The following is a 256,005-nucleotide window of genomic DNA, read 5'->3' as shown; positions in this document are numbered from 1 at the left end:
GGACGCAGCGGATAATCACTAACTAGCACTCCACTTCACATGAAGCCGCAAGCACGTACAATGGCGTGCCGTCAGCAATTTTTTAACAAGTTGAAAGAAAGATGTGTTCAGCTTGTCTTATAAATATGGGTTTAGGCACCGATCGAGCAAATGTCCATGTCATAACGTGCCCAACTGGCAACTCGTGCACTGAAAACTATGCAGGCAAGCAAGTAAGCCAGAGATATATTGACAACGTACGGCTTATATCTATCCAAGAGCCGTGCCTGGATTGCACAAGCTAAGCTAGGTCGAGCAAGGTTTCCCTGGTTGCTTGAGATTTATGGATCGATCCAGGTACTCCCTCCCGGCTCTCAATCGCGGAAGAGTCTGGCATCCCCGGAACTCTTGTCTCGTGACTCGCCACCAACCTCTACTGCACTTTGGTGAAAGGTACAAGAACCAACATCGAACATGCCCGCCGTACGTTTTTTTTAGGAAGTAGTCCGCCACTTTATTATAAGATTAAATCCAAGGGGATACGATGGGATCCGGCGACTGTAGAAACCATACATAACGTGCAGTGTGCCTAGAGGTGATGGCGCGAGCAAGGCAATGACCCTCCTTGTTGGCGGCTCTTCCTTCATGCCGAAACTCCACCCCCGTGAAACGGGGGGCTTGGCTCTTGATCTCTTGCAGCACTAGGGAGAACCGTCCGAGATTGTTACCTCTAAGCGCGGTGACAACTTTCAGACATTCCGAAGCAACCCGGCGGTGAGAGACTCCAAGATCCTCAGCAAGAGAGATGGCTTCTCTACAGGCCATCGCCTCCAGCGTTCCCGGGTCTGCTAGGCCGGCGAAGACTTGGGCAGACGCGCCCAGAAATCGGCCCTCGACATTCTGACAGACGGCGGCAGCGGCACCAGCACGGGAGTGTTTTGCAACAGCGCGTCAACATTAATCTTCACGTAGCCAGCTGGTGGGGGAATCCATCTCGCCGCTGGCATAGGGAATTTGGGCGGACGGGCCTTCTCCTTCTAGGGTAAGATCTCCAGATCATGCAGGAAGTTTTCGATGAAAGAGTGCGTGGACAGCGGGCTTTGATATATGTCCTCATGGATCACTTTCCTTCGAGCATACCAGATCGCCCACAGGGTGACGAAACATCTAGTCAGTTCGTCATGTGGCAGGGACTCTATCATCGCGAAGATCCACTGCTTCGCATCTGGCTCCGACGTCCTGTCCATGTGTTCCAGAAGAGATTCCGGCGCAAGGGCTCAAACACATCGACTCATATTGCACTCGATGAGGGAGTGTCGCCAGGAGTCCGGCTCACCGCAGATGGCACAAGCACTGGTTGGTGCCATCTTCCGGCGGCGGCGGACATCACCTGTTGGGATTGAAGTGTGGGCTAACCTCCACAAGAAGACACGCAACTTAGAAGGGACCCAAGTCTTCCCCAAAGCAGTCCAACTCTTCTCAGTTGTCGCCTGATTGGAGTTAGAAGCATGTCCGTCAAGCCAGGCTTCCCTTCTCCTCTTGGTGTTCACCAGCATGCGGTAAGCGGATCGGACGGAGAAACAGCCAGTCTTCTCAAAATGCCACGCCTAGAAATCCTCAATGTTGCGGGTGCATATGGGGATCGAGCGGATAATTTCCACGTCCATCAGTAGGAAGAACTCATCGAGACGTCCGGTCAATAAAATTCGAGACCATCAGGGGGGAATCATCACGTGGACACGCCAAAGGTCTTAGAGCAGAATCCCTTGGAATCCAATTGTCATTCCATGCACGAGTGTTCTCACCATTGCCTATCCGTCGAATCAAGCCTTGCTTGAGCACGTCCCGGCCATCAATGATAGATCGCCAAATCTGCGATGGGTGCAAGCCCACTCGAGCGTCCAGAAATTCACAATTAGGGAAGTAAACTGCTTTGAGAATTCTTGCGCTTAGTGTTTCGGGACTCTACAAAAGCCTCCAAGCCTGTTTCGCCAACGTTGCTAAGTTGAAAAGTTCAATATCCCGGAAGCCCATGCCGCCGGCGAATTTTGGAGAGCACATCTCCTCCCATGACACCCAACAAGTCTTTCTCTTTCCCTCTCTGCTGCCCCACCAGAATTTCCGCAACAGACCATTTATGTGTAGGCATAAACCTCTCGGCAATCGGAAGCAGGCCATGGAGTAAGTCGGAATAGCTTGGGCTACCGATTTGATAAGAATTTCCTTCCCTCCTACCGATAGTGCATGCCCCATCCAACCCTGGATGCGTTTCCACACCCTGTCTTGCAAGTATTTGAAAGCGCCATTAGTAGCACGTCCAACATCCGAGGGCATCCACAGGTACTTCTCGCTAAGTGATTCATTATGCACCTGTAGAGTTACTTTCATCTCCTCGCGCACGTGTTCAGGACAGCCCTTCGAGAAGAAAATAGAGCACTTGTCACGGTTTATACGCTGTCCCGAAGCTTGACAGTAGGTATCAAGTACCATTGCACCTCCGCAGAACCCTCCGCACAGGCTTTTACAAACAGCAGGCTATCATCGGCAAAGAGTAGATGGTTGACCGCCGGGGCGGTGTTTGCCACCATTAGACCTTGAAGGCTCGATGAATCGACAAAACTTCGGGATTTTAAGAGGCACGAGAGGCCCTCTGCTGCTAGCAAAAACAAGTACGGGGATATGGGGTCACCTTGGCGAATCCCCCTCGTCGACTTGAAGGGGGGTAGAGGTGCACCGTTGAAAAGAACCGCAAAGGATACAGTCGACACCATCTTCATGATCAGATCTGTCCATCGTTCATAGAAACCCAACTTGATCATGATTGCTCGCAAATAAGGCCATTCAACACGGTCATAGGCCTTACACATGTCCAGCTTGAGAGCGCAGTGGCGATGCTTGACAGCACTGTTTCGCTTCATAAAGTGCAAACACTCGTAAGCTGTAATGATGTTGTCCATAATGAGTCTCCCTAGGACAAAAGCGGACTGCTCTTGTGAAATAATTTCAGGCAGGATCTTTTTCAAGCGGTTAGCGAGAACTTCAGAGGCAATCTTGTAAAAAACATTGCATAAACTTATGGGCCTAAACTGACCTAGCTCGGTCGGGCTTGCAACTTTGGGAATTAAGACAATGAAAGTCTCGTTTATTACCTCCGGGTCATCCTTGCCTGCAAGAATTCGGAGGACATCCGAAGTAACCTCACTCCCGCACAGATCCCAGTATCGCTGAAAGAAGTGAGCTAGGAAACTGTCCGGACCTAGGGCTTTAGTTGGGAACATTTGAAGCATGGCCTCCTTTACTTCCGCAGCCGTGAAGGAGGTCGAGAGCTCCTCGTTCATGGCATCCGTTACTTTCCGAGGCACTGTGTCAAGCACAGCATCCATGTTGTGTGCGCTCTCGGTCGTGTACAAGTGTGCATAGAACTCCCGGGTCATCTCACCCATCTCCCCCCGCTTGGTGGAAGTAGTGCCATCAACTCTGCTAAGGCTCTGAATTTTATTCTTCTTCTTTCTCTTTCTTGCCCGCTGGTGAAAATATTTGGTGTTCTTATCACCCGCGGCGAGCCACTGAATCCTCGAGCGCTGCTTCCACATGATCTCTTCGCAATGGTAGAGCTCTGTCAGCTTCTCGACAATTTTCAGCTCCTCATGCGAGGGGCCCACTCGAGCAGGGAGGCTGCAAAGCCTAGCAAGTTCCCCATTCAATTGACTGATCTGGCGCTTCACATTGCTGAAAGTTCGCCGATCCCAAGTCTTCAGGTAACCCACAATGTGCTTTAGTGTAGACTTGACCTCAACTGCGGTAGGGCCCACCCCCCTTTCCTGCCATTGTTGTTTAAGAAAGGGGTCAAAATTCTCATGAGATTCCCACATTACCTCATACCTAAACGCATGATTCTTGCGAGCTTGATCATCCAGCGGCTGGAAGTAGAGGAAGATCAGTGAGTGATCCGAGGTTACCCCGGTCAGATGCGTGAGCTCCGCTAGCGGATAGCGTGCCATCCACTCTGCGGACGCCAAAGCACGGTCCAGGCGAGACCGGCAGAAACTTCCTCCCACCACACGTTTCTCGAAGGTCCATGGTGAGCCCTGGAAGCCTAGGTCAGCGAGGCCGCATACGTCCGCCATCTCGCAAAAGGTGGCCATCTGCAGGCTTCAACGGACTGGAAACGGTGTCCTCAAGATCATCATCCTTATTGAGTCCCGCATCTGTGGAAGAGCGCTTACGTCCTCCACTGTCCGCCGGTTGGCGCGGTTTCCACCTCCTGAAGACCCGTTCTTCACCACGTCCACAGCCCTCAGGCCGGCCACCACGGGAGTTTGAGCGCCCGCCGCCACGGCCCGACTGACCGCCAAAATTGCGTCCCACGCGCATACCCGGCGTACCAGGCCGCCAGAGAGCCTCGTCAGACAGCATCCACTCGCCAAACTGGAGATCTTCCTCCACATGTTTCCCGGAGCCACACTCCAGCTTGCCATGTCCCATCAGCCCGCAGACTTCGCAGAAGCGCGGCATCTTCTCATACATTACGGGCAACAACATGCATTCCTGCCCCTCCGGAGAGAGCGGGACAACCCTGGTCAGGGAGAGTCCGCGGCAAGGCGAACCCTAACCCTAAAGAAGTCACCACGAATCGTGGGAACCGCTGAGGGATCAACCGCCAGCACCTCGCCCACCCTGCTAGCAAGTTGCTTGATGATTTCTTGACTCCGATACAGGTGTGGTATCTTGTGGATTTGGATCCATACATCCATGTGGTTTGGGATTTTCGTTGGAGCCATAGATGCTCCGTCGTAGGGTTCCGTCATGAGAGCACACTTCCAGAAAAGCCACAGACCATCCTCCATGATCCTCTTCCAATCTCCCAAACAAAAAGCTTGAAGGAGAAACAGGTTTGGTTCCAGTTCACGGAAGGAGACCTCCCGATCTGCACCCCAGGCGGAGTACATCGTCTCCATCAGTGTTCCCTTGCCGAACTTCTTCCTCGTCAGAACCTTCGCCACCGCCATCCACTTCACCGATGGGAGATTGCCCACATCGTCCTTGACGATCACAACATCATTGAGTTCAGCATCATGGAGCTTTAGCGTCCTCAACATGTCGTCCACATTGGTCGTCGACTTGCCTTCCTTGCCCTCACGGCGCTGAGAGCTCTCTGCCGCCATGACACCGACCTCACCGAGTCAAGATGAGAAAACAGATCTAGCCCCTCCCCTTCAGCTCGCCACCACCCAACCAAGGCCGGGAAGCTGGGCCAGCCAGCCCCTTAGTCAGCCCGAGTCGGGGGAGAAGAGATCAGGAGAAAAGCAGAAGAGATCCGGCGTCAAGCTTCGTCGGGGAAGAAATCGCCGCCGAAGTCGCCGAGAACCCTAGGAAACCCTAGGTCTGTACGTGCATACGACGCCTATGCCCGCCGTACGTAACTACGTTCGTCCGCCGCTGTTGCTCGCCCGCCACGGCGTTGGCCCGATGGTATACGAAGCCCACCAGCAACTCCTGGCCCATTGCAAGATGCGCTGGGAAGTTCGTACACGGCCCAGCAATCTCAACCGTGACGAGCCCCATGTATACACACTCATGACGCATTCCACGGCGGCCCAGGAACGAAACGACACGGCCCGAGTCGAGCGAAACAACAATTCACAAACCCCACCCCTACCGCTCCACCACTCTCTCCAGCGGAACCTCTCCGCCTAGCTATAGCCGCCGCCGCCGCTCCCGGCACACCCATGCTCCCGCTCGCCCGCGCGGCCCTCCGCAGGAGCCTCGGCCATGCGGGGCCCGTGGCTTCATACGGCTCCCCACCCGCCAGCCTCCTCCTCCTCGTCGCGCCGCTCTCCTCCAAGTCGTCGTCATCGGCCTCGCCGCCCGAGTACCAGATGCCGTCGGTGACGTGGGGCGTCATCCAGGGCCGCAAGGAGCGTCTCGTCTCCCGCGTCCTCGCCCTCGACTTCCTCCGCTCCGCCGGCGTCTCCGACCCGGCGGGGGAGCTGGCGGCCGTCGAGCTCCCTTCCTCCCTCGACGTGCTCCAGGAGCGCCTCGACTTCCTCCTCCGCCTCGGCCTCTCCACCGACGACCTCTCGTCCTACCCGTTCCTCCTCGCCTGCTCCCTCCGCAAGAACGTCATCCCGGTGCTCTCCTACCTCGAGAAGCTCGGCGTCACGCGCGCCCGCCTCGCCGCCTTCGTCCGCGCCTACCCGGCCTGCCTCCACGCCTCCGTCGCCGTCGACCTCGCCCCCGTCGTCAAGGCGCTCCGGGGGCTCGACGTCGACCGCCAGGACATCCCCCGCGTCCTCGACCGATACCCCGACCTCCTCGGCCTCAAGCCCGACGGCACCATCAGCACCTCCGTCGCCTACCTCGTCGGCATCGTCGGCGTCGCCCCGCGTGACATCGGCCCCATGGTCACCCACTACCCTTTCTTCCTTAGCATGCGTGTCGGCACCACCATCAAGCCCTTGTGCGACTACATCACCTCGCTCGGGCTGCCCATGCGGATCCTCGCAAGGATTCTCGAGAAGCGGCCCTACATCCTTGGCTATCATCTCCAGGAGACGGTCAGACCAAATGTCGAGGCGTTGCTCAGCTTCGGCGTCCGCAAGGAGGTGCTGCCACTTGTGATTGCACAGTACCCGTCTATTCTGGGGTTGCCTCTCAAAGTTAAGCTAGCGGCGCAGCAGTACTTCTTCAACTTGAAGCTCAAAATCGACCCTGATGGGTTTGCCCGTGCTGTCGAGAAGCTGCCACAGCTTGTGAGCTTGCATCAGAATGTGATACTCAAGCCTGTAGAATTCCTCCGTGGACGAGGGATCACCGATGAGGATGTCGGGCGGATGTTAGTCCGGTGCCCACAGATTCTTTTGCTGCGGAACGAGCTCATGAAGAACAGTTTTTACTTCTTCAAGAGCGAGTTAAAGCGGCCAATAAGTGAACTTTTGGATTACCCGGAGTATTTTACATACAGCTTGGAGTCGAGGATCAAGCCCAGGTACATGAGAGTGGCGAGCAAGGGGATTAGGTGTAGCTTGGATTGGTTTCTCAACTGCAGTGATCAGAGGTTTGAGGAAAGAATGCGAGGGGACTTTATTGAAGGCGATGCACCAGGACCTTCTTTTACAATGGGTGGGAAGCTTCAGATGCCTGGGAGCCAGTTAGTGTCGGATGATGATATTGAGGATAGTGATGATGAGGTGCTATACAGGCGGACAGTCATGCTCTAGTGAGTATAACTTCTTGTTGCTTTTCCTTGTAAGGTTGTAGCACTAGCATTCTGGGAGTATTATCATAATTACAAAAAATGCTCAATTTTGTTTCAGATTTTTCTGGAATATAATCCGTAAGGTGTTTCATCGTGTGTTTACCGCAGCGACATATAAGCCAGTGAGTTCTAATTTGCAAGTTTTTTTTACATATGTAGGAGTATATATTCAAGCCATGTTAACTAAAAAGAGGAGTGAGAAAGGATGTTTACCGATTCCATGAATTCCAATTTAAGGATGTGCTATGGCCATCTCATCTTGTATAAATTTCTGAGCATAAATAGCCACAATAAAGTTAAAGTTAAGCAGTTTCAAGCTGCACTGTTCCTGGGAAGTAGATAAGAACAGGATTACTCCTTCTGTTCCTAAATACTTGTCGTGGTTTTAGTGCGAAGTTGCTTGCACTAAAACCACGACAAGTATTAAGGAACGGAGGGAGTATTACTTATTGAGCTGTAGTCAGAATTGTATGGGTAACTATAAGCAGATTTTTTACATGGTTATTGAGAAATGACAGAGAAAGTAACGGAACTAAATGACCAGTGTGAACACACTTGAGGCCAATTTGAAGGCACACAGTAATCTTTATAGTCAAACTTTCCTGTGATTAAGAAGTTTTATGTTCTGCTCAAAGGAAAATAGTCAAAATAATAATAATCATAGAACCATATAATTTCTGAGTTTTCCTGAGTATTAAAGTTAATTCTAGGGTGATGATTTTGTTAAAACAATTGTACCTGAACCAGATTTATTTTAGGTTGCACTCAAACTAATATCCTCTTTTTGGAAGTTGGGAAAGGATAGTTCTTTACCGATTTATCTTGCCTGACCTAAAACCAAATCATGGTTTATAAACTTTGTCCTGGTGCTTACCATGTTCTAAAAAGTTTGATTGCATTTGGCCTACATAATTTTGTATCTGGCGTAAACATTAGTATTGATAGTGCTCACAGTCATCATTTTGAGGAAAGGACTGCTTTGATGAGTCTATTATTTTTTAGCCATTGAGTTTGTGTTGAAAGAAAGCTCGAGTTTGCAAATTGAAGTATACTATTGTGTAAATGAAAAAAAAACTAGGTTTCATTTTGTGTCCATCTGGGGTTGCTCTTGTCATCCGGAGGCCACATAATACTATTGATTCGGCTATCAGTCAATTTTATATGAAATATAGATATACTTGGTTTAACATAATTGAGGTTAAAAACATTATCAAATTTGCCAAGCTTATACTGGTATATCACTAGCACTTAGTAGCACAGTAGCAATATTCTTTCTCTTTGTTTTGAACTGAGCTTCTCTAACTTTGCAGGTCTCGTTACATGTTAGACGTGAAGACTTTGGCTTTTGATGGAATCGCTCTGTTACCACCAGCTGTGAGCCAAACTCATGGATTGCTGGCCTAAGCAATGGCTTTGATCGTGCTAGAGGCACTCGGATACACTCTTGATCGTGTCCCGTGAGGGATGAAGCGGGACATTTGTATATATAGTTTTAAGTGGTGGTCGCAAATTCGGTGAAGGCTGAAGCAAAAAGTTCATGATTAATGGTGAAAATCTTGTCCCACTGGAAAAAGATGGTTGCCATTGAAAATAGATAGCTGATTGTTGCAGCAGTTGATTTATGTTGTTATTCTAATACTGTGTATGATCACACATTAGGTTCAGATTATTCGTGTAACATGTAGCAGGACACTATGTACTATTTGTAACTCAAACGTTCAGCGCAACATAACTTTTGCCCACTGAACGTAGCAGCTTCAGCGGTTGATCAGATCAGTTAAATCGTTGACTCCTCATTTGGCAGCCTACTTTCTAGTTGAATTGCATGGATTAGTTCCTACTTCATCAAAACCGTGTGGTACTGGCAGCCGGTACTATAATTAGGCAACTAATGTTTGTTTGACAAAGCATCTCGCTTTCTTTTAACTAGCTACTGTTATAAGTTTGTGGGTGCGTGATTTTGCTGCTGTACCGTATAGGCAATAACTGCCGTGCCCAATAGGATACGAGGCCTAATTTGTGGTTAAAAACAACAACTTTCCATAACAAAGGCCAGCACAGAAGTTCCTTGTTTGTTTACGTGATGACGGAAGAATTACAGACTGTCACAAACAACTGCCTCCGCTAGTCCACAGCAAAAGACCTACCAATCTCTCAAAAAAACTCACTCACTTACTGGTGGACCGAAAAAAAATTAGATAGGGCGAATTCTTATCATGAGTTAATATAGATATCACATTTAATATTTTTTTAGGTTCGCAAAATATATTTTAATAAATTTGGTTCTTTTAAACTTTTTTAGAATGCATTTTTTTGGTCGGTACATCTTATGGTATATCATCTAGTGATATTTATGTTAAATATTAATTTTTATCATAGTATATGTCAACCATAATCTGAAGTTTTAATATAAATATCTATAACATTGAATGTATGACAGTTATAATAATTTGCAAACAGTTCTTCAGTGGGATGAGCAGACGATCAACAATTCAAATCTTTATAAGGGTGAAACTATAATTATTTTTTGCTTCCAAAAATATCTCCATACTTAGCGACCTAAAAATATCAAGTAGATATTTAGTTAATAAACAACACCCTTCTTCATACTTCGAGAGACATGATATCTTATGGAAATAACTACACAATTTGAAACATAGTATGTGAGTGTCAAAATCAGAACTCATAAAACAATAATACACACCACGTGGGCATGGCTACCATATCTACTGTCATTAAGTAATATAATTTTCCTCTCGACTTTCATTAAGCAAGAAATACGAGTAAAGGTACATCAATTAATACATCAAGGAGCAATCATAATGGACATCAACAGTAGATATGCAAAATAACTAAGAGTGCAGAAGTTGCGTCTCTCGGAGAACCAGTCTTTGCAGGTTATATCGTCGTCGACTGCACAAAGTTACGTTGGAACGCTACACACACCACCTCACACGGGCGTCGCCGTCAAAGATTGGTCACCGATGCAGGCGACAATTGACTCGTCATCACTGCCTTCTCCAACGTTTTTCTCAGACCCTGTAAAAAATGCAAGTCATCGCCATCGCTGCCTCTAATGATTCAGAGTTAAATTAATTGAAATTTTGTATATTTGTTTTATACAGAGACGCAAATACAAATTCTAAAGGACCAAACAAATGTACATCTAACAACGATTTTATAATTTGTCTTAACTTGATGCAAGGGTTACGACATCTAACACGAATTTATCATTTTTTCATCCATGTATTCTTAAACATTATTAGTAATGTGTTATTCTCATTTACTCCTTAGATAGTTGGCCCAGCTATACGGTGCCGTGCCTGTGCTTGGAGGAGTCAGGTTTCACCGGGCTGTGACCGGGCCAGTCCCGTTTAACCTTAGATCGGCTGGTGTGCGGGGCCAGACCGACCTGGTGGCCACCTAAACCCTATGCCCCCTCTCCTCCTCCTCTAAAAAAAAAAGGCTATACCGCCTCTCCCCATCTCCTTGCCGAGCCCCACAGCCCCCTCGCTTCTTCCTCCTCGCGCGCGAGCGCCGCCACTCATCCCGCTGCCGAGCGCCCGAGCCTACTTCGTCTTCCTCCTCGCTCGAGCGCCTCCACCGCAGGTTGATCCCCCCTCCGATTCTCTCGACCCCGACCGTTTCTCCTCCCATCACACCACGAACGGATTCCGCCCTTTAGATCCCCGTTTCATAATCTTCCCCAATTCGTAACTGAGGCAAAAATCAAGGTAGGGCGGGCGCCCTACCTTGCCCTACTGGGTCCTCCGCCCGTGACCAGGAGGTCTCTGCCTCCTTGTCCTGCCCAGTGCACCAGTCCACCCGGCCGCGGCAGCTCCAGCGATAATTTCCAAAATTTCCTCCATGGTTCCCATTAGTTGATTAGTTTCAGTGCAATGGGGGAAACTTAGTTGATTAGTTTCAGTGCATTGGGGGGAACGGATTGTTTAGCTTCTGGTGATCAATCTTCGTTTCAACACATGATGAATGGTTGGGATCATTAAGCATCGAATTTAACAATAATTATTATTAATTATGCCGTTTAGCGTACTTCAAAGCAGATTAATTATCATGCAGAACAGCAGAAAGACACAAGTGCAAAGTGAAAAAAAAATCAGGGTGTTTTCTGAAAGCAATCAGCTTCTAGGGCATAGTCTGAGCAGTACAGACCTGATAAAGTTATAATAGATGTTAGTTCCATTAACCTGTTTCAAGGCTGCTATTTTACTTAATAATGCTCCCTACCCTGAAGCTAATACAGGTTGCAGCTGTGCTTATGTGTGTTCTGCTATCCTATACAGATCACTGAATAGTGAAAATTGGCTATGCTGCTATTTGTAATGTCCTTTACTTATGGCTATATATTTCTACTGTTGTACCTCATGCTTGCTGATCAATAGGAGTACAAGTGTTACTTTTTGAAAGTAAAATGTTCAGATATGCTTGTTGATCAAACTCAAATATTCTATTTTAGGAGACCAATCTCAAATATTCAGTCATCAGATGTACAAACAAAAGTAACATGTTGCTGCCTTAATTTTGAATTCAACAGACTTTGGTTAGTTTGGTATTTACTGAAACCATACCAAAATAGTTTGGTATACACCAAACCGAACTGTATTTTAACTCCATGCTGTACTTACTGGAATACACATTTTGTCAAACCGAATCAACCGAATACATAGGCCTGCCTTAGTCTCTGATCTAGGGCTAAGGAGAATTAGAGCGAGGCATTTAGGTCTTTTCACAAGGTCTATTTGTTATGATGAATAGAAACCTGTTGAATAAGAGAGAAAAATCAATTTAACAATTGACACTTAAAGAAAAGGGCAAAAGATCAATGGCAATGAACTAAAGGGCATCTGACATGAGGCGACTGAACTTTCGGGGCAAGCAATCCGTTCTTCCATTGTTTCATACTTTGATATGCTCTGGCTGATCAGGGGGATGTAATTTTCCAGGGGAGGGAGGTTCTGATTGGTGTTGATTGTAGACTGGTGATGGGGGAGGCTGACGATGCTAGGGACGCGGTAGTGGAAGAGATGGATGTGGACGGTGGCGAGAGGCACCGTAGCAAGGAGAGGAGGGAGAGGCACAGAAGGGAGGAGAAGGATCACCATGCTAGTGGGAGGAGGGACAGGGATAGGGACAAAGATAAGGATGAGAGAAGGAGGGACAAGGATGATAGCAAGCATAGGGATAGGGATAGAGATAGGGAGAGAGACAGGGATATCAGCAAGCACAGGGAAAGGGATTCAGAGCGTGATCGTGGCCGCGACCGTGATCGAGGGAAGGATCGGGAAAGGGATACAGAGCGGGAGCGTGATAAGGAAAAGGAGAGGAGGGATAGGGACAAGGAGAGGAACCGCAACCGAGACAAGGACAAGGAGAAAGAGAGACCGGAGAAGGAGGATAGAGAACGTGAGAAGTCAAGGGGGAAGGATCGACAAGATGCAGATTTGTCTAAGAGCGACGAGGGAGACCAGAAGAAGGGAGTTGATCCTCCGCGGGAGGCTGAGCAGACCTCCACATCTACCCTCAGGGAACGCATTGAGAGGTATGCTGTTGAGTAATTGCGTTCCTGTTTGCTTAACTAGTCTTTCTGAGTTAAGAATTTACCCCACTATCAAATCTCTTAACTGAACAAATAAGATGCAAATAATTTCTAATTTAGGGCAAAGGAAGAAAGATGGAAGGATAAAAAGGAAGGGGGCATACTGGATGACAAAGATGATGCTTCTGAGATCTTATCATGGGTAGGCAAGAGTCGTAAACTTGACGAAAAAAGACAAGCTGAACAAGAGAAGGCATTACGTCTTGCACGAGTATTTGAGGAACAGGTGATGATTAAATAATTGTTTTTTGATATATTCTCAAGCCAATAGATGTCCTTTACTAACTTTTATCCGTACAAACTTCAGGATGACATGTTAGCAGAAAATAGTGATGACGACGATGAGGAGGATAAACACGGCGGAGGTAGTTATCTACAAATCCTTTTAGCTATCAAGTTTTTATAGGTCAACCACTAATATATCAAGCTGTAATAAGTTATTTAAGTCATAGTATTTACCCAATGGTTTTGAAAAACAAAACAGACCACTTGTCTGGAGTGAAGGTTCTTCATGGGCTTGATAAGGTCATAGAAGGCGGAGCAGTTGTCATGACTCTCAAAGATCAGAGTATTCTGGCTGATGGGGATATCAATGAAGGTAATGCATTGTTGTTTCACTTATTATTTGTTCCCTCTTCAGTTTTAACTTCTGGAAATTTTAAAAATTTGTAGAGGCTGATATGCTTGAGAACATTGAGATTGGTGAGCAGAAGCAAAGAAATGAAGCCTACAAGGCTTCACAAAAGAAAGGAACATATGATGACAAGTAGGTTCATTACCACATAACTTGGTAGTTGTGGACTTGTGGTGTTTCTTAGATTTTATTTTTCCTCTCTAATATTTGGTTTTCTGAACCTGACGGTAGGTTCAATGATGATCCGTTGTCAAAGAAACCTATGCTCTCACATTATGATGACCCAATGGAAGATGAGGTAAACAAGCTGTTCTTCTTCATTTGCTAGATATTAATATTGATATTTCTTTAACCTTTTTTGCCCTTTCACTCGACAGGGAGTGACACTTGATGAAGGTGGACGCTTCACTGGTGAAGCAGAGAAGAAGTTGGAAGAGGTATCTTGACCCTTGAAATTATGACATGCCATTTGCATTGTAGTTTTTCCGAGGACAGCCTGGAAATACCTTGGTTGGAGCTTTCTGCTAGATGGACTAATTGACATTTGCACATTGACAGCTCCGCAAAAGGATTGAAGGTGGACATGTTCTGAAAAAGACAGAAGACCTTACTTCTGCAGCAAAGATGGCATCAGATTACTTTACACCTGACGAAATGCTTCAGTTTAAAAAACCAAAGAAAAAGAAATCCATTAGGAAGAAAGAAAAGCTAGATCTCGATGCACTTGAAGCAGAAGCGATTGCTTCTGGACTCGGAGCAGCTGATCTTGGGTCCAGGAAAGATGGTAAACGGCAGTCTGCTAGGGAGGAAGAGCAAAAGGCTGATGCTGTAAAGAGAAGCAGTGCATATCAAATAGCCATCACAAAGGCTGAAGAGGCATCAAAAGCATTGCGAGAGGAGAAAATGTCTGGTAAATCTGCTCAAGAGGAAGAACTGGTTTTTGGTGAAGATTATGAAGATCTGCAGAAATCTCTGGAGCAAGCAAGGAAGCTATCTCTAAGGAAGCAGGAAGAGGCTGCAGGTTCTGGTCCTCTGGCCTTCGCAGAACTGGCTAGTGCAAACAAGGGCCAGGCAGATGCAGATGCAGCAGAGAGCTATACACAGCAGAATAAGGTTGTTATCACGGAGATGGAAGAGTTTGTGTGGGGCCTGCAGTTGAATGAAGGTAACTGACTTCAAAGAATTTTGTGAATGAATTTGAAACAACTGTACAGAGCTGGCGAATGAATCAAGTATTTGATATTAACTACTGCTATTATCTTGTTGCAGAAACACGCAAGCCAGAAGCAGAAGATGTGTTTATGGATGAAGATGATGATACCATGCCTTTAGGTACTCTAGCAAAAGATGACATACGCGGTTTGCCAGTGATCAAAGAAGAAACCATCGTTGAAGACCCAGTAAAGGATGAAGAGGAAGAAGTCAAACCAAATGATGTTGTACATGAAGCTGCAGTTGGCAAGGGTTTGGGTGGTGCTTTGAAGTTTCTTCAGGAGCGAGGGACCCTCAACGAGGGCACAAATTGGGGAGGCAGAACCACCGATAAGAAGAAAAGCAAGCTTATTGGTATTGAGGATGGACCAAAAGAAATTCGCATAGAAAGAATGGATGAATTTGGTCGAGTGGTAAGTAATCGCCTGCATTCTGTTCTATCCACCCTCACAACTGGTCCTCCCATCTACGAAATCCAATCACTGAAGCGTGTCTTGGTGTGCTAGCTATTATTTACGCAACGTTGATTTTCCTATCTTGTTATTGCATACCTGTAGATATATAAATTTTAGACACCGTCTTTTCCCCCTCAGTGTGATGATAGTACTCTCTAATTTGATCCCTCATCTGGATTTACTTAACCTCTCGAAGAGCATATGCCACAAAGTACTAATATTTACCATGACTCGTGTTTTGTTTTGGTTAGATGACACCTAAAGAGGCATTTAGGGATCTTTCGCACAAATTCCATGGCAAGGGGCCAGGTAAAATGAAGCTGGAAAAACGGCAGAAGAAGTACCAGGATGATTTGAAGACAAAGCAAATGAAATCTTCTGACACGCCTTTAATGTCCGCGGAAAAGATGAGAGAGGCTCAAGCTCGTGGCCAAACACCATACCTTGTTTTAAGTGGCAATGCAAAATCAGGGTAATGTTCACATCATCTACTTCTAACCTGCGTATTTCATGTTTTTTAGTCCTGTTGTTGCTACTATGTTTTCTTCATTACTTGATATCCTCGAATGCATTCACTCAAAGAATGCACAAGTTACTCTATGGATCTGTTGGGATTATGGCACTCATAGTTTCTTCGGTTAGTTGTATAAATGGCAATGCAAAAACTTCTTTTGTTTGGTTGACAAACTTCCCATCCCAGATCATTTTAGATTAAATTTTGAAGGGCTGGAGGGCCACATCGATGATTTTCTCACATGACTCTAAATCTATAATGGAGATGTGATACAACAACAACAACTAAGCCTTTTGTCCCAAGCAAGTTGAGGTAGGCTAGGTATGAAACCCAAACAGAAATTTGTGGAAATCTATAATGGAGATGTGATATAGTAGTATAATGAAGGAATCCCAAGTCACTTTAATATGATCTACCTATCATCCCATCAAGCAGCTAACAATTTTCCTTTCCTATGATGTGTTAGCCCTACTCCTTAAATTAAAATGGCTAACTTTTAACTTCTTTAGTAATCTGCTTTCCTGATACTCGTTTCTTTCTTGCCGAGGCTTCTGACCGAGTTTTCTATGTGACAGTTCTACGGGTGACGCTAGTGGCTTTGCCAGCGTGGAGAAAGCGCATCCTGGGAGCCTGACGCCCATGCTTGGGGACAAAAAGGTTGGCTGTGATATTCCGTGTTCTATTCTGTATTTACTTTACTGTACTATGGGTAATGCCTCGTACATATAATTTTTGCCATATCCAGGTACGTGCTACTACTGACTTGTTTTCTTTGTCAGGTTGAGCACTTTCTGGGCATCAAACGAAGCGCCCAGGCTGGAAGCATGCCTCCGCTACCTCCAAAGAAGCCCAAGAACTGAAGTTGCAGTGGACTTCACTGCGAGTAGGATTGTAGGAGGAGCCAGTGGTACTACTAGCTTTCTAGCGAATCTGCTGCTCTGCAATCTTGGGAGCAGATTTTGAGTCGCCGACATGGAAAACAGCGCCAGGTACCCACAGCGCCACATGCAGCAGCATCCTCAAATGCGCTCAAATGTTTGCGAACCTGTAAATTTTTAATCCTAAGCTGATTTTGTGGTTACGGTCTGACACAGGTGATGTAATTTTTTGTAATCCAACGGTACATATCCATGCACGCTCTACCAGTTGGGGAGAGAGAGGGAGGGAGAGAGATTGAAGAACACAAGTGATTCATATATGCTGTTTTCCTGCCACATTAATTGTGTTTAAACTGGAGTTATGGTCACTGACAGTTCAATTTTGGGCAGCTTTTAATTGTCTGCATTAAGGTTCACAGACTCTGGTGGTACTTTCAAAAAGTAATACTATTGATTGTCATCTGGAGGCCAGATAATACTATTGATTCGGCTATCAGTCAATTTTGGGCACTCAAAACCTATGCAAGTCCACAACATTTTCAGCCGCTTTCAGAGAAGTTAGCCCTGCTAGCTACGACAAGCCATTTCACCGATGCAAAACGTGTCACTGAGTGTGAGTGTCCGATCACGGCACAGGAAATCTGAAACAAGTCGATGACTCCAGAGAATCGCACCGCCAAAGAAATGTTGTAAGATATCTAGGAGGATCTGAAATGTTGTTCTAGTTAAGCCAGGACTCACGGTTGTTTTAGCAGAAACTAGCGTGCCGAAGCAAACCAGATCCGACTGTTGGTGTTTGCCGGTTCTGTCATGTTAGCGTTTAATCATGTCCTTTGGTGATGTCAGGCACTTCAGCACTTCACTATTGGGTTTCGGTTAGCTTTCATGTTGTCATGTTAAGCACTACTGGCATTGACATTATTGTCTACTTGTATGATTAGCTACAAACAACACAGCGAATTCCATAATAATTTTATATAAACTCCAGCAAGCCGGCATAAAAGTTACAGTCCTGAAATAGCATAAATGTCCTGCCGATACATCTCTGTTCCGGACGTAACTGGGAGTTCAATTAACAAGTCGTAGCTAATTTACTGTTAGCAATATATCCTGGGAGTGATAGTCTATATAATCTGAAGTTGGAAAGTCAGCCTGTTTTACATTTGCAAGTCTCTTCTGCAGCAGGGCTTGAGGCCACAGCACTTTGTTCCATCCACTGAGAAATGCACCACCTCCTTGCTCACATGCTTCCGAGCCATACCGTCGCCTCTAGGACCAGACGCCCAGGCAGAATACAGCGACTGTATGGCCTCCTCTGACAACCCATTCCGGCTGAGATCAAGCACCTTCAGTTGATTTGCTGAAATGAGGGCCTCCCCAAGTTCTTGGATCAACTGGAAGCCAGAATAAGAAGAGTTTCTCTGGCAAGAACTTGCACAGCTCCGGGCTGGGCCAGATGCTGTGCGGCGGTCCTCGTTAACCTCTTCATCTTCGCTGTCTGCCACCACCATCTTCTCAAGATCTACACTTCCTGGAGCTATGTCATCGCTTGGTTCGGCATTGTTGCCGTGTTTATGATCAGTGCTTGTCGATACGTCCTGCATATCTTCATCGAACTGCAGTGTTCTCCCGTGTGTCGAGTTCGTGTTCTCAGATATGCGCAGCTCCTCCAGTTGGTCATTACCTGGAAGTGCCATAAGGTTGTGAGTTTGACGCTGAAGGTGTTGTTTTGGGGGTACAATTGTTCCTCACCTGCTAGTGCCTGAATAACACGAGTAATGCCACCAAGCCCAAGATTGCATCTGTCAAGGGTTAGAGATCTGAGACTACATTGGGGATTCGCAAGTACTGCCCCAACAGCATCACATCCCTGCATTGTGCAATGTAACTGAACCGATCACGAGGACCAAACTTGCATAGATAATTTATGTAAGAATAGAAAACAAACCTCCAGGTTAATGGAATTTCCTCCTAGGTTCAAGTCAAGAATACTTATTTGAGAAAGATTTTTACAGATTTGTGGGAATTCAGGAGCTGCAAGCCCACAGCTAGATAAATCCAACCTCAGCAATTCTTGGGACGAGCTGGATAATGCCTCGGTAAGCCTAACTGTTCCTCCCTGCAAAAGGAACAGCTTCAATAAGGCATGGTGTTTGCTACAAGCTGCATATAGTAGCCATAGTAATGGAAACCAGACTCACCGGTCCAATGTAAGTTCCACCGAGCAGAAATCCCGATATACACAAGGATTGTGCAAGTAAACACAGCTTTTCAACCATTAATTTATTCAGTTTTATACCAGTTAGGCTTAGTTGTGAAAACCTGCAGTGAACACATGCATAGCTGGTCTATTATTCCACTGTTCATAGTTTAAAACAGTAATGGAACAGAGTCTGCTGACCTTTTCAGGGAAGCGAGTTTGGAGAGAAGGTTAAGCATCGTGTTGCCAGAAATTGGATTGTTCTTTCCTGTCAAAAGTATGAACGAAATTTCAAGTTGCGGAATTTTTTACGTAAGATAGCTAAAAGTTTGAATTATATACAAGGCAGAAGCAATAAAAATACCTATTGAGAGATGTGAAAGGACCGATCCTTCATGTAATGCATCTGCCATCTTCTGAATTGTTCTTGATGTGATGGAACACTGCTCAACATCCAAGCTATATAGTGCTATCACAAAATGAAAAGAGAACATGCATCTATATGAGGGAAGTAAAGGCTCACACAGTAGAAGAAAAAAAGACCAGCAAAAACTGTGGAGGTGCAAACGAAGATCTGCTACATCAGATAAACACAAAAGGCCTAGAGTGTCTACAGCCCCAAAAACATACATGCAATTTTTACTGACGTGTTTGAGACCTAACACATACCTTTGCACTTCTGTAGGATTGTGAAAAGATAAGAACTGCAACCATCTGTGAGGCGATTCCCAGCCAGATTAAGCACTTCCAACCGTTCAGTCATAACAGCACACTCGCATATCTGTTCATTTTAATTTTTTTCAAAAATCAATACAGGCTTCAAGGAAGGAGAATTATTTCTGGTACTCTTAGTTGCATTTGTGACAGCCAGTGATAGAAAACGAATCAGATCTGCAGGCTCCAAAGCAAAGTTTAATAGTATCCGTTGTAACCCTATACGATAGTTTGCTCTGGTTAAGGGGTCAATCCACAGATTTTCATAAGAAAACGAGATCATCCAATTTTCTGAACTAGTGAGTGTGACTTAGTGAGGCCAAAATTTTGTTCTTTGAGCATTAAAGGAATATCAAATTTCACTGGACAACTTACATAAATGCTCAACAGAACATAATTAGATTTAAAAAATGTCATATAGATTAATAAGCATGTTCTAGAAAAATAAATAGGAGTACAAAGAAGCATTAAACTATTCCATGGATTCTTTCGAAACAACTTCAGTGGATGACGTATATAATTAGCATACATGTTTCTCCTCATCAATTGTTTTAAAAGAGATCCATGTAAAATATGTACAAATTTCATGGGGAAAAACTCTCGGCTCAAAAGGATGGCGGAACTTCTGAATACTAAAAGAACACCTGAAATAAACCAGTTGGACCAAATCGATTGCAGTGTAAATCCAGTGTCAAGCCACCGTATGTTTGGCTTGACGAAGCAAATATTTGTTGAAGCCTTTCAATTGTTTGGTTTCCTGCGATATATAAACATGAATGCTTAATCAGTCCGAGATGATTCTTTTAAGGTATACTTAAGTGAAATACAGCACGCTCAGTGTCACAAGAACCTAAAAGCACTTTCTCTTTTGCCTGCAACTGGCTTTCTGCCAAACTCTTGATGCATAAATCAAAGATACACTGGACAAAAGGAGAGATACTGGAAAATGATACCTAGCATGTTATGAGAAAGATCCAACACAGCTATTGTTTTATGTGATCTTAGGGCATCAAGAAAAGGTGAAACTGATAGGTCTTGCAGTCCACAATCAGACACAACGATTTCATCTTCAGAGACCTGTTAGAAAACAGAAGAAGAGGAACACATTTTGCTTTGCTGAGTTAATCAGACCTGATTTCTGAAATTATAATGTAAAACAAAAAATATGAATCCAGCAAACTTACTTCAAGATTATATAACTTTGTCAAGAGCTTCTTATTTGGTGATTCTGATAACTCCGTGCAGAAATCTACGTACAATTTCATCAACCGCTTTGGCACCCAATCTTTATTAGAAACATGGTCTATCAGATGCAGTATTAACTTATTGAAAAATAAGGAAATTACGTTTTCAGATAATGCATTGGTATGCAACAGGTAAGAATATCCATGAAATCAATCATCTACAAATGAGTGAAACTGACCAGTACAGTGAGATAATAGTCGATAGCACCCCGAGACAAACACAAGTACTGCTCCAGCATTGAAAAACACAAAGCAAGTAAGTGAAATTAATCTAATACTGGTTTTTAGTCAGAGGAGCTCAAAACTTCAAGCAGTCAGCACACTTGACATTGTGACGCAGAGATCTTGTTTTTGCCTTTTTGGAGCCAGAGCGATCCAAACCTTGTAAAAAAATAACTCACTGTCGCCAATTATATGTTCCAATAACATGTGGGTCTGGATCCACATGTCATAACATACCGGTTCAGTTTTTTTTATTTTAAATCAAGGGTGTTCAAGGATTTAACCCCAGATTGAATGCTGCTGTGACTGCAATCGAAATCTTGGGAGTCACTTAGGTGCCAGTTTTTGCTAGATTAAACTTAACCAGTACCATAAAACAGCATAACTGTGTAAAGCAATGCAACACGATTATGCATATATTTTGGAACTTCGCAAAATGTGAAGTAGGTTTCTGAACTTTAAATAAAGAGTAATGTTGCCACTTGCCAGGGCTTTTGGAAAATCAATCATTTAGCATACCGAAATATATTTGAGCGGTCAGCAATTCTGCACTCCCCACTGTAGTCTGTAGTAGGATAGTAGCATGAAGAATAATATTTAATGCATATTCTATGTCAACATAAAAGGCGTGCAGATCAAAATGATTCTCATATGTCTAGAACTCATGCAAGAATAGCACTGTTGAAAACAAAGTTGAGTACACTGCACCCATACCATCAATAACAGCCTCGATGCACTTCTGCTCAGAAGCAAGTTGACTAATATGATCTGTTGATTCTGCACCATCTAGTACATTTCCACAACACTTAAGTTCCCCAATAATAGGCAACAAGCCTAGCAAAGTGAGATGAGTGTAAGTTGCAAAACGAAAACAAAAGAATGAAGAAGAGGTTGTTCCCTAACAATATGAAACTGCAAGGACCACAGGAACAAAAGCAGCACAAACTGTCTCCTGTATCATATTAGGCACATGCATTATTCTGGACATACAGCTAAGACATACATGGAGTTTGTCCTCGGGTACTGCCCTATAATCTAGCATATCTATATGATAAGAAAAAGAAAGCCTGTTACTAGGGAATAATAGCTCTGTATTTTTAGATTAGGTCAATTGTTCACACAGTATAACAATTGAACAATGCTGTCAATACATGAAAATACAATGCGGAGAGATATCAGCACTTGAATAGAACAAGATATGCATAACAACATAAATACAAGACATTCTGCATTTCTTCAACAACACCATAAGATGGTAGTAAAAAGTTACAGAATACAAGATTGATACCAATTCCAGTTATAGAAAATAATTTGAAAAACTGAACAAACATACTATATGAATAGCTCAAATTAAGAAAAGGCAAACCTTTGGACCTCTTCTCATCAGGAATCTGAAGGTAGTACGCACATGCCACTTCAACTTTAAGAGACTCAATGCTAAAAATGTCCTCACATATGCAAGCATTTGTATCCACATACACCAGATGCTCACCGATTCTGAATGCTAAAAATTGCTGCAGATTAAGCATATTAGGATCACAGCCCACATGTAATATCCATAACTGGTGCAGCTGTTGCAACTTTTCAATGACACTAAGAACTACGACTAGATCATCTTTATATTTTAAATTGATAGGTTTAGAGTGTTTTAGATGACCAAAGAACCTCGCTAATAAAAATAATAATGTGTTTTTGACTTGTGGGCATGCATCCATAATAGAACGGAAGTAATATACATCAAGAGCAGTAGGGAGAAGTATCTTTTGAGGATAGGTTCACATGTTAACTGCCCGTCCAAGGATTGATTTTTTTAAATGACCCATATACAGTAGCTTAATCCTAAGTCTTATCTGGTCAAGTATATGGTTCATGCAGCAACCAGAATAGAGAAGTAAGAACAAATGCACATTCAAAAGTAAACGATTGATATCAGAAAGTAGGTGTTCAGTTGAACAATAAGAACCCCTTCTACTGTATTTCACCATTTATGGACATATCAACTGATTGACACATTATGCATTCTCAAGTTAAAAGAAAGATAGAGCAATGGGAATGTGCAATCTCCATATGCTTTTCAGCGAAAATGGGAGGACTGAATTTGCATTTCTACTTACACGATTAGTATCTGCCGATTGAAGGCTGGCAGTGTTTTGACCTTGCGGCTGGCTGTATGATGCAGGAGTACAAACATTGGAACCACTTGCTGTTGGTTTATATGCAGACACATTTCCTCCGCTAGAAGCTCCTATTTCTGGGCATTCATTACCATGACCAGTGGGGCTACTTGATTTGAATGAACATATACTTTCCTCAGCAGGGCAGGGTGTGCAGATACTGTACGGATCCCTGGTTTCAGTAGTGCGTAAAGTATCCTGCAGATGAATACCAGTTATCAGCTAAAAGAAATAAAAACAATCATCAGCTCTTTTAAGTTTTTACCAAAATCTAATGAAACACATGAGACTCAACAGATGTTAAGAAATAAATATATCTTGATGACCTATCAAGAATATAAAATTATAAATCTCAAGGGACTATAATCTTTGTATAACCTGATTTCTGTTGTTTGCTCCTTGTGATGTGTGCTCTGTTGGTCATAGAAAAATGTGTTCAAAATAATTAGGAGCCAATTAACAGGCATTCCAGCAACTAGAGAAAGTATGAAATGCTCGTAATTCATGTACCTGATGTAGACAGATTATCTGTTCGACTAGTTAGTATCCTTTTTGATTGATTAATTTCAGGACTCTCATCGGCTTCATCATCTGATATAACCACACGGACACGTTTTCTAGCAGAATAATTACGGCATGATTTACTTAAAACTTCTTTAGAGCCCTTATCCATGTCACGTAGTTTATCAACCTTTTTCGGGGCGGTATGTATCTTAGATTCCTTGATTTTAGATGAGTCCGTACTTCTATGAACAAGTGAGGCAAGAATGGCATCATCATCAGGTTCGTCAGAATACGTATTTGCAGCATGTTCATGATTGTCTTCTGGATCAAGCATATTATCAGATACATCACCACCTTCAGATTCAGTTTCTGAGCAATAGTCACTAACGGTATTCCTTGCTTCATGCTGATTCAATATTTGCTTCAGGTTGTCTATTTCTTGCTGCAGCTTCCTGAAGAAGAAGAAAGAACTGTTGAATAACAGGTATGCATAAGTTAACTTTCTTCTGTCCAACATCTGTACTCAGTAACTTACTTGGCTTCCTCTACATTATCAAATCTGACCATGTGACTGTAATGCATGTTTTCAAGAGCAGAAAGTTGCACGTTTGGCAGATCACCTTCCAAAGCAATTCTGAATACCATTGAAATGCAATTATCAGAATTTAAAGGTGGAATCAGAATGCCACGGTGACCACAAGCAGTTCGGCAGACTCACTGGACCACTTACACAAACACAAACACAGCACAATATTATATGGCACACGATATGGCATTTAAGAAACAACTACCACAGCACCCTTGCTATAAAAGTAAAAACACATATTTAGAACTTATATGGTCACGGATACAGTGCATGTTTTAGAATGTATTCTATTAATTTATAATGGTTCATAGTTCTAGCCAGTTATGCTAAGAATAAAAAAGAAAAAGAGCCCAGGGGTGCGATCACCCCCGACATATTTTTAAGAGGAAGGTGGGATTGAACCTGGGTTGCTTGGTAACACATCCATGTGTCATATCATTGAGCTACCCAGTGATTTTCAGTTATGCTAATAAGTATACATCAAAATAGTCAGGCGGTACCATTGTAGGTATGTCACTTTGTCAGGAGAGAGGTAAATTTTTCAAATCAAACTACACATGATTTCAGCATGTATTTATGTTAAGCATTCTTTGTTGTGTGTCAAAGTGTTGAGCATCTGGCAAGTGTTAGACATGGTACAAGACTGGTGGCCTAGATTAGAAAATATGGCTGCCTCAAAATACTTGCACTCCTCTTAACAACATTTTAAACTGGTATCATTGACTCATTCTCGTATGTTCAGCAATCAGGTGTTTGAATGCATCAAAAACATTTTCTTGGATAAGCCTTCCATATCATGTGTCCTATGTGAGATTGGTAATCATTAAAAATTTATTGGAAAAATTTCTACTTCACACTTCCACAGCATGCAAGATTGCATGTGTACGTGAAAATTTCTTTTGGATAGGAAGACACAGAGATATTGCCTGTAGCCTTCTTCATAAGCTTGCAATGCACCAGCCCAGTCACCACAGGAATCAAGAACATTCCCGATGTTCACTTTTGCTAATGCTTGACCCTGAAATTGCACGAACACAAGGTGAGCAAGATTCTAAACTGTTAGCACCAAGCAAAATAGTGCGAACAGGAAGGTGGCTGTATACTTGTATTACTAAGTAGCAGGTATGCTATCATACCCATAAATATAAGTAAAGGAATGTAAACACACCTCTAAGTTTCCAATTGATCGATACATGTTCCAACTTTTCATGTACCATTTACGAGCTTTGCTGAAATTTCTAAGCTTCTGGTATGATTCTCCAATGGACAGAAGAGAGTCACTCTGTTTTTCCTTGTCACGAAGTTCATTTGTTACCCTCTTTTTCCCTTTCGAAAATTCCTTGTGCTGAAAGTAAATACTTCACATAAGAATTGAGTTGCGAGCTTATTTTCGTCACTGCCGCCTTTTGATGTTATTGGGGTATGTATATGCACACTCAACCTGTTCTATTTTTCCAAAACAAGGTTTTCCAGAACTGTTCACAATTTCAGCTCTAAAACTTGTACCAAAATTTTGTTTCCAATGGAAAATAACAATAATGAACAAATTCCAGTGTGTACTTAGCACAATACAAAAGCATGTAAAATCTGCAAATCATTCGACATAGCTGCCTGTGCAGAGTAGAGCCAGAAAAAATCAGCTTAGCTGGAACAGTTCGACAGTGCATGCACGGAACACGATGGTTAGAACTTAGGAGTTTCGGGAGAAGTTTTAATTCTGACAAGAGGCTAATAATAAAACTGGAAGACAGCATCTAACAAGACACTTTATCCTAACCCACAGGACAAGCCCACAAAACAAAATATGAACCAAGTCAACTAAACCCTCAGGAAAATGTGTTCAGTTATGCATAAATGCTGAAAACCATAAAAAAAATCTAAAATTAAAAAATAACAAAAATAAGTACAAAATAAAAACAGATCCAAGTTACAGGTAATATCATTCTTGCTCCCTTCACTTACTTTTGGCCATGCAGATATCATTCTTGCTTTTTCAATAAGATTATCCAGCCAGGCATGCTGCTCGAGGAGGAGTTTTCTCTCCTTGGATGTTCCACTAGCACTAGAAGTATCTCTGATAAGCTTTTTCAGTTTCTGTTCATCTTTCTTCAACTCCTCAAGAACTTCAGCAGCTTTCGTCACAGTTTCAATATTCTGATGAATTTGGTCAACTAGTGCATCTTCATCTTCCAAGCGCTTTGCTATTTGAAGAGCTTTATTGTAACAAAGTTTTGCGTCTTCATACTTTTGAACCTGAGAATGCAACTCCCCCAGATTTATAAATCCCTTTGCCTCACCTTGAAGATGGCATATTTGTCTACATATCTCTATGTCCTTCTCAATATGACTCTTGGCTCTATTCCAGTTGCGTAATTCCATATAAACATTCCCTAGATTATGATGGAGCCTACTGCGAGCATCATCATATGGGTTTACCTCTTCTTCGTCACATATTTTCAAGCCCTGGAGAAGTAGTTTCTCGGCTTCTTCAAAATTATCAAGCTCCAGTTCAAGCATGCCCATATTATTGTATGCATCAATAAGCTCCTTCAGATATGGGGATTTTTGAGATGCGGTGTTCTCTTTTAGAACCCTTACCAGCTTCATCGCAGATTTGAAATACTTCTTGGCGTTCCGTATGGCACTGTGGTCATTTTCAGATCTTAGAAGCATTTCATGGTATGTTCTCCCGAGCTGGGTACTAGCTCGCTGCTGCTCAACAAGGTTATCAGATTCCTTGGCAATTTGTAGGTGCTTCTTCTGTGAAGCATGAAAACATCAAGGAAAAGGAAACATGAGATCATGAGTTCGTGAATTAGAAACCAAACCAGATATTTTGGGTTAACAAGGTAGCTTCAATTCACCAAAAAGGGTTAAACCTGGTTGTGTATGGATGGTTACAGAAAAGTCTACCATGGAAATTTAATGCAATTAAACTAACAATGTGGGATTAAACCTAGCAGAAGCAGCCAGACACACATGGGCCAACTTGCATCAGGGCCAAAGGTGTTACATTCACATCAGCAACTAACAAGCCACAAAGTGTCAAGTTTGGATTGTTATAATTTAACAAATTCGCAGCAAACAATAAGCGGCCGGCAAATGGACCAAGCTACAGTGCATACTGAAACAGGTAACGCTCCATCCCAATTGTGACAGTTTAGCGAATCTTCTATATTTAAGTAGAAGCAACCCACTACTTGATTTCTCTAAACATGCAAGCATGCCACATCATCACATAATTAATTTGTTCACACCTATTTAGTGGAAAACTCATATTTTTGCACATGCATGCATGTTACTTCCATCAAGTTATTCCCACTAAGTGAAGAATGTACAATTTTATTATATGTTTTCAATTTTGAATACTCTTTATGTTAACTAAAAATTTCCGCAACAACGTGCGGGGCTCTAGTAATACCAAACTAGTACAACATAATCTAATGTTGGGCACTGAACATTTCAAATACATGGTCAGATCAATGTTTGATGTACATATGCATCGTGGAATTCAAAAGTAAAACCTTTTTTTTTCGATTGATTCAAAAGGCAAATCCGATACAATGAAACCCCCCAATAAAGCCCATTCCAGAACTCAACCGAAATTTCAAATTATACAACTTAACCCAAGCATGCCGCTAAGCAGATGACGCATCCGATCAGATCAAATGCAGGTGTTGTGGCCTTGATAGAGGGGGAGATGCGTGGCGATGGTTGTAACCTGGTAGGTGAGGGCCTCGGGGAAGTGGCCGAGGCGGAGGTGGACCTCCCCGAGCGACTGGCAGGACTCGAGCTGGTGCCGCTGCGGGAGGTGCTTGACGGAGATGTCGTAGTCGATCCGCAGCCACCGGAGCGCCTCCACGTACTCCCCGCGGCGCTTGTGGATGTCGCCGATGACGTTGGCCCACCGCGCCTCCTCCTCCCGGTTCCCCTCCGACGCCGCCTCCCGGTACCCGCGCTTCGCACCCTTGAACTCCTCCTCCTCCTCCCTCTTGGACCGCCCGCTGCCGCCGCGCCCCATCGCCGCCGCTAGGGTTCCCGCCGGCCTGCTGTTTCCGCCCTTTCCCACTCTCTTTTTTGTTTTTGCCGTGAGGATTTTGGGGATTTCGGAGGGGGCAAAATGGAGGGGGATGGATGATTCCCTCTCGTCCCGCCAAAATATTTGGGAGACACCTTCATTTTTTTCTCTCTTTTTCCATAGCGTTGCGTTGGGCCAGCGCATGTGGGCTGAGAGGAATGGAATGTAGCGTTTCAAAAGCCCAGATTCCATTCCTAATCTGGGCTTTCAGTTCCGGCCGTGATGGTCTGATCTTCCCGGTACTTTTGTGATTTTTTTGCTGGTAAAGAACAACTCAGTTCATTGATCGAGTATGGCATGTGCTTACACTGTCACAGAATCTGAACGCAATATCAGTTCATTATTTTTTCTAGACGGACAGGGAGTTCCTGCATTTCACTAAAGAAGAAGAGAATTTGTCCCATTTATAAGAAAAAACAGATGAAAACCATACACCAACAAGCAGTTCTTTAAGAAAGAACCACTCAAACCCATAAGAGCCGCATGCGAACTACTCCCAAACGAGAAAACAGCGGTGCTCTATCTCAAGCAACAACCCACACCTAAGACCAGCCCTCGCAACGCAAAAGGACACGAGAACACTCAACAAAAACTCGCAACCCCTTGAGTGACAACAACCATGTCTCCTCCGTCCACAGAGCGTCGGCAGGCTAGACGAACACACCAAGTGAGGCTGATATCAGTTCATTATCGAAACAAAAATACATGGTCGGGCGTGAATAGTCGCTGAGTCCAATATTTAGGCCGTGTGTTTGGCAGGCTCATTGTATCACCATCCTCAATAAACAATGTCTATTATGTTTGTCAAACCATGGTCGAATTCTTAAGTAGAAATTCCATCCCAAAAGACTGCCAAAAAAGGGAGTAAAAATAAACCGTGGGAACTACTGGGAAGTCAGAAGTGGTGCTGATCCGACGACCACAAATGGGAATTTCCGGCCAGTTAGCCAACTGGTGAGTCAGTTCCTCGTGTCTTGGCTTCCTCTTCACTCCTGCGGACTGTATAGACTGGACAAGAAGACAACGGACGGCAAAGCCAAACGGGCCAGTGCTTCGTCAGCAGCAGCCACGCTCTTCAGTAAAGTTCAGTTGAGCGCACGTACAGTACAACCACCGTCAGAAAGGTTTCCATGGGTTCGTGCCAACGTTCAACCCACCGTCAAAAAGGTTGCCCTGCTTTTGTTATTCCAAACGTGCGTTAATTCCAATTCGATCGGTTCATGCATTAGCTATTACAGTATATAGGTTGAATGTTGTTTGACGCGGAACAGTGCGAGTAGTAAAAACTTCTACTGCACAGGAGTAACATGTAATGCTCGTCGTAACACTAGCTTTTTCCTCGTCAATAGTATCGCCGTATTACTATTGGTGTCAGAAGTATCGAAAACGATCGCAAGACATTACTGTACAGCACAAGAAAAGCAGAGGAAATATTAATGCAGCAACTACTTGGTGAACGTAGTACGTCTTGTACTGCTCCGCTAGGTGTAGTACAGGCAAAACCTAGTACGGAGTACAACTCTGCAGTCTGTACTCCGGTACGCATGCGCGCTCTGCAATTAAGTAAGTCAAGTTTAATTGCCAGTCTAACCTCAAGCGTCGTCGCTGCAAGTTGACACTAATTTACTTGCTCCCCTTCCATAATTGTTCTCCTCTATCTATTCTTAAAAAATATTTAGATAAATGTAATATTTCGATAAGAATTATGAAACGGAGGAAGTACTTGGCATTGCAGGTAGCATTGCGCCCAGCATCGTGCCGACGTCTTACACTCTAGCTAAGCTAGAATGCTTGATGACGGGACGATCGATCGAGCCATGTCCAGCTAGAGTTTCCATATACGTATAATATCTCTACTCATCAGTCAACAGCAAATGTGTACATGGTCACCAGATTGACAAGAACAGAATGGTCTTTAAGATTCAGTAGTAGGAGCGACCATATGTGTACCGAAGCACATGCAGAACGGAGCCATTTTTTGGACAAAAATCGGCAAATTTCCGGACGCCGCATGGTTTGCCGTATTCGTTGGAGCTGCTCTCAGGATCAGGAAGTAACTCCTACTGTAGACACGTCTACGCGATCTGTACAGATGCTGGAATAGTTCTTGCGCTGTTGCAGATACACGTAAGAAGAAAACCGACCCGATCTGCTTGCTTGATTATTTCACGGGAGTAACACATGCAGGAAGTCACGAGACAATCAACTTTCGCGTGTCATTTTCTTAATGAAACAGGGAGCATGCATGCTCCTTTTGTCCATGGATAGCTGTATACAGATTACGGATTCAACGATTGACCGTCTTTCTACTTTCCTGTTTGAACCTTCTAGTACCCTGAACCTATCCGTGTGTCATTTTGTTAATCAAATAGGGAGCATGCTCCTTTCTCTAAAAAAGAGAAGACGATTGACGTCATGTCTGCTACTGTACCAGTAAAAAGAATATATGCTAGTACATCGCTGGCCGGTCAAATCAAAATAGGCAAAACCAATTGGACCGAGAGGGACGCTAGCAAGGGGGTAAGTACTGACCAAGTTTATAATTTCGAGAATCAGGCTAGGACTAACCAAGTCGAGTCGCGTTTCTAGGCCAGTTGCCGGCCGATGGAACACACACGGGCCCCGGACCTTTGGCGTCTACGTCACCTCTTTTTTGTTTCTCGCTTTACTTTGGGCCTTTTTGGCGACGGTGCACGGTCTAGCGGTAGACCTCGAAACGTGCCGAATTCACTGAGTGGCCGGCCTTTCCTTGGCTTGTGCTAAACGATGGCGTCACACAAAATAAAAATGAAATAAACGTACACCGTAGCACTACGAGTCTAAACTTATACTGGCACGTTGTGAATGGCTACCCGCTAATTATACGTGTGCCGCTCCCTCAATGAACTCTGCACGAGGAAGCCTGGCTATACATCTTTTTTTTCCCGTAGATGGTTAAGATCACAATGCCATTAAGATCGAGTTTGCAACATCCACATGATGTCATTAAGAGTTTGCAATATGCGCATCCAGACTGATGATGATAATGTTAAGCATTGCACATGTACGTGTGCTAAGTACACTGCTACGTACGTGTACCTCACCTCGGTAGCAATTTCAGCGGTTCACTCTCCATCAAAGCATATATATGCCAAGCGTTCAATACAGGACTTAATCATTTACGGGAGAGATAATCAATTGTTCATTTACTCTAAAAATAATAATCAATTGTTCATCGAATGCTTGCTTGGATTTGTTTTTTTTGTTGTTGTTGTCGAAGGATTTTCATCGTGCCGTTTGTGCCGCGTGATAAGACAATCACGCGAGCTAATAAGCCCATGCCCTGCTAAAGAAGAAAGGCGGTCAAAAATGGAGGCTAGTAAAAAAAGGAAGCAGGAACAACCGAAACCATTCATTGCTCGTTTCCTATGATTGGCAAACAATAATCAAATCATTAATCATCATTAATTAATTGCTCAAAGGAGGGCAGATCAGAAACATCATTTCTATCCAGGGGCCAACGTGCAAGATTGCCCAAAAAGGCCAGGAACCTGCCTCGTGCCTTCCGCTGGACGCGTCCTCCCGCTGACGCGTCGGCCCCACCACGGGTCACGAGCCCAGCGCGTATATAGGGGGCTGGCCTATAGCCCGGAGCATTTATTTACGGCTGCTGCCGTTTTCGGTCTCTGACGACACACACAAGTTTGCTAGCAGACATTTTTTTTCTCCGGCGCCGACGAGTCCGACGAAGAAGACGAAGAGGAAGGGGAGCCATGTGCGGCGGCGCGATCCTCACCGACCTGAAGAGGCCCCCCGCGGTGTCGCGGAGGCTGGCGGAGGGGTTGCTGTGGCCTGAGAAGAAGAAGGTCTGCTGGAAGGGGGAGGAGGATGACTTCGAGGCCGACTTCGGCGGGTTCGAGGTTGTGGATGAGGACTTGGAGTTCGGGGGTGAGGAGGAGGAGGCTGGAGACGACGATGTCGTCGAGATCAAGCCGCCCCCCGTCAAGAGGGCCTTCACCGGAGGTACCGGCTTTTCGTCTCTGCTCTGTCCGGGACTTAGTTCATCTCTGTTTTTTTTTTTCCTTTCGTTCCTGATTATTTGTTTAGAAGGTCGGAAATTTGCCTGATTGTTTAGAAGGTAGTAGGAAATTATTGGAGGCGGTTTGGTCGCTCGGTTGGCGAGGAAGAGGAATTATTCTGGGGTTGGTGTCGGAAGGCTGGATTTTAGCGGTGTTGCTCCTGTTTGTGGATTTTAGTGATTTTGGAGCGGACTGGATGTGTTCTTGTGGAGTGATCTGGGATAAGGGTTAGGCCTTAATCATCACTCCGTCGTGTTAGGATTTCTGAAATTATTACTACCCTCGTAGGCTGTTCGGATTCTGCTCCTTTTGGAGAAGCAAAATTTCGGTTGTTAGGTTCCTGATTTGGGGATTTCTTTAACTCCTTGCGAGCTTATGATCATTCATATGTTTACTGTTTAGTCAAAGGAGTTGAAAATCTGCAGAAAAGGGCCAATTGTTCTCCGTTTTGCTTGGAGGTCACGGCCATTTGAATTGCTCCTCTTGCTTGATGGTTCTAGATTTGTGTGAGAATTGTCTAAGGTTTACTTCAACTAGTCCCTCCGTCCCGTATTAATTGGCACGAAATTGTACTAAATCCGCGCCAGTTAATATGGAACGGAGGGAGTATCAATCTAAAGGATTGGTGTGGTGATTGTTGTGTCCTACAAAGTACATCACACTCCTTAATTATTTCAATCAATATGCTATACCTTGTGGTGCAAAATGTATTGGGAGTTTCTTTGTTTGCTTAGGCTATACTAGATGATCATTTTGTTCTATTATCTTTAAAAAAAGTCCTTTGACTTACTTTGAAGCTTTTGATCTTGCATCAATGGAATATGCACCTGATGTTTCACCAGGTTCCTCCCACGTTTGTATATACTATTGATAGATGCAGTCGACTCTTCTGCGTCAGTGCCTCTGATTAAATTGTCCAAGTCAGTTCTGTTAGGTAAGCCGCGAGAGTTGAAATGTTGGTCTTTCCCCGAAAACTTACCAACTGTTAGATCTTGTTCCATGTTTACACCTCAGATGGGCAATTTAAATATTGAATTAGCCAGAAGTTGGATATTGAGCTTCTTTTTTTATATATTTGTTTGAGAGTTGATCTGACAAAAAAAATCCTGGATTCACATAGTCTACAATGGAGGTTATAGATATAATTGCAGAATGATGGTGAGGCCCATAGCATGAGGCTGTTCTTAAGAACCCTCGATTTTCTTCAAAATTTTGAAGGGGAGTGTACTCATGGTTAAATGTCTGTTGGAGATATTATACATATAAATTCATCTCCATTATCAAACTAACTTGTTTAATAATAGAAGTTTGTCCTTGTTGGCCTCTCTTACCATTAACGTTGCCCTTCCATTGCAGATGACTTAAGCACCATGACTAGTGCTGCTTTTGATGGTCCTGCAGAAAGGTCAGCAAAAAGGAAGAGGAAGAACCAATTTAGGGGTATCCGCCAGCGCCCCTGGGGTAAGTGGGCTGCTGAAATCAGAGATCCTAACAAAGGTGTCCGTGTCTGGCTCGGTACTTTCAACAGTGCTGAAGAAGCAGCAAGAGCTTATGATGCTGAAGCACGCAGGATCCGTGGCAACAAGGCCAAGGTTAACTTTCCAGAGGAACCAAGAGCTGCTCAGAAGCGCCGTGCTGGCCCTGCTGCTGCTAAAGTGCCCAAGTCAAGGGTGGAACAGAAACCTAATGTCAAACCAGCAGTCAACAACCTTGCCAACACAAATGCATCTGCGTACCCATCTGCTGACTTTGCCTCAAACAAGCCGTTTGTTCAGCCTGATAACAAGCCATTTGTTCAGTCTGATGACCTGTCATTTTTTCAGCCTGATGACCTGCCATTTGTTCAGCCCGATGACATGCCATTTGTTCCTGCAATGAACTCTGCTGTCCCTATCGGGGCTCCTTGTATGAATCTGTACTCTGACCAGGGAAGCAACTCCTTTGGCTGCTCAGACTTGGGCTGGGATTGTGACACCAAGACTCCAGATACAACGTCCGTTGCTCCCATCTCTACCATTGTTGAAGGTTTTGAATATGCGGTTGTGAAGGGTAACACTCAGGACTCAGTGGTGCCCCCTGTTATGGAGACCAATACTGTTGATCACACCAATGTGCTGGAGACCAATCCTGTTGATCCTACCAGTGGGCTGGCTGATTTGGAACCTTTGTTGAAGTTTCTTCTGGAGGAGGATGCGGGTGAGTCGATTGATAGCTTTCTGAACCTTGATGAATCTCAGGATGTCAACGGACTTTGGAGCTTTGATGACCTCATCTCCAGCGATTTCTATTGATGAATGTGGAGCCTGTACATAGGGAGAAAGGGTAGGCATTTTCCAATCTAGATGTTCAATCTGAAGGCACCTATGGTTTTTCATTGCTCTGAACTACTTTTGCTCTGTGTTTCAGGAATAGGACTTATGGGAGATTGGGAAGCACCATCTTGTCACCTTGGGGCAGCATATGCGTATGCCTGTCTTAGATGCAAAAAAGTTGCATCCTGAGACTTTTTTTGGGTAATTGACCTGTTCCCTATTGTATGGCAGCGATTTATGAGACTGAAGAACCGCTCTATCTTTTTCTTTTCTGTCGTTGATACCATCATCTGACAGCGAACAACATGAATCTGTGTACAATGTGTCTTAATCTGTGTACTTGGTTGCTCTTCCCTTCAATTGTGGGAATTCTATTATCCTTATGTCTTGATTGGTGATTTGGTGGTACAGGTGACCTCCGTTTATATGTCTCTGGAACGGTGTATTCTTATGTCTTTCTCGATGTGAAAAGTCAGGCAAACAACTTTACGTAGTAGTGCCTGAGCCTGAGCAAGCATTAAGCTAATACAATAGGGTAGGCCATGGGGTATAAGCTCATCCTCATTTCTATTCTTTCTAGGATTAGTCACTTAAGCCAACCAGAAAACGCGGTCGATGCTTGCCTGTCTAGGTCGCTCATCAGGATGGCAATGAAATACGGTACCAGTGGATCCTGTGCAGGCAATTTGACTCATGACAACATTAGCGTTTCAGGCAGTTTTTTTTTTTAGAAACACGGTACAAACACAGATGTTCACACACGTGCGTACACTCACTCTTATGAATGCACACACGCACACCCTATCCCTATGAGCACCTCCGAAAGACTGAGCCGGCAGATCTTGAGAGATTGACGAAGTCACCGCTGGCGCCTCGCTGTTGACGGGTGCGTCACCTACCACTGAAAGAATAGCGCCGGTTAAATCTTGGATTAATCCAAGGAAATGTGACACACATGTCAAGTCTGGGACCTGGGTGGGCTAGTTCCACCACCAGGAACCAGACCACCTGAGTTAGGCTTAGTTCATGTTTCAGCCAATATTTTTGGCTTGGGTATTCAACATGTGTTCTTCTCATGAGCAATTTGTGCTTCTGCTAAAATTTCTCTCGCAACCGAAGCCTGCCGTCATACAGGGAGTTGTTTGGATCCCGATGGCTCCTAGTCCTAGAATTGCAGGGTTCTTTGACAAAATAACTTGTGGGTTATTGTTGGCACAAGTGCCGGCGTTCTGCCGACATCAATAGGCAATAGCACATTTTATAGGTAGTAGTCATCACGAATATCTTTCTCACATGTGCTCCACTGGTTTTCAGATACACAACATTTACAGTAACCAGATATCGCCCACTAAATGTGAATACTATAGATCCCTTAATTGCCAACATAAAAGCTCTCTTCTCACATATTCCTCATAAAGTTGCCGTTCGTATCATGAAGTTCAACATGTGAATAGTGAAGACTGAAGATTGGCTCGATCGCGAGTCACAACAATGTGATATATATTACTGGGAAGTTGCAGCTAACAGAAACTTCAACATGCATTACTGAAAAGTTGCAGCCAACAGAAACTTCAAATTATAGCTCGTCTTTTGGACTAAATCAATGGAATGTAAATCACATCTGTATAAAAAAAAGTTGCAAGAAAGAATCTAGTGCTAGGTGCTAATGTGAAGTGCCGTATATATTGAGTGCAAAGTTCAGGACTTCACAAGTTACAGGGTAACATCATATAGCTATAGCTGCCATTTGTAGAACTAACCCCAAGCAAACAATAAGGGAATCAATAGCCATCTCGCATGTCCAGAACTTTACTCCCTCAGATCCATAATAAGTGTCAGGGATTTAGTGAAAAGTCGTACTAACTTTAGTACAAATTATCGACACTTATTATGGATCGGAGGGAGTAAATGAGGCATTGAGTCCGACAGACCTGAAGCAGGCGCCAATAGCGTTGGTGTCACTGTGCGGGGCGACAGGGGCCTGGTCCCGTTCTTGGCAGCAAGAAGGAGCCAAAATCCACGAGGTACGCTTGCCTCGATTCACCAACCGGAAGTCTATCAAGCTTCCCGGGCCCTGATTAGCGAAGAGATAGTTGAATTGTTTGGACTTTTGAGTTCATTTTGATTTTGTCGAAATCATATGGTCTTTGCTTCATGCGAGGTTCATCTTTTTTTTTCTCATGAACTGTTTATCTTGCTCCAGCAGGTGATTGGTGGCCGTAACCCTAACTCATCAACGTAATTTGTGCAAAAAATGGCATGGTGTGGAGATGTCAGCATCCCTGACCTGTCGGACCCACCTGACAGCAACACTAACAGGAGGGAAGACACGGCTCGCCCGGTGCGTGCTCGCAAGGAGAATCGCAAGTACCTGGAGCCCTCGTGGATTCGCTAGCTGGAGTCTCCAACTGCATCGTCTACTTATTGAGAAGAGCCGTCCTGGAAGAGGCATCCAGAGGATCAGGCTTGGCGGCGGCGGAACTTAGAACTGTAGCTATCTCCTAAGAGTTCATCTCGATTTGCAATTCCTCTGTAATCCAGCACAATTTCTCTGTAATCGCTACTCTATAATCACCATAGTGCAGAGGAAATTGGGTACCTAACATCTGGTATCAGAGACCTCCTTCCACCCTCCCGTTGGCGCCGCTTCCAATTATCGAGACTCGTCGCGTTTGTCAGATCCGCGACCAAATCGAGCAGATGGATCCGTCCTTCAAGGAGTTGTTCGAGCGTCTCACAACAGGCTTTGACGAGATGCGGCACGACATGCGGGAAACCACAACTGTGGTTCGCGCCCAATCGGCGAAGATGGATGAGTTCGCGGCGTGGCGCCCGGAGACGGAGGCGCGCGTCAGCAACCTCAGCGAGGCGGTCGCGTCGCTGGGGCGCGGCCGTCTTGGTGAGGAGGTGGCGGCTCCCCTTGTCCCGCCACACCCAAGGTACGCAGCCAACGACGATCTCATCGTCGGCGACACTGGCATGCTCAGGGCTCCTCACGGGTCTGCGGACCACGGCGACCCAGGGACTTCACGGGAGCGGGCACCGGGGGGCTTTGTGATCCCGGCGCCCCTCCCGGCCAATGGTCAGTTCCCCTTTCAATCTCCTGTGTCTGTACCTTCTCCCTTTGCCCATGCGAGTCAGTTGCTCGCCGGAATTGGTCAGGCCCATCCGGCTATTGGATTTCCTCAGTTCGATGGGGAGAATCCAACCTTGTGGAAAACCTTGTGTGAGCAATATTTTCAGATGTTTGCTATTCACTCCACCTATTGGGTTCCAATGGCTTCTCTGAATCTTTCGGGAGCCGCTGCCGTGTGGCTTCAGTCAGTTCAGAAGAAGCTTGCTAGTTTCACATGGGAGTCCTTCACCGCCGTGTTGTTTACGCGGTTTGGTCGTGATAAACACCAGCTTCTCATCCGACAGTTCTACACAATCCATCAATCATCTTCTGTTTCTGAGTACATTGAGCGATTTGAGACAATTACTAATCATCTCACTTCTTATTATTTCTTAACTCGTTTTGTCGAGGGATTGTGATTGGACATTCATGCGGTGGTCTTGGTGCAGCGACCGCCAGATTTGGACACGGCATGTTCCCTGGCATTGCTCCAGGAGGAGGTGGCGAGCATGTATCCAGACATGTTTCGTGCACCCCCGTGGCGTCTTCCGGCACCGCCGCGGCGGGGGGTTCCACTGCCTTTACCCCCGCCTCCTGCTCGACTACAGTTGACCGCTCCACCACCTGCAGCGGCACCTGATCGTCGCGCGCCTGATCCACCTCAACAGGATTTAGCCAAGCTTAAGGCTCTTCGCGAGTACTGGCGTGCCAAGGGCCTGTGCTTCAAATGCGGGGAGCGTTGGGGACATGATCACGTTTGTCCTAACACGGTTCAGCTTCATGTTGTTGAAGAGCTCTTGGAATTGTTCGCGCTGGAAACAATTTTTGAGCCCACTGTTGAATATGTGACTGACACTTCGGAAGAAACGGTGTTTGCAATTTCTCGTCAGGCGCTTGATGGCAGTTCCTCGCCTAAGGCGGTCCAGCTCCATGCGTGGCTTCAGGGTGCAGAGGTGCTCATATTGATTGATTCCGGCAGCACCACATCCTTTGTGAATCAGTCCTTGGCCCCCAAACTCCACGGCATTTGTCAGCTTGACCGCTCGTGCCGTGTGCATGTGGCAGATGGAGGTGAATTGCGTTGTGTGTCTTTTTTACCAGCCCGTTCTTGGTTTTCTCAAGGGCATGAGTTTGTGACTAATTTCAAGGTTTTGCAGCTTGGGGTTTATGATGCGATATTGGGGATGGATTGGCTGGAGCATCACAACCCACAAATCGATTGGGTAGGTAAATCTATGGTCATTCCATCTGAAAAGGGGCATATTCATCTGCAGGGGAATTCTACTTCAACCTTGTCAGAGAACTTGCTTAGTGCTCTGCAGTTTACAAGCATGTGTCGCACCGGAGCAGTTTCTCATGTGGTCCAGTTGTATATGGTGTCTGATACTAAAGAACCATCTGCTGCTATTCCTTCAGTGGTGCAACATGTGCTGGACCAATTTGAAGATGTCTTTGCAGAACCGCAGGGCTTGCCGCCGCGGCGAGCATGTGATCATCGTATTCCTCTCATTCCGGGTGCGTGTCCTGTCAACATCCGTCCTTACCGTCATAAGCCTGAGCTGAAGACAGAGATTAACAAGCAAGTGAATGAGCTTTTGGCCTCCGGGGTGATTTAGCGCAGCACAAGCCCATTTTCTTCACCTACTCTGCTAGTTAAGAAGAAGGATGGCTCGTGGCGTCTTTGTACTGATTATCGCCACTTGAATTCGATGACCACCATAGCCAAGTTCCCGGTACCTGTGATTGAGGAGCTTTTGGATGAGCTTGCTGGAGCGCAGTGGTTCTCCAAGTTGGACCTCCGTGCCGGCTACCATCAAATTAGAATGGCGGCAGGGGAGAAATTTAAGACTGCTTTCCAGACGGATGCTGGCCATTTTGAGTATCGCGTCATGCCGTTTGGTCTGGCGGGGGCTCCAGCCACATTTCTGGGCGTGATGAATGCTACGTTGCAGCCTTTGCTTCGTCAGTGTGTTCTTGTTTTCTTCGACGACATCTTAGTCTACAGTCGCTCTTTGTTAGACCATGTGCATCATCTGGGCCAGGTGCTTGAGCTCTTACGGCGTGATCAGTGGCAGGTCAAGCGATCTAAGTGCGCTTTTGGGTAGCAGTCTTTATCTTATTTGGGACACGTGATCAGTTCAGAGGGGGTGTCAACTGCGCTGTCCAAAATTCAGACAGTTCAGGCTTGGCCATCTCCTTCGGATGCCAAGGAAGTGCGACGTTTCTTGGGCTTGGCTGGGTTCTACCGCCGGTTCGTCCGTCACTTCAGCATCATCGCGCGCCCTCTGTTTAATCTGTTGAAAAAAGGAACACCATTTGTGTGGATTGATGTCACCGAGCAAGCATTTCAGGTACTCAAACACCAGCTTATCTCTGCCCCCGTTCTTGCATTGCCGGATTTTTCTAAGCCATTCGTGGTAGAGACAGATGCATGTGACACCAGGGTAGGTGCCGTGCTGCAACAGGAGGGGCACCCTATTGCTTATATGAGCAAGGCTCTCAGCGCAAGGTACCGTGGCCTCTCAACTTACGAGAAAGAATACCTTGTTATTATCATCGCTGTGGAGCAGTGGCGTCCATATTTGATGCATGCTGAGTTCATTATCAAGACGGATCAGCGTAGCTTGGTACATTTGGAGGAGCGCCTGACAACTCCTTGGCAATAGAAGGCGTTCACAAAGTTGTTGGGTTTACGCTTTTGGATCTGCTATAAGAAAGGCATTGAGAATGGTGCTGCGGATGCTCTCTCTCGCTCGGTACATTCTGATCAGCTAGCAGCTCTTTCTATTTGCCAACCATCTTGGCTGGAGGATGTGTTGGCCAGTTATAACTCCAATCCGCAGGCGCAGTGTTTGCTGGAGCAGTTAGCTATTTGTACTGATCCTAAGGGTCGTTTTTCCTTGGAACAAGGCTTATTGCGCTTTCATGGACGCATCTGGCTTGGTGGTGGCACTAGCATTCAACAGAAAATTATTTCAGCTTTTCACGATAGCCCTATGGGCGGCCACTCCGGGTTCCCTGCGACTTATAGTCGAATCCGCCGCCTCTTTGCTTGGCCAAAAATGAAGCACCACATCCAGCAGTATGTGGCATGTTGCCAAACCTGTCAGCAGGCCAAGCCGGAGCGTGTCGCTTATCCCGGCTTGCTAATGCCTCTGCCTGTCCCCAAAGAATCATGGGACGTCATATCGATGGACTTCATCGATGGCTTGCCACAATCGGGGTCTGTGAACTGTATTTTGGTCATTGTCGATAAATTGACCAAGTTCGCCCACTTCTTGCCGCTAGCTCATCCATATACGGCTTCCAAAGTGGCGTTGTTGTATATGAATCAAGTTCGAGATCCCGTGTTCACGAGTCATTTTTGGCAGGAATTGTTCAGGTATGCTGGCACTAATTTGAATATGACCTCTGCTTATCACCCGCAGTCTAACGGCCAAACCGAGCGCGTCAATCGGTGCCTCGAGACGTACCTCCGTTGCTTCATCAGTGCATGCCCCAAGCGCTGGAGCTTTTGGTTGCCGCTAGCCCAATTCTGGTACAATTCCACCTCGCACTCTGCAATTGGCATGTCGCCCTTCCGTGCGATGTATGGACATGAGCCACGCCACTGGGGCATCACCACTACCAATTCCATTTCAGTTCTAGCATTGCAATCATGGATGGATGAACGCGTCGTGGTTCAGCAACTCTTACATCAGCACTTGCACCGCACACGGCAACAGATGAAATTTCATGCTGACAAGAAGCGTTCATTTCGCTCATTGGAGGTTGGTGATTAGGTGTTTCTAAAATTGCAGCCATATGTGCAATCTTCCGTGGCCTCTCGAGCGAGTCATAAACTCTCGTTTCGATACTATGGTCCCTATCCTGTTCTGGCTCGTGTCAATGAAGTGGCTTACAAATTGGATTTGCCAGCATCATCGCAAGTGCATCCAATTTTTCATGTTTCCCTCTTGCGCAAGGCTGTTCTCCAGGTACTGTTGTTTCTGCTGAACTTCCAGTTCATTCAAACATTCATGCGGTTCCTGTGGCAGTGATGAAGCGGCGTTGGCGTCAGTTACGCCGCACCATGGTGGAGCAAGTGCTGATTCAGTGGTCTGGTGATCCTACCTTGCCGCCGACCTGGGAAGATCGTGTGGCTCTGCAAGCCAGGTTCCCTGCGGCTGAGGGTTGGGGGCAAGCCTCGTCTGAAGGAGGAGGGGATGTCAGCATCCCTGACCTATTGGACCCACCTGACAGCAACACCAACAGGAGGGAAGACACGGCTCGCCCGGTGCGTGCTCGCAAGGAGAATCGCAAGTACCTGGGGCCCTCGTGGATTCGCTAGCTGGAATCTCCAACTGCATCGTCTACTTATTGAGAAGAGCCGTCCTGGAAGAGGCATCCAGAGGATCAGGCTTGGCGGCGGCGGAACTTAGAACTGTTATCTCCTGAGAGTTCATCTCGATTTGCAATTCCTCTGTAATCCAGCACAATTTCTCTGTAATCGCTACTCTATAATCACCATAGTGCAGAGGGAATTGGGTATCTAACAAGAGACCGCATGATCTGCATTTTCTCCTTTCCCGGTGACGATCTGGAGGGTGACAGATGCCACCATCGGCAACCTCATCCTCCTAGGCAGGTTTGTTGTGTCCACACAGCTTCCACTCTTCTCCCATGGTGCGATTATCTCTTTCTCATGTTGATGCGTGATGCCAACAGCAGCGCTGGCGCAGGTGGAGGCCTTGACTAGGGAAGCATGGGCAGCGATGACGACCTTGGCAATTGTCTCCAAAATTGGCGCTGCTACGGTCGGGACTGCATGGAGCCTTTGACCATACCGTGCAGATTGGTAGCTCGTACGTAGTTCATCGGCAAATTAATGTTGGTTAGCAATATGTCCATTTGATATGTCTTTCTATTTCTGCGATTGGCATTAATTTAGATACTTTAGTTGTGCACACGTGTACTGTTTTAATTAACATCCTCATAATTATGCTTGGAGCATTGCAACAAATTACATACCTTTTTATTGCTTTCTTTTGAGGTCTGTCACTAACTTGATGTTACTACATACCAGAGCAAAGCTGAAGATATGATTTGGAGTGCATTGGATATAATCTTTTGTATTTTCTAGAGGAAGGTAGGATCATTTGTGTGAACAAACTTCCCATACATCATTTTCTCCTTCCTGTTGTGGCAGAGTAACAAAAGATAACTGCAATTATATCCATGTTCACTGTTCAAAACAGTGTGTTGCTGACACGTTTTGGTTTATGTAGCAATGTAGGCATACGTATATATGTTCCCTCTATTAGCATCGTTAACAATAAGTGAGCTAGGTGTGCTTTTGATTTTTGACACATCCTTATATTTGTTTTTTTACGATCTGTGTGTCAGTGTGTGAGAAAGGGTAAGCATGTTATGAACATCCAGATAAGTAATACATGATGGATAGAAATTAAATAACTATTGATGGTTAAAGATATGTGTGGTACTTTTTGTTAGTTCATTGTAGCACCTTATCGTGGAAATCGTCATGACTTCTAATTCAATACACCCCCTCCTCTTATGAAAAACACAAGGACGGTTCAGATCACTCCGTACCCCTTCATTAAAAAGGACACGATGGGCACTAAACAATATTTCCTTTTCTCATTTTAGTCTGGCTCCGAACAAAACTCAGTGTTTTTGATTTTGCTGGAGGTTTCACCGCTGGATCATCACCAAATTTCACGAGGTAATAGTAGAAATAATTCCTCACAATCCCACCAAAGGGATCGTTGAAACATTTCTTGAGCCAGCGGTAAATAGGTGAACAAGTTGGATGTTCGTGCTGTCGAGAAATCCAAACACCGCTCGGGATTTTCAAAGTTTTCCGGAGATTCAACCGGTGGATCACAATAAATATTCATATTTTAATAGTAGAAACAATTCCGAAAAATCCCACCAAAGGGATCGGCGAAACCTTTCTTGATCCAGCGGAAAATATGCGAACAAGTTGGATGTTCGTTCTGTCCCATACGGTCACGAGGAATCCAAACAATACTTGGTGTTTTGAAGTTTTCCGGCGATTTCACCGTTGGATCGCGATGCAATTTTACATTGTGATAGTAGACAAAATTGCGCACAATCCCACCAAAGGGATCGTCGAAACAATGCTTGAATTAGCGAGAAACCTGCAAACAATTCGGACACTCGCGCTGTCACGCACGACCACGAGAAATCTGAACAACACTAGGTATTTTGAAATTTGCCGGAAATTTCACCGTTGGATCGCGATGAAATTTCACAGCGTCGAATTAGACACAATTACGCACAATCTCACCGGAGGGATCTACGAAACAATTCTTGAAGCGATAGATACATTGTGAGAGAGAAAGATGGCAGGAGGAAGAAAATAGTAGCAGACAAAAAAACCAGAGGAAAAAGAAGAAAAATCGTAAAAGGACCGCCGTACCCTTCCGAGTTTGGAGAGGGGGTTGTATTGAATTAGACATCTTTTGTCGTACTTCTTTTAAACCCTGCCAAGGAAGGCTGAACAAAACACATAGATCAATGCCAGCTGGCCTATTGATCAGAAAGGTAACACAAGAAATATATAAACTTTTGTATGCTTTGCTACTTAATACAGAAACTGCCAGCAACACATCATTCTCAATAATGAACAGATCTCTTTTATTAATTTCCACAGGACTTCTGATTCAATACACCCCCCTCTCCTCCAACGAAAACACAAGGACGGTCCAGATCACTCCGTATCCCTTCATAAAAAGGGCATGATGGACATTAATCAATATTTTCTTCTCTTCTTTTCACCTGGCTCCGAACAACACTAGTTGTTTTTTATTTTGCCGGAGATTGCACCGTTGGATCAGTTGGATCGTGACGAAATTTCACGAGCTTGTAGTAGACACAATTCCGCACAATCTCACCGAAGAGATCAGAGAAATACTTCTTGAGCCAGTAGGAAACATGTGAACAAGTCGGACTTTTGTGCTGTCCCGCACGGCTGTGAGAAATCCAAACAGCACTTGGTGTTTTGCAATTTTACGGAGATTCCACCGTTGGATCGCGACGAAATTTCACACTGTAATAGTACACAAAATTCCACACATTCTCGGCGAAGGGATCGGCGAAATCTTTCTTGACACAGCTTGGAACATGCTAACAATTTGGACGTTTGTGCTGTCTCGCAGGGTCGCGAGAAATTCAAACAACACTGTGTGTTTTCATGTTTTCTGCAGATTCCACCGTTGGATCGTGACGAAATTTTACACTGTGGTAGTAGACACAATTCCGCACAATCTCACCGAAGGGATCGTCAAAATAATGATTGTATCAACGGGAAACATGCGAACAAGTCAGACATTTGCGTTGTGACGCACGGCCGCGAGGAATCCGAACAACAGTTGGTGTTTTGGAGTTGGCTGGAGATTTTACCGTCGGATCGAGATGAAATTTAACACCGTCATAGTAGACATAATTTCGCACAATCTCACCGATGAAATTGTCGAAATAATACTTTAGGCTGCAGATATTTTTCTAGGGAAAAGAAAAGGATTAAGCAAAAGGAGATCAAAAGGAAGTAGAAGAAAAAACGTGAAAAGACCATTCTACCCTTCTGCGTTTGGGAGGGGGGTTGTATTAAATTAGGCCTCTTTCCACAATAAGGTGCTACAATGAACTAACAAAAAGTACCACACATATCTTTAACCATCAATAGTTATTTAATTTCTATCCATCATGTATTACTTATCTGGATGTTCATAACATGCTTACCCTTTCTCACACACTGACACACAGATCGGAAAAAAACAAATATAAGGATGTGTCACAAGCTTTCAGTTTAAGCTCACATATTTCAAATTTGCGAAATGTCGTTACCCCTTCTTATGCCATTGCGTGAGAGTGCTCATGGGTTTTCTTGCTACAGGTCTTATGGAGTCCGTTTCTTATTTCCACTATTGCCATTTGTTGACATTTTGATCAACGACCAAATTACGGTTTTCTGCGACGTATCTTTAGAGATCTCTAACCATGAACGTATAGCATCAGAAGGACTATTCTGACATCCCCATTATGTATTTTATGATATATGCTTTGTAACTTGTTCAATTGTTGGCCGACTGCAGGTTACCAGTTCAATCATGGCTTCGACTGGACATTGTTGAAGTGCAAGCAGAGCCAGAAGGTGAAGGCTCAACAGTGAGTCAAGCAAGTACTTAATTGAATGGCACTACATGGCACAATCCAGTGATGTTTCACTTTTATCTATTATATTTGAGTGCCTTGCTAATTTTGCTCTCTTTTGGAGCAACATAGTTATTTTCTGACTGTTTAATTTGTCATATTATTTATTATTTATGTTATATGTAGAAATTAGTTGACATTTGTTTTACATGACGATTGTTTTGCCACGCTTCACCTACTGAGAACTGCGTAATATTAACATGAGTGCCATGCCTACTTTATGGTTAGTAGCAATATCATAGCTGTCTTCAATCTTTTTTAACATGCATTCAATGTGGTGACCGTGAAAAGTTGTCTATGCATTGATATCAGTATCTACATGCATTACATGGTCTTTACCACGAATACTAAGGACAAAACTCATACAATTGTCATGGTATCTGTTGCTCATTCTTTTGTTTCTATCATGTAAATCTTCTCTACCATGCACTAAAACAAATTGATGTAAACATTTGATCCAATGTTTCACTTTCCCACCTATACAAAAGAAGTTCACAGCTATACATAGCTACTCCAAAAACTAAGCTTCTTGACAGTTTCTGTGTTATTCTATTCATTGCTCTTTTGTTTATGCATATGACAGAAGATTTCTTACAAGTTCTGAACTTCTATTAACAAACATTGCATGTTGGCATGAGTTTGCTTCAAAAAATTCCTGAATATTTCCGAGTCAATATATAACCAGCCTTGTTTTATCTTTCAGGATTAACTAGAGAAAAAAGATGAATCATGCCAGAGTTTCTATGAACCCATGATTAAATGATTCATTGGTTATCTCGGAAAGCAAATTACCTGTTGAGGCAGGATACTATTCGTTGATGTAACATATATACAACCTGCAGGAAACCAAATATTGTTTTCTACATGAAATAGCTGGTCTTCCATATCATGCTTTAGACTGAATTAATACTTCGAAGAACATATTTTAGCATTGATAAGTTCCCATATAATATTTTTTTTGCAAAGAGCTACTTTCATTGCGCCTGAATTGTATAACCCATTCCAAAACCAAGCTTCTTAGTCAGAGTAGAAATCATGGTAATTCCTTGCATGATCCAGCTCATTCTTTGAATTCATCAATACATAATGGTATCCTTGATTTATTTGTTTCATACTGAATCTCTGGGCTCTTTCTCATTCTTATATACGGCAGCGCATGCTTCTGGAAGATGGCAGAGGAGCTCAGCGAGCTTCTAATGAACTCTCCTGGCGAGGGTTAGGCGCTAGCTAGATCTCTACTACATGGCTTGCTTTCAGACGATGCTCAATGCTCCTGTCCCTGATGACCATAGGGCGTCCTACCTGCATGAGGCAGTCTCTGTTTTCAGTGACATACTTTGCGGGGATTAATGTTAGATGATTCACAAACATTATTTGTGTTCATGAGGTTACTGTGGACTCAAGCTGGTTAAGAAGAACGCATGCCTCTTTCTTACTCATTGTTATCTTATAGTTGAAAAAACAAAATGTGTTTCAGCACATATTGAGTCTTGTATAAATTATGATTTGTTCCTAAATCACGGTCCGAATTGTCCTATCCTAAAAGGGGCAAGACCCATGCGCAGTTGGTCAAAGGTTGCTGTATTCGTTAGTTCACAATATCTTTGCATCATAAAGCCAGCGCATGACCTTGGCTTTATTTCCCTGATCGTGTGGTACAGACTTTTCAATGCATGCATCCTACCGGAACGCATCAGATGTATTTTGATTACATGATGATTAGGCCCTGCAACGGTGTAATTTAACATTGCCAAGTACACCCGGTACTTTAGATACGCTCAGGTTCGCGTCAGGTCGTCAGGAGGCGCGCCCCAACCCCTAGTCTCTATGGTACAACAGCACATGCGAGTTTTAAACGTGTTCCGAAGGCCTCTGCTCCCTTGTGGTGCCACAATACTCTCTAGCCAGCGGCGCCACTTCTTCCTGGCTGTGCGATGTGGTATTACACATTTATTTATTTATTTATTTTATTTTATTGAGAATATTATTTATTTATTTATTTATTTATTTATTACGGATGAGGTTTCAACACTTGCCAGGATCTTGCATGGGCCGAATATACAAGACCCAGATTTATAGCCCAGGCAAACGAGCAACTGACAATCGAACACGATGCCGGAGCACAACATAAACACAGATGAAAAGAACTTCCTGTTGTTTACCCACTCTACAGCCAGACCACCACCTGGGTCTGGTTTTACCAGGCGTCTTTTCGCCGGGAGGAAATTTAGCCATACGCTTGCTTCACGACGGAAGCAGGTGACACAAGCAGGCTTTGACAAGCGACAACTGTAAATCTCAGATGTATCAGAAACGGAGCATTTTATGCATGCTGTAGAAAAAAATGTGCTTCCCAATCTACCTCAACCACCAAAAGACACCTCAATCGCATATATATTTACACATGAAAATGAAATTTTTTTCCCCATGAACAGTACACATTTTTAAAAGAACAACAATTATCATACCTATCTCTATATTCTTTCCAAAATGTAAGGAAAATACCTATCTACTTGCTCCTAGACCCTAGTAGGTACATGAGAACAAACAAACATGACGGTATACTACTTCCTAAAGGGCTCCGGGAGCATAGGCAACCAATGCTGGAACTTGTAAGCACTATCTGCCCCTTAGGTGGAATGGGTGAAACCTAGGATGATATGATATGGTACCACATGGTAAATGTCGTCAGGCCCCTCAAAAAGAGAAGAAGAAAAAAAAGGATGGTATGGGATAGCAAATAGCCTGAAGTGCTCGACCATCCATCTCTCCTCGCCTCCAAATCTGCTACTTGATCCATCCAGTGACTACTTGGGAAAGAGAGTTGGGTCTTCTAAGCAGCCACCATGTAAGACACAGCACCAGAGCGATCTCAAAACCAAAAGGTGTCGCCGTCGTTAACCCACTCAACGAACTGCTTGGGTAAGTTCTGAGCCTGGACCTCAGCAACCTCGTTTTCCTGAAAAGTTTTGGAGTAGGTGGTAGATTTAATTAAATGGCACAGATACAATGTTTATGAATGCAAATCTTAGAGAACAACGAAAGTGTCTAGACCACAATTGCAAGTTCACACACTGTTACTTCCCAAGAATAATTTCAAACAAATTAGAAAACACCAGAAGACAGAAAAGGAGATGTAAATCCGAATGTGGAGATTATCTGCTCACCATGGTCTCAGGATTTATGTCACCAATCACATTCTCACTTGAAAGGTGAACATCTGGCGTGCTAATTGCAATTGACCTGTTGAAGCACAGTTTACCAAGACATAGTGAGAAAAGAATATTGTTTGTGTCGATGTCTTCAAAGCTGTACCAATGAGTAGTCTGGGAGCTTTTAGATGAACAAACTCACACACTAACAGAAATCTTTCCAATGTACTTCTCAGTAGATATGATTTCACCAAACGGTACAAGGATGATTATGTGATTGCTAGAGCAAAAGAACTTCAAGCTAATAAGGAACTAAGCACAGTTAATAGTTAAATGAACTAATGATCATCCTTCAATTTCATTTTCTTTCTTCCTTTATGTTTTCCCTAGCCTGAGAAGGGAAGTGCATACAGCATAATTCATTTTATTATGAGGAAATTAGTAGGTTGAAGGGCGCGATATTGAGCATACATGGGAATTACAAAACTAAAGCAGGACAACACAAAAATGACCTTTCATCACTTGAATTGCCTGAAGTCGAAAGCCATTCAACATCCAAGAAGTTCGAATCACCCGAATCATTGCAATAATCTGGTTGACTGCTTGGGGCGTGATGTATATGTGAGACTGTGGGGGTATACCTACAAGAGATGTCAGAGAAGAATGAAGCTGTTGAGTATAAAGAAATGGCAAATCTCCACTTGTTGAAACACCATAGTTTTACCTTGTCTGCTAGTCAACTCTCCTACTATCAACAAAAAAGAAAACTGAATGCATGAAGCCTGAATGAACAGAAACTGACCTTGTGTTTGACACCTCACTTTCAAAGGTTGATGAAATCTCATTTTCGTACAGCAAATCAGACTCCGAATTTGGAAATTGTAACTCATTATTGACATCAGGTTGTGCTGCATTCAACAATTCATTATGGCAACCACTACATCCAGATATGGATGATTTGCTTACAGAAAGAATGCTTCCATCTGAATTCACTCTTTTTATTGCATCATCACTGTGACATAAAAAACTTGGTCAATGACAAGAAGTCTTGCTGATTCAGAAAATTTATTTTTCATTCAGACTAAAACTTGATCGCCCTTCAAATGTAACAACTGGGAAAGGGAAAATAATCCTAAGCGACCTGGTCTCTCCTCCAGGCTGAAAGACCATGTTCATCTTGTGACACGTGGGAAATCAACTGCATTATAAACATGATTATTATTTTTCTTTTCTCACTGCTAATGCTTTGAGATTAGTTTTAAAGGCTAATCTATCCACATGGCCTATCATGCAGAGGGTCTCTCGAGAGACTGGGTCTCTTAAGATTATTTTCCCTGGGAAAGCTACATGAAGTAAATGGGCTAAAAGGTCCTCTTTGTGCTCAATAAGCATGTTCCATGTAATAAAAACGCTGGCACAAATCCAAAAATATCCCAGAAATTCCTTTTATGAAAAACCATATGTATCTGCATGACCGCACAAGAGCATAATATGCAACCTATCACAGATTTTTGGCAACTGCCCTACACCAGTACCAGGACTGTAACATGATACTGTAAATGCCCCGGTGTGTTGTTCTACAATAGCAAAACATTGCCAGGACATTTTAATTGTTTAGTCGATATAGGGATGTGCTTTATGTAATGCACCATATAGCAGCAACAACATAGCAGGAATAACACACTATCCACACATTCTCAAATTTTCCATGGCAAAAAGGAACATTAAAATTATGTTTGTCTGACTGATGACTCTGCATGTGTTATGATAGAATCATGTTCATGTAGGCACTGTTCGTCACACATAAATTTTCATTTATACACTACTTTGGATTGCATACATGTAAAGCAGTAAAGCACTGTACTTATTGTTTATTACTCCCTCCGTCCCATAATTCTTGTCGTTGTTTTAGTTCAAATTAACAAGAATTACGGGACGGAGGGAGTACATCATAGGGCAAGGTAGATAAGGCAGTAAAGAAATAGGTGACTCGTGTTTACCTTGTGTCCTCATAAAAAGGTTCATTGTTATGTTCCTCGGAAGATGATTCTAGCTCCCAGAGTGCACGACTTCCCTCCTTTGGTTGGAAGTATCCCAAAAATCTGAAATATACAAATAGCACAAACTCAATATGTGTCTATGTGTAAGTGAAACTTGCATAGTGAACATGTAAAACATACAAGTTTATTGCTGCCTGTTTGTTCGCATCTATACAGGCATTGCTGTACTGCCGTTGCAGTGTCCTGAAGAACTCCTGTGTGCGTATAAAGAGCTTCAAGTGGCCTCTCTTCGCAGAAAATATCTTCAGGAAAGACCATAACAAAGAAAAATTATAGCAGTGGTGAGCAGCTGAGCGCATAAAACTAAGCATGAAACATTATGAAAGATAGAGGAAATCAAAGATGAGTTGACAAACAGCAGAACAAATACATTCTCCACTCACAAATTCATACTAAATGAAAAATTTCTGTTGTTTTAGCCTGATAACAGAATTGCTAGATTATTATGGAGATCTCAATAAACAGAATGTTGCAATCCTAGTATTGTGTGCAAGTTTTTTCCCTTCGCATATAGAGTATGTTCAGACAATGATCAAACTAATCTTCGTTAAGGTTCAGAGGCCAGTGATACACTTAGAAACCATAGGACAAACATCCAAGTCCATTCGTCATTTTGTTACAGTTCAAATAAGTACAAGCTTCATACTTCTCCTAGGAGTGCTATTATGTGGAACTGTTTGTGTTCATCGCATCTTGGGATACACTATATGATGCAATCCACCAATGTACATTAACAATACATAGTTTATTATTCCCAATTAAAATTAAGTTTTGTACAGAATTTATGCATGGCCAATTCTTGTATGTGCTTAAATCAGTTAATACTGGGGAAAAGTGTCTTCATATGCTCAAATGCTGCTTAAGCTATTGAAAGAAAAGTGTTCCTAAAAGTTGAAAATTGAAACTAAATGATGCAGCCCTTTCCTACCATTACAATAAAAGAACCACAAAATTCTTTCTTAATATTGAATTTGCGGTTTTGCACATTTCCTGTCATCTGATCTTAAATGAACAACTCAATTGAATATTTCTAATTCAATCCACATTCTCTAAATTAAAGGAATTGTAAATAGCTGATCTCATTGCTTGAAAATTGAAATACTTGGTTGCTTTCAGATAAATAGTGGGTTGCTGTCAAATACCTTGTTATGAGCAGCTGAACCGCAATACTGTACAGCAAGCGTGTCACCCATCCTCTCATAAAAGTGCATCAAATGTTGAGCCACAGGAGCACCTAAATTAAGCTCTGGGGATTCTATATAACCAAGTGCATGCAGCTGATGGCCAAGAGAAGCTAAACCATAGGCATACTGTGCAACATTTGTACGATCCAAGCAGTCTATACAATTTGTCCGTAAGACACCTTTTTGGAATATTGGTGGTTTTAGTTTGGGCGATTCACTGGTTTCAGCTTTGTCTTCTGCGGTTCCATTGCCCGAGGAATCAGAACTGCCTGAGATATCGTCTTGGGATATGTCGCTGTTGCTGTTTTCATCACAAAAATATGGATCTTGGCCATTCCTACAAAGAACACACAAAAAAGGAGATTAAATACATTAAGAAGAGACGTGACCATTCTTTAAATATAAGAACATATAAATCAAAGTATCGAACTATAATGACTTACAAGATGGCAGGCCAATGAGGAGGACCCTCAGACCCTGATGGTGGTACAACTTGACAATAGAAGAACTCTGTCAGACTCAGAGCCCGAAAAGCCACTTTCAGAAGAACATCGAGCACATTTGTAGGTTTTCTGAAACAGAAATACTTCAATAATGCATGCTAGAGGATACTAAAGATGTTAACAAAATAGACATATAACTATTAATACCCTTGAGAGTTTTTATGAAGATCCCAATGCAGGAACCGTAAATGGTTCTCTTCTGGAAATTTTTGGTTTAAGATCCTTATTGCCTTATCAAATTCACGACGAAGTATAGACTCTCGCCTTTCGCGTGTCTTACAACAGAAAGTCATAGAACAAGACAAGTTAGCCCCCAGTGTCGCCATATTCAGAGATGCTGCTACTCCAGAATAGGATGGTAGAGCTCACCTTAATCAAGTTTAGGATAATGATAGGGTTGCCATATCTTCCCCTAAGATTTTCAAAATGAAGCTTGGTAGCTTCATAATTCTTGTCCTTCTGGTGCACTGAAAAATGGGAAATGTTTATTTGCGCAGAAAATAATAATAATGAGTACAGTATAGAGAAGTTTAGGATCTTACAGATGATATCAGGTTTAATATTCAACTTTGATCTATCCTGTGACCAGAATAGCGGGATCGAACCCCTGTTCTGCACAACAGAACTTACTTCTGTAGGCCTGTGCACAGCTTCATACACAATTTGCTCAGTCTCGACATCATTTGCTACTCTGCCCTTCGCATTCACTCCTCTCTTCAAATATCTGTTCCGCATCCATTAAATTACTTCAATCCAAACATCATGTTAAACTAACAAGGGAAAATATTTAACAAAAATGGTTCGCGTCTGCAAACCTGGTTCCAGCATAATGCCTTGACCGCCTAGCAATGAGCGTAAACATAATGTCCTTCCCAGATATTGCAAATTTCTCCTAATAATGGCATAAAAAAATTAACGGTTAGACTAAAATCTAAGGTCAGTACTTCACAACTGTGCTAGATAATTATACCAAAGTGAGGAATAGATTGAATCAAGATTGTTAATGTAGAGACAAAATTAAGAACAACGTGATTTCTGTTAAAGAGGACAACAAAGAATGAACAAAGTGGGAGGTTTGAACTGATTGATTGGCTCTAACAAGCACCTCTGTTGTCACCTACCTAGCCTCCTGAAGCATATTGGTAAAACAGGAAGTTCTAAAATTCAGCCACAGGTGATTTTCTATAGTGCCCCCATTTTAGAATAATAGAAATTTATGTTAAGCGACTATATACATCTGTGGACTAATAGAAATTTAAAGCTTTCTTTGGCACATACCTGCTTAAAAAAACCATAGACTAATGCAACCGTCCACAAAGTGCTTCTGAGACAATTGCGTATCTGTCGCGTAAGAAACTCATTCCACACAAAGGTTGACTCATATAAGGTCCACCCTTCTTGTGGGTCACTTAAATTCTTTTGAAGACTTCTCATGATAGGGTATGAGTAACTGAAAAAGAAGTCCTTCCTAAGATCAAGTGTATTCAAAACCTTCTTGTATCTGTGTAATTGGAGAAAGAGTCAGCTTGTTACTAAGAAATGCAATCATTGTGAATGGAAGATTTGGAAAAGATTGTAAAATTTAATTGTTTTGTTCCTGAAAACAAATCAACATTGTATTTTAAGGGCTGTTGCCTGTTGGCCTCAAGAAAGTACAGAAAGAACAAGACGGCTTAGAAACTTATGGGTGACATGGATTTATTATGTAGTGTGTTTGAAGAGGCATAAGATGCCACAAACCGATAAGATTTTTATAATAACAGTACAATACTATAATGCTGGAAATTGGAAAATAACTTTTGCCACTGGTAATATAGTGCCACAGGGTTTACGAGGGGTTAGCAGCAAATGGTAGTGCTCATGTATGTACAACTCCCTCCGTTCCACAAAGGTTGGCACGGGGCATGCCAACCTTTATGGAACGGAGGGAGTATCATTGACAATAATTTTCCTCTGTCAATCTAACGATTTCAGCATAATGAAGAAAAGAATTGTAGCGTTGGTACTAGACAGGATGCACAAACCTGTTCTCATCCTTCGAATTTAGAAAACTGGATCGAGTCTTAGAATTTGCTAGCTCGACCATTGAAGTCTTAGTCACCTGGTACACTGGATGATCAAATATCTCCCCGATTTTTTTTTGTTCGGTAATAATTAACATGTAAAATGGCCCGAGGAACTTAATGAAACCTGTGAAGAAATATCATTATGAATGTATATTCATACAAGTTCATTTTGTTCTTCGTTTGCAAATAAAAAAGAGAGTTATACTTACCAAGTATGCCATAAAATTTGGTAACAAATTTTAACCCACCAGTTGGCCTGTGGTCTTCATCAAGACCATTTAACAGTTCAAGATATCCACTTTGTGTATACACAGTAGAACACTCCTCTATGCCAAGCTCAGATGTCTCGGATCTATCAATCTTGAGTAATCTCCAAAGCGTCTTGTCAGCATTAGTTCCGAGAATGTACAACCTCTGCAAAGTAAAGAAAATCATACATACTCAGACCAATTCGGATGGGAAGAACAATTAATGAACCAATAAATTAATCAATTCCTACAGTGTGTTAAATATTCGAGCACTGGGCTGCAAACAAGTGAACCACAAACTGACCCTATTTCTTAATGACCCCAAAAAACAGCAAAGGATGTTCACCTCCAAATCACAGCATTCCACCAACAAAACACCGTGATAGACAAGACAACTCACACTTTCTGAGATGACAAAAACAAAGAAGCACCTCGAGTCCTCGACGGTCAGAAGTTTTAAGATGCTTCCTCCAAACCATGGCAGTAACATCAAGCACACCGACACCAACAGTTAGAAAATCATCTCGAGTCCGTAGCAAGGCTTTCTACTTTTGGTCTCCCAAGTCCCAAGTAAACGACAAAAATACAAGCCCACGATATGTGCTGTATGGAGTGTGTCTTCGCTTGACCATTGGCTTCGAAAACCGACATTTTCTAATAATCTTGTGGCATGACGCATGAAACAGAAAGTCTTTAGGTCTAGATGTTATCGATGAATACAAGCAGCAGGTTTCGTGATAGTTTGTCGGTTCTCGCTTGTCTCCGTTCCCACACACCTTCTGCTTTGTAGAGATGGTTATTTCCGTTATGGAAGTAACCGAAAGCGGATTAGCCCAGTTCGCAAAAAAACAAGGAATACATTCAAAACCTAGAGGATCTCCCAATTCACCTCTTACAACCATTACAGATATTCTTCGGAAAACTATTTCCAAATCCTGCGCCCAGACCAGACAAGAGAACTTGAGCACCATAGTTAAAACTGCAGCAGTAGCCAGTACCCAGATACCATAGCCTGTCATCAAAACCAGGACACGAATTGACCTAGAAAAATGCATGGCAATTCCAGTAAGATCCGAGAAGGCGGAATTACTGAAGCAGGCAACCCAAGGACCTACGCTGACCGCACAAATCTCTCGCGTCTCCCAAATCACGAACGATCCGGGGATGGCCGGGTCGTTCCCCTAACCACGCAACGGCAGCTAATAACAACAGCAAGGCACGACGTGAACAAGCAGCACACTGGGAGAAGGAAGCGGGAGGCCTCACCGACTCGCTCTCATGGAGCTCGAAGCTCTGCAGGCAGGCCACCTCGGCCTCCTGCGCCGCCGCCGCCGCCGCCGCAGCCATGGACGCCCGACCGGATCAACAGTTTCAGACCCCGCCCTCCCTTGAGCCACGGGATCACCGCCCCGCCTCCTCCCGCCGGAACCCTAAGTCCCCCGCCGGCAGCTTGAGGTAGAGCATTCCCCGGGGAACACCCCCGCGAATCAGAGCAGCTCCGACGAACACCGAACGCCCCGCGCCTCGCGGGCGAGGGGACGGAGCCTGCTCGAATCGCGAACCGGGAAGCTTCTGGAGCAGGACGGGAGATTCGGCGCACAGGCGCTGCTGGGACGGGGAGAAATTGTGACAATCGTGAGTTGGCGGAGGAGGATGAGAAGAGAAGAAGAAGGAGAAGGCGTGGTGGCAATTGGCAAATACAGGGTGTTGTTTGTTACGGGAAATTGTCCGTCTCTGTTTCTCGGTTGACAAGGTAACAAGAGATTTCTGAGAGGGAATATGCGTAATGTAGCCTGCAAAAATGGGAAAGGAAACAAAAGAAATCTATATGCATACTTTTTTTCAACCAAAAAATATCTATATCTGTAAAACTGGAAGCAATTTCAAATGGAGATTTGCATTTAAACAATTTGTCTCGTCATGTGTCGCTGACATTTAGGGTCTGGAGTTACCTGTCAGTGAGCAAATTATCGGAGTGCGATGCATAATGAGGTATATGATCAAATCTCTCTGATTTCAAAAGAGATTTTGTAGATTTTATTTCGCCCTCTAACAGCTACCGCCATTAAATTCAGAAGAACTGTTTGGAAGGTTTTAAATCGTGGTTTTCGCGTCATCGCGCTAACAGGCCAACAAAGCTATTTTTCGTCGCATTCCGATATAAGCATGGAAGAAAATACTCACGTGCTACGTATGTCATAAGGCAAGTTTTGGTCGTATCTGGCATTTTATTTTGCATTTTAATAACTTGCCCCATCACGTTTCACCAACGAGTGGGATCTAGAGCCACGTGTCAGTACGGCAAATATAAAAATTATCAACGTGCGAGTAAAGTGGGGCGTAATATCGAATCCACTAGATCTCAAAAGAGAGATTTTCTAGATTTTATTTCAACGCGACAGCTGCCGTCATCAGACTCGCGGAAGCGCTTTTCAGAAGGTTTTAAATCGCAGATTTCGCACATCGCAATGACGACGGGCCAACACAACTACTCTTTTTTGTCGCGTTTCGGTACAAGTCCTAAGGCAAGTTTTGAATAGAAAAAAAATATTAATACATTCCTGCTATACCTAAAATGTGATTTTATTCGCAACAATCATACCTCTTTTTTAAGGGGGCAAGAAACATACCTGATCATTGAGAACGAGAGATATTTGAATATTCAAAATCTCATCAGTTTCCCAAAAATGAATTTAAGGATGTAATTTCAAGAGTAAAACTATGTTGAAAAGCAATGCTTGATCTTTCTATTCCTTTTTGTACAGTAAAATATACATGTTAAAACTACACAAGATTTTCGTTTACTCTTACATTTACGTACTATATTAACATGTTTCTAGAATTATGTGAGAACTACCTACGCCATCTTAGAACGGCCGAGTCAAGCCCGGGGGGTGGGCAGCTGGAGAAGGCCGAGCAGCCGTTGACCAGCAGACGTGGCGCGATCCCATTGGGCTTCCTCGGCGTTGGGGCGCCCGCAATGATTGTGCCTCGCGATTCGAGCCTTTTACCGTCTGCGGCTCGCCGCCCTGGAGCCCAATCTGTGCCCGCCCTACACGACGTACGATACGCTACGCCCATGTTGCATCGTGTGGTTCATATTAATCCTTCTTCTTTTCATCTCTCCTGGAAACTCCCTGCTCGTCATAACGCGTCCTGTGGATCGAGCATTGGCGCCTGTGGAAACGGTCTGAGTTCGTTTAGTTAGGAGCACGATGATCGGCAGCAGAGATAACCAATTTACAAACGGCCATGTGCTCCTCCTCCGATTCGATTTTATTTCCGTGACTTGCATTTTTTCTTTTCATTGACTAACCGCAGGTCGGTATCGACGGTTGAGCGTTGGAGTTTAAGATGGATCTTATTATGCAAGCAAGAGTGTAATGCAAACTCGGTGATGGATTCTTGCACGCGAAAGAGAGAGGAAAGAAATAAAATGGTGATTCACGTGTGGACAATGTAAACGGCGTCAAGGAAGAGTATATACGCGTTGCACGTTACACGGCATGTACACAGCGGTGCACAGTGCAGCCGCGGATGTCACGTGGTGACGTGACGTGAGGAATGCCCATACGGATGACGCGAAAAGTTTGCTTTATGACTACTTGGAACCCAGGATTTGGTAATGGTAAGCACGGATTTTTCTCCAATGATAAACACGGAGAAGGGAAAAAGGCACACGGACTTGGCAGAAAAATACAAGTGCGGAATATAAAAAAGCAAAACAGATGAAATGGCTGTGTGAAAATATTTTCTGTGTGCCTGATTTAACTTTTGGTCTCGCCCCACTTGTGTAAAAAAGAAATGGTTGGGAAATTCGTGCCTCGTAATTTTCCAAAAGGATCTGCGAATCTTTTGGCTTTTATTTCGGCCAAATGAAGAGGGCTTCCAATGAGCTTGAGTGAAGTCCAACGAAATTTGATCAAGTTCGGTATGATTTGACTTTGGCTTGGATCCATACGTACAGCAATCAAAATATTTTGACAGGTTCACGCAACAACAAAAAAAACATTTTGACGGGAATGCAATGTTTTCGTACCTGCTGGAAAAACCGACCTTTTTGTGAAATTTCATTGAAAATAATGGAAACCATGCTACCCATCTAGGGGCTCGTGTATATTTATTTATATTCTATTTTTTAAAGAAGAAGATGATGAAGAAAACGAGATCAGGTCTGAAGCATGGAAAAGGTCTGAATGATACACTGCCAAGTTATCTTATCTCTGGACTCGGGATGCTTCAGACACACTAAATTAAATCATCTGCGCACCACGCATATAGCTAGCTGTTTCATTCCATTACCTTTTACTTCTTCTGTTTCAAACACTGCAGACTGGAATCAGTAAAACAAGAGAAGTGGAAGTCATCACACTACTAAGGGGCCCAAAGTGAAGGCATGACCAATTTTTTGGTGAGCTTCGGTTGTTTGGATTGCAGCCGGTTGTATCCACCATTTTTTTTGGCAAATTGATTGGTCTTGCGTTTGGTTTGCAGTCAACGGTCAAATTCATCGAAGGTTCCTTTTTCAAACTGCAGACCTCTTTGTTGGCATCTGGTGAAAAAAAACTAGTAATTAAGATGAAAATTATGAAATATAAATTTCGGATTAACTGCTCGCCCTTATCATGTACACCCCATTTGTTAATTGGAAGAAGAAAGGAAAGTCAAAGAAGAAGATGCGAGAGACGGAGTTGGCTGCCAAATTATTGGCGCGCCCTGGTTTCGTCCGCGTGTTGGCGAATATCTCATGGGAAGACGCCGGCAGATCTGGGCAAGCCAAATATTTGGTGTCTAACCAAACGCCCTCCAAAAGCCCAGGGCGGACCAATTATTTGGTCAGGCCGACTTTGGCCTAAAACCAAACATGCCCTAAATGTTGGAATACAGCTTGACAAATGAAAATTCCGCCTTCAGTTACTTACATTCACGAGGTACTCCCTCCGTCCCATATATATTAGGTGTTTCAAATTTGTCCAAATAATGTATGTATGCTTAAAAAATTATTTAAATACATGTAATAAAAAGTCATTTGATATGGGACGAAGAGAGTAGTTATCATGAACAGTCACGCGTCTTCTCTCCGGAAAGAAGAATAATAAAACGAGAAGAAGAAAAAATAATGACAGTGATAGGCTTGCATCCATTGCACCCATGCCCAAGCATGACTGCAGGGGCCGCCTGATACACCGTTATTACGTGATAATACGTACTTCCTCCGTCCCATATTACGTGGATTAAATTTGTCCAAATATAAATGTATCTATACTTAAAATGTGTCTAGATACATGCCTGTAATAGAAAGTCGTATGGGACGGAGGGGGTACGTGCAACTCTTGTACACAGAGATCCAAAAGCGACGTTTGTGGTACTGCGGTGTCCATGAACACGGACGCATACACAGAATCACAGATATATATGGACGTGCATTGTGCATGCACCGGCCTCTCTCCCGTCAAAAAATCCCTTCCCGGTCCCGAAACGAACACACTATACCGGCCGTATATCCTGGCCTGACACGATGCACGTGTAGACTACGTGCATGTATACGCACAGGCACGGCAGAGCCTTTTGCCAAGCTCGATCGACCGATCGTGACACGTAGAGAGCATGACACGAGCCGTCCGGTCCGGCCATGGCCTTTTTTGCAAAGCTGACATGTACGCGCACGGGGCGGTCTGTCGACCTCGATCGATCACCGAGGAAGCAATATTTCCGGCCAACTGATTCGGATTTACGAGTGAAATTCTTAAAAAACACATAAACCTGTACACGCATGCACGTCTTTCGCTGAAACTGCACACATGAAGAAACTGAATTTCGTTCCACACGGTGCGCCCCGACGATGCTCGAGGAGTACCACGCACACATCGGATGCACGAATGCAGCTGCTTTCTTTTTTTTGCCGGCTCGTTCAGCAAATTCACCGGCCTTTTGATCAGTCCTCATAAAGCATAGCACAAAAAGACTTGAGATAGAAAGTTGGAAACGCGATCGGCCGGCCGGACAGCCTACCAATGCTTGCATTGCATAAACTCTGTTCTGCGATTCCGAAAGAGCTGCTCACGGAGAGATGAAACGAAGGTCTGCAATAATGGAATTTAGTCAGATTTTGGCGACTGAGTAAATTCGTTGCGCATCATCCATTCATCCCACGGTTCCATTAATTCCACAGAAACATCGAAAAAAGACAGACCACAAATTAACCAGCATCATTCCAGGCCTCCGGGTCACGAACCGAGCATACTGACAGACTACCACACTCTGCCACTTCGACACACTGATCTACACTGACACCTAGTACTACAGTACTGCACTTGTTGAAGCCGTCGACCGATCAGGCGATGGCGACCTGCACGGACTTGGTCTTCTTCTCCGGCGGCGGCTGCTTCTTGACGGTGACCGTGAGCACGCCGTTCTCGCAGCGCGCCGCGATGCCGCTGGCGTCGGCGTCCTCCGGCAGGCGGAACTTGCGCACGAACGCCCGCGGCGTCGCGCGGCGCTCGAGGCGGATGTAGCGGCAGTCCTTCTCCTCGTCCTCCTCCCGCTTCCGCTTCCCGGCGCCGTTGGCGCTCTTCATCACCAGCACCCTGTCCTCCTCCAGAGTCACCTGAACTCGCCCAATGTCAGCGAATCGAGCTTAAAAAGGGGGAGAAGCAGCGCGCGAGCGTGCGTGCGTACCTGGATGTCGGACTTGGAGAGGCCGGGGACGTCGAGCACGAAGGCGTACTCGCCGGGGGTCTCCACGATATCCACCGGCGCGCCGCCGCCGCCGCCGCCTACTCCGAGCGCTCGGGCTTGCTCATGTCCGTGTCCATGCGCGTCGTGGTGGTGGCCGTGGGCGTGGCCGTGGTGGTCGGCGGCGAGGCGCTCGAGAACGTCCGGCAGGTGGAGGAGGGGGGCGAACAGCTCCGCCATTGCCTCCTTCCTTCTTCTTCCTTCTCTTGCAACCGGTGTGCGTGTGCGCGACTCGGCTAGCTTTGGGAGCTCTGTGGATTGTGGATTGTGCTGCTGCGTGCAGCGAAGGGGACCCGGTATAAAGGAAGCAGGAGAGAAGGTTCGAGAATTTTGCCGGATGCCCGGGGGCGGTGGTGCGCTGGCGCCTCCAGAAGGATCCGGAGACGCATGGAAGAACCTGGTACTCACTCCCCGCGAGAGTAACCACTAACCAGTTGGGCCGTTTTCTGTGGCATGTGCGCTTCGTACGATGCCCAGGCCCATCCACGCTCATTTGGTCCGCCCGGTCCAAACGTTGGGCAAGATGGATTAAGCAGGCCCAGTATCGGACGGCTCAACGTAAAGTCCGAAGAATCCGGCCTTTGTTCTACGTCTAATTTTTGCTGGGCTTGTTTAACGTACGGTGCGCTTCGTAGCTAGCAATTGTAAGGAGCTATTTATCCCTCGACCACGGTCGATTCCTCTGACTTTCGGAGCCGTGGAATGAGTTGTACCTACGATGATTATTTAATAAAGACCGTGTTTTTCGCTCAAAGAATAAAAACGAGAGACATTTTTTAGCCCGTTCAGAGGTTAGTGGCAGGCTCGTGGTTCACTGCAAACCTCGCGGCCAAACTCAGTAGTAGTACGACGTATGCCTAACTCGTGAGGGGCCCTGCCACGAGTGCACGAACTGCCCTGCCCGGGAACCTCCTGGAGTCTGGACGCTGGGTCCACGGAAGTATCCTGCCGGCATCGGGCCAATCTGCGTCGCTCATCCAGCATCGGACGGCCCCAACGTTTCTCAACAAAACATAATGCAACAGAAAATTGCACGACATAATTTACAGCCCTGTTTTCCCCCAATAAACCACGGATTCTTGTTTTCAGTAAATCTCAGCTCAATCAATTCGACATATTACCACATCACATTTTTTTTTCTCTTGCTGAGAAAATGTTTTGTTTAACAATTAACAAATCACATCGGACATAGCAGTCGGCAGTACAGTTCGTAATACGCAAACGCGAATGCGAAGCGTAAAGCGAAATGGTACAGAGGAAAAAAAAACGAGGCCCAAATTATTTAAACCGCAAGTGGCATCCTGGCAGTGCTTCCAGAGGCTTCCGAGGAGGAACAGCGCGTGGAGACGAGCGGCCTGAGTCGAGAGAGAGCGAGAACAACAGGCAGCCGCCACCCCCCTCCTCTCCTCCTCCTCCTCCCCCTCCCCGGAGCCTTCCTCGCCAGGCGCCCTCCTACGTACGGCTTACATGGCCACCGGGGGCGACAAGTGCGGCGGAAAGCCGGCGGCCGCGGGGGTGGGCGGCGGTGACCTGTACTCTGTGCTGGGCGTCAACAAGGAGTGCTCCGACGCCGACCTCAAGGTCGCCTACCGGAAGCTCGCCATGGTGAGGAATTGTGCTTCTCGATCCTCCTCCCCCCTGTGTGTGTACGTTCCGTGCTCTGAAAAAATCGTAGTCTACAATCTACATCTACGTGCCCCCGTTCTCGATCGGCGGATCATACCTGGCATCACAGTAGGATTTATTTTTTCTTGTATTCCTGTTGCTGATTTTGAGTTTGGACTTCGGAGTAGAGGTTGGCGCCAAAGTTGATACTTACTAGCTGACGGTGCTACGCCCCCTGTCCTGTACTTTATGCAAGGATATGTTGAAGCACATGATCGTTGTTGATCTGGTGTTAACCAATGATTTAGATGTCCAAACCCCTATGTTTCTAGTCAATTATTGCCGTATTTCCTTGTCCTGTCATGCTCCGTACTCGTCAAACATTGTTTCATGGCTCGATACACACAGCGCAGCTGAGCTCTGCTCCAGTTCTGATGCTGGTCCGAATATTTTATTCAATACAAATTTATGCAAACTTGCTCTGTAACTCGTTGCAGAGATGGCATCCGGATAGATGCTCCTCCTCCAGCAGCACCAAGCACATGGAGGAAGCAAAAGAGAAGTTCCAGGAGATCCAGGGCGCCTATTCCGGTCTTAATCTTTCTTGTCTCAATCTCCATCTCATTCCCCATCTTCTGCATACACAATCTACCCCACAACACTTGTTACATGTTGCAACAACGACTTAACCCGCCGAACCGATCTAGCTAGCTGGTTGGTGAACTTATCGCACGGAGCCTCCGTGCTCCTATCCCGTTGTTGTTCTTGTGCAGTCCTCTCCGATGCCAACAAGCGCTTCCTCTATGACGTGGGGGTATATGAAGAACATGAAGAAGAAGATGATGACACTGTAGGAATCACGCATTTTTATCGTGCTTTCAGTTGTTATCGTTGTCCAGTGTGAGTGATGTTTTCTGCTACCGTTGCAGCTGCAGGGGATGGGGGACTTCCTTGGTGAGATGGCCCATATGATGAGCCAGACGCAGCCAGCGGTAAGGACCGGTCACGCTAAGCATACACTTTGTATCCCATTCTGCTGCCGTGATTTTCAGAACCCTTGTCATGATTCATTGGTCCTTATAGGGCGTTTACTACAGTTTGTTTGGAATTATGTGCTATTACAGGGATTTTTTTGGCACTTTGGGGGCATGTCTTCATTTTGCAGAGTGGTGCACTAAGCATGAAGTCAAAGTGATTATGTGACACTCTATCCCTCCGTCCAGTGTCGAAATATTACATGTATCTAGACATATTTTAGTATATAGATACGTCCATTTTTAGACAAATTTGAGTTACTTAATATAGGACGGAGGGATATGCACACAGCTATTTCCTTGTTCAAAGGAAAACTCAAAACATTACAAAACTTTCCTAATATGAATTGCTAAGTAAAGAATTTCTATAGCATCAAAATATTATTGTATAGGTTTTGCTGTGGATGTGCTAGTTCTATACATTTGTTCACAGGCTTAAAAAGGGATTATTAGAGCTCAGTAACATCAATTGTTTTTATGGATACTAAATTCTGAAACCTTGGTGATTTTTTCTAGAACCAGACTGGAGAATGACCTGTTTTTTCCTGGATCCTATTGATCCAAGAAAAGTGTATCAAAAACAATACAATAACCATGAGCCTCTGGATTTGCAGAGACAGGAAAGCTTTGAGGAGCTCCAGCAGCTCTTCGTGGACATGTTCCAGTCTGATATTGAATCGGGATTCTGCAACGGACCTGCCAAGGACCATGACCCAGTCCAAAGACAGACGCGAACATTCTCGACCCCTCCTTCGCCATCGCCATCTCCACCGCCTCCACTAGCTACAGTGGACGAAGCGGCATCATGTAATGGCATCAATAAGCGTGGCTCATCAGCAATGGGCTCTGGGAAGCCTCCAAGAGCTGGTGAAGTGAGTGGGGGTCACGGCCAGTCTGAGTTCTGTTTCGGGGTAAGTATCCCATGCTAATTTCTTGTTTCGCGGTTGGCGATACTGCATCAGTTTAGCGATGGTTATTTTGTTACTGTCATCTTTTTAGGTTGGTGATGTTTTCTGTTGATCATAGTCATGCAATGGCCCATGCATCTACTGCATCAATACGATTTACATTAATATGATTTGTGTGCAAGAACAAAAAAAATGTTGTTTGAGGGTTATGTGTTTACAACTTCATTTTACCAAAGAATCCAAGAAGCCTGCAGTTTGCTTGAAAATCAAGATGCCTCTTGTAAAGAATAGGCTGGAGCATGGCTGACCATTCATCCAGGAAAGGGTTAGTTCTTGGAAGTAATTTTTCTGCACTGGATGGTGGTGAGGGACTATAGGGCACCACCAGATTTTCATACCCCACTAGATGTTCACATCTAAGCTAACTAGGACTTCTGTCATTATTATGAATTGAGGCTGCTGAAACCTTTTGCATTGCACGGACCACAAAGCAAATGACGCAAATGTAGCTCCACCACAGGATGTATTCTCTACACGCGTGCTTATCAGCTATGAGGTTTCTGGATAGGGCCTTCCGAATGATCCATTTTTGGCACATCACTGTTGTTGGTGTGTCCCATATGGAAGAACAGTCGCGCTGTCCTACTTTCCTCATATATTAATTGCTTGTGAATGCATAAATTTTTATCGGCACGAGTCTCATGTTCTATGTCATTTAAGGGAATTGCAAGCTTTGGACAAGATTATGGCAGCTTGGCCAGTAAACAAATTGATGGAGCCCACATGCCATTTTCTGCTTTACAGCATCCTCCTGTCTTTCATTGTTATGTTGTCTGGTCTCTGGTGCAGTTGCTGACTTGTTCACCACATGCTTTTATCATTATGACATGCTTTGTTCATCGCTCCTAGTGCTACCTTAAATTGCCAACCAACTGAATGCTTTGTGATGAGGCTGCATCCGTTATCTGATATGTATTCTATATTTGCTAGGGTCACAGAAGAAAAAAATAAATTATAGTGGTTGTATAATCCCTTCACCGAGGTTGCTGTATCCAGGTTACGCGTGGAGCGCTGATCCGTAGCTGTGTGTGTCGATTCCGTTGCTGATCATTTCACCTCGTATTTTCTGCAGATGAGCGACGCCAAGCAAGCGCCGAAGGCGCGAGGCGGGAACGCTAGCAGGAGAAGGAACGGCCAGAAGCAGAAACTGTCGTCGAAGCACGACGTCTCCTCCGGCGATGAGATGCCGAGACCACATGCAGCAGTATAGAGTAGCTTAACCCTCCGGTGTAACAATGCTGGTCCTTGGTGCCCTGCTGGCCGTGTCAAGGGTCGCTCCGTCACTCGGTAGTGCGGGCAGCGAGCAGGGCGTCGGCCGGGGTCGCCCGCCGGTAGGCCTGTAAGAGGATGTAGTAACGTGTAGTAGAACACATCGGTTCATGCTATTGCTACCGCATTCTTTTCTCTCGGCTCGTGATGCCGTGTGTTGTACCGTGGCGTTGGACCTTCTAAGATTCATGATACGGTGTTCATCGCTGTTGCAGTGAAGTCTCCTTGCGGTAAGAAATGTAAAAGAACAGATTCTAACAGTCATGTTTCCGCTGCGGCAGTGGGCAGTTTAGCCACTGCTCACTGATCCACCATGGAATGGTTATGGCAGTAAATGTGTCATCAATGGGAACTTAACAGAATGATTAGTGCAATGAATGCACTACGTCATCAATGGGGACGTAGCTCATATGGTAGAGCGCTCGCTTCGCATGCGAGAGGCACGGGGTTCGATTCCCCGCGTCTCCATCCCTTTTTTTTTCTCGTTCCCAGGTTTTTAGATCTACTGCTAGCGTACCCAATCAGGTAATCTAATACAAATAGTAACAACGATGGTATTGAAATACCAAAAATGGTATAGTGCGTCCAGTAAACCGTCGCAGAAAAAAAATACCCTGATAAATAGGCCACAACAGGCGCAAACTACAAGTGCCAACTCACGCTATACAGCAACAAAATTTTGATCCGACGCCACTGGTCAGCTCATATACCAAAAGCTTTTCCTATCCCTAATTTCCACTACTCTCTTACTTGTTCTTTTTCTGTTTGCGTTTTTGCGCCTTCTTAGCTGCAAGGACACCAGAAGCGCTCTTCCCTTCAAGCCTTTTCGTCATCTTCATGACACTGGCCATGCCCTTGCGCGCAGACGCCTTGCGGTCCGACCTGCGGTTGAGCAGCTTCCGATCTAGTGGCCAGTAAGCATATGGTTCCATCTTGTCTTTCTTCTTCAGATCACCACCGGCCTTCTTGCTGGTATAATCATGGCCAGTGTAGGACCAACCGGAGTCTGCCGTTTTCCTCCTCTTCATCGACTGGCTTCTGACGGAGCTCTTGTCATCAGGCTCGTCGTCATGGGAGACGGGCTTCTTTTTACGTCTTTCATGTTCGTCACGCACAATTATACGACCTTCAGGGTCCAACTCCATCTCATCGTCATCGTCATCGGGTGCAGCCCTCTTTCTTCCTGGCACTGTCGATTTGAGAGCCAGCCTCATTGTCTTCTGATCAAGTAAATCCAGGGGCTCGCCGGTCGAGTGGTCAATGAACTTTTCCATTAAGTTCTTATCTTGGCGCTTCCGGTTATACCTAGACATCAAGAACGGTGAACACAAAATTATGATCGTTTCAGCTTCTCAAACAGCTTCAGTGTGGCATTGTCACTGACATACCGTGTTGAAGCTTTTGATCCTTGACGAGAAGTAACGGTATGCTGCTTGGAAAAGGCACCATTAGAGTCATCCTCATCACTTCCAAAATCTGAAAACATCTGTGTGTGATTCCACCCACTTTGCCTGGAGGAAACATGGATCACTCAGTCAAACCAGAAATGTGGATGCTTCGGACAAACTAGTTTAAACAAAATTATTTTTGACGAAGCTCACAGCTGTCGAGAAAAATATAATATTCAGGGCTTATAAGACTTGACAACACTTTTTAGCAATCGATATATATGGCATTATTTGCTACTATACCTTGTAGCTCGTGAGGTCAGCGACATGGCCTCCCCATCCTCAGACGAATTTCCCTTGCGCATTTTCCGCTCATTAATCTGCTTAACATTACGAATAAATGGTAGAACTAAGACAGTTAGAGGAAAAGGCTGTTATTACTTTCCTATGCAAAGCTTCATAAAACAATGGAACCGACCTTTCTGATATTGGTCAGCAATTTCATATGTTCTTCGGGCATCACAGCCTTCACCGCATCTAAACCGCATTTCTTCACGAGAATTTCCACGAGTGACTTAACCTAACAATAAGATGAGTGTACTGATTAGCAGGCCCAAATAACATATCCATTCATTTCCTGACAAGAAGTGCCATTTTTCAGATGTTATTCTTTGGCATAAAAGCAAACAATTGATACCTTCGCTTTTAAAGAATTCTTCTTATCACTTTGCCAGCTCAGCAGACCCTCAACGACTCCCTTCAAGTGCTCGTCTAACACATCAGCTTTAGATTTAGCAACTAATGCTTTGATAAAACCTAAGTTGGCCTGGCCACAAAATCAATGTGAGTGCAAGGAACTGAAAGATAATGATAGTGAAGATAACTAATGCACTAGAAGTGTGGTGTGCACTTTACTTTGACAAGTTCTCGGTTGTTCCTCTGCATAAGCAGAAAAGTTGAAGGGAGCAGCTTGTACGCTACTCCAATAAGATCTGAGAACTCATAGGTCAAGCGAGCTAACCCAGTCACAGCAGCACTAATCGCATGTGGAGTTTGAGCAGCCAGACCACCAGCTACCTGAACATGAAATCAGACAAACTTAAGCCAAAATACGGAGCACATTTCTTAGCATAAGAAAACATCCCAATTGTCACCGGTTAACAACTAAGCACAACAAAAATATGCTACGCAGGTCACAGTGGGTGTGGTTAACATTGCAACGGCCTGGTGCTGAAGTAGTCAACTTCCATACAACATCAAAGTGCGTAATGGCATAGAAGTACCATGTCAAAGAACTGGTACAAGCTGTCCTTCCTCCCATCATTTTCAGCATCTTCACAAGCACGGCCAATTTCAATAAGCACATCATAAGCTCTGTTTCTGGTTTTCTTGTTGGCCTGTGCAGAAACACCAACTAGAGTTAATGAATGTTAATCTCACATTTGGCTTACCTGTACAGATAAGTACATTGAGAAGGTGGCCTATCAGAGAGAATGGGTATTTTGATTGAGTGACCAGAGTTACAGAACATAATTGTGTCATCCAACTGACACTTGATAAAAAAAAGGTCAAGAGTAAACAAATGATGGCTACCGAACTCTGTCCCTGAACAGAAAAGACTGCTCAAGCTGATCTAATTTTATTTTGACAAGATATAAGGATAGCCTTATACATAACGAGAAACTGCAATTCTGTGAAAGGTTTAGCAGTCCAATACATTTCAAAGGGAATAAGAACAAAAAGTTCAAATGGACAGCATGTTACTTGAACATTGTGGCAGTTTATTCAAGGTTATATTAAAAATGCCATTCAAAACTATGATATACTATTTCAATTACCTCCTTTAAGGCGAGAAGTATTTCAGTGAGGAATGAACTGACAATTTCCCTCTTCCTAAGCTTAGATGGATCCTGCAGACAAAGAAAGTATAGAGTTAATGTTACCGCTCTCCTATATGTGGTATGCACAATGTCAAATGCAAGGAGGTGTTTCTTCTACCAACCTTCAAAATGTAAACAATAAGGTGGTGGAGGCATTCAAGCCTGTACCGTTTCGATGGAAACTGACATGGCAACGATGAAATCATCAAATCCAACAGGACATCTAAATTTCTTTCAAGAAATTCAGCATCCTGAAATAAACCAGCATTCATAAAGAAAAAGTTTAGAAATTTTCTTGTCATGTGCAAATAGTTCATACAAAGTAACTAACTGAAAACAGAAACAAACCTTAAGTAGCATTGAGAGAACCTTGTATGCTCTTTTTTGAACCAACGAGTCACTATCCTATAAACAGAAAAATGATCAGGTACAAGTAATTTATATAAATCTTTCGTTAAATGGAAAAGAACAAACATAACTTGCTTTACAACCATATATATGTACCTTAATTGCAGGTTTTACATAACTGAATAGCACATTGATAGACTTTGCAGCTAATCCAGGCAATAAAGAAGCGGCAAAGTCCAAACGGAGAGCCCTGAAATTCAAATCAAGGTGGAATCAACACCGGACATAAAACTGGAATCTAGGGGGCACAAATAAGAATCAACAAAATATAAACTCTGTGCAAACCTCGTCATGTTATTTGTATTAGAACCGTCTTCAATCTGCATTGAACTGTCATCCACTTGCTGTGCATTGACAGCCTTTGTCGCATCCAGCAACTTCCTCATTGCATCAAGGAAGAACTTGCCAACTACGTCTTTGTCTGATATGGATGCTATCTCACTTATCGCAGGCTATAGGTACAATGAAGCGGGAAAAAATTGTAGGTTATATGCTTTCAAGTAGTACAAGTAAAATGCAAACCATCAACAACAAAAAATAAGCCAATCATGAAATCCACGAATAAATATTGAAATTGTAACCACAAAATGTGACTTCCTTAGTTCAGCCTCGGATCACTGTTTGGTCAAGAAAATGTTAATTTTGTCAATCAGCGGTTTAGCACCAGAGTTTCAGGCTTCAGCTGAGCAATAGATTCTAATGATGCCATAGAGATTTATATTGAACCTTGAAATGATGAGCGCCCAGCCTACCTTAGAGAAAATTTACAATTCAAAGAAGCAACTTTAAAAGCAAAATGAAACAAATCCTGGAAGTACAAGTGTACTTAGCCTTAGAACTCGACCTCAACCACAACAGAATGTGAATAATCCATAAGGTGCAGAAAGCAGCAAGAACATACCTGTAAGAATCCAATAGAGTCCTTGGAGGATGACAAGAATATAGAACATAATAGTTCCAAAAACTTTGAAGAGAAAGCCTGAATCGCTTTCAAGTTTTCTTCTGCTATCCCTTTGGTATAGCGCTCCTTCGCTCTTTTTTCCGATTTGCTTGCTTCATCATCAACAAGAATATCATCGCCTTTAGTGGCCGACAAAGCTTCCTTGTTTTGTTTAATTAAAATCTAAAACAAATACAAGTCAAGAGAAAAGTAAAGACAAGAAAAGGCACATGACACAGTGTAACTTGAATAGTCATAATGGGAAGCACCTGAATACTGGAACAAATGATACCGCGTAAGTCAGGCTGGTTCTGGAGAGTGTCACATAGAACATTCTGTAGAACTCCGAAATTGCTTGAAGTATCACATGGATAGTTGCAACATGATGGTAACAAAGACCAAAGCGAATACACATAACCTTCTGCTCTCTTGGCGGAGAAAAGCTTGTCGTCTTTTAAAAGCTGTTTAATCATATATTGGAGACATAATCAAGGAGCAGTTCAGAATGAAGTGGCTTACTTAGCGTTATTTTTTGTTAAAGCACAAGATATTCTCTTGTTTGGCAATACCTTGGGAATAGTCTTCTCCACAGCTCTAACAATGCCTAGAATATCTCTCAAGAAAAATTGCAAACTAGCACCAATAATGTGCCTTTCGAAGATAGGTAGAATCCATTCATTTTCATCACAAATTGACTGAATGTGTAGAATATCAAGGACATTCTTTGGTCCCATTGCAGCAACTGCTGAACCAAGACATGCATTGAGCTGCAAAATAGAATCATGTCAAAGGTGAAGCAGGAGATTAGTTAATTGCAAAATGAACGAAACAAATTACAACTGTATGGGGGTCTACAAGGACCTACACAGCTTTATCTATGGCTGATGCTCCTAGCAATGTCTTAAGTTAGTTAGTGTTATGATGGGATAAGTGTTATTTCTGCCATAGAAGAAGTGTAGTAGTACACAAAATCATAGTTTAATCAAATTTCAGAAACCTTAAATCTTTTAAAAGCAAGCATATACAGTGCATGCGATCATATAAAGTATTAACTAGCAACAATGTCAAGTTTTGGCGACCACAAGTCTTCGACAGAAAAAAAAAGTACCTGCTTCCGGAAAGAAAAGTCATCATCTGACAAGTTCTGCATATCTGCCAAGTTCCTAAGTGCTTCTGGCAATAGGTCAGATGAAGACTCACCTGTTGTTTCGCATTAGAAATCAGTTCATGAACTGTGACTGCTTAACATCAAGAAACAAACTAGCAGCAGCATAAAAAAAGATAATCCAATTTAACAACAGGAAACATTGAAGCAGATTGTTAATGGCATATCACATAACATTGGACTACAGCAAGTGTGGCGAAAGCTTAATACATCATGACCAGATGAGACATCAGAAATTAGAAATTCCAATTTTGCTAAGATACTGAAATTAGAAACCTGTTCTATGACAGTCACTACAGAACTAACAACATACTGTGGAGGCCAATTTTAGGGCTGTCTTGTGGTTACTATGTTGTGTCGCGTTACCAAATGAGGGCATGCTTTACTAGAAATTTAGACTACCAACAATGCCAATATATATGTTAATGAGGATACGTTAAAGAAAAGGCAAACTTACCCAACTTGTCAAATGCCACTGAAATTACATGAAATGATTTGTCCCAGACATCACTGTAGCGGACATCTAGCAGGCCCTCTAGGATAACACATATCTTCTCTATGACGGTGGGATCAGACTTCAACCCTTGACGTCTAGCCTTAATCTGGGTAATGCCACGGGACACCAAGTTCTCATCAATGCAATTATCTATTAATCCTTTGAAAGTTTCCACAGCAGAAAACCTTGCTTCTTCAAATTCACTTGCCAGTATATCTGAGAAACCATTTCGATAAAAGGTTTAGAAAATAAATAAATATATATTATGAAGTAAACTTGACTCAACCTAGACTGACAGGTAAAAAAACAAAACAGAAATGCAAATTTATGAAAATAACAAACCTGCAAGCGAAGTAAATACTAACGGGAGCTTTACAATAAATATGTTCTTATTCTGACTGTAAACTTTCCTAGTGCCAATATTTAGAAGCTGTGCAATTGAAGCCAGTTCATCTCCTGATTTTCTTTCTGTGGAGACCGATAACCCCAAAGAGCACATAAGATCCAATAGCACATCAGGCTTAAGCTGTAGAGTTGGACTGTCACCAACAGCATGAAGAATCTCCAATATGTTCCTTGTCAAAATTGGTTGATGGAGACCCAAAAGTGCTTTAAAATACTTTAAAATTGTATTGGAAGGCTTGGATGCCATCAGAGGAAGACAGCACTTCAGAGCATTCAAAATATACAAGACCTCCTTAGCCCCCTTTGGTCCTTCTGCTGCTGAACCTGTATTTACATCATTGGATCCTCCAGCAAGCAGCAAAAATCGTTCAAAACATCTTGCTATTCCTTCGCTCGCCGGAACCAAAACAGCTTGTCTCTGGAAACTTAAGAGAATGTCTCGCAAGCAAGCATGAGATTGCTTTCGCACCTGCAGCACATAAGTAAACTATGAATAACCTTCTACTCCCTCCGATCCATATTACTTGTCTCAAATCTGTCCAAATATAGATGTATCTATGTTTAAAGAGCGTCTAGATACATATAACATTTCGACAAGTAATATGAGTCAGAGGGAGCACATTATATGGAACACTTGCGTTTGGACCAAGTAAAGCTAACTACAACACTCGAAAAACTGCAGTCTGTGGAAAATCATTTGCATCATCTTTTCATAGATGTCACAGTAACTTGCAAATTTAACTGAAACATGGATGGTGCATTACCTTTGGCCGGTGATCGGTAACGAGCCGTAGAACCACAGCGTATAGCGGCTCCACTGCCTCCCAGCTGGCCTTATCTCCCGCGGATATCAAATGCGCGAGGCACCTGATCCCCGCCCTGACGCCGGAGTCGGGCGTGGAAGGGAACTCGAGCACGCGCGCCACGTCGTCCGCGACCTCCCGGCCGCGGGCACGCACGACGGCGGGCGGGAGCGCGGGCACCGCCGCGGAGAGGAAGGCGAGGAGCGCGCCCGCGACGTGGCGGTCGGCGGCCCCGGGCCCCGCGCGCGCGAGCGGGGCCAGCGCGGCGGAGGCGGCTGCGAAGTAGGCGACGGTGGTGGCGGCGACGCCGCGGTCGTTCACGGCCTGCGCCATGGCGGCGGCGGTGGCGCAGAGGTGCTGGTCGTCCTCCCGCGGCGAGCCGCCGAGGCGGGCAAGGATGGCCGCCGCGAGGTCCGGCTCGCCGGAGAACATGGAGAGGTCGTCGTCCCCGGCGGCGGAGCGCGGGGTCTGTGGGAGCTCGTCCATGTCGACGTCGGCCATGGTGGCGGCCGGGGTTCGTGGGAAGCTTGCACGCGCCGAAGCTTGGCAAGGGGGGTTAGGGTTTTGGGGAGCTTGGAGGAGACGGGCTTGGCTGCCTTGTTTCGTTTCGCGCGATTCCAGATGGGCTCATGGGCCTGAAATTAGTAGTTCAAATGTAGAAAATTACTTCGTATTTCTGTTTTGTTGAGCTGTGGGCCGAGAGGGGATTAACCCGGGCCGGACCTACGTACATTTCCCTTGCTGCTTTTTTTTGCGAGTATTGCTGCTTTCAACGGCTCGGCCCGAAGCCCGACGTGCGCGCCGGGATCGGGCCTCACTTTGCACTCCCAAAACCGGCAAGAAAGCCCAAAAAAGCTCGAAATGACTAAAAACAGGTATTTTTTTAGAAATAATAGGTATAAAAATCATTTATCTATTTCGAAAATAATTATTGTAATGTTTAAAGGGCATATTTTCGGGGTTTCGGACCGGGCTCGGGCTTCAGGTTTGATCTTTTATGAAGTCCGGACCGGGGTTTGTCCGGATATACTTTCAGCCGTCAAAAGGACGGATTCTCAAAAAAAAAAAAGACAGTCCAAAGGACAGGCCTGAGTTCGGCTAAACAAAATGGTCACGTGATCGTCGGGATTACAAGTGTAGAACCTTGTGAAAAGTCACCACATGGACATCTACAACTATAACTAGCCTGTTGAAATATATCGTTCCAACTTTCACCATCAAGTTAGATTTCTGGACGAACTGGTTAAATGTACTCGTATTACAGTAGACTAGTAAAGTCAAGATGTCTTTACTTTGAAATGACAAACCATGGTAACTGTTGATAAAAATAACTGTGGTCTACATCAAGGAGGTACTAGTTGCTAGCCAACTGCATGTAATTCGTAGTTTGAATAACCACTGACAAACAGTTTCACATTGACCATAACAGTGGAGCTAGCCAAATCACCAAGATATGATGTACTAGTATCATTGAATGACAGAAAATGACACAACTAGCCTCACTAGCTGCTGCTACTGTACTAACCATATCTGAGAAAGCAGCAATTCAGCCTCTCAGGTGGGTCGGCCGTCCAGCCACGAAAGTAACCAACAAGTACATTCGGCCGGTCATTATCTGCAAGCTCGTCCTTCAGTTCTCAAGCAACGGCATTCTTTTAAGCCAAGGGTAGGCTATCTGCAGCCACCCATTTAGATTTAGGCATGCATTGACCCATCATCAACATTAAGCTGCTGTACTTGAACTCAAAATAAACTAATTAAGCAGTACTACTCGCTCTCTAACATGACATCAACTGCCTGACGGGCATGGCATGGCATGGGTTCCGTCCACTGACAACAACCGCCGGGCGTGCATTTGTTTTCCCAAGCTTAATTTTGTCGTCCGCTGCACTGTCTCCATCTGACGACACTCAGGATGGCTAGATGTTAGCAACAGTATTTCCCAACATTATTGCTACTATTAATTATACGAATTTTGCCGGTCTTTACGGCATTAGCCGGGGCCGGGCTTTCGTCTGATGCGTCTGTAAACTAGCTAGCAAAGCTCCCAATGGCGCCCACATCAGTGTCGCCGTCGCGCGTGCATTTGTTAAACCTCTCTGTCTGTCATGGAACCCCATCGCCTCGCCGCACGGACGTCATCTCTCTCCGAAGCTAGATTAAGATTGAGGTGTGCGGCTAAGTTCGATGGATCGAGTACTAATCTAGTCAAGGAAACCATTTGAAATTATGTTAAACATGCGTGTCTGTATATATATCGCCATTAAGAAATGCAGCCTGTCTCTGCCTGCCGGAGCGGAGAGGCGCCCGTCGCCGTCCGAGGCCGGGCCGACGACCCGTTAAAATAACCAGCTAGCGTTGCCGATCGCTGCAATGCCATATACTACATCATCGTCGTCATCTCTCCAAGTGAAAATTTTAAGCCAATTCGATCGAAGGAGCGAAGCTAAGCTAAACAAGTGTCGGGCGCCGAGACAGACAGTGACCAACTAAAGAGCTCTCCGATGGATGGAGCTACTGCCAATAACTTAATTGGGTTCACTGAGAGAGACGGGTGGATGTATTGGTGGCCGGTCCGCCATTTGGTGATCCGTCGAAAGGCGGTAGGGACGGACAGAGTGAGAGAGAGAGGCAGGTGCAGGTGTACGTCTTCCATCTCCGGCCTAGCTCTCACCAAAAGTTGCCTCCTTTAATTTCTAGCTGCTGGAACAGACATAAAAACCTCACGCATGTATGTATTCCTCTTTCAATTCCTACCGCCTCTTATCAGTCGCTGGGTGGGTCAGTGGATGATGCATGGTCCCTATATATATACGGAGTACTGTAGTAGCTAAGTTATCTCGGCAAGCATAATTCGTCAATTCCTCTTCTTGCTTGCAATCGATCCTTTCCTTCCATCCTCGATCGGTTGATCTGAGCTGATGATTTGAGGAGAGGGGGCGAGCAAACCTTGCTGGAGAAGCAGGGCACGTGCTTGACCGGTCGGCCGGAGCCGGGTTGCAGCATGTGCGCTCCTTCTCCAGCATGGCTTCTCGCCCCGTCGACCGGCGTTCGGCAGGCGCGGCGAGAGAGTCAAGGGCTGAACTGAATGAGTGAGTAGCTTGATCCATGGATGTGCATCGGTAAGGCACTCTTCCGCAACTATGTTTCTTGATTAATTAGTTGATTAGACATGCGTAATGTAGCTCTAGCTATAGCTCAAGAGTTAGCTTAATCGGCTCGGATTCATTCTCTGATTGGCTCTGAGTCTCGGCTTGTTGTTGGAAAGCCATGCATGGAAAAGTACTCCTACCTAGGAACTTCTTGCGTGGAGATCCTTTTGTGGCGTTTGAGTTCGAGTTATATTTTGCTTTTGGCATGAGATGTGCTGCCCTTTTAGCAGGTCGTAGCTAGAGTGCTTAATTATAGGTTTTACCTGAATCTAATGGGATCGATCGAGCTTTCGGTCTATCTCAAACTTCATTCCTGTGATCCAGTCCCGTATTTCATATAACCCTTTTTTTTCTTCGAAAACTAGGGTGTGCATTGCATCTGCAGAGTTTTTTCACAAAAAAAATATTTTTTCAATTTGATTCTTGCAAAGTTCTCTCCATAGCCAGTTCATGTCACCGCCTTGGGTGCTGGGAAGTTGATGCTTAGTCTTGAAGTAGAGTTTTAGTTTACTACAACTCGCAACTTTGACGAGAGACAGAGCTTGCGCATCGACAGCTGACGGAAGAGACAACTCGTACAGAAAGGTTCAGATCAAAGGGTCAAAACAAAAGTACATAGCAAATGGTGTATTAATTGCCACCCTTCACAATCTACCATTTGCAGCGGGCGATACATGAAAAAGGGTAAAACAACATTTAATAGCAAACGGTTGCAGACACCATAACCGTAGCCAGTACTCATTCCATTCCATAATACAACGTGTATAGATTTTTCTCATTTATTCCACAATACACCTCATTTTTGTCTTGATACCCGTACCCAGCCAATAACTAATACCCAATATGAGTGGTCAGACACTAGAAACAAGAGGTGCATTGGTCCAAGTGCACAAATCTATATGAGGTGTATTTTGAAATGGAGGAAGTATATCTTTCAGTCGCAAACAATGTACATAGGTGGGTGCATGTCACAAGCCTGTCGTGGTAAGATTGACCAGCCTCTCTAGCTAACGAAGCCGGTAAGATATTGTCATGAACCTCTATAGTTCATAGTGGGCCTAGTGGCTACGACTTTGAGAGGGTTAGGGTTTCGAGATGGTGAGTTTTAACGAGCAGGACCAATATAGGGAGAGGACTCTTCATCGAGAAAAGGAAGCATGTCGCTTAATTTAAATCCATCTTTTCAAAAAGTTCACTATGGATTTTTGCAAAGAGAAGAAAACAGTAGAACATGCTTGTTTCATCAAGTTATTAAATACTAAAAACGTGCTTATGACAGATTCACAGGAAGTTGTGGAACATGCATCTGAGTATATGATATACATGTATCTGTGTGTTTTTCAATAGCTCACAATTAACAATAAATTTTGCAGGCACATATCACATATCCATGTACATGTGTATTTTTTCATAATAATTATTTGACACTTAAAAAATATGATTTACGATGTTTTAATTATGTTTCGACGTGCACCTCCCGTTCTTCAGATTAACCAGCAGGCAAGCACAACACATTGTATATACAGTTTTCTCTTTTCACTGCCATGCGAACAGAATGCAAACAGATAACACCGAGACAGATCATAGATAAGCACGAAATTCAGAAGACTTCAGGCAGAACCACCCATTCACTTTCCAAATTTCTCTTCTAAAATTTACAAATCCGACTGCATCACATTTTCTTCAGTTCAGCTCCTGCTACAGTTGAACGATCGAAGCGAAAAGAATGAACGATGAGCTGCAAAATCAGACAACATTAGCATATCTGTTGAGAAAGAATTGAGTACTGATCAGAAACAGACCCAAAATACATGGTACTCCACCAATTAACATCTTATGATCAGCATGTAATACCTCTTGGTGATTTCTCTTGTGGAACTATGTCACCCAGTTCAGACTTTGCAGGGGAAGCTGCCACGAGGCTTTGCAAAGAGCATGCTGCAAAAATGTTTCGAAGTCATCAAAATTATGAATTTACCATGGGACAGAATACACAGGACCATGAGTTTTGAATTACCCGGCGGCGAGGCGGCATAGGCGCCGTGATCTGTTTCTTCGGAGGCGGCGGCCTGCCACCGTCCGCCGCCCGCGCCGTCGTCAACAGGAGTCACCGGCGTCGACGGCGACGTGCAATCAATGCCGACCGCAGCCGTCTCCCTGTTGCCTCTGGTGTTCTTCTTCCCGAAGTTCAGGAACCTCTTCTTGAACCCCATCGATGCCCCTCTCGGCGACGCGCCAGAGGCTTGCCTGCTCCCGGCGCTGCCCGGCGTCGTCGGCGGGTCGAAGCTCTTCCCGGCGGAGGCGGCGGCGTTCCCCGACGACTCCTGGCGCTTCCTCCGCAGCAGCGCGGCGTCCGCTTCGAGCAGCCTCTCGATGGACCGAGTCCTCCTATCCCGAGAGCTTCTGCTCGTGGGCGCGGTGTCGGCGGAGGTTTCTCTCGTCGCTGTGCTTTCTGCTGCCATGTCCGCGGTGGCCGTCGGTGCCGCACTGGCCATGCCATTGTCGCCATGGACCTTGAGGTGTGGTACTGGTATGGCATCTGATTCTGAAACGGCCAGAGCTTCAGAATGCCTCATGGCAATGGCTTCCTCCTCCTCGACGACGGCCGCTTTCTTCTTGATGAAGACGTAGCTCGGTTCGGTCTCCGAGTCGCTGGTGATCATCTCTCCGTTATTGCCAAGCTTCGCCTCGGGAGACCGCTGTGCCGTGATCTCCTCCACGGCGGCATCGCGCTTCTCCACGTCGACCTCGACAATCCCCGGCTCCGCTTCAGCTTCACCGCTGTCTTCAACTGCAGAACTGCTCGTTCCCTCGTGGCAATCTTCTTCCGGCAAGGAGGCGTTCTCTGTGCCATTGCCAATCCTGGCCACCGGCTCTGGGGAAGAAGAAGAAGCCTTCTGATAATCCCCATCATGGCCGAGATCAACCTGCTGGCTCGAACAGCTCTGCGACGGCATCGGCATCGGCATCAGAACAGCTTCTTCCCTGTCCCGGGCGACCCCCTCGAGGCCGCCGGAGCTGCAGCGGCGGGGGACGAAGCCACGCGGCGGCTTGAGGCCGGCTGGCCTCAGGGAGCCGCCGTGCTCTTTCGCCGAGCCCTTCTTGCTCCCTGACGACGACGAAGACGACGACGCCTTGCCTCTCGTCGCGGCGCCGCCGGTCACTGCTCGGCTTCTGTGGCTGTGCTTCTTGCTGCTGGTACCGCCGTCAGCGCCCGGCGCTTCCTGCGACAGCGCGCGGCGTATCCCGACATCGACGACGCTTTTCAGGCTGGTCGAAGAGAAGCTCCTCCTGGTGGTGCGTGCGTGCTTCTTGCCGGAGACCCTGCCCGGAGCGGCCACGTCGGAGCTCCGTCGCTTCTCGCCCTCGTCGTCCTCTTCGGCTTCCTGCTGCACAACCAAACTCCAAGTTTAAATCTGTACTGTAATTCTTTTTTTTAAAAAAAACTGTAATTTTACAAATCATGCACATTATCTACAGTCGCGCTATTTAATTTGGCAAAAACAAAACGAAAAACGAATTGAATGTCTTGTTCCTGGTCGGCGCCGACACGGAACATTCGACGATCTCTCTTTAACAATTTGATTTGATTTGAGTCGTGTACAATATGCTCCATTCCTGAAACTCTTGTCCAGCGAAAACAAAAAGGAAACTTGATTTTACCAGGAGAATAGCTAGGATGATTTACTACTCCATGCACGAATGTGTGATCAGCAGGAGCTGGATCATTTCAGGCTGAAAGCGTGACATGCTTTTACTGACACACGAGATCTGGAAGCACACACTGCCTGCACTGCTAGCCGTGGGCCGGGTGAGGCGCAGCCTGACCAGTTTTAATCAAGCGGCCGTGATTATATTTCAGTAGTACGAGTAGTCCCGTACCTGTAGGGCGTAAACTCAGCTGAACTAGCTAGGCACGGTACAGGGCACGCACGTGCAGCGGTTCCAGAGAATTCCCAACAACGCACTGCTACCTGAAAACTTTTAAAGGTCCGATGAATCAACTTTTGTTAAGGATGTCGTCGTTGGTTGCGAAACGACAGAGCAGTACCATATATCCCAGATAGACGAAGGAATGTACACGAAACTGTGTTGCGCCAGGCCAAACCGTACCCGGTGTCCAAGCTAGATAGCTATAGTTCGCCCAGGCGTTCGAAATGAAATGAAAACGGTTCCATCAAGAAAGCTCAGCCAGTCCGTAAAAATCAACTACCCCGGCCCTCTCATGTGTACATGGTCATGGGTAGTCATGAACACACAGCTCTCTATGAATATGCAAAAAGGATGGATCGGTCAGCACAAATTATTAAAGGAAACGAAAAACAAAGCGGCACGCGCATTTGCGTATGCATGTTTTTTTTTCCCGTCAGCTAGCTAGCTCGAGATGGGTTCGTCCGTCTTCTCTCCAGATTGTTGACACACAACGGGGGATCCATGGTGAACCGTCAAGAAAGAAAATGGAGCCACCGCCACGTGGTTGAAGAGGTCTACGCGCGAGTGTCTATCTATCTAATAAGAAAAGGAAAGGAAATGAAAGGCCGCAGAGAGCATCGCAGGCCGGGAACAGAACAGAATGGCCTTACCTCTCCGAGAAGCGCCGTGCCGCCGTCGTCTGCCGCTGCCGGTGTCGTAGATGGGCCGCCGCCGCGGGAGTCGAGCTGGGCCAGGAGCGCCATGACCTGGGCCTCCTTGCGCTCCATGCGGGCCCGCCAGCCGGAGCGCAGCCGCTCGTCCCTCCGCCTCGTGTACGCCTCGTACATCCGGCCCGGCCTCACATCTCCTCCGTCTTCCTCTTCCGTATCGCCGCCGTTGATGCTCGCGCACGCACCGACATCGACGTCGGGAACAACGGCGTTGTTGCCGGCGAGTGCGAGGCGGTGCTTGTATCCGGCGAAGTGGCGCTCCAGCTCCGCGGCCATCGCCCAGAGGTCCACCACGCCCTCCTCCTCGTCGCGCGACATGATCATTGGTAATATCAATGGATCACACGCCGGCCGGTATATATATGGGAGATGAGATAGTAATTGATTGGGAACGCGATCGAATTTGCTTCTTCGGCTTCCGTCTGGAAATTGATCTTTGGTTTGCTGTTTGACTCCAAGGCGCCGGCCGGGAAGGGGAAGGGGAATGGGAATGGGAAGGGACGCACGTCGTGGGCGCATGCACGGGGGCTCGTCCCGCGGGGTATTTGCCATTTTGCTTCAACATATCCTGACGCTTTTCCGCCGAGGACGTGCGTACATATTCTCCGAGGCTCCGGGTACGACGTTACTAGCTACTCCAGTATGACATGCATCCGTATAGCTCGCTCGGGATCATGTGGATACGTACGTACGTAGGTCGCGTGTCTCGGTGTACACATGCGACGACCGGTCGATGCAGACGTGCAGGTGACGTACGTACGATCCTCTGGATATACATGTGGAGCATGCAGGAGTGTATACTATGTTAAGAGACGTGTCAATTTCTATAAGTCAACTAGACTCTTTCCTTTTCTACTCCTCTCCTCCGTTTCATAAAGATTGGCACGGTTTTAAACTAGTTCTAGTTTAAATTCGTGCCACAGAGAAGTCGATTTCCCCGGCATCGACCAGTCTGATCAGTTTTTGTTAACATTTACGGAACCGTGTACACCGTGACATGAGTCTGATGGGCACTTAACACCAACACCAGCTTGCATATATGCAGGCACTATACCCTCATGTACTGGCCGGCATCATATCGCCAAGCATCGATCGGGCGCAGACAAAGATCCGCTTCTCCTGCCCTCCGGCCGGCCGGTGCGCTAATAGCTCTGTCTGTCGTGTCGTCCAACGGCCCGGAAGAAAACGAAATTTCCAAGCATGCCCTGGTACGTGTGCGTACGAAGAAAAAACCATAACTGGATCGAGCTTGCATTCGTCTCTTCTCTGCCGATCTGATCGAGCTACTAGCATTCATTTACACGGATCCATCCAGAGCACCCGATGATCTGCATGCATTGCAGCCAGTCGCTCACTCCGGATTGACCGTTAAGCTGGCAGCAATGCATTGCCCGTTGCCGGCAGGACTCATCAGTCATCACGAGAATGCAATGCCGGGTAATTACATTCTGGCAGGAGGGAATTATTATTGGGGTCAGTCAGTCATCAGTGTCACTGCCGCGTAATCACTACTGCACGTCTGTACCTACGTATCTCGTCTCGGATTCTTCTCCTTCGAATGGACCTCTGAGAAGGCCGGCCGGGACGAAGCAATGACTCGCTCCAACGTGGTGGCCAGGCCACAGGAAATCAATTCGAGAATGAACTGGGCGTGAATGCCTGTCTGCACCACAACAGTTGAATGTCAGACCAGAAGCCGGGCCCCCACTGCTGCTGGCCTTCCCTTACGTCGTACCGGGCTTCGATCGCCGGCGACCAGACTTGGGCCGTATGCAACTGCTCGGCCGAGAGCCTGGAAGCAGGATACTAGGAGGGCCTGGAAAGCAGGATGTTAGGTTTCCAGATGTGGGACTGGTTGCATTGCTGTTGTTCAGCATCGTCAGAGTTCTGTACTTTCTGCTTTGTGCAAGTTTTTTTTCTCCCCTGTTGGATCTATGTCGTCTAATTTTTTTCAAATTTTTTTTGTGCAAAAATGACACAATCCATTTGTAAAGGTCTTACAAAACGCTGCTTCAAACATAACGAGTATAAATTACATTGTTATGTATGCATCATCGGACGACCACTACCGTCTCCAAAACGAGCCACTGACGTGCCGTTGCCATCGCTCTCATAGCGGAGTTCAAACCTAACACCATCTCGCCGGCACGCACACATATCGAGTAACCATAACCTCGCTGTTTTGAGAGCACGACATGAATCAACGCGGCGCTCTGAGGGGAGTCGGAGACCGGAAGACGTCGGCTCCGCGAGGATGACACGCCATCTTTTGCACACGTCTCCAAGAGGAAGATAACACTGGAACTTTGTATAGATTTAGAGGGTGTGGCTATTTCTAGGTCGTCCGATTTTTAAGAACCGAGCCTTCAATATCAATCGACGTTTTAGAGTCCTTGGATTGCTGAGAGTCATCCCCATTCTCTCGTCTCTTACTTGTTATCGTTGGATTAAAATCTGATGGCTAACACGTCGATTGATCTCTAACTAAAAAAAACAAGCCACTTATCAATAGCAAAATCGATATTTAGAAACAGAGAGAGCTTTGAACAAAGAAATCAGATTTGGGTTTAAATTAATTCAGTTTTATCGAACTCTCGAAAGAAGGTCGACTTTTCTTGTACTCCGTAACTTGTAAGAGAGTTTTTACAGTACCTTGGTACTCCAGGATGTAAGTTGGAGTACCAAGCAAATCCAGCCATTGATTTAGAAGGGTATTTTAGGTATTTTCTCTCCTCTGACGGGCTAATTATTTTCTAATTGACCTTGGTTCATACCGCCGCCGCGGCCTGTAGATTGCGTTTAGCCGCCAGCATCTTGTTTCTATCCCAACTAACGACGACATATTGTATCTCTCTTGCCATCGCTGCAACCATGACGGTAGAAATCCAAGAAGCTATTCAGATTAATTGGAACGCATGTACAGAAATAATCATTCTGAAGCCCTGCCATGAACCCAATCCAATCAATCACGCAAGGTCAGATGCTTGTGTCAGAACTACTAGGGTGAGAATCAGCTAGCATCAAAGGCATAGGGCCCGGTTATACTTGAAGAATTAATTTGGTTCATCTCCACGGCGCCTCGTCGCAGGTGCTGGTGTGGCCCTTAATTCTGCCGTTGTTGCATCTCCGGTGAGAATCAAAATCTAATTACGGTTTTACCCCTAAACTCAGGTACTTCCCAGATTTTCTGATGTGGTACTTCCTCGTGCTTATGTTGGAGTGCCAACTAAACTCATCCGCTAGATCGAATGAAATGGAGGGCTCATGTTAATTTCGAGGTACCGTAAAAGTGCTCACTTGCAAGAGGTGCCTTTCGCACTCCCGTCTTCCCCAGTCCCCCCCGTGCCAGCTCAGTTTACCCGACGGCAAATTCCCATGACACGTCCCATGGTGTCTTCCCCAAAACCCTAACCCCCAAACAGTCCGCTCCTCCTCCCCAGCCACCGCCGGCCGGCCAGGTCGCCCGCCGGAGGCCACGCCATGGACTACAAGCCCGGGCTGCGGGTGCGCCTCCGCGTCACAGCCGCGCGGCGCCGCGCGTGGCAGTCCTCCGCCTGCCGCAAGCCCCCGCGCCGTGACCCGGCGGACACCGTGCGGAAGTTCATGCGCCGCGAGATCGGCGGCGGCCACCGCCGCCCTCCCCGGCCCGCCGCACCCTCCACCTCCGCCTTCTCCTGCCCCGAGAAATTCCGCAACTTCCAGCTCCAGGTCTGCGCTCCCTCCTCCTGCGATTCTCTTATTAGTGAGTCGAGTGGCGCCAAGTAAATTACTGTACCTTTTTCCTGCTCACGAGAGAAAACATGCTGTGGTTACTTAGGACTGTTACTTCAGGCGATTCGCGTTCGACTTGTTCCTTGTTTATCAAATGGTGCGAATGCAGTGAATTGACGATGATGATAACAAGGTTTCAATGTGCTTAGATCTCGGAATTCCGTGAGAAGAATATATATAAACTGCTAGTGGTTCTGTACCATCGAAAACTGATAATGTTCTCAGTGCCCTCTGCCCTGTCCATAGTTCTCTGCACCCATGAATTCAATCTTGCAACAAATGGCTGTGTTAGCGGTTGAAAGTAATTAGGTAAATGAGTCAAAAATACCGTCGAGTGTTTGACATACCTTTACGCCATACTGTTGATAACTATAAATTCGGAAAACAGGATTGCTAGTTGCTACTCTTCATTCTTTCGTGCTCTCAGGTGCTCCTATGCACAGTAGTTTGGAAATCCAAATTTATAAGTGAGCTGTCGATGTGTCTGGTTCAGAGGCTGGACGCTCGGACTGTCTGGTTGAACCATGAGTCAATAATGACTGTTTTATTATTTATTACCTTTGTCCCCATTGGAGCACATATGCACATCACCGGTGCGAGCCATACTTGATAAGTTGCAGCCACCCATGAGTTAGAATGCTCGTTTTGCCGGCATAAACAAAAAATAAAGTTTGGCCATTGTTGGGCCATGCCACCATGGGCTGGTCAGAGTTATGACGGGCTCTATTAAACATTTGTTTTTTTACTGTTTTTTCCTGCAAACAATCTCCGGACTGAACCAGGCAGCAGTGCCCTGTTCGGTCTTTTCAAATATGACTTCAACCCTTGAGAGTTAAACGGCAGCCAAGGTCACGTTTGGAGCATAAGCAGATCCAGTTCTGCTCTTGGTTTCTCCTAGGACGGTGCATGCTAGTACTCATACTAGCTGAGCAGTAGGGTTAGAATGATCCATGCATGCACTCCACATGAGTAATTGCAATGGCTGCATGTGTCTGAGTAATTGTAGCAGGGGTGGAGGAGCTAAACCACCCTCTAATAATGGAAATTAGGAAAAAACTTAGCCGCCCTCTAAACCAGGAACAAGTACAGATTTTCACTGAATTAATTGTTTGCAGATTGATAAACTTTTCACAGAAGTGTATGTGTTTATTTTGGTTGTGCAGGAAGAATATGATGCATATGAGACTGTCCAACTTCCGTCATTGTGGAGCAGAAGGAAAATTATTGAGATTGTTGCTGCAAAAGATCTCATCTTTGCACTTGCCGAATCTGGTCTTTGTGGTGCATTTAATCGGAGTAGGTCTCCTTTTACACATATTGATTTTGCTCCTCTATTATGTTTTGCGTTCCTGATAAACCTTCTTATCATGCTGGCAGCAACAAACAAACGGATATGCTGTTTGAATACAAGTCCTGATGAAATGATTAAGAGCTTGTTCTATAACAAAAACAATGAATCCCTTATCACTGTTTCAGTTTATGAGTCAGATCGTTTCAGTTCGCTGAAGTGCAGAACAACTCCAATAGAGTAAGAGACTTTATCCATTTCTTCTTGGACTAGCCTATGCATTCCAACAATTTTAGTGCAAAACTACTGATCTTTCTGGCGTCTGTAAACAATGTATGTAATTATTGTTTCTACAGCTTTTTCCTCCTTTCCATGATTGCTGAAAAAAAGTTTATCGATGGGCCTGTCTCGAGTTGCTTGTATCATTTCTTATGTACTTGTCACTGCTTTACATGTGATCAGTTTAGTGCTAAATTTAAAGCAGAAGCAGTTTTATCATTTCTTTCAATCTGTTTTGACTAATTTGTCTTCTCTCCTCTTGCAATTACATTGTAGATACATTCGAAGAGGCCAATTAGATGGTGGATTTCCTTTATTTGAAACCGAGTCTCTAAGATATCCTGGGTTTGTTGAGTTTGATGATGTCAATGGCAAGATATTGACTTTTTCGGCACATGATAGGTAATTTATATTTTGGCATGACAGTTTGAAAGCAGTCAAATGTTGAATTGTTTAAATGTCCCTTCTTTGCAGTACCTACAAAGTTTTTGATATAAAGAACTACAAATTTCTGTATTCTATATATGACAAGGACATCCAGGAGATAAAAATAAGGTTTGGCTGTTGCTGATTACTGATAATAGTCATCTTTACTTAAATAGTTCATACCTTGTTATTAGTTATTACATTCATGAATCATATCTTACCAGCCCAGGAATCATGCTTGTGATATACCAGAAGGCAAGTAATCATGTCCCGCTAAAGATATTGTCAATCGAGGATGGAACACCGTTGAAAACCTTCACTCAGTTGCTGCATCGAAATAGAAAGGTTGACTTCATCGAGCAGTTCAATGAAAAACTTCTCGTGAAGCAAGATAAGGAAAACCTACAGATTATTGATGTACGTTGCTATTATTTTGTCTACTTTTTTTTACCTTAGTTTTGAGCTAACTTTGGTCTCTGGCCAGGTCAGAAACGCTGGTCTGATTGAGGTCAACAAAACAAAGTTCATGACCCCTTCAGCGTTTATCTTCCTCTATGAAAACAATCTGTTCCTGACATTCTGCAATAGAACAGTAGCTGCTTGGAATTTTCGTGGAGAGCTAGTTACATCGTTCAATGACCATGAGTTGTGGCATCCTAACTGCAACACAAACAATGTATACATCACTGCAGACCAGGACTTGATTATCTCATATTGCAAAGTTTCAAGAGATGGCAGAAATGATGAAGGCCCGGAAGGTATACTTTTCACCTTGCATTGGTTGTACTTGCTAAAACCTTCTGTATCCACAGTAATAATTTGGCTGACTGCTCTCTCCTCAGCTTCCCCCATGGGATCAATCAACATGAGCAGCATCTTCACGGGGAAGTGCGTCACCAAGATCTCCCCCCTCGATCCTACTCTCACAGTCGCTCCTCGAAGGAGAGGCGACAGCAGCAGGTCCACTATTACGAGCACCGTTTCCGATGCCCTCGAGGACATCACTGCGCTCTTCTACGACGAAGACCGCAACGAGATCTACACCGGGAACAGCAAAGGTCTGGTGCATGTGTGGTCGAATTAGTCTCGCCCTTGCAAACCCCCTAATCTTGTAAATACCTCTTTTGTACCTGGATTTCTTTTCGGTCAACATACCGAAATGTAATGGCCAATCTGGTCTGATTATAGTGCGATTGTACCCGGATTCGATTTTCTGTTGCACCAATAGTGCGGTTGTACCCGGATTATTTTCTGTTGCACCATTGTGGGAGAATAATCGAATGTAGATTCCGAGAGTCATCCTTAGGAGGAAGGTTTTCTCATAAGCCTGCTTACCTGATCATATTTATCTGCAAATATGAAGTTTTGTTCTGATCAACCATGTTCTTAGTGTCCTCTGATGATGTTGTGGTGTTGTCTTGCCCTATCTGCTGTCCCATGTCGCTGTATGAGGGGAGCCTGTCGTGTGCATTCGCTGTAGGCTCTTCTGTGGTGCGACAAAATGGGCCATGTTTCTGATGTCAAGTCAGGGCCATCTAAATCTTTCTTATTATATGCAAGTGGATTAGTGGCATGCTAAATTGCTATGCTTGCAAGGCAACCAAACACATAATTGTAGTCCTTATAGGCATTGTGTACTACAGTGTGCAGATAGATACTGTAAATTAAATGGCTGTCAAAACCAATACTGTAAATTAACTGTCCGCGTGTGTTGTTTTACTGTAGTGTAAGCAGCGTTCCCACCGTATGGAAGCAATGCAGCACATTGGAAGCTTTAACCGTACTCTATCGTAAAGAACGTTTGACACGGCCTAATGATTGAGGTCTTACGAGTAATTAATTCCAGTAATTATAGTAATCAATCGATTTCACATGACAGGTTCCTCCCCAGATTCACTCGAGCTTTGTTTTTTACCTGTCCCCGCCTCGCTCTTTCTCGACACACTCGAAAAACGACCCACATACATTGAGACATGGGGCCCAGACACAGTTTTACCCACCTGTCAGTTACCTGCTGCATCAAGGCGGCGTGGCTTCAGAACTACTCTACCGGCCAGGAGGGGCCCACTTATCCCGAAGCCGCCGGGAAAAGGAAACGAGGAGTGAAAGGGAAAATCACAAGGAAGAACAGCGCAGCACTCCGACTCCATCGGCAGCGCACGTCTCCCTTCCCTTCTCCCTTCTTCCGTCGTCGACTTGGACGAAGCCCTGACGCCGCCGCCGCCGTCGCCGTCGCGTGAGCCCTAGGGTTTTCCGATGGAGCCCGCGGCGGCGCCCGCTTCCTCCTCGTCGTCGGCGTCCACGTCATCGCTGCCGGCGGCGGCGGAGGCGGCGGAGCTGAAGCTGCGGCGGAGGACGCTGGAGACGGTGCTGGAGCAGTGCCAGCGCGCGCTGGAGCTGATGCGCGAGGCCGATCTCGGCGCCGCCGGGCCGGACGAGGAGGACGCCGAGGCGGGGAATCCGGACGAGGAGGAAGGGGGCGGACTGGGGGAGGGCCCGCCGCCGCCGCGGTCGCCGTCGGACGCCGACTACGAGACGGACGAGGTCAGATCTCGCGGGGAATTCGGATCACGATGTTGATGGGCCCGATTGATTTATGACGAATTAGGGTGGGGGGGTCCTCGAAATTGCAGTTTAATTTGGCGCGTTTTGTAACTGCAGTAGATTATCGTAGTCTCGTTTGGTGAACTGGCCAGTATACTACTACTATTTGCGTGCTTGGGTAGTTGCTTTTGCTTGCTGTATATGATCAAAGTTACAAACGTGTAAATTTACTAGTATAGAAATTATGGTGTTCCGTAACACATGTGGTGGAATGTGAGAAGGCAATTGCACCGTAACAGAATTTATTTGACTATGATTCCATTTTCCAAACACAATGTTAGACTTTTTCCTGTTGCTAAGAGAAAAGGAGCTTTCAGTATGCTTCTTCCTTCTGTTATGAAACTGCCCTAACATTTGCATCTCTCCGTTACTTTGCTTGCAGTTGTGTAATCTTCTCAAATCAAGGGTTGAATCACCAGAGTTCCTTGAAAAGCTTGATAACATTCAGAAGTCAGTATATCAACATGGTGCAGGTGCGCATATCAGATTTTATTTCTTACAACCAATGCATACATTGAGCTTGATTCATCATGACACCAATTCCCATGGATTTTACTGTGGCAATCAAACCTGACAACTGAACAGTTTTACCATTACTCATGTCATGTAACAGTAGATGAAACCATATCATGGGATATCGTAAGTGCGGCAGATATATGGGATGATAAGAGCATGAATGTTAGTGATGATTCGGAGGATGGGTATGTTCTTGTTAAGCAAGAGGATATAGTTGATGGGATTGCATGCTTCATGGCTGCATACCTGCTGTCGCTGAAAGAAACTAAGGTATGCAAGCTTCCGTTGAATTTTGTGATCTTCGTCCTTAATTTTTTTTCTGTATACTTGGCTTTCCTTATGCAGTCCTTCCTCGATAATGGCCTCGCTACTCAGTTGTCTATCATATCTGGGATTCCGACTATTTACAGTGTTTGTTCAGGTTTCGGGTAATTAAATATGTTCCTAGAAGTTAGAAGCATGACTTCAATGGGATGCTGGATTAACAATAGTTTAACATCGTGTCTACTCTTCATGTGATAGGCTTCTTGTTATTTGTCTATTGCACTATCTAGGTCAACAAGGGTCCTTGTCGTGCCTTGATTGCTAGGTTGTCATCAGGAAAAGGATTTCACATCACTGATTGATTTCTATTCTCCATACTTCTGATGCCGGAAATTTCATGTTATGCAGGAATTGACGCCCAATCAACTTCAACAAGGTAACCCTTTTCTTTTCCTTTCTTAATTCAGATGAATTTGGTTACCTGAAAATTTTCTTACGTTAGACTCTCCACCCTTAATTTCTCAGCCCTTAGCAAGACATTTTCAACAAAAAAGAGGAAAAGCAAGCTTCAGAAGGCATGGGCCGGAACACAAGTTATTTATAATGTAGCATCATGGAGTGCAACAGCTGTTGGGTAAGTCATCCTTACTATCAACATTTATGAGCACAATTCCTATGATGGATTTGCTGGTTAAGCCTTATGTGCTTCGTAGGGGCTCCTTGGATCTCCACCCAAAGAATCTGGTCTAGGGACCTTAGGAGGAAGATTTTTCTTCCTACTGGAAATTGAAAATTTAGGACAAAAGTTCATCAAACTAAATGGTCTTGTAAGCTATAAGCATGTACTGTTCCTTACCTCAGGGTAACTGGACAGTATGACTTCACAAACAAAGCACATAGTACTAAATTAACGAGGATCTGATGAGCTAGATGAGGTGCGTCAGTTACACATATATTGAGTACACTTGTTCAGCATACCAACTTCTCAAATAATATGTACAACACGAATATTTCTGCAAACTGGTACACACAGTTTGAAGTAGTGACGTACTGACATCCTTCACATGATCATACATCTGCATAAGTTCCTCAGATGTTTTCTATTCATGTAGCTGTGTAGCTAGTTCTAACAGATTTTGTTCCTGTATCACGCTTTTGCAGTATCTACCAGAATCCAGCGATTCTAAAAGCAGCAACAACAGCCTTTTGGACATCCTGCCGTGTGGTATCCAAGTTTCTGTGAATAGTCCATGCCTTGCCGCTGTGATCCTGTACACATTGTGTGATATGACTTCCCTGTACCTCCATTGGGGGAAGCATTGTTGTCAAACTTTTATGGTACACTTCTACGATTGTGATTCTATCGAACTCCTTTGCCTGGTTCATAGGTTGCTCTCAACAATTAGATCATGTATCAGAAATTGTCAGATCAAACCACATTAGTGAATGATGATGAACGAACATGTGGAGCCTGATCTACCCGTCGGTTGTAGCTTCCTGTGTACTTATACCATTCATTTGTATCTGACCACCGATTGCCAACTCCTTGTATATACAAACCCGTTTATTGTGTACACCGGCTGTCCAATTGAACATGGGCGTATCTGTCCAACTGTAAATACACCAATTCGTTTGAGTGATTTGCAACAGTTGCTATCTGAAGTTATGAGCTTACGGTCTACTTGTCAGCACGTGGTTTACCGTACTGAGATAGATCCCCGTTTCAGCAAACTGTCACATGCTCGCATATTCGAAAAACTAAACTGACCAAATTAATGTGTTGACACATGATTTGCAATATGACCGAAGGCATAGAAAAAAATAGAGATGAACCCTGCGCAATAAGCCAGTCTTCGTGACAAATCAGCAAGTATAGATGCTTTAGTAAAATTAATGAACTCTTTGTGTTTACATACAGCACAGATCTCGGGACAATTCTAGTGCCGAGAAGCAAGAGGCGGAGCTGAAAAAAAATGCGTTTGCAACCTTCCAGGGATCGTATGACCTAAAACTGAACTACAGAAAGGCCACACAGAACAATGGAATAAGTGTCTCTTAGCAAAGAGAACTCTACCAATGTTTTCTAACAAAGGACTGCTAAATCAGAATACATAGCAGCTAATCTAATCACATGGATTTGTTCCTGTAGCTTCTGGTCCTGAATGAAAATACGGCGCAAGTGTAAACTGCGGTCATGGCTATAATGAGCACTCCAGCATAGGTGCAAACTGTTGCTGCGCAGACATAGAGGTACCTGTCGCCGTTTGGAAATGGAGCTGGTCAAATATTCTCTCTAACAACAAAAACAAAATATAGCATAGCTTTAAATATTAATGTATTAAACCAAGTAAAAGTGTATCCATAATAACCCTTGCAACCAACAAAAACATTTGGGGCAGAGCTAACTGTCTACTTCACAAAAACTGGAATTTGATAAAGCATCATCCTCACATGTACCATTCAGTAGTTTGAGGGGTACTGATTCTTATGAACATATGGTCTGGGATTCTACTTCTAGTATAGCTACAGACACTAGTTCTGTTTCAAAATTAGAAACAAACAGAAGCCCACATACAAAAGGCAATGATCAAATACAAGTTCATAAATCCTAAAGGGGTGATACAGCAAAATGGAAAGATGGCAAAACATTTACTTGTAAAGCGTTTATGAGCACTTACTTGGGTGAAAATACGCTCCAAACGAACAAGTGGTTCCTCATGAGCAGCAAAACAATGGTGTATGAAGTCAAGGCAATAGAATTGATTAGCAGAGGAACCAAGCAGGGCAATGCAATCATTTTGTTCAAAATGCTGCTCCATTTGAACAGCTGTGGAGCGGAGATATCATCATTGTCTTTCACCGATATATAAACAACCATCCCAAGGTATAACAGCAGAGGTGATCCATATGTACTAATGAACATCAGCAGGCCGGAAAGAACCGTGGAGTAACTTGAAATGCCCTGTTAAAATTCACAAGTGAAATCAAAAGGAAACTGGGAGAAGAGGCCCTTCAGTGACTTTATGTTAAACTTACAACGAAAGCTCCTGCAACATCTATGCTGGCAAGGCTATTGGTATTCCCAAGACCAAAATGACCGGTCAATCCCAATAATTGCATTGCAACAACCTAAAGTTTGTCACCAATGGTAGCCAATAAAAATATATTCCATGATGCCATGAATATGAAAAAAAAGCCACGTAGGTCGAGCAAAGATTGTAAAGAAATATGTCATTAAACTAACCTGTACCCATTGCCTATGCAATGGTTTCTCCCGAGAAAAATGAATAACACTCGAGATTATTTGCAACAAAATGAGCAAAAGAGGAATTGCATTTATGGCTTGTTGCAGAAGCAATTGAAGAAGGCACCAGAACATGGTGTATGTTATTCCAGTCAAGAAAACAGAATAATTGATGCCATGCAAATGTACAGTCTTTTCAGGATTTGAGCTAGAGGACGATGTTGGTTCAGCTTCTTCGGAATGTATTGGAGATACCCAAGGCGACACTAGAATGGTGAGAACAATCGACATACTTGCAATGGCATAAAATATCTGAGCTATTGATGTTGTGCTATGGTTGATCAGTACTGAAGTATTGAGCTGACTTTCCCAGATATGCAGCACAACTAAAAGCCCACAAAAAAGGTGGCTGAACCATAGCCCTATAACATGGACTTTCCTTGTTCTCAGCAACATGAGTGAAACTGCATACAATACCACAACCACAAGAACTGATATAATTTGAAGACACTTTATAATATAAGGGTCAGCTTGGGCCAATATCTTCGAAATGTCAAGAATATGAACCCAGTTAACCCCACCTTGATGCCATGCTCTTATAATTCTCCCAGAAACAAGAACAACAAGGACGGTATACAACTTGTAACCATCTCGCTGACCTGGGCCAAATTTATAGCTGGTAAGGAAAGAGTAGTTATTTCTGTGAAAGATTTTTGCTTCTGATTTACGTAGGACTGTTGAATTTGATTCTTTCAGCATTGATTGGACTGTCTTGAAGAGAAATATTAAATACAGACTAGAAGTGAGAAAGTGCCATGTATACTGCTCTTCTTCCACAAAAGAACTTGAACCAAGACTAATGACATAGAGAAGCATCCCCATAAGAACGAAAACCTCATCAAGGTGCCAATGTTTATCCAAATGCAACTCAGAGTGTTGTTCAACTTGACTCGAGGAGTTTCCCCTAAATAGGCAAGAGATAATGCCAGCAAGAGAAAAGCATGAAACTATCATCAAGGAGATTGCAGAGACGAGCAAATAGAGTGGTTTCTGCAAATATAAACAGTAAAGGAAATAAGTTATTCAGAAGGAAGGTAAATGTAACAGCACGTTGTAAATTACAGAGGTAGTAAAATTACATCGGTCGCTCTGTGAGACAACCACTCACTCGCATATCTTAAGAAGCCATAGTAGGCGTCCACAGCAGTTCCAAAGTGCCCAACAGCTTCAACAGACCTGGAACAGCTAGTTTTTAGAAGCATTGATGTGTGATATCATGACTTTTTAAGGACATTGGCAACAGAAGCTCACTTGAAATCTGAATCTCGATGAAGACGCGGGGATTGATGAGAAGCATATGCTTTAGAGAGTAAATGGCATAACTTTTCTTCAGTAGATTCAGGAAGCATACCAATTCCCCAACCATCATTTGGATTAATACAATGTTCAAAGCAGATAGCAGGTAACTGTTCTTGCAATAACCTTACGATTTGCCACGAGTTCAGTTCCAAGCTCCGCAGTTTTTGGTCATCTGAAACACGATGCACTCACCATCTCAGAGCTGATAGCCGAGAGTACTTAATTATGAATTTTCTAAGAATCAAATATTCTGATCCAATTGAGTATAACAATCAACAAAAGACAACTGATGCCACGTGATTATTCATCCAAGGAAAACCTATTGAAACGGATATGAAGTCCACAACATAAAGCATTTACTTCTGCATCCTGAAGCGTAATGGAAATTATATGACCTTAATCACCTGTCAAGGAATTAACAAGCTCTGGAAGCAAGATGCCTATATTGTTCTTTGGGATTGGTATGCCGAAGAGAAGAGCTAGAGTGGGAGCAAGGTCAACCTGAAAGAATGGTAACATGTCAGGGTTCTGTAGGTCTCTTGGAAAACTATCCTTAAGATATTACCAATGGTTTCTTCAGCATGAATGACGAGGACAGAAAACCGACTGACTTAAAAAGAAAATACTAGCATGCTGCATCAATTTCTATATCAAAACGCCAAAGTATAATAGAGACTGAAGTGTAGCGCAGGTATCCAGAGAGAGGGCTGGGAGAAGGAAAGATTCATACTTGAAGTGCCTCTTTCTGGTCATAAGGCGAACAATATGAGCTCTCAACGCTGTGTCCAATAAAAAGGGCAAGGGAGTCAGTTTCTTCGTAAGAAGATCCTCCATGATTACCACCTTCAGTCATTCCATGATCACTGACCACAACCTGAAATGTAGGGGGGAAGCAATGAGAATGTAGATCCTTTTATCGTTTTCAGATGGGGAGCAACTTGGTGATTCATGGTTTTTGGTGGATTGCGTTTCTTTTCTATCCTCTAAATTTGGATGTATTGGAGCTTTGTAACCTGACTTTGCATCAAATACGCTACTAGAAACAGAACAGGATTTGCAGGAACTAGAAAGGATCACAAACCAAAAGTGTTCTGTCTGGACTATCCTGAAGGCTCATAGATGCAGTGTGGATCCTTCTGATCACATCATCCATCTCCTTCAGCTTTTTGGTCATCAAAACACTGACATTTTGAAACTTCAACTCAAACTAGACATTGTGCAACCCAAAAAACATGAAAAATGATGTAGTATTTACCTCCGACGGCCGCCTGTATGGCCAACATGATCTAAACCTAGGTAGTGAAGAATCTGAAATTATCGAAGAAATGAACTCCTCAGTATTCAGAATAAAAGATTAAAAACACGTAAGTTAACCTTATAAAAAGCACAAAAAAAGGGAGGACATGGAAATAGAATTAGACATTTATCATAAGCAAACATTAGCCGAACACTTGGACTGCATGGTTGTCAGTGAGAGAATTAGATAGCATTATTTATCATGAGTAATTAAATAAGTGAACATGCACTGAGGAATGAGCAGAAGTATACCAATGCATCCCAGTCTTTTGCATCAAGCTCGAATTCCAGATGACGAGAAACATTGAAATCAACCTCGACGGTATCTTTCACCTGCAATATAGTTACGAATTAGTAAAAAAAATGTTTTGTCATAATAGATCAGGCTGTGAAGAACAAATAAAGCACTGTAGCAAAAAGGCAGCAATTCATAAGCTCCCGTGCCTAATATGAAAATATCTGTAGCCCCAGAACAAATTAGCCTATACTTTCCAAGATTAAAGTTAACCAGAGAAAGCCTGAAAGCTAGCAAGGAGATGCCAGGTACCCAAAAACATTAAATATTAAATAATTTTGGTCTATCAGCTGGTGATTTCAGTAATTTTATGAAAATTCCTAAAAATAAAACAAGGACGGACTGATTCTGTGTTGCAAAGTAACTGTTATTTTAGTGTTTGAGATGATAGTGAAAGGCAAATATATCAGTGTTTAAACCTGCAAATATCAGTGTTTAAACCTGCAAATATGTCTCACACTCCAATAAATCAATAACTATTGTTCGATTTAAGAAAAAACTTGTGATGCTTGGAACACGACTTACATAAAAACTGCTCACTCCATCCTGCCGGTAGAATAGTGTTGGGAACAACTTGATCCATGTCTCATCTCCCAACATCACTAATTTATAACCAATCGCATGAAGCTGATCTGCGATAAATATATGTTACAACTTGTAAGCAATTCATTGTTGATAATTTGGCATGCAAAGATAGACTAGCAGTACAGAGGGATAGGGAGGTAGCAAGAGGTTCTAACCGAGAAGATTATCATCCAAGAAGGCTTGAGTATTGAAGTTAAGTGCCACATCTAGAAAACCTCCAATAGCCCCTGATACCATTGACTGGAAAAAAAATACACTTATGATTGCTGAAAATTTGACATTTGCACAATTATATATGTCTAGGTAAAAAAAGTCATACTTTTAGTCGCGGCATTGTAACGGTTGGAGGTGCAGCCTTTGCGTGATAACCCACTGCTTTGCAACCAGCCAACAGAGATTGTGTGTATGGCATCGACTCCATCATTTCTTTGCTTGGAGGTTTTCCACCTCTCCCCAGTACAAATTCAGCAGGTAGCCCATCTATTACCTAAATTGACATTCACAAACTCAAAAGGCCAAATATTAAAAGGTAAGGTAAGTAATCATAGAAATGTGTTGGATTATGCTGCCAGAAATAGGCATATCAATTTAGGACATACCATCAATACCAAGCGATCGTACACACGAGGGACCCCAGAAAGTTCCTGGTATGAATCATGCACAAAAGCACAAGCATGAAATCGTGAATCTGTAACGTAGTACTAAACATCTAAATCTGAGTACAAAAGAAGCTATAGGAAAGTTCAACGGCATGGTTCATTCTAGGAGCCATTATATTTAGTATCCAGAACCTTACTACATGTCTACATGTCAAATTGCCAATATAGGATTCATAGAGCAACATCCACATCCAACATACTATGACAGCAAGAGACATATCTAGTCTAAACTGTGAGGAACTGAAAGGGAAGCAATGCCCTACCCTGTACAGAGATCTGAGCTGATCCGGTGGAAGCGCCGGTTCCTCCCCGCCACCAACGGGACCACACGACGGCGTCCGGTAGCTCTCCGCACCACTGCGGACCACCGCACACCAGAGAAGTGTTAACCAGAGTAAACATGTCTCAGAGAAACCAGAGCCTAGCACAGAGGGAGAAGGCGCGGACCTGAGGCCGGGGAGCGTGGGCTTGACGGGGAAGAATCCGTAGAGGAACAAGGAGAGTCCGGCGACCTGCAGCAGCACCGCCGCCACAGTCCAGCTCGCCAAGGCAGCGCAGGAAGGGGAGGAGGCGGCGCCCATGGCTTCCCTCCCTCGGCGCTGGCGATCGCCGCTCCTTATTTTTTTTTTCTTTTCCGCTCAGCAATGTGGTACCGGAGCAAACGACGAAGACACACTGTAGTTCATCCACAACTGGGCTGTAAATTCCAGGCCGTACCGTAACTAGAAAGTTTCATCTTTAGGCGAGATCTTTAGGCCCACACAAAATTAGGCCCAGTTTGATCTCTAGGCCAATACTAAACCCAGTAGCGCAACCTCAAGCCCAGATCGCTGCTGCGTTTCGGACCGGATAAAGCGCACCTACCTTTGCTTCTTCTTCACTTCACTGCTTCTGCTTTAGCCTCTTTCTCTCTCTAGGGTTTATCTCCTCCAGCGAATTAGGATTACGCGGCTAGGCTTCGAACTCGAGGCAAGCAAATCCTCGAGCAATAATGGCGTCGGTGCAGCTCTGCGGTGCCGCGGTTGCCGCGGCGTCCTTCTCCAGGAAGGGAGCGGCATCACTCGAGGTGCTCCGCGTCCCCACGCCGGCGGCCGGAGGGGCCCGCCCGGCGCGGCGGGCGTTCCGCGGCCTCGTCGCTAGGGCCGCCACCGTAGTCGCCCCCAAGGTGACTGCCTGTTTCCGAGCAATGCAGCACGGTTTAGTTAGTTAGTTTTCACAAGTATAATCGTTCTTGACTTCTTATGCGCTGTTAATTACATGCCTATAGTAATTACCGTGGTTGAAGTGCTTAATTGAACTGTCAACGAGCGACCGAATCGAGGAATTAGATTTGCTCGGATATGGTATTAGTTTCCCATGGAATGCAGTGGTTGTTTATCATGTTTCGCCCTACTGGCAGAGGTTGGCTGGTGGTGAATTGGGCAGGTCCTATTGGGGGACTCTCGAAGCTTGATACAGAATGTTTAGATTTGAATTCCACTGGAAGTGATGGTCAGAAAGATGTTGAGAATAATGTACTTGTTTCTGTTGAAATGTTGAAAAGGGGTGTAAAGGCAATTATGCTTTGTGCTGTGTGCACGCTTAACATTTTTGTTGAGCCTCTACTTCGTTTTGGGATTAATCTCGTGGATCTGAAATTATCTCCTCTTTCTCCATCGTAGTATACAACGCTCAAGCCCTTGGCCGACAGACTGCTTGTAAAGATTAAGTCTGCTGAGCAGAAGACGACAGGTGGAATTTTGCTCCCTTCGACAGCCCAATCTAAACCTCAGGGGGGTGAGGTAGTTGCCATTGGAGAGGGAAGAACCATTGCGGATAACAAAGTTGAAGTCAGCATTCAGGTATATTGTAATAAGAAAAATTCATTAGATGCAGGTTGTGTGCATCATGTCTGTTTCAGTTTTATCAGTAGAAAAATCAGGTCTGCAGCACGGAGTGAACCTAGAAGCTGTAGTATTGCAGTTAAAACAAACCCAGTCAGAAGCATGCTAAATTTTTGATAGGATTAAGCTTTCGTCTTGCCCGTTTGCATTCTGTAATTTCACACATGTTATATGGGTTATGTATCTGGTTTGATCTCTTTATATGTTCTTCTGATATAATTTTCGATGCATGCAAGTTCTTAACAATTGTTGGTGAGAAAAGACATGTGTAACATGTATTATCTGTTACTTTTGTAGGTTGGAGCTCAGGTTGTATATTCCAAGTATGCTGGAACAGAGGTGGAGTTGAATGACTCCAACCATCTAATTCTAAAAGAGGACGACATCATAGGTATTCTGGAGACAGATGATGTGAAAGACATGAAGCCTCTTGGTGACCGTGTTCTTATCAAGGTAAAAACATTAACATTTATGGCTTGAATGGTGCGTTGGTGTCAATTGAGTGGAATTGACCGATTCTTTTTTACATTCTGTATAATAATCATTTCATGGTTTTCTGCCTTTTTCTCGTGTAACAGGTAGCTGTAGCTGAAGATAAAACTCCCGGTGGTCTCTTGCTTACCGAAACTGCTAAGGAGAAGCCATCTATCGGAACGGTTAGTCATCCAGTTTCTTCCTTCTCCTTGACACTCTTGATGTCTATGGTGCATTTGTTTCTGAACTGTTGCACCTAGTCCAAATCAAAGTAGCGGGAGCTGATGATATATATTCCCTGGTTGGAGGCAGGTCGTCGCTGTTGGACCAGGCCCTCTGGACGAGCAAGGCAAGAGGATCGCGTTGCCGGTATCTGCAGGTAGCTCCGTCCTGTACTCCAAGTACGCTGGTGCTGAATTCAAGGGTGCTGACGGCACGAACTACATCGTTTTGAGGGTATCGGATCTGATGGCAGTCCTCTCCTGAGTTGGACTACCAGGTTCCCGCTTGCGCAGGCGCTGGCCGCAATTTTCCGATCGGAGATGTTTCAAGGCGACTTGAACTACATGAAGAGAAAATGAATCCCTTTTACTAGAGGTTTGCACCAAGCCAGGTTTTTGTCTGATGTTCCAATGCTCTTCCATCCTTGTACCGCTCCCAATGTTGTTGGTACGATCTCTATCATACGATTGTAGCATCAAGATTCAAACACGGAAAACAAACCTTGTTTCTATATAGCAATAAAAATTACGATCTTCGAGGTGATCTTACTATTATCAGATCCTATGATCATGACATTATTAATCAGCAGAAAAAAAAAGTTGAGATAGAAATGAAAAATATTCTCTTCGTCTGGGAATCAGCGACTCGGGTTCGTCTAGATTCTCATGTATCTGTATAGTAAATCGCGTCTAGATACATGTGAATTCAGACAAATTGAGGTCCAGAGACCGAGGGAGTATATTTTTCCCCATCGGCCAGAACTCTTTCTTCTCGGTCAAATGATCACGGTGGAATCGACGGCCGTGACGACGTGCGGTGGTGAATGGCACGAGTCGCATCAACGGACGACAGAAGACCTCCTGGCGCGCACCGCAATTCCGCCCAAAATTTTAACCGTCGAGTCAGCATCCACACCCCGAACACACAACGAAGACTGCCTGCGCGGCAGCAGCGGCAGATATTTTTTACGCGCCACGACGAGATTCCATGGCTTGTAGTTGTAGACGAGCCACGCAACTTACTTACGGATGGGCTCGAGTGAAACGCATGGGTCACCTCGCTCGTCTGCAGCACGCATCGCCGTACTTAGTGCAATACGATCTGGATTAGCTACCTGACATCGGAGACTGCATGAGTGCTTTGCTGAAACTTTTCGTGTACTCATACGTACACGTGAAACTTTGAATTCGGTAGTCGAACAAAGATACATACACACTGCGGTCAGTTGATTGCGTGGATCACCACCAAACTCACGGCGACAGTGTACGCAAGAGTCAAAGACTGCTAATACCCCGTACGTATCGAACTTCTGCACTGTTCACTCCAACCAGCATGCATACCCTTTCGGCGCCGTATTATCGTATTTATCGATTGGTCCATGGAGGCGTTACCAGAGCTGACTGTTCTCGATCGGTTGATGGTACAATACGTACGTACTTGTTGTAACATTAGGTGTCTCCGTGTCTGACACGTAGTAGGATTTTACAGCTAGTACGTACATTTGTTGATCTCTATAAAAAAAAAGAAGTACGTATCTTTGTTCCTATCCTAAGTCAAACTTGCTAAATTTTGTCTAAACTTATTGAAAAATGCGCCAGCATCCGCATCTCTATTGAATCCGTCATTTTGAAACGTCTAGTACTGTTGCCGGCTTCTATAGATGACAACAGAAACAAGGAATTTAGAAGACTATTCTAATCGAGTTCAGCAAAAAAAAACATGCACCTTATATTTTCTACTCATATTAAAATTATTCGTAGTTTTTCTTATAATTTGGTCAAACTTTAAGATACCTAGCCGACGACAAAGATAGAATCTCTATATTTTTCAGCTAGTTTTACTTATCAGAATTTAATCATCGTTAAAATCACTTTACTGCGTGATAAACCCGCTATACATCTTGTTCTTGCTAAAACAAATCGTGTGTTCGCTCGGCCGGTCGGTCGCGACACGAGTTAATTAATGGGAATTCACTTAGCTTCTTTGTGTGCGCCGGCGCGCGCGCTGGATCGATCGATCGCTAGCTTGTTGAACCGACCCGGTCGGTTTCGCTCGCGCCGGCCGCGAGATAGACGCGCGCGCATTTGGCATGCGTGGACGGGAGCATGGATACGTAGCCGGTCTGCAGCTAGCAAGCAGCAGCGGCTGCTGTCAAGAAAAGAAGCAAGGAATAACTGTGAGAAATGCGGCGGCACAGCAGCGGTAAGCCCGCGGGCGGCAGCAGTGGCACGGGACACACACAGACAGGGGTATGAGGTAAGAAAAATCGAACAACAAGCAGTATCTGAGTATCTCTGTTCATATCTGCTGCTCCAGACTGCTAGCTTGCAGATGTTCTAGGCAGCGGCGGCCGGTGCCGGCCGGCCCGGTCAAACTTCCTGGTCATATATATGCATGATTGGTACGTAGCCAGTTGAACTTAAACTTTAACAAATTATGATTGGCACGTAGCCAGTTGAACTTAAACTTTATTTGTTGAGATCACCTATTCCAAGGATTGTTAGCTGAGTTACAAGCTCCAGAACTGTCGTGTAAAGCAGAATAAGACCCTTCGTCGATATCCTCGATCCTTGACGACAACAGTGTGGTCCGATCAGCATCTGTGGAATCTGCACGCGCCGAAAAAGGCATACGCGAATCCCGTACCGCCAGCGCCAGCGCCAGGTGGATCCACCATGGCTGGCATTCTCCGACACGTACGCCATCTGGATCAACTCCAGTCAACGCGCCTCGCCCGGCGGGGCGGCCACCGTATATAAGTAGCACGGCGCCCGACAACAAACGGATCAGTAAACAAGCCTTGGCATTAATTCGCTGACTAGAGACAGTTGCGTGCCTCAACAGCGACACGCACGCGAATTGAGCTTAGTTTTCTGAAGCTCTGCGCGCCATGTCGTCGTCGCCGGAGACGAAGGACGCTGACAACAGCGCCGGCGAGGGCAGTGGGGAGAGGGGGAGGAAGTACAAGGGCGTGCGGCGTCGCAAGTGGGGCAAGTGGGTGTCGGAGATCCGGCTGCCCAACAGCCGCGAGCGCGTGTGGCTCGGCTCCTACGACGCCCCCGACAAGGCCGCCCGCGCCTTCGACGCCGCATTCGTCTGCCTCCGCGGCGCCCACGCCCCTGGAGCCGAGCTCAACTTCCCCGACTCTCCGCCTCCATTAACACGCCGCCTGGATGCCGCGGCCGCCGTCGACCCGCAGGAGGTGCAGGCCGCCGCGCTCTCCCACGCCAACCGCGCCGGGCCCACCGTCGTCTCCGCCTCCGATGGACCCTCCTCGCGGCCGGTGCCGGCCGCCATGGCAATGGACGACGTGCTTGGCAGCGAAGCCGGGGTGACGGCAGGGAGCGAGGACGGAAGCGGCATCGACTGGCGGCCGGCCATGGCGCCGCTCTACTCGCCCACGGGCTGGCCTGCAGGCAATGCGTACGACTTCTTGCACGTTCCGTCGACGCCGCTTCCATTTGGCGACGACGAGGACATGGAGGATCAGGCCGGGAGCAGCCATGCCGCCATGGCTTCGCTCTGGAGCTTTGATCCCTGAGATCATACTCTCATACTCCTACTTCAGATAATACTGACACTTGTGTCTACTTATGATGCTGTTACCAGCTGCTTCATCTTCATATGCATGCAATCAACCCAAACCATGCATGCATGTCCTTTTTTTTCTGAGTTACAAACCATGCATTTAGAGCCGTGCAGCCCTTTTTTTATTCGGGTGCATTGCTACGAGTATATATCTACGTATTAAGACGTCCGTTGCTGTTACTAGCTAGCAACACAGCTGGTTAAAATTTGAAGTTCGGAATTTGTATGCATGTTAATCCGTTATGTCTGCCAGGGATACCTGTTGCTGAGGCTATATAGAGAACGGGATTTATAACGAGCTCTTTAGTCTCTCGGAGCGAACGCTCTATTGGCCATTCCATCGGAAAAATTATGTCTGAGATCGTGCCACGTGTCTTTGTGGGGGGGGGGGGGGGGCAAGTTTAGGTCCGTGGATTGCAACTTTTAGTTATGTAGAGTGGCAGTTTTAGCCTGTGAAGATGACAACTTTACTTCTATACGGATGGCAGCTTTGTCTCGTCGCGCTAGAAAACTATGAAACGAACGTTTTAGTTGCGTGAGATGGCAACTTTGGTCTATTAGGCCGGCAACTTTAGTCTATGACGATGGCAACTTCAGTTCTGCGAGGCTGACAACTTTAACCGTCACGCCAGAAGCCCAGAGAGCGGCTCCTAATTCCATCCCTATAGAGAATATCTATTGGAACAAAGGGAAAAAAAAACCTACACGCACACCCGCCCAAACGATGGAGCATATGTGATCATCATCATTTGCAATAATTGAATATGCACAGGAGCACGTCATTTTCAGGCACGTGCCATACTGCAAGATCCGAGTACATGTGACACCAATGTCTATCCCTGGCCAGATTCTTTGTGTTGCAATGGTTCAACTGGAAAAGCTGAAAAGGACATGCGCACTAAGCTAGTTGCTGCACTGCCTGCACATCCCTTTGTGTTAGCCGTAATTGTCACGCCTTATTTCATTTGTTGTCCCGGCTACCGTGCTACAGTTGTTATATTTCCTGCCTTTTGTTATACACCGTGTCCATTTACTGTGAATGTTTAAAATATGTGAATTATTTCACCTATTTTCAAACATTCACTAGAATGCTCGTTGTAAATATCTTATTACTTCTATAATTATCCAAAGTATTTCACAATCTTCATATCTTACTTCTCTAATTATCCAAAGTACTTTACAATCTTCTCATATTGCCGGCTGTGATGGGAAATCAATTAAAAAAAATCTAGTTTTGCTGCAACCCTAAACCCTAAACAACGCACATGAGCGCACTCGTTTTCAAGCATGTGCCATATTGCAAGATAGGAGTATACGTGACACCAATGTCTATCTGGACCAGATTCTTTGTGTTGCAATAGTTCAACTGAGAGCTGAAAAGGACATGAGCAAAAGCTACTACATACTCCATCTGTTTCACAAAGAATGGCACGCACGCATTTCAAAATTTTGCTTTGACCAATAATTAGATTAATGATTTGAGACTTATGTGTTACAAAAATTATATCATTAGATTCGTATTTTAAAAACCTTTCCAACGATATAAAATTTGTAACATATAATCTACACACAATTGGTCTAATCGTTGATCAAAGTTCGACCTCAAAAAACGTGAGCGCCATTCTTTATGAAATAGAGGAAGCATGACATATCCCTTTGGTCTATCCTTTTTGGACGCCGTGACAAACAAATTAAAGTTTTCACGGCCTTCCTGAGAAACCGAGCATAGGGCCTAGTGCTTGTCAACCACTAGGTAATGTGGCTGCATGATGGAAGCAAATGTGACCGCCTGATACAAGCAGATACACTAGAATGGTGTTGAGTCTGTATAAATCTGTTTTTACTCTCTATTTTTCAGAAAATACATCATTCTTAAGTAAACAGAAACAGAAATCATGCACGGTAGAAAATGGATAGACTTATAATAACTTTGTAAAATTCAACTCTGTGCCGTTAATATATTACAAGTACGCCGAGGACGAAAAAACAACAGAAAATCGAAATTAAAAAAAACGCTGCGTCCTTATTGGGCGGTTGGACCAGATCATAACATGCCCAGTATGGCCGGCCTACCGTAGTAGACGGGTCGGCCTTTTTGACTGTGGCATGCGCCTGACCTGATTAAAGAGGGGATGCATGGACCGATGGGCTCAACATACCTACATGTCCCCGCTTCGGACTGCTTAACGCTCGAGCCTCGCCATTCTCAGAACAGAAAAAAAAAAGAAGCCCACGAGTTTTGATCTAAAAAGAAGCCCACGAGTCTCTCCACAAATACGGCGCCCCGCAAATGCCCCGAACAGTCCGAAGTGAACCAAAGCTCACTGAACGAACACCAGAGCGACAGAACGAGTGCAGCAAGAAGCATGGCTCCGACGCGCGTAGCATCGTTCCTCTTCCTCTTCTTCCTCGTCTCCGGCACGTACACCTCCTCGGTGCACGGCGCCGCGGACGACGACACAGCATCGTTCGTGTACGCGGGGTGCTCGCAGGGGCGGTACGCGGCGGGGACGCAGTACGAGTCCGGGGTGGACTCCGTGCTCACCTCCCTCGCCAACAGCGCCCCCTACGCGCCCTACGCCAACACCACCTCCCCAGCCTCGTCGGCCGTGTCCGCCGTGTCCGGCCTCTACCAGTGCCGCTCCGACCTGGCATCCTCCATCTGCACCAGCTGCGTCCGCTCCGCCATCAACAGGCTCTCCTCCCTCTGCGCCTGGTCGTCCGGCGGCGCCGTGCAGCTGCGCGGCTGCTTCGTGCGCTACGGGAACGACTCCTTCGTCGGCAAGCCCAACACGGCCGTGCTCTTCAAGAAGTGCGGCGGCGGGTCGCCTGACGCCGGCGCCGGCGCCATGGCCATGAGGGACTCGGCGCTCGGCGCGCTCGCCTCCGAGGCGGCGCCTGGGTACCGTGCCGGGGGAGCTGGGGGTGTCCAGGCCATGGCGCAGTGCGTCGGGGACCTTGATGCTAAGGCGTGCTCTGAGTGTGTGTCGGCTGCCGCTGCGCAGCTCAAGGCCGGGTGCGGGAACGCCGGTGCCGGGGAAGTGTACCTGGGGAAATGCTACGCGCGGTTCTGGTCCAACGGCGGAGGATTCGTCAGCTCCGGCGCCGGCAACCGGCGCCTGGCTCTTGCCGTCGCCGTCGCCGGCGGTTTCTTCGCCTCGTCTTTGGCTTACCTTCCAGCTGTACTCATGTAGTAGTTGTCAAAGCTATTTGCAGTATAGAATGGAGATCAAAGCAGTAGCTACATGTATGATGTGTCTTGATCTGGCCACAAGATCACTTCTGTGCTCAAGAAAATGTCGTCTATTCATGTAACTTGCTTACTTAGCTGGGCTTATTCTCTCAAGCGTTGTAACGGTAAATCTGATCAATCGATCTCATGAAGCATGTGACTCATGTTTGTATGTCTCCTCTTCTTCTAGATCATTCCCTGGCAATTTCCACAAGCCGGCCATGGTGACACCATGGATGGTCTGAATTGAACCGACTCTAGTCTCATCATGCATCATGTTCTGCTCCCAAAGTCATGTCACTGCACGTAGAGCTTTAACCCCCCTGTATAAAAAAAAAGGCAGAACTTTAATTTTTGTCTGCCTTTATATATTTGCTCTTGCAACCTTTGACGTGTGGACGCACTTTATTGGCGCCACTAAGTTCAGCTGAAATTCAAGCGGCAGTAGCTGCTTTTGCAGGGTGGCCGGATTCAAATGATTCTGCTTTTGAGTGGATATACAGGAGGGATATCTCTTCTCTTGTATCCACTGTACGACTTCAGTGGTGGATGCGGCTCTTGCTTTCTGCAAGCCTTCAGTAGTAAGCTAGCTCTAAACCCTCTCCTTTCACCATTCTCGAAAAACAAAACCCCTTCTTTCACTGTTTACGAGGCATGCATGCTAGAGTACTTTGGACTAAGTAAGTACGTTAACACTCTCTCTTTGGATCAAGTACTCCTAGTCTATAAGAGAGCTGTGATTCGCTAGCTACCAGGATTGTTAGAAGTTGATCTTACTGAGTTCTCTTGTACTACGTACTCCATCGACCTGTAAGAAAACTTGGTTCTTCTCTGGAATGCTGCATGTGTAATTAACAAAAAAAGCTGATTGTTATGCGCCAGCCGCCGGCCGGCCATTTTGCTATGATTGGATCAACTTGCTCGAAGGCCGCTTTTCTCCTTTTGCATGCCCGTTCCTGTCCTCCTCAATTACTACTACTCTTTATGGGTCAAAAGAAGGAGCACCACCAGCTCCATGCATGCTTCGCCTAGACTAGAAAAACGACGGCACTGAAGTTTCATGGCCCCTCCTGCCCCGGGCCGGCCGTGGTTTTATCGGTAGAGAACCCCGAGAGGGAACGTGTAAGTTGGTAATATAACACGCACCAGTGGAAAGCTTCGTTCATCTGAATGCCCTTTCGGTCTTTTCTTAGAGCAAAGAAATGGCTTTATTGAATTTTTTTTAACAAAAAATGGCTTTATTGATTCATGAAACAAGTAGTACAAAAGAATTGATACACAAACGAACACAAAACAACGAAGATACTCAACAAAACAAAAAACTCTATTATAGTCTTTTGAAGTAAACTTCTCTTGATCTATCCTTCACATCTTGATGAGACGGGATTTTTTACACTCGAGTAGACTGCTCCCGCTATCCAGGCCGTCAGCAAGATTACGCTCGGACGTCCGATTTGGAGACCTGAACATGGCATGAAGTCCTCATAACGGCACCAGACGCCGTTGCCGTTTTGGCCTACGCGTAGGGCACTGTTGTCCGATCTGGATCCAACATTATGAGGAAGGAGAGCGCCATTGTCATCCCCCCGGATAGATCGAAGGAATAGGGAGGAAAGACATCTTCACCTCTCACTACCAACAGAATTCTGCAGATTAGATTTCTACAACCATATTAGGAGATTCGTGTAGCGGGGCCATGCCAAGCCGCCTCCTTCTACAGTCCTCGGGAGAAATCGCAGAGAGAGAGAGAGAGAGAGAGAGAGAGAAAGGGCATGACTCCGTTGCGTGGTGGCCGCCTCATCGTCACGGATAGCCACCGCCGCCATGGCCTCTCTACCGGGCTGAGAATCCACGGGGCCGCCGTGGAGAGAGAAACCGTGTTCTGGACAGAGAATGGAGAGAGAGAGAGAGCACGCCATGGCCTTAGACATATCACATATGGGGTCGCCATATGCCGCAGCCACATGCGCCAACGCCATGGCCGCCATACATGGAGCTGCCATATGGGGGGATCCACTGTACATGGAATCGCCGAGTGGGTAGGATCAGCCGATGGGCTCAGGACATGAGACGGCGACGAGCCGACGACTGGGGTGAGGTACTGAGATATTTAATTCCTTTCGAGGGCTCCTCCATCGCAGTTGTGTCCCCGGGGCAGCAGTCCATTAGCTGTAGCCTGTAGCGCACGTCGCTACAGCTGTGGTAAAGACAAAAGGTACCGGGGAAAGGACTGTACGAATTCGTTCCCCTGCAGTTCACGCTGTTTGCTACCGTTTGTGCACTAACGCCAGATGAACGATGGAAGATAGCGGCAGCAGTGTAGTCGAGAGCAGTCTCAGCTTTCTCCATCCTGATTCATCTCCACGTATTCATCGACAAAATTGCATAATACCATGGTTGCACAAATTAAACTAACCTCAAAGGTCTTGGAAGCTGCATGAGCCGTTTACCTCAAATGGTGAGAACCTACTATCATTGAACACGCCATGGCCGGAGACATACCTTTTGCAAGACAAACCGTCAAATTGCTTCTCCGTCGAAGAATCAGCAAGGAAAAAGATCAATAACATGAAAAGTTGTGTCGTGGGAACCATTGACTCCATGGACATAGGTTGCAACGCCTACATCAGGACGAGGAACCTAAGGAGCCATGAAAACAATCTTCTATTGTAGATGACGTAGTTTCCATCGCTAAGACGCAACCGAGAAACACACAAACCGAACAAGAAAAAGTAGCAAACAAGATGCCAGACGTTGATCCATGATTTCCCTCGTCCCTCGATGCAGCCGTGAGAGACGGGAAAAAACGCCAGAAATCGAATTTTTCTCGAAGACGGCGGAGGCCAGGGCTTTCTCGGTTTGGGAAGATCCCGACGGGCGGTTGCCCTTTCCGTCTTTCGCGTCAAACACGAGGGAACCAAATGGAAGGCTGTATGGGCCACGCTGGCCGCGTTTGCATGGCGGAATAAGAAGCGGGCCTTATCAGAACTGACCAGCCCGGCGTGCCCAAGAGCCCCCAGGAGTCAGGAGTGTGCTATATTGGGCCATTAACGGGCCGGCCTGCCGGCAACCCTCGAACCAGCACCAGCATCGTCCTTTAAGAAAAAAAACACGACCCATGAGAAGGAAGGTTCTAGAAGTATCGAGGAAAACCTGACCGTGTGGTCGCGCCGAGATCCCAAACCTTAACAGCGAAGCAAATCTTTTTTTCTTTCGTTCTCTTTTGCTTCGTGTCCTCCCTCCACGAATCTACGTCCTCGCTTTGACTAGACGACCCCCGCGTGTTCATCAGAGCCGTCCACGAGGATCTCCACGGCCGCACGAAGTTTCTCGTGCCCCTCGAACGTGTCGCCTCCCAAATCTCGCGCACCCTGCCTGCACCGCGTCTACAAGAACCGCTCAGAAACTCTACCCCTATCCATTCCTCGCGGTCTATAGACCCCTTCCACCAAAAAAGACTTCCCCACGCCGATCCACCGCCCTCGTCCTCTCAAATCCATCCCCCAGCCCACACGCTCCTCTGCACACCTCAGAGAAATTTTCCTTTTCCCCAAATCTCCCAAATCCCTCGGCCCCCAGAGATCCCCGGCGATCCTCCGGCAGCGAATCATCATCCATGGCGCTGGAGTGGGTGGTCCTCGGGTACGCCGCGGGCGCGGAGGCGATCATGCTGCTGCTGCTGACGCTGCCGGGTCTCGACGCGCTCCGGCGCGGGATGATCTCCGTGGTGCGGGGCGCGCTCAAGCCCATGATGTCCGTGGTGCCCTTCTGCCTCTTCCTCCTCATGGACATCTACTGGAAGTACGAGACCCGGCCCACATGCGGCGACGAGCACGCCTGCACCCCTTCCGAGCACCTCCGCCACCAGAAGTCCATCATCAAGTCGCAGCGCAACGCGCTCCTCATCGGCGCCGCGCTGCTCCTCTACTGGATCCTCTTCTCCGTCACCTCCCTAGTCGTCCGCCTCGACCAACTCCAGCAGCGCGTCGACAAGCTCAAGAAGCGCGACGACTGATCTCGTCCGGTCCGGTCCGATCTGGTCCGGCGACCCTTGTGGCGTCGTGTTGTCGCTGTTTCTTCTCCTTACGCGGATCTGTCTGTCCCTAGATACATCCTGTGATGCTTGTTGTCAGGTGTTCTTTTTTTTTTTTTAATCTGTGTACCGTGGATGTTTGAGATCGAGATCCGGATTCTCCAGATCTAGTTCGAGTAAACATAGGTCTTTATGTGCTAGTAAAATGATAATGGAACTGCGTTCTTCAAAAATGTCCTGGCAAATGTGACTCCCAGCCATATATTTGGATATCCGGAGTCGTAATTTTACTGTTTTCTCCATGAATAGTGGGTTCGTTGATTTGAGGCAGGATCAATAGAACTCATCAATCTTGTCTTTGCTTGAAATGGTGGCGACGGTAGCCTCGAATTAAATGGAACAGATGAGAGCTATGTTTATTTTATTTTTGAGGGTGTCAATGTCTGTGATTTTGAGGTCTGAAATATGAATTGGTTTTGGTTTATGTTAAGATGGGAGGATACCTGTTATTCTGATATCGGGTAGTCGAAGTGCCATTTCTAAAGGAATACAATGATGTACTCGTCGTTATCAAGAACAGCAAAATCTGATGTTGTTTTTACTGTACTGCTGGTTGGACTCCCAGTGCTTCTAGTATGAGACCGGAAATACGTCAGTAGCTTCAGAAAATTGGTTCCATCTTGTGTTCTTTCAGGCTGATGTAACTATCCTAATACTCATAATGGATTTTGGTTCTTTCTCGTTCCTTGTTCTGCTTCATTAGTTTGTCGTTTGATGTCTGTAGTGTAGTTCTTCACTCACCACTTCTAGGTTCGCAATTCACACTGAATTTGATACGGGCATGCAGCTAGTGATAAGTGGGTTCAGTATATGATTGAATCCGATTGCTGTCATGATAAGTTGAACAACAGCGCTTTTCCCTGATGAGAATTTGATGGACTAGTATTATTCTGTTTGGTCTTAGGTGGCATATCTGAAGTTCTGAACAGTTTATCTTCAGTAAAATTTGTCTGCTTTAAGTTACAAGCATCTTTTTGTATACTATAATAATTCAGCCTCCGGCTTGGCACATTTATCCTTGTTGTGTTACCAGGTTTGTAGAGGCGAGACACCGGCGGGGGCACGGCCGGCGACCCTGAGGGAGGCGGCAATGGGCTTACAGTTACCGGAGCTGGTGAAGGAGATCTCTGATAAGGTTTGCATGTCGTCGATTCGCGCCACCGGCACAGGAGAGAAGGCCGATTGTTCGGATCTACGGCTCTTCTTCTTAGGGAGAGGGTTTTGTTTCGTTTGCTGGTCACAAATCTTGATGGAATCGTCAACTGAACCCAGTGCAAGCTTCAAAGTACTACTACCTTGTCAGAGGTTCAGTTTTGGAGGCGGTCGTGTCAAGACTCAAGAGTCCCTATAAACCTGGCCGCGCGAGACGTGGTCTACAAGTCTATTCCCAATTTCCAAGGCTATGGAAACTATCTTCTAAGCATCCAAAATTCATGTACTAGCAATCATGCTGCATATATACCACCGCGTGAACAAAACAGAGGATTTCAGGGCGTCTGCAAGCTGGCTCTCCCCTCCAAGCAATCGAGAAGATGAACTGTGTTTTGAAGATATCAGGCTCCGCTCTCTTCCGTCTCCTCCTCCACCAAAACCCCCCGCCGCCGCTTCAGACAGCCACCCGGTCCTTCCACCGCAGCTCGCAGATCCCCCCGGCGGAGGTCTCGCGCACCACCGCCACCCCTATCCGAGGGCTCTTCCGCCACCAATGGCCCGCCGTCCTTCGCCTACCACCACGGCCGTTTTCGTCGTCGACCACAACGTACCACCCCTATCCGAGGTGCTCGTCCCGGCCACCGCGGCGTACGCCGTCTACCGCAGTTACCTCCAAACCGTGCCCTACACCCACCAGAGACGCGCCGTCGTCCTGCCACCCCGGTATGAGCGCAAGCTCGGCGAGTACGTGTTCGCCCTCTACAAGAAGCCTCTTCTCGCCGACGGCGACGACAAGATCCTCCCTCCAGACCACGCCGACACCGTCCGCGTCCGCCGCATCGCGGACGAGATCATCGGCGCCGCCCAGCGCGCGCTGATCGCCCCCCGGCGAAACGGGGAGCTCCTGGACGACGAGAGCGGGGTCGCCGAGAGCCGCCGGGCGCCACGGGGCCAGCCGCAGCCGATGGCGAAACACCTCGAAGGGCTCGACGGGGAGGTGATCGTCGTCAGGGATAAACAAATCAATGCAGGCTGCCTCCCCGGCGGCAAGATCTTGGTCAACACTGGGTTCCTCGAGTACATCAAGACAGACGACGAGATCACCGCCGTGCTTGGTCACGAGGTACGTATATAGATTTACTGGAACTCATGTGATTTGGGGGTGGGGTTCCTTCCCTTCCAGCGAATCAATATATCCAAACTGTTCGATCGATCTTCAAATGTTTTTTAGGTGGGGCACATTATCGCGAGGCACACGGCAGAGGATATCAGCAAGGGCTTGTTCTCAGCGCTGGTGCACATTGGCATCCGGCAGGTCTTTGACAACAGACACTTGGTTTGGAAATTGCCGTCGTTGCTCTTCGAGCTGCCCTTCTCAAGGAAGTACGTATTTTTATGAAACTATATACTGACATTTACAACTTTAAATCAGTTTTATTAAATCTATCATGATATATATCTTAATATTATACTTATTTGATATTGTAAACGTTAATACTAGAATTTTCTGGAAAACTTAGTCAAAAGTTAGAATTTTTCATATTTAGGAACGGAGGAAATACGATACAGGGAGGCTTTGCATCATGCGTGTTATAAGTTGCAAATATGCTAATGATCAATGGTAAATTGAGCTGAACTATTACTGAAATTACAAAAGAACGGTAAAAAATCCGTGTTGACCATTCAGATGTGTGATATGTCAGCTAAGTTTACCACCGATCAAATTAGAATCCATCTAGGAAAAATGTCAGCTAAATTTACCACCGATCAAATTAGAATCCATCTACGCCGTGTGTCTCGCTCCCATGCCCATCGGCATGCATCGATCTCAAATGATTTTCTAGGCCCGGAGTTAACTATTACTGGCATTGAAACTGTCGCCCCTTAGCAACGAGTAGCAGTTGCTCTAATATGGTACAGTTCAGTTCAGTGTGTACCCAAAATCCCATCTATGAGCGTCGTTCTTCAGTTAAGCCTTGCATTAGAAGCTATCCTCCTGACTATGTTTCCTGTTTATAGGATGGAGATTGAGGCAGATCACATCGGGATCATGATACTTGCTGCGGCTGGCTTCGATCCACACGCAGCCCTTGAAGTCCACAAGAAGCTAGGAGATCTCGGAGGAGAATCAGAGTTGCAGAATTACCTGTCTACTCATCCTTCGAGCAGGAAAAGAATGCAGAATTTGTCCCAATACAAGCTCATGGAGGAGGCGATGGAATTATACAGAGAAACCAATGCCCGGAAGACAGCCATTGTTTACTCTTGTTTCTAGTCTGTAATGGATACGCATTTTTTGGAGCCTAGTTCATCTAAAAAAATTAATTTCGAGCCTAGACGAGAAAGATGCTCAAGATATATATGTTGGCGTGGATCACCGTGTTAAGTACGAGTACTGCCTTTTGTTATGGGTTTCGACTACTCATGGCTGATTCTGTCATAACTGATTAATCTTCATGGATCTCGCTATCAGAGGGATGTCAAGAGATTCCTGGATGCTTCGGCATGGTTACCGTTCTTTTTCGATTGTGGAGTATATCTTTTGATTACTGATGTGTTTTCTAACTCAATCTGCAGAGCTTTTTATTGACAACTAAACAAAAGCTAACTGAATTGCTCTGCACTTCCCTAATTTATGGACGAATGTGATCACGTTTTGAAGGTTTGATGCGTTGCAAGAACCGGGGAGTTTAGACACATGTTCAGTGTCAATTTTCATGCGCTAGGCAACGCAACCAAAAAACCGATCTTATGAAAATGGCTAAACAATTCACTTATACACTACGACATGTGACGGAGAAGACGAGTCAACACGTGTAAACTCAAAGGTATGAGTCAAGAGGCCAATACGTGGACGGAGGGGGCATGAGCAATTTTAGGATAAATTGCGAAAGCTAGGATTCAAACTCGAGACCTAAACCTCTGATACCATGTCAAGCTTCAGGCGTTAGGTAACGCAACCAAAATATCGATTTTATGAAAAAGGCTAGGCAATTCACTTATACACTATGATATTCAGAACTAGCAGTGTACAAGACAAATTGAATCGTGATTTAAATATGCAGTCCTATAAAATTAGGACTAAATTGACACCCTAGAACTCTAGTTCTTTCTCGTTCCTTGTTTTGCTTCATCATTTTTGTTAGTGTAGTTCTCTGCCAGTTTCATGATACGGGCATGCAGCTATTTCTTCATATATTCACATGACTGTTGCAAATAAGCTTGGGGGGAGACTTCGAGAAGATCATGTAGCTGTTTAAGAACCAGGGTGGAAAGACTTGAGAAGTTGAGTAGAGTGTATTTGAGACTGGGCTCGATGTGGTGTGCCGATTATCCTATCCATCAAGCTGAAGCATGTGTCCGTTTGTACTAGGTGAACTTGCTTCTCTTCTTCTAATTGAAAAGGCAGTTCAACTGTCAGTTCTGTTAAAAAGAAACATATCGTGTCCGGTGCCCGGTAGTAGTAAATCATCTCTGAAGTGCTTTATCTCGAGTAAAATTTGGGTGCCTCAAAGCTGCTGTTGATGATATGCATGCTGAGAAAGCGCCGGGTCCAGACGGTTTTATTGGGGCCTTCTTTTCTGCTTGTTGGGGAATCATTAAGGTGGATCTGATTGAGGCTTTTAATCAGTTGCATGCCTTGAGGGGAGCTCACTGGGATCTTCTTAATTCAGCCAATTTGGTGTTGCTGCCAAAGAAGGAGGGCGCTTCTTGTGCTTCAGATTTCAGGCCGGTCAGTCTAATGCATAGCGCCGCAAAGATTTTGTGCAAAATGCTTGCCATGAGGCTTGCACCAGAGATGAAGTTTCTTGTTTCCCAGAGCCAAAGTGCATTTATAAAAGGGCGTAGCATCCAGGACAACTTCCTCTTCGTGCAAAATGCAGTGCAAGATTCTTTCAGGAAGAAGTGTCTGCTGGTGTTTTTGAAGCTTGATATTGCTAAAGCTTTTGATTCTGTCCAGTGGGGATTTTTATTAGACCTTATGAAGTGGATGGGTTTTGGCCAGCGCTGGCGGAATTTAATTGCGATTTCTCTGGCTTCTTCCACTTCTAGAGTTTTGCTTAATGGAATTCCAGGGACCGCGTTTGCGCACAGGAGAGGGCTGCGGCAGGGGGATCCCCTGTCCCCGTTGCTCTTCATTCTAGATATGGACCCGTTGCAAAAGCTTTTGGAGAAGGCGACTGTTGATGGCGTTCTTTCTCCTCTCCGTCATGTGGCGGCGCGCATGAGAGTAAGCCTCTATGCTGATGATGCTGCACTTTTTGTCAACCCTGTGCGAGATGATTTTATTGCCATTCGAGAAATCCTGAAATGTTTTGGAGATGCTTCGGGGCTGCGGGTCAGCTTGAGCAAGTGCTCGGCTACGCCAACCAGATGTCAGGACATTGATTTAAATCATACTCTGGAACCTTTTGGAGGTGAGATGGGGACACTGCCTTGTAAGTATGTTGGGTTGCCGCTAAATGTCAGGAACCAAGGCGAGTGGAGATTCAGCCGCTGCCGGATATGATGGCCGGGAAGTTGCAGAATTGGAAGGGCAAGTTGCTCTCGAAGTCAGGTCGCCTAGTGCTTGTCAACTCGGTTCTGACCTCCTCCACTACTTTTTTTCCTCTCGATGTTTCCGACAAGCTCTTGGGCAATTAAGCGAATGGATAAATTAAGAAGAAACTTTTTGTGGAGTGGGGAAGATGTGGCTGCTAGAGGAAAATGTTAGGTTGCCTGGAAGAAGGTTTGTGCACCTAAAAAGTTCGGTGGGCTCAGAATCAAAGATTTGGCCGCTTTCTCTCCGGCCTTGAGATTAAGATGGATTTGGCTTCAGTGGCAGCCTGAAGAGAGGCCGTGGAAGGGATCCATTTTACCGTGCAACGAGGAGGACCATGCTCTTTTTTCTGCTTGCACTGATGTTGAAGTGGGAAATGGAATGATGATCTCCTTTTGGTCTGATAGATGGATTGATGGCATGGCGCCATGTTCAATTGCTCCGGACCTTTTCCCTTTGGCGCGCAGGAAGAAAGCTTCTCTTCGTTCGGCGATGCAAGATGGCCGATGGATGAAGGGGTTACAGCGGCTTAGCTCGACCGAACAACTCGTTCAGTTCCTGAATATGTGGCAGTCGGTCCAGAATGTTGTTTTCTCGGAAGATCCTGATTCGGTGAGATGGAAGTTCAATGCTAATGGTCGCTATTCCGCTAGTTCTGCTTACGAGTGCCAATTCCTGGGTCGTATCCGCAAGCCGTTGTTGTTGAAGGCTTGGATTTTAAGGTGGAAGGCAAGGTAAAATTCTTCTTGTGGCTGCTTCTTCAAAACCAGCTTTGGACGGCGGCCAGATTGCACGCAAGAGGATTGCTGCATAATGATAGCTGCTGTTTTTGTGATCAAGTGCTGGAATGTGCAAATCACCTCTTCCTGCGTTGCCCTTTTGCAAAGGAAGTTTGGAATAGTCTAAGGCATCGTCTCCCGGTCGGAATGCATCAGGTGTTGTCTGCCTCCTCGGTTGCTTGCTGGTTCAAGCGACCGTGTTTCGGTTCATCGAATCCAGAAAGGAAAGGAGCCATAGCGCTAGGAGCTTATGTGATGTGGAACTTATGGAAGAAGCGTGACCGCAGAGTTTTTGAGGGCAAAGATGTTAATGTCACGCAGCTCAAAGAGTTGATCGAGGAAAATGTTGAGCTTCTCTGTTTTGCGAGTAATCGGTAGTCATGTTGTTGTATAGCCGAGCTGTGTTGTTGACAGCATCGGGTTTCTTTTTTTTTTTTTGTGTTTTTTTGGGTGCCCTGGCACCTTCCTTGTCACTTCTTGTATCGGACTGGTTTCTTCTTCTTCTACTACTATAATGAATCGGCAGAGCACCTGCCTTAGTCCGTCAAAAAAAAAAGTTAACCGCCGCAGACGTGCTCCGCAAGTCTATGTGTCCGGGCTCAACGCGGCCATGCGAACTTAATTACCAGAGGATCTATTAATTAAGGCCGTGTGCCCACGCAAGCAATCATCAATCAATCAAGGAATCTAAAACAAGATGAAGTGTATTTTGAAGAGAACAGCTGGCTCCGCCCTCCGTCTCCTCCCCCCGCCGCCGCCGCCGCTACAGGCAGCCACACGGCCCTTCCACCGCGGCGGCTCGCAGGCACCCCCGGCGGAGCTCTCGTTCCTCAGGCGCTGCTCCTCCTTCCACACCTCCGCGCGGCGGCGGCCCGAGCCGGAGCTGATCCACTTCGCCCGACGCCGCCGCGGGGAAGGCGAAGGCGAAGGCGGCGGCCGGATCCCGTGGTACCTCAGCTGGGAGAAGCTCTTGACCCGGGCGCTCGCCCCGGCCGCCGCGGCGTGCGCCCTGTACCGCCTGAGCCTCCAGACCGTGCCCTACACCCACCGGAGGCGCGCCGTCGTCCTGCCTGCCCGGTACGAGCGCAAGCTGGGCGAGCGCAGATTCCAAGCCCTCAAGGAGAAGGCCGCCGCCGCCGGCAAGCTCCTCCCGCCGGACCACGGCGACGCCGTCCGCGCCCGCCGCGTCGCGGAGGAGATCGTCGCCGCCGCCCGCCGCACGCTGATCGGCCGCCGGGGGAACGAAGACCTCCTCCTCCTCCTGGACGACGACGCTGAGAGCCGGGACGAACCGCGGGGAGCGCCTGAGCCGGAGCCGATGACGAAGCACCTCGTAGGGCTCGACTGGGAGGTGATCGTCGTCGAGGACGACGAGGCCAGCGCGTCCTGCCTCCCCGGCGGCAAGATCGTGGTCAACACTGGGTTCCTCCGCCGTTTCCAGACAGACGCCGAGATCGCCGTCGTGCTTGGCCGCGAGGTTGGTCACATTGTCGCGAGGCACGCGGCAGAGGGGTTCAGCAAGGCCCTGTGGTCAGAGCTGCTGAGCATCTGCCTCTGGGGGGTCTTTGATTGCAGAGACTTTGTGGCTAGGACATTGCCGTTGCTGCTCGTCAAGCGGCACTTCTCAAGAAAGTACGTATTATTATTCCCTTCTGCATTGCAAATATGTTAAGAGTTGACTGTTGAGTGTAGCCAGAATTAATACCATGTAGTGTAGTACGAGAGTTCTTCTTCTTCAGTTAAGCCTTGCATTAGAAGCTCTCCTCCTGACCATGCTAATTTGTTCCCGTTTACAGGATGGAGATTGAGGCAGATCACATTGGGATCATGCTACTTGCTGCGGCTGGCTTCGATCCACACGTAGCCCTCGAAGTCCACAAGAAGCTGAGAGATCTCGGAGGAGAATCAGAGTTGCGGAATTACCTGTCTACTCACCCTTCGAGGAGGAAAAGAGTGCAGAATTTGTCCCAACACAAGCTCATGGAGGAGGCGATGGAATTATACAGAGAAACCAATGCCCGGAAGACAGCCAATGTTTACTCTTGTTTCTAGATTTTCAAATTCTTTTGTTCTGGGTACTCATTTTTGGAGCCTAGACGAGAAACATGCTAAGATATATATGTTGACGTGGATCATCGTGTCAACAAGTACCTTTGATATGTGTTTTGACTATTAGTCGACTACTCATGGCTGATTCTGTTAACTGATTAATCTTTCTGGGTCTCGCTTTCAGAAGGATGTTAAGAGACTCCAGGATGCTTCGGCATGGTTGCCGCTCTTTTCCGATTGTATATCTTTTGATTACTAGTGTGTTTTCTAACTCAAATCTGCAGAGCTTTGTATTGAAAACTAAAAGAAAGCTAACTGAATTGCTTTGCACTTCCCTAATTTATGGACGAAAGAGGTTTGATGCGTTGCCAAGAAGAACTGCGGATTTCATAGACATGTTCAGAACAAGTTATTGAAGTGCGGTGTTCTGTTTGGTAGCATCTCTGAACTGCTTATCTTGAGTAAATTTTGCGTGCTTCAAGTTAACAAGCTGCCAGGAACCGCACAGGAGTTCCGGAGCGTCGTCCTCGCCGTGAGGCATCGGCCGCGTTTTGAGCTGAAACTAGCTAGGCTAATAAATAAATCTTCTTATTCTTCTTGGCCACGAGGTACTATTCGTTGTGTGATTTCTGGGGTCAATCAATCCAAGCTGAAAACGTTCTCCCGGTTACAATCCAGTACAGTACATGGCTGTCCCGAATCCCGATCGTAATCCACACGGAATCGCAACTGGAAACGGAAACGGGAACAGAAACAGATTCAAAGCAGATCGTCGCCAAAGCACGTAAACGAGGCACCGGCCGCGGCCGGAGCCCGTAGAACCGATCTCAAAAAACACCCAAATCAATCTCCGTCTCCGGATCGACAGAAGAACATGATGAACTACCTCAAGAACTTGCGCCCGGCAATGTCCAGGCTAGCCCGATCCTACTCCAACAAGCCAACCCGCCGCCGCCCTGCCCCTAATTCTAACCCGCCGCCGCCGGCGGCCTCTCGATCGGCACTAGTCGTTCGCAAGCCTGCCCCTACCCCTAACCCGCCGCCGCCGATCTCTCGATCGGCACTAGTCTTGTACAAGCCTGCCATTACGGACGCCCTGGCCCGACACTACAACAACACGAAGCAAGCGTGGGAGGAGCTGCCCCGTCTCCAGAGATCCCGGACGCTCATCTGGTTGGGCTTCACCACGAGTGCCATGGCCGCCGCCTGCTGCTACGGCACCCTCGAGACCGTGCCCTACTCCAACCGCACCCACTTCATCGTGCTCACCCCCGGCGGCGAGCGCCGGGCCGGCGAGTTCCAGTTCGCGCGCATGAAGGAGTTGATGGACGAGGAAGGGAAGGCGATCCTCCCGGAGTCCCACCCGGACAGCGTCCGCGTCACACGCCTCGCCATGGAGATCGTCCGCGCCGCGCACAAGGGCTTCGACGCCGGACCGGAGAAATCGCCGTACGGGGTAGTCGAGGACTCTTTGGAGGCTGCCGCACAGAGAGACAATGATGACAGGTTGGTTAAAGCCGGGAGCAAGAAGAAGAGGAAGAAGAAGAAGGAGCCGCAGACGAAGCACCTGGATGGGCTCAACTGGGAGGTGGTCCTCGTCGAGGACAAGAATGTCAACGCGTGCTGCTTGCCCGGGGGCAAGATTATGGTCAACACTGGCTTCCTTCGACATTTCAAAACCGATGCTGAGCTCGCCACTGTGCTTGGGCACGAGGTATGTATATATACTCAGAGAATTGTATTGGTGGATTCCATCTCCGAGGTTACTTGTTAATATTGCATGCCTCTCTTTCTGATTTCTCTAGGTTGGGCACATCATCGCAAGGCATGCGGCAGAGCAGATCACCAAGAACATGTGGATATTCATCCTGGAGCTTTTCCTCCTCATTTTCTGCGACGACGACGAAAACAATCCTAAAAATATCGCGACGCTTACGGAGTTAATCCTCAAAAAGCCCTTCTCACGCAAGTACGTAGTATCGGGCCCGGCATGTTTTTCACCTTGTTCATATATGGGTGATTTAGACGACTCTGCATTGATGCATCAGGAATTTACGGTTCATATAATGTTTTACCATGTAGGATGGAGTTAGAGGCGGATCACATTGGAGTCCTATTATTGGCTGCGGCTGGTTATGACCCGCGTGACGCCCCTGCATTCTATGAGAAGCTAGGAAAGACCGGAGGGGGAAAAGACTGGGCAGATTTCCTATCAACTCATCCTTCGAGCAAAAAAAGGGCACAGAATTTGTCGCAAGACAAAGTCATGGATAAGGCCATGGAGTTGTACAGAGAAGTTGTTGCTGGCAGAGAGAGCAAAGGTTTCTTCTTTGTGTTTCGTTAAGCCAACAAATAGTCTTATCTCTATTAGGGTGTGTGTTCTTCCATGGGAGCGTCAGTGCGGCCGTCTGGGTGCGCCGGAGGAACGCCGTGAGGACCTCGAAGCTCGTCAATTTCTTCTTCTTTTTGTTCTTTGTTCTTGTCTTGGTCTAGATTATAACTATTCGAGTTTATTCCATCAGACATGCTTCCATTTTTTTTCCCAAGCCGCATCACGTGATTAGAGGATGGCTTCCATTTTATCGAGAAATGTGATCCGAAAATGTATAGTATTTGCAATTTATAGAGGAACAGAAACTGTGTTGTATAAATTTATGCGTATTTTCTGTTCTCAAGAGAAGAACAGCAATGGTTCTTCATATTTTGACGATAAAGATTTTGTAGAGAAAAATACGAATGGTTCTTGAGATAACACACAAGCTGATCTTGACAGAAGAACACATGTGGTTCTTCATATTTTGAAAAAAAAATACAGTACAATGATTTCTCCGAGAAATTTTGTTGCAAAAATTTGTACATATTTTGATGAAAAATATCCAATGTGGATATGTTTTGACAAAAGAGTGTTTGTTGAGAGAAAATCTTTTTTTTTTGAAAAGACTATGAGGGAGACCCATACAACAAAATCCTGAGCATCAGGATTTGAACCAAGATGAGTGCAGCCATGCACCCACACAACTCCACCACCACACCAAGAAGTGTTTCGTACTTTAGTGAGAGAATATCGAGCACATGTATGAGAAAATGCATGTAAAAATTTGTAATTGTGAGAAAAGGCAAAAAATGCAATAATGTTCAGAAATTTCTAATGCATGAGAAAAGTCACATGATTAACAAATATAAGAAATTTCCAACGAATGAGAGAAAGTCGGATAACTAAATCTACAAGAGATTTAGGGTATATAGAAAAAAACAAACATGACAGGACTAATCAAATAGAAGAAAAAAGAAAAGACGAGGGTGTAATAATTTATAACAATATAGCACCATTAATCAACGAAGGGTATAGGGATAGCATAGGCAGCCCCGTAACATATGGGTACGTGGGACGAGGTTTCCGCCGCAAGTAAGACTCGCCGCCACGCACCAGCTGCATGATCTTCCAATTAAAAGATCCCATCAATCTCTGCCCGCCGCCCTAACCCGCCGAACTCTTAATCTGCGGCGTTGTTGCACTCATCTACCCGATCAGCAACAATCCTCCATCGCCACAACCACAATCCTGCCGCCATCGGTAGCAATCATCTTGCAAGGAACAAAGATTTCTCATCCAACAAAGCACCCTTTATCAGAAAAAGAAAAGTCCTAGCTAGCAAGGAACCTAGATTGTTTCAATTTCAGCGATATTTATTTCTAGCATGTGCATGTCCATGTTTGTTACAATTGTAAGTCTGAGATGTTCTACGGATGGTATTGGCTTGTCAGTAAAGCCCTCGTAGCTTTCTCTAACTTAGCTTGTACGTAGCTTTCTCTAACTTACAAAAGCATTTAACGTGAAGTTATTTTCTTAATGTTAAAGTATGTATTCATATAGGATCAATTGAGCTAGAGGCAGATCACATCGGACTCCTACTACTGGCTGCTTCTGGTTACGATCCGTGCAATGCCCCTGCGGTCTATGAGAAGCTAGGAAAGATCGCAGGTGACCGAAAAAAGTTAGATTTCCTATCAACTCAGCCTTCGAGCAAGAAAAGATCACAGATTTTATCACAAGCCAAGGTCATGGATGAGGCAAAGGAGGTATACAAAAAAAAAATGGAAGGCAGAGAGAGGAAAGGTTTTTTCTTTGTGTTTCATTAAGCCGATACATAACCCATCTCTATTAGGGCTTATATTCCTCATGGGAGCGCCAGCGCAGCCATCCGGGCGCGCCGCGAGGACCTCAAAGCTCACCAATTTCTTCTTCATTTTGTTCTCTGTTTAGATCCAAATTCTTCTTTTTGTTCTCTGTTCTTTTTTTTTGGTCTATATGCCAGCTATTCGAGTTTATTCCATCAGACCTTCTTCCATTTTTTTTCCAAGCCCAAAGCATCAGGTGATTAGAAGATGACCTCTATTTTAATTGAGTGATATGTATCCGAAAATGTACAGTATTTGCCATGTATAAAGGAGTAGAAACTTTGTTGTGTAAATTTATGCGTATTATTTTCTCTTGTTGAGAGAAGAACACAAACGGTTCTTCATATTTTGATGATAAAATAAAACACGGATGGTTCTTGAGATGACACAGATGCTTCTATTCTAGAGAGATGAACGCACATGGTTATTCGTATTTTGAATTAAAAAAACCAGTGATTTCTCAGAGAAATTTTGTTGTATAAATTTATACATATTTTGATGATACAAAATCCAAGATGGATGATCTGATTCAATAAAAGAAGGGTGTTTCTTGGTAGAAGAACACATATGAGAAAATGTATGTGAAAGAAAAAGCAAAAATGCGATGTTCAGAACATTTTTGAATTAAAAGAAGTTTCCAATGCATGAGAGAAAAGTCACATGATTAACAGACAAATGTGAGAAAATTTCCATTCCAGTGTATGAGAGAAAGTTGAATAACTAAATGTACAATAGATTTAGGGTATGGCTGAAAAACAACTAGGACTAATCAGGGAGAAAAAAGAGAGAGGGAAAGGTGCGGGTCTAAATTGCAACAATATAGTATCGCCAATCTTGATGGGAAGGGTACACGTATCTATCTATCTATCTATCTATCTATCTATCTATCTATCCATCTGTCTAGTCTAGCCAAATAATAAAGGGAGGAACGTTTCCTTCGTCGTCGTCCGTCGGGCAGTTTTGCAATTTAGCTCTTCAGGTTTTATTAGTTCAACCCCTAGTACATCTGGCGAGAAGTAACAGAACCCGGTTTCGTCTCTTTCCTTCGTTCGTCAGGCATCCAGAAAACGAGCGTCTTCTCTCGACCTCCGCAGTCCCTCTACCACCCCGCAGCCGGCCTGGCCGTCGCATCTTCGCCGCCCCGACCTCTGTCGTCCGCCCCGATTTCTACAGTCCACCCTGGCCGCCCCTCCACAGCCCACCGCCATCCCTCTGCCGCCGGAGGATCCTGGACTCGACGGAGGAGGTGGGGAAGCGCGGAGGATCGGAGCTAGCCCTTCCCGACGGCAGGATTCACCGCCTGCCGATCCTGATCTCTCACTCCGCCGACGTCTCCGTCCAGTTCTCCACTGGCGGCGTCGAGCTCTTCCTCCTACACCCTGACGAAAGCTGCTCCCTGCAGAGCCCTTCCTCCTCTCCGGCCTCAGACCGTCTCGTGTTGTACGATTTGAGGCACATTCCACATCTTTGGATTTCTGCAGGCCCTGAAAATCTTGGCACTTGTACTGCCGGTTTACATTCTCGCAGGCTCACCAGGCCTTTTCTACTCTGACCCCGTGGATTCAGAAGCACTTGCTGTCAGAGATGGGATCTTTTTTTGCAGATGTTGGTGAGATAGATGCATGATTCTTCAGAGTATCATACAGCACAACTTGGTCAACCTGTTGAACAGTCGAGTCAATCACCGTCAGGTATCACTCCAATTAGAGGAGAGATTCAAGAGCTTTGTAGGATTTTACTTCCTCTCATGTTGTCTATGTAAGCTCAATGCTATGTGAAAGGGAAACGTTCCCCCTGCATGGGTTTTGATGAATGATGACAACATGGTTGAGAAACTAATGAGTTACACTGAGTGTTTCAGATTTTAGTTCCTCAGAAGAATTGGTTTAACCAGCATCGATGACCCCTAAAAATTGAAGTACAGGTACTGGCGTGAAGTATGAAGAACTCAGTGAAGAACGGTGAAGAACGTGAAGCATAGCTTTCTTCATAGATCTTTCCGTAGCTTTTTCTTTCACTTGAGTATAGGAACGCCGTACTATTAAGGGGGATTTGAAGTGTGGAGCTGGTTTAGGTGAAACCTTATTCTTCATGTTCAGCTTAGGCGTAAACCATTTTCTGTGTGTATTTTTCGTCAGAGTGAAGAATGAAGCATTTCAGGCTTCACAGAAACTTCCGCGTGAAGTCTTCACTCTGAGTTCAAATGTGTTTGAAAATCTGTCGCTTTCGTGCTTGACCACCTAATCTAACTGTTGTGAGACAAAGTGATAAAGTGTGAGCTGGAGGCTCAAAGTTCCCTTTATCCAACGTGTCACAATGGCTAGATCAGCCGTGGCCAAGGCTATATAAGACGACCCACCCCGAAGGAATTCGGTGGTGATCCCGAGTGAGTTGTTTTGAAGAATACCTGATAAAACCCTTAGAGCTGAACTGAGCCTGAAGAATGGGATCCCCTCTATAGCCGACCACTTGAAGCTTGTTACTCTTGGTGATTGGCATCACCTAGACGGCTAGGAGTCAGTGTTGAAGAGCAATCAAAGATTGTGATTTGCCGTCAACCTGTCTGTGAAGGTCCGGAGATCACCTCAAGATCTACCACGAGTAACTGGGCGAGACTTCGGTTTTAGCTCAGGAGGATTGGGTGGACTTGTGTGTCCGTGAGTCTTGTGTGACTCAGCCCCCTCAACGGAGACGTAGGATTATGCCAACAATCTGAACTTCGGAAACAAATCCCTGTGTCTTCAGTCTTGGTGATTTCGTTCCTCAACTTTTACTCTGTGAAGTACTATTGTTTCTGTGTTCTGTCTTCATTGCTGCTGCTAAACCTGTTCATCTTTCTTCTTTCCGCTGCAACTCTAAAATTGTTGAAGTACTGTGACTGTCTTCAGTCTTCAGTCTTCATTTTGAAAAAAGAATTAAAACTGGTCATATTCACCCCCCCCCCTTTGTGACATACTCGATCTTTCACTATGTCATGTAAACTTCTTCGGCTAGAAGAGTGTGTATGGCTGGACCAAGCTCAAGTGCCAGTGCTGCAATATGTTTGTCCCTAGCTACTTGATCAATGAATGAGAAGCGCTTTTTCCTTAAATTGGTTGTGCGAGTTGGTTATGACTTATGAAACTGTGCAGTATTTTACAGAGGACATGGTCACAATTTGTTTGTTCGTTCTTTAGTTTTTGAAGGTTCTTAGTTTCCTAACCTGCACTTCTTGGGTGAATGGATTAGTGCAGATGCTGCATGAAGTCGCAGTTCTTTTCCTCTTCTGAAATGGATGTTGTCGAATTTTAACTACATGGCATGTTTGCTGCTGATGTATAATTCAGTTAGAAAAGTTTTGAACAAGGACGAGATCACTGAATAATTTGTCTCCTGGAAGCGGATGGGAGAAGTAGGAACACAATGAATAACAGGGAATTATCCCTTAACTGTTTGAAGCGCTGTGGTAGAACCCCTATGCCACTCTGTTATGAGAGAAAATACAGCTTGAGAGTCATGCTTCTGATCACTATGTCCTCACTTCTCAAGTAGGGACAAATCACATATGCATCTCATGTCTTTGTTCATCTGTATTCTGTCCGTTTTTTCTCTTATGCTTGCTTGCCCCGATCTCACTCTTGCTGCTGGGGTTTTCGCGATCAAAGCTGTCTATGTTGGTCCCTGAAGTCCACAGATCTTTCGTCCATCTGAAGAAGAGAAATGAGTTGAGAGATCAATTCTTAATGTTTTAGGAATTAGGATGTAGCATGCGGGTTCGATCAGAGTGTTGTAACGCAGAAAATCGAGCCGTGGCAACGCACGGGCATTTTACTATAGCTTCATATGGGAGGTGGGACCAGCGAGGTTTCCGCCGCAAGTAAGACTCGCCGCCACGCATTATATAGCGGAATGCATCTCTAGCTCCATCCATCGATCTCTCGCTCCAAATTAAAGATCCCATCATTCTCCGGCCAGCCGGAGAAGATGAACTACCTCACGAATCTGCGCCCCTCGCTGTCCAGGCTACTCCGATCCTCCTCCTCCAACAACAAGCCGGCGCCGCGCCGAATTCTCAATCTGCGGCCTTCTTGCACTCATCTACCCGCCGGGCAACATTAATCCTCCAACGCCACAACCACAATAATCCTGCCGCCCAGGGGCGGAGGTAGGAAAAAATCATAGGGAGGGCCGACTAAAGAAGACAAAACTCTATATTCAAAATTTTGTCAAAAAATAAAACTGCTAGTAGTTAAAAATAATTTCATTGATTCTTCTGCCATAGATAACATATTGTTTATAACAAAATGACATGCAACCGTTGATATCGCATAAAAGAAAAATCTAGGAAAGGACAATAGAAGATAGGAAACTAACATGTTTCAGACTTTCATCTAAACAACACTCGACGTGGTGCTCAATCGAACTCATCTATAATTGTATCCGTCGATATCCCAATTGCAATCTCCTTCTCAATATAAGTTACCAAGCAATCCCTTAGAAATCCATCTTCCATTTTCCTCCGAAGCCTTGTCTTCACAAGTTTCATTGCTGAAAATGCACGTTCCGTCGTCGCTGTTGAAACCGGTAAAGTAAGAACAAGCCGAATCAACATGTTCATGAAAAAACAGTTAGCGGTTTTACCAACAATTATTTAAAGCAACTAATACAACAGCGAAGAATGTTATATACCTGTCGATCAAGTGATATTCATCTGCTTTCCCAGTTGCTGCAAGTTGTTGACAAAGTTCTGATATGGTTGTTAAATTCTGAAACTTGGGGCTTGTGGGTATGACACTCTCATAATGCCATAACTGATATCTCAGAATGTTTCTTTCTTGTTCTTCAAAATCAGCAGGAGAGAACTTTGTAGCTAGAGAACATATACTATCAATACTAAATGAACTGAATGAATTTTTTGGGTCCAAGGAAGTGCATAGAATGAGAAGCTCCGTCGCTTGTTCGTTGAATCTGCAATTCTACTCTTGTGCTTGCTGATCAACAGCAACCATGAAAATATCATAGCGATAATGATGCTCAACTGTAGATTCATCCCGGGCATGCGAGTTAATGAAATCCACATATAACTCACTGAAATCAGGAGTTGTAACTCCATGCTTCCCACAAAACAAAATCACATCAGCTTTTAGCTTATTCCAACCATTATCTCTTAGCTCCTGAATCAACATTTTTGTAGTCTTAACATCATCCATGGCATCAATATCTTGAGATTTTTGTTGCAACTTTTTGCACAGCAAGTCTGTAATTCCCATAGTTCTTTCATGACGTGTAGAATAAATATGAAATCAAAAGACATCATCAACTTAACAGAACCAAAAGCCTTTGCTCGTGCTGAAGGTGAAGTTCCTGAACCTTTAGCAGTAGCAATACTTTTAAGTACCAAAAATGTGGATTTATATAATTTCAAAATGCTGCAAACGGAAGCATAGTGAGAACTCCACCTAGTGTCACAAGGCCGTTGTAAAGTTCCAAATTGATTAGCCCCCGTACCAGTTTCAAGCTCACTTAGCTCAATTAGATGCTCCATTTCAGCAACTTGATTAGCATGCAGCTCATCATTTCTCTACTGGAAGACACAACCGTATTGACAACAAGAGCAAGATGGTCAAAAAAGTTGTGAACATCAGCTACTTCTTTAGATGTAGCAACAAGAGCTAGTTGTAACTGATGAGCAAAACAATGAACATAATATGCATAAGGTCACTCTTCCATGAATTTGGCTTGTAGTCCATTCCACTCTCCACGCATGTTACTGACACCATCATATCCTTGTCCACGAATATTTTTCACATCTAATTGATGTTGAACCAAAACAGAACACAACTCTTGTTTTAGAGTAGCTGAACATGTATCTGGAACATGAACAATATCAAGAAAACGTTCATGGGTGAAGCCAGATTTATCAACGAAACGAATAACCACGGCCATTTGCTCTCTTTTAGACTCATCCCTCGACTCATCAACCAACAAGCAGAACTTAACGTGACCAATTTCTTTACGAATTTCACTTTGCACATTACAAGCAATGATATGCAAAATCTCTTTCTGAATTGTAGGTGAGGTATACTTAGCATTCTGTGGAGCATTACCCAATACAACTGCACCAATTTCCTCATCGTAAGAAGCTAACAGCTTCACCATTTCAAGGAAATTACCTTGATTTTTTGAACCAGCACTTTCATCATGTCCTCGGAAGGGGCATGCTTGGAATGCTAACCACCGTAGTGCATCGATTGTTACTCTAAGCCGAAGCCTGTTCCTCTTGATATCCTCCGCTGTTAGCTTCACCACTAACTGTTCCAAATGACATGGCTTATTCTTCAGACTATCATAACACTTGACATCATAATTGTGAACAGATTTGTTATCCTTTCCCATGTGAGTTAAGAACGCACATTTTTTCCCATCATTAACTCTCTTCCACTTATTGAATCCTTATACTGTGAACACATCAGACCCTCTCTTTCCAATAGGCTTCTTGTAAAATAGAAAGCATGGAAAACAATAGACTGCATTTTTCTCTAGTGAATATTCTAACCAAGGAAAGGTCTTGAACCAATGATACTGAAACCTGCGTGGATGGAGTACTGAATCATCGAGAGGGTACACATCCATGTGAAATTGATATGGCCCATGCTTCATATATGCTTTACGAGCTTGTTCTTGATCATTAGGAGGATATTTTGAAATTTGACACCGTAGACCTGGTTCCCTTTCTACTACCAAAACAGCAGAATCATCATTCCCTCTCCCTCTCTGAACCTCAGGTGGTGCTGCTGCCGGTGGTGTACTTGGAGTTGGAATTTCTTCTACTGGTTCTTGCTCTTGTTCATCACAACTGACGCCTTGTTCATCCACCAATTCAGGGCCAACAACCGAATTATGTTGTTCCGAAGCTTCGGCTCTTACTCTCTTCCCAAAATAAGAATGCATTGTTACAGGCTTTGTTTTATTTTGTACCATGATGAACTGATGATCACTTGATCAGGAGATCCTAGAAAGACTGAACAGAGAAAGAGTCAAGAGATGAGTCTAAACGAGAAAGAGGGATTCAGATAAAAAATTAACGATCCTAAAATTAGATACGAGGAATAGGCAGAGGGATTTCAGATCAAACATATATACCTAACTACCTGAGAGAATCGCCTCGTCTTTTATCCTCGAACCCTTGATTCCTTGCAGACTGCAGTTGCCGAATTGCAGTGCTTTGAAGGAGACCATCACGAGGGGAAATTCGGGGGAGAAAGCAGCTAGAAGAGCAGGCGGCAGCAAGGAAAATTGGGGGCTGGCGCGAGCAGTGGCGATGGGCAATGGCGGCAGGCTCCCCTGTTGGCCCCTACTGCTCGTATAGTCGTATTGGGATTTTGGGAATAGAAGAAGATGAGAATAGGAGAGGACGCACTCCGGAGAAGACGTGGAGAAGTGGAGAACTAATCGAGGATTTTCTTTGGCTGAATCTTTGTTGCCTCTTGCCTGTGCTGTGCAGTTGTGTTGAGAGGGGCCACACACAGGCCAGATCGATGGAATTTAAGGAGTTGGGAAAGAATCGTTCCTAGGTCCGATGAAATGTTTTTTGATAGCCTGGGCCGTGGCCCCTGCTGCCCCCCCCCCCCCCCCCCCGCTATCTCTGCCACTGCTGCCACCATCGGTAGCAATCATCTTGCAAGGCGGCACTACTACTGTAACTCGACCAAGCGCGGGGCGAGAAGAAGCTCAACATACTCCTCAAGTTAAATAAGTTGGTCTTTACCGTGTCCTCCTGCGGCGCGTTGTACTACTAAGTTGTCAACGGCAGCTTCGAGACCGTGCCCTTCAGCAACCGCACCCACTTGATCGTCGTCCGGCCCGACGATCTTCGCCTCCATGAAGAAGGCCAAGGAGGAACAAGGGAAGCTCATCCTCCCGGAGTCTCACCCCGACAGCGTCCGCGTCAACCGCCTCACCATGGAGATCGTCTGCACCGCGCACAGAGGCTTCGCCGACAACGACTCTAATTTGGACGCCGCCACCTACCAGGGAGAGAAGAAGCAGAGGACGGAGCACCTGGATGGGCTGGAGTGGGAGGTGATCCTTGTCCAGGATGAGAGTGTCAACGCGTGCTGCTTGCCCGGTGGCAGGATCATGGTCTACACTGGCTTCCTCGACCACTTCAACACCGATGCTGAGCTCGCCACCATGCTTGCCCACCAGGTATATTATACATGCATGCTCCTACTCGCCAACCAATGTCTCAATTATATTTTGAAAAGGGAGCTGATAATTAACTGGCTTCATTATTTGTATAGTATTGTCTTGATTTTTTTAAGGGAACATCTTGAATTTTTTGGATGGTTTATCATACATCGGTGGATTCCAACTCTATCTGATGTTAAATTTTTTTCTCTAGGTTGGGCACGTCATTGCAAGGCATACGTTGGAGACGCTCACCAATTTGTTGTATATTTTCATCGTGATGCTTGACTTCCCGATTTTATTCGGCGACAGCAAGAGCAAGCGTGAAGCTGTTGAGAGTGTGATGGAATTACGCCTCCGTTTGCCCTTCTCATGAGAGTACGTATCTGGTGATCCTGCATTTCTCACATTGCTCATGGTGGTTTAGATGACGCACTCTGCACTGATGCATTAAGAATTTACGTGCGTACATATAATCGGAAATACGATTTACGTACATATGCATATACACGCGCAGCACCTCTACCTGATAAGTATATGAATGATCTTGCGGTACGTAGGGCACTCCTCTATATTCACATGTTAGACATATGCATTTACTTGTCCTATCAAAATGTGTGCCAGATGCTGTATATATAGCAAGGGTTCGACTTTCTGGTTGTGTGTGCATCCCGTTATGCAGAGACCGGGTAAAATGTTTGTATAGATGCATCTTTTTTATGCGACTTCTCAGCGCAACAACACTACCTTTCTCGAAAAAAGATTTGCTGTCAAGATCCTATATTTCAGTTTTCCAATAATATATTTTTCTAGCGTCAATAGCAATTGCATGTGCAAGTCCATCTTCATTACAGTGCACACCTAGCTACGATGTTCTCCTGATGGTACTTGCTTGTTAGTAAAACCCTAGTTTCTCCAGTAATTAAATTATCTCCTCAGTAAAGGTATTTCCTGAATTAATTAACATGCGTGCACACTTGGCTTTGTCGAATTTATATAAACATTTCATGACAAGTTGTTTCATAATGTTATACCATGTAGGATGGAGTTAGAGGCAGATCACATTGGTGTCCTACTGTTGGCTGCCTCTGGTTACGATCCGCGCAATGCTCCTGCAGTTTATGAGAAGTTAGGAAAGATCACAGGAAAAGAAGACTCCAAAGAAGACTTGAAAGATTTCCTATCAACTCATCCTTCGAGCGAGAAAAGATCGGAGGTTTTATCGCAAGACAAGGTCATGGATGAGGCGATCGAGGTATACAGAAAAGCTGTCAGAGGCGGAGAGAACAAAGGTTTCTTCTTCATGTTCCATTAAGCCAATAAATAATACATCACTGTTAGGGTTTGTATTCGTTTCTGGGAGCTCTAGTATTAGGCCCAAAACTCACATGAAAAGGCACCTCCACTCGAATTATTATCCACTGGAAGGATTCTCCTTGATCCTTTTCTCCTAACCTTTGGTGTGTCAAGTGGATGCACACACCGGACAGATGGGTGATGAGTGTGAGGTATGTGCTATCTATAATTACTTGAATATATAATTTTACTGAGACATAACTGTAAAATATATACGGGTAAATGGGAGAATCTAACAGAGATAGATAGAGACGGAGCGAAATGTTTGGCGCGATTATTTGTTACACCGTAAGACATGCATGAGCAATCAACTTTAGTCGTAAGATCCTATGGTACGTTGCTTATTAAGGTATTTTAGCGTTGTCTTAAATCAAACTTTTTAAAATGAAATTTACAAAAATATTCTAATATCTACATTATCAAATGATTATACTATGAAGAAATATATCACGAGGATTTGATTAAACTAATATAGAGCTGTTCATGTGCGTAGAATTTTCTATAAATTTGATCAAAATGTAGATTTGACTTGAGACAAAGCTAAAACGTTTTATAAACGGGTAGCTTCTAGACCCGTTAATTGGGCCGCAAGATGTTTTGTTTGTTTGAAAGAAACACAAATATTGCATCGAGGGTCAAAGTACAAAGCACGTACATTACTCGAAAAAAAACAAAGCTCAACAAGACCAAGCAAAATGTTGACTCTGTTTTATCTGAAGCGCAGCAACTCGAACAAAGCCAACAGTTGCTCAGGTGAACTTGGCCCAACAAGGGAATCTCAGCCCGCCACCGCTCAGTCTCTCTTTCTCTCTCCTCGGTGCCATCTGGCAGCTTCTTCTCCAAATCCCCCAAACCCAAATTCTCCACGATCGAACAACCCCGCTCCCAAGAATCCCAAGGAGCAAGCGAAAATCGGGACAACATGAGCTACTTGAAGAACTCGCGCTCCGCCCTTTCCCGGCTCCTCCTCCGCTACAGGCCCGACGGCCGGCCACCGGCGGCGCCGCCGTCGCGGGAAACGGCCGCTCGGCACTACTACGCCTCTCCGCGGCGCCCGGAGGCTATCATCCTCCACCGCGAGCCCGCCGCCTGTCTTCGCCCACCGCCGGCGCATCCCCGGTGCTACTACTTCACCTCGTCGCGGCGCCCGGATCCGGAGGTCATCCACTTCGCCCGCCGCAGCCGCCGCGGGGCCAGGTGGTACCACGACCGGCGGAAGGTCACCGCGGCGGTTGTCGTCTCCTGCGGCGCGGCCGTCGCCGTCTACTTCGGCAACCTCGAGACCGTGCCCTACACCAACCGCACCCACTTCGTGCTCGTCTCGCCGCAGCTCGAGCGGCAGCTCGGCGAGTCCCAGTTCGCGGATCTCAAGAAGGAGCTCGCCCCCAAGATCCTGCCCCCGCTCCACCCGGACAGCGTCCGCGTCCGCCTCATCGCCACGGAGATCGTCCGCGCTCTCCAGCGCGGCCTCTCTGACCGCCGCAGCGAGGGCTTCGATGACGCCTCTTACGGCGACATCTCCTCCGACCTAGCCATCAGGGGCCGCGACATGGATGCTGAAGACGTGATGCCGCCCCGCGTCTCCGCTCCCCAGGACGCCAGCGCGGCTCGGCGGGACGACGAGCTTCTGGATGACAGGTGGGTCAGTGAGAGCCGGAAACGGGGGAAGGAACGGGGAGCCAAGGCACAGACAAGGCATCTCAATGAGCTCAATTGGGAGGTGATTGTTGTCAACGACAAGATCGTCAATGCAATGTGCTTGCCCGGTGGTAAGATTGTTGTCTTCACTGGATTGCTAGACAATTTCAAGTCGGATGCTGAGATTGCCACAGTGCTTTCGCATGAGGTAGGTTTATTGAATTATGGAGCTCATGTGTGACTTGGGGGTGGTTTTACAGTGGATTTGGGCTGACATTGGCGCTTCTCTGTTTTTAGATTGGGCATGCTATCGCAAGGCACTTGCCAGAGATGATCACCAAGAACATGTGGTTTACTATCCTGCAGATTATCATCCTACAGTTTATTTACATGCCAGACCTAATTAATGCAATGTCGGCGTTACTCCTAAGATTGCCCTTCTCACGAAGGTATTCATTTCTGGCGTTCTGCATTTCACATTGTTCATGATGATTTACATGTACACATTATAGTTAATTCGGTGCCGTGGGGTTGATTTGTCGAAATAAGTCATTTTGCTATAAGTTTATTAAGACTTAGACTAGTAGTCTAGTATCAATTAACTGGGCAGATGTTTTCAAGAAGTACATGCCTGCAATCCAGGTTTGTAATAACTTCATGAAGAAATGGATGTTCTCAAGAAATTAGATCATAATCCTTTCATGGAACAAAGACAGAGAAATTTTATGTTACTCTGAGGCACATATTGCTTAATTTCTCTAGGGACATGCCAACAGTCATGACATTCAAAGTAATAAAACCGCTGGCGCTTGATAGTACAGATGAAATATCTATTGTTACTCCTTATCGCAGTCAGCACTTCGGACATTGGATAGTCATCTAGATCTAGTTCTCAGTTCTCTCACATTATTTAGGTGGTTGGCAGGGTCCATTCTGATGGATTTCCAATAGCATATGCCACTTAAAGTTTTAGACGGTGGACCCCCAATAAGCTTTGCAATAACATGTCATGCCTACATAAGCCGGATCTGCATTGAGTTGCTCCCAAAATACCAAATTGGCTAGAATGCTATGTTCATTGTACATCTATGGTGTGCTTCCTGTACAACTATTAGAACTCCATCACAAAGGAATTATCATTTCGGTGCTTGCTGCTTTGAATTGTCCGTCAATTTTCAATCAGATTCATGGTTAAGAATTGTTTTACAACGTACATTTGAAAATGAATCATTGTGAAGTTGAGCTAGTCTATTTTCGAGATGCACAAGGCTTTTACTAGTGAAGAAAGTAAGTTTGCACCAACTTCTGGTAAAATCAGTCCCATTGAATAGTGGATGTTGTTCCACTATGTGGCAGTGGTCTCTACGACTTACGATCTTCATTCAGGAGCCACGATATAAAAGCGATATATATCTTACTCATTGCTTTACCTGTTGTTCAAAAATAAAAACCCCTGTGTGACCATTCCCAATTACACACTCAACTATAGTAGAACAATGAGTGTTTTACTTGTTGAACCTCATTGGTACAAGTTCTGTTTAGAGCTTTCTGTGCCCAAAGCTTGCCGCCTCACGATTTGACTCATGTATGCCATGGCCTAGACCCTTTGCACACTTCTACCGAGCTGTTTTAGGCCACTGCCAAGCAACCAAGCGCAGCCATCGGAAGTTTCTGCTAGTGCAGTTGAAATGGTGTGTTGCAAGGGCATAAGTATGTTTAATGATTCCAAGTTCTATAGCCAGCAGTTACCTTGAAATAGGATTCGATATGTGACTGTATTTCTATCCGTCTTTTAGAATCTGGATCCGCAGATGCTACTTTCTGTGGACATGAAATTGTATAGAACCCCAGCTGTGACTTGTTGATCTAGCCTTCATTGCTTCAAAGATACATCAAGAATTTATATGATTGTCAATTAGTTGCATAAGCTACTATACTCTAGTACTGCGCTACTATACTCTATTCAGTTAACCTTGGCAATTCTCCACATGAATCCTGCGCTACTGTATAACTCACATGAATCCTGCGCTACTATATAACTCACATGAATCCTGCGCTACTATACTCTATTCAGTTAACCTTTGCGATTCTCCGTGTTCTGTATATCAAAAGATTTTTGAGGATCTTTCATCTATGTTTTTCTTTTTCTGTAAGCTGTACTTCTCGGGTTCGTAGGAATTATTTTAGCAAGTCCTCGCTTTTGTCCATCGTGAGGAGCAAACTACTGTTTTGAGAGATGACTGTGAGGTTCAATGCATGTCATTGGAGTCATTCCTGAAGCAACTCCTCTGTTATACACTTCTTGACTGTAATCACATGATCAGATCTATGCACGTATTTCTTGGTAGAAACTCTTCTCTGATGATGTTGTCTGTAGGATGGAGATAGAGGCAGACCACATCGGACTGATGCTTCTAGCTTCTGCTGGTTTCGATCCACGAGTGGCCCCTATGGTCTACGAGAAGCTCGGGAAAATCTCAGGGAATTCATCCACATTGAAAAGCTACCTCTCCACTCACCCTTCGAGTAAGAAACGAGCGGAGCTCTTGTCTCAGGCCAAGGTCATGCAGGAGGCGATGCAACTGTACAAAGAAGCTCGTGCGGGCCACGGCACCGAAGGTTTCCTCTAGTAGTTTCTAGTTTCAAACTCCCATACAGGATAGCTAGCCTGTAAGAGGATCGTGTCCTGTATGTGTAAGATGTATGTTCTGTGCCTTTGTTATTGTCGGTTCTTGTGAGGCTGAAGCAGCCGCATCTCTGAGAGTCGAGTCAGGGTAGGGTTAGCTGCTTCATATGTGATTAGGGGTTTCGGGAAGAAAAAAAATATAGATGATCCATTTCTGTCAATAAAATTTGCCCGGGAGCAGCTTTCAATCCCAAATTTCTTTGGTTTGGCTGTTGTTGGTCATGCCATAATTTCTTCCTGTCACAGCTAGGAAAGATCGCAGTAAGTAAACAAATACTCTACCAATCATGAGTTGATCTAGATAGAAGAATACGCGTCTCTGTACCTGCCCAGCCAGGATTCCAACTTGCAGCACGGGCATCTGTCGTGACAATGACTAGGAGTGATGTTTCTCCATACATCACCCGATCGGCCCCCACTCGCCGATGTCATCATCATAATCGGCCTGCCGGCTTTCGCTGGCATCAGCGTCGAACAGCGGCTTCTGTTCAGCGGCTTCTGTTCCCGGCCACGCCACGGTTACTTGACGAGCTATCTATCTGGGCCTCTGGGACGATTATCGTACAGTATTATATCATCATGTACTCCTCCGTTACATAATTATTGTCTCAAATTTGTCTAAATATGAAACGTCTAGATACATTATGTACTCCGGATCCCCGTCCCTTCCGTTGGCGTCAGTCTCCCCAATCAGATCTGCCCTCTATGGCTAGTAATTAAAATACTCCCGTTGGAGTACTTATAATGCTCTCTTCTCCTCCTCGTAACCGGAGTGGTTTATCATAAAACAGGGGGACTGATTGACTGATTAAAGCCCACAACACAAGTACGATGGAGCATCAGCAGGGTGGTGGTTTCGTTTTAGCTTTTCGCCGCACGAAGTGGCGCTTGCTGATGCGTCGCTCTCATGGTGATCTTTGGACTTGGAACCCATGAGCCTTTCCGGCAGCTAAAGGATGGCGGCCTTCACTTGTCCTTTTCTTTTCCTTTGTTGGAGGAAAAAAGGTGGCCTTCAGTTCGTCGCTTGGGGCCGCACCGCGTCGTATTTTGACTCAAGCAGTCGCCTTGCGACCCAAGGTTTGCAGCAACAACCAATCGGTCGTCGTTCAAGATGTGATTATATTACTGTACTGCAAAGTTTGGAGGGGTTGGTGAGGAACGCTGCGTGTCGAAATTCGTGAATCATTCAACGCCAAACCAGACGGAAAGAGGAGATAGGTTAATAATGGGCATCGACTGATCTCCAGAAGTCGTTGGATGGATCGTCCGTCAGGAAAGTTCATATTGGGTAGCTCTTGTACTTGCAACTCCAACAAAAAATATCTCAATTTTAATCAATTTTGAATGCATTTATACACTAAATCATGTCTAGATACATGTAAACTTTGACAAACTTGAGACATCTTCTGTTGGACCCAAGAGAGTGTTTTTTTTTCAGATAGCTCTCGTATGTTGGTGAGGCAACTGCTGCGTACTAGCACTGCATGTTCTGCCTAGCGACCAACTACGGGCTAACTTTTCTGTCGTGACAAGTACAAATAGACGGACGGACGGGAGTCGTCGGGAGTAGCCGTGGCCTTTGTGGGGACACGATTTTATGGTATGGGAGCGAAAGGCGTGTGCAACGTACAGGATCAGTGATTTGCAGCTTATCGCAAATCTCCCTGACCCATTCTCTGTGCTACAACAAGACAACCATCCTGTCCAACCTTTTCCCTGATTCACTCTCCATCATATTCCCCCATCTCTCTCTCTTCCTGTCTTTAATAATGTAGCCTCCCCCACTCTGCGCACACTAGTGATTTATCGTCGTCAGCTAAGCTTGATCCACAACCATCGGAAGCGCAACAGCAAGCACTTTACAAAGTTGCATCACTAGCGATAATAAAGCAGTCTAAAAAGACGATTACAACCGTCTTTAAGGTGAGGCAAGGAGTTTTTGGTACCACGGCTGTACGGCCGGCCATTATTGTCATTGATAAGATGTGGGTCACCCAAACGGCCATTATTGTTATTGATAAGATGTAGATTACACGAGAGCACCCAAACGGCAAGGGAAAAACGATAATGTTTCTGACACACAACATCTTGCCACCCCCCATCGTCGTCAACCCCAAAGATGAGAAAAAGAGACTTGGCACCTAACTAAAATGTAGGAGTAATAGTATGCATGCAACCAGACGGAAAGGAAAGGAAATGTGTCTTGGAAGAATTTTTTGTCCCAGCACAGAATGTAAATCGCCCAAATCCTCCCATGGCCACCCCCACCAAATTTAACACAACCCACTGATCAACGCTGCGACCGGAGCTTTGTTGTTTTGAGCTTTTGGGAGTGCTGCTTGCTTGCTTCAGGGCTTCCAGAGGATGGTGGTGTCGGCGATCATGGCGGTGACGACGTAGGGGTCCATGTTGGACGCCGGCCGGCGGTCCTCGAAGTAGCCCTTGCCGTTCTGCTCCGTCTCCCGGCCCACGCGCACCGACGCGCCGCGGTTTGCGACACCCTGCAGGACAAAGGTGTTCAGAACCATTTCGATTTTGGTAAAGAGGTGTATGATTGAATTCAATTCAGGCGATTCAGGGGAATTGGGGCGTACCCAGCTGAAGGTGTGGATGTCGGCGGTCTCGTGCTTGCCGGTGAGGCGGCGCTCGTTGCCCTCGCCGTAGGCGGCGATGTGCTCCTTGTGCCTCAGCTTGAGCTTCTCCACGGCGGCCACGATCACCTGGAACCCGCCATCTTTCCTCATGGACTCGGTGCTGAATGCAACACGGTCTCGATCAGCAGAGAGCAACAAGGGGAAAATGAACCAAGCATGTCAGGAATGTTCGAGCACACTCATATTACCTGTAGTTTGTGTGGGCACCGGCGCCGTTCCAATCTCCTGGGATGGGCTTGGGGTCGAACGAGACCACGACTCCGGCAATCTCAGTGATCCTCTGAACAAAGGGAATGCCATTTCAGTTGATCACGAGAATTTCAGCCGAATAATGCTGCTATTTGTGATGACAGTCACAATGATCTCACCTCAAGAAGGTAGCGAGCAACCCACACTTGGTCACCAGCAGAAATGCCAACGGATGGGCCAACTTGGAACTCCCACTAAAAACCAAACATAATTTTAACAATGGTCAGAAAGATTGTGATTTTCAAGGATACAGATGAGATGATGGGGGTTTTGTTTAGTATTTCACCTGTCCGGGCATGACCTCCCCGTTGATGCCACTGATGTTGATGCCGGCATAGAGGCAGGCCTTGTAGTGGGAGTCAACAATATCACGCCCAAATGACTTGTCAGCACCAATACTGCAGTAGTAAGGACCCTAAACACACATAAAATTGGGATTAGTGAAGTAAAACTTCAGCAGACTTGGGTACCAAATCAGTTTGCCAAGTCTGAAGCAAAAGAAACAAAGAAATATACCTGAGGACCAGGGAACCCACCAACGGGCCATCCGAGAGGCCAGTTGATATCCTTCTGCAAGAGGGTGTACTCCTGCTCAATACCGTACCTATGATCAGAAGAACAACACGATGAGCCAATTGATGATCCTTACAAAACAGTTAAAGACTATTCTTTGAAGTGCTGTGATAATCGTTAACCAAATACAGTACCATGGCTCCTCAGCAGAAACAGCAGGGTTGCTAAAGATCTTAGCAGCGGCGTGTCTCTTGTTGGTGGGGATTGGCTCGCCAGCTGGAGTGTAGCAATCGCACATGACCTGCAGGTTGGAGAATTAAGTAAAGAAGGGATCTCGACTATAAGGGATGTTGACAAAATGACCCATTGGATTCCTCTACTGTGGTTAGGTAGACCAGACGACCACACCTAAGAACTCTTGAGATCACCCACAGCATTTAACGTCCCCGAGTGGTCCTAGACTCAAGACACGGTTTGGATCATGAACAGGTACTGTATAGTAGCTAAAAGTAGTGGCTCAAGACAACTAAACTTGTAAGTTGGTTTTCCCACTCAAAGGTATACTACAGTATATGTACATACTTAGTTGAGCAGCACATCAATTCTGACGACAAAACATGCAGTGATCTGAATTAGATTGGTCAACTGCAGTGACCAATACAGCTAAGCATGCTATCACTAGTTTACTACTCACGACTACAGATAGATCACTTACAAGGATGTTGTTTCCCCTCCTGAATGGATCCTTGAAGATAGCCTGTGGGCTGCAAGATGGGCACATGCCCCAAGAGGGCAAGAAAAATTACATCCTTGGGTCCAAGTAAAAACAGGAAAATACATACAGGTTTGGACACTTACTAGAGGATGACCTCGCTGTCCTCGCCGGGGGCCTGGCCGGTGCTGGAGCCGTCGTAGTTCCACTTGGGCAGCTTGCTGGGATCGGTCACCGGACCGGAGAGGGTCTGCGCCAGAGCAGATCATCAGTAAATAACATACAGTTAACAAAAAGAATCTTGCAACCTCTGATATAAGCAGAGGAACAGCTCAGTGGATAAAGGTGATAAGACACGGCAAGCAAGGTCATTGGATCCTTGCTGCGGAATCTTTCTCTTGCTTACCCTGGCCTTGCTCCTCAGATCCATGCCAGATCCACCAATCCTGCATACAAAAAATAATTAATTAATTAATTATTAAAGGATGAATACCAGAAACAGTCCCAGGGAATTCATTTATGATCCCCTGTTTACAGAAACCACCATGCATGGCTGACGATTAAAAGAAGGAAAGAAAAAAAGGGGAGCGCCCGATTAGGAGATGAAAACAAAGCATCTGGCCGTGTCCAAATGGCACAGAGAGACTCTCTGTATCGCCCAGGGGAGAGGAATAGGATCAGGGCCAGACAGAGGCTGCCACTCGAGAGATCCTCCACCCAACAGGACAAAACCACCGAGCAGACGTACTACGAGGGTACCACGGCCTCTGGTACTACTACAGCTGCATCCTAATAAGCATATCGGCATATCCAGAACCGTGGCGAAATCAATCGCCCAACCAAAAACCCTCCTCCCCTCTCACGCACGAATCAAAAACCTTTTTCTCCTCTCCATGAATGAACAGAGCAGAAAGAGGAAGAAAGAAGAAGAAAAAGGTGGTGACAACCACGAGCACCGCCGCCGGCGCCGCTCACACGGATCGATCGTAAAAGCAAAAGGAAGAGGACGGTAAAAGAAAAGGAAAAAAAAACTCCTAGTAATGAATCTGCCGCGAAGAAGCGAGGTACACACAACAACAGAAAAACCGGCCTCCCGATAATGAATCCCTCGGATTTATCATCATCATCATCCAAGAGTAACAGTCCGGCCGGAGCGATCCCTCTTCTCCTCCAAACACTCTCCTCCCGGCGGCAGCGGCCGATGTACACGCCAAGGAGAAACGGCCATACAGAAACAAAAAAGGATCGATCGATCCCCACCGAAACAACAAGAGTGATATATACAGCAGTGGCCAAACGGGGAAGGGGGGCGGCGTACCATATGTACTCGGCGATGATCTTCTCGGTGGAGTCGGAGAGGTCGAGGTTGAGGAGATCGGTGAGGAGCGCCATGGCTGGCCGAGAGGAGGAGGACTGGAGCAGGGGATGGAGGAAGGAAGGAAAGGGGTTGGGGTGCGCTTCTAGTTGCGAGGGCAAGGGGAGATCGGGAAGGGGCCGGCTATATAGAAGCCTCCACGACGACCCAAACGGAAGGGACGCTGCAACTTGTTCTTCTTCTTCTTGTACGTACGTATCCGTGTACCGCCGCTATACCGTATATGTATACGTACGCGCGAGAAGAAAAAATACTAGAGAGAGAGATATACAATCTCTACTCTCTTTTTTTCTCTTTCTCTGCTTTGTTTACGGAGTTCCGGGGATAAAATAGTCAAGAGTTTCTGGATTTGTTTTGATTTGATCGACCCGGCTTGCTTTGGGGGTAGGTGCACGCGACGACGTTGCGGCTTCCCCCACTCGTCTCTACCTTCGCCCACACAATGGCACGCGGGGCCGGTTTTATCCGGGCCCACTTGTCAGAGACATAGTCGAGCTTCAGAGGGGTTTGTTAGGGGAGAATTATTATATCGCGGGCTGGCGAGCGGCAGCTTTTTATCGGCCACTAGGCGATTTATTTATCTTATTAAGAGTTCCAAGCATAGAGGTACCAGTAATAAAATCCGTGGGTTTATCTTTTTAGATTCTTTGCACAGAAAATTAAATCCGTTGGAAAAGATTTAACTGGGATTCAATCAATCACCATCCCCACCTAATGGCCAGCGGGGCTGCAGATTCAGATTCCCTGAATCTTCTTCTCACAAGGCAGTAAAGGAGGGATCTTTCTGTCTACTGGAATTTGCATGCACCGGTGATAAATACTTGCCGTGTTTGCGTCCAAAAGAAAAGCAAATTAATACCCCGGAGAATCACGTTTTTATTAGACACGGGAGAGAATCTTTAAATAAATCCCCCGACAGCCAAAAGAAAACAAGAGACTCTTTTTTTTTGAACGGTTTGAAAGAAAGAAAGAACGAAAAGATGAGTTCGTTCAAAAAAAAAAGAGCAGGGATTCTGAAGTTTATAAAAGGGTGGGGCAGGACTCACGGGGAAAGAAAATGCGAGTTGGACCGCCATGTGAGGTGCGAAATGCAGTTGGGGTGCAAAAGGGTGTCCGAATTGCTGCCGGTAGAAAGAAAGAAAGAAAGGAAGAAAAAAGGGAAAGGGAAATTTGAGGCGTCCAACGGCGCCGGCGCACACGTGACGAAATGCTCGGTTAGTAGCAATGCTTGCTTTGCCTTTTGGGTGCGTTCGTTCATTCATTCATTCTCGAGTGCACGGGTACGCTATCTTTCCATGTTTGAAGAGGATCTTAATTTATGCCGCATGTGTGTTTGCCCAAATTTGTTACTCCGTATATGACGATTTTTTTGCAAAATAAATGCATCTCTATCTCTCTATTTGACGTGCTCTTTGTTTTTTTATCTAAACATATAGCACTACCGCTTAGTACTTTTTATGAGCTCTTGGATGGTCTTTTATTTAGCTGTGATGGGTACATTACACAAAGTTGAGTGCACATAAGTCATAATTTTTTTCGTCTTAAGATAATTTTGCTAACGCGCACATCATACACATCGACGGAGATCTTCAGACAAATTTATCAGCTATATTGTTGTCGTTGTTGCCATCAAGTCAAGACACCGTTGCAGAGTGCAGTGTCAACGATCATCCTAGAACGTGTGTCCACTCCATGGCGGGTTGGCAAGCTAGCTTCTTTATTTCGGTCGTTGGGTGTTATCGTCTCTATCCATCCAAGTATGTAACACATATGGTGCTATCATTGGAGCGGCGCCTATCGAAAATGGTCAAGCGGCGGGGAATTGTGGTCAGGATAGTTTTAGTTTGAATTCTATTTGTGGAGGAAAGGGGTGTCGACAAACGAAGGCTAAATGGTTGGGTAGCTTCCAAGGGCCGGTCGAAGGCACTCTCAGATGATTCATCCCGCTTATGTCCCGCTTCTAGGTATTATGTCAATTTTCGAGCAAAAAAGTTGAACTTAGCCCCTGATGGCCTAGAAGTGAGACATAAACGGGACCCGCTTGCGCCGCATGTATTTGTGCATCCAAGTGTGGAAGAACAATTATACAAAAGTAACACGATTCATTTATTTATGATCATTTATTTTGTTCAATTGAGAAGCAGATAAACCAAAGAACCCCATATCATTTCAAAACTTTTCTTTAATCCCTCGGTCACAAGTTATAAGGCGCAGTTCAAATAATCACAAAAATGCACAAAAACATTATCACTATGAACCGAACAAAACACATCCGACGGAAAATATATGATCAAAACACTACTTTCCAACTTTTCTCTTGCAGGGAACATTATTTCAGAAAAAGGAAAAGGATACAACATACCATAAAGACACAAACTTCTAGAAATATATACATTCAGTTTTGCTATTAGTTGAAAAAACAAGAATTTCTCAATCGACGATGTGAGCCGTCCAATCGACTTTGAAATTCGCGCCGTTGTCTTTGCGTGTTTCTGTTCGTGTGTTTTTGGCATAAATGAATTATCGGGATCATCGACCGAGAAATTGTTATTTCTAGATGCATATTGACAAGACAACATTTTCACGAGATCTGTACAGAGGACGTAGCAGATAATTACTTTCGGCTGCTTGCATAAGCTAGAATATCCGATCGACAGAGAAACAAATCGAGATTCGTGGTCCATGTAATGGCCACGCTCACAGCTAGAGTCACAGAATATCAACTCATGACGTTGGCGCTTGGCCCCCAAACATTCGCACGCGCGCTGGCTTGCCATCGTTGAAAACAACATTGTGTAGTACAGGAGCATATATCTGACTTTACTTGCGTCATTGACACGACAACATTTTTCTTACAACTGAAAAAAAAGTAAAATTCGGCCAGATATTTCATACGTAGGCAAACTCCATTATTATTCATCTGAGATCTCGGACAGGAATCTCTCTGCACATGGAAAAAAATAGTATTCACTCAATCTTAAAATAAGTGACATGCATTTGTATAAAAATTTATATAAATTTATATAAATGCACGTCATTTATTTCGGGACGGAAAGAGTAACTATGAAGCATGGCGTCTGATTCGTGCGATCAGAGTCGCATGATCTGCATCTGCACGAATCTTCATCCGAATTCTCTCTTTTTCGCAGATTAATGGGGGGCATCAGCATCACCATCTCCTGCTCTGACGTCTTACGAAACTGATTTCCATCGTCCATGGGAGCTGATTGTACCGCCACAACTCCTTCAAACGCTTTGTTAGTTGCATTGCATCAGAATCACTAGCTAACTTGGTTCCTCTGGTGCTGGAGAACTTGCATTATTCCGATCCCCAATACCGCGGCAATGCGACCTGACTAGATGAGAGCTTCTAGTTAAGTTTCAACTTGCGTGGGATTGATTAATTAGGCCGTGACGATTGACATACAGACTCATGAATCCTTTGTTCTTCCTTCACCAAATTTTAAAAAAGATGCGTATATAGAAGCATCTAATCTAAAAAAAGAGATGCAGGCATAGAACTGGTCTGGAATTTTTCCTTTTTCTATAATTAAACGATATGCATCGTCCATCGAATCGAGACAGCGGAATCCGGCCGTTTCTTTGGTTACATCACAGGCAGAGGCATGCAGCTCGACCATGCTGTTCTTTTCTATCGATCTACTACTGGCCAATGCGGGCATGGCTTCGTGCAATCCGGGGAACAACAACAAGAGAAAAAGGACGTTGCTTTCTTAGCTGTTGACATATATAGCGAGGATTGCATATTGTGCATGTGCTGCATTGTATATGGTATTCGCGGTTGTTGGGCATCGAAATAGAGAAGGAAAAAGTTGCAGAGAAACCCAGCCACCCAGGTAAAAGGTAAAGGGAAGGGGGAAAAATGGCTACATACAGAGCACGACAAGGAAACAAACTCCGCCGTTTCGTGGCGCGTTTCAACACATCAGGTTCGGGTAACTGTGACTCGACTAACTTGCAATAAATCCACAAAGCTTTGTTACTGTCGGGAAAATAGTAATCCTACTACTCGGCCTACGTATCTCCTGACTCGCAAAAGTAGTTCTGAACTTCACATGTTTGGGACAGAGCTGAAAAAAGCTCTTGGTTTTCGGTGTACGGGCGGCGGGTGGCACAAGAGAGATCACATTCACACATGTGCCGCGTGCAATGTGTAGTAGTCCACACGCTAGCTAGACCAAAAGGAACAGAGCATCTGTCTTTCTGCCCGGGGCTCTGAATTATATTGCCATACTCCAATGCACGAACGCGTTGTTCTTAGTTTATTATGCGTCATGATCCATGCATGTAGTGTAATATTTTTTTCTTATTATGTCGTTAGCACAAATTCTGTACTATTTGTACGACATAATAAGAAAAAAATACTATTTGCACGACATTTTTATGGATCGGAATGAGTAATGTACGGAGTACTAATGTGCACTAACCTCTGACTGATTAGGCCATGCATACAACTGGTTCAGATCTGACCGACATTTACTTAAAGCGGAACTAGAGATTATTCCCAGATCCAAATCTATACTAAACTATTATTAGCAGAATAATCAGTGGCCGGGGATATAACAATGTACAGTAGGAGAACGAGAATTGCTGGAAATAATTGAACAGATACGGTTGCATATATGCGTCCATCCGTATCGCTTAATAATTAACTGACGGACGATGACTCAGATCATACGCCGGCCAGCTATAACGTGCTGTATGCATTTATCCTACCTGGATCCTTGTTAGTTGTTAATATTATCATCCAGACATTGCCACCTGTTCTGCATCAATCTTAATTCTTCTTAATGTTATCATCCGCAACTTAGTAAAACCTTGGTGTCAACGGCCAAACACATGCATTATGTTTTGGCTCCTGACGCATCGAAGTTTCAGTTCAGCTTCGTCAGCCCAATCGCCCGCAAGCAAGAACAATGCCGTTGTATCCTGAAACTGACCCGACTGAAAGTCTGAATGAAACCCAGCTAGCTAGATAGCGTCCATCCTGAATTCATCACGAGACTTCCGGCCTGCGTTCTTCTGAATTAAACGTACATTTTCAAGCTCCCGAGACAGCGATGTTTGGCGTTCCTTCGCAGATTTCGATCGATCTTGTCGCGGTGTTGGATGGAAGGGGGGAAATTAGATTCAACACTCAACAGCCGCATGCGTAGATTCCGTATATACTCCGTATTTGATACTATTTCCAATCGCTTTCGCGGTACCCTCTTGCCTTCATTCACGGAACTCACAAGTCTCGACCCAAGTCGTCACAAGCTCTCGGTTTGGGATTTCTGATACCGTTTCTCCGCAATTGAAGATGTAAGATTACACGGCCCGAGTTAATAATACTGGAAATGTGTAGCAGGAGACTCCAGGAGTACCTACTGGAGTACGTTGGGAGATCGCTGTGCTGACGGCAGTAGTAGCTTGGAGCATGTACTAAAATAAAAAGTCTGCTTGACTTGCGCCGTTTGCACTTGTTGATAGCTAGAAACCGTCTTTTCCTGCTGTGAGTAGGAAGTGTGGTTGTTTTTGTCAAGAAAGCGAAGTTGCGTGCTATGCCACCCGTGCTAGTGTTTTGGTCTTTGGAATCATCTTTGGACTTTGCGGCCCTTTTATTCGGGAATCTCCCTCCGGGACTTGGTGGTGGTCGGAGTACATCCGTACATCAGTACCTTGACTCTTTTTTTTTAGTCTTTAGTACATGGACTTAATCCAGGTGCTCGGGATTGTCTGATTGATTTATTTTTTTGAGAGGATTGTCTGATTGATATGCGCATGTACCCCAGGATGCATGTCTGGATTGGTCAGGTGTCTGGGCTCATGGGCTTTGCCTCGGCAGCCTTTGCTAAGCTCAACAGGCCGAAAGGCGGCATGGGCAAGCCAGCGAACTCGGGCTTCCGCCTAACCGGCCGAAAGCCCACCCCCGAATTCGTAGTTGGGCTTGAGAACGGGCGGAGTAGTTCAGTAAGGTCCACAGTGTTGAACGTTGTTTCCACTTTCCGCACATGGGGGCGGCCCGGCCCATCTCGAGCAACTAGCAAAAAAGGCGCCGAATGAAAAGCAGCTTTAATCGAGTCCACCCGAACCAATCACTGCACTGTAACTGACAGCGACGCCGGCTCCCCTCCCGTCCCCAATAATCCCCACGCGGCCGCGGCACCCGGTCGCCGATGGATCTCCCGCCGCTCTCCCACCAGGCGCTCTTCGCCGCCGTCCGATCCGCGGACGCCGCGGCCGTCCGCGGCCTCCTGCCCGACGCCGGGAGCAACCCCGCGGCCGCGGCCGCGCTCGCCGCCGCGCAGACGGACTCCGGGGAGACCGCGCTCTACGTCGCGGCGGAGGCCGGCGCCGCCGAGATCGTCCGCCTCCTCCTCCCGCTCTACGACCTCGAGGCCGCCTCGCTCCGCTCCCGCATCGACCTCGACGCTTTCCACGTCGCCGCCAAGCAAGGCCACACTGGTGAGCTCAGATTCCGCTGCTCCGGTTTTTGGAACTAATAGTAGTTCGAATCCAACTGGTTGCTGCTGTTTCTAGGTGCGAGCAGCTTCCTTCTCCTTGAACTAGATTAAGTTGCTTCAGCATAGCCTTTTGAGTTGTTTGGTGGATTGGACTCCAGTTCGATTCACTGGGCTATATATGCCAGGAAATGTTAATTCGCAAGGCTGTAGTTGTACCAGTGATGCTAATGGTAGCCTTTGGGTAGTAATCAAAAGGAAATTGGTAGCCTTGATGTGTTTGGTTTGGCTAGGAGCCTAGGACGGTACCCAACATTTTCTTGTCCTTTTTGCAAGAAAACTTACATTCTGTTTAAGCTTCTGCAACAGCAGCAACTACTGTGTAATGATGAATGCGTTGGTCTTTTCTCATGGCAAGTAGACTGATAAGTTTCTTTCCTAACAGAGGTCGTGAAGGAGTTTTTGGGGCGGTGGCCTGAGCTTTGCCAAGTGTGTGACTCTTCCAAGACTAGTCCACTCTACTCTGCAGCAGTAAAAGACCACTTGGATGTGGTGAACGCTATACTGGATACTGACGATAACTGCATAAGGATTGTGCGGAAAAATGGGAAGACAGCACTACATACTGCTGCGAGAATTGGGTACCATCGAATCGTCAAAGCACTCATTGAGAGGGATCCGGGTATCGTTCCGATCAGAGATAGAAAGGGACAAACCGCCCTTCACATGGCTGTTAAAGGTAAAAACACTGATGTGGTGGAAGAATTGCTGATGGCTGATGTTTCCATCCTCAACGTGCGTGACAAGAAGGCAAACACGGCTCTACATATAGCTACACGAAAGTGGAGGCCCCAGGTATTGTTCTTTGCTAAAATCATGTAGATCAGTACATGAACCTTCTCTCACTTATTTGATGTTTTTAGTTAACCCTCTACCTTTGCCGGGAATGCATGTACCTAAATATTTGGTTATGTGTTATGCACACTTTTCAACAACATTTCCCCTTGGAGACTTGGACTGCTGCTTCATGATAGGATTCTAGTTCTTTTTTTGCGCAAAATAGGATTCTAGTTAAGTCGTTAAAAGATGTAAGATATACTCTGCAGTTGCAACTACTAATTTTTTAGATAGAGCTTGTGACAGTTCTAGAGTGCTAGCATAAAATTTTCCATAGTTTATCTTTCTGTAGATATTTAGACTGGGACAACTATCAGTATGCATGCACTAAATAATTGGTCGTAGGTATTTGGAGGAGAGGGATGATGGGCATACCAAATATAGGGGTTTTCCACACTCTATCTGTTTGTCTCTTAATGAGGATACTGACAGCAGGATGTCAGCACTTTTTTAGAGAATGCTAGCACTTTTAGTGTGCAAACTCCATAGAAACCATGTTAAGAAGAGTGCTAGCACATTTTCTTGAGAAGATGCACTATTTTCATGCGCACTGGTGATCCTTTCTGGTGCTTGATGTACTAGCATGCTTTTGGTGACTTCACAACTTTATCCTTTGCCTTTTTTACCAGATGGTGCAACTTCTGCTTGCCTATGAGTCACTTGAAGTCAATGCTATCAATAATCAAAATGAAACAGCTATGGATTTGGCTGAGAAGGTTCCCTACGGCGAGTCTAAAATGGAAATAATGGAGTGGCTGTCAGAGGCTGGTGCAAAGAATGCTGTAAATGTAGGGAAAGTCGATGAAGCATCAGAGCTAAGGAGAACTGTGAGTGATATCAAGCACAATGTTCAAGCACAGCTCAATGAGAATGCCAAGACCAACAAAAGAGTGACAGGGATTGCCAAAGAACTGCGGAAACTTCACAGAGAAGCTGTCCAGAACACCATCAACTCAGTTACTTTGGTAGCAACCCTGATTGCCTCCATCGCATTTGTTTCCATTTTCAATTTGCCGGGTCAATACTACCAGAACAGGGAAGAAGGGAGAGAAATCGGCGAGGCCTACATATCTAAGCTTACTGGGTTCCGCGTTTTCTGTCTTCTGAACGCCATTGCCCTTTTCATTTCACTTGCGGTGGTCGTAGTGCAGATCACCCTGGTTGCCTGGGAAACCGGTGCACAGAAGCAGATCATCAAGATTGTAAATAAACTAATGTGGTCAGCGTGCCTCAGTACATGCGCGGCATTTGTCTCGTTGGCCTATGTTGTAGTTGGCCCACAGCATGCCTGGATGGCTTTCACCATATCAGCAGTCGGAGGGCCGATCATGATCGGGACCCTCCTGTTCCTTGCCTATCTGTTGCTGCGCCCGCGGTTCAAGTTTGGCGAAGATAGGCAGCGGCGTATCAAGAGGGCAAGCGGTAGCAAGTCCTTCTCCTGGTCCGTCCATGAAGGGTTATCAGACCTGGAAGCCGTCGAAGAACACGAGAAGAAAATCTATGCCCTGTAGCAAGTCACAGATCCTGCTGTAGCCGCGTGTAACATTAAGAACAGGTAACTAGAAGAAACCAATTGCCATTGTACATATTTGCTCGGCTGTTTTAGGTCTGTGGTGAGGCACCGCAGCAGACCTTTCTCTGTTCCATCTTTGATGGTTTGTATACTTGGATGATTGTAATTGTTGCTCATTTTGTAATACTGAAGAATGAAGAGCTCCTCGTGCCGCAGTCTGTCCAGTATAGCGACAATGTTATCCATGTACTCCAGAAGTGCTTGAAACTGTTCTGTCAAAAAAGGGGGCTTAAAAACGGTACTTGAAATTGTTGCTCCTGTGCAATCCTGGTATGACGAGCTTAATTCCAGTTCTTAGTTAGGGTGAAAAAGTAATAATCTGATGGCCAGTTTTGGTCATTGTGTTGTCACTTGGAGTAACATTCAGCTGTCTCTCTTTTTAGTGCTGTACAAAAATGGTATCAAATCAATATCAGTAGATCCATCAATAATTTGTTTTCATGACAAATTGATTCCACAGAAAAAATGTTTACGAAAATCACCACTTGTCAAAAGGGGGCTGAAATTTGCTGTGGTCTCAAATGAAATATACACGATATTTTCTTCTAAAATTGCAAATTTTGACTGGGAAATCAATGTAGCCTTCGAAGGAAAAAAAAAAGCTACTATAGAAGTATTTTGCCTTAAAAAAAACAGCTAAACTAGTGAAGCACTAGTAAACTAAAGCCGAGGTGCTCCTTTCAGCGAGCAGAACGAACGCCAGACAGATGGGCTCTTGCCTGCAGCAGCTTCACCCTTATCCACAGCCGCTCTCTCTTCCTCCCTCCAATCCCACCACTCGATGGGATGCCTGCTACCGCCGCCGCCGTCACCGCCATTTCCTCCGGTGCGTGGGCGTTTCTTCGGCCACCTTGCAGGAACAGCTCCTCGTGCCATCCGATCAAAGAACCTCTCACAAGACGGACCCGCGCGGCCTGCTCGACGTAATGCCAGAGGGGAGCGGCGCGGACCTGTTCGGCGGAATGCCTCGGACGAGCGGCAATGGCGCGAGCGAACGTGCCCAGCCTGGGGAAGCGCGCAGGAGCGGCGGCGGCGGCGAGAAGAGCGCGAGCTCGGCGATCGTGGCGCTGGCTCATGCCAGCAGGCACGCGGAGGTCATCGATCTCTTCTGCAGGATGCACAAGGACGGAGTCCCGGTCAGCAAGTTCGTGCTCCCGAGCGTTCTCAAAGCCTGCCCGCGCCTCCAGGACAGCAGGATGCTCCGGGCCGTGCATGTCCTCGTCATCAAGTGTGCCTTGTGCCACCATGTCATCGTGGGCACTGCTTTGGTAGGTGCATATGTCGATTTTGGATTGATGGATGATGCGTGGAAGGCATTCGATGAGATAGAGGAGGCCAATATGGTTTCTTGGAGTGTGATCATTGGTGGCTATGTCCGGTATTGTCGGTGGGGTGAAGCCTGGGATGCTTTCTCTGCCATGCGGCGTGCTGGGGTACTTCCAACTGATTCAGTTCTTGTAATGGCGATTCAGGCCTGCGGTGCATTGTTGTGCCTGGACCGTGGGAAGCAGCTGCATGCGTTGGCAGTTGCCCTTGGATTTGTAAGGAATACCACTGTGTGGAACTGCCTCATCGACATGTATGGGAAGTGCGGGGACATGGATAGTTGCACTGTAGTTTTTGAGACGATGATAGACAGAGATCAAGTGAGTTGGAATACCATCATCTCGAGTTATGTCCGTCTTGGTCTCTGTGAAGAGGCACTTGACATTGTTCTCGAAATGCAGCAATCTGGCTTCACTGTCGATCGTTTCACCCTTGGCAGTGGAGTCGCAGCTTGTGCCCATTTGGCTGACATTGACAGTGGCCGTGCGTTCCATGGTTATTTGATTAGAAGAGCATTAGATACTGATGCTATTCGGGGCAGCGCACTTGTTGACATGTATGGTAAATGTGGCTTGATGCAACTTGCTCGATTGGTATTTGACAGAATGGATGAGAGGAATTATGTAGCATGGGATGCACTCTTGTCTGGCTACGTTGAAGATGGGCAAGTTGATTTGGTACTTGATATTCTCCGCCGTATGGAGTCAGCGAACATAAAGCCTAACCAGCATACCTTTGTGAATCTTCTTAAGCTCTGTGGAAATAGAAGGTTTGCGGAGTACGGAAGGCAGATTCATGCCCATGCCATTAAGGTCATACATGAGATGAATGTGGTTTTGGAAACTGAGCTTATCGACATGTATGCAAAGTGTGGCTGCATTGAGGTTGCCCGGTTACTGTTCCTCAGGATGAACGAGAGGAACCTGATATCCTGGAATGCTCTCCTCTCAGGTTATGTAGGGGATGGACAACCAGTTGCCTCGATAAACATTTACCGTCAGATGGAGCTGGCGTGCATTAGGCCTGACCAATACACTTTGGCAGGGCTTTTAAGCCTTTGTCGGTACCAAGGGCTTTTGAGTTACGGAAGGCAGATACATGCTCATCTCATTAAGATAGGTTCTGAAACAAATGTGGTACTGCAAACTTTACTTGTTCATATGTATGTCAGGTGTAGACAATGGCGAGACGCTGAAAATGTCTGCACAATGATCCAAGAGAGGAATTTGTATGTGCATGATGCATTCTCAAAGGTCTATGGTTATGGCTACTATATGTGAAGAGAAGAAAAATTGAGGCCTCAGGTATAGTTCTTTGATAAGAAAGATATTGCTTATCTTTGTTCACTGTGCGACTAGTGTCTATTTTCCAGTACATCTAAGTTGTAACTTTATATGGACTATCTATAAAGCAAATACTGAGGAATGCATTACTCTTCTACAGTTTATCAAGTAGTTTCTGTATGAAGTTGAAAGCCACTTGGTGCAGTTGCAGGTCCACTGCATAGTGCTCACTACTGATCACTGATTCACTAACTGCCAAAACGAAGAGGCATAATTGATCTGATAAAACTGTGTACTGCATCTTAACTCTTAAGTGAATTTGAAAGATATACTCTTTTATGTGAACTTGGTGTCTTTTTTGGCACTTTATTCCCAGCATGCTTTCATTGACTTAACAAATTTATACTTCTCTGCAATCTGTTTTTTTCCAGATGGCGCAACCTCTGCTTAGCTACAAGTCACTTGAAGTCAATGCTATCAATAACCAAAATGTAACAGATATGCATTTGGCTGAGAAGGTTCCCTACGGTGAGTCTAATATGGAAATAATAGTGTGGCTGTCAGAGGCTGTTGCAAAGAATGCTGTAACTGTACGGAGAATTGACAAAGTATCAGAGCTAAGGAGAACTTTCAGTGATATCAACCACAATGTTCAAGCACGGCTCAATGAAAACGCCATGACCAACAAAAGAGTGACAGAGATTGCCAGCCAGCTCCAGAGCATCATCGGCATGTGTGTCATCGAGGTCCTCTCCTACCACTCCTCCGATGAGGTCTACCTCTGGCAGCGCGACACACCGCAGTGGACATCGGATGAGAGGGCCAAGCAGGCGTTCCAGCAGTTCAGCGAGAAGCTGATCAGGATCGAAGGGATGATCATGAGCATGAACCGGGATACCGCCCATTGCAAGAACTGGAATGGTCCGGCGGAATTCCCCTAATGCTGCTCTACCCCCAACACCTCCAACGGTGATGCCACCGGGATAACGGCCAGGGGCATCCCCAACAGCATCTCCATCTGATCGATCAACTTTATGGCCGGTATTCATTCTTGTTTGTGTGTTCCTCTATTTTCCCACTGCAAATAAGCAACGTTTGCATGTTCATGTGGCCATAAACGTACGTTGAGGCCGATCAAGGAGTGTTTCTTTTCCTGCTCAAGTGTGGTTTTGGACACATCCAAAGTCCGTGGGATAGCACGGACACAAGGGATTGTGGTTTTCTTTATAATAATCGGCAAGTTTGCTTAGCTGTATGTGTTGAATAAAATGACAGAAAAGGCGCAAGGTTAAAGCGTCAGAAAACACCGCCATTATTTGCGTACCTGTGTTCTAGGTACCATGTTTGTGTGTGAGTATACAAGTGTCCACGACCGAAGCTCAGGCAAGAGTTTTCCATTTGCTGAATTGTCTTGTACCAAACAGTTTATGATGTCTCCATTAGAAAATTTGTCTGGGCAAATTAAAAGGTCATACAAACGGGAGAATGGCAGAATTTCAGGCAGGCCAGATTCTCAGGAAGAAGCTGGAACGCAAGCAAAGGTGATTGAAAAAAGGTGAGGACAATCTTCAATTCTCCAGTCAGAAATGCAGCGTCAAATACTCAAAGCTGCATCTATGATTTCTCTTGTATCTTATTACTATTACATCTAGGCATCTATAGCAATGCACAGGCATGGAACAAGACTTGTTTTGAACATGTCTTGGTTTGATCCCTTTGGATATCGTTTGCTAGGCTGTGTCCTTTTTGTTGAAGTATTGGGCAGGTCTTCAAAAGGAGGTTGATCAAGCTTGCCTCAAGATGGGTGCAGAGTGCCTGATGGATGCGGCGCTGCAACTGATGCCAGGTGACCCAGGGACGATTGAGGATGCTGCTGTCCTGATGGTCGTACCAGTCTTTGAGCCGGATGCCTGAGATGTTTGTTTTCGGATAGTTGGTTTTGTAATCCCTTTAAGGTGCACCATGTTTGTGGGTGCCTAGCTTGGTTTCCTAGGTTTATAAAAACTGAATATGGTTGACAGATGGGGAATCACAAAGCTCCTCGCTAGCTGCTTTGATCTAGGATGTACATGCATACAGGGTTTTGAGTATGGAGTTATGTCAGCATAAGCCCCTAATGAGTTCTCAGTTTTCACTGCCTTTGAGAATGTTGAACTTGCAAAGTGGACAGGTTGCATGCATGCGTAGCCATTTTGTAATACATGTCGAATGGAAGTGATGATTGCAAGGGAGAGCAGATAGCTCCACTCCGTCTTCGTATGATGAGAGGCAGATGCAGCACTCCTGATAGAACAAAGAAGCTGTCAGCAATGCATAGGAGACTATATAAATGGGACGGGGATGCTTGTTTGCATCATTACTTCACGGTACTTTTTGATTTCTGAGAATAGATTGTCTGAACTTTTAAACTGGCATGGGATGGAAAGTTCTCTGTAGTGCAAGGAATTATAAACTATATGTTCACAACCAAAGGGAAATACCGTGTAGATATAGGAAGATCAAACATAATTTAAAATATAAATGCAAACAAAGAAACATTAAGTATACAATTAGAAATCAGAAAACAATCCTTACAGCGTCCTCATTAAGGAGAATGCGTTCGCTTGTTGATGCTCCACTATTGTTCAGGATGGGGATCATAAGCCCCTCATCTGTTCCTTTCTCTACATCCTCGTTGGCAACAGAATATTTATATCTGGGGAGAACGCCAATATCTGCATCTGAAGCACCCTCCTACATACGCAAGAAAGAAGGGGATGAGCAATAAGGAGTAACATTGCAGGCAGTAGAGAAGCAGATACTTTCTCAAACGCATAATTTACCTGGCCAACCAGAGCATACAGAATTGCAACAACACAAGGCAAGCAGCAGCACAATGCAACCCCAATGAAGCAGGCCACAGCAACACAAAAAACAGCGAAGAAGACATCAAATGCTAGAAAAACTACAGTTAACCTGCACAAGAAATTCCAAATCAGGCAACTCTTTTGGTATAAATGATAGGAGTACATGGTAGTCAGTTAATCACCAATTAGTTGTAAAAGAATAAAGTATATGTATCAGTTGCATTAAACATTAACTAGCAAAGGTAATACTCCCACCGTCCAACAAAAGATGTCTTAAGTTTGTCAAAATTTGGATGTATCTAGACATGACTTAGTGTATAGATGCATTCAAATTTAGTCAAAATTGAGACATCCTTTATTGGATGGAGGAAGTAACAGATTTCAAAAGCTAGCAAATTTCATATTTGTATCATATGCCGGTATAGCCAAACAGTGGCTTGGTGCAGTTGCTCTGAGAATAATCAAAGGTAATTGCCTCCTTTCGACAACAAGGATTATGGTACAGCATCTTGGATTCTACTTTGCATTTTGCGACATTCAAGATATGGCAAATAACACTAGCCTTAACATGCAATTGCAAACTGGTAGGACAAGTAAGCATTCGAGTTCCCACACGAAAATGTACTACATAGGTAGAGGTTTAGGAGACAATACCAGTACAGCCGTGGAGCACCCTGTTCGAGCATGTCACCGCCGGACACCACCCAGTAGAACCCAATGATCCACCACAGAAATGACACCAGAGTGTTCACCGACTCACATCGTTCCACAGAACTGTATGAACGGCGAAAAATCATTACAAAACAGTTATTGAATCGACACGCACAGCTCAGTTGAGCACATGGTATCACGGACGGAGCCACAAACCCTAGTCCTGCATCCACCACACAACATAACATGAAGAAAAATTGGGGTTTTTCCTTTCCGCATCACCTGCTCCTCTCATCCATGGCCTCCTCATCGTCGTCGTCTTCGCTGCCTGAGCCGTCCGGCCCGGCGTTCGCGGCGTCGGACTCGACATCGGGGCCTCGCGCGCGGGCGGCGCGGCGGCGGCGGCCGGGGCCGGAGCAGACGAGGGAGACGTGGACGACGCACTGCAGCGCGTAGCCGACGAGCCACAGGCGGAGCGGCTTGGCGGGGCTCTCGGCGGCGGAGGCCGCGAGCACCGCCGCGGCCGCCGCCGCGAAGGCGACGTTCCAGGCGACGTCGAGCGCGACGACGGGGCGGGAGTGGGCCCAGTCGGCGCGCCGCCGCTCGAGCTGCAGCGCCGCCGTCTCGCGCACCAGCATCGACGGGCCCCGCCGCCCCGCCGCGCGCCCGATGAGCGCCGCGAGGCGGCTCGGCCTCGCCGCCGGCGGGGGCGAGGCCTGGTGGTTCCCGGGCCCCGAGGCGGCGCCAGCGTACGGAGAACCCAGCAGCGGCTGCTGCGGCGACGGCGGCGAGTCGTCGGCGGCGGGCTCCATATTTGGGAGTTCCAGGAGTCTCTAGCTTTGGGCTTCCGTGGCCGAGCGAGCGAATTGTGTGTTTGTCTGCACTGCTCCGCCGACTGCGGCTACGCCTTCATTTTAATTTTTTTCCCCCCGGGATCACACCTCATCTCTTCGATGCGCTTCGTTTAGCTTTGGGCTGGGCCGTTCTTTTATCTACAGATCGAGGTCGAGAAACGGGCCTCCAAGCCCAGTTAACGACAGCTCTGGGTCCAGCTCAGTCTACGGCCTGCCAATTGCCATCCGAAGTCCAAAACTGTTCTTCATCATCAACAATCAAAATTCAGTTGGTGCTTCCATGAACGCCGGCACTCGCCTCGCCACCAAACGTTTCAAGCTCACGGAACCGGAACGATCACAAAGCTTCTATAACAATAACTGCGGCAGGCAGCTCAGCAACGATCTTTTCCGTACTCCATGTATGTTGGTACAGCGTTCATTCATTCAACCAACAAAGAGCACTGCTCCATGGATGCATTCCGTGTTTGTAGTTTTACACCGTTCAACCAGCAAAGAGGAGTATATGTAAAGCAAAAAAAAAAACAATAAACATCCAACTCTTTCAAGGACGTACGGCGAGACATAGTATTATCATCCCACGTTGATATTTACAAGTTGGATAAACAGAAGGAAAAAAGTTTGCGAGGAAAGTACACGGGAAATCATCGTAGCCTGGCAGTTCCATTCTACAGTACTGCTTCGCATTAACTATGCAGAAAACATTGCCCAAATTGAAGAGCTAGACTTACGCAGTACGAATTGAAGAACTGTGTAGTACTGTAGTGTAGACTAGAATTACGCCGACCATATAGACTAGTACTGTATTAACACTCCAGATCGAGCCTGCTAGACCTGCTTATCCACCTCCCGGAACGATCCGCCGCGGCCTCGCCGGTGCCGGCAGCCGCGGCCGGGCAGGACGGCGGCGGCGGCGGCATCGCCGCATATGGAGACGGCGTGCTTCCCGAGGAGCTCGGCCCGGAAGCCTCCCTTCTTCTTGTTGGCCTCCGGCTTCGGGGCAGGGGGGCTCATCACCTTGGCCCTCTTATTCCTCCGGCGGTAATGGATCGTGTCGCCGCCGCCGGCCTCCCTGACGAGCAGCCGCTCCAGCTCCCGCGTGATCCACTCCACCTCCTGCACGTCCAGCAGCGTCGTCGGCTTCCCCGGCGACGGCGCCATGGCTGCTGCTGCTGCTGCTTTCCCGTGTGTACCCATGGAGAGATGAGATTGTGAGAGAAGGGATATGGAGGAGGAAGTCAAGGCGGTCGAGGGAGGGAGGCTCTTGCGCAGTGCGTTGCAGGCTTAAAATAAAGGTGACGACAGGGGTGCAGAGGCTGACAGCGTGGGCCCGGCGGCATTTACGCCGCGTTGGGTTATCGTAGCACGGGACGCGTGGTCAACTCTGCTAGTAGTGGCTCCCCCGAGTTATTGTGGTTTCCGCGGAAGGTGGCACGGGAAAAGCAGCGTGTTGTTGTTGTTGCGTCCGAAGCGACGCATGCCAAAAAATACAGCTGGTCGGCATTCATTATTTGGGTGTAGAATTGTAAAATTTATTTGAATTTTAAAAAACAACCTGTTTGGTTGGCACGGAATTAGTCACAGGAATTCAATCTTAAATTTCATGGAATCATACTATAATTAGACTCAATTCCTCTCTAAAAATCATTATTTTTCTAGAATTGTAAAACCTCTTCAATTCCATGTGGTAGTGATTTTTCAGTTCGGAATTCAAATTCAATCAAATGAAATCCTATCAAAAATTGGATTTCATTTCATTTTGATCAAATGAAATGAATTCTTAGTTGCCAACCAAGCCGTAAATGTTGTTGGTTTTCCTGTCAAATTTCGAGTAAAAAAAAGATGACGATGAGTGGGTAATTGCATCCGCTAGCTGCAGATAATACCCGTACGATGATTGGATTGGTCCGGAGATTGATTAATTGTCGGGAGGAATGGCACCGCACGATGGATGCATCATGAGTTTGGTCCATTGTTTGTTTTACGGGTTTTGGAACGTGCAGACAGGTCGGTAAACATGCACGGACTGCTTTCAATGATTTGATTATGCGGATCCATGCGCAGATGCGCTCTACTGATCAGTGGTTGGCCCGTCCAACTCGACGTACTTATTCTATTCGGTCAGCGCATCACTGGTTGGCTTGTTTAGTATAGTAAACTGCACTACTAGTAGTAGAAAAACAAGCAGGAGCAACATGTGTGTGGAGGTGTTTCTGAAATAAAATTCGTGTTTAATCCACGTACGCAGCGTGGAAGGTTCGTTTAGGCACGACAGTGACGGATGGATGGAGACGTACGGTATACACAGCTATAAATCGAATATGTTATCTCGCATTCAGTTTCTGCTCGCCTGATCCCCTGGATATACATATCATGCACTGCTGAAATTTGTTATGATTTATGTATGTATGCATGCTTTTTTTTATAAAAAAATCATAGGGTCGAAATGACCAAAACTATGGAGTTATCTCATGTAAATGCATGGGTCGGCTGAGCCATAACCACAGTCCACAGGTAGACAATGTTAATGTGGAGCTCAAGCCTCCAACCCATAAGGTCACGAGCTTTGATGCATCGTAGCTTACTGCAAACGATCAGGCATCACCGGAGTGATCAGACAGTGCCAGATTTCACCAGCTAGCTAGTCCTAGAAGGTCCACTGGGCAATTGGTCAGCACAATAATAGCGAACAATTGAAACGTGAACTTTGCAGTGGATCACATTGAGCTTGAGCATTGAGCATTGGATACAAATACAACAACGAGATCCTCCAAAAAAAAATACAACGAGATGAAGCTAGCGGCCCAAGGAGGCCCAATTAAAAAAGAAAGCTCTCGTTCTCTTTACGGAAAGGCCTTGGATAGGTTTCTGTTGCTGCCTCTGATAATGGCCAGTGTTCGTACTTGGGGGCCTCCAACCTGCAGCCCAGCTTCTCTCAAAAAAAAAATGCATCTCATGGTGATCCAGAGAATTTCAGGTCCTACAAAATTCATGCGAAACCTCAAGAGATACAAGAGGTCGTGCTATGCCTTCTTCTGAGGTTTTGATATCACGAAGATGATAAGTTCGTGTGCGCTCTTTCCTTTGGGTAGTAGCGCACTTCACGAATGTCTCAACAAAGGACAGTACTCGAACAAACTATGCAAAGCTTTAATAAAACTAACTTAATGTTATAGATGGCGGTAGGTTTCTCTATACACTTGTGAAATATTAAAAGTCTCAACTTAATATAAAACTAACATGTTGTAAAAAGGAACGAAGAGATTAGTAATTGATCCTCGGTTGACCGATCGAGTTTCAGAGAGTGCATGCAGTCGTCTGCATGTATAGTTGCACATATTAAACCTAAAGTTGTAATGTGCGGAATAGTAATTTATAAACGGCCTTTGTAAAGTGCGTGAAGGACTTTTCCGAGGACAGTACTGATGGGACTGTCCAGCAGTAGGTCAAAAACGGCCCGGCCTATAACCATCTTTAAGCGCAAGACGACAGTACGACGCTCCAATTTGATGCGGCGGCTAAAGCTAGCTAGACCCGAAAGCAACACGTGATCGATCTCTTCTCTGTTTCGATCGATAGCAAACGAGCACCTATATATATGCTCCCCATGCATGTGACTCGAGCAACCGTCAGTACGTCTTCCGTGCATTACGGCCTAGCTAGCTAGATCCTCTGCAAACGTCTAATCGCCGATAATAATCGCATAATTCCTCTCGAGGAGCCGAGATCATCAGAGCAAGATAGTGAAGAAACTAAAGCACGCCTCGTTGGGCGTCGGCAGCGCTAATTAAACTGGCCCGGCGGCTTTAAGTTTACCGGGGGACCGGGGTTGGTGCCTAGCTACCGCACTAGCTAGTTTTGTTTGCGATGCTCTCAGCTGATTTGCCTTGTACGATGATCGGTCACACACACACACACACACTACTCTCTCACCCAACAGGCCAGAACGCATATGCGCTTGCTTCATGGAGAAGAACGAACGGCCGCCCGCCGCAACACGGAGCTAGTAGCCACGTACGGAGCGCGAGAAGGCGATCGGCAATTAACCGTGGCTTCAAGTTACATGCATCTTCGAATGTGAGACTCTTTGCCCTGTGCTCCGTCGTGCCATATGCCATGATATATACTTTTTTTTTCTTTTTTTTTAGTAACCATGATATATACTCCACCTGAGGCGTTTCTCAGTGGAGTACGTGACAGGTGGACCATCTTAGGATACACGAGCAACCATCGATCTTAACCGCTACTAGCACTTACTAGATGAGATCAGCAAGAGTGAGTGGCATAGGATTCCTTGGTGACGGCAACACAAGTCCGCAAGCTAGCTTAGCTCTGGGGCCGCAACCACTGCTAGCTGCGCACCTGCTCTGAGACTGCATGCGTGCATGGGGCCACGAAGGAAAAAGGCTGCATTGCGCACAAGCTAGGAGGAGTAGTAATCTTTTCCCAAAAGCGTTACCGCTGGCCTGGATTGGAGGCTTGCATGCATCATGCATGGCCGGCCTGTCCTCGTCGCTGCATCACACACCGCTGGGGGAGAGAGAGCCTGGGACGGGACGGACGCTTTTGCATCAAGAACAAGCTTGGAATCCAATCCTTATTGCACGCTGCCAAATGCCAATGCCAACGCAAGTTAAAGCAATCAAGCAATCAATTACTGGTAAGAGCTGGGGCGCCGCTAGGTGCTGTTTGACTGATCGATCTGCGTTGGAAGTTAAAGATTTGTCAGCTGCTAGACTACTGTACCCGTACGTGGACGGTTGCAGATCGATCGATGATGCGTGGCGTCACTGACATGCCTTGACTCTTTGACCGCCGACATTTGCATCGCAGATGCCACTAAAGCCACATGATGCTCCTGACAGATCGTACGTGCGCGCATGCATTCAGTAATTTGTTCATATATTTATGCTATACATGTAATATTTCGATAATTAATATGGGTATCCAATTATTGTGGCGGTCTTTCGACTGCACGGTGGATACTCTTCTGACAGGGGTTTGCAGAGATCTCTGTGACTAATCATTTTTTTCTCCCTCGATCGATCACAAGCTTACGATTGACCGAGTATGCCACATGGCTGTATTGTAATTCAGAAACATATGTTCCCATTTTTCTTCCCGCCAAGTACCGTGTTCTAGCCTGTAACCATGTGCGAAGAAATGGGAAAAGTGACAGGGCAGAGAAAACACAACAGGCTCCATCACATGATTTTTGGCTGCTGCAGGCGGGCTAAAACAAAGTGGGGTTTCTTTTCCATCGATCCACACATCATCCAGAGTTTCATGCATGCAATGGCCGGTGCCTTTTTCATCGACCGACCAGGCCGGGTGACTTTGCCTGCACATATCACGTATGCATCCAAAGCAAAGCATCAAATAACACTTGCTGATGTCTGGTGCCCAGCCACTGCGAATAATATACACTTTGGCGGTCAAACTTGAAGCAGAAGCATATCATTCTTTGGCGGTCAAACTTGAATCACAAGCATATCATGTGTGATGTGTCGTCCAACTGTCCCGTTAACTGTTGCTTTGATCGATCTGTTACGTCTAACTTGATGCTCTCACTTTTGTTTATGCTGTGATGCTTGGGGGCCCACCGCCTGCAGGATTTGGATTAGGGAGGAAGAATGTGGTTATTTATGCATGCTGTCAGGTACTAATGACTGATTTGTGATGCCAGCTGCCTATTGGCTTGAACTCTTGGTGCATGTGGCTAGATAGTAGGTAGTCCCCATCACGGGACCACGCAATCTAGCAAGCAATCGGATTCTATTAGGAGTGCGAGTTGTTCACCAAACAACAGGGTTTCTAATTATTAATCCATATACGATAATGATTATGCTATACGGCGACCATACACTTATCATGCAAAGACCTTGCTCGTTCTTGGTGTAACCCGCATGCACCGTACGTAAGCATCATCTTTCACAAAAATAGGCCAATATGCAGCCTGTGTGACCATGGGACCCCTGTACGCAGGACTATACCATGTAATTTTCTCGGTTTCATAATTCTTGTCTCAAGTTTGCCTAAATATGGATGTATCTGTTCTTAAAAGGCGTCTAGATACATGTAATATTTCGACAAAACAATACGAAACAACGGAGGGGGAGTACGTGTATTAACAAAATAAGACGGCTAGCTCGGTTTCACGTACCTCGTACTCAAGCGATTCGTGTGTGCTGTATAGCTGAATTTCCTTCTTTTAAGAAGCAGACATGGGTCGTACTAGAAGATTTGGTAGCGAGTAGTGTCCACCAGCAGGGGCGTGCAGCCAAACACAGGCCAACACCGTTATCATGTATGGAAAGCATGAGAGAGCAACAAGCACTAGCAAGGATGTGCTGAATTTTTGGTGGATTGATTGTTAGATAGCTAGGCTCTCTTTGCTTTACGGAGCGGGCTACATAGCTACTCAGGGGATGATTAGGCGGTACTCTTCTCATGATGTGGCCCCCTGCCTTTTACAACACATGCATCGGATCCTCTCCAAGCTGCACTACTAGCTAGGGCGCGATGGCTGACTGTTGTTACAGGGGCGTGGTCCCCTGGCCGGGGTGGGCATGCACTTTCGTTCTGCTCTGGGACGGAGCTGAGATGGATCAGTTGTAACTTGAAGCAACAAAAATTAAGATTCTTAACTTTTCTTCCTGTGTCCTCCACGTCTCAAGTAATTTGTACAGATGGGGGAGATGGAGCGTTTCCGTGTGCGGTCAATAGCAGTCGTCCCGGCGACGGACGTCCGAACCGTAACGCTTTCGCTGTACGCGGCCAACGCTGGTTGCAGGCGGCAGGCCGAAGTAACGGCGCTCGCTTTGCTAGCTAGCTGCAGGGTGTTGTGGGCTGTGTAATTAATTCATCAGAGCTGACGATGGCACCGTTAATTAATCTGTATTGGCAGTGGACCGTGGACAACAAGTCAAAGACGTACCGCTGGATAATCACGCCAGCCAGACAGTCAGATACACATGTACCGCGCGCGCGCCCAGCCTAGCTGTACTGCTTTCTTCCCGTAGTACATGCGGGCGCGGATCTGAGCCGACTACACGTACACCACCGTTATGGCGGCCGAGACAGCGTCGGGACCACGTCTACTGCTACGGCAGTCCGGAGAGCAACAGTGCCAACCAACCGTCGGAATCCCTTGTCGCTTCCCTGGATCAGTCCGAATGCCGTTATACGGCACCGTGTTATCCAACCGAGTATGCATGTGAGGCCGCCATTACAATCTTTTTCTTTGTGGTCGTAATTAATCTCGGCATGTGGCGTGATGGGGCCGCGGCCAGGCACTTAGTACTACTACTCGTACGCAGTACGGTCGACTCTTTGTCGGTGAATAAACCTTTTTTCTACGTATGACCGGTTGAGCCGATCCAAGGAATTTTAGCGGCACCTTTTTGTTCACGTGCTCGCGTGCCTGGCCAGCTTTTTCTTGCACTCTACTCTCTCGGGCAGTGGACGGGAGACCGCGCTTCGTTCGGTGCGTCCTAGCGTGTCGTTGCGCGTCTATTGAGCATCCTAGGAGGTCTCCCCGACGTCTTGGTTTCAGTCAGTGCCCGTCAACCTTGATAATTACTAGAGTATGTACGACCAATGGGATTAGTACTAGTATGATTCCACTAATTAATTATGAACCCATGCATGATGGCCAGGGAATGAACGGTTTCATCAGACGGCACTTGACGAGCCACAAATCATCACCAGCAGCGCACCCATCACCAGGTTTGACCTAGTACTGTTTCTCTTTTCCGTCTCTTTAATCTGGACGTGTCTTGAGGAGCACACGACTTATTAATAACATCGACAGCGACTCGCGCATAAAAACGCACTGCTCCTGCTTATAGCTAGCGAGTGCACATTTACGGCCGAGAGATTCCCGTTCCTTTCAGTTCCAGCAACAAACAAACCACCCCGGCCCCTTGCATGAAACGCAGTACGTACAGCACACACACGTCGCTCGATCACTCCCCCGCCGGCAAAGCAACGCCATATGTGGCCTGGTCACGTACCGATCATACTAAGATCGATTGTCATCTCCTTTTCTTCGGCTGTTGAAAAACGGAGCCGTCAACAGTGTGTTTGGTTGGCGGGTCAGGGTGAGAGTAGTGGTACCAGCGGATGGGCATAGTGTTTGCTAAAGTGCAGCCTGCAGGTTACTTCGAGATGCTATATATAGGTGGAGCTAGGGATTAACCCACATCAACGGGACATGTTCATATGCGTGGACCACGGAACAGTGCCTAGATCTCATCGAATGACGCTGGACATCGATCGATCCACGACGTTGGGTAGCTAGCTGCCGATGGAAAAGACTTCTAGAACCAGATTAATTTATTCGGAGCAGATAAATTTAGTCACAAGTACCCTGCTTTTCTTTGGTTCTCTCTCGATCCTTAAATTTGTCCTTACATTTTTGGATGGAGGAAAACCTACAAGTAATTTAGCCTTGTATGTAAATAGTGGTATGAAAGGAAGCGCGCGGCCTATATTATTATACTCCACCAATTTATTGCCGAAAATGTGATGATGCTAGAAATTCTTGAAGAAAAACATCCGGGCAACTTCAATTCTTGATCAAATTTTTAAATAAATTTTACCAGAGTTTAAATTTCTTGACTTAGGACAAGATAAAACTTTTAAGAACGGAGTGAGTACTGTGCTAGTAGCGGACCGTTGGATGCTCTGATTACAGTCATAGTCAAGCTTAGCTCCAAGCTAATCACGGCAGCCAGTATAAACCGAAACCCGACGCTTTAAATAATCCCCGAACACCTCCCCTGAACTTGCGGTTTTCAAACACACTGTTGCGAGCAAGACAATACTCCCCGAAGCAAAAGCACGGCGCCCCACGCCCCGAAGCCCCCACTCTAGCCCGGCACCGCGGCTAGGGTTTCCCCCCGATCCGGCAAGCCCCACCGACGCGGCGAACTCGGAGCTCGGGTGCTCCCCAGCGGTCTCGCGTGATTTGGATGGTGGGTTGCGGCGCCGGGGCTCAGATCTGAAGATGGCCGACGGCGGTGGCGAGGAGGGGAATGCGTCGTCCGCGCACAAGAGCTCCTCCTCGCGCCGGCGGGGCGCGGCGCAGGTGGGCCTGGACGCCGACGAGCTCCTCACGCTGATGCACGGGTCGGACCCCCTCAAGGTCGAGCTCAACCGGCTCGAGAACGAAGTGAGGGGTCAGTTTGATTCGTGGCTCGTAGCGTAGCTCATGTTCCCGCTTCTACTCCGTGGGTTTTCGCTGACTTTTGGAATCTCATATGGCAATGTTCGCTGTTTTTGTGTGCGTTTAGATAAGGATAGGGAGCTGGGCGAGGCGCAGGCGGAGATCAAGGCGCTGCGCCTGTCGGAGAGGGCGCGGGAGAAAGCGGTGGAAGAGGTAATCACAAATTCACCACCTCCAAGCGTGCTTCAGATTTATGTAGAATCGTTTTTGTTTTGTTCCAAATGACCATTTCGTTCGGTTTCGAGCTATATTAGCCTTTTTTAAATGCATCAAGTTGCCTGAATGGCAGAAAAGAACTAGTTAAATCTGCCCTGGTCTTAGTTGGTAGAGTTGATTTTCATTATGCTTGTTCTGGAGTTGTACTTTTGTAAGTGCGACTGCTAAGTGCTAACCTCTATGGTGCTCAAAGCACTTTTGATGTTGGGTGCTAATAAATATTATAATGTTCATTCCTGGTTGCAAGTTGGTTTCGAGGTATGTAATTTAGTTTCTAGATTTGTTGCGGTTGCTCAGTTCAGTTCAGATTTTTTTAGTGACATAGACAAGGGATGAACATGGTATACACTTCGCTATTGGTTCGAGGCAAATAAGCAACTTTTCGAGGTGTATTTCCTTCTTTTTTTTGTTACACATTTTGTCATGACTCGTCAAAAATCAACAAATTTTTTTAGAACTACACAAACTTTGGCTCCTAGCCTCCTAGCCTGGGTCTCCACATTCTTGCACTGACAGACTACCTGTCAGATTCCATCTCATAAAAGGAATCGATGGATGTTACTTTATTGAAACGTTATGCCCAATCATGTATAGATCTGTGCAATGCAAACTTAAATATGTGGTTATCTGATTTGTTTTTAAAAGCATATGTAGCTTTGTGAAATTTACTTGTTCCTTGTAGACCCTCACTCTCTTTTCCCTTAGGACTTCAGCTTGTAGGTTGTCTGACCAACTGAATAGATCTTGCTCTAACATGCTTGTTTAGTTTGCAAAGCAGCTCCTGGGAAAGTGAGTGACCCAACTTGTGATGTTGGGACCAGCTAAAGAGCCTGTACACCAAACTGAACTTTAGTGCTTCTCTGGTTCCATTTTGCGTTTATAATGTCTCTGCTCTGTATTCTCTTGCCCCGTCATTTGATCGAGTGAGTCTGACTTTCTTTATAAATTAAGTAGTTGGGCATACTAAAAAATATAGTAGATTTCGTATCTTATTTGATGAGGTTAGCATCTTTCTCCACTGAAGGTGATTGTGTGATTCTGTATGGCAGTATGAGACACCTCTTAGGCATGGGCAATGCCTGGCATGTCAAGTAATGCTTGTTTGGCTGGTTATGTCGGGTACTGTTTGTTTGTCAAATGAAAGTTATCTAATGCTCATTTTAAATCGGTATGTAGGCTATCAAAATAGTTGCATGAGCTCTTTCCGTGGTGCAAGCTAAAGTTACAGTATGCATGCTAATTGCTTGTCATCGTAATGGAACTAGGATATGCCCTCTGTTGAAACAAGGAAAAACTGAGCCAAAACTTTTCAAGTGTTAATACTGGTACTTATTCTCTATTTTTTTTAAACATGATTGCTGATTTGTTATCTTGTGATGGCAGCTCACTGCTGAATTGGAGAAGCTGGATGAGAAGCTCAAGTTGACAGAGGCTCTCCTTGATAGCAAAGTATCTCCACTACTTTTTTTTAGTTGTTTTGTCCACCTCTCTTCGTATTGCTCTGTTATAAGTATTTGTTTTATTTGTGCAGAATCTAGAACTAAAGAAAACAAATGATGAGAAAAAAGCAGCTATGGCTGCCCAGTTTGCAGCAGAAGCAACACTGCGAAGAGTACATGCAGCCCAAAAGGATGATGATATGCCGCCTATTGAAGCCATTCTTGCACCACTTGAAGCTGAGCTAAAGCTTGCACGGCAAGAGGTAATACCTTGTTATCCACCTCTTTTTTTCCGAAAAGGAGGCGTCCCCTGGCCTTTGCATCAATCGATGCACACAGCCATGCATTATTATTGTATTTCAAATTATTACAGTCGTTCAGAAACAATAGAAAATTCGATACAACTCAAGAATCACCTAACCTATTTTTTTTTGCGGGTAGGCTCATCCACTTCTTATCTATCATCGCACGTTGTGAAGAAGTTGTTATATTTCTCTCATACTTGAATGTTTTCTTGTCCTTCTTGCTTGCACCAACCATATCCACCGACCCCAAGTCCTTTTCTCCACTGAATGAGTGTTCTGATATAATTGACAAATGAATAACTTGGTTCTTTCCAGATCGCAAAGCTCCAAGAGGATAACAGAGCATTAGACCGTTTGACAAAACAAAAGGAGGCAGCACTGCTAGAAGCAGAAAAGACTGTACAAACTGCATTGGCAAAAGCCGCTATGGTTGATGACATGCAAAACAAGAACCAAGATTTGATGAAGCAAATTGAGATCTGCCAGGTATAAGAAGATATTTAGTATTTTCCAAGATTGTTTGGAGCAAATAACTCTGCCTAGTTATTCCGATAAACCTGCTCAATTGGTTTTGTGCCCTGATTGCAGGAAGAGAATAAGATCTTGGATAGGTTGCACCGTCAAAAAGTTGCGGAAGTAGAAAAGCTTAGTCAAACGGTGAGAGAGCTCGAAGAGGCTGTTCTTGCTGGTGGTGCAGCTGCTAATGCCGTTAGGGATTACCAGCGGAAAGTCCAGGAAATGAATGTAACACACTGCCCTTCAACTGTTGCATTTTCTTCCAGTCTTCGTTGATTCTTTATGAAAAAATAACTGACACATACTATTTTTTTATAATGACGCACATAGGAAGAAAGAAAAGTTCTTGACCGTGAACTTGCTCGAACAAAAGTTACAGCAAACAGGGTTGCTGTTGTAGTTGCAAATGAGTGGAAAGATGGTAATGACAAAGTAATGCCTGTAAAACAGTGGCTTGAAGAGCGCAGATTCCTGCAGGTAAGATGATTAATGTCTTCTTTGTTATCTTGAGGCACACCTGTGGCTCTCTATGCAAAATTGCACATTTGTTCCTTTATTCAAGTTTCAACAAATGAAAAATGTTTCTACAGGGTGAGATGCAGCAGCTTCGCGACAAACTTGCTATTGCAGAGCGAACAGCTCGATCAGAAGCTCAAGTAAAGGTAAAGATGGCTGTCTGTCATGTTCAGTTTGAGCTTAACTTTTAAGATACAGATTTATTGGTTGTGGGATGAGTTCTCATATTTTCTTTGGACTCAGGAAAAGTATCAGTGGCGCCTAAAAGTTCTAGAAGATGGATTGAGAGGGCCACCTAGTGGTTCTAGTCGTCCTCCTACAGAAGGAAAGAGTATAAGTAATGTATCTTCCCGTCGACTATCACTAGGTGGAGCTGATAATTTGTCAAAAACCTCCCCAAATGGTGTGTTAGCGAGGAGATCTCCATCTTTCAATTCAAGGTCCTCTCTTTCTGCTAGCAGCAGCTTGGTCCTCAAGCACGCAAAAGGAACTTCAAGGTCATTTGATGGTGGTACGAGGTCTTTAGACAGGGGAAAGGTCCTCGGGAATGGACCTCATTTACTCAATAGGTCTACGGATGCTGTTAGAGATTGTGAGACTACAGATAATTGGAAGGCTGGCACAGAAGAGAAAAGTTCTGAAACTGCAAATAGTGATTCAACTGATATGGTCTCTGGTGTACTCTATGACATGTTGCAGAAGGAGGTGGTTTCATTGAGAAAGGCATGCCATGAGAAAGACCAAAGCCTAAAGGACAAGGATGATGCAATTGAGGTATGATGCTGGAGTCTACTGATTGCATTTTGAGGGGAGAGTTACTGTGGTATTTATACTTTTGCTTACCCCCTCGTTTACAGATGTTAGCAAAGAAAGTAGATACATTAACCAAAGCCATGGAAGTGGAGGCTAAAAAGATGAGGAGAGAGGTAGCGGCTATGGAGAAAGAAGTTTCTGCTATTCGCCTTGAGAAGGAACAAGAAAACAAGGCCAAGAGGCTTGGTAATCTGAAAGGACCTGGCACCGCTTCTCAGGCAGTTCCCGGAAGGTATACCTCTCTGAAAGTCTCATACATTGGGATTTTTTTGAACTTCAGTTATGCCATCTGCGCTACAATTTCAGTAGTAATTCATAACTTCAATTACACTTCACAATTTTTCGAAAGTCCTGCTTTAAGCAAAGTAACTTCCTCTGTCAGGTCAGCTAAGTGGTTGTCTGATCATCCCATGATTTTGTTGTGAAAACCCAATCCTTCATTTTTGCAAGACTACTACATATGATGTATGAGATGGTGATGTGCCCATTCTTGAAACCAAACAAGTTTTATCTTAGTGCTATTCCCTTGCATGGACTCTAAAGAAAAGAAAAAACAAGTTAGATTCAGATTTTTTTTACCCTTTCTTTCTTTCTTTCTTTTGATACAATCCTTATGTGGTTCTTGTGTGACCCTTTCATGTATGTATTAGGCCTTCCTGAATCACCTTCAATTCTGTTCTGTTGCTGCAGAAATGCGCCACGTGGTGGGTTGACGCGGAACATCCAATAACGTACCTCTAACATCAGGTGGCATGAAATTCTTTGATAGGTTCTGTTTCCCTTTGCATCTTTTTCTTTTTTTCTCTTTCCGCCCCCTATTAATTTTGTGATTGAGATAGCACAGATGACCCTCTGATACCTAGATTGGGGAAAGAGTAGGCTTGCATCTGACACCGACTTGCTGTAATGCAGTGAAGGTAACCATTCCTTCGGTTAAGGTTTATAACCTTGCGGCATGCTCTCATTTTGTCAAGGCAGTGCGCGTTATGGTTGTATGTATAGGCTGTGGAGGATCCCCGTTTCGGTTCTTCCCATCTGTAATTGAGCTAGTGTGTTTGCGTTTGCTTATCCGGGTTGTGGTTTGTGAATATCATTGTATTCTGCTGTGGCCACTGATTGCCCCATTCGATTTGTTGTGGCTGAGTTTTGCCCCTTCGTTGGGCCGGAAATCGTTGTCTGTCGTCGGGAATTGGAGTAGCTAGCATCCGTTTGTTTCTCAAGCCGAATCAGAACGGAAAAGTTTTTCTCATTTGCTGAGATCTTTGTATTGCCTTCAGTAATGCTGCCAACAAAAGTTTGCTACTACTTCGCACGTCTGTTGAATGTGTTTTACTCTCATTCTGACTCATTAGGTTGCCACTGAGTGGATCGTGTGTGCGGTTTACTCTGCGAAATGTGGGACTTGTCTCTGTTCAACCAAATCAAGATTCGTTTGCAACATGGACTGAAATAGCGACTGGAATGGGACAGTGCTTGCTCAGTCGCTATCCATTCGGGGACAGTTTCCTGTACACGCGACGAATTGGCTGGGGTTCCTTCGCGTGCAATCCCATTTCTTTCGTACCCAGGTCAAGTCAATGGTGCAGCCAATGAGACTGGAGTCTCGTCTAGTCGTCTCCCGGCCCCGGCCCCTGGTTGGAATCTTTAAAGGTCTTGGCTTTCGTCGTTTGTTCTTCCGTCATCATATTCTCCTCCTTTTCTGTTGTCGACCATCCATTGGCCGGGTCAGCCAAATCGACTCGCTCTCTCATCATCCGATCCGTAGAGGGGAGGGAGATGGAGATAAAACTAGTGTTTACATCGAAAGCAGATTTTCTGAACAAGGTCACTCCTCCATGTTAGAACGACCTTTCAGAAATCTTGGTACTTCTGTATACTATGAAGGACAAACATCTATGAGAAGCAATGGTCATGTGTGTAATGTAGGAAACTTGAGAAATACTATTAAGCTATCAGAAAAGCAATTGTACATGTAAACTTAAACTTGTAGACAAAATTTGAAGCAGTAAACCTTAACTTCCTAAACCCTGAAACCGACATCCTATTCTTTTTAATCTCGCTTGATCTCAACCTTCGGGAACCAAAATTTGTCTAAGAGAAAGGGATTGCTGACGAGGCGGACAAATCTCATGATTTTATCAAAAAAGCCATTGTACTGGTGAAAGAGATGACTAGATTGTGAACATCTAGATCCCTGCAGGTGTCCATTTTAACATCAAGATATTAAAAAAAAAAAACTTAACTAGATGCCTTCATTTTTTTCAATGTTCAATGCCACTCACAGGCAGGCGGTCCATGCAGCTATGCACATGTGCTAGTGGCCTAGTATTTTGTGTCATTTCATGTGGCATTTCTGTGCTCAAGTTTTCGGGCAATTCCTGAAGTAACACGGAGCATACGATCAAATTTCCTCCTCCATGTGCAAAATTGTAAATCATATTATAACATTATGCGACCATCCAAGATAAATTGAATTATAACCAAACCTCAAATTTTAACTGCCATGCCCTCTTCTCCTGAAGATTGAGATCAAATGAGATTAACAAGCACATGGTGCTGGTCGGGATTAGAGAAGTTGCAGTGCATTTTACTAAAATAAATAATACTTCCTCCGTTTTATAATTCTTGTCTCAAATTTGTTCAAAAATAAATGTATCTATTTTTAAAAACCTTCTAGATAAATGTAATAGTTCGACAAGAATTATGAAGAAAAATTGTAGATAATCACTGAGGTTACTGTAGCACCTCGAGAATCGAGATCCCTGCGCTATCCCTATCGGCCCGGAGTACGAGTATTATCCTCTCCCGGCCCCACACGTGCGTTCGGTTTAATTTTTACGTGCACATTGACCGGTAATTCCCTCAGGTCCACCACCACCTCTTTCTTTCCTGCCCCCAGACCCCAGTCGCCTCCTCGCCTTCCCACTTCCAGTTCGTCTGGCTTCGGCGATAAAGCCGTTGGCCACTTCTTCTCCATCTCCTCCGATTCCTTCCCAGATTGCTCCAAACACTAGCGCCCTTCTCCCCTTCTCCGCGGACGGCGACCGGATGCGGAAAACCGAAGCCCGGCCTGCTGCTGCTAGCGCTGCACTGGCGCCGGCGGCTTGATTGATCCCTTGGTTTGCCGGTAAGAAACCCTCCTACTACCCTGGCTTGATCAGAGGGGTTGTTCCGAGAGTTCGGTTCGTTTTCTAAGGGATCCGACTTCCGTTTGCTCTGGCGTTGCGCAACTGACACCCGAATCGTTCGCTGCTCTGCTAGTTGCCGATTCCCCCTGTTCCTTCCGTAGGTTCTTCGGCAGAGTTTTTTTTTTGGTGTAGATTAGTTCGATGGGAGTATATTTTTTTTTTGGTATAGATAGATTGATTAGAGTTGATCCGACGGGATATTGGTGCCCAGGTTCGGGCTCCAAATTTTATGCGGGGGTTCAACTAAACCCCCACGCGTCATTTCTCAGTCCGCCCTTGGTTCTTTCCCAATAATAGATGTCCTGCTCTCTCTCTTTTGCATTTATTTTTTGGATGGTAGAAGCAGGGGGAGTTCGAGGAGCGTAGCGGGTGTAGAAGTTGGGGAAATGTACGTGACCGATTGCTTTGCTGACTGGAAATTTGTACTCTTCTAGTCTTTTGTCGTCGACCTTTTCCCCCTGTTCTTGCTTTACCCGGGGTGCCTGTTTGCTAGTAGTGCTTAATGAAGACGGATGTTTCGTTTTCTCTTGAGAAAATAGTTCTTAATTTTAATTTTGGATAAAGCACCTGTATCTGCATCAGCATACTCTACCCAATTAGTCCTTCATAAGATATCAAATAAGAGATTCTGGTTCACACCCAAAATATTCTAGCGTGCCAGATTGTATCAGTGTACAAGATTGCTTAATTGTTTATACTATTTGCAATGCCATACATTATTGCCTATTTAGGACATCTATAAATGTGTTAGTTAGATGACTCTTAGTTTCGCTACCTTTGGATAACAGTTAACCTTATTGCCTTTCACACCATTGCATTTAATCCTAATAATCCTTTGTGGATGTCCTTATTTGTTTAAAAGTTGAAATGAAAGAAGATGAAGGTAAAACTGAAACCTGAGTTCCTTCCAAAAACAAGACCTGCCATATTTCTCCAGACCTGTCCATGCTTTTCAGTGACTAACTTTTTTGTATCATGATTATGCGCTGTTGTAGTTTTGATATGCACCATTGCCATGGGTGGCAAGACTCTTCAGATATCAGGATTTCCTGCAAATGTCCATGCCGATCATGTCAAGGATTTGTTGGAACAAATTGTTGGTGCTGGTAACGTCTACGCGGTCAAGCTCAGGCCTCCAAAGAACATCACGGCAAACTCAAGATCTTTTGCCATTGTTCAGTTCCAGACTGAGGAATATGCTTCTCTGGTGGAGAATGCGGCTTGAAGGAATGTGCTTAGTACTGAAAGTTATTATCTGAAAGTCCGACCTGCGGAACGTGACATTGTTCCAAGACCAAGAACTGCAATGTTTACTCTACATGGTGCAACACTGCGTTTTAGCTGCCTTCTGAAGGAAAATGTCCTGTCTGTTCTGTGGAGCGGAACAGATGTTTCGGTTGAGTTTGGATTTGATATGAAAAAGATTTACTTCTACCTGGAATGCAGGAAATACAAACTTGAACTTTCCTATGAGAGCATATGGGAGATCCAGCTTCACCGCCCACCCGCTTATCGGTCACAAAAGAAGTTCCTTTTGATCCAGGTATTAGCTGAACAACACACGTTAATGTATGTTGATTGTTGAACATGCTTTTCATGGATTCGTTTTACTTTTTGCAATTTAATTTTGCTGCTGTTGTGAATTATAGATTGCAGTATAAGTGTATAATTCCATGTTCACATTGCTCAAGTGTATTACTCTGCTTTCACACTACAGTTTCTTTAATAAACTTCTGGGTGTTATTCTAAATATTAAAAATGGTTCATCTGCACATGTGCCAGAACCCCAGAACAATATAATAGCTACATTTGATTCTGTTGACTTTTGGTGAACGATCATTTCTCCCTCCAAGGAATGTTAAGTCCATAGGGGTTTGGTAGGAATGCCGAATGCTGCCTTGCATATCCATACTTGCAGTTTGTGCTTGCTCCTACGTTTTTATGCATATATGGGGACAATGCATGTTGTTAAGGAGCTGTTGCTAAATGAAGTTATTTTTTTGCCCTGCTGTCTTTGCTGGGGTTTCACCTGGTTCTGGCTAAATTCATGGATTACGTTTTGGACCGTAGCGGTACTCCAGTAGTCGTAAGAGGAGGCCTGGATCTGGGCAGTTGCCGACCATGTTGTTTGGAGACCATTGTGCTAGGGAGTCAATGCAGATGAAAATAGGCGGGATGCCATAGGAGAGAGATGAGAGAATGAGATCTCATTCGTTGCTTTGCCTTTAACGATAATAGCCCCCCTCTTGCAGGGAATTAGGTATGTCGATCAGCTCCTAAAAACCTTAACCAATATCAATACAATAAGATTAACAAACAAAATGATTATGACAACCGAACTAACTGGATTGGATAGCTGTTGCTAGGCCTTATCCTGTGCATCCTGTTTGTGCACCACTTCCTGTGGCTGCTGCAGCCGTGGGCCTCTTCGGCTGTAAAGAGTGCCCACATGACATTAGGAAGGTTAGTAAACCGGTTGAAGCATAGATTATTGTTTTATATGAGTTGCACTTCCACTTTTGCTTGTCTTGTGAACCCTTGCTGTTTATATACTTCATGGGTGGCCTTCTTTGTTTTCATAAGCTTACACGAATATTTCTCTAGAATACTGATATTGAATCCATAAAGTTATGTATGCGAGAGGAACACCAGCTGCTGTCTGCTTTTATATGCTTTCTAGCACTTCTCATTAGTCACATGCCTCTACAAAATGTGGATCTATCCCAGTAATAATTTTTTACCTACTTTTTAGTTGCTGTTTACTGAACCCATGGTGTTCTAGATTTTCTATGACCTCAAATTGAGAAATGTTGTCATGTTTTAGGTTGAGGCTGCTCCAAAAATTTATGAACTGAACCAACGCCGTGCTGGCTTTATGTTCGAAGATCCATTGTTCAACTATTTTAGGGATGATACGGATGATCAATGGACCAGAACAACTGATTTTACTCCATCAGCTAGCATTGGGCAATCATTTATTCTTTGTCTGGAGCTACCCTATCATCATGATCTCCCAAAGATTCGTGACTACTTTGTTTACTATGAAGAACACAATGATGACTTCCACTGCCGGAGTGGTCATTCATATTCTTGTGATACTCGATTTGTTCCGAATGTGAAATCTCATCATTTCATTGATGTACCTTATGAGATACTCTTCAAGATCAACCACTTGGTTCAGAATGGGACACTTAGTGGGCCAACACTTGATGACAACTTTTTTCGTATGGTCAGCCCAGGATTTGTATCTATTGACCATATAAAGCGTGCACTTGAAAAATTGTCATACCAAAAAAAGACTTGTTTGAATCCAACAAATTGGTTATCTGAACAATATGCAATAATCAAGAGATCACGCTACGTGTTAGCATCACCCAACATATCTCTGGATGATGGGTTGGTCTATGTCTACAGAGCGCAAGTTACCCCTGCAAAAGTGTACTTTTATGGTCCTGAGATTAATGTCTCCAATCGTGTTGTACGTCATTATGCTGCTGACTTGGAAAACTTCCTTCGGATTTCATTTGTTGATGAGGACTGTGAGAAGCTCCGTTCAACTGATTTATCACCACGCTCCGCTCCTGGAGATAGTACAAGGAGAACTGCTCTGTATAACAGAGTCCTGTCGGTCCTTTCAAATGGCCTTACTATCGGCGACAAGCACTTTGAGTTCTTGGCTTTTTCTTCAAGCCAGCTTCGAGATAACTCAGCATGGATGTTTGCTTCTCGGCCAGGGTTATCTGCCAGTGACATCAGACAGTGGATGGGGAACTTCTGTAATATTAGGAATGTGGCAAAATATGCTGCAAGGCTTGGTCAGTCACTTAGCTCCTCGACAGAAACCTTGAAAGTACAAAAATATGAGGTGGAGGAAATTCCAGATATTACAAATGGTACGGAGTATGTATTCTCTGATGGAATTGGAACGATTTCAGCTGATTTTGCAAATGAAGTGTCTATGAAGTGCAAAACCCGCTTTACTCCCTCTGCTTTCTAAATAAGGTATGGAGGTTATAAAGGCGTTGTTGCTATTGACCCAAGATCGGACTGGAAACTTTCTTTGAGAAGAAGCATGTCAAAGTTTCAGTCAGACAACATCACACTAGACGTCCTTGCATACAGCAAGTACCAGCCCTGCTTCCTGAATCGGCAGTTAATCACTCTTCTTTCAACACTTGGAGTCAGAGATGACATATTTGAGCTGAAGCAACAAAAAGCTGTTAAGCAGCTGAACAGAATGGTAACTGAACCACAAGCTGCATTTGAAGCGATTGAACTTATGCCTATGGGAGAAATTACCAATGTTGTTAAGGAATTGCTATCATGTGGCTACCGGCCTGATGTGGAACCATATCTTTCTATGCTGCTGCAAAATAGGGCTTCCAAGTTGCTAGAGTTGAAAACAAAGTCAAGGATATTTATCACAAATGGCCGAGCAATGATGGGATGCTTGGATGAAACCCGCACACTGAAGTATGGAGAGGTATTCATTCAAGTGTCCAGTAGTGCCAATGACCATGACAAGTTTGCTGTAACCGGAAAAGTTGTCGTCGCCAAAAACCCTTGCCTCCACCCTGGTGTCCGTATTCTCCAGGCTGTTTATCGCCCTGTTCTGGACCACATGGTTAACTGTGTCGTCTTTCCACAGCAGGGACCAAGGTAAGTATATAGTAGTGCGTTCTTCTGTTTTTTTTTTCCAGTATGCCCTTTTAGCAAAATCTCATTTCAGGAAACATGTTCTTTCTGATTTGGTTGAAAGCGTCAATGAAGATGGAACAACTTTGTAAATTTTAAATCTAAGAACGTTTAGCTAGAAAAGTTCAGGCGCTGCGTGGGTCCTCATGGACGTCATATGTTATCCGTTATTACTTCTTGGATGCCACACTTTTGTTTTGTTTGTCTTTTGTTATTAAAGCCATCGTTGTTCATGCAGGCCTCATCCTAATGAGTGTTCAGGGAGTGATCTTGATGGGGACATATATTTTGTTTCATGGGATCCAGATCTCATTCCAACTCGTATGGTGACCCCTATGGACTATACTCCAGCACCAACAGAAACATTAGACCATGATGTTATGATTGAGGTATTCTAGTTTTTATCCCAAATTATTCATTTTTCATGTCATGCATGATAAAGTGGTCTATCTGTTGGCATCAATGATATCATTAGGTTGCTACTAATTGTTCATTGCTTTCTATTTAACCCTATTTATGAGTACAACAGGGATTTCATTTTTTGTTTGCACGAAGAAACAGAATTGTGCCATTAAGTACTCTATATGTGATTTGAATCTTCCAATTAAATCCTTCACTGCAACCAATTTTTATGGACTGGTATAGTACTGCGCTGTTTTCTTGAATTGTTTTTTGAATGTGGAATCAATCTGCTCTCTCTCTCTCTCTCTCCACATGTTCCTGTCCAGAAGATGAAGTAATTAGCTATCTACTCTTCACTTTTAAAATTAAAATTATTACCTGGTTCATGTTTCTGTCTTTGAGATTTTTTACCTGTCAGCTGCTTCTCTATGGAAATTTAGTTTTTTTACAGTATCTTTTTAAACAAATGTGACACCCTGCTTTGGAACTGTTGTAATGCAGGAAGTACATGAGTATTTTACAAATTACATAGTTAACGAGAGTCTGGGAATCATCGCCAACGCGCATGTAGTCTTTGCGGATAAGGAACATCTCAAGGCCGAAAGTGCACCATGCCTTATGCTGGCCGAGCTCTTCTCAATTGCTGTCGATTACCCAAAGACAGGAGTGCCGGCTCAAATTCCTTCTGATCTGCATGTGAGGGAATATCCAGATTTTATGGAGAAGCTTGACAGAGTTACGTATGAATCAAAGGGAGTAATTGGGAAGCTCTATAGGGAAATAAAGAAGCAGAACCCTCACGTAGAGCACTTCACAAAGGATGTGGCAAGGCGGTCTTATGACACTGATTTGATTGTGGATGGCTACCAAGATTATATCACTGAGGCTATGTATTTGAAGGAAGAGTATGACTTCAAGTTGGGTAATCTGATGGAGCACTACGGAATAAAAAGTGAGGCCGAGATAATAAGTGGATGCATTCTGAAGATGGCAAAGAATTTCACCAAGAGCAGCGACGCCGATGCTATTAGACTGGCGGTGAAATCTTTGCGGAAAGAAGCAAGGTCATGGTTCAGCGAGATGAGCGCTGATGAGACTGACGATGGTCAGGATGCCTCGTATGCCAAGGCATCCGCCTGGTATCATGTTACCTATCACCCGCAGTACTGGGGCTGTTACAACGAAGGATATGGTCACCGGACTCATCACCTCATCAGCTTTCCGTGGTGTGTCTATGACAAGCTGCTGCTCATCAAGCAGAGGAAGAACTTTCTCAGGAGGATGCAGCCTGAAATGCACTCTCTCCAGAATAGGATGAACCGGAGCACGCTATTCGGTTGAGCACTACAATAAGGTTTGCTATTGTACATATAGGATGAACCGGAGTATGTTTTAACCCTTTGCATTAAACATGACGATTCTTGTGCTCGTATGTTCGCCGAGGGCAATTATAATTGCTGTTAAATATTACTACAATACGTACTGCATGTTCATAGTAAGCTTGTGTTTGAGAACTGTGCGTTGAAATGTAATTAGAGACAACAACAAAACGCAGCGGACTCCGAGCCTTCTCAGGCCATCACCCCTCTCAACCGTCCAATCGGTTTTCTTGGTCATCGCCGGCCGTCCAAACGCTACCCTGTGACCCAACTTCAGCTTCGTTATATTATGTGACTAGGATTAGTCAATCTTTTTTCATGCAATTTATCAAGACAATAAATCTGATTTCCTGTGCAAATTAACACTCGTCGCTCAGCAATATTCACAGGTTCCAGGCCAAAAATACAAGTGTAAAACTAGAAAACAGGGTGTTCCGATCTTACGGTGGTGTTCAGTTAGCATTCAGCAGCATAAGAACTGTACAGCTCTAGAAATAACACCTTGTCGATGTCAAAGAGATGCCGGCGCCAGCAAAGAGAACTTGACATGCAGCGAGATCTTCCCTTTGTCGACGTCGAGCCTTGCGCCGGTGGCGAGCCAGTACCCGGGGCTGTCCTGCGGCCCCATGGTCACCTGCGAGGTGTCGACGAATTTGAGCAGCTTCTGCGCGCCGACGGGCACCGGAGGCGCACCGGCAAACACGCCGGAGTTGATGTTGACGACCACCGGAGGACGCGCCTTTTGGGAGGCGTCCCCGGACGATGACGACGTAGACGACGACGATCCTGAGAACGGCATCGACAGGAAGCTCGACGACGACGACTTCCCGGGCAGCCTCGCCGTGCCGCGCGCCCACCTTGACTGGACGACGGCGTACCCGGGCAGCTCGGAGTAGAGCAGCCTGAGGTGCAGCACGTTGGTGGAGTCATGCGCCTTGACGTGGAGCTGCGCGCCGGAGACGACGAAGGCGGTGTCGGGACGACGACGGCGATCGTTGGCGGCGTCGGAGCACCACCGGGGGTCATATTTGACCGGCGCGGTGCAGACCTGCGCATACGTCCGCCATTGGACCGGCTCGTAGTAGCGGTGGTCGTCGGAGACCTGCCATTGCGGCGGCGATCTGTCGTTCCGGACGGCGGCCATGAACGTCGGCGTGGCCGCCAGGTGCTGCAGGTGGATGCCTAGCCTGATCCACGCCAAGTTTTTACTCAAGTCAGCAACCATATTTCTTAGTACATGCCTTGATAGCTCAAATTCTTACAAGTTGTCACTGGACTAGTCACTCATGATCTCAAAATTCATAATTACCGGTTGTTTTTCTTGCCCTCGAGGTGCAGCCTCATCCCGGTGACCGGCAGATTCGGCACAAACACCTGCATTAATTAGCAATACATTTAGTCACACGTTCATATATGCATGATGAAATTTATGTTCTTTTAGCCAATGACATGATTTTGGTGAGAAGGTGTGTGTCTCTGTCAGGTTCTCCTGACCTGGCTTGAGCTGACATAGAGCTTGGACCCCAGAAGGCTGAAATGCAGCGCTGGGCTGGAGCCCTGGCGGTTGGAGCATGGGCCGAGGGGCAGCTCCCCGAGCACGGGAGCCCACATCCTATGGTGCTGGAAATCCAGGAAGTACTTGAGGTCACCCAACGGAGGCTTATCTGCAACACATCATGTGGTGCCCTGTCAAGTGTCATCTCTGGGGTGTTTGTCAAGAAAGAATCTGTGCTCTTACATCTGAGGTAGAGGTTGATGGCGTGCGAGAGGAAGCCGGTGCCGGCGACGCCCCTGAGCAGGGAGGTGATGGGAACCAGCTTAGCGTTGATCACGTCAGGAGCCCCAGGCACCGTCAGGAGCCACTCCGAGTGGCTGCTCACCGCCGGGTTCCCTCCCCTCTTGGAGTATATCACCGTGATTCCCTGCCGCGGCAGCAAAAATTGGAAGAAAACTAAGCGAGAAATCCTTACCGTTTCAGAATTAAAACCACAAAATTATGTTACTCCCTCCGTTCCAAAATGCAAGATTGAGTTGAGTACCTCCTTGGAGGAGACGAGGGTGGTGATCCCTTGCAGCCGCTGCTGCGCCACCTGCGCGTCGAACACGTTGAAGGCCTCCGGTATCTGCATCCATCGATCGATCACAATCAACAATCATTAAATTCGGTTCTCAGAGATTAAAATTGATTGATGAATAATGGTGAATTGAGAATTTAGGTGTAGAAGAACCTTGAACTTGGATTTGGATTTGGAGTGCGGAGGCGGCACGGCGCAGGCGCCGGTGAAGAGCTGGTCGCCGAGCCTGTCGAGGTGGGCCCTGATCTCCGACGGCGACAGCGGCGACGCCGCCGCGTCTTGCTTCACGTACACCACGTCCTGCCCGCCCATGCTCAGCCCCGTCATCACGTGCGTCCCGTACTTGTCAATGAAGCTGCAATCAATATTATCCCAAATTGACACATGGTTAAGCAATTGCCAGTTGGTTCCTCGTTCAAGTCAGTGACTGACGTCTCTTGAGTTCATACTACCAGCTAGTTTTCAGACATGCGTACGTACACGCGGCGCCAGTGTCAATTTCAGCTCAGTGTCGGAAAACTACGGGTCTGTCTGGCTAGCTGCCTGATACAAACAAACCAGCTACTGTCGCTGGATCGATCTAGCATGTTGTCACGCCCCGTTTGTCAATGGCCAGGGTTTTATCAATACGTTCAACAATGACGGGCAAAGAAAACAAATGCAGGAGATCGAGGTGCTGATCAGGAATCTGTTTCTTTTTCTTTCTATAGTCATCAGTACAAGTGCCAGACATCCAGTATGGTATGGACGTCTGAACTGCTTTCTGAGAGGAGACCTTGCTGCTACTGGAAGAATTTGGAACGGGTCAAGGCCCTGGCCGGATGCACTTTGCTTGTTTGTAACAATGTAATTCCTCGTCCGGAAATAAGCGACTTGGATTTGTATAGATTCGGAGAAAGTATGTACCTTGCGATGGCGGAGGGGTCCCAGGCGGCAGGGACGTCGTGGAGGACGTGCTGCGCGAGGGCGAGCGGGCGGCGGCGTTCGAGGCGGAGCTCGAGGAGGGAGATGAAGTAGCCGTCCATGGCGAGGCACTTTGTGGAGGACGCGTCCTGCGCCCAGGAGCCGCTGTCGAGGTCGAAGCAGGCGTTGAAGAGCCCCGACGGGATCTTCCCTTCCACCGAGCAACGCTGGTTGAACACCTCAGACATCTGCATTAATCAGGGGAGCTTCGTTAATTAAGCCTTTTTTCTCAGTTTACCGATTAGAACTCTAAACTGTGCTACTGGTCCAAGTCAAATGATTCACCACTGTCGCCGATCGAGGCACTGAGTTGTTTGTGCGGTGTGTTTGATTATTGTAGAGGCATCTTGACTTGAATTTACAAAGAATTATGGCGTGGGTATTGGATAAGTATTGTAAGGACCGCCAACGCTGGCGCCGAAATCTATTTTATCTTTTTTTCAGTTGGTTTTGTTTTATCCGTGTTTTATTGATACGATATGCAGAGTAGTATATTTGACAGCGATAGTGCACCGAAATAATGGCGAATTAATGTTTTTATTATTACTAGTATTATCATTTGATAGCAAAATACTGGCAAATGTACTCTTATTCTCTCTGATAAAATAATGGTCGATGATTTTTTTTTGCGGGAATAATGGTGGTCGATGATTGGTTCAGTGTGCGTGCCAAGCACTCAGGGCCGCAGTCAACACCTAGAAAAATTGTGAGGGAAATCAATATAGTAACACAATTAAGCAGCCAGGCATTCACACACCAACAACCGCAAATGCCTTGTTAATTTCCGGTCGCTTTCCCAACTAACGATCGGCTATTCTGAATTCTAGAATAGAAGAAGAAGAAAAAACGTAAACTTTTGTCATCATCGTAAATTCGTAATTGAAAGAAGAAGAAAAATGAGATTGAAGCTAGACTGAAGAAAGCAACAAAAACAGCGAAGATCAATCAATGAGTTCATACAGTAGCTTATGATGCATTGCATCTCCATTTCAGTAATGTAAAAATCTTCCTAGCTTATTTTTTTCGCCGCAAAAAATAAATAAATCTTGCTAGCTGGCCATCAGCTCAGACTGAATAGCTTAACCTTTACTTCATCCCGTTTCATTTAATTTGCTCCCCATTTTTTCTACTCCTTCATAAACAACACCTACACATGCAAATCTTTTGAAAACGAAAATTAAGGGAGCTCAGATAAAATTAAAGAAACGCCATCAATCAGTAATAGTGCTACGCACTAACCTTGTTGAACTCGAGCACGTCGGACTTGAAACGGACGCGATCGCCCTTGCCGCACTTGACGTCGCCGGGCACGTCACGGAGCACGCCGACGCCGGGCACGATGACCGGCGCCGCCGTCTCGCCATTCCTGGTCACCAAGCAGCCCCCAGATTCCTTGCAGAACTTGAGCCTCAGATCACACGTCATGTCGAACCCCAGCCCGAGGCACCTCACCGCCTTTTCGGCCGACGCCACGGCCATCGGCCTCCTCCTTCTTCCTCCTCACCTCTCAACTCAGCTCCTCGTCTCCTCTATCCATGGCAGCTAATTTCTTCCTGGCTAGCTTGCTAGCCAGTCAATTGGCTATGTGTATATATATGGCCATTTGCTTGTGCCAAGAAGTTGCCACTTGAAACCGATGGGGGCTTACAATATAAGGTGTGCGTGTTGGGCTAGCTACACAGCCTACAGGGGGATGTCAACGAGTCTGTTCCCGGCGGTGCATGTGAAACTAACTAAGATACATATGTCACTTTCTCCCTCTCTCTCCAATCAGAGGATGCATATGATTCTCTTCTGTCTTATTTTAGCCGAAACGCGCCTTGTTCTCCTGATTCGAATCGGGAGCAAGTAGAATCAGTTGTCATATATATGTGCAAAGAGAAATGGGCATGAGGACTTGTGTGCACGTATAAAATGTAGTAGGGGGCAGAAAGGAGCAACGGTGCTAGTTGGAACGGACGGAGGTCTTTCTGTTGGGGATCCAAGCAAGAAAGGGTATTGTATATTGCTGGTACTTGATTATCTTCCCACCCGTATCTGTCAGTGTGTGAACCTGCTGTCCTGTCATTTTACTGATAAGCCAAAGTCCCTGTCGGCACAAGACGTGTGATAGTATATGCCACGTAGCAGCGTTTAATTATTCAACCGAAGAGAAGTATGTTGTCAAAATGCTGTCAGCCTACTTGAGTTCGAATTGAAGGTTGCATTCTGATAACTCTTTGTAAAATTATATATCTACTGTCGGACTGCAACCGCGACGCAACTCTCATGGTTTAACTTAAAAATTAATTCGACGGAATTTGGAATTCAGCGGAAACTGCTAGCATCGTCACGTTGTAGTACGTGAGCGAGCAGCGCAACAAAGCCGGCACCTGACGCCGGACCGGCTGAAAACGGACATGACTTGGCTCCGTCCAAGTCGAGGCCAACATTTTCCTCACACTTCACTTGGAACGCGCACTCAAGAGACTCCGGGCCGGACTTCCAAGTCCCCCGAGACCCCGGTGCCGATCCTTTTACGCCGGGTCAAGTCATCATATTCCAAAAGGTCCGTATCTCCCGATCACGTTCACATGACAAAACAAAAAGTGTACGTCCTCTTATATGCATTATATGTGTCTCAGTCGTTGGAACGCCCAGAACGAGAGGCATATGAATATGAACCCATGACTGGGTCTTCATTAGAGCCTCGATGCACTGGTTGGAGTACAAGGAGGGAGCAGGCAAGCCCGACAACACCATGCTCATCACGCCAAGGATGAGAATGATGTAACACATATGCGAAAAAGGAAGAATTCCTGTATGATGCTTTATTGAATGTAAGATGGATCGAAGAGTAGTCTGCACAGCCTTTCGTGTTCCCGGTCCGTGTTTAATCACAAGTGGAAGTATGTTGTTGGGGTTTCAGACTTGAGAGCTGCATCGGTCAGTTGGAGACCATGCTTTCGGTCTCCTTGACGAAGCCGTCGCCGGTCCAGTCCTTGTCCGACTGCAGGCCCAGCCTGATGGCCTTCCGCTGCTTGATCGCCTCCTGCTGCCGCTGCACCAGGTCTGTGTGCGTCGTGAAGTACGGGAGAGACGCCCTGGGATGATGATGCACAAGATCAGGGGGTTAGCGTTCTCATTCCAAAAGGAAGAACACAAATTAATCGCATCTTTGATTCTGATTCAACAGCGTTAAAAGTATTCCAAGGGGGGGGGGGGGGGGGGGGACATTATAATGTATGCTTGAAAGGAGGCAGCCCAGTCCAGGTATTTTCTATAGGTGGGGTTACACATCTAGCACCGGACTACTGATCCTTCGGAGAAACTTCCTCGAGACAGAGTAAAATGAAGTTAATGTGACCTAGAATTAATCATCACATGGTGCACCAAGACTTTAAAGTGCACCATTCATACGAAGGTGGGTTTAGGCGTGCTAAGCAGGGTCCAAGGATTGTCTGTTGGAGGCATAATTAATGTTGAAGGCAATAGCTAACAATGATTACCTTTGTTAAGGCATAATTAAAGTTGAAGGCGTGTTAACACTTGCAAGCCTTCCCTGTTAGCACTGCATGCCTTCAGTCCTTCAACCCATTTACGGAAAATCTTTTTTTTTTCTGTTTCCTAGAAAGGTAACTATGTTTTTCAGTTTTTAGCAAGTGGGCATGCTCCTTCAATTACCCTATCTTGTACATGGTAAAATGTAAGACAAAATTAGCAAGAAAACAACAGTGCAGCTTCCGCATTTTTTTTACAAAGGAAGTTTCCTGAGATGTCATGTTGATGATCTACAGTCTCATTTGTTAGACTTCAGTAACAAAATTTTAATTGGGAGCTTAGGGCAAAGACACAGAGGTTTTTTTTGCCCAAAAAGACAGACGTTTTGAGCTAGCACACCATAGTCTGATACTTGATGTTTTGACATTTGGGAAGTAAGGCAATTCTTCCAGATAGTTTCCGGCACCAAATCAACCATAAAAAAGAGAAAAAGTGCTGCTGTTGCATACCCCCGGAAATCATCGATGGATGAGAAGTCGTGTTCTCTCATAAAATCCTGCAACTCTGTACAGAGCTTCTTAACAAGGCCATAACCATGCATCATTACACCTGTACAAACCTATGATGAAAAATCATTAGTCATGATTGGAAATGATTTCTCAGAAAAATTTACCACAGTATAACTAAACATCAAATTTGTGCCGGCGGTACAAGGATGCACACAGTAAACACTTGAGCCACATCAGCTCACATGTTGGGAAATATCCTGCTTATCAAATTGCAGTTTAAGAGTTCACCTGTACGGTATCTGCGCCTAGTAGAATAAACTCAGCAGCATCATTGCCAGTTTCAACACCACCAATGGCGGAGAGGGACTGTCCATCAGGAAATTCCTCTTTCATCAGCCTTGCTATCTGCATGACTTTTGCAAGTGCTATAGGGTGCACAGCTCTCGCAGAATAGCCTCCAGGTGTGGAATACCTGTGGAACAGAATATTGTTTCAAATTGGTAGAGCAGTAAATGGACATTCTCCAAAAATAACCCAGGGGATTTGAATCTAACCCCTCCACACAAGGTTCTGGGCGCAAAGTTTTGAGATTGATTCCCATTACGCTCATAATTGTGTTGATAGCAGCGACTCCTTCACATCCTGACTTAAGAGCAACCCTTGCAGGCTGCATGGGTGTTAAGGCAAAAATGAAAAACATTGGCAAAGTATGGGTTATATTGACAATCTTATCATGGGGAGTCATATGCAGTGCAAATGATGACAATAACATCTACCTTCATAAAAATTGCCTCTTAAAATGAATAGAGATATCAACGTGTAATTTATGTTTGAGTGATCAGTATAATTTGTTGTGCTACATGCTTTGTCAGATGTCCAAGAGAACGATAAACCTGCTAGAACCTGGGTAGCGCTGTTAAACTATGAAAGCTTATCATACTAGGCACCATGTATCAACATGACCAGAACTCAACACTAAAAAGAACAGAATGGGGAATTAAAAGCCTGTGAGCATGTTTGGTCTGTGGGAATTGGTGTCATGGAATGTGAATTCAGGGAGGAGGAAGTTATAATAAAAATATTGTATTACAGAAATAGTTCATTGCTAATTTTTAACAGCTAGTTTCTGCTAAAGGGTCGGTAAATGCAAGACCTGAGAACCAAACTACTTTGATCAATACGGAAAGCAAATTAAGTATGTGAAAACTAAGTAGGGATGAAAAGTAATTTACAACTTCATGTATTGTTGATACCAAAACAAGTAAAATGCAGAAGATATGCAATGGCACAGTACTGGATAGATGTATTATATGCTGAAGTTACCTCTGTAATATCTGTAATGTTAGGAGTCATCTTAGCCCAAACCGGCACAGTAGCCTTCTCATTTATCCAACCAGAAACCTCCTCTAACAAGCCACAATCCTGTCCAACAGCCGCCCCCATTTTTCGCTCTGGCATGCCATGTGGGCATGAGAAATTTATCTCAAGAGCATCCTAATAAAAAAAGTTAGATCAGCTGCACTTCAGTACCATAACTCTGATCGAGTATGAACCATAATACAGGTATGAAAATGTTACCACTCCAGATTCCTCAACGCGCTCGATAAGCTCATGCCATGCAGCTTTGTTGTACTCCTCCATTATTGAGCCAATGAGTATCCTATCAGGATATTCTTTCTTCAGTTGCTTGAACTCCTTAAGCATTGTCTCGAGAGGCCGATCGCTGATAAGTTCGATGTTCTGCCATCCAATGATACGGCTCTTGGCAGCTCCATTAGGTTCTGCCCTGAGCCGGGCATAGCGCGGAGTTACGTTGATAACTTTTCCAGCATCCAAGGACACCTACCATTCATATAAACACTTAGCCATGATTTACATGACAAAATATAGATCGCATGCAATCGGTAAATAAAACTGATGAGTGCATGGGCCCAATGCAGAGTGAGGCCAGTAACATGAAAGCGATGAACTGATGATGGGGAAGACCTAATGCAGGATGGGATCAGCAAAGAGTTAAAGCTTCCTTTCCATGTTTAATAGTGCGAATGTAATGGTCATCTGAAAAGACAGAATCATTTCTCCAAAAGCAGATCGACATTGTTTGAAGCAAGTGGTTCTACTGTCTTGATTCTCAACTCGGCACCTATCATAAGATCCATCCCCCAACCTAATGAATCTAATGTGGATCAGATCAAACACATGTCCACGGTTTTAGTACTCAATTTTCCTCAAATAAGCCCATACACGCCACCTTTTCTAACATGAACTTGTGAGGTAAGATCTACCGGGTTCTCCAGCAGATTGAACTGGCCCCCACTCCATATCCCACCCAAATCGGAATCATACGGCCACAAGGCAGTGGCGTCAAGCCAACTCTCGCACCGCTGTCGTAACCGAGGTGATCTAACGCGAGTTTGTTGAACTACAGCAGAGAGATCCTACCCCTATCCTTGTATCGTACGCTGCGACGCCGGCGCATTCGAGCAGAAATAGACGGCGACATCCATAGAAACAAACAGAGCAATCGCGAGGGTGGCGAGAGGTACTTACGGTCTTGGCGATGACGCCGCCCCAGCCCTCGTCGAAGGCGCGCTTCATGACGGTGTAGTTGGTGCCGGGCGGCCCCGAGCCGATCACGAACGGGTTCGGCATCTTCAGCCCGTTCACGCGCACGGACAGGTCCGGCTCGGATGAGCCGCCGGACGAGGCGGAGACGCGCACGGACGCCGCCTGCCGCCGGCCGGGCAGGCGGAGCAGCGGCGAGGCGGCGGTGGTGGTCGACGGCGACGCCCGAAGAGTCAGCGACTCCATGGTTGCTTTCTCTTTCTTCTACGGAGCAGTATTTTTTTTTTCGATAAGAATCTGTGGGGAGTATCACGGATGAAGGAGAAAGGAACCTCTTATAACGTTTTTTAAGCTGCCATTCAGCTCAGCTGTTATGATAAAAAATGGACCGTATAAAATGGATTAACCCAGCAAACCGCTGGGTATTTGTCTCCACTTTGTTTAGATACGCTTGCTTGTATTTAGATGTATTTTAATGTGTCGATAATATGCGTAAACGAAATTGCGACACTTAATACCGTTACTTCTTTCTTTCCAAACGGAGACACGGAGTGTCAGATAAGAATAGTTTAGTCTTCTTACATGTGAGCAGAGGCACAACCGGGCAACTCGGTCATTTTCAGCGATGATTTTTTTTCTAAAAATACTCAATAATGATGGATAACAGCGGCCATTAATCTATCCACGACACAGAAGGTAGTTCGATTTGAATGGGAAGTAAGAATCCTTGGCGTGCGAACGTGAAACAATGTTCACTAACCAGCCTAATCTTCAGTTGGCGATCCTGATTAGGAACTCTGGCTGGAAGGAAGGAAACTGCCGACGATGGCTTCGTTGTCCCGAGCTGGCCTCGCCAACGCAGCGGCGGAATCTCCCGAACTGGCGCTTCTCTTGTTCATCCGTCCCTTTCACGCTTATTATCCTAAAAGTTTCAGATTTTAGGCGACCTGAGCCAGTTACACTGTTGATTACAATTCTGTTATCCACTGCTTATCCTCGCAACTTTCATCTTGTTGCCATCATACAGAACGAAAATGTATTTGGGTTTACTGTTTGCAATCGAGAACCTGATCAAGAACAAAACCAAATGCCTTGAGGCCCCAACAATAAGCATGTTGCACATGGCAAATCCGAGAGTCGGTGGCGGATAAGCACAACCCGGCCCAAGAGATCTCTGGTTCAATTAAGCCATCCCGTAATCTCATCAAGAGGGAGTATAATAGTTGGACAGATCCATAAAGTCGCAGGTGGAGACGTGCAGAACTAAAATCGACATACGTACAGAAGTAGTAGTACTCATCCAGCTGATCCAATCATCCAATTATGTGTCCAGAATACACACGGAACTTACTCGAAGCACGTTTCCAGAAAGCGCTACCAAACCAATGCTAACCGCCAAAAGCACGGCCAGGCTTTTATCGCGGTCACATATCACAATCACCGCCGCTGCAAGTATTGCATCACGGCGAAAGGATTACATGTGATTTCTTCTACATGGGGGCGCAGATTTAAAATCATGTGTTAGGCAACTACTGTCATGTTCTCCAGCTAAAAAAAACTCCCTAATGCGCGTATTACATTACAGGGTCAAAATGGTGAGTAGGATTTCGCGGCCTGGGTAGGGTTGATGCTTTAAGATCAGCTCAGTCTCGCTTTGTGATCTTTGAAATGTATGTCCTGCCAATGAGAACCGCGAGGTAGGATGCTGCCGTGACAATGAGCCCGGCGAGAAGAACGATCCAGTCAGAAGTCGCAGATTGCACTGCGTAGACCCTCAGACCGATTGTGTTCCAGTAGCTCTCAGTCCATACAGGATCTACGGCGCCCATTGGATCCGACGAGTTTGCTGGAAGAACATGCCATACATTGTCCTGAAACTTAAGCCTGGTTGAATAGGCAGGGACGTACCTAAGAAGTGATGAGACGTACAGCAATCAGTAAATCTCCAAGTAGAAACAAAATTAAATCAGTCTCACCCAACGGCACGTGGTTCTACTACAAGTTGGGTAACTAACATAAATAAGTACAACGGGTTTCTTTTTCTTGGAAGATTGTTCTTCAGTAGCAGCTGGCGATAATACACAAGAACTACCTAAAATATAGATGCCTTAGTTCATCATTGTTTGAACTGTTTAATACTGTGCAACCATGATTTGATTTCCATATTTGAACAGGGATATGCGTGCCATAAAAAGAAATATATACCTGGTTGTAGATACAACACACCTGCCTCCACCCTCCACTTCTGACCCCACACATACTTCACTTTCATTGCTGCACTTTCCAGTACAAGAGCTTTTGTTGCCTGCCAATCCAGAAGTTCTATCTGCCAAGAAATTCCATACAAACCGGGAGGTATCATCTGCATATGAAGGAAACTGTGTGCTAGAAGGTGAATCCTGAAAAACACCAACGTAGTGACTCGGGCAGGAGTTGCTTGGAGAAATGAAGCTCTTCACAATGCCACAAGAAAGACCAGGATCACAGGTCAGTAGACATCCAATCAATTCTTTTACTAAAGTAACATTCACTTTTATAGTGTTCAGTGTGATGAGATCGGGGGGCATATCGCCAGTAGCAAGAATGTACAATGATCTGGCAACCAAAGCAGCAGCTGCTGCTATTGATGAAGAATTGATGTTATCTGTAGCAAAAAAAACATTGTTACAAGTTCACAACTGCATTTGGGTGAGACAAATCACCGCATGTGCATGTTGTCAACTTACCGGAGTTATCCAAATAGCTGTGATAAAATTTATTGGAAAATTGGGAATCAAAGTCCTCTAACACAACTCCTGAAATTGATGTATTCTGCATGGATGGACCAACAGAAGACAGATCATGACACAACAGTCTTTAAAGAGAATATCTCAGAAAACTTGACGTTCGGGAAGTTACAGAATTTTTTTTTTAAACTAAGACTGTGATTGCACACTGAACTCACAACCAAAGCGGCCAATGGTAATACCTTTCTCATGAATGACATTAATGAAGATGGGGGTACACCAGGATTTGATGAAGCTGCTAGTTTTACTTTAACATTATCAGAGCCAAGGGAATCACTGCCACTTTGGAGTGCATCTAGCATCTTCTTTAAAATCGATGAATTCTGTAAAAGCAGAAGAAACATTTGAACAAACCAGAACGGTACCTATAGCTATTTTTTAACCAGCAATTAGTTGGGGTGCATATAACATCTTTGAAATTGATGAATTCTGTAAAAGAAAAAGATACAGTGAACAAGATGAAGCAGTATCTATATTATTGTTTTTAACCTCCAAATTCAATAGGACTCCCAGTGTGTTTATGTCGAGAATAATGAGAAAATTAATCACAATCGCTATGGCCAATACCGGCCAGCTAAAATATCACTGTGATAGCTAACAATATAGTATTAATTTGCACCACGTGGTGATTCAAAAAATAGTTACCGTTGCAGCATGTGCATAAAATAATGGATGTCCTTGACTTATGCCCTTGCCAACAGAACCAATCTCCAGTACCTAAATTATGTCCAAACAGCATGTTTAAAAATTAAGCATGATAGGTTGGGGAATTGTGTAATAACACAAGTACACAACAATATTGCACTTGACTCTTGCACACAGTAATTTTCACAAATGTAAATACATTATCGCCCATGAACACAAATCTGCAGAAGGCCAATACACTGACAAGCTTAATTTTTTCCAAAAAAAAAACATCATGTGTAGATGTGAGATATTAATCATATTATGGATTTACAAATTTCATGGAAAAATGGTTATATTCGTGATCTGCGATCATCCATAGTTGTAAATAGTGCTGCCAGGCTGCCATTATTTGCTGCAGTATTTTAGATCACCATATTTGTGTTTTTTGTGCAGGCCACGTTTGAAAATATTTCCCATGAAATCAATCAGATTAATAGAGCTTTCTAACACATACATGCTAGAATTTGTTTTGGATTTTTTGTACTTGTTTTTTTCCAAGAGCTCCATGGAGCCCGGTAGCAAAAAATCCGGACTCGAAAAAGATGTCCCAATTTGACAACACAATTGCCAGTGCATACAATCTGGGACTCACCTGCTCAATCATTGAGCTACCAATGCCATTCACAGAATCAGATCCTTCATCTAGTTCCAGCAAGAATTTTCGGCTACCAAGATAACCCCAGGCTTCACCATCAAAAGCAGCAAAAATAAGCTGCAATACATATGGGACAATGTCAGGAACAAGAACTGTTATGGTTTAGGAACCGATCACCACAAATTTATACTAAATCCAACGAGAAGACACATTGAATCTACCGTTCCAATGCATAAGTAGGGACTTAAAGAGATAAACGACACAATGAGTATCACAAATTAATAGAAATAGGTGGAGAAGACCTGTAGGGCACCAGCGATAACATGGAAGCAACTAACAGAGCAATTTCTGGTGGTACAGTACCTGTTTCTTGAGTTTGCTTAGATCATGAAGGTGAGAAAGAGCATCAACAGCAGTGAGCAAAGCAATCAATCCCTGTGTATAATTCCGTATCATTTTGCAACTCAAATAAGCAACCAAATAAGACAATCATGTATCTCTACAAACTTACTGATATGGGAGAATCAGCACCCAAACTACGGTCCCGAAAGAATGACGCAGAGTCTTGGGATGCAACAACCATTATTATTGGTTTCTGATGCTTCTTTGATGCATTGCTCATTGGTGGTAACGAAGCCCATACACTGCCCTTCAAATATGAGGATCAAAAGATTATGTAAAAAATAAATAAAAGAACATGTGGTAGGTACATATAAGTGTGACATTAGCAATTGGCAGAAGACATCTTTGACCTCTACTATGCATAATTTCGCAAACATAAGAGCAAGATGCATATGCAAGAAAATAAGTACCGACCTCTGTCCTCCTAAGGGCAAGCACGACTGCTCTTTGAGGCAGGACTCTGAGTCATGTGTTTCAGCTTTTGTTGTCTGGAGTTTGTATCAGTTATAAGAATACAATTCATTGCATCAATGACAATACTTCAATTATCAAATAAAACTGTGCTGAGAGAATTAAGAGCAAGTGGTCAGAAGAAACTCCGAACCTGCATAACAAGGTCGAATTCTGCTACATTTGCTTGATATCCATTCTTAGACTTGTCATTCTCATCTGCAATCTGTTATTGACAGCGATGGCCAATTATATAAGCATGTAACCTTTTTGTGGTGTTACCGATGAGTAAGAAGAGTTCACCAAATAATTTTGAACCGCAATAAGTTACAGTAAATAAACACAGGCAAAGTACCTTTCGCAGAGTCTGCGTGCTCTCCTCTGTGAGTAGAAAGGCAGGAAAGTCATATCTGTTCCACATAATACCTGACCCCTACAAGGTAAAACTGTATTGATAACAGAGGTATACATGAAGCACAACAACAGCTTTTGATAAAAGGGAAACAACATTAAAGGGTGGTACCGTTATAATCAACCCTAAAACTTACAGCAGGATTCCAATCATGGCTGAGATTTGAGTATGGTGCAAAATCCTCTTGTGGAAACCTTCTATCCGGTGATAACTCTACACAGTCAGAAACAGTATGTTCTTTTAGAGATATAAGGACCCAAAACATAAAATAAAATTAAAAAACCAGGGAGATGTTGCCACTAACCTAGCAGGTTGTTATGCACACCATTTGACTCAACCAGTACACCGGCAACTTTATTGTAAAGTTTTGGATCATTGGATACCCTACACAATAACATGCAAAAATACCAAATGTTCTCATCTCTTAACGCGTCAAGGCCAATGCAACTCAAAAAGAAAACCACACATATTATTTAACAACTTCAGTATCCCTGTTTTCCCATCAAGGAAAAGAGACCCGGAATCTTCAGGACTTCACTTTTACTGGCAAGCACAATCATTAAAAGAATATTTACAATAATCTAAATATAAGGTATCGACAATCTGATCTCCCTGTTTTTCCATCAAGGAAAAGAGGCACAGAAACCTTTGACTGATGATGACAAACATGAAAAGAACATCTACAATTATCTGAATATAAGGTAACGGCAATCTGATCTTGTATACCTCAGAAAGAAATCTCGCATCTGATCTAAGGGAAGAAGAACTGTCGACGGTTGAACCAACTGGTCACCGATGTTTTTAAATCTTACAATCGGTGCAATAATCTGGCCGTGCCCAGGATCTGATTACATAAAAGAAACACAGAGAACCAATTATGTTTAATGACATGGAGTTGTTTATCTTTTCGTGATCACAGATCATGACAACCAGCTTAATTTAAAGCATACAGCATAAGGGCCAACAAAGATACTTACTAGAGCAGCCGATTTCACCAGAAAGATTTAGCAACCTCACACAAGGGAAGCTTTCAATGTTTACATACATCGCCTTCACAAGATCTGGAACAGATTCCAGTGTGGCAACATCTCCTAGAAGTACATAAAAAGCACCATCAGCATATAGCTATAGAATGAAAATAAAAGAGCTGGTAGGTATAGAGATGCCAGAACTTATCACATTATTTTGCAAATTTATCTCCCAGCTGTAATAGTCCAAGCACACGACATGAGCGAAAAGCAGGCAAGCATGTACAGCAACCATATTAACCTAGTAACATCTAGAATTGAGGTAGCGCAAAACAGGGACACATCAAAAGCACGAGCGATCCAGACACAATTCATAAGCACGCATGGGAATATGGGATTGCCAAAGCTTACAACCAACTAAGTAGTTCCAGTAACCCATTACTTGATTCACTTCAAGGTCGCACTGAGATGGACCTAAACCCTACACGGATTTACCCAAAAAGCTTAGTGGACTGAACAGAAGGTTGAGAGGAAGAGTGCGATCGTCTCGACTGCTCTCAATTTTTCCCCCACATGAACAGAGCGACTAGTCGATTTTTTTTGGGTTTGAGAGAGAGGGTTTTGCATAGGCGAGGATACAGAGGACCAACTCACCGGAGACGGCGGAAGCGAGGAAGAGGAGGACGGCGCAGGCGACGGCCCCGTGGAGGCAAGCCGCAGAGCCGGCCGCCATGGCGAAGGCGGCGGCGATCTGAGGGTCGGGGAGCGGACGACGCAGCAGAGGCCGTCGTCGTCGTCGTCTCGTCTGGTCCGAGTTTCGTGTGACCGGGACCGGAATCAGGTTGCCGTTCCTGGCCCATTACCCGTTTACCCATTCATTTGGGTCGGGTTATGGGCCAACTTCATTTTGCCCAGTAGATATGGGGAGGGTATGGGTATTACCCATTAAACTAGGAAAGAACGAGCCTCCTCGTCTGCTCGTCTCCAGATCGCGGCTGCTCCCTTTCTCTCCTCCTCGCTGTGCCGCCACCCGTCCCGCTGCTCCCCAGTCCGCCGTTGCCGCCCCAGTCCTCCCCGGCGCAGGACGGCTCAACGGAGAGAGGGTGCTCCTCCTTTCCGGCGCCCTGCACCACCACCGGCGAGGGACCTCTTCATCTCGACCAGCCGCGGCGTCCTCTCAGTCCTCGCTAGCGCAGGAGGCCGTCGGTCCGGGCCGCCGCCGCCGCTAGATCAAAAAAAAATTTTCCTTCGAGAAATTGCGTTTTTTTTTTCTTTTTGGGGATTACGTGTATGGGCCTCGTGGGTTCACTGGGCCTGGCCGTTTTCTTATTGACCTATTGGGCCTCCTGCCTCCTCAGCACTTAGAACCCAAGCCCAACTGCCCAACACGTGGCCCTAGGCATCGCTCCGGCCAGAAGCGCGCCGGCGCCGCCAACCCTGTTGCTCTCCTCCTTTCTCTCGCTGCCCAGACTCCACCTCCGCTCTCGGCGCTTGTCTGCCACCGCCCTCCAGCGGCGAAGCTCCGTTCTCCGCGCGACTCAGCGCCCCTCGCACACCGGCGGCGACAACTCCAAGGTGAGTTCCGTTCCGGCCGCCTTAGCTGGTTCGCCCTAGCTTGCATCCGTTATGTGCTGTAATCGAGGTTTTTTGACAATTTACCCGGATTGCAGTTCGAGCATGGAGGAGGAGGATAGCAACGCGCTGATTTTGCCCTGCAAGAGGAAGAACAAAGCGCATGGGAAAGGCAAGGTAGTGCTAAATTTATAATTTCTTTGGTCTTGGGTTTCCTCCTTGCGTGATGTTTATTAGTATGTGATTGTGTGAGTCCTGTAACCTCTGAATTGCCAGGATGGTAAGAAGAACAAGAGCAAGGAAGACCCCAAGATGAGCAAGACTCAGCTAAAAAAGCTGCAGAAATTGGAGGTGCGGCTCTTTACTTTGCAAGTTGCCAAGTAGTAGACCTTCTTCTATTGTTGCTAGTTGGTTTTAAGGTTTTATATCAGTATTAATGCATGTATAATTGTTCCCAGGAGGAAAAGCAAAAGAAGCTACTGCAAGCTCAAAGCATCGAGATTTTGCGGTATGCTAGTTCTGGATTATTCTGTCCAGAAATCAGACATGTATATTTACTGTTGTGGTTTGCATTTCCTCTGATAACTGTGTATAACACTGTCCCTAAACAATAGGAAGCACAGGATTGCTGATGATGCATATGCGCTGCTGCAAACTTCAGGGTCTATTGGTCAAGTATGGTAGATCTATCTGTATGGATAGTTACTCTCTAAGTGTAGAAGTCAACTTTCTCATAAAATTTTATTCTACTGCAGGCCGAGACTATGAAAGAAAAACGTAGGCGTGCTGTGCAGTTCTCCAAAGCTGGTTTAGATGTTCCTGAAGAACTTTCACTCTTCAAGAAAAACTGTCGTCAGAAAGAAGTTCCTGAAACCAGTGAAGCTGCGCTGGAAGCTTGCCCAATGAAGTTTGCTGATGCAGAAAAAATCAATCATCCTGGTAGTGAACTTAAGAATCACGATAATGGTCCAGTGAAACCTATGAAACATCAACCAATGATGGACGCTGGAGTGAGCATTCCGGAACAAAAAACTGAAGAGACTGATGATGATGACATTTTGGCACACCAGACAATTCAGTCATCTGTTCCAAGTTGCTCTGATGCAGAGACAGATTTGCAGGTGATTACTCCACATCTGAACTATGTTTGAATCAGCTTTTGCCTGCCCATTATTGTCTAAATGATCTAAAGACATACTAGATTTTTCTTTCTTCTTGTATGGTGCTACAACCAGAAAGCTGTTCTACATGTTCTGAGTTTATATCTTCATTGTCCTTCTCTTTCTGTTAGGTTAAAGAATCAGGACAAGGCAAAGCTGCTGTTCAAGAGTGCTTCAATCCTCCGATTGTAGTGCCTGTGTCAAGACCACATGAGGTTGAGGAGGCGAGGAGGGATCTCCCAATAATAATGATGGAGCAGGAAATAATGGAAGCCATCTACGAAAATTCTGTGGTAATTCTTTGTGGAGAAACAGGCTGTGGTAAAACTACTCAGGTCCCTCAGGTGAGTGTGAGCACACATGGTGCCTCTTAAACATTGGTTTAAACTTGAGTTTGACACACTCTCTGCTTGTGTTAAGTAGTTGCTAACTTTCGTATTTCTCTTCATACTACCTGTGTTTTGCAGTTTCTATATGAAGCCGGCTTTGGCACAAGCGATCGAGCTGACAGAAAAGGGATAATCGGTATCACCCAACCACGGCGTGTTGCCGTTCTGGCCACATCTAAGAGGGTGTCTTATGAGTTAGGACTTAAGCTAGGAAAGGAAGTTGGCTTCCAAGTTAGGCATGATAAAATGGTAGGGAGTAAATGTTCCATCAAGTTCATGACAGATGGCATTTTACTGCGAGAGGTCCAGGTTGTGTATCTGTTTACTTTTCCTCATGTTACTTCTATCAGCATTTATTCAAGATTCATGTCTTCTTCATTAAAGTTTCTTGTTTGTTGTAATAAACAAATAGCTCGTGCGAAAAAGAGTAACCTATAACCAGAAATGCAACTACTAGGTATATCTGACGCCTTCAAGGCCAGGACTGTGGATGATTCAAACTTATAAATAAACATAGCGAGGTTTGAAGTTGCTTCCAATGGTTTATTCTGATAACTTGATTAGTTGTCTTCCATAATCCCACCATTACTCAGTCAGTAGTGTCATGAACTAGGGTTCATGAGGGGTAAATATCGCGGAGAGGATGTCCGGTTGGCACAGCTGAGCGATGAGAGGGTTAGATTAGGGCTTGGAGGGTAGGTAGGAGATACTCCCTCCGTTCCTAAATACTTGTCGCTGTTTTAGTGCAAACTTACACAAACAACTGAATCTAAACAGAACTCATCTCCAAGGAAATATCTTATATCTAATTGGCTCAAGGCCCAAGCTAAGAGATAACTTTCTAATATAAATATAAATTCCTAACTAAGATTATTTGAGATAAATATATCCCTTCAGTGGAGCCACCAAGGGCTGGCTAGGATTAACATGTGGGTTTTTCAACCAGCATGACAGTAGTCTTCTGTAATTGTACTGTTTATACGTTTATATGGTACAGGTGATTTGCTGCGTGGGAATGCATATGTATTTTTTAATTAAAGTTGTGTTTAACATAATAAAATTGAAAATCCTTATCACGTGGCTTACTGATCTTTTGCAGAGCGACTTTCTGTTGAAGCGCTATTCAGTGATCATCTTGGATGAAGCACATGAAAGAAGTTTGAACACAGATATACTTATTGGGATGCTATCTAGAATTGTAAAGATTCGCAAGGTTAGAAACTCAAGAATTTACCTCATTTTGTTTTTGTGATAGCTACATTACAATGTCACTAACTTGTGTGCATAGACTATGTATGCAGAACAACAGGAAAAAATACGCTCTGGGCTGAAAATTAATCCAGAAAGTATCATTTGTCAGTTGAAAGTGGTTCTGATGAGTGCTACCTTGCAGTTAAAGGACTTTATTTCAAACAGAAGATTGTTTGATGTGATTCCGCCAGCTGTAGAGGTGCCTGTAAGGCAATTTCCAGTAACCGTTCACTTTGCAAAGAGGACACATGAGGATTATTTAGGGCAAGCTTATAAAAAGGTTATGTCAATCCACAAGACTCTACCACAAGGTGGAATCCTTGTATTTGTTACTGGACAACGAGAAGTGGACGATTTATGTAAGAAACTGCAAAGAGCATCCAAGCGGCTAACTGATAGGAAACCTGAAAGGGTTGGTAATAAGAATGATTCAAGACCAGAAATAGAGGATAAGGAGATTTTTGAGGCATATGATATTGATAGAAATGAACCTGAGCACCAAGACGACATGTTTTTTTCGTATGGTGAAGACGAGACCAATGCTGGGCTGAATGTCGATTCTTCTGACGGAGAAACAGAGAGTGAGATGGATACTGACAGTGATGATGAGGATTCTGCCGCACATGAAACCACGGAAGAGGATGGACCGGTATTATCCTTTCTTAAAGGTGCTGAGTGTTCATCTGTATTGAAGGCATCATTTAAAGCGATATCAGGAATGTCAGGAGAACCAGCAAGTGTTGACGAATCGAGCAATGCTACAATTGCAGAAAAGTCAACTCCTTATGTTCCTTGTTTAAGTAAATGTACAGAACCTGCATCTGTTTCACGTGCTAGGCTTCATGTTTTACCACTTTATGCAATGCTACCAGCTTCGCAGCAGCTTCGAGTTTTTCGCGATATTCCTGAAGGGGAAAGATTAGTTGTTGTGGCAACTAATGTTGCAGAAACCTCTTTAACAATTCCTGGCATAAAATATGTAGTCGACACTGGAAAAGAAAAGGTTAAGAACTATGATCATGCTACCGGGATGGCAAGTTATGAAGTCCAGTGGATAAGCAAGGCATCAGCATCCCAACGCGCTGGGAGAGCTGGAAGAACTGGCCCTGGGCATTGTTACCGTCTCTACTCAGGTGCAGCATACGGTAAAGATGATTTATTTCCTGAATTCTCTGAGCCAGAGATCAAGAAAATGCCAGTTGAGGGCATTGTGCTTATGCTCAAGTTTATGTCTATCGATAAGGTGTGCTTAAATATTTAGTTACCTTTTAAATAATCTTCTTTTCTGATGTATTGCCTTTTGTGCTAATTTTCATACAAAATATGATAATTGCAGGTTGCAAACTTCCCGTTCCCTACACCTCCTAACAAGGAAAGTTTGGTTGAAGCTGAACGTTGCTTAAATACATTGGAAGCACTTGACAGCCAGGGGAGACTTACATCAATGGGAAAGGCTATGGCACAATACCCCATGAGCCCACGACATTCTCGTCTTCTTCTGACAATAATTAAAATTTTGAAGAGTCGGCAAGGCTGTGCCAGATCTAACTTCATATTGGGATATGCAATTGCTGCTGCGTCAGCTTTGAGTTTTACCAATCCTTTGCTCATTCGGGGCGACGCTAGTAGAGAATCAAAAGAAGACTACCCTGAGCCAGAACACAAGGATCGAGATGAAAGGAAGTTACAGAAGAAGCTCAGAGCCGTGGTTCGAAAGGAGCGGGAAAGATTTTCCATCAGTAGCAGTGATGCTTTAACCATTTCCCATGCCTTGCGCTTATTTGAGTCATCAGAAAACCCAGCGGCATTCTGCAGAGTCCACTCACTTCATCTCAAAACAATGGAAGAGATGTCGAAATTGAGAAAGCAGCTTCTTCGATTAATTGTTAACCATAGCAAAGTTTGTGAGGAATTTGCTTGGAATTTTGGTGGTTCTGAGGATGTTGAGCAGGCCTGGAGGACGGAATCCGACAAAAAACCAATGCTGAACGAGGAGGAACTTTTAGGGCAAGGAATATGTGCTGGGTGGGCCGACAGGGTTGCAAAGAAGATTCAGACCTTTGCTGGATTGTCAAAAGAAGATCGAAAGGTTCGAGCTACCCGCTATCAATCTTGCGCCCTCAATGATACAATATATCTCCACCGATCATCTTCTGTTGCGCAAATTCCACCAGAGTTTGTAGTTTACTCTGAACTACTTAATACAAAGCGATCATACATGCATGGTGTGACCAGTGTAAAGCCAGGGTGGATTTTGAAGTATGCTAGCTCTCTCTGCACCTTCTCAGCACCATTGGAGGACCCAAAACCCTATTACGAGCCTCAAAATGACCAGGTCTACTGTTATGTTAGTCCCATCTTTTCTCGGCATAATTGGCAGCTTCCATTGCACAGTTTACCCATCAAAGACGCAACCAGCCGGTTGCAGGTATTTGCATGGGCTTTGCTGAAAGGGGATGTCTTGCCATGTCTAAGGGTGGTCCAGAAGCTCCTAGCTATGTCGCCATCTGCTGTCCTGGGGCCTCCCAGCCAAAGAAGAGTCGGAGATCTTCTTAGCAGGCTGAAGATTGGTCGAAAATTAATAGACAGCCGGGCAGCGTTAAGAGAGGCATGGAAGATTGATCCAGATTTTCTTTATCCTGAGATCCAGGCGTGGATCCAGGAGAAATATCAGAGCCAGTTTGGAGCGATATGGGAACAAATGCACCAAGAGGTTCTTCTCCAAGGGCGCGAACTTTTCCCAAAGAGGTTCAAGAAAGTCGAAGGGTAGTCAGTTCAAGCAGATGTTGCGATTGCTTCACTGGCAGAAGCTCATCTGTGGTGGAACACAGCTTTCATGAGGTAACCTACGCAAGTTACTCATCTAGCATTGACCTCTACTTGTGTGCTGAAATAAACACAGTATAAAGTAACGGATCAACAATTGTAATGTGATAAACAGGAAGGCTGAGATAGCTGCAGCAAACAAGCAGCACAGGTTGCAGCAGGTATTTTTGAGGAAGATCACTGCGGACATTTGACTGAGGGTTAAGTTTGCATCAGATTGATTGTCATGTATTTTTTTTTCCTTTTTAAGGTTGTTTGCCGGTCTAACATAGAAGTAATATATAGTGGCAGCATCAACGACCGAATGTAATCTTAATAGCTAAAAATACAAGTGGCACGAAGGCTTGTGAGTTAGCATGAGTGTGACATTCGTTGGCTGTGGGCTGTGGCTTTTCTCTATTTTGTATGCCAGAAACTATTGTCTGCAATATCCTTTGCAACTTGTAATGATATCAGTATTAGATAGCAGAGGAACACATCAGTGCTCACTAAACACGTACAACACCAAATTATCAAAAGCAAACATGCATCATATGCACAGCACCGACAAAGGGAGGGACAAGCAGCCAAGAGCCCAAGACAACGGAACTGACTTACGGAAGCTTGATTAGCGGACGGCCCAGGTAAAAAAGGTTGGCCCGTGTAACGTACTACTATTGGATAGATGGACGAAAGCCTAGTTGCCCTGCTCCGCCGCGCCATCACTGTCACTTGCCGCATGGCCGGCGGCGGCGCTCGCCGTCGCTGGCCCGTGGCTCATCGGGGAGAGAAAGAAGCGGAGCACGGCGCGAACGGCCCGCTTCAGCACGGCCCCTCTCTTCGGGACGTAGCGAGGGTGGGCCGGCACCGGCACCGGCTTCGGGCCGCCGCCTCCGCAACGCATAGCACAGCAGAAGATACTCCGGAGAGAAGCGATGTAGCTATGGCGAGGCAGGAGGTAGTAGCTCAAACAGAGCAATGGAAGTTGAGGCATCGGCCGGCGGCTGATTTATACTGCATCGGAGGAAAGGGTCGGGAAACAGGTGAGAACAGGGCCGGAAGTAGTGACTGACACCGTGACGCGAGATCCATCGATGGCGACAGATTCATACTACTGCAGATAGCTATAGGCGCCTACGGGAAGTTTCTCTTCCGTGTGCCGTCGTTTTTCGATCGGGTTCAGGATTCCTCTCTGCAGGGTGCCAGGTTCTGCATTCAGCTATTGCCAGTAGGGAAAGTTTCAGGGAAGCAACAACGTCTGGCTGGCTGCCGGGAGGGCCGACATGTGTCGTTGCCTGGGCCGTGGGGATGCTCGCGAATTGCGGCGAGCTAAAGGTGCATTTCCATTCCCTGCCTTTCCGTTATCCACTACACTTCGCTGCAGTCGTGTCTCCGTCATGGGATTTGGGATTTGTTTAGTGCAGTGATGATTGGCGCCACTGGCACGCACGGACACGTCCATCCAAGGCCTTTTCATAGTACTCGGCGAGAATCTGCAAGTCGAGCTTGGTTGGTGGCTGGTGCACGATCCTCGTGCGGTCTCACGAGGAAACTAACTGGCACGAAAGGGACGTTGGCGCCAGGTGATGCATGGTTGGTCGGTCAAGTCGTTTCTTTCCCCACAATCGCAAACAGCAATGTCGGCCAGGAAAGCCAACTGCGAGTGAGTACTGATATATCACATTATCACCGAGTAATTAGTACTTTGACAAAAAAGAAGTGAAGTATTGGTGGCAGAAGAACAAGAGCTAGACGGCTGATGAATCAGGAGATCGACGGGGTTCCGGCCAGGACTCAGCAGGAAGGAGAGCACAAATCATGACGATTCATACTTCCTCCTTTCCCCTCTTCGTTCTCGTGTCGGAATCCGTGTTTGTACTGGACCCGACGCCCCGGTACTACTGCTACGTACAAGTACGACTACGTAATTACAAACCACGGCCAGAATCCAAATCCGTTGGCATCGCGCCCGGCCGGCCAATGCAAACCAAACGATCTCCCTCCCCCTCTTCTTCTTTCTTACAAGTCGCTGGCCCCTTAATTAGCTCTGTATATATATACACTCGGCGGCATGGCAGAACGGGAAGAGGAGAAGGAGAAGAAGAAGATCCAAGGAGGAGAGGAGTTGTGTCTTCCGCTGGGGTTCCGGTTCATGCCCAAGGACGAGGAGCTGATCACGTACTACCTCCTCCCTAAGCTGCAGGGCAGGCAGCACGTCCCCAATGATCGCATCATCGAGGACAATGTGTACACGTGCCACCCCAACCAGCTTATCGGTACGTACGTGCGTACCCCGCCGCTTCTTCTTGTGTATTGTCTCACCCATGATTCGAATTGCACATACTCCGTAGCTCTTGCAAGCACACATAGCTTAAGCTTACCAAAGTTTAAGCTACAACGCAAGCCAAGATTTCACTCCTTGAGTTTATAAAAACATGATGATATCGAGATTATATGTTTCCCCCTTGAGGAGTTACTCCCTCCGTTTTATATTAGCATGTTGACCGGTGATGCAGAGAAGCATGCGAAGCGGGGCGAGAAGGAATGGTACTTCCTGTCGCCTCGGGAACGCAAGTACGATCAAGGGAAGCGGCCGGCCCGGAACACGAACGACAGGCTCGGGCGCTGGAAGGCGTCGACGGGCAGCAAGGACTCGTCGATCCAAGACAACAAGTCATCCACCAGCGACGGGACCGTCTACAGCGAGCGCGTGCTGGGATACTTCCGGGGCCCCATCGGGTCGGAGGAGAAGACCAAGTGGCTCATGCAAGAGCTCATGGTCCCCGAATACGCGAACGAGATCGACAAGAACGGCGGCGACAACAGCATCGTAAGCTAGCTAGCCTCTCTCTCTCTCTCACTCTTTTTCTTAAAGTGATGTTTTCTCTCTATTTGGTTTTGATCCGAATTTATTTTTGGGCAGTTGGACGACTACGTGATGTGCAAGATCTACGTGACCCCGAGGGATAAAGGGACGAACGACGACGAGGCCGGGCCCAGCTGCTCCGAGGACCAGACAGAGAGCCCATTAGGGCCGACGTCCTCGGGCCATGACCAGCCTGGGCATCCAAACAAGCTCTCGGAGAAACTGGCCGGCAAGAGGCCCGTGCTGCAGGAGCGGCAGCCGCCGTGCCGGGATGCCGCCACGGCGAAGCGGGCTCGCCTCCGGAACCACGGCCCGCAGCTCGGCCCACCAACACAGCAAGTTCTGACACAAACACGGCCCATGGTACCACACGGCGGCGGCAACACGCAGGTTCCGTTCGGAGGCGCCGGAAGAGGACTTGCAGCTGGGAGGCCGATGGCCATGCGTGGCCGCCCTCGCGCACCCATGCCGATGCCAATGCCGATGTCGGCAGGGTACCGCGGCCAGGCGGCTGCTCCTATGGGGTATCAGTATCACGGGGCGCAGGCGCCGCGGCCACCGGCGGGGTACCGCGGCCAGGAGCCGGTGCCGTTCATCGGCCAGGCGCGGCAGCGTCAGGCGATGGCCACGATGCGGCCTTCGGGCCCAGCGGCGGGTGGTCAAGCGGTCTCGCCGCCGTCGGCCTCACGACCTTCTCCTCAGCAGCAACAGCCGCAGCAGCCGCAGCCGGAGACGGAAGAGATGCGCGAGGCGCGGGTGATCCGGCAGCACATGGAGGAGTACTTCCGGCTGGGACGGCAAGGGCTGTTGCCAAGCTCCCTGTGGCCACCGCCGTGTTTCGCGGCGCAGCAACAACGGCCGACAATGCCGTTCGCGCAGCAGCAGCAGCAACAGGGGGCGATAATGGCATTCAGGCAACAGCAGCAACAGGGGCCGACAATGCCGTTCACGCATCAGCAGCAGCAGCAGCCGTACTTCGTTCCCGAATTCGTCAACCACCATGACGCGGGCACGGCGGGGGGAATGCTTCCTCAGTTCCGGCTTGACAACTTTTACGCGTCCGAAGCTGCAGGGGAGTTCCAGGGGTGCAGCTGGGAGCCCATGGTCCCGGTCCTGGCGACAGGCGATTCTGCCGGAGCAATGGCGCCGGCGTCGGCGGAGGCTTCGGTGTTATCTGGGGCAGGGAACGAGGGGAGCGGCGCACGGGACTGCATCGACGGCGGCGGTGATGAGAAGCGTTTTGTGGATGCCGAGGTTTCGCCGCCAGGCAGCGCACGGGCAGACGGCGGAGACGATGATGACTCGCCACAGTAAACCGTTTTTTCTAGTTCATCGAAATTTGTTTGTTTGTTTATACCGTACAAATACAAATTGAATTGTTGTTTCATTGTACTACTGGATTTTAGACATGTATTTCTTCGGAACAAAAAATATATGAGAATCCTTTCAATTGAAGAGGCTCTTGCAATGACGTTGCTCCGTTGAGGCTCGTACGCGTGGGTGTGAGAAAATGTGGACCATAGTCAACGTTCAGAAGCAATCAAAGTTATTTTTTTGCTTCAGACAATGCAACGACATTTGTCCAGTGCTGAACTTTCTTTCAAGGACCAATCTGATTGAACCACTGCTGCAGCAAGTGCAGCCAACACGATTTCAGATCCGACCATGGCAACAGGGAGACCGAGAACTGACTAATTAAACAAGTCCAATGCCAAATCCAAGTCTAAACGCTGACCTTGACCTCTGACTTTACCCCCACCATCGTTAGTTGTTTTGGACGTCAGGTCCAGCCCCTTCTCTTTCGAGGGAGACACATGTCTTGTACTCTTGTTTGAAACAATACAGGAAAAAAAAAGTGCTCTCTCCGCTGACTGTTTCTCCGCTCCGTACGACTACTCAGATACCACTACCTACATACTAGTACGTTCAATGGAAGAAATCAAGCACCTGAATAGCTGACTCAAGAGTTCATGACGCGCCAAAAGACCTTCATCAGGATTGCAAGAAATTCACAAGTTGCCAAGAGGGCAAGCAAGATACATAAAAAATTCAACATGCCTACTCAAACGAAATATTTGATAGAACCAAGACGAACTTATTTCGCATCCCAAAATGCCTGCCAGAATGCACTACTGAAATCTCTCGCGACAAGAAGAATAGTCTTGATAAATCGAGCTACATTTGCTCGTCGGCTCCAGGGGATCCTAAATTGTTGTCAGCAGCACTCAGCACCCCTATCTCCTCACAGCGGCAGAGGCTGGGTCCTGGCGGGGCGGCGGTGCCAGCAGCTCAGGAGCGTCCCCAGCGCTGTCCTGAGCACCTGCCCCCTCCTGGGCACGTAACGCGGGTGCGCCGCCGCAGCCGGAGCGCCACGGCTCTCCTCCTTCCCGCCGTCCCCGCCGAAGCAGCAGCTGATCCGGCACATTTTTCCGGACTTGCTGCAACGCAGAGCAGAGTAAAGAAGAGCGATCTCCGGCGACTTGGCTGATAGTACTAGTGTTGCTTGTGGTGTTGGAAACTCGGAAGCTGAAATTAAACGGCTGCTGCTGAGCTCTGAGCTTGTGGTTGTGGATTGTTTGTTGGGGTGCTTGGAAGGGCTGCAGTGAGCGGCAATTTATATGACCGGGGAAGAGACGACTGGGTCGTCCTCGTATGGTTGAGGGCTGGAGTGCTGTCAGTATCAGGCCGCCTCGGATCGGTGGACAGGGCCGCCGGGGACAGGGGAGATTCGGGGGCCCTCTCCTGCTCCTAGATTGCCTGGGGAAATAGCAGACGGAGACGCGGGGAATACCGCGTTTTGAAAGGTCCGACCGACTTGGGATCGGGGAGGTTTCAGTGGAATGGATCAACGCCCGTACAGCGCCGGGGCTCGACTCCTCTTGGTGGCCGCGGGCCAAAACAAGGCCCGGCGATCGCTTGACGGGCCCCTGGTGTTTAAGCTGGGCTCCTGGTCCTGGGAGAGTCCACTGAAAAAATTGACAGTTTACCTGTAGATCGTGGCCCAAAGACCAGGATATTCAGCAGGAAATTGGAAAGAAAAAGGAGGTCGGGTCAAGTGTAGGCCGAATACCCAAATCAGGCTGACCCAGTCCGTGGGCACCCGAGTTTGGACTTTGGACTGAGCTAATCGAACAGACAAAGCCCAGCCTGACTGTGAGTACCTAAGCCCATCATGTTAGGACGAAACCCAACAAGAATACCCAAGGGTGCTCGGCCTTTTTCGAGGACTAAGCGAAGAATTTGCTTCAATCACCAGGCCACCAGTCTTCCCAAAAACAAGTCCAGTACTACATCGTTGGGCCCAATCTACTAACAGGATTGGAGGCGACCATCATTCTGATTATTCACTGACAGGATTGCAGGCGACACTAATACTGAAGTAAACCTATTTTGAAATTTCATCTCTAAAAAAAGGCTCTTGTAATTCAAACTCAGCTCAAAATGTTGATGCGAAAACGAACTCAGTAAATTTTCGTAAAAAAATGAAAAAGAATCCTGGAAGTTTGGGACGGTCCTGGTTTGTCTGTCTGTCTGTCGAATACAACAAGGGCAGATTCGCTAGACGGTTAATTGCAAGCTTTTCGTAAGAGCGGAACGTGACCTTGAATTAATCTTGGGTCAGTAAATAATCCTTCCTGCCGAAATTTCCTAACAGTGTGGCACGTACTGGCAATGCAGAAATTTATTTATACGGCCGTTGAATGTCCAACATGGAACGACAAACCCAGAATTAACCGTGTTTCAGTTATGCATCGTGAGTTGCGAACCAGCTGTAGGTCAAACCCCATGCTGGAATTTCAGTTCATAGATCTCCTAAGTCCAACTTCCAAGCGCTTGAAACGGACACCTGGAGCAGTTGCCTGCTTTCTGAAAGAAAAAGAAAAAAGTCCAGTGGCGTGCCATAGAAATATCGTGGATAATACTCGTACGATCAATGTACAGTATATCGACTTGAAACGCACGGAAAAGAACAGTACAAGGTGCATTTTCTTGGAAATTTGCCAGGACTACTCTGACTTGAACATTTGGAAGGAAACAAAAAGAATGAACTGCACTAACTTCTGACCAACGAAGAACAGTTGAAGAGTAGGCTGGCTGTCGTGCTCCATGAGAAGAAATCCATGACATTTGACCATATGCAAACGAGTTGTCGAATAAAGTACATGCACTACGCGATCATTGACCAGAGTGACTCGGCCATTCCAAGTCAGACAAGACTTCAGGACAAGTCCAGCTTATTTGCTTACAGCAAAGCAATATGCAAGCACGTAACACACTTCACTTGACCACGTACTTCTACGTACAATTGTTCCCGTTCTGTAATGCTAGTACATCGTTGGGCCCAATCTAAAGGTTTTCTTGACCAATTCTGCTTTACTTGGAGTTTTAGTCTGCTTGCATTGGTCCGGAACGCGTGAGTACACATTTCACATTGCTCGATATATTGATCCGACTGCTGGTCAGGTCCAGCTGCCTACTACCGAAAGCTGCATACTTGCATTGCATCACTCGTTGTGAAGTTCCTGTTAGTCAAACACATGCGCCAGCCCACTTTACCAGCAAGCAGCTTCCGGCCCTGAGAGCTCCCTCTCCATGCGTGATGCGTGGCCTCTATATATAACATGTCAGAAGTCTGTACCTTCTTTGCACATTGTAAATTAAGTTCCATAGCTAGCTCCTCCAGCACCCGATTCAGGATATAGCTAGGCAAAAAGAGAGGGGAATACCTGCAAAAAAAAGAGCGAGGGAAGATACATAAAGCTTATGGCCGCCGCAGCGATGGCGAAGCTCGTTCTGCCGGTGATGATCGTGGTGATGATGGCGATGGCGTTCTCGGCGGTGGCGGCGCGGCCGTTGGCGGGAGAGGAACAGGCCGGGGAAGCCACCGGCGCCGGCTACTCCGTCGTCAGGTTTATCCGGCAGGTGTATCTGCAACAGCTGCAAGGGCCGGGTGGAGCAAGTCACTCGTGCCAGACCTGGAACCCAAACGGCGGGTGCTAGCTGATCATATATACGTAGGCAGAAACTGACGACGAAGCTAAATAAACGGCAAGGACGGTCGTTTTTTTCCGAAATTTTTCTTTCTTGGCCTCGCCGTTGGCGTGTGAAGTGCTCATGTTGTAAATCTTGTAAATTCCTTGAGGTTAAAATGACATGCTTCCAGGACGTGTTCGAGAAAAAAAATTGATAGAAAAAGTAATTTATGAAGGACATCATCTTCCCGACCAGTGCAATTTCAAACTTGCAAGCACTCAAAGTTACATCAGTCCTACATAAACCATCATCAGTCCACAGTATTTTCTCTTTTGCGCGCTGGACCAACGTCTGCATTCCAAGACACCTCGTTTCTTTGAGGCATTACGTCAAACACCTAAAATGCAGCAAGCATATCAAGTAGTACAGCCGTGGAAAGAGCAACATCGAGCAGCACGGGTTCGAGTCGCCCCACCGTCCATGCTACTACACGGCGCGTTACAGAGGTGTGTCGGGATGGGCCGGATGGTGGCCCGGGCCTCCATGGGCCATGAGCATCGTGCACCAAGGTCTCTACGGTCCACCCTGCCACCAAACTCCGGATGCAGGAAATTCTATGCCTGGGCCCCTGTCCAACTCGCCCAATTTCGGACCGCGAGGATGAAAGGAGGCCCGAGTGCCGCGGCCCTGTCCCCACATATTTTAATTTTTTTGTTGTTTCCTAAGGCAACTTCAATAGTTCGGTACTTAAGTCGATACTAGAAGGTAAAGGTTGAAATATTTTATTCATCGTAAAAGTTGCTCCAACGACCGGTACTTAAGTCCATTGAAGTTGCCCTAAAGTATCCTCAAATTAAAAATACAGTAGAAATTTCAAAACTTAGTTCTTATGTATCCGTCTTTGTTCTTAGAACTATCAGTCAATGAAGCCATATTGTTACTAAAAAGATAGACCATGCACGGAAATCCTGTAGCGGGCCAAGATGCGTCGACGCACTCTTTTTTTTTTTTTTTGAAGGCGCGTCGACGCACTTTGCCGTAGCGTCAAACCTGCCACTGAACTAGACTGGTCAAGTATCCTGGCCACTCAAATGCATGCATCCGATCGATGGCCAGGACTCAGGCTATAAAACATCCGAGGGTTCTTCTTGTCCGGAGCACGAGTATCACGGGTCGTCTCCAACGGTGTCTCGGTCATTCTCCGTGGTTGTGTGACTGAATGACAGACTTTGACTTGAACAGAGAATGTTTGACTTGGGCTAGTTCAACGACTTACACGGCAGATTCGGTGAGCTCATAATTAAGCGTATTACTTACATCTCCGGAAGGCTAGCTACTGGAGTAGTATATAATTTTTGGCAAGAAAAATTACCCTACGAATTGACCCAAAACATATGCGTGCTACTACGTAGCTCGTGAATTTAGATCAAGAAACTCGTAAGAAATTTAACCCAGACATCCTTCTTACTTTTTCCTCTTGTACGAATATTTCGTTTCCATCCTGCGTGGTGCTAGCGAAGTAGTGTTCTCCATGCATGACGTACTATCCCTTTGAATTTCCATCGATACGTAGGAACTAGGAACGTGACCACGCCAAGCTACAGTAGTGTTGCTTCGGCGCATGCAATGCAAAAACGTCGGTACGTATCGTTGTCCGCTGACATTTTCTCCGGCCCCTTTTGGATCGTACAGTACGTGTTGTTTCGCTTTGAACCGACGACAGTCGTAGCAATGCGCCCGCGTCCCGGACACACTTTGAATCTTTGATCGGTTCGCCGTCTTCCCATTGCCAGGTGCGTGTCGCGACTTGCAGTTCCCAGCGCGCCCATGGGGCCACGGCAGAAAGGAAGGGACCCAACGACCGAAAGGCGCTAAATTAACCTGTCGCTCCTTGCAACCATCGCGCCGGTCGTTAGTTGTTTCAAGTTCGGTGTCGTGAGAAAGTGCGTGCATGCGTCGACCGACCGACTTTTTCACATGACGTACATATCATGCATGTATATGGATCGAGTTGGCTTGGCTGTTCTACTGGCTAGCAAGCTATGCTAGAAAACCGCGTCGATGCATGCATTGGAAGTTTGAAGTTTGAACTGGTATGCATGTCAAATTAACTGGTCTGCCACGCACGTAAAAAAAACCCATGGAATTTTCCTAGTTTGTTTCTGCCACATGCAAGGTATATGCATGGGAGCTAGCAAGCTTGGCCTTATAAAAGCCCGCTGGATCTACAAACAAAGGCTCACAACAATACTACAGAGATAGAGCAAAGCCTAGCCAGCCAGTTAATTTGATCAATCGAGATATAGCTCAAAATCACGATATACAGAGAGGGCTTGGAATCACTGCACCATTATCTCTCAGCTCCCCATTGTCCACGTACGATGGCCGGGAAGAAGCTTGTCGTGGCCATGCTCTTGGTTCTCGTGGCCATCTCCGGCTCATGGACCCGGGCCACAGCTACGAGGCCGTTGCAAGGTGACCAGGTCAACGCCGCCGGGGAACCCTCCTCCGGTGGATCCACCAACGCTGCGCCGCCGGCGGAACGGCCAGGCCACAAGCTACCTCTGTTCGAGAAAAAGTGGCAGCAACCGTGTGGGAAGACAAACGATCATACCTTGCATTGTCCCCCGGCCGCCCCGTAGAGACGAACAAACTCAAGAAACTACGCCAGCAGGGGATTAATTCTCGTATCTTCGATCGATCTACTGCAGTACTGATCGATGTAACGTAGGGAACGTTAATTACAATTCACAAGTCTTCGTTTGTTGATTTCATATAAGAACAGCTAGCATCCAATTGTTTCTTTGTTTATTCTTATTTATAGTCGGTGCTTCAACTTAGGTTTTTTAGCAGTGCGTACTTTCAAGGTGCAAGGTTAATTTGTCGGTTAGGCCTTTTTGGTTTGGCCGACACTCTAAGTAGTCGTGCATGGATGAAGAAAGTGAAGATGTATTTTGTACACACGTAGGTTGCGTTGTATTTATATGTATACTTCCTGGAATAAATCATTGTATCATACTACTAGCCAATTGTTGTTAATGACTATTGATGGGATCTTGGCCGTTGCCTTTTCTTTCTCCAAACATATATATTTCTCAAAAATGTTTGGAGCTACAGTATTGCACAAAATATACAAAGCGTATTTTAATTCTTGCAGCCTCTGCTTCGTCATCTTATTAAACGATTACTCCCTCCGTCTCATATTAAGTGACTCAAATTTGTCAAAATATGAATGTATTTATGCCTAAAAAACGTATAGTACATGTAATAAAAAGTCACCAGAATACTTTTTTTAAGCGAAATTAAATGATTACTTTTTTTAGCGAAAATTAAACGGTTACTTTTTTTTTCGAGAACATTAAACGATTACTAATTAGCCCCGGTTGCTGGCTGCCCCAACTTCTGAAAAAAATAATCATTTCGAAGCCCGTCCAAGGAAACTTTACAAGCCCGTAGGCCACATGCCCACATCGGAAGAGATCGAGTTTGTTCATTTGTCGTCAAGACTTCAGGCGCTCAGTTCAAAATTTCAAAAAAGAGGCGCTCAGTTCAAAAAAAAAAAAAACGTCAGGCGATTGCTTCCGTCTCCTCGTCGCCTGGCCGCCGGCTCGCCTCCACTGCTCATCTGCTCCAGCGCTCAAGGGAAGGTCAGTCCTCACTTCATCTAGTTCTAGCCCCCTCCAACCGCGAATTCTAGCTCCGTCCCTGGTCGCATCAACCGCCGCCGTTGCCGCCTCCCTCAACCGCCGTAGTCGCCGCCTCCGACAGCCACCGCCTCTCGCGGCTGGGCGCCCGGATCCACTTCGCCTTCCGGGTTTCATCGCCGCCCCGTACAAATCCGGTTCGCCCCGGTGCCTGATCTCCCATTCTCTCCCTTCCTTCTGTTCTCCCCTTCTCGTACCTCGTCGCGGTAGCGGCCCGGTCCGTGTAGCCGCGTCTAGTCCGGCGGCAGATGGAGCGCGATCGCGAGCGTTGGAGTCCTTGTGGGATGGGGAGCCCCGAGCCGGCGGCCGAGTTTGGGGGATCCCGGAAGGGATTTGGGATGCGAATTAAATTGGGGAGTTGGATGGGGGGCATCGGCTAGGGCTGCTGGTGGAGTTGGTCTTACTGCGACCAGCCTGTTTAAATTGATTCTCCGTTTTGTATTGCAATGGCAAATTAATTCATGTTAGGGTTCTCAGTATCCCGTCATATACATTCAAAAATGGCATATATAATGCAGCCACATGAGCAATTTATACTTGACATGTCCGAGCAGTTTATACTTGACATATATGATGCAGTTCAATGTTAGTGTTCATTTCTACATTGTGTGAACCTGTCAGGCATGGCTGATAGGTGATAGCCACATACAGTATTTCCATAAACGGTTTTAATGTCTTTTAATTGATGCACCTCATATCTACTTCTATCTTGTCATCTAGATAAAGGGTCAAGTATGATTTTCCTTTTTCCCCTTAACCCATGTTTTTGCATTTTCTCATATGGCTGCATACTGTAAATGTGCTGCCAAGTTTTTTTTCCCTGCACCATGCTTTCTAGGTGATGCTTCTATTCTGTATATGCTGAAGCTTAACTTGATTCTTAAATATGCTTTAACATTGTTGGAAGCTTGTCTAATGCAGTTGTTTCCTATTTATCAGGTTCGACTCAGTTAATTTGGCATATTATTAATTCAGCAGCTGCACTGATGGAAATTGAGCTACCGAACCTCCAGAAAGTGAGTAGCAATTTCCTCTGCTAAATTGTGGAATGTGTTTTCTATTTCAGAATCATCTGTTCATTCATTGTAGTACACTAGTACTTAACAATTCATGCATTATAATGTGTCTAGGCTACATCAAGTGATCACTGGAGGAGCTTGGCCAGCAACCAGTATCCATCTGGTAAATTCCCCAAGGTCTCAATTGGCATCGCAATTCCGAGGGCAGGTTCTGTATCAAGAGGCAGAGATGCTGCTAACGTTCCTGCATTCGAGAGGAATTTGTCTCAAGCAACTGATGGAGGATCTAGACCCCCTAAAGGTTATGTTGCTTCACTCAGGGCCTCACAAGAAGTTGCAAAACATGATGGATCTGCTACAGAGGCACCTGAAGCCGTCTCTATTAAGGTTTCTGTGTCACAACCTGATAATAATGCATGTGAGCAAACGGGAACCTTTTCCTTTGGGACAAGAAAAGAACAAGATAGCCAGCTTGATCAATTAGAAAAGACACCACTTGTGAGTTCACAAGGAAAGCGCCAAGTGGAATCTGCAGACAAAACCAAGCCCACCAGCGAAATACTCAGGATGAAGCTCTGGGAGATCCTTGGTGGTACTTCACAAACCAAGGAGGCTGTTGCTTCACCAAACCCTGAAGACATTGAGGCACCTGACCTGCCTAAGAGTCGAATCGCCAACAGACCATCCTCAGGGAATAAGAAGCTTTACACTTCGCCAGTTCCTGAAAATATCAAGACACCTGATCTGTTGAACTGTCAAACAGCCAACCATACAAAGTGTAAACCATCCTCCGATCCAATTGAGTCAGATTCTGATACTCCACAAGTAGTTGAGATAAGACCTATTACTCGCACCTTGGGACGCAAGAAAGCACCAGCAGCCTCCAAGCAGCAGAATAAGAGCCAGAGTGCAAAGAAACCATTGTCTACTACCTCACGTTCTGCACCCAAGCAGAAAACGCTGGACAACGTATTTGTTTTCAACGAGAAATGCACACCTAAAACAGTGGGGAAATCTGTAACTGGTAACTCTGGCTCCTTGAGAAATCTTAGAAGCTCGAATAGGAAGGCTAAAGTGGAGCCTAAGAAGATACATTATTCTGACAGGATTTCCCATAAGACCACACATGATGATAGGGAAAGACAGATGCCTTCTCAAAATGTACCATCAGAGAATAAGGGAGAGAAAACCACCTCCTTTTCTTCTTTGTCCCGAACTGGAAAAACTGCTGAGAGCTGTTCTAGAAGCCCTAAAAGGGAGAAAATCCTGAATGAAATGGCTAAAGTTGAGGCCCGGAAAATGGAGATTTCAGAAAATTTGCTGGCCAAGGCACTGAATGGTGGTGAAGATAAGCTCTCTTCTCAGAATGTTTCGAACAACAAGGGAAATTGTTCTTCTTCACTGCATCAGAAGGAGAATGACAGTTTGAACAAAGCTCCAGACAGAAATCCTCAGGCACAGACAGCAGGGGGGAATAGTTTTAACTCGCCACAGTCTGCGGCTGCTAGTCCATCACCCGAACCGAAAATGTACCCATGGGATCGTGAGGCAAGTCCTCAGATATATGGTAAACTTGGAGAGAAGTTTGCAAGTCCATTGGCAGACAGATTCAGGGACATGCCAGATGACTTTGCAAGCCCTACTTTTGCAGCTAATGTAAACGACTCCCACCAAAGAAGTAAAATGCTAGATGATGACATGTACAGCGCCAAATATCCAAAAAGTGTGAACAGGTCAAGATCAAGTTCCTATTCTTCGGATCCAGGATCTGAGCCATTGGTAGACTTCAAATCTCTAAAGCATATCCAGCCTTAGTTAATTAGTTTTTAACAGAGTATCTCTATCTGTTGTCACTCATTGATGTATTTCTGATGTCCAGGACGAAATGGATAAAACTGATGAGTTGCCTGGCAGTGAATCTCCTAATTCTCCAGAAGAAAGAGAGAACAGAAAACAACCATATCTTTCATCCATTTCGCCAACTGAAGATGAAGGGGCTCAAATTTCTCTTCCAAGCTTTGGAGAAGGTCAGAATACAAACTTTACAATCTGCCATACACTTCATACAGGCAAAACACTATTTTCTAGAGTATATTTTGATCCTTTTGGGTTTCATGCTACATTTATAGAAGAGAAGGTGACTGTGTCAGTTTATAGAATACTACCCCTCCTATTCTGCTGCATGAGGTCAATACTCTTCTAAGAAACACATTCTTCTCTATAGATATAAATCGAATGGTCCCTCTATGTGTCAGTTACCAGTTATACAAATAGGAGCAGAGCCTCCAATATTCATACTATTTGCATCTGCTGTATTAACATAATTTTTCATACAAATCCTGCATTGATTAATTAAATTATTATCAGTGCCAAATCCTACTATGGTTTTACTGCTTTAGGGTTAAGGCTCTCTAACTGGTATGCTAATAAGCTACACCTTAGTTATAGTACGAAGTTCTTGCTGACAGAAGTCATTCAGTAGTAACAGCAAGATGTGGCATATTCTGTCATATGTATGCATGCTACTTTAAGTGTGTTTCATTTAGTATTCTTTGGTTATTGCTATTAATTACGTTGTTTGATCACTATATACACACACACTCTAATTTACACATCTCCAAGACTCCAACAACATGTGGCTCGAGTTATTTGTTTTCTAGAACTAAAGTGATCAAACAACGTAATTAATAGCAATAAACAAAGAATATAAATCTCATGATGTACTAATGTTTGATTCTTCATGTGCAGGATATAAATCCCGCAAATGGCTTTCAGATGTAGACAGCCCTGATAAATCTCCTCTTGAACATATGGACAAGAAATCGCATCTTAAAGAGGGCAGAAGTGGCAAAAAGCGCTTACCTTCACCTATCCCTTTTGCCAATGGTAAAGCTATTTACCTTCTTTCTTTTCTTTAATGGTTTGCAGTTCATAACTAATATGTCCTTACTAATTTATTCAGGAACACAAGAAACTATAATGTCGGACAAAGAACCAGTGCAATGTTCAGATGACTACCTGATCAGGTCCGTCTTAAGTTGTATTAAAAGGACATACACATATACGCAGATATATATCTTAGGTCTGAGATTGTTGGTTGGTTTGATTCCATTTCTCGACTGGAACCAGGGCTTTTGATCAGTTGTTAGTGGTGCTGGGAAGGTTCCAAACCAAGATCAAGTCCGAAACCAGCATCAAAAGTTCTGAGATACTTGCAGCTACTGGAGAGATAATACGCCAGCACCTTGAGGGGGTTGAGGTGCAGATGCAGGCTGATGTGTAAGATTTGTTCCTATGCTACCAAGAAACTACATTTTATCTCATTATCTGCATTTGCACACCCATCTGTATATACGCTTGATATATAAAGTATCACATATAGTGCAGCTCTATGTTGATACTTTGCATTTAACTGTGCTCTCACCTCTCAGGGATAAGCTGGTCAACGCAGGAAAAACTAAAAGGAAACGGCTAGAATCAACATTTGAAGGTACCGTTTTTGTTATGTCAATGCAACCATTAATTTGGGCACCTGTGAATTATGACAACGATTTCTGTCAGTCAGAAATCAGAAAGCAGTTAATCTTTGATAGTGGGATGAAGATGTTTTAATCCATCTTACTACTCATAATTCACCTTTTTGGATACAATTTACATCTTAGACGTCAGGGAAGAACCATAACACCATATACAGTTATGATCTGGTTGCAGCATGTTATTTAGACCCTACATATGGTAACTTCAACATAACATAAGGATAGGTTCATTTTGTTCTTTAATATCTTTGGACATTGATGCATAAAAGCCGTGCCAAGAAAGAATTATTTGAGAAAACAATTCTAGTTCAGCAGTGAATCTGCTCGCGATTCCAATATACTTCGTTTTTCCTTATTTATTATCTGCAGCTTTGTGGACCTTACTGTACTAGCACAATACCCGTGCGTTGCTACAGACTAACAATACATGCTTAGAGAGAATGGTGTACTATCTAGGAGTATTATCTTAGATTATATAGTACACATTCATTCTCGTCTGAATGATTTGTGACATAGTCCGAAGGTAATGGACCGCCGCCATCAACTGAGTCTTTTCTAGGAGTAAAGATATGCATACGTGGAGGGAAATCTAAAAGCATGTTAGTTTGTGAACATGCTTTACCTTTTCTCCCACATGTCTTCCTTTGTTTCTCTTGAATAATGTTGGCTGCTCAAATTAATATAACCTGGCCCTCTGTCTTCTGGTTTCAGAGCAACAAGAACAGTTACGGGTTCTACATGAGAAGTTCAAGGAGGAGGTTAACCAACAGTTGCTTGGTTGCAAGAACTCTCTCGAGGCTTTTGAAGCATATCATGCCGAACTTAAGGGTGTGGCTGACAAGCAAAGTAAGTTCAACTTCCAGCCTGACACTGGAACAATGAATTGAAATATTTACTTGCTGGACCATTTATTACAAATGGATACTGTTACAACTTCCAAAATCGTGGAACCATGTTGACCTTTGTCAAAACTGAGCCTTATGAACTATCAACATGGGAGCACCCTAATTATAGATTGGGAACATTGTACTCCCTCCGATCCTAAATTCTTGTTGTTGTTTTAGTTCAAATTTGTACTAAAACGACGACAAGAATTTAGGATCGGAGGGAGTATCATATAACTGATCCAGGCATTTCAATTCTTTATTCCAAAATTGTTTCCTGCGTGAAGTTTGTTGCTGAATAATATTGTTAAATCACACATTCAATTGAAAAGAATGATTGTCAAATCTGCATTGTCACATGACTGTAAGAAATACTGATTAGTGAAGTAATTACAGTCTTGGCTCATTGTTATCATTATTTATGGAATTAATTCATCACAACAACTTCAAGGAACCTGTGTATAAATTAGAAAAGGCTCCGTGTTTCTAACCAATGGCCATCTGAATTACCACTGAACCATATGGTGTCCTTTTATGATTATATTATATGAACAGAAGCGTCACACAAGAAGCTCCTCCAACGTGCTGACAAAACAGTTGGCTCTCAGCTCAACGACGCCGAAATCAAAATCGCGGAGGTTCAGAAGGTAACTCAAATGCAGCTCCTAATCCTCAGGGCTCCCCTATCAACCAAAATGCTCACCTTTTCTGTGACATTTTTTTTTGCAGAGAGCTCGAAAGAAGATAACCAGCCTAAAATGCGTGCTCAAGGAGCTCATCATAGAAGCTGCAGATTGACAAGTTCACCCACTCTACACAAGACAGCTAAGGTGAAATGAGTAGGACGTAAATAATCCACACCACAAACAGATCTGCGGCTCCATTTTATAAAGGGTACAGGCGGATGGTGCCGGTTTCGTTTCTTACAGTTACAAGTTGAGCTCTGCCAAGACAGTTTAGAAGGCATCGTTTCTCCTGTTTTAGCTCCTTATAGAGTTGTCTACTATTTTGCGTCCGTGGCCCACTAAGTTACCATCCTGGAAACTATCCACCAATGGTGCCTTAATCACGAATCATTTCTAAATAGATGGGAGTACACTCTTCTCGAGTAATGTAAAAAACTGCAAATGCTGAGGTTTGTCTTAACTGCATCTGAATGTTACGGGGAGATATCAAATGGACTCGTTTGGTGATGTCTTTAATTCCTGTTACATTCTCAACATGAGTACAACGTCGTCTGCGTCAGATATTGTTGTTAGCATTGAGGCGATGCTTGAATCAAAAGAAACATAAGCGGTCCTATTAGGTTTAATCTCAGTTCCACTCGCAGATTCGTGAAACAAAATGCGTTTTTTTTCCCTAACAATAAAGCCCGACCTGTCGTTACAAAAGAAGACCGGGGAAATTAAACCCTCGGGTGGGCCAGGTTGCGTGCACCAACTTTTCCATGTTGTCAAACCTGGACATGGACTAGACCGGTACGTCGGCCATTTTCTCTTCTTCTGCATGCACTTTCCTCGACAGAAATTGCATGCATCCGATGGCCAGGACTCAGGCCACGAGAGATCCAAGGGGGTGCTTTATGTAAAGGAGCACGAGTATCACGGGTCGTCTCGTCTCCAATGGTTTCACTGTCTTCTCTCTGAATGTGCGACTGTGAACTACAGACTTTGACTAGACCAGAAAATCCGTACTACTACTTGGCCAGTTCAACAACTGACACGTATTCCCGAACCCTTGCACCAAGCTATGTACAATGTCGCGCGCGCGGACTGAGAGCAGAAAGGAAGAAGCGACCGTCGGACCGAAAGCTAAACCCGTCCTACACTGTCGTTAACTAGCTGTTTCAAGTTCTATCAGTATATGTTTCCACATTCGTCGGCGACCGGACTTTGGTAAGTTTTGATACACATTACACGAACTTGGCGCAGTACTAGTTAGAAACCACGTAAGTACGTGTAGATTGCGTGCATTGCAATTGGTTTGAACCGGTACACTTAACACTTCGGTCACGCATGGAAACCCCATGGAAACATCCATACTTACTTAATTAGTCATGCCATGCATGCATGAGAGCCCTTTATAAATAGCCGTGCAGTTCATCGAGCAAAAACACACAGCCTAGGGAGCTAGCTAGTTAATTTGATCGATATATAGTTCAGATTAAGGGATTGTGAGCTAGGATCAGTAATACACATACCATCTCTGATCTCTCTCCATGTCCAATATGGCCGGCCGGAAGCTTGTAGTGGCCATCATGCTCTTCTTGGTTCTCGTGGCTATGTCCGGCTCATGGATGATCCGGGCTGCTGCGAGGCCATTGCAAGGTCATGACCAGCAGGTTTACGCCGCCGGCGCCGGGGAAGAAGCCTCCTCCGGCGGTTCCATCAACATCGTGCTGCCGTCGCCGGGGTCGCAATGGCGAGTCCACATGCTGCCGCTGTTGGAGGAAATGGCGGTGGGGCCATCGTGTAGCACCCATGATCATAACCACCCTAACTGTCCCCCGGCAAAGAGATGAACAGAGACACGACGCACACAGTGAACATAATTGTCGTGTCTTTACTCTTTGGCATGCATGGGAACCAAACTTGAAGTGCTATCTTCAGTTTGCAGTACTTACAGTTCAGAACTCCACACGTTAATTTGTTACTTAATTAATTTCGTATACACCTAACATCCATATGCATGGTTCCTTTGATTACAGTCGGTGCTTCGAATTTGGTTCTGTCGCCTATCTAGGTGCACGTCTCAGTCGTAGTTAAGCTTTTTATTTCTGCAGATTAGTTGAAGAAAGTGAAGATGCATTTTGTATACAGAATTACACATAGGTAGCTAGCAGTTATACTCTGCTTGTATGTACTTCCTTGAATAAATCAAATAACTAGATTGTTCTTACAATGTGGATGGGCCTAGTGGTGCCTCGGTTGCATTTTCTTCCTTGACTCCTTGAGCTGGTAACCATGTTGGGGCCGGTGGCTGAGGACGAACTAAAATTTTGGTGTGGCAAAACCGATAACACGGGATGTGAACAATGCGCGAAGTTCTAACGGATACGCTAAAGTATATGACACAATATTAGATTGACGTGGCAATATATATAATCCGTGCGCAAACATATTTTTGATAGAAAAATACTCCCTCCGTCCCAGAATTCTTGTCGCTGTTTTAGTATAAATTTGAAGTAAAACAACGACAAGAATTATGGGATGGAGGGAGTACCTAACTAAGTGAAGCCTAATCAAACGCTCACCGCCAATTTATCGAATATATTGGTACGAAGAACAATTACAGCCAGGGTCGGGCTCAGAATATTAGCACTGGGTATTCAAAGTGTAAACCTCTTGTTTTTAGCATACATAGCTGATTACCCCACATATAGTACTAACTTTTATACATAGAAAATTGTAAAACATCACACGGCCTGTCGCAGTGCGCATGTGTGCAACCTTCATCCGCGGACAGGGGGACAGACCCGAGCAGCAGCCACGCAAAGACCCAGTGACAACGAGACGAGGAGGCAGAACCACTGAGGAAGGTCTTTTTGCCTGTTAATGGCACTGAGCCAGCGACCGGGTCGTACGAGACTGGAGCTGCGTCCTCTGGCCGGCCCAATCAAGGTATGGCAGAGGCCATAGCTTGCCATACAGGGCGCTCCGCCCCTGGTTGGGCAGAGATCCTACAGACATATATATTTCTCAGAAGTGTTTGGAGTTGCGGACAGGGACAAAAACAGAACAGATATATAGCCTTCTTTCTGACAAAAAATTCTGAAACAAATAAGGTTCAGAAAAAAAAGGACATTCGATCACTACTATATGCGTCCGACTCCGACACATAGGATAGGGGCAGTACCAGAGCCAGAAACAAATTTCAATGTGGTGGAGCAAAATATGCAATGCAAAATTGACTAATCTATACACAGCTGATAGGATTTATCATATATTCTCTGGCAGAACCCTAGCTAGGCTCGATTCCATACTCGTCGTCGCCGCTTCTTGAATCTGCTCCACCTCCTTGGCAGCGAATTGACAATGCCTCAGTCCTCCTGCTCGGACGATGTGTCGCTTCACTACGTGGTGAGCTTCCTTGGAGCTGCATGCTGCGGGGGCGGATCCGCTCCGCACTCAAGTCCCTGCCACCACCGGAATCAATTAAATGGCGCCGTTGTGGCCAATCGACGCTAGATCGCCGCCATAGTCAATAGTGTTGTGCCGCCGGCTGCTGCTCTAGGGTTCTTTCGATTAGAGAAAGAGAGGATAGAGAGAATGTCTGACGCCGGTTGTGGGTCAAAACCCCTCAATTGTTCAGGGTTTTTTGTGCACGGTTTCATAGGTTGGGGTGTTTTTTGAACTTCGTAATGAGTTCAGGGAAAAAATGGACTTATTTCTTTATAAGATACAAAATTATATATACTTAGTAAGTACTTTTGAAAAAAAATCCAGGATACCAAGTTCATGTCATATAACCCACAGAGTAACAAAAATAGTTTTTGTTTAAATTTTTGAATTGACGAAAACTAATGTGTGTAACAGGGGAGTACGTATAGTACGCTACTTCCTGTCGAGTTTCCTGCTCAGTTTCTGTGTGTAGTGCTTGTTCCTCACGGTTCCCCCCTTTGACTTCCCATCGGCAGGAAAACTATCATGCACCGCCGTGCTACAGCGCCGTACGTCGTCCGTGTTGTGGAGGCAACCAGCCATGCGCACACATCGGTATATATCCTGACAACATTATATTACGCGCTGTTTCAGTGTTTCTTCTCTGTTCGCTTCAACAACCCCGAGCACGCGGGTTCCGACCACTTTCAGTTCTCTGTTCTTACCGTCTTACGTGTTGTCCCGACTTCACTAGTTCAATTCCCTTAATTTCCCTGCCATGACTAGCTTGACGGCCGGCCGGTCGGGGCCGGATATATATAGGCACCGTGCTCACGGCACTGACGAAGGGAAATGACCGGTCGAAAGCTACGTACTGTACATCGATCGTCCGTCATAACTGGGTCATACGTCGGCTGTTTCAAGCTCGTGGGAGTACGTACTGCTGACTTGTGTGCCTAGCTAGACACTTGCATGAGACATGCATGCATGAACTTGGCATTAGGCGGTCTATACTAGAAACCGCGTAGATCGATGCATTTGAAAGTGTATATATGAACTAGTGGACTTGTCAAATTAACCGGCCCGTCACGTACGCGCACGTAAAATCCGTGGAACTTTCGCGCATTACTGAATGCCATGCTCTGCCATGCATGGGCTCGCTATAGTCTAAGCTTAACCCTTATAAATAGCCGGCCAGATCTTCCAACAAAGCTCACACTACACAGCTCATCACATATACAAACAGAGAAAAGCCTGCTAGTTTTGATTGACTGATAGAGCTCAAAATTCTGAAGAACAACGCTGTGATCGAGCTTTTGGAAAGCTAGCTAGAGTCAGTAATATACACTTGCAAATCTCTCCATGTCCAGGATGGCCGGGAAGAAGCTTGTGGTGGCCATGCTCCTTGTTCTCGTGGCCACGTCCGGCTTATGGGCCCGGGCCGCTGCCAGGCCGTTGCAAGGTGACCTGCAGGCCGGGGAACCCTCCTCCTCCGGCGGATCCGTCAACATTGTGCAGCTGCCGTCGTCACCGGAGTCTCATCAATGGCGAGTCCAGATGCTACCTCCGTTCGAGGAGAAGTACAAGCCACCGTGTAGAGACACACACGATCAAAACAATCATTGTCCTCCGGCATAAACACAGGACACGACGGACAGAGAATTGCCGCGTGTCTTGCATTGCATGGCGGTCAATTAACCTGAAAGTAATTATCTTCTATTTGCATTAAGGTCGATGTAACACGTACTCTAGCTAGGGATCGTTTACTATTCAGAAGTTTCTTCGTTTTTTCATTTTCTTATACAGCATAAGCAGGTTTCTTCTTAGGTGCAGGCTTAATTGTCTCGTCAAACATTATAAGCAGTAGTCGTACTCATAGTAGTATAGCTGTGGAAAGTGGAGATGTATTTTGTGTATACAGATGTATACTCTACTTACCTTGCTTTGAATAAATCATAGTATTACTAGCTGTCCGTGGATTGGCTTTGGCCTACAGCCTACTGGTGGTGAGACGGACCGGGCAAGGAGAAAAATCACTCCAAACCCTTGTTCAGGCTTCCTTCACCTTTTGGACTAAATATTTTGGACCGTACAAAAGTCCAACGAAGGGCACGGTGGGCATAACATGTAAATGGGCTGGCCCATAGTCGCAGTAACACCTAAGGAGAGGCGGCCCATGCAACGTATGGTGCAGCACGGATGGCCCAAGCACAATAAAAGGGCTTTTGCCGGGCTAAAGTTCTATGACCAGCCCATTCTACAACACAGCCCTTCAAAACCAACAGAACCGTTACCGCTCTGAAAAGACGCAAGACCTGGACGAGCTGATTCGAGTGCCTAATCATAACTCTAAGTTTCGCAAAAAGGAAACTGAAATCAGGATTCAAAGTCTGGCGAGGATAAGCCTAGAAAAACTCAGAGTTGATTTTAAACGTCAGATTTGAACAGTGGTACAGAGTTGAATTTTACTACTCCGTAGGAAAAAAGAAGAAGAAGAAGAAGAAGCGGCGTGTATCTCTTCTCCTCTAAGGCGACGACGCAGCGTTGACTGACCCCTAAACCTTTTTATTCTTGTTTCAGAATCAACGTGGCGGACCCTGATTTAGAAGAGGTAAGTGACTACATGCCATAGCTGGACCGCTGGATGTGCGCCCACTTAGAACAGAGGTCCCAGCTGCCCACGTACAGCGCATGCACGTTCAAAAATTTCGATCTGGAGCTCGATCCGGGATTAAATTCCCCAATCCACCTTTTACCTCGCTCGATCCGCCGTGCATCCGTTTTCACGCTAGCTCTTAATTCGTTTTGCACGGTACAAAGCTCAGCTCGATCGAACGGGGTACCGATGCTGTCTGGCTGAAATTCATTTCACGTGGCCAATCGCCGTCACAGATTCCACGGTGACATCTCCCAAGCTAATGAGCTTCCAGTTTGATTTTAGTTGCGGTCTAGCTCAACCAGACACAGTTGCTACTACTTGCGATCTAGTGCTAAGCATACTCATCGAGCACGGCTACTATACGACCGAGTCTGTACAGTCCACTGGTGTCGGAAAATCCAGTGGATGGATACAGATCTGGTGCGCATGCAAGTGCAACCGGCCATCAACCGATCCTTGTCACGAACTGGTCTCCAGTCCAGACCAAGATCGATCAAGACGAAGAGTCGAGCAGTAGTACGGTGACATTCAATTAAGGGCTAGTTCGTTTATGCCCCAACCCGTTCAATCCAAGGGGAATGTCAGGGATTGAGCAAGATTTTAGTTCATTTTCCTCTTTGCATGCAACCGAACAAGGCCTAATGGCGATCAAGACGACCGGGGAGGGGATCGGTCCATGCAGAAAAGTATACATGGGGAATGGATCGACAGCTGATCGACCTGCCAGGTCTCCAGTCCGATCGATCGATGTATCGACCAGGCCATATCACGTTGCTGTCTAGCTATTAGGTGTTGAACGATGAACAGATGGATTCTTGATTATGCCGTCTTGACGTTGGAGTAAGTGAATCGTCGATAATCCGAGAGGAAATTTGTTCCGTCTGACGGCGTGTCCTGCTATGATTTTCCACTGCGTGCTTACGAACCCGGCGGAGATTCCAAGTTAAATTAGTGTGACTACAAGGCAAAGTCGGTCGGATCGATGACAGACGACGGAGACTTTGATTTGTCTGCCCGATCCATCGGAGCGCTGCTGGCGCCGTGGCGATTCATCCATCCATGATCGACCGGCCTTGTATATACGTGCATGCAATTGCCGGTTAATTCATACCGTATTTGATTGATGTATGTATATACACGTCGCAGTCTAGTCCACAGATTTAGACAGTCTAGCTATAGACTTGAACGGTACTACATATACTGGGAAGGAAAAGTGTCGTGTTTAGTTGAACGGGTAAGCTGCACTGCATGCGTCTAATTTGTCGCTTGTCCTTGTGGTCAGTCAGGCAGTCATACTGTCGTAGTCGTCGTCACTCGTCAGTTAACTTGTCGCCTCTAAAACATTGACGGTGAAAAGTAGGGGTTTTGGTGAAAGTGACGCGGGCTACAGCTAGTGTGGCGTACCAGTACCACCAGCCATCAGCTCACTAACAAAGACCTGTAGTAGAGCGTCCAGCTTGCTTTTGACAGACTTCTTTTGGAGAGCCGCTGGCTCTAATTAACCCGGCCCTGCATCTGCGTACCGTTTAGGCAGGTTTCTGTGGAGATCGAATTGGATGCATTGTGCAACCTGTTTCTACTGCATCTACTACATAATGACTAATTGCTAATTGATCTAATGACTAATTGCCAATTATACTCAAAGGAGTATTTAGAGTGCCAACACGGCCGTTCCTCAGTTCCTGTGACATGCTTAATCCACAATATCCTGACGTTGTCCCACTAATGACACTTTCCCGCTTTATTTGGCGTGCATCTCGAGGTGCCTGAGAAGATGGAACCGCTGCTCCATCGTGCACCCAAACATATATTCCGGCTTGCTTTTATTCTTGTCTTCCGTCTCATTTCGTTTCAAGGCAACGGAAAGTGGAAGATCATCAGACCATGGTTCGAAAACGAACTCGATCGCGAATCAAGAATCCCATACGATGCATGTGTGATCTACTACTACTCCCCTTCATTCTGCTCCTTCCAAACATTTTACCCTTCAGCATCTAGCGGATCGAGATTGTGGATGCATTGCAGTGGCATCAAAAAGTTCCTGCGCTAGCTTCTTGCCTAACAAAAAGTGCGAAAGCGCCAATGGGCCGGGGAGCGCTCGCTCGATCGGCCGGCCGGTCCTAAAAAATTGTTCCAAAAGAGAGGAAAAGGCAAAGGGAATGTTTGCGTGGCGAATATATACAGAGAGAACCAATCGTACGTTGCACATGGATAACGTGTGTACGTTCCTGGAATCAAAGACCTGCTGGTATCTATATATTCGTCAAGCACACGATATAGTGCCGGCCGAACGTGCATATGCATGCCATGAACCCTCCTGTCCATATCAAATTGGGTTTGTTTCCGATCAACGGCACGAAAATTGTAGACGGACTAGCTAGCTGGTGTGGCCGTTTGGTTGCCTTTATGTGATGTTGGCGTCAAGTTTTGAATTGAGATGTGCACAACTACTCCACAGCTATCTCTACTGAACCTAGTGACCGTGTCCGGCCGGCCGGCAATGCTACTGCGGCATTGCAAGACAGTTGTATAATGGAAACTTGGCGGTTCCTGTCGTCCTCGGTCAAAAATTGTGTTCGATGTTTGAATAGTTGACGAGCCTCGCACACAGTTTGGCGGCCGAAGGGAATTGGGATATTGGCGTCTCCCATACTGCCCACTAGAAGAACCAGGAAGATTCAGAACTTGAGCTACTAACCGTAGTACTCTTTTTAAAAAAGACAAAGCTGATCGTGTGGCTTCATATGATCCTATTTTTAAAAGTTGACAAATTTACTTGTTTTAAGTTTTGAAAAAAAAACATATAACAGAAACCATATATATATATGCAATAGACACGAACATGTCACCGTAAACTTTGTTGCGCCAACATGTACCCTTTATGAGCTGTATAAAAACATCCTATGGTTTTTCTCAGTAGATTATGTATTTTTGATTTTTACACCTTGCAAATGATCATTTTTTGTACTGAATTCACAAGAACGAGTTCTGCTCATTCTCTACATGCATGTACATGTATGATTTTATTTTTTCCATGACTTTCCACAGTCACCTATGTATCTGAATTCCTTGCACCCAAGTTTATACGGGATCATTCATAACTTTGCCTGTCCCGAAAATTCGCTCCCGCGAACAAAAGGAGATCGATCGAAGCTAAACCTAATTCTATCAGCATCTTCTACGACATATGCACATTAAGATCACTCAGAATGGTCTCTTGAGCGCTTTGAAATCCACCGTGTCAATGCACTCGGCGCCGTCTTCCCTGGCCCCATTGAGCATCCTCAGCAGCTCGCTCGCCCGCTCCCTGGCGACGCCCTCGCAGCCCACCTGCAGCAGCAGCAGCAGCTTCTGGAACGCTCCGGCCTGCAGCGCCTCAGCCTTACACCCGCCGTTCACGTCATCGTCGTTCTTGCAGAGCCGCCAGAGCGCCGAGACCGCGAACTCCGTGGCCATGTCGGACACGTGGTGCATCTTCTTCACGAGCACCGGCACCGCCAGCGCCCGCAGCGAGCGCGCTTCTCCCTTCGCCTCCTCGCACTTGAGCAGCATCGCGTCCAGCGCCGCCAGCGCCTTCTCCGTCGTCCCCTTGTCGCAGTCCACCAGGAGCTCGATGAGGTGCCGCACGATGCCGAGCTCTGCCATGTGCGGCGCGGCGAGCTCGCCGCGCGCGGTCACCAGGTAGTAGGCCGTCACCAGGGCGGCTTTCGTGGCCTGTGGCGAGACGGGGTTCTGCAAGATGTTGACAAGAGCGACGTAGATGGCATGCGTGTTGGTCATGGCGTCGAGGCATTGGGCGTCGGAGGAAGACGCGATCTCGCGGAGCACGACGGCCGCGGCTGCCCTGGCGTGGGGGAGTGAGAGATCGGCGTTGGACATGATGGAGACCACGGAGGAAAGGGACGAAGGGGAGCAGGCAATGCGGCGCATGGAGTCCGCGTCGAGCGGGCTGGAGAAGACGACGATGGCAGCCAGGATCTCCTCCAGGACGCCAGCGGATGATGCCGTCTGGGCGTCGTGGCGAGAGAGGCTGCAGAAGGCCGAGGAGAGCGCGGCGCCGGCGCGCGCGGCGGACGCCAGGCAGCGGCGGTCGCGGTCGCTGTCCCTGGCGAGCGCCATGGCCCTGGCCACGAGCTCCCGGCACGCGGCGCCGTCCCCGGGCGCTGCGGCGGCGGCGACGGCGCCCATGAGCTCCGAGGCGTCGAGAGCGGAGAGCGGCACGCGGGGCGTGGGCGCGCGCTCGTCGGCCATGCCGCTGGCGACGCACCAGTCCTGGATGAGCCGCCGCGTGGCGTGGTTGGGGACGAGGTCCTCGAGCCGCAGCGGGCGGCCGGTGACGGGGCACGTGGAGCGGCCGCGGTTCAGCCAGGCTTCCACGCTCTCCCGGTCGTAGGTGATCCCCGTCGGCGCCGCCACGGGGTCCCGCATCATCTCCAGCGAGATCGGGCAGAGGAACTGCGCCGGCACCTCGGGCTGCTGCTGCTGCTGCCCGCAAGGTGTTCGTCTGACGGTCAAGGTAAGCGGGATCTCGGAAGACACGGCGCCGCCGCGGTCGCGGAACCCGCGGAGGCGCCGCGGGAGAGACACCGGCGTCACCATCGGTCCGGCTTCTCCGTCCGCCCGCGCCGTGAGAGGAAGAAGATGACAGCGGAGGATGATGACGGCTTTGGTCGTGGTAGGATGCGTGGGGCGAGCTGAAAATGCGGGTTATATAGGTTGCGGCCGGCAAAGTTGAACGTTGTTTCTTTGAAGAGATCGAGCGGGAGGGAAAAGGAAAAGAGAGACTGATGGCGGAGACTGACTGGGAGGGCTTCGTGTTCCTTGGAGATTGGGATTTGAATGTTGACCGTTGAACCTTTGAATTGTACACTTGTTTTTGTTTTGAGATGGAGTATGGTATCTGGCTCACCCGTGTTTATATTCTTGTTTTTTGTTTTAGGGTGGCTATTCAAATGTTTCACCGGTCAACCTATTTATTACGGGTTTGCTATTGAAAAGTCGACGTGCTTGTCCGTTCGATTTTAATCCAGTGGTGATACGTGGAGAGGAGAGAGCGAAGATGACACCCATATCTTGATCCAACGGTTCTGATACGTCAACTGAGATTTAGGACATTTTCTAAAAAATCGGACGACAGGTATAAACCACCATATTTATTGAGAAAAATTGATGAGGAAAAATAATTTCTTTGACGAGTTTTTCGAACATCTGTATTTCAAAAGGGGAAAAAATGCCGATGTTTTATTTTAGAAAAAACTGGACTAAGACCATGAAACACAGCCAGACATCAGTACTGCTACCAAAAAAAAGAAACTATAGATTATGTATATCTCCTGCTTAGAAATGCCAAAAAAAAAACATGCGCCATACGAAGATGGTAATTCCGGCCTGGAGGGAGTACTGTTTTTACCTCCTATACTAGTTTTTTTATAAGCAGTGAATTCAAAGCTTTTTGTCTTGAAAACGAGTATCCGGAAAGTAAGAAACTACTGATTCTATATATCTCTTGCTTAGAAATGCCCCTTAAAAGAAACTCTTGCTTAGTTTGAGGAATGCAAAAGATCTGTGTTAATGTAGATCTCTCATAAGTGTGATCGAATCCATACTTAATTCAGCTCCCAAGGCAAACATATTGCGTGATACTCCGGGCAAGACCAGCCAGCTGCGCTGCTCGCCGTCAAAGCCGAATGCCCCCCTTATTGTCCAAAGCTTCGATCCTTTTATGCGTGCCTTCTCCGTTGGAGAACGCGCGTTGTGGCAGGTCCATGGACGGCGAGCATGAATGGACTGGACTCAAATAACTGAAGTGAGACGCTGGGCGTGTAGCTGCGGCCTGTGGGCGTTAATAAAGTCAAGTCGTTTAAACGTGGCGCGGCGACGACTGGCTGACTTTGACGGCGGCTGCATGGGTCGGTGCATGGATCATCAGTTGTTCTCCAGCTCGACCAGATTGGCAAATTACTTGGATCCAAGTCACGGGTCACAGCTAATTAAGCAGCCAGCCAGTGAACCGAATTATATATAGAGAGAAGAATATTCGTCCAATCGTTTATCATCCATCCTATGGTGGTACCTGCGCAAAACTGCTTTCTTGTCATCAGGCGATTTGCTCAGTAAGTACGTACCAATTTGTGCTAATTCGTTTTCTAAAGTTTTACGTGGACTTTTGGACTCCGTGCTACGAACTCGCCATATTTTATATTCCATCTTTTGGAACCGAACACGCCACGTTCTGGTTGGGTGCAAACACGTATATATGCATGCGTATCGAACGATTAAAAATAGACGGGGCGGGTGACTTGTGTAGACTCGCGAGTGGAGTCGTGATTGTTTCGCTCTAGACTGCCTACAAGATTAATCTTAAAGACGCCGTTTTTATTTTCGCTATGCGAGAGTATTCAGGACACAGTACGAACTTGGCTTCACGTGTCACGCCTGGCACACACACGTACGTACATATAGCCTTATAGCCTGTGCTTGCGGGCGGCCTGTCTAGAGAGATCGAGCCACGCCCATCGTGTCATTGATCTGTAAATGCCGTGCCGTGCGTACGCTGTTGCCTTAATCTCTGATGACGGGAGTAATTGAGGATCGAGAGGGGGATCTCAACCAATAATTCCATTTCCGGATTAAATGGATGCTAGTATCTAGATCGCCGGCGCATGATCATTTAAGCCGAGCCTGTCTGCAGTTCAGGCGAACATTAACTAAGCAAGAGCGCTCGAGAAGAAACACTCGGACGGTTTCCAAGCCTGTAACAGATTGCAGCCCGGCCCATTCACATCACAAAAGGCTGAGTCCGTTGTTCAGGTGATCGAGACAGGCATCTCGTTCCTGGGCCGACAGCATTTATGCTTTCGATTCGAACCAAACCAATCAGGCCGTTCGGGGACACGACTGTCGCCAAGCCACCAAGGACGCCGGACAGGATCGATGGACACCATAAACACACACGGACGGCCAGGAGGAGATGCTTTCGCATGGCTTGCTTGCAATCAATGGAGGAGCAGTTTCATGATCCTGTGCCTCAAGCCAAGACACTGTCACGAGCCAAGATACTGTCCTACACCGTATAGGCTCGTACGTAGCTGACAGCTCGGTTACCCGGGTAGTACTTCTCCTATACCCGGTGCCTATGATCAAACAACCATAGACACAGCGGACAGATGGCCATGCATGGCCTCCCTCCGTCCCTTCTCTCCTGCCACTCCTGCAGTCAGTTCAACGTCTACTCAGGTCCTAGTAATTCTATCCTGTCCTTTAATTTATGCCATGATCAAAGCATGTCTTTCTTTAACCTTTTCTATATTCTGCTAGTAATGGAGTAGCTTCTTTGGCGTGGGCCGCTGGAGCAGCAGCGGCGATCAGAATTCAGAACCGGTTGTGCGCGGGCAAGAAAGAGGCCAAGAGGGGTCAGACGGACGTTTGTTGATGCGATTGTTTGTTTGTTTTCCTTTCCATTTCTATTCATTCTATCCCAACGGACCAGTGGCAGCAAGCTAGTCAATGAAGCAGCAGGCACGTCACCTGCTAGCTTAGCTCCATGTGACCTATCACCCGACACATGATCCCCATACAAGCAACGTACGGTAGAAAACCGGCCCCGGCCGGCTACGTACGTATGCTTTCCGCTGCAGGTACGTATTGCAAAAGTACGTGGTAGCGTATTGCCCGGTAATTAGCGAGTGTCTTCTTGTGGGTGAATGCTCCAGCCTGGAGAGACACGCATAGATTTCAAGTGCTGTTGGATGTACCCGTGCATCAGATCATAATCATATGTACCATCACTATGGTGTGTTGGTATTGAAATTTTGAAGATAGCTTGCTACTTGGTAGCAGTACGGAGTACTACCGTGCTTGCCACTGTTAGATGCCTTCATTGATGACCTGTTCTGTGACTGTACTTCTGTGCTGTGAGGGGATACGATAAGCTAAGAAGAAATGGAATATGTCCTCCGATCCCAAATCTGTAGACAGGCCGATGGAGTATTTATGTTATTTATGCCCTATTTATTTTACATCGACAGGTTAATTGGAGAGGTACGATACATTGAGTAAAGGCGATTTCAAATCTTGATCTTGTAGAGCTAGTCGAATTGAACATCCACTTCCTAATTGTTTTTAAATTAGCACCCAGTTTTTCTATTCTAGGCCTATATTGCTCAAGAAGGTCCAAAATATATACCGGGTTGCTGATGCGGCCGTGGTGAAGCCAAGTACGGCTGATGCCATCTCATATCTTGGTTGGGGTCCATGATTAACCGAAGCGAACTAGATTGTAACTGAAATATAAGTCATTCATGCGTAATTAACCTAATCAAAAGTCTAAGGCATCAAAATAAAGCGGTAAATTTGTAATTTTCCCACCACACAAAATCCACCTGGTAGTAGTTAGTCGACGATCCCAGGCTTGACCATGGCCATGTCGGCAATCAACATTTTTGTACGTTCTAATGATCGAAAATGTAATGCCAGTGTGTTGATTTTAGGGTTTAGGATGTGGAGGTTCGACCGGCTCTACGACCTCAAGGTTTCAAACAGACTTTATTGACAATAGTCAATCTACGATCTCAGGCTTGACCGTCAATAACTGTTTATATACGTTCTTAAGGTCACTAATGATCGAAAATAATAAGGTCACGATGCTGATTTCAAGGATTAGAATGTAGAGGTTCAATTTAGACCGACTCTGCAAACTCAAGCTTGAAACGAATTTTAATGAAGAACATCATATGGATGGGGATAAACGTGACACGTTTGGAAAACACTTTGCACATCATCGATGAGCGACGTAGTACCACAGACAGAACCATGCACACCGATCTTTGTTATCAATGACTCCTCTGGAATTGGAAACATATACTACACCCCGTACGTATTTAATTTGTACAGGATCTATTTTACCAGGTAGGAGTAGTAAAAACATGGCGACCTATATCACCCGACACCATGATCCCCATACAAGCTAGAGTACGTAGTACTTCTACCGGCCGTACAGTCGGAAACCGGCCGGCCACGTAGTATAGTACTACAGCAAGTACTACGTGGCAGCATATTGCCCGGTAATTAGCAAGTGTCTTGTTGCGGGTGAATGCTCCAGCCTGGAGAGAATTTCTAGCACACATGTACTTACCCATCAGATCATATATAGTACCATCACCGTGGTGTTGGTATCGAAATCCTTGAAGATAAGCTTAATTAGTTAATTAGTAGCAGTACCATGTTGGCCACATTGTGTTTTCCAGTACCTGTTCTGTACTTCTGTTGTGATGTGAGGGGATACATAAGATAAGTAAAGAAGAAATGCAACATGTCCTGTGGATAAGACCTGTGGATAAGCCGACGTAAGTACCACAGAACCACACCGATCTTCTTAGTTATCTTATCACGATCCTCCGGAAACATATATACTTTCCCCTCCAACAAAAGATGTCTCAAATTTATCAAATTTCGGATGTATGAAGATATAACTTAGTGTATAGATGCATTCAAATTTGATTAAAATTGAGACATCCTCTGTTGGACGGAGGGAGTGTCTACATGTACAGAATCCTTCTTTACCGGGCACGGCAGTAAAAACACGGCGACACGTACACGTACACGTACATCATGTTTCAATTACCATCGTACGATGCAATGCAATGCAAGTGTTGCGCGTGTACGTCAGCTCTGCCTGCCGCTGCTGTCGTTGGCTTGGGTTAAGGTCAATGCACACACAGCAGCACGTACAACCTTGACAGTACCACGCGTCTGCATACATATCCTGTACACCGATGGTACTACTCCACTACGCTCTGCGTTCTTTGCATTGACACCACGCACAGCAATGCAATGCAACGCACGCACCGATCCATCATGACACACTGCCCCCACATAAACATGCTGATTCAAGCATGGAAAAGGGCAGAAAAGAAAGGAAAAAAAGAGATGGCCGCTGGCCTGGGGTCACATGAAAGCCTTCTCAGCCTGAAACCGCAGATGGCAGCGGCATTCTGCAGCACAGTGGCCTGGGCTGGCTGACCTGACTGGCTCTAGCTTTGCCTCTTGCGAGAGAGCCCCCTGATAGCCTGAACAGGGGGGGAGCTTTTGCGGCCATGGGGGAAAGCAAGCAGCAGCCCATCGTCTCTTGGTCACTATAAACACACACGCACATGGCACATTGGGCATTGGCAATGGCATGCAGTGCACTGACGTGCAGGCGATAGAGGCAGGAGGAGGAGTTTTTAATCATGGCCAGAGCCGCGGGGTCGCCGTTAGCTTTATCGGTTGGTCCGTGCCGGGAGCTAAAAGGGAACTGGGGGCAGATGGGAGGAAATGAAATCAATTGGGAGGGAGATATGAAAGGCTGAGCTAGGCTGGGTGCTTAAAAGAAGGTTAAAGAAATGGAGCACCTGTGTGTTGCTTTGTTTGTTGACGGCGAAATTTAAAAACTTGGGTGTGTGTGTGTGTGTGTGTGGCAGCAGCAGCAAGGCTTCTTCAGCAGCAGCAGGCTGTCAGGGCTGAGGAACAACACCTTTGTCAGGTTGAGAAGCTGGCGTTATCATTTTGAGCACTAGACCACTGCTATTTTTCGTACTGCCGCATTATGCCACCATTATGTGTTTCCTGTGGATGAATATACTACTAGAAACAATGCTGATGAAATGACAAATGCCTGAACATTTTGTGGGGCTATTATGTCGTTATATGTAGCACACTGAGTAGAGTAGAGTACTACTACCCTACTGGCATCAATGCATCATCAGTGGAGTAATACCATCAACTTGATGACGCTAAGTACTCCTAGCACAGTTGGATTTCTGGCCTAATTTAAAGCAGCTACTACTCCTACTACTAGCACAGTTGACCCCCGAAATTTGTCAACTTTGCAATGCCGCTGAGACGGAGGAAGGCCTGACCAGTAGTCGTAGTAGCTGAGCATCGGGCGCAGGCTACAAGTGTACTACCATGCCGTAGCTGTGGTAATACAGTTAGCGAGAGGAGCACTCCGATTTATTGCCGATGCTGTAGTAAACTGAGCAGGAGGACGTGCACCGAAGAGCCTCCATCTTCATTTGAGAAATTTATTCGGGTCTTCGTATTCGCCGCGTGGTTTATATTAGGATTTAGATCTCGTAATGGTGCCGTCGTTTATATTATTTTGCCATTGTACTCGCAAGGTCAGGACTAGTACTGGCCGGGATATCGTTTCTACTACATACAGTCCATAAAGGTTGTCACGGTTTTGTGAAAACCCGTGTCACAAACCGTGCCGCTGAGTACTATTTTTCTCAATTCATTCAGGCCAAATTTGGACTGCATTTGTTTCTCCAGAAATGCTGCTCAGTTTCCTCCTTCTAAATGGCATGGAGCATAAATGCACGAACTCAATCGATCATTGGCCCTGTCACGTAGAGAAAACGGATGGGAGATAAAACAAAGTTTACACTATACAAAGAGTCCATGATCTGAAGCTGGGCTTGATACTCTCCGCACAGTGTTGCCTTTGTATTTTTGCTGTCGTGGACTGTAGTACGAGCTACCACGAGTACATGGAGGAGTAGAGGAGTTACTGCTAATTATGACCTGGCACGTATACGGACCATGGTTGTGTCAATTTATTAATCCCTTTTTTTGTTGTCAGACTAGCAGCGATCGAGATAACAAAGCGTTGCAGGCATGCAGCTGTATGCATGCTCCGAGTTAGCACTAATTTAAATCCAGACCTTTTAAATTGAAGGGCCAACAAGTGTTCAGGCCAGGTTAAACTTGTTTGACCAGTGTGTTTTCAACGCCTGCCTGACGTGGCAACCGACGCCTGGGCCCTACACAATAAGGCCGGCCGGCGGGGGGGGTACATGTAACAACAGTGCGTTCATTTGGCGCTCGAGAGACAGTGTTCACCGAATCCAGATACTCTGTTGTTGTAGTACTTGTGTCCCAATTTATTGCCCAAAGTACCCCTTCCCGATCCAATTAATGGCCCCCCTACAGGGCGTACCATTGCCCGTTCTAGATGTGGAGAATCCTGTCCGGTTTTGGTTCACAAAAGCCCGTTTTGAAGACACCATGCTCCAAAGAGTAGCCTACCCTGTCTTATGGGGGAAGTTGCATGGTTTAAACTATGGCACTCCGTTTAGTAGTACTAGAACATGGGCGAGTTGAAGAGCATGTGAATGCTCACTGTTAACGGTTCTGGAGTAGTATACTTTCTTCCTTGTTTCCGGTCCCTCCTAATCATGGTAGAATGACTTGGCAAGCGGTTCTTCCACACGAAAACCATTTTAGTAGTAACTCCCGGTGGACTTCGCTGTCTGCCCACCCATCAGCAATAATTTACAGCCCGCGCAGGGAAAAATCCACAGAGATGCAGACACGTTTCTACTAATACTCCCGGAGGAAGTGGAAGTGGGGGTCGAAAGAAAAGAGGAGCAGAAGCAAAGCAAGCAAGGAGCAACAAGGTTCACTACAAGCGAACAAAAAGGCAAGCCATCCGAGACAGCGATATACTCCGGGAAGAACTGAACAAGGGCTTTGTTCTGGGTTCCGGTTTGGTTTGGTTCCTGGACCGGACGGACCACGGGTGCGTTTGGCAGGCCCGCACTGTCTGTCCGTCGCCACGTGATCCCGGAAAAGGACTTCTTCCCCTGGCTGGCTCCCTTCTCCGTCGCCCTCAAGCTTTCACCACCAAACAGACCCAATTAGCCAAGCCAAGCCAGCGTAGCTCGCAGTTAGTGGTAGAAGCTCCCTTCTCCGCCGCCGCCGCGCACGACCGTCTCCACTCTCCAGCGCCAGCCTTCATATCCAGCCGCAGAAGCCAAGCCAAACCCTACCCCGCCGGGGCCTCGTGCTTCGTCCACTGTTTGCAGGGGCGGGCGAGCTAGCGGCGTTGAATTTTGCCGGCGTTGAGTTTATCTGAGTTGAGTTTTGCCGGGGCCGGGGGTGCCACGCGGCCTTGTCCGGAATATTTCTTCTTCCCTGCTGCTGTGGGAAAAGCTACGTGCTAGCAGCAGCGGATGCGATTCCTCTTCTCTCTTTCTCTGTGTCCATTTGTTAATTGGGAGGAGCATAGTATAGTTTAATCTGGGGCAGCGGGCAGCGGCGAGAGCTGTGGATTGGAGCTGGAGCAAGAGCTCGTGTAGTTGGGGGAGAGAGAGAGAGCCGCCGTGGATTTGTTAATGTGGTTTAGTGCGCGGGCTAATTATTTTAGCGCAGCTGTCGCCGTTGGGAACTCGCGAAAGCTTCGCTTCTTTTGAGAAAGCCTCAACCCACGCCGAGCCGAGCCTCGGCCGCCCTCCTCCTTCTAGCCTCTGCCTGCTGCTCTCGCTCTAGCTCTGCTCGCGGCTGGGCTCCTCGTCTGGGTACTGGTGCGGCAGGCGCGTGCTTTGTGCTGTTGGCAGGTCAAGGCGAGCCGTCGTCGTCGCGCGCGCGCGCATTTCCGCAAGCATATGGTGGGCATTGGGCCGGATGGGGATTAAATTTGTAGGGGAGGAGGAGGAGGAAGCGCCGCCTGGGGGAGCGAGAGCTGCTGCTGGAGGAGGAGGAGCGATGGGGAAGAAGTACGCCGCCAGGAGAGGGTGGAGGCGGCTGGCGGCGGTGGCGTGGGTGCTGCTGGCCGTGGCGTGCTCGGCCGCGCTGCACTGGCAGCTGCGGTGGGAGACCATGGAGCGCGCCGAGCAGCGGCTCGTCAGCATGTGCGAGGAGCGGGCCAGGATGCTGCAGGAGCAGTTCGGGGTCACCGTCAACCACGTCCACGCCCTCGCCATCCTCATCTCCACCTTCCACTTCGAGAAGAACCCCTCCGCCATCGACCAGGTCAGCACATAACTCAGTGCCTGCCACAGAGGTGTTTTTTTTCCATCTTCTTTTGCTTCTTCCTCTTCCGATTGATGCATTTCTGTGCTCCCGATCCCGCGGCAATGGCGGACTCCTCCAATCCTAAACAAAGCAAAGATTGCATTATTTTAACAGAAGGATAGTTCCTCGTGGTGTGTCTTGATGCTTACAGAGTTGCAGGCTAGTCGTTTAGCGCCCACATTATTGTTTTGGCTGGTTCGTTGTGGGCCTATTGATCTTTGAATATGTGGCATTCTTGGAAGCGGTTGCGTGTTTTTTTCCTCGCTCGGAGACACAGTCAGAGACGTCTCTGAACCACTAGGTTGGTAGCGCATTGCTTTGTCTATAGATTTCTAGAGGAAAAGTCTATAAAGTGGTTAATGCCGGGATTTAAGCAATGCTTGATTCTTTTGTTTATGCTGAGAAATGCCACCAGCGTAGCAAAGATTTGCTGGCCACGGTTGTCCAGTGATGGGTTCTTGATCCTACTTTTTTGCTAGCCAATGGTTTTTGTTCCCTAAAGGTGTCCACTTTTGGGAATTCCTAGTCTTGTGCTTTTGTTGAGACTTTTGCAAGTACCTTGATGCAATTTGGTGTTCGGAGGCACATTTTGGTTGTTGCAACATGCAACAATGAGTAATGACCTAATTTGGTTGGTGGCCCTAGTTGATTTCTGGTTAGTTGATGACTGTACGCTTGCTATAATATTTCCCATGGAAAAAAGAAAGAATTCTTGCTACAATAAGAATCACATGGATTAGGTGCAGCTTTAACCAGACCATTTCTTACTTTCTTGGACTCTCTTGGTCTTTCAATCCGAATCGATCAGTTCACTGCCAGTGTGTTTTACTTTACAATTTAACAAAATGTTTGCTGCAGGATACATTTGCCAAATATACAGCAAGGACATCATTTGAGCGTCCACTGCTGAATGGGGTGGCATACGCGCAACGCATATTCCCTCATGAGAAGGAAACGTTTGAAAGACAGCATGGATGGAATATGAAGACGATGAATCAAGAGGCTGCACCTCTCCAAGATGAGTATGCCCCGGTGATTTTCTCCCAGGACACAGTCTCCTACCTTGCACGCATGGACATGTATTCTGGGGAGGTGTGATTTCTTGTTGCATCATGGTTTTTTCTGTTTGGCGATTCTTAGTTAATTGAGGTGTGATTTCTTGTTTTGCAACTTCAATTCTGATGTTCTGAAAGTAAACCATTTGTTGCGGATGTAGGAGGACCGTGAAAACATCTTACGTGCGAGGGCTACTGGCAAACCGGTGTTAACAAACCCATTTCGACTTCTTGGGTCAAACCACTTGGGGGTAGTACTCACTTTCGCTGTGTACCGCCCTGATCTAGCTGCAGATGCATCAGTTGAGGAACGTGTTGAAGCAACTGCAGGGTGAGATGATTGAACTATCTTTTGAATGTTATGCCTCGCAGGACTTGCATTTATGCCCATTTTGTAGTGTAGCCATATGATAGTCAAAATGTCAAATGCATCAAAGCAAATGATGAGAGATAATTTGACAATCCATTAGTACTATCTTGTAATGTTGCAACCCACAATAACCTACAGAACTTCCAGTACTTATTTGTTAAAATCATTATACATTAGCTTATTGTCTATAATGTTTCATTCAGCAATGCCAAGGGTCTTTCTAGTGCTATAGCTCGGCATAGTTAGTACCATAAATATAACATGGCGACTTTCTGAACGGTTTGGTGGGTATGGTGTGATGCCTCTAAGCTAACCGAATTTCCGCTAGCAGATATCTTGGCGGAGCTTTTGATGTGGAGTCACTCGTAGAAAATTTGCTGAGCAAGCTTGCTGGAAATCAGGATATATTGGTGAATGTCTATGATGTCACAAACTCTTCAGAGCCTATGGCTATGTATGGACCTCAAAGTCCAGATGGCAAAGTCGGCCTCTTGCATGTTAGCATGCTTGATTTTGGAGATCCATTTAGGAGGCATGAAATGCGGTGCAGGTTGGTAGCTGCTTCTTGTCACACATACTATATTGGCTCCTTTGTTTGCCCACTAATATTGGTAACCTGAGCAGGTATAGGCAAAAGCCTCCTATGCCGTGGTCTGCCATCACTAATCCTCTGGGTGCTTTTGTCATATGGATGCTCGTGGGGTATATAATTTGTGCCGCATGGTCTCGGTATGACAAAGTTACAGAGGATTGCAGGAAGATGGAAGAGCTTAAAACTCAAGCAGAAGCTGCTGATGTTGCAAAGTCTCAGGTCTGACATATATTTGGCTACTTTGTTACTTGGTATTCTTGCATACATATATTGATGCTAGTTTTCTTATTTGCAGTTTCTGGCAACTGTATCACATGAAATCAGAACACCTATGAATGGTGTCCTTGGTATGTATTTGTTTCTTTTCGGGTACCTACATAATCTTCACTCGAAGGACCAGGCAATCTAAAAACATTACTTTTCGGTGTAGGAATGCTGGACATGCTTTTGGGGACGGATCTGACTATGACTCAGAAGGATTTTGCCCAGACTGCTCAGATGTGTGGCAGGGCATTGATAACACTTATAAATGACGTACTTGATCGAGCAAAGATCGAAGCTGGGAGGTTGGAGCTTGAGGCAGTGCCTTTTGACTTGCGTTCTCTGATGGACGACGTGATCTCTTTGTTTTCTTCAAAGTCAAGAGAGAAATGCATTGAGGTATCTGACTATTACATCACATAATGGCTGTAGAGTGCTTGCTTTCATTGTTTGCGGCTGAGCACCAGCATATACTACTAATGCAGTGCTACATATGCCAATCTTCCTAAGCTTTTCCATATTGCTGCAGCTTGCTGTTTTTGTCTGTGATGACGTCCCAAAACTCGTGGTTGGCGATCCTTGGAGATTTCGACAGATACTGACAAATTTAGTCGGTAACGCAGTCAAAGTAAGCTCTCAACTTTTAGTATCATGACATTTTCCTGCTGTTTGCTTATTTAGTAACTTCAGATAGTGTTGTTTTTGGTCTTATATATACTCTCAATTTTTCTGAGTAATAAAATGTCCTGAATTCAGTATAAATTGTCCAGTTCACAGATCGGGGTCATGTTTTTGTGCGGGTCTGTTTGGCTGAGAACTCGAATGTGGAAGCTAATCAAGTTCTGAATGTAACTCTGAATGGGAAAGATGGGAAAGTTGAGTCTACAGCTAATGGTGCCTTAAATACGTTGAGTGGTTTTCAAGCTGCAGATGAACGAAATAGTTGGGAATATTTTAAGCTGCTGCTCTCTGATAAGGAGTCACTTTCCAATGAGCTTGAGGGTGAAAAATCTAACCAAAATGATTCTGATCACGTAACCTTGATGATAAGCATTGAGGATACAGGTGTTGGGATCCCACTCCATGCACAAGATCGTGTTTTTACACCTTTTATGCAGGCAGATAGTTCAACGTCAAGGAACTATGGTGGAACTGGCATTGGTTTAAGTATCAGCAAATGTTTGGCCGGGCTTATGGGTGGGCAAATAAGTTTCACTAGCCGACCTTCCATTGGGAGTACATTTACATTCTCAGCTGTCGTGAAGCGTTCATGCAAAGATACTTCAAGTGATTCAAAGAGGAGCTTGTCCGAGACGCTACCAACTGCTTTTAGCGGAATGAAGGCAATTTTGGTAGATGGCAGAGCTGTACGTAGTGCTGTCACAAGATATCACCTTAACAGGTTGGGAATAATTGTTCAAGTTGTGAATAATATGAGTGTGGGAATTCAAGCCTTTTCTGGGCAAAATGGTGCAGCAGAGCCCAGGTTAGTTTTCAGTTCCTTCATTTTTAATTCCTAACAGAACTTGCCACTGATAGTTTAGAAATAAAGGACAAATAGCAGCTTAACTTTACGCTAGCATAGCATCAGCCAGTCCATTGATATAGGCTGGACCAAACTTAGAAACACAGTATATTTAATTACTGATACAAGAGAAGCTTTCTTGTGTGCTCTGATTGCGTAGAAATCCCCTTATTAATCGGGGCTGGAGTTAAGAAGACTTAAAGTACTTTCAGATAAACGTTTTATAGGAAATATGATATTTCCAAACATAAACAAATACAGCTATATTTTTAAACATGGACATATCTATCATAAGACCTGACAAATCCTATCGGTTGTAGTTAACAAAAAGACTAATCTCTCCTAAGGAATAACCTTTTTCAAGTTAAGAAATTAAGACCAGTGATGGACAAATATAGTATCCAGTACTAACCATGTGCTTCCATTCTCTACCTACTTTATTTTCTTGAACAGTGCTGAGTTTCCTTTCTCTATCTACTTTGCTTTCTTGTAGAGAAAAACCGTCAATACTTTTTATTGAGAATGACACCTGGAGGCCCGAGACAGATATTCAGTTACTGAATCGTCTACATAAGCCCAGGATGAATGGTCAGGTACATGAGTTGCCCAAGTTAATTCTCTTGGACACATCTGAAGCTGACAAGGACAAAAATGGATCGATATTCAATGTTGTGATGTGTAAACCGATAAGAGCAAGCACAATTGCTTCCTGTCTTCAACAGTTGCTAAAAGTGGAGATACCTGAAAGGAAAGAAAATCAAAATAGGCCCTCGTTTCTCCGTAGCTTGTTGGTTGGGAAGAATATATTGGTTGTTGACGATAATAAAGTTAATCTGCGAGTTGCTGCAGCGGCACTGAAGAAGTATGGTGCCAAGGTTCATTGTGTTGAAAGTGGCAAGGACGCCATCAGCCTACTTCAACCACCACATCACTTTGATGCATGTTTTATGGATGTTCAAATGCCTGAAATGGATGGGTATGAATCTGTGTATTCATTACATACTGCTGCAATTGGCATTTCTAACTTTGTTACTTTTTATATTAAAAAAAGGCAATCCGTTCTTTGTTTGGGTTTCAAACATCTCACTTTGGAAGGAAGCTATAATTACATTCCCAGGATTTCTACGTCAAGTTTTCTTATATCATATCGATCTTACTGACTGCTGATTATCAAATGATATATTCTTTTAGGTTTGAGGCAACTAGACAAATAAGGGAGATGGAGAAGAAAGCGAATGAAGAACAGAAGAAGTTGACTTCAACCGAAGGTTCAACATTTGTTGAGTGGCATTCGCCTGTTCTGGCAATGACTGCTGACGTTATTCAGGCAACATATGAAAAGTGTATGAAATCTGGAATGGATGGGTATGTGTCCAAACCATTCGATGAAGAGCAGTTATACCAAGCAGTCTCCAGATTAGTGGCGGGAAAAAGTGATCCAGTGTGACAGATCTGATCAATGTTCCAAACCCTCCCTAGTTGAAGCGAAGCATCGCCTTGTGGCTTCTGCCAAGCTGACTCTTAACTCTTACAGACCTCTGACGTGAATTTTCGCAGCATTAGATGGAAAGGTGAAGGTTCCCTTGAGCTAGTAAACTTCATGCAGCCAAAGGTAATGGTGCATCACAGTCAGACATTTCTGCTGCAGCCGAGGGGCGTGATAGGTAGATTAGGGTCTTCTTTTTTCTGTTTGTAGGCAGATGTATGCTGTATCTCATGTTCATTCTTTGAAAAGATAACATCTCTGCTGCACTCCCCATGTTTCAGAGTTCCCTGAAGAGGAAAAATGCAGTGGCCGACCTTGTTGGTTTGGTGGTATTTTTTGGCACTACTAATTGGGTCTTTGCCACTAATTGCACTTTTGTTCCCTCTTTCAGCACAATGAACCTTGGCACGTCTGTTCTTTCAGGTCACAGATTGTAAATTGCATTGTAGGTGGCGAAACATAGCATGTACTGTACAAGCCACTAATTCGTGCTCCGTTTCTCTCTGTAAATTGCTCGTGGTAGATTTGTGGGCAGCGAAACGTAGCATGCCGCTGTTTATTACTGTATCATTGGGCCGGAGGAGCCTGGTATTCATGCGCCATGGCAGATGTGTAAGCTCTACAGCTCTAGTACTTGATATGAACTGTTTACGGTTTACTGACGCACTGTCACTACTGGCTTCTTCTGTCGGGTTGTTGACTGTTGACTGATGCCCCTGGAACCGTGTCTGGTGCGTTTAATTTCGCCCGAGCGCCTGCTCTGCTCTTGCAGACTGCGCCGCAGCATACGGCAGCTGCAGGCGGCGAACCTTCGTTTGCAGACGCGGAGCGGCAAAAGGGAAAATGTGACAAGCGGCCCCAATACGAAATCGAACAGTTCCGGGCTTCCCGGAGCGCAAACGGACATGGTTTTGGGCTCATAGGCCGCGTGATTTGTCGACATAATGTTCTGTTCTTACATTGTTTAATCTTAGTTTATTCTTTTTTTTCGAATATGGAAATTGTCCCACGCAAGGTTCAGTATTAGATTATTCGTCCCAAAATTAAAGGTACTCGTGACAGTGTCAAGCAACATTATACTCTATCCGTCTCAGAATCTTGTATAAATTCACATGACTTAATTTATTTCCGGACGAAGTGAGTACGGATCCCGCTAGCTCATGCATTGTGCATCTCCAATAAAGGCCGCTGTCGGAGTTTCAATGCGTGTCCTGTCGCGCATGGACGTACGTTTCTCGAGTCCTACTCAGCACTTGAGCAGCTTCCAACAGTGCCTACTGCTAGCACGTGCTCGCACACGAACCATGAACTCTGGCGTCGTAGTCTCTCTCTCGTTACTCCGGGCAGGTTTTTCCACATAGGACTATACTCCATAGGAGTACATGTTATTTTCAGCAAAAGGTTACGTCAACAACAGTCTTCTTCAACACATCAATCTCCGCATAATGCACATTTTAACTGTTTGGCTTTTTTTTGCAGAACAAGCAAGGGCCGGCGGCGGCTCACGGTTCATTCCTTCCTGCGAACATCCAAGACGTACCTTTCTCCAAAGCACAAAATATCAACTTACACAAGAAGCAACTTGTCAATGCCTTCTTCCCTGCCATACGATCGATACGAGAAGAACCAGTTCCCGTGTAAACTCCGGCACTTCCATTCTCTTCAAGAAACAAGCATTGAGCCACTGACACTAAGTACTACCATTCCAAACTGCCACCATTTCTAATCATAACTAACAAAGTCAAACTGCCAACACCAGTTTATCCATCGCCATCGATTTCAGGCCAAACGTACTGATCACCACCAACAACAACTCTCCCCAGTTTCTCAATCAGCAGGAGGACGAGATTGTCCTGCCACACATAAAAGAACCGGTGACTGGACCTGCAGAAAACAGAACAGGGTCTAGCCTCGTCAGGACTAAAAATCGTGATCATCACTTAATTAACAATCGCCGGGGCTTGCATTAAGAAGCTAAAGAGAGAAAGCACCGCGCCACCTAAAGCCTAAAACACCCCCAACAGCATCCGACAGCGGCGACTCACCACACCACTGTCTTGCGACCTACGCCAAATGCAGGCGAAATTCGAGAACGAAACAACACCAGAAAACGTATGACAGTCAGTAGCTACTAGCTAATAGCTCGTACCCAACACACTTTGCCTTTTCTTAATCTTGATTGAGAACAGAGGGCACCATGTGATGTGCGAGGAGGAGGAGCAAATGGATGTCAGTTCGAGGGGGCAGGGTGGATTGGGAATAGGTCTCGTTTACACTGATGCGATTATTAGCCATGTAAGTAGCATGTGTTAGTTGGGAGAGAATTTGTACTGCTGGACTGGCATCTGGCAATGGAAAAGAGTGGCCAAAATAAAAGCAAGTACTCTCATCGTATCAGGAATCTAAGATTTGGAGTATATCACTGAAACACATCAGGTGAAAGATGTGTTTATGTCATAGCACCACCATTAATATCAGAGAAAATTAGTGTATATCACTAGAGGCGTTGTTCTCTCTTGGACCGTTAATCTGGGACTCTCTCATGGTGTCATGCATCCGAGTCCTTGTGTATCTCCGCTGAACTTATATGGTTGGATCATCAATCAGGTGAAAGATCCACGTCAAAATCGTCAACTGCATATTTGTTGCCCATCACTCTCTCGGGCAGTCTTGTCTTGGTGTACAAGGTTTTAGCTAAGCCATTTGATGCCCGTGTGCCCCCTCGGAGACGACGTCTATAAATCTTCTGGTCGCTTTTCAAGGCACGCATTCTGTACGTTTTGTTAGATCAAACACATCTTTCTTCCTTTCCTCAGAGAAAAGGTTTCCTTTCTTCCTGGTTAATTAAGGGCGATCACAATCAGGGGGTCAGGTGTCGTAGGCTTGGAGTAAGCCCTGCAGGAAATTAAGCCCCCTGATTTCCTGCAGTCGAAACAGGGGTTTTACTTTCTGGCATTGAGCTGCGTTTACTGATGTCAATTTTTCACGTCCTTGTCAGAAGTCAAAAAGGAAAGAGGCGTTTACGACAAATACGGGTAACTGCATCTTGGATACTTTGCCCTTTGCGAAACTTTCTACGGAGATTTTTTTTTTCGTCTTTCCGTGGACTAGTCACCGTGGCTGCTGCCAACCTGGATGGCGACGACAGCATGGAATCTCAGTGCCAGGTGGGCCCCATGGGCCATGGTACGTATAGGTGACGTCATTGTGAGGGCAGCACCGCAGGATCAACCTTTTTTTTTTGCGAGAAAGGCATCGTCTCAAAGAACATTGCATAGGAGCCTTTGTGATTGCACATGGCTGCGTTGGAGCCGTCGTGGAAGCATATAGCCCGGTGGCAGGGGGGCAGTTGGGACTGACTGGCGGACCCTTCTGGCTTCTTTAGTTGGAATAGCCTTTGTGTTTGCCCCACTTGTTATGTTTATGGAGAATGGATTCTGGCTTAAAAACTTCATGGTAGAAGTATGTTTATTGCACTATTGAATAAGTTATGAGTATTATTTTTGGACAAAGCGTCTGTCTCTACAAGAGCGCTATCATATACTACCTCCGTTTCATAATTCTTGTCTCAAATTTTGTGCAAATATGAATGTATATATTCCTAAAAAATGTCTAGATATATGTAATATTCCGACAAAAAATTACGGAACGAAAAGGGTAAGTTCAGATCGGTTCTGATGTCAGGGGTGTTGCATGCTGCTAAACACATTTGCAAAGGTGAAGTATACATGCCCATGCATGAAGTCAACATCACATGCAAATATTGATACATAGTTCAAATGGCACAACAATAAAGGAGGACTTTGTGAATGCGCGCTTATGGTAAACCATATTCAATCTATTTTTGCATCGACAATTAAGTAAGCTAGGATCGCATAAAAGGATCAAGATGCTCTGGTCGATCCTTATTCTTCTAGAGCTGCAAAGTCCACTCGACACTCAGAGGTGCATGCCAACAGTTGTTTAAACTTGACCCAAGATGGCCGTTCAACGGCGCCAGGCAACACCTGATTGAGTGATCGATCGATGCTGATTTTCAGTAGCAGCCAGGCAATGCAAGCATGGGCGGTCCGGTCCAGAGCAAATTAATTCCTGCAAGCGAACAAAACACACGTCCCCGTTGATCTGTTGGGAAACCACCACATATAAGTTTAAGCCGTGTACAACTGTACCTGTGGCTGGTGTTAGTTACTTACACCAGCTCCAAGCAAGTGTGCATCGAATTTTCCCCCAAATAGACTAGGAGAAGCAGCATGGATCGATTGATCTTGACTTGTCAACGCTAGTGCATGTGTCGACAACACACTGTCTCACGGTAGACATTTGCATGCACTATGCTAACCGCATTTTGTTCAAATATATTTTAGTTTTTAACCGCACTTTTAGCACTTCAACCGCAGATTTTATAAAAAAAAGTATCAAATACTTTTGCCAACCCGAGTATATTCAACATTTTTGAAATGCCACAAATATAAATTCGACGCACTTTGAAGCCAAATTCGACGCACTTTGGAATGCGTCTGGTAATCTGCCACGAGGGAGTGCCATGGAGAGAGCTATCTAGCGTCATTCTACCCTCCATTTTGTCTCCTTTAATTTTGCTGCAATGTGCAATGCAGCACAGCTGCAGAGCAAGCACACGGAGACACAACACACGTCGTATCGTGCATCATCCGTTGACAACGTCGTCGCATAACGCCGAAGTGAGTACGGAACTAAACGGCAGCAATAATAACAAAAATCGGATGGACACATGCATGCGTATGATCTCTAAGTAGATTGATTGGAAAATAGGTCCAACCATATATACTCCTTCCTGTATTCGCCTGACGCGCTTTGAACAGGCCGGAATCATTCTCGTTTGCAGGATGGAGGAAGGATTATACTAGTACTAGCAGTAGTTGTCGTCGTCGTCCAGATATGTGCATGGAATGCATCCGTCCATCTATGATCTATCTATCTCCATCACGTTGGTTGGACAACACTAGGAGTAGTAGAAGTTTTTGTGGACGCACACGTACATGGATAAGCAATTAAATGCAGAACTCCTGATCGTAATTAAACTGAGATGCCCTTCTGTTTTTTGTCATTTCCTGACCTGGCCTTGTCTGACTGACTCTCTGCTCTCTCTTGCGGACTGATGGGTTGCATCATGCATGGGCCGGGAACAAATGCTCCCAAATTATGAAACATGGAAACCTTGTCGTTAGCCTTTAATTAAAGGCGCCCAACAGATGTGCTCCGACCTGAAAAGAAATCGAATAAGGTAATACCATACATGTTGTCGTATTGATCGTGGACTAAAGTGCATTAAAACTATTTTTCGAAGAAAAAAGGGTGCACTAAAGAGGGACCCTCTACATAAATAAAGGAAGATAAATTGCAATAAATACGGTTACAGTTAAAGATAAGCGTGCAAAATGGTTTGGTGAAGCAGCGTGGCAAAATTCGCCATCTATCAAATATTCAAATGTCATCATGCTTAATATGCGTGTTCATGGTAATCAAAACATATGTAAAGCATAATGCATAAACGAAATTATAATGCCCCAGCATACCTGAGGTTGACCATGTGTATTACACCTTGTGTATACTTTAATGAAAACGATGAATCAACAAAGTTGCTCACGGAAAACGATTTTGGGAGGAAAGGACCGGTCGTTGTCTCCACACCAAGAGGTAGTTCGTTAGTTCAATCAAGCCTCCGTAGGTCACTCGATCTCCAGAAAAAGTACAGGCCTAGTTAATCAATAAATAAATCAAATATTTGTTTTATAACTATTACCTTGAGTATAGGTTTGGTTTATAAACTTCAATATATTAGATAAGTTTGACTCTTCTCGCAAAGAAAAGAGATACGTTCGACTCTTAACACTTGACCTTCTTTGTTGGATATATATAGATTTCTTCCCTTTTGTAAAGCCGAATGGAGGTAGTACTTATTATTTGCTTTTAATGTTTGTGGGCTGAATTTTGCCTGAGTTCTTTCAATATGTTTTGAGTTTATAGCAAAAACATGTATTTTACATATATATTTTTTCGTACTTGCTTTTTCAGCTGGCTGACTACTAAGGGTGCAAACAACCATCGTCAGTTACATGGTACTTAATTTAATTTTGCTCAAGGACCAAGATCAAATTCACCAATAGTTGAGAGAAAAAATAGGTTTTTTTATGAAAAAAATAATCTGAGACAATTTCAAGGACACAAACAATTCGTGCCACAAAAAAATATATCAACATCATTAGCCACCAAAAGCCATTGATTAATGATCTAACTACGTACAAAAAGAAGGCGATGAGGTGGTGTCTGCTTAGTAGCTTCCCTTTAATATTCCCCACCTCTTGCTTCACAAAAAAGCTTACAGAGGGAGAGGAGGACTTCCCAACCGCAGGAGAAACATGAACAAACCAGACGTCTGGTTGAACCAAGCGAGGGAAGCTAGCAAGCATCTGCCCTTACTCCTCACCACACACATTTTAATTTCGTGTTCCTAGAATAAAATAGGACGAAGACCAGTAGTAGCGTTAAAGCACGGTCAAAATGTGCTTTAATTGGGCAAGCGACAATGATTGACTAGGCTATATATGTACAGGGGAGCCAGAGGGACAGAGAGAGTGAGAGAGGCAGGCAAGAAGTTTCCAATGGATATTTAGTAGTATTACAAATTCCGTATAAATCATGGATATATCTACCTACCTGCCTACCAAATGTGCGTTGTATCTACGGTCTACAATAGCGACGGATCGGTCTCGAGCCGAGCAGCCGATGGAGAAAGCGACTGAGGAAGCTAGTTGCAGCACAGGAAAAAAGGGAGAAGGCGTCAAATCGGTGCAGCCGGGGAGTCCCTGCCCGGCCACGGGGAAATGGATCACCAGTAATTTCACGTACACGCACAAAAATAAAACTGTACTGCTAGTACATGTGTAGATAGATGGCTACGTGGAGAAAAAGATGTACTCCTATATATGCTTTGCTTGTAGCTTCGGCAAAAGAAACAGCAGTGAAAGTTATACTACTCCAACAATCAGTAATCAGCTATTGCTCGTGCTAATTTCTCGATGATGATGTGCTACTCCAACAATCTTCAGTGATCAGCTATCTGGCGCTAGCTAGCTAGCTAGATCCATGTGTTATTTATCATTTGGAAGGGCAAAAAAGGGTGTGATGCCTGTAATCGATCGTCAGCTCACTCGCAACTCAAGTCTCAACGATTGACCTACCAATCGTGGGGAAAGAAACAAGCATGGTC

The 256,005-nt window shown here is 45.6% G+C and overlaps 36 protein-coding genes and 3 non-coding genes across 53 annotated transcripts; 27 read left to right on the top strand and 12 right to left on the bottom strand.

Annotated features, from left to right (window-relative positions):
• Window positions 1-5,611: 5,611 nt before the first annotated feature.
• LOC100825825 (transcription termination factor MTERF4, chloroplastic) lies at window positions 5,612-7,199 on the top strand. The gene has a single exon (XM_024462592.1). The coding sequence runs from the start codon at window positions 5,709-5,711 to the stop codon at window positions 7,197-7,199; it is 1,491 nt and encodes a 496-aa protein (XP_024318360.1). The 5' UTR covers window positions 5,612-5,708.
• Window positions 7,200-10,690: 3,491 nt separating this feature from the next.
• LOC100825209 (SART-1 family protein DOT2) lies at window positions 10,691-17,028 on the top strand. Of its 2 annotated transcripts, XR_001406972.2 has the most exons (14): window positions 10,691-10,846; window positions 12,202-12,797; window positions 12,915-13,080; window positions 13,162-13,219; window positions 13,339-13,452; window positions 13,527-13,620; window positions 13,720-13,786; window positions 13,866-13,925; window positions 14,047-14,653; window positions 14,758-15,113; window positions 15,407-15,627; window positions 16,245-16,326; window positions 16,449-16,658; window positions 16,764-17,028. XR_001406972.2 is itself a non-coding variant. In XM_010237858.3 (13 exons), the coding sequence occupies exons 2-13, from the start codon at window positions 12,241-12,243 to the stop codon at window positions 16,527-16,529; spliced, it is 2,463 nt and encodes an 820-aa protein (XP_010236160.1). In that variant the 5' UTR covers window positions 10,691-10,846; window positions 12,202-12,240; the 3' UTR covers window positions 16,530-17,023. The 2 variants fall into 2 exon arrangements, 1 of the variants encoding a protein (XP_010236160.1); XM_010237858.3 differs by having other exon boundaries at window positions 16,449-17,023.
• Window positions 17,029-17,504: 476 nt separating this feature from the next.
• On the bottom strand, window positions 17,505-28,316 carry LOC100824294 (protein TONSOKU). 2 transcript variants are annotated; one of them, XM_024460369.1, is made up of 21 exons: window positions 27,913-28,316; window positions 26,154-26,951; window positions 25,360-25,536; window positions 25,118-25,209; window positions 24,141-24,239; window positions 23,612-24,057; window positions 23,480-23,514; window positions 23,042-23,299; window positions 22,294-22,441; window positions 21,642-21,761; window positions 20,885-20,932; window positions 20,646-20,746; window positions 20,415-20,538; window positions 20,106-20,218; window positions 19,417-19,528; window positions 19,112-19,216; window positions 18,949-19,015; window positions 18,749-18,869; window positions 18,496-18,666; window positions 18,300-18,417; window positions 17,505-18,231 (listed from the first exon to the last, which is right to left on the bottom strand). In XM_024460369.1, exons 1-21 carry the CDS (start codon window positions 28,210-28,212, stop codon window positions 17,705-17,707), a joined length of 4,080 nt encoding a protein of 1,359 aa, XP_024316137.1. In that variant the 5' UTR covers window positions 28,213-28,316; the 3' UTR covers window positions 17,505-17,704. The 2 variants fall into 2 exon arrangements, with proteins under 2 accessions (XP_024316137.1, XP_010236159.1); XM_010237857.3 differs by lacking the exon at window positions 20,885-20,932.
• Window positions 28,317-31,910: 3,594 nt separating this feature from the next.
• On the top strand, window positions 31,911-35,031 carry LOC100823681 (ethylene-responsive transcription factor 1). Its single transcript, XM_010237856.3, has 3 exons — window positions 31,911-32,271; window positions 33,684-34,649; window positions 34,734-35,031. The coding sequence occupies exons 1-2, from the start codon at window positions 32,022-32,024 to the stop codon at window positions 34,616-34,618; spliced, it is 1,185 nt and encodes a 394-aa protein (XP_010236158.1). The 5' UTR covers window positions 31,911-32,021; the 3' UTR covers window positions 34,619-34,649; window positions 34,734-35,031.
• A 1,949-nt stretch (window positions 35,032-36,980) lies between these two features.
• LOC106866556 lies at window positions 36,981-43,124 on the top strand. Its single transcript, XM_024462095.1, has 2 exons — window positions 36,981-37,721; window positions 42,820-43,124. Exons 1-2 carry the CDS (start codon window positions 37,340-37,342, stop codon window positions 42,828-42,830), a joined length of 393 nt encoding a protein of 130 aa, XP_024317863.1. The 5' UTR covers window positions 36,981-37,339; the 3' UTR covers window positions 42,831-43,124.
• Window positions 43,125-48,329: 5,205 nt separating this feature from the next.
• On the bottom strand, window positions 48,330-56,932 carry LOC100823065 (phosphoinositide phosphatase SAC2). The gene is made up of 16 exons (XM_003570654.4): window positions 56,472-56,932; window positions 55,167-55,371; window positions 54,916-55,081; window positions 54,170-54,392; window positions 53,707-53,783; window positions 53,434-53,615; window positions 53,261-53,358; window positions 53,039-53,166; window positions 52,832-52,960; window positions 52,347-52,725; window positions 51,325-51,446; window positions 51,145-51,246; window positions 49,947-50,156; window positions 49,657-49,785; window positions 49,160-49,235; window positions 48,330-48,951 (listed from the first exon to the last, which is right to left on the bottom strand). Exons 1-16 carry the CDS (start codon window positions 56,550-56,552, stop codon window positions 48,865-48,867), a joined length of 2,394 nt encoding a protein of 797 aa, XP_003570702.1. The 5' UTR covers window positions 56,553-56,932; the 3' UTR covers window positions 48,330-48,864.
• A 4,380-nt stretch (window positions 56,933-61,312) lies between these two features.
• LOC100822751 (18.6 kDa class III heat shock protein) lies at window positions 61,313-62,261 on the bottom strand. The gene is made up of 2 exons (XM_003570653.4): window positions 61,884-62,261; window positions 61,313-61,812 (listed from the first exon to the last, which is right to left on the bottom strand). Exons 1-2 carry the CDS (start codon window positions 62,118-62,120, stop codon window positions 61,540-61,542), a joined length of 510 nt encoding a protein of 169 aa, XP_003570701.1. The 5' UTR covers window positions 62,121-62,261; the 3' UTR covers window positions 61,313-61,539.
• Window positions 62,262-63,244: 983 nt separating this feature from the next.
• LOC100822440 (chaperone protein DnaJ) lies at window positions 63,245-67,080 on the top strand. 2 transcript variants are annotated; one of them, XM_003570652.4, is made up of 6 exons: window positions 63,245-63,545; window positions 64,043-64,136; window positions 64,319-64,395; window positions 64,475-64,537; window positions 65,194-65,490; window positions 66,620-67,080. In XM_003570652.4, the coding sequence occupies exons 1-6, from the start codon at window positions 63,408-63,410 to the stop codon at window positions 66,755-66,757; spliced, it is 807 nt and encodes a 268-aa protein (XP_003570700.1). In that variant the 5' UTR covers window positions 63,245-63,407; the 3' UTR covers window positions 66,758-67,080. The 2 variants fall into 2 exon arrangements, with proteins under 2 accessions (XP_003570700.1, XP_024316859.1); XM_024461091.1 differs by lacking the exon at window positions 66,620-67,080 and adding an exon at window positions 66,478-66,594.
• Window positions 67,081-67,211: 131 nt separating this feature from the next.
• Window positions 67,212-67,284, top strand: TRNAA-CGC. Its single transcript has one exon. It is a non-coding gene; the product is annotated as a tRNA-Ala (tRNA).
• Window positions 67,285-67,347: 63 nt separating this feature from the next.
• On the bottom strand, window positions 67,348-74,861 carry LOC100822126 (RRP12-like protein). Its single transcript, XM_003570651.4, has 19 exons — window positions 74,263-74,861; window positions 73,436-73,967; window positions 73,055-73,309; window positions 72,541-72,632; window positions 72,002-72,199; window positions 71,702-71,893; window positions 71,394-71,615; window positions 70,778-70,944; window positions 70,589-70,682; window positions 70,433-70,489; window positions 70,207-70,335; window positions 70,043-70,114; window positions 69,488-69,601; window positions 69,120-69,281; window positions 68,902-69,030; window positions 68,683-68,784; window positions 68,508-68,584; window positions 68,205-68,327; window positions 67,348-68,121 (listed from the first exon to the last, which is right to left on the bottom strand). Exons 1-19 carry the CDS (start codon window positions 74,800-74,802, stop codon window positions 67,563-67,565), a joined length of 3,816 nt encoding a protein of 1,271 aa, XP_003570699.2. The 5' UTR covers window positions 74,803-74,861; the 3' UTR covers window positions 67,348-67,562.
• Window positions 74,862-77,222: 2,361 nt separating this feature from the next.
• Window positions 77,223-77,360, top strand: MIR164C (microRNA MIR164c). Its single transcript, NR_126927.1, has one exon. It is a non-coding gene; the product is annotated as a microRNA MIR164c (primary transcript).
• A 1,437-nt stretch (window positions 77,361-78,797) lies between these two features.
• LOC100834024 lies at window positions 78,798-82,719 on the bottom strand. Its single transcript, XM_010238611.3, has 4 exons — window positions 82,037-82,719; window positions 79,471-80,842; window positions 79,308-79,391; window positions 78,798-79,191 (listed from the first exon to the last, which is right to left on the bottom strand). The coding sequence occupies exons 1-4, from the start codon at window positions 82,646-82,648 to the stop codon at window positions 79,142-79,144; spliced, it is 2,118 nt and encodes a 705-aa protein (XP_010236913.2). The 5' UTR covers window positions 82,649-82,719; the 3' UTR covers window positions 78,798-79,141.
• Window positions 82,720-85,423: 2,704 nt separating this feature from the next.
• LOC100821613 lies at window positions 85,424-89,182 on the top strand. Its single transcript, XM_003570649.4, has 8 exons — window positions 85,424-85,804; window positions 87,031-87,163; window positions 87,245-87,395; window positions 87,711-87,836; window positions 87,909-87,989; window positions 88,085-88,277; window positions 88,345-88,618; window positions 88,703-89,182. Exons 1-8 carry the CDS (start codon window positions 85,577-85,579, stop codon window positions 88,942-88,944), a joined length of 1,428 nt encoding a protein of 475 aa, XP_003570697.1. The 5' UTR covers window positions 85,424-85,576; the 3' UTR covers window positions 88,945-89,182.
• A 785-nt stretch (window positions 89,183-89,967) lies between these two features.
• Window positions 89,968-92,906, top strand: LOC100833711. Of its 2 annotated transcripts, none has more exons than XM_003573086.4 (6): window positions 89,968-90,404; window positions 90,847-90,937; window positions 91,081-91,250; window positions 91,653-91,680; window positions 91,770-91,878; window positions 92,406-92,906. In XM_003573086.4, exons 1-6 carry the CDS (start codon window positions 90,117-90,119, stop codon window positions 92,485-92,487), a joined length of 768 nt encoding a protein of 255 aa, XP_003573134.2. In that variant the 5' UTR covers window positions 89,968-90,116; the 3' UTR covers window positions 92,488-92,906. The 2 variants fall into 2 exon arrangements, with proteins under 2 accessions (XP_003573134.2, XP_010236157.1); XM_010237855.3 differs by having other exon boundaries at window positions 89,971-90,404; window positions 91,078-91,250.
• A 190-nt stretch (window positions 92,907-93,096) lies between these two features.
• On the bottom strand, window positions 93,097-99,346 carry LOC100833410 (GPI ethanolamine phosphate transferase 2). Of its 3 annotated transcripts, XM_010237851.3 has the most exons (17): window positions 99,130-99,346; window positions 98,946-99,039; window positions 98,623-98,667; window positions 98,343-98,510; window positions 98,179-98,263; window positions 97,964-98,070; window positions 97,396-97,476; window positions 97,103-97,155; window positions 96,929-97,028; window positions 96,578-96,721; window positions 96,252-96,348; window positions 95,800-96,019; window positions 95,628-95,724; window positions 94,489-95,538; window positions 94,281-94,373; window positions 93,923-94,206; window positions 93,097-93,498 (listed from the first exon to the last, which is right to left on the bottom strand). In XM_010237851.3, the coding sequence occupies exons 1-17, from the start codon at window positions 99,261-99,263 to the stop codon at window positions 93,372-93,374; spliced, it is 2,979 nt and encodes a 992-aa protein (XP_010236153.1). In that variant the 5' UTR covers window positions 99,264-99,346; the 3' UTR covers window positions 93,097-93,371. The 3 variants fall into 3 exon arrangements, with proteins under 3 accessions (XP_010236153.1, XP_010236154.1, XP_024316743.1); XM_010237852.3 differs by lacking the exon at window positions 99,130-99,346 and having other exon boundaries at window positions 98,343-98,529; window positions 98,946-99,042; XM_024460975.1 differs by lacking the exon at window positions 99,130-99,346 and having other exon boundaries at window positions 97,964-98,065; window positions 98,343-98,529; window positions 98,946-99,042.
• A 213-nt stretch (window positions 99,347-99,559) lies between these two features.
• Window positions 99,560-101,815, top strand: LOC100821312 (20 kDa chaperonin, chloroplastic). The gene is made up of 5 exons (XM_003570648.4): window positions 99,560-99,847; window positions 100,344-100,523; window positions 100,863-101,018; window positions 101,144-101,221; window positions 101,352-101,815. The coding sequence occupies exons 1-5, from the start codon at window positions 99,674-99,676 to the stop codon at window positions 101,523-101,525; spliced, it is 762 nt and encodes a 253-aa protein (XP_003570696.1). The 5' UTR covers window positions 99,560-99,673; the 3' UTR covers window positions 101,526-101,815.
• Window positions 101,816-104,071: 2,256 nt separating this feature from the next.
• LOC104584326 (ethylene-responsive transcription factor ERF017) lies at window positions 104,072-105,131 on the top strand. Its single transcript, XM_010238610.2, has one exon. The coding sequence runs from the start codon at window positions 104,152-104,154 to the stop codon at window positions 104,800-104,802; it is 651 nt and encodes a 216-aa protein (XP_010236912.1). The 5' UTR covers window positions 104,072-104,151; the 3' UTR covers window positions 104,803-105,131.
• Window positions 105,132-107,074: 1,943 nt separating this feature from the next.
• LOC100833096 (cysteine-rich repeat secretory protein 12-like) lies at window positions 107,075-108,259 on the top strand. The gene has a single exon (XM_003573084.4). The coding sequence runs from the start codon at window positions 107,216-107,218 to the stop codon at window positions 108,041-108,043; it is 828 nt and encodes a 275-aa protein (XP_003573132.1). The 5' UTR covers window positions 107,075-107,215; the 3' UTR covers window positions 108,044-108,259.
• A 3,263-nt stretch (window positions 108,260-111,522) lies between these two features.
• On the top strand, window positions 111,523-112,420 carry LOC100846819. The gene has a single exon (XM_003570646.4). The coding sequence runs from the start codon at window positions 111,698-111,700 to the stop codon at window positions 112,094-112,096; it is 399 nt and encodes a 132-aa protein (XP_003570694.1). The 5' UTR covers window positions 111,523-111,697; the 3' UTR covers window positions 112,097-112,420.
• Window positions 112,421-112,743: 323 nt separating this feature from the next.
• Window positions 112,744-115,825, top strand: LOC100832785 (mitochondrial metalloendopeptidase OMA1). 2 transcript variants are annotated; one of them, XM_010238609.3, is made up of 3 exons: window positions 112,744-114,449; window positions 114,558-114,709; window positions 115,346-115,825. In XM_010238609.3, the coding sequence occupies exons 1-3, from the start codon at window positions 113,622-113,624 to the stop codon at window positions 115,599-115,601; spliced, it is 1,236 nt and encodes a 411-aa protein (XP_010236911.1). In that variant the 5' UTR covers window positions 112,744-113,621; the 3' UTR covers window positions 115,602-115,825. The 2 variants fall into 2 exon arrangements, with proteins under 2 accessions (XP_010236911.1, XP_024318189.1); XM_024462421.1 differs by lacking the exon at window positions 114,558-114,709 and having other exon boundaries at window positions 115,346-115,465.
• Window positions 115,826-116,303: 478 nt separating this feature from the next.
• MIR5065 (microRNA MIR5065) lies at window positions 116,304-116,494 on the top strand. Its single transcript, NR_126849.1, has one exon. It is a non-coding gene; the product is annotated as a microRNA MIR5065 (primary transcript).
• Window positions 116,495-119,305: 2,811 nt separating this feature from the next.
• LOC100832472 (mitochondrial metalloendopeptidase OMA1) lies at window positions 119,306-120,889 on the top strand. Its single transcript, XM_003573082.4, has 2 exons — window positions 119,306-120,277; window positions 120,442-120,889. The coding sequence occupies exons 1-2, from the start codon at window positions 119,343-119,345 to the stop codon at window positions 120,695-120,697; spliced, it is 1,191 nt and encodes a 396-aa protein (XP_003573130.3). The 5' UTR covers window positions 119,306-119,342; the 3' UTR covers window positions 120,698-120,889.
• Window positions 120,890-121,889: 1,000 nt separating this feature from the next.
• Window positions 121,890-123,038, top strand: LOC100832162 (mitochondrial metalloendopeptidase OMA1). Its single transcript, XM_003573081.1, has 3 exons — window positions 121,890-122,408; window positions 122,500-122,663; window positions 122,777-123,038. The coding sequence occupies exons 1-3, from the start codon at window positions 121,890-121,892 to the stop codon at window positions 123,036-123,038; spliced, it is 945 nt and encodes a 314-aa protein (XP_003573129.1).
• A 9,695-nt stretch (window positions 123,039-132,733) lies between these two features.
• LOC104584325 (mitochondrial metalloendopeptidase OMA1) lies at window positions 132,734-133,418 on the top strand. The gene is made up of 2 exons (XM_014900595.1): window positions 132,734-133,060; window positions 133,257-133,418. The coding sequence occupies exons 1-2, from the start codon at window positions 132,734-132,736 to the stop codon at window positions 133,416-133,418; spliced, it is 489 nt and encodes a 162-aa protein (XP_014756081.1).
• A 1,749-nt stretch (window positions 133,419-135,167) lies between these two features.
• On the top strand, window positions 135,168-138,935 carry LOC100846510 (beta-barrel assembly-enhancing protease). The gene is made up of 3 exons (XM_003570645.4): window positions 135,168-136,244; window positions 136,334-136,485; window positions 138,414-138,935. The coding sequence occupies exons 1-3, from the start codon at window positions 135,321-135,323 to the stop codon at window positions 138,664-138,666; spliced, it is 1,329 nt and encodes a 442-aa protein (XP_003570693.1). The 5' UTR covers window positions 135,168-135,320; the 3' UTR covers window positions 138,667-138,935.
• Window positions 138,936-140,701: 1,766 nt separating this feature from the next.
• LOC100845598 (glutamine synthetase cytosolic isozyme 1-1) lies at window positions 140,702-144,338 on the bottom strand. Its single transcript, XM_010237849.3, has 11 exons — window positions 144,169-144,338; window positions 143,257-143,296; window positions 142,997-143,100; window positions 142,854-142,902; window positions 142,333-142,439; window positions 142,142-142,229; window positions 141,912-142,040; window positions 141,745-141,819; window positions 141,565-141,656; window positions 141,317-141,476; window positions 140,702-141,223 (listed from the first exon to the last, which is right to left on the bottom strand). The coding sequence occupies exons 1-11, from the start codon at window positions 144,240-144,242 to the stop codon at window positions 141,071-141,073; spliced, it is 1,071 nt and encodes a 356-aa protein (XP_010236151.1). The 5' UTR covers window positions 144,243-144,338; the 3' UTR covers window positions 140,702-141,070.
• A 5,990-nt stretch (window positions 144,339-150,328) lies between these two features.
• On the top strand, window positions 150,329-153,400 carry LOC100846209 (ankyrin repeat-containing protein At2g01680). The gene is made up of 3 exons (XM_003570644.3): window positions 150,329-150,693; window positions 151,135-151,544; window positions 152,216-153,400. Exons 1-3 carry the CDS (start codon window positions 150,405-150,407, stop codon window positions 153,095-153,097), a joined length of 1,581 nt encoding a protein of 526 aa, XP_003570692.1. The 5' UTR covers window positions 150,329-150,404; the 3' UTR covers window positions 153,098-153,400.
• Window positions 153,401-153,833: 433 nt separating this feature from the next.
• Window positions 153,834-157,871, top strand: LOC104583880 (pentatricopeptide repeat-containing protein At2g13600). Of its 3 annotated transcripts, none has more exons than XR_002964599.1 (3): window positions 153,834-155,789; window positions 156,200-157,323; window positions 157,534-157,871. XR_002964599.1 is itself a non-coding variant. In XM_010237848.3 (2 exons), the coding sequence occupies exon 1, from the start codon at window positions 153,867-153,869 to the stop codon at window positions 155,763-155,765; it is 1,899 nt and encodes a 632-aa protein (XP_010236150.1). In that variant the 5' UTR covers window positions 153,834-153,866; the 3' UTR covers window positions 155,766-155,789; window positions 156,200-157,871. The 3 variants fall into 3 exon arrangements, 1 of the variants encoding a protein (XP_010236150.1); XR_002964598.1 differs by having other exon boundaries at window positions 157,524-157,871; XM_010237848.3 differs by having other exon boundaries at window positions 156,200-157,871.
• LOC100845906 (E3 ubiquitin protein ligase RIE1) lies at window positions 157,791-160,160 on the bottom strand. Its single transcript, XM_003570643.4, has 5 exons — window positions 159,548-160,160; window positions 159,269-159,388; window positions 158,591-158,723; window positions 158,343-158,501; window positions 157,791-158,051 (listed from the first exon to the last, which is right to left on the bottom strand). The coding sequence occupies exons 1-5, from the start codon at window positions 160,075-160,077 to the stop codon at window positions 157,893-157,895; spliced, it is 1,101 nt and encodes a 366-aa protein (XP_003570691.1). The 5' UTR covers window positions 160,078-160,160; the 3' UTR covers window positions 157,791-157,892.
• Window positions 160,161-168,901: 8,741 nt separating this feature from the next.
• On the top strand, window positions 168,902-174,414 carry LOC100845298 (microtubule-associated protein 70-2). Of its 2 annotated transcripts, none has more exons than XM_024462144.1 (11): window positions 168,902-169,301; window positions 169,416-169,501; window positions 170,948-171,013; window positions 171,096-171,266; window positions 171,624-171,794; window positions 171,897-172,052; window positions 172,155-172,301; window positions 172,415-172,486; window positions 172,584-173,114; window positions 173,198-173,385; window positions 173,536-173,802. In XM_024462144.1, the coding sequence occupies exons 1-11, from the start codon at window positions 169,130-169,132 to the stop codon at window positions 173,576-173,578; spliced, it is 1,803 nt and encodes a 600-aa protein (XP_024317912.1). In that variant the 5' UTR covers window positions 168,902-169,129; the 3' UTR covers window positions 173,579-173,802. The 2 variants fall into 2 exon arrangements, with proteins under 2 accessions (XP_024317912.1, XP_003570689.1); XM_003570641.4 differs by lacking the exon at window positions 173,536-173,802 and adding an exon at window positions 173,844-174,414 and having other exon boundaries at window positions 168,903-169,301.
• Window positions 174,415-176,035: 1,621 nt separating this feature from the next.
• Window positions 176,036-182,931, top strand: LOC100844989 (probable RNA-dependent RNA polymerase 1). The gene is given in 5 exon segments (XM_010237845.3): window positions 176,036-176,280; window positions 177,337-177,884; window positions 179,166-181,000; window positions 181,275-181,425; window positions 181,940-182,931. Coding segments are annotated over 4 exon segments (3,354 nt in total). The 5' UTR covers window positions 176,036-176,280; window positions 177,337-177,356; the 3' UTR covers window positions 182,780-182,931.
• A 210-nt stretch (window positions 182,932-183,141) lies between these two features.
• On the bottom strand, window positions 183,142-187,770 carry LOC100844376 (MACPF domain-containing protein At1g14780). Of its 3 annotated transcripts, XM_024461577.1 has the most exons (9): window positions 187,095-187,233; window positions 186,141-187,016; window positions 185,799-186,043; window positions 185,046-185,247; window positions 184,857-184,940; window positions 184,556-184,739; window positions 184,312-184,481; window positions 184,127-184,191; window positions 183,142-184,004 (listed from the first exon to the last, which is right to left on the bottom strand). In XM_024461577.1, the coding sequence occupies exons 3-9, from the start codon at window positions 186,041-186,043 to the stop codon at window positions 183,329-183,331; spliced, it is 1,626 nt and encodes a 541-aa protein (XP_024317345.1). In that variant the 5' UTR covers window positions 186,141-187,016; window positions 187,095-187,233; the 3' UTR covers window positions 183,142-183,328. The 3 variants fall into 3 exon arrangements, with proteins under 3 accessions (XP_024317345.1, XP_010236148.1, XP_024317344.1); XM_010237846.3 differs by lacking the exon at window positions 186,141-187,016 and having other exon boundaries at window positions 187,095-187,770; XM_024461576.1 differs by having other exon boundaries at window positions 185,799-187,016.
• Window positions 187,771-188,429: 659 nt separating this feature from the next.
• LOC100844077 (dihydropyrimidine dehydrogenase (NADP(+)), chloroplastic) lies at window positions 188,430-192,719 on the bottom strand. Its single transcript, XM_003570638.4, has 7 exons — window positions 192,395-192,719; window positions 191,423-191,686; window positions 191,168-191,338; window positions 190,399-190,511; window positions 190,133-190,316; window positions 189,845-189,954; window positions 188,430-188,938 (listed from the first exon to the last, which is right to left on the bottom strand). Exons 1-7 carry the CDS (start codon window positions 192,653-192,655, stop codon window positions 188,782-188,784), a joined length of 1,260 nt encoding a protein of 419 aa, XP_003570686.1. The 5' UTR covers window positions 192,656-192,719; the 3' UTR covers window positions 188,430-188,781.
• Window positions 192,720-193,673: 954 nt separating this feature from the next.
• On the bottom strand, window positions 193,674-199,558 carry LOC100831865 (nicastrin). Its single transcript, XM_003573080.4, has 16 exons — window positions 199,364-199,558; window positions 198,719-198,832; window positions 198,468-198,585; window positions 198,046-198,125; window positions 197,878-197,954; window positions 197,685-197,762; window positions 197,484-197,555; window positions 197,294-197,367; window positions 196,989-197,121; window positions 196,841-196,912; window positions 196,475-196,594; window positions 195,841-195,912; window positions 195,378-195,518; window positions 195,136-195,220; window positions 194,615-195,053; window positions 193,674-194,317 (listed from the first exon to the last, which is right to left on the bottom strand). Exons 1-16 carry the CDS (start codon window positions 199,440-199,442, stop codon window positions 194,053-194,055), a joined length of 2,019 nt encoding a protein of 672 aa, XP_003573128.1. The 5' UTR covers window positions 199,443-199,558; the 3' UTR covers window positions 193,674-194,052.
• Window positions 199,559-199,702: 144 nt separating this feature from the next.
• LOC100831565 (ATP-dependent RNA helicase DEAH13) lies at window positions 199,703-206,357 on the top strand. 2 transcript variants are annotated; one of them, XR_731951.3, is made up of 12 exons: window positions 199,703-200,284; window positions 200,380-200,458; window positions 200,558-200,632; window positions 200,740-200,789; window positions 200,896-200,956; window positions 201,037-201,402; window positions 201,573-201,785; window positions 201,909-202,139; window positions 202,930-203,043; window positions 203,119-204,324; window positions 204,418-205,922; window positions 206,023-206,357. XR_731951.3 is itself a non-coding variant. In XM_003573079.4 (11 exons), exons 2-11 carry the CDS (start codon window positions 200,387-200,389, stop codon window positions 205,849-205,851), a joined length of 3,822 nt encoding a protein of 1,273 aa, XP_003573127.1. In that variant the 5' UTR covers window positions 199,703-200,284; window positions 200,380-200,386; the 3' UTR covers window positions 205,852-206,357. The 2 variants fall into 2 exon arrangements, 1 of the variants encoding a protein (XP_003573127.1); XM_003573079.4 differs by having other exon boundaries at window positions 204,418-206,357.
• A 2,860-nt stretch (window positions 206,358-209,217) lies between these two features.
• Window positions 209,218-210,066, top strand: LOC104584324 (mastermind-like protein 2). The gene has a single exon (XM_024461484.1). It carries the CDS (start codon window positions 209,218-209,220, stop codon window positions 210,064-210,066), a length of 849 nt encoding a protein of 282 aa, XP_024317252.1.
• Window positions 210,067-217,219: 7,153 nt separating this feature from the next.
• LOC100843776 (meiosis-specific protein PAIR3) lies at window positions 217,220-224,071 on the top strand. Of its 2 annotated transcripts, none has more exons than XM_014900325.2 (11): window positions 217,220-217,373; window positions 218,370-218,446; window positions 218,561-220,228; window positions 220,329-220,476; window positions 221,198-221,335; window positions 221,412-221,475; window positions 221,579-221,728; window positions 221,881-221,939; window positions 222,697-222,831; window positions 223,425-223,516; window positions 223,599-224,071. In XM_014900325.2, exons 2-11 carry the CDS (start codon window positions 218,417-218,419, stop codon window positions 223,665-223,667), a joined length of 2,553 nt encoding a protein of 850 aa, XP_014755811.1. In that variant the 5' UTR covers window positions 217,220-217,373; window positions 218,370-218,416; the 3' UTR covers window positions 223,668-224,071. The 2 variants fall into 2 exon arrangements, with proteins under 2 accessions (XP_014755811.1, XP_003570685.1); XM_003570637.4 differs by lacking the exon at window positions 217,220-217,373 and adding an exon at window positions 217,381-217,567.
• Window positions 224,072-232,532: 8,461 nt separating this feature from the next.
• LOC100831260 (U-box domain-containing protein 21) lies at window positions 232,533-234,477 on the bottom strand. The gene has a single exon (XM_003573078.4). The coding sequence runs from the start codon at window positions 234,225-234,227 to the stop codon at window positions 232,833-232,835; it is 1,395 nt and encodes a 464-aa protein (XP_003573126.1). The 5' UTR covers window positions 234,228-234,477; the 3' UTR covers window positions 232,533-232,832.
• A 7,760-nt stretch (window positions 234,478-242,237) lies between these two features.
• Window positions 242,238-249,211, top strand: LOC100843469 (probable histidine kinase 6). The gene is made up of 11 exons (XM_003570636.4): window positions 242,238-243,422; window positions 244,323-244,556; window positions 244,681-244,850; window positions 245,221-245,439; window positions 245,514-245,700; window positions 245,777-245,828; window positions 245,912-246,141; window positions 246,272-246,370; window positions 246,513-247,228; window positions 247,761-248,243; window positions 248,459-249,211. The coding sequence occupies exons 1-11, from the start codon at window positions 243,075-243,077 to the stop codon at window positions 248,712-248,714; spliced, it is 2,994 nt and encodes a 997-aa protein (XP_003570684.2). The 5' UTR covers window positions 242,238-243,074; the 3' UTR covers window positions 248,715-249,211.
• The last annotated feature ends 6,794 nt before the right edge of the window (window positions 249,212-256,005 follow it).

The sequence above is a fragment of the Brachypodium distachyon genome, chromosome 3 (assembly GCF_000005505.3).
Source record: "Brachypodium distachyon strain Bd21 chromosome 3, Brachypodium_distachyon_v3.0, whole genome shotgun sequence".
Classification (NCBI taxonomy): domain Eukaryota; kingdom Viridiplantae; phylum Streptophyta; class Magnoliopsida; order Poales; family Poaceae; genus Brachypodium; species Brachypodium distachyon.
The sequence above is the reverse complement of the archived record's forward strand: the minus strand, read 5'-3'. Positions and strand labels throughout refer to the sequence as shown.

Coding starts and splice junctions, on each gene's coding strand:
- LOC100823681 (XM_010237856.3), top strand. CDS start 32,022: ATGTGCGGCGGCGCGATCCTCACCGACCTGAAGAGGCCCCCCGCGGTG. Junction 32,272..33,683: donor CAAGAGGGCCTTCACCGGAG/GTACCGGCTTTT, acceptor CTTCCATTGCAG/ATGACTTAAGCACCATGACT.
- LOC100845906 (XM_003570643.4), bottom strand. CDS start 160,077: ATGGAGCCCGCCGCCGACGACTCGCCGCCGTCGCCGCAGCAGCCGCTG. Junction 159,389..159,547: donor GCCATGGATGAGAGGAGCAG/GTGATGCGGAAA, acceptor CCGTTCATACAG/TTCTGTGGAACGATGTGAGT. Junction 158,052..158,342: donor TTCTCCTTAATGAGGACGCT/GTAAGGATTGTT, acceptor TTGTTCTATCAG/GAGTGCTGCATCTGCCTCTC.
- LOC100822440 (XM_003570652.4), top strand. CDS start 63,408: ATGGCCACCGGGGGCGACAAGTGCGGCGGAAAGCCGGCGGCCGCGGGG. Junction 63,546..64,042: donor CCTACCGGAAGCTCGCCATG/GTGAGGAATTGT, acceptor AACTCGTTGCAG/AGATGGCATCCGGATAGATG. Junction 64,538..65,193: donor TGAGCCAGACGCAGCCAGCG/GTAAGGACCGGT, acceptor CTGGATTTGCAG/AGACAGGAAAGCTTTGAGGA.
- LOC100831865 (XM_003573080.4), bottom strand. CDS start 199,442: ATGGCGGCCGGCTCTGCGGCTTGCCTCCACGGGGCCGTCGCCTGCGCC. Junction 197,763..197,877: donor GCCATGATTGGAATCCTGCT/GTAAGTTTTAGG, acceptor TTTACCTTGTAG/GGGTCAGGTATTATGTGGAA. Junction 195,054..195,135: donor CAGCTATTTGGATAACTCCG/GTAAGTTGACAA, acceptor TTTTTGCTACAG/ATAACATCAATTCTTCATCA.
- LOC104584324 (XM_024461484.1), top strand. CDS start 209,218: ATGCCGATGCCAATGCCGATGTCGGCAGGGTACCGCGGCCAGGCGGCT.
- LOC100846819 (XM_003570646.4), top strand. CDS start 111,698: ATGGCGCTGGAGTGGGTGGTCCTCGGGTACGCCGCGGGCGCGGAGGCG.
- LOC100833096 (XM_003573084.4), top strand. CDS start 107,216: ATGGCTCCGACGCGCGTAGCATCGTTCCTCTTCCTCTTCTTCCTCGTC.
- LOC100844376 (XM_010237846.3), bottom strand. CDS start 187,334: ATGGCCGTGGCGTCGGCCGAAAAGGCGGTGAGGTGCCTCGGGCTGGGG. Junction 185,248..185,798: donor GACCCCTCCGCCATCGCAAG/GTACATACTTTC, acceptor TATTGATTGCAG/CTTCATTGACAAGTACGGGA. Junction 184,941..185,045: donor AATCCAAATCCAAGTTCAAG/GTTCTTCTACAC, acceptor CGATGGATGCAG/ATACCGGAGGCCTTCAACGT.
- LOC100833410 (XM_010237851.3), bottom strand. CDS start 99,263: ATGGGCGCCGCCTCCTCCCCTTCCTGCGCTGCCTTGGCGAGCTGGACT. Junction 97,156..97,395: donor CAAAAGACTGGGATGCATTG/GTATACTTCTGC, acceptor CGATAATTTCAG/ATTCTTCACTACCTAGGTTT. Junction 94,207..94,280: donor ATGTTGCAGGAGCTTTCGTT/GTAAGTTTAACA, acceptor GAATTTTAACAG/GGCATTTCAAGTTACTCCAC.
- LOC100832785 (XM_010238609.3), top strand. CDS start 113,622: ATGCTGCATATATACCACCGCGTGAACAAAACAGAGGATTTCAGGGCG. Junction 114,450..114,557: donor CCGCCGTGCTTGGTCACGAG/GTACGTATATAG, acceptor AATGTTTTTTAG/GTGGGGCACATTATCGCGAG. Junction 114,710..115,345: donor GAGCTGCCCTTCTCAAGGAA/GTACGTATTTTT, acceptor TCCTGTTTATAG/GATGGAGATTGAGGCAGATC.
- LOC100845298 (XM_024462144.1), top strand. CDS start 169,130: ATGGCCGACGGCGGTGGCGAGGAGGGGAATGCGTCGTCCGCGCACAAG. Junction 171,014..171,095: donor AGGCTCTCCTTGATAGCAAA/GTATCTCCACTA, acceptor TTATTTGTGCAG/AATCTAGAACTAAAGAAAAC. Junction 173,386..173,535: donor TCTCAGGCAGTTCCCGGAAG/GTATACCTCTCT, acceptor TTCCTCTGTCAG/GTCAGCTAAGTGGTTGTCTG.
- LOC104584326 (XM_010238610.2), top strand. CDS start 104,152: ATGTCGTCGTCGCCGGAGACGAAGGACGCTGACAACAGCGCCGGCGAG.
- LOC100844077 (XM_003570638.4), bottom strand. CDS start 192,655: ATGGAGTCGCTGACTCTTCGGGCGTCGCCGTCGACCACCACCGCCGCC. Junction 190,512..191,167: donor ACATTACAGATATTACAGAG/GTAACTTCAGCA, acceptor ACACCCATGCAG/CCTGCAAGGGTTGCTCTTAA. Junction 188,939..189,844: donor TCCATCGATGATTTCCGGGG/GTATGCAACAGC, acceptor TCATCATCCCAG/GGCGTCTCTCCCGTACTTCA.
- LOC100845598 (XM_010237849.3), bottom strand. CDS start 144,242: ATGGCGCTCCTCACCGATCTCCTCAACCTCGACCTCTCCGACTCCACC. Junction 142,903..142,996: donor GACAGCGAGGTCATCCTCTA/GTAAGTGTCCAA, acceptor CCCATCTTGCAG/CCCACAGGCTATCTTCAAGG. Junction 142,041..142,141: donor GTGGGTTCCCTGGTCCTCAG/GTATATTTCTTT, acceptor ATGTGTGTTTAG/GGTCCTTACTACTGCAGTAT.
- LOC100825825 (XM_024462592.1), top strand. CDS start 5,709: ATGCTCCCGCTCGCCCGCGCGGCCCTCCGCAGGAGCCTCGGCCATGCG.
- LOC100821312 (XM_003570648.4), top strand. CDS start 99,674: ATGGCGTCGGTGCAGCTCTGCGGTGCCGCGGTTGCCGCGGCGTCCTTC. Junction 99,848..100,343: donor CCACCGTAGTCGCCCCCAAG/GTGACTGCCTGT, acceptor TCTCCATCGTAG/TATACAACGCTCAAGCCCTT. Junction 100,524..100,862: donor AAGTTGAAGTCAGCATTCAG/GTATATTGTAAT, acceptor TTACTTTTGTAG/GTTGGAGCTCAGGTTGTATA.
- LOC100823065 (XM_003570654.4), bottom strand. CDS start 56,552: ATGGCTGCGGCGGCGGCGGCGGCGGCGCAGGAGGCCGAGGTGGCCTGC. Junction 53,359..53,433: donor TATTAAACCTGATATCATCT/GTAAGATCCTAA, acceptor CCCATTTTTCAG/TGCACCAGAAGGACAAGAAT. Junction 53,167..53,260: donor TTATCCTAAACTTGATTAAG/GTGAGCTCTACC, acceptor TTCTGTTGTAAG/ACACGCGAAAGGCGAGAGTC.
- LOC100825209 (XM_010237858.3), top strand. CDS start 12,241: ATGGGGGAGGCTGACGATGCTAGGGACGCGGTAGTGGAAGAGATGGAT. Junction 12,798..12,914: donor CTCAGGGAACGCATTGAGAG/GTATGCTGTTGA, acceptor TTTCTAATTTAG/GGCAAAGGAAGAAAGATGGA. Junction 15,628..16,244: donor AGTGGCAATGCAAAATCAGG/GTAATGTTCACA, acceptor TCTATGTGACAG/TTCTACGGGTGACGCTAGTG.
- LOC100824294 (XM_024460369.1), bottom strand. CDS start 28,212: ATGGGGCGCGGCGGCAGCGGGCGGTCCAAGAGGGAGGAGGAGGAGGAG. Junction 24,058..24,140: donor GATAATGTAGAGGAAGCCAA/GTAAGTTACTGA, acceptor CTTCTTCTTCAG/GAAGCTGCAGCAAGAAATAG. Junction 19,016..19,111: donor CCTTTCACATCTCTCAATAG/GTATTTTTATTG, acceptor TACTTTTGACAG/GAAAGAACAATCCAATTTCT.
- LOC100834024 (XM_010238611.3), bottom strand. CDS start 82,648: ATGGCAAATACCCCGCGGGACGAGCCCCCGTGCATGCGCCCACGACGT. Junction 80,843..82,036: donor GCACGGCGCTTCTCGGAGAG/GTAAGGCCATTC, acceptor TTGGTTGTGCAG/CAGGAAGCCGAAGAGGACGA. Junction 79,392..79,470: donor CTATGCCGCCTCGCCGCCGG/GTAATTCAAAAC, acceptor ACATTTTTGCAG/CATGCTCTTTGCAAAGCCTC.
- LOC100843776 (XM_014900325.2), top strand. CDS start 218,417: ATGGAAATTGAGCTACCGAACCTCCAGAAA. Junction 221,476..221,578: donor TCAGATGACTACCTGATCAG/GTCCGTCTTAAG, acceptor GACTGGAACCAG/GGCTTTTGATCAGTTGTTAG. Junction 221,729..221,880: donor GTGCAGATGCAGGCTGATGT/GTAAGATTTGTT, acceptor CTCACCTCTCAG/GGATAAGCTGGTCAACGCAG.
- LOC104584325 (XM_014900595.1), top strand. CDS start 132,734: ATGAAGAAGGCCAAGGAGGAACAAGGGAAGCTCATCCTCCCGGAGTCT. Junction 133,061..133,256: donor CCACCATGCTTGCCCACCAG/GTATATTATACA, acceptor TTTTTTCTCTAG/GTTGGGCACGTCATTGCAAG.
- LOC100822751 (XM_003570653.4), bottom strand. CDS start 62,120: ATGGCGGAGCTGTTCGCCCCCCTCCTCCACCTGCCGGACGTTCTCGAG. Junction 61,813..61,883: donor TCTCCAAGTCCGACATCCAG/GTACGCACGCAC, acceptor GGGCGAGTTCAG/GTGACTCTGGAGGAGGACAG.
- LOC100843469 (XM_003570636.4), top strand. CDS start 243,075: ATGGGGATTAAATTTGTAGGGGAGGAGGAGGAGGAAGCGCCGCCTGGG. Junction 245,440..245,513: donor AGGCATGAAATGCGGTGCAG/GTTGGTAGCTGC, acceptor TAACCTGAGCAG/GTATAGGCAAAAGCCTCCTA. Junction 247,229..247,760: donor AATGGTGCAGCAGAGCCCAG/GTTAGTTTTCAG, acceptor GCTTTCTTGTAG/AGAAAAACCGTCAATACTTT.
- LOC100821613 (XM_003570649.4), top strand. CDS start 85,577: ATGGACTACAAGCCCGGGCTGCGGGTGCGCCTCCGCGTCACAGCCGCG. Junction 87,164..87,244: donor TTGTGGTGCATTTAATCGGA/GTAGGTCTCCTT, acceptor TCATGCTGGCAG/CAACAAACAAACGGATATGC. Junction 88,278..88,344: donor AAAACCTACAGATTATTGAT/GTACGTTGCTAT, acceptor GTCTCTGGCCAG/GTCAGAAACGCTGGTCTGAT.
- LOC100831260 (XM_003573078.4), bottom strand. CDS start 234,227: ATGGTGACGCCGGTGTCTCTCCCGCGGCGCCTCCGCGGGTTCCGCGAC.
- LOC100831565 (XM_003573079.4), top strand. CDS start 200,387: ATGGAGGAGGAGGATAGCAACGCGCTGATTTTGCCCTGCAAGAGGAAG. Junction 201,786..201,908: donor AAACTACTCAGGTCCCTCAG/GTGAGTGTGAGC, acceptor TGTGTTTTGCAG/TTTCTATATGAAGCCGGCTT. Junction 202,140..202,929: donor TTTTACTGCGAGAGGTCCAG/GTTGTGTATCTG, acceptor GATCTTTTGCAG/AGCGACTTTCTGTTGAAGCG.
- LOC106866556 (XM_024462095.1), top strand. CDS start 37,340: ATGGATCCGTCCTTCAAGGAGTTGTTCGAGCGTCTCACAACAGGCTTT.
- LOC100846510 (XM_003570645.4), top strand. CDS start 135,321: ATGAGCTACTTGAAGAACTCGCGCTCCGCCCTTTCCCGGCTCCTCCTC. Junction 136,245..136,333: donor CCACAGTGCTTTCGCATGAG/GTAGGTTTATTG, acceptor CTCTGTTTTTAG/ATTGGGCATGCTATCGCAAG. Junction 136,486..138,413: donor AGATTGCCCTTCTCACGAAG/GTATTCATTTCT, acceptor TGTTGTCTGTAG/GATGGAGATAGAGGCAGACC.
- LOC104583880 (XM_010237848.3), top strand. CDS start 153,867: ATGGGCTCTTGCCTGCAGCAGCTTCACCCTTATCCACAGCCGCTCTCT.
- LOC100846209 (XM_003570644.3), top strand. CDS start 150,405: ATGGATCTCCCGCCGCTCTCCCACCAGGCGCTCTTCGCCGCCGTCCGA. Junction 150,694..151,134: donor CGCCAAGCAAGGCCACACTG/GTGAGCTCAGAT, acceptor CTTTCCTAACAG/AGGTCGTGAAGGAGTTTTTG. Junction 151,545..152,215: donor CACGAAAGTGGAGGCCCCAG/GTATTGTTCTTT, acceptor CTTTTTTACCAG/ATGGTGCAACTTCTGCTTGC.
- LOC100832472 (XM_003573082.4), top strand. CDS start 119,343: ATGAAGTGTATTTTGAAGAGAACAGCTGGCTCCGCCCTCCGTCTCCTC. Junction 120,278..120,441: donor AAGCGGCACTTCTCAAGAAA/GTACGTATTATT, acceptor TCCCGTTTACAG/GATGGAGATTGAGGCAGATC.
- LOC100822126 (XM_003570651.4), bottom strand. CDS start 74,802: ATGGCCGACGTCGACATGGACGAGCTCCCACAGACCCCGCGCTCCGCC. Junction 70,683..70,777: donor AATACAAATAACATGACGAG/GTTTGCACAGAG, acceptor TTTGAATTTCAG/GGCTCTCCGTTTGGACTTTG. Junction 69,602..70,042: donor TACTTCTCGCCTTAAAGGAG/GTAATTGAAATA, acceptor GTTTCTGCACAG/GCCAACAAGAAAACCAGAAA.
- LOC100833711 (XM_010237855.3), top strand. CDS start 90,117: ATGGAGCCCGCGGCGGCGCCCGCTTCCTCCTCGTCGTCGGCGTCCACG. Junction 91,251..91,652: donor TGTCGCTGAAAGAAACTAAG/GTATGCAAGCTT, acceptor CATGTTATGCAG/GAATTGACGCCCAATCAACT. Junction 91,681..91,769: donor GCCCAATCAACTTCAACAAG/GTAACCCTTTTC, acceptor TTAATTTCTCAG/CCCTTAGCAAGACATTTTCA.
- LOC100832162 (XM_003573081.1), top strand. CDS start 121,890: ATGGCCGCCGCCTGCTGCTACGGCACCCTCGAGACCGTGCCCTACTCC. Junction 122,409..122,499: donor CCACTGTGCTTGGGCACGAG/GTATGTATATAT, acceptor TGATTTCTCTAG/GTTGGGCACATCATCGCAAG. Junction 122,664..122,776: donor AAAAAGCCCTTCTCACGCAA/GTACGTAGTATC, acceptor TTTACCATGTAG/GATGGAGTTAGAGGCGGATC.